This window comes from Myxocyprinus asiaticus, chromosome 12 (assembly GCF_019703515.2).
Source record: "Myxocyprinus asiaticus isolate MX2 ecotype Aquarium Trade chromosome 12, UBuf_Myxa_2, whole genome shotgun sequence".
NCBI classification, from domain to species: Eukaryota; Metazoa; Chordata; class Actinopteri; order Cypriniformes; family Catostomidae; genus Myxocyprinus; species Myxocyprinus asiaticus.
The window spans coordinates 29596228-29844646 of NC_059355.1; the positions used below are offsets into that span (position 1 = coordinate 29596228).

Consider the following 248419-nt stretch of genomic DNA (forward strand, 5'->3'; position numbering starts at 1 on the left):
TCAGGAGTCTTGTTTAATAGTAAAATAAAATATTCGGAAATTATAGATTCTAAAGGCCTATTTTAATGTTGGCCGCAAAGTGGATAAAGTTGTTTTATTCTCAAAACATTATGAACCTGTTTACACGCTCATGGGTCATGATGTGAGTCTTGTCAATGTTTGGCATCCCATTCAGCACATAACTGAATAAAACAGGCTGCATGACACTGATAAATGATTACTGCCAGAGTAACATTCACATACAGGTGTGAGGGACTTCAGCATTTTACAAATAACACAAAGAACAAACATATTCCTCTCTCACTTGGTTTTGCTCGTGTGTCTCCTCCGTGTGTGAATGATGCGAAGATCTACTGGGATTTTACTAAAGTTCATCACTGAAATGGTGTGCTCGCAGGCTTGGCACTAAACAGCACACGCAGCCTCACGAATGGACATGGAGTGACTGCATCACACTTTTCTGAGAACAGAATATTGCACAATTGAGCACTTTAAGGTTTTTTTCCAAAGAGGAGAGAGCGCGCGCACTCGCATGCATGGTTGACAGATTGCATAAATGAAGTATGACATAAGGTGAAATATTTCCTATTTGTGCAAGTATAAATCTCTGATTGGGGTGTTGCATCTATTATCTGGCAACCTTGAGCATATTAAAAGCTTATGGATGCACGATAGGTCCCAAAGCCAGATAAATGAAAGGTCTAATAAAAAACGTTCATGATAAATCGACCCGCAGGCAGCAGTTTGCCCTGGTCTGCAATTGAGAGTGCTCTAAGGTTCGTTTGAGGGTGCTTAGCACCCTCAAGCACCCCCGTAGAACCGGGCCTGGAGCGGGTGCATAAAGGTATAAGAGAGAAAGAAAGAGGGAGATTTTGTAAATGATGAAAATGATGTGTGTGTACAGTTTATGTGTGTGATGGCTGTTGGCCAGATCCAGTAGAGTAATGGAGTAATTGATTGCTGATTGACCCCAGTGTCACTAAGACACTTCTTCTGATTCAAACACTGCATTAATTTTATTTTCATTATGGACTTGAGAGCTACACACCTGCATCCACAAACCACACTGATTTATACAAGGAGCACAATGAAAGAGGGAGAGACTAACATGTAATAGTACCTAGAACTGAAAGTTCATACTGTACACCAACGCTCCATTCACAGGCACACTTGCATACCTCAATTTCTCCCTGCATCCAGATATGTGTACTTCCCTGCCACATAGTATGCAATTAAAATTAGTACGTCAAATGAGTAAGATGTCTGAAGAGTATTCATGAGTATGTGAACAGTGGGAGCTGAAGAGCAGGGAAAAGAATGGTGGAGATCTGTGAATCAGGTGTTTTATGGTTCCTTTTTATTTTCACGTAAGTTACATTGCACTTGTATTAACAACACCTGAGTAAATATTTTCGCTGTTGTGGTTATTTAAAGGGATAGTTCACCCAAAAGAAAATTCTCCCATTATTAACTCACCCTCATGCCATCCCAGATGTGTACGACTTTCTTCTGCTGAACACAAACAAAGATTTTTAGAAGAAAATCTCAGCTCTGTAGGCCCATACAATGCAAGGTAATGGTGATCAGACCTTTGTAACTCCAAAAATCAAGGAAACATTAAAGTATCCATATGACTCCAGTGGTTAAATCTATATCTTCAGAAGCAACATAGTAAGTGTGGGTGAGAAACAAATAAAAATGTAAGTTCTTTTTTTTACTCTAAATCTCCACTTTCAATTTTACATCTGAAAGTCACATATGGTGCCTGTATAGTTTCACTTTCAAATATGAAAATGGAGATTTAGAGTAAAAAAGGACTTAAATATTCTGTTTCTCACCCACACCTATCATTTCACTTCTGAAGATAAAGTTTTAACCACTGGAGTCATATGGATTACTTTTCACTTCACTTGCATTGTAAGAACTTAGAGAGCCGAGATATTCTTCTAACAATCTTTGTGTGTTCTGCAGAAGAAAGAAAGTCATACACATCTGGGGTGGCATGGGGGTGAGTAAATCATGAGAGAATTTTCATTTTTGGGTGAACTATACCTTTAAGGTCAAAGAACACATGTAAATAGACATTATATGGCAGATTTGGTATGTCTGGGAATGTAATTATATTGCACAACTGGATATCAACAGAACAAACTTTTAAGTTTGGTTATGAAGTACTGTATATTCAGTTCTACATCAAATTCAGTAGGTAATATGAAAGTACGGGAATTTGGATGTTGCTTCTGTCTCTTGCTCTCTCTTTTCCCTCTCAGAGGTGAGCAAAAGTACATGGTTATACAGTATGTAAACAAAAGCACTGCACATTTTCACATATTAGACGCAGAGAGTATAAAAATAAAATAAAAAAATGTACCAGCTTTATGTAAGGTCTCACTTAAGTTGTGAGGTAAAGTTTAACCTAATGGCTTAGTAACTCCTAGTTAGTTTGTAACTAAGTGATTTGGTTGCACCACCAGTTCTTAATGCAAAACTTAGCTAGTAGGTAGTAAGCTCTCCGTAAAGCAATGTGTAGCATACTATGATGTTTACCTTTGATGATCCAATAAGTAGCCTTCAAATTTGTAAACATAAATGTTAACAAGCCATGAATTTCAGTGTTATCTTGTTATAGTTGATGTTCAAACCATTTTTGTCTCATATAACTGCCAACGGTAATTATTAAATGTCCATTGAAATGCATCAAAAAATATAATAAATAGATAAATAATAAATAATAAAATAAATAGGACTAGTATTTTTAAATATGTAAATCATACTATTCAGGAACTGTATCTAAAATTATTAAGGGGCAATAAATAAATAAATATTAATATTATGAGTAAATATAATATAATATATTGCCATTTATTCATTTTAATATCCTATATATTTTGTATGTGTTGCAGCTTGACATGCAAGTGATACCGAGTTACAGACAGGAACGTGCACCGTTTAGATCGAGATTTCTGAAGAGTCACTAAGAAGTCAGTTTTTTACATTATGTTCTCGAGTAAATGAGTGTAAATGTCAAAATCATCATATACTGTATATCTAGAAATTTAATGTATGTCATGCAAAACATGAGTATTTGATGTCATTTAATCAGTTTTCTGTACATTTTATTCCTATCGCTGGTTGGAGGCTTCTATAAATATTTAGTTTACACATAGATTACATTTAAACTTAGTTCAGTTGTGCAACACTCATTCATTTAGTAGTGTGTCAACTGTAACTTAGTGCCCATTTACCCTATAACTAGTCTAAGTTGAAACTTAGAATGGCTGGTGCAACAGGCCCCTGGCATGTACTTGTTATGTCGAGAGTCGCAGATAGAGTAAAGGCTTCTGAGGAGCAGAACTACTGCAGATGCTAGTGTGACTAAGGAGAACTGAAACACACATATGATCAAGGGTGTACACACAGCAGACTTGTGTGAAGAACAGCATGCAGGGATCAGAGTGAATCAGCAAAAACATGACCTCTCCCTGAAGGTCATTAGATGTCAATGAGTGCCAGTAAAACAACATAGATTGAGGATTGAGCAAGAGTCTGGCAGGTTAAATTGCAGTAAAGTTGTCGGATCACTTTTTCTAGTAAATGTAACACATCTGCTATTCACACATGCAATGGTTTTTCGTCTTTTATTTGTATTGCTACATTTACATATCAGCACCAAAATACAGTAAATGTTCCCGCAATCTTATTTTCAATTTCATTTTGTTTCAGCATCTGTCCAATTTCAATACATTTCTATCCACAGCATAAATAATCACAGTTTTTGTGAGTCTTTGACAGGCTTAAACCTAATGGCATGGAATTATTGCATCAGCTGCTTCAGAACTTTGTGAATGGCTTAAACTCTTTGACAGCTGACTTCTTACATTAACAGCTTTGTTCACACATACCATGAACACAGAAGTTTTCCAGCAATTTAACAAACTCTTATGACGCCAAAGCCGATCTCTAAAAGGGAAAACATCACAGGGACCACCTCCCTCCACAATTTCAGGTTGAGGTGATATATTTGACATGCGCCCCCTCTATCGGTTCGCTTTACCTCATAATCAAGATCCCCCACTCGTCGTGTAACCTCAAAGGGTCCTTGCCACTTGGCGAGTAATTTGGAGCTTGATGTGGGACGTAATACAAGTACCTTATCTCCCGGTGCAAATTCCCGCAGCCGAGTTCCCGTCATCCAGTCGGCTCTGTCGTTCTTGAGCTTGGAGCAAATTCTCCTGTGTTAGTTGCCCCAAAGTGTGGAGTTTTGCTCTAAGATAACATACTGAATTTCATTCTTACTGTTTGAAGGTCTCTCCTCCCAAGCTTTTCGTATAACATTAAGCACGCCGCGCGGGTGCCGCCCATACAGCAGCTCGAATGGGGAAAACCCAGTGGAGGCTTGCGGGACCTCTCGTACTGCGAATAACAGGGGATCGAGCCATTTGTCCCAGTTTCTAGCATCCTCGTGCACGAACTTAAGAATCATGTTTTTAAGGGTTTTATTAAATCGCTCCACCAGGCCATCTGTTTGTGGATGGTAAACGCTGGTGTGGATTGATTTAATGCCCAATAATTCATAAAGCTCACGTAGTGTCCGTGACATAAAAGTTGTGCCCTGATCAGTGAGGATTTCTTTCGGAATCCCCACCCGGGAGATTATTTTGAAGAGTGCCTCCACAACACTGCGTGCTGAGATGTTGTGCAGAGGCACTGCTTCCGGATATCACATTTCATAGTCCACTAGGACCAATACAAAGCGATGTCCACATGCTAACCACTCTAATGGCCCGACAAGGTCCATTCCAATTCTCTCGAAGGGGACTTCGATCAGTGGAAGAGGGCGCAATGCCGCTTTTGGAGTGGCTGATGGATTCACCAGCTGGCATTCTGCGGACATCGCCGCCTATGCCCGGCCAATAAAAACGGGCTATTAGGTGGTTCAGTGTTTTTCTTTCCCCTAGATGACCCGCCATGGGATTATAATGAGCCACCTGGAACACCATTTCCCGACGGCTCCGCGGTATTAAGAGCTAGGTTGTATCTTCCTTTGTTTGAGCATCCTGCATCACTCTATACAACCGCACATTTATAATTGCGAAATAAGGATATGAAAGGGCGACATTCGGCTGGAGTTGTTGACCATCGATGACTCTCACTTGGTCAAAGGCGTGCTTGAGGGTTTCGTCTGGCGACTGCTCCAAAGGGAATTCCCCTTCGGGAAATCCCCTGAGGACGGTAGGGGCTCCCCCCCCCCCCATATCATCCTGACGTGGAGCAGACAAAGACGGCCCTGGCTTTGCCTCCCCTGCCAGAGCATCGCACATTTCACATCTCATTGCTTTAGTGCAGGACCCATCCACGCATATTCCCTTTAATACATTTCTAAATTCAGGCCAATTGGTCCCCAAAATCAGCGGATGGTTGAGGCAGGAACTAACCACGGCCTCCACTCTATCTTTTGTTCCCCGAAATGTAATCACAAAGGTCACCACAGGGTAGTTGTGAATATCCCCATGCACACACTTCACCCTCACCATTTTAGCTGTGCCCAAAGCCTCATGTTGAACCAAGCATTGGTGGATAGTGGTTTGATTACAACCCGTGTCCACCAATGCTTGATGAGTACCCCCCTTGACACTTACCGGTATACAGTACGCTCCGGCCCGATCAGGGGCAGCCTGCGGAGTGTGGGGAATCCAGACCACCGTTTCCAGCTCCATCACAGGGCACTGATCCCGGAAGTGTCCTGGATCCCCGCAACTCCAACAGACCGGCCCAGGCACCACACCCGCACCTGCGTCGGCAGACACTTCCAACTGAGGGGGAGAGCAGCGGGGCACTATCGCTGCTGTGGGCGATGCAACACCCCGTGCATGGGGAACTGGCTTTGGTGGCGGGACTCCTCGCGTCCGTGGGGCAGGAACGGGCTCCGGGGAGAGAGCAGAGCCAGAGAGAAGAGGGGAGGGGGAAGAGAACAGGGAAAACACAGGGGGAGGGAAGAGGGAGTGGGAGGGCTCTTCTGCCCTTTGGTACACCGCCATATGGTCCTCTGCCAATCAAACAGCCTCCTCCAGTGACGCCGGGCAGTGGCACTGGACCCATTCCACTGTTCCTCGCGGTAGTTGATGGACGAGCTGCTCCAGTACCACCTGATCGAGTATTCCCTCGACGTCATGATCCTCCGCCAGCAGCCATCTCCGCAGGCGCCTCAGCGCCATTGAGTGAAGGCAAACGGGTGGCCGGTCATCTCCAACTTCATCGACCAGAAGAGCTGGCGATGCTACTCCGGACTGCGGCCAACCTGCTGCAGAATGGTCTTCTTCAGGTCCTCATAGGCCAGGAGGTTCGCCACCGGCAGTTGTTGTGCTGCGAGCTGGGCTTCCCCAGACAGCAACCGGAGGAGCCTGGCCGCCCACTGATCACGCGGCCAGATCCATATCTCAGCGGTCCACTCGAATAAGTCAAGGAAGGCTTCCGGGTCGTCCTCGGCCCCCATCTTCAGAAGTGTGGGCGGGGGCATGGGGCTGTGTTTTTCCGGGGAGGCGGCCGGGGCTCTCTCCTGACTGAAAAGGCTCCGGATCCCTCTGCTTGAGCCCGAAGGATCTCAAAGAACCGGCGATCTTGATCTTGCCAGAGCTCAAGAAGGGATTGTTGGTGGGACTGGTGTAAGCCAGCAAGGGATTTGAGGATCTCTGCCAACTGGGAGGACTCCATGGGGCGTACTTCAAGATCCCGGGTTTCGGCACCAGTGTAACAGCTCACAAACAGAAGGGAAGGAGAACACAGGGAAGCAGGTTTTTCCAGGCTCAGGTAGGACTTTTAATCGGCCACTTCAATGCTTTACAATTTCACAAACTCGTCAGCTTCACTGGCACATAGACTTAAACTAATTAGCTTCACAGACATAACAGATTAAACTTAGCAGCTTCAGGAGCACCATGGCCTTCCTTATGCCAGAATCTCTCTCACTCTCTGCTGGTGGCATGGCTGCTTATATGCCGCTCTCCCCATGCTCACTGGAATTAGAGACAGGTGTTACACATAATCTAGCTCAGGTGCAAGCGCCCTTACCACTTTCTCTCTCTCCGGATGGACGCTTGACCACGCCCCCACTGCCACATGCCACTTTTTAACCTACAGAGAAAGATGAAAGAGGACAGGAAATCAAAAGAGAGAGGGAAGTGAATGGAATGAGAATATGATATAGGTCAGAATCAAACCCGCATTTCCCAAATGAGCACCATATCACATGTGTGCGCTGACTGCCAGGCCACATCTCCAACCAGTTCTTGACATTACTCATCTCGTGGCAATACATCAAGGCTCAAGCTTCAAAATTCACTTTATTGTCATTTAGCACTAACTGTACACAGGTACAGTATACAAGCGAGAACAAAATATAGTGGGTACAACAAAATATAGGTACAGCGGGACTAAAGGCACACCTTAATAAACATTTGCAGTTTAAAATATAATTATTTTTATTGAATATTGATGGAGCAACATAAGTTGAGTGAAAACAAATATTAACCGAAGGCTGTTTTGATTAAAATTCAGTTTTTTGAAATGGACAGGCATTTCCTGTTCATTTCAAACACATTTGGAATTTCATAACATCTCAAGTATTTTATTAACAAATTAATCTCAATTGTGATTAGATCAGTCAGTGTGAGCCCACTTTGAAAATGTTTCATAGCTAATCCATTCTTCCCACAAGAAAAACAATGTGCTTTATGTGGGCCTTTATCCCCTGCAACAGTTGGGCTTTTTACCCCAAATACTTTCAAACAGTTCTAGCACTAAGATGTAAGGTGGGCCATAGGACACTCCAGATGGTCCTAACTGTTGGAAGGATTGGTGTGGTTATCATGATTGGGTGGGCCAGGCACCACTGTGGAGCCGGGCCTTCTTTCACATATTGGACAATTATTGAAAAATGTTTGATTTAAATACCTAGAAAAAACTGAAAATAACAAATAAATGTTTCAAAAATAAATGTGATGATTTCAGAGATTTTCATTAGCTACATTAACTTACAACATTTAAAAAATGATTAAACATTAGATCAAATTACCTCAAAATCAACCTTTAGACATTACATGCAATGATCTCATGGATCAGGACAGTTTTGCAGTGCATACAGTGACAAACAGGTGTTTAGGAAAGTGTTGTAGTAGTGTTGCTATTCTGTGTTTTGAGAGGAAATAAAATCAATTGTGCCTTTAGCCCCGTTGTACCCTAATACCAGCAAGAGCAAACCTATATTTCCAAGAAACACTAATTGCCATTATATATAAGTCTTCCAGACAAGAGAAGAAATAATCAAACTGTCTTTAAAAGTCATGCTTTTCTGCAGAGTCCCAGGACCAATATTCAGCACCTTGCTTAACCCACCCAAAGCCGCAGGGAGTTCCATCTGTACACTGTTGAGCTATAGGCTGTCAAGATGGGACATGAATGACAGAAGCACTTTCCACACACTAGCCTAATTGGCAGAGTGGAAAAAAGTCTGAAATATTCAAATCTTCATCTTTGCGTTTTCATAATCAGACACAGGCACGGTTCAACATTAGGACCCATTTGTTTGTCTGTTTTTATTTATTTATATGTTTATTTTCGGGTGCTCGAAAAACTGTGGAAAAATCGCTTGCGTTGCACATTTTCTCCCTGTGATCGCATGTTTTTCGCTTTGTCTATTCAGCAAACGGCGTGTCAGCGCGAGTGTGTGCGCGCGCGCCCGTGTGACAGCCAGTTGAGCAGCGGCAAGGGTCGCTCACTCACCATCTGTAAATTGCTTTTTTTTTTTTTTTTTTTTTTGGCGGGTCGGTGATGTGCCGCGGCTCCGCTCGCTGTGTGGAGGGAGCTGTTCCGCAGTAGCCTAATGAGTTTGTCGGCGTTTGGGGATCGCGCACAGTGAGCGCCCCGGGTCACTAATTCAATCCCGAGAGCGTTCTAAATAATTATTAATACCTGCTAAGCGTTAATAGAGCTTATAGGCGATTCATCAAGCTGTCGATTTTTTAGGGGTTGTGACATTTTGTCTATGATTTCAAACACGTCCAACAAATGCGGTCAGTGTACGCACTACGCAGGGCTCCAGAGAGGAGGCTTAGTGCAACCTTTCGAAAATCACCATTATCAATTCCACTGATAATTTAATTCTACAATGTCTATATGTTTTTATAGTGTTTGCTTGTTTAATCTATTGTATATTGTTTCAGATAATTTCAGCATATGTAGGCTTAGTCCCTTAAACCTGAAAAAAAGAAGAAAAAAATGCAAGTGTACACAATATACACATTTCCAAAGTGCTCCTATAAATGTGTGTGTGAAGTGCATTGTGTCTGCCTCTCTTGTAAGCTGAGCCATATAGACGCTGACTACAGGGGAATCTCATCAGCAATGCAGCCTAGACGCCAAAGAACACACTACCTCTTCCTCTCCTTACTTTCCTCTGTCTCTTCTCCCCTCTCTCATTAAATGCACCTTGGCCTAGGGCTACCATGCAAGAGCAAATGTGTGCCTGTTGGTACAAGGCATCCATCTCAAACGCACTGTAGCAGAAAGAGAAGCATAAAGCCATATTAATGCAAAAATACAGCAAGATTCATTGTTCTTATTCAGACCATTCAAATTCACAGGTTGTTATTGTACATGAAGGATGTGCGCTGAAGCAAGGTGGACTTACACATTCAAACAAATACATGCATGTTTATACTACATTGTGGGGACCAAATGTCCCCACAAGGATAGTAAAGCCTGAGATCATTTACCTTGTGAGGCCCAGCCAGCTGTCCCCATGAGGGAAATTACTTATTAAACATACTAAATGATGTTTTTTTGAAAATGTAAAAATGCAAAAAGGTTTCTGTGAGGATTAGGTTTAGGGGTAGGGGACAGAAATTATCGTTAAATCTGTATAACATCCATAAAATGCACGGAAGTCTATGGAGAGTCCCCAAAATGATATAAAATCAAGTTTGTTTACACCTTCTGTACAATTTCAGAAAAGCACACTGTGTCTGTGTGTGTGTGTGTGTGTGTGTGTGTGTCTCTGTGTGTGTCTCTGTGTGTGTGTGTTAGGTGTTCTGTTGGGATGAAGTGATGCCTGTCACACACATTGTCTCCTCTGACACAGCAGAAATCAGAGGAAGTCAGGAAGAAGAGTGGGGGGATGGGTTTGAGATTATGCTGTGATTGAGATTCAGTCTGGGACACTGCTTTAGTTGAACAAGGATAGACAGCATCTCAATGGCCACCTCTTGCTAACCAAACATGGCCTGTTATGTTCATAACACAGAAACATGACAAATGTCATGTTTATTAACTCAGTGTGTGTCAAACAGGCTGAATTTCCCTTTGACAAAGATACATGCGGGCCCTCACGAATCCTCCTGTCTTCTATTCTTAAGAGTAAAAAAGAAAAGGAAAAAAACCTCAGTTATACAGCACCAATATCTGCACAAAAAAGACAGTGGCAAACAAAATGCTCACCTAGGCTGATGGAAAAGGCAAGACGTAAAGGGTTAGTTCACCAGAAAATGGAAATTTTCTCATGATTTACTCACCCTCATGCTATCCCAGATGTGTATGACTTTCTTTTATCTGCTGAACACAAATGAAGATGTTTAGAAGAATTTCTCAGCTCTGTAGGTCCAGTAAGTGAATGAGTGCCAAAATGTTGAAGCTCTAAAATCCACATAATGGCAACATAAAAGTAACTCAGACGGCTCTGGTGGTTAAATCCATATCTTCAGAAGCGATATGATAGGTGTGGGCGAAAAACAGATCAACATTTTGTTAGTTTTTTACTATATATTCTCCTCCCTGCTCAGTCAATGTCCACTTCACTTTCACATTCTCCTTTTGCTGCTGGTGATTCACATCCTTCTTGCATATTGCCACTTACTGGGCAGGGAGGAGAATTTATGACAGAAAATGACTTAAATTTGGATGTTTCTCACCCACACCACATATCAATTAGTGTCCGAACAAATGCCGTTAACCACTGGAGTCATATGGATTACTTTTATGCTCCCTTTATGTGGAAATTGGAGCTTCAAAATTTTGGCACCCATTCACTTGCATTGTGAGGACCTACAGAGCTGAAATATTCTTCTGAACGATTCTTCTAAAAATCATAATTTGTGTTCTGCAGAAGAAAGAAAATCATACACATCTGGGATGCCAGGAGGGTGAGTAAATCATGAGAGAATTTTCATTTTTGTGGGAACTATCCCTTTAAAGCAGCTCTGTTGAGAACTGCTTGACTTCTGGATGCATGAAAGGTGGGAGGGGAGGGGGTCACACTCTTCTGTCACACTCTTCAGTATATTCATTCATTCATTGCTTTATAATTATCATCATGACTTACATATTGCAATAAAAAGTAGGGTAACTGAAGAAAGTATTTTTTTTTCAATCAATCAATCAATCAATCAATCAAAATAGTGAGAGAGGGGAACTGTTTCTGCATTATTTAGGCAACCACTATTAGACACATTTCTTCAGAGAACTACAGGCGATCTAATCCTCCTTCACTTTCTCTTTTTGCAGGCAATGATACTGTGTATTTTTTTTTTTTTTTTTTTTTTTTTTTTTTGCCAGAAACAGCAGAGATTAGGTGGAACACTTGGGGACTAACCATTTACTTTAGCCTTACTGATGCAACATCAACAGGTGCAAAATCCGCCCTAAACACTGAAGTTGAGCAACCAACTGGCTGTTTCTGTTTTCACACAGTCTCAATCCTCTTTGCTTTCATTGTCTTACAAATCTGCAAGAGGCCGATAGACAGACTTTTAACAGTATGGAAAAAGAAATTCGAAATTGGAAGATGCAGATTTGTCACAAATTAATATTGTCCTGTTAACGTCGTAAAGACTTGTTTCAGTTACGTATTACAAAGCCGTTAATTCTGGTATAACAATCCAAATGAAGAAATTTTATGTTTTACATAATTACCAACAAGGAAACATTCATTGTTATATTTTTCTGGGATCAGAACACTGTCGAGAAGCCTGAATGCCCTGATGACAGTAAAGTAAATATCGGTCCAAAAGAATAGAGGAACTGAGAGTATACATAGGGTAACGTTTGCCATTATAAAAATGTTGCAGCAAATGTTCGCGTGATTATCATAAAGTCAACATTTAAAGTCTCAACAATTTTATTAACTGAGTAAACGAAAAAGTGATCGCGAGCCACAAAAAATAAATAAATAAATAAATAAAATAAAAAAATAAAAAAATAATAAATTAAAAAAAAACAAACAAACAAACAAAAAAAAAAACATCTAATTATTCTTTTGAAACAAATGACAATTTAGTGCCACCCACAAATATTTAAATGTATTTTTTTCTCCCTTTCAAATGTGAGGCATTTACGAAAAATAATACTAATAATTATTATTATTTAACAGTTTAAAACAACATTTCCATTTAGCCTCCACATTGTTTATGCGTTCGCCTATCTTTCGCCTTGCATCCAATTAAAAAGAAAAGGTCTAAACTGAAACAAAACGGTTTTGTTTAAAAATAAAGAAATAATCAGTTATAGATCCACGTGACAAAACAAACTTGTCTATGCCACTTTGGGATTTAGCCCTCATAGTTAATTACAACCAAGAATTAAAATGAATTAGGCCAATTGAATAGAAACGTCTAGCACAAGAACTAGTATTTATTGAAACGTGACGTAATACAATATCTGATTTGTTTGAAACAGCAGTGTTTCCTTTTTAAAATATGCATTCTGTGCAGTGAAGCATGGTGTTTTAAAAAATGTCCCATTTTTATAACATAACATTAAGCCTAATAGATGTCATTGGGGGGGGGGGGTGATGAATGTTGATATTTAATTAGACATTTCATTAATCTATAGGCCTATCCACCAAAAGACACTTGTTGATTCACAGGGAGACAAACCGAAGCGTTTGACAGAACTTTTTATTAAACATTATGAAAACAAGATTCTGAACAACATTCCATTTTGAAACATTTTGGTTTGGACTTACTGACACATAAGGACATTTATATTTTTCGATAAATATATAGAAATTATAGGCTATGTACAGTTTTTCATTGTATTTATTTAATTTTTTTTACATTTTTTTTTTTTTACATAAGATAGCACACAGGACAGCATATGTGGTGATGTAACCTCGAGCTGCGGTGCCTCAAATTAGACCAATAAACAGAGAGATTGCTCCATACCGAAATGTTTCATAATTTAGTCCAAATTTTTTAATCAACGTTAACATGGGTTTTCAGGTGAGAATTTCAAGCAGAAACTAATCCAAGTAAGGGAGCATACGTGGGGGCCTTATTTTAGAAGTCTGGGCGACATTATTTGATATCCGTTATGGAACTAAGCATACGCAGGACGGAGACAGTTTGAAAACTGACTAGAGAAAAGACCATCTTGAAATCCACGTTGGCAAGTTCTATTTGATTTTTTTCCCCATCCGCCTGAACTAGGCAATATTTCAATCTTAAATGATCACGATCAAATGCGTATAATAACTTTGCACACAGGTCCCTTTATTGTTTCAGAATAATATCCGGAAGTAATCTTGTGGCATCTACCAAGAATAACTGAATGTGGTTGGAAGCCTATTATCATCCCAACGTTCCAATGTAAAACAATAGGCAACAACTTAAAAGTCGAATACATGATACAGCGTAGGCTACAGTTTCATTGTCATAAAAAGTTGAACCAGTTCTCCTTGCCTTATTAACGTCGGTTGCCATATTCGAAGTAAAATGTCATTCATAATTCCACCCATTACGAAAAAAAAAAAAAAAAAGCTTTCTTAAAAGAGATGGTGGATTTTAGTCATTTTAATCTCCACGTCTTACCAGTCTTCTACATGAATTTATGTTTAAGTACAAAATTCACATAATCAGAGCTTCTGTTAATTGCTTTCGAATTTGGTGCATAGAATACTAGCAGCAATTTGTGTCCTTGTGTTTATGGTGGACTTTATGATCGACTTTAGATCGAGTAACAATGTTCACCACAACAGCAATTCGATCAGCACAGAGGAAAATAAATTTCATATAAATGCCAATTCGTCGAATTATAGTGCAGTATGCTTCTTTTGAAATTGTACGTATTCAATAGGATAAGAGAGTATCTTCGTCATTTGCATGCTATTACATACAAACATTGTATTAAGACGTTTTAAATAATCAAGCAAAAAGGATTTTAAAAAAGAAAGGTAATTTAACACACCAATTGACCTCTACATATGTACAAGTGGGAATAAATAACTCTTAAACTCTGGCTCAATTGTGTTTTTCTTTTTCTTTTCTTTCTTTCTTCATTTGTCCTTATTCTGTACTTTTAAAACAATAATAATAATAAAAAATAAGAACGGATTTCATGTTATTTTTATAGGTAACGCATGAGCTCCTTATAATTACACGGTTTGTGTCGAACAGGAGAAAAAAAAAAAAAGGAGAGAAGAGAGTGGTTAAGGGCCATGCTTTTCATCATCCAAGTGCTGTATGGGAAAATAGAAAGTACTTGGCGAGTTTGGAGTACCATACATGTCCCGCATGCAGGATAGATGGGGTAATGCAGACTTGAGCAATGCTCGAGGGCCCTCAAAGTTCACAGGTCCCCTAAACCTCAGTTCATGACAAAATTGAGGGAAGTAAATGCTGTATTGCTATCTCTCTTGCTTGCTTATAAGTGTTTTATTAATATTGTTTCTTTCAAAGTCCCGTCAAAAGCTGGAGTTTCGTTAAGTCTAATTGCCATTAAGACTCGTCATTCCGTTAAGACAAGGAAAATATAATTACGGAAGCGGTTTAATGACTGAGCGACGCGCCTGTGTCCATAAACATGTCGGACATTGCCATTAGCTTATTAATAAAAAAAACAACAACAACAACACACGAATCTACAGAGTCCTGGTGTGTCTTTGGAGGTTTTGTGTGATCCCATATTTAGATCAGAGGTTTTATGAAGTAGAAAAGTCCGTGCAGTATCTGTCGAAGATAATCCTAACATTACACTATCCTTAAGACTTTTATGGTGCAATAATATAAGTACACAAACAATGAAGTGTGAGCTTTAAATATTGCGCTGTATGTACAGTAATGCATGTGTACAGAGTCTTTAAGATAGGAAGAACTATAAATAAAATTCACACTGAAAATCATAAAAATTTAGGTAAAAAAAAAAAACAAAAAAAAAACAAAAAAACAATACGTTGATGTGGAAAAGGTCTTTAACAAGAATCACTCTCACATGAAGAATTCCGTGGAAGTGGTTTTGGCATGAGTGCCGTTGGACGGGTCCCGAGTGTTGCCGCCACAGCCGCCGTTAAAGGTTCGGCTCGCCAGCTTCTCGTACTTCTCCTTGTACAGGTCCCGCTCTTTGATCAGGCGCGCCACGTCTTGCTTGAGTTGCTCCACTTGGCTCTGGAGTGTGCACTTTTCGCTCTCTAGCATGTGCCGCTGCTGCACGCGCTTGTAGCGGCACGACTGAGCGTAGCCCCGGTTCTTCAGGGTTCGACGTTTCTGCTTGAGACGGATCACCTCTTCTTTGCTGAAGCCTCGCAGTTGCCGGTTGAGCTCGCGCACCGTCATGCTCACCAGCTGCTCGTCTGAGAAGCGGTCCTCTATGCGCGTGTGCGCGTGGTGGCCGTGGTGATGGTGGTGGTGGTGGTGCACCGGATGGTGGTGACCGTTCGTGGCCGCCGAGAGGTCTTCTCCGACGTACTGTTGACCGCGGAATCCCTCGTAGGGCTGGTGGTGATGGTGGTGGTGGTGCGCGTTACCGATGAGCGCTTCCACTGCGTCCTCTGGGGTCAGGTTGAGGGCCTCTGGAGTGATGTGATGCTGGTAGTTCGGAATCCAGTAGAGGTCTTCCAGCTGTGGCTTGCCCGAGGAGCTTTGGGTATTGTTGTTGTTGTTGCCGCCACTGTTGTTGTTGTTGTTGTTGTTGTTGTTGTTGATGACGCCATTTCCGAGGTTCTGACCAGGCTGCGACCCGGGACTGGGGGCACAGAAACTCGGGGAGGAAGGCACGGAGGAGCAGGGCGTACTGATGGGAGTGGAGGATAGCGAGCCTGGGGGCAGGCGGTGGCAATAGCGGTCGGCCTCCGGGGGCTCTTTCTTGACCTCAAACTTCATGAGGTCGAAGTCGTTGACATATTCTATAGCCAAAGGGCTGTTGGGCAAATCTGCGCTCATGGCGAGATCGGTGGCCATGTCAGTCCATGCGACGACTCCTGCCCTTACAGCCAAAGCGACAGGCGTGGGGTTCACCGGGATTATGATGAAGATGAGTGGCCCGGGTTTAATACATATGCACGAGCACAGAGGGGCTGATTAGTCCTTCAGACGGCTTCTATTTATAGTGCAGCGAGATGCGTATGCCCATGCATGTAAATTTACTTGTACACCTGCCAGTTTGCCTCTGCAACTTCTCTTGTTGACAACTTCTCCCAGGTCAAATTCACGCTTTAATATCTCTTGCCAGGGCGGCGGAAACTTGAGACTCGTGAATTTGCCCTAGCTTCACCGTACTAAAGCAGAGACATGTGGTTTGAGAGCAATCGTCCTTTGAAGAAAAGTGTCGAACAGACTTGTATTTGATCTCTTTCAAATATCCTTCTTCACCTCCGGGCTTTAAGTTCCGTCTCCTTACTGGAGGCAACAAAGTAGGGACGAGAACTTTCCTCACATGCCGAGAAAAGTCTTAAGCAGTCCACTACACACTCAGGCGTCAAGTTCAGAAAACGTTAGACTTTACCTCTTGAGTCCAGTGGAATGTTGATGCTGTTGTTTACAGAGTCACCAGCAAACACGAGCGGCAACAATGTGTGCCAAATCACAGTAAGTTCCTCTGGTGGAACGCCCTGGAGCCCGAAGAAGGATGTTCTGAATTCTGGCTCCGTATCTTTTCACCGCCTCGCGCTGCTTTTATATCTGTCGGTTATAAAGTTATATAGACTGCTGTCAACGTTGTTTCATTGATGGCTTGAGCTTGTTTTTGCACTATTGTCCACCGCTGACACGCAGTATCACTGAAGTACTGGAAGGGGCAATGCACCACTTTATACACATGGCCCGTCTGAGCGTCCCACCCAGAGAACGTAACAGACCAATGGGAGATGGGGCAGCAGTAGATGTGCATATTCCTATAGCAACGCCTCCATGTAGCAGCTGACAGCGAGCTTAAACAGGTGTTCCTCCCGCCCTCTAGCGACGCCTCCTCTGCAATCGCACGTGGAAGGTGAGCGCAAAAAATAGCCCTGCTTGTCTTACTGAGAAAATGTTTGCTCATCATGTTAGAGAAGGATTTACTCTATTGTATTTAACACAAAAAATTTCACTCCAGCTCTAAAATCTGACTTAATGAGCCACGTTATAAAATAGCTAATAAACGCACCTGTTGCCCCTTTAATTTGTATTTATTTATTCTATATTCATACACCAAGTCAACATATCTAAAATATCTCTTACACTTGAGCCAATTAACTATATAACTTGGCTGAAGAAATGTTTATTGTGATTATTAATGTTCAAAAATGTCATTATAGAACATTTGTGCCTTATCTGCTATAATAATAATGTCAGAGCTGTATAAAAAACGGAGGTTAAACCGCTTAACCGTGGTAAAAATCACTAATGCACGGCCTCGAGTGGCTTATTGCCTTAATAGCCTATCTAGGCGTAATAACGTATTGAAAGCACAGCACGGCCTTTATAAAGAAGTACAGGCTTCATTATAATGTGCTGCAAATTTATGGAACATGAGCTATTGCTTCACAAATATGACAATGATGTGTGATTTCTATACACATCTAATTTGATTAAACAGCCTATAATCTTTGCATAAGGAAAACCAGCACATCTTTTCGCTTCAAAATGAAAAGTCAAGAAAGTCTTAATTTATTGCGCAATATCAATGAACCTACATTGAGAAAATTATGAAGCAACAATATCGTGCACTTTTCCGTTGACCGTATGAACTTCCACCTCTTTTTGTGTTGTCTCGTTTTTAAATGAAAATGTCTATTTATTTATTATTATTATTATTATTATTATTATTATTATTATTATTATTATACTGTCAAGCAGCCTAGCCTACCAGAATTCATAGTGAAATGTTTTCAATTACGCTTAATTTCAAACAACATCATATTTCTTGGCACAACAACCACTTATCAAAATTAACCACATGTAGCCTATAACATAACTAAGTGGAAGGCAGGAGAATGTAAAAAGAAATATGTTAATGTATTTGGACACACTGTTTAAACAGTTTCAATTATGCATTAAACAAACTATTTCCTCGATGTTCTGTAACCTCATTCACACAATCATCATTCAGTGTATTGATCTGATGGTATAACAGACGCAACTTTCCTCCTCGCTTATAAGACCAATTGGCAGTGATGAACTCAATAACGCGTGATCTAGCAATAAAATCAATCCACATTTCCGCCGGATAGGGAAAATACGCAATTTGTGCGGGTGAATTAATTATGATCCGCCTCGCTAGTGTACTAGCCACGCTCCGGATTACTTTTGCAATTAACCTCTAATTGCATCTCGACTCATCTGCGCGGATCGACAAATAATTAAGCCCCACGAAGCGCGCGCCTTCATCACCGCAACATATGTCTTAATCAGAGGAGCCAGCCTCGCGCAGAAGGAAATACCCAAAGATGAGGGTCAGTATAACACCCGTGATATGTTAAGGGCAGGTAAGAATAGAATATAGATCAATTTATTAATTTTAAAGAAAAAGACACACGCACACACAATGTGGAGAGTTACACTAGATGTATGATCTTAATTACTATGCTTTTGACAGGTTCATGAGATGATTTACAGTCAGATGCAGAGTTCAATAATCCCTCACTCTGTAATTAGAATCAGATGTTTAATACTGGTGAGTCTGTACCAATGCACTAGTTGCATTGCTTCAATACAAATTTGAAAATAAAAAGCATAATTTATAAGATCCGCACTACTGGAGATATAGAGATCATTTTGCAAAAGTTGGTCTTTGTGCTCAAGTCCTCTGCTAACCTTATGCATCATGTAATGTATTTCTTTACAGGTACCTATGAGTGAAATACAGAAGTGTTCAAGACCCAAATCTGCCAATGCAGGGGGGAAGAAAACCCTAAGAGGACAGGAGAAATCATATCAAGGTATTTGAAGTTGAAGGTGCGCTAAGTCATTATGGGAGGGTTTTATCAAATAAGCATGAGTGGACCCTAAAGTCCAAGCTAAGCAGTCTGCTTTGAAAATACCACATTTAAGAAGATCTGTCATCATCCATTCAGTGAGATGAGGTGTGCATGGATGTGGCTGAGGGCTTGAGACATAAATTCTGAAGTCAGGGCTTTCATTGTGCCTTTGCATATTGGGAGTTAGCTGCTGGTGCATTTCTAGCGATTTAAGCAAAATGGACATCAGCACGTCCAAGGTGAAAAAAAAAAAAAAAAAGAGTATGATAAAGTGAAAGAGAGAAGGGGGTTTGGACTAGACACCATGTGAAAATGACTGAGACGGATTTGTCCAGTTAACCCCTCTTTAGCCAAAGTAGTTGAGAGGTGTGAGGTGGAGTATAAGGGGTTATCAGAGGCAGGTTTGGAAAGCAGGTTTTTGTGGGCCGCAAAATCTCACAAATGCCCGTTCAAAGATTCAACAGTAATCGTTTGACTACATTCAAACTAACAAGTATACAAACTTCTCTGAAGTACTCAGCAAAAAAAGTGAGTCATGGAAACAGCAAGGCGACAGAAAAGAGCACGTTAAATGTTAAAAAGAAAAAGACTGACTGAATCAAAAAGGGTAAAAATGGACTGAAACTTGAAGCTCTACGGCAGAAGGGAAAAAGGGCAACAAAAAGTAAACAACAAACCGAATTTAACAGGATGAAACAAAGATGGAGACAAAACAGGAGAAAATGGGCAAAGCAGAGAAGAACAAAAAGGGACGGAGGATTTATACTAATGACTAACTACTTGCAGTGAAAGTATGATCTTTATTGATGGGGTGGACTCTTTGCTGAGCTGTAACAAGTTTGTCTTTTTTATGCCTAGGGGGATCTATTGAGGTGGAGAAAAATTACATTTGACCTTTCATTCGTTCCTTTTTCTCATTCAAGTGAGATTGTCAATTGGTATGTTTTTCTCATTTCTTCCTCACTCTGCTCCTCCGTTCGCATGCGCTTTTACAAAAAATTGAAATATTGATCTTAATTAGAGTTTGCCGAGCTCAGCAGCTCACGTTGAGCTTTGAGAGAAGCGGCAGCAGACATCTGTCTAAGGCACTTACATCCTTGCCATCAGAGCGAGGGAAGGGGAGGGTGAGAATAGAAAGAGTGATTGCTCCATGAATTTCCCTTTCTCTTTCCATGCAGATAACAAACAGTGTTGAGTGACCGTAGTTAAAGAGCATCATGAATATGACTACAAAAAGTCACCCCACTTCATTTTTTCAGATGCCCTCTTTTCCTTTCTCAACAAAAATAGCATAAATATAACACTTCAATCACAGGCTATGCTAAGCTCATGAGTTCTTTGCCCTGCCAAGGCAAAACGCAGTTACTACACATATCGTTGTCTTTGATCTGTCTGGTACAGAGGGGGTTTTCTCAACTATACTCAGATTCAAAGAAAATGGAGAGACATTATTAAATGTTATAATCAACATTTGGATGGACAATCAAAAAAATGTTGAATGCATTTTTCTCAGTTTTAAGTTTGGCGTAGTTATGGCGTTTTGGCTTTGAAGGGCAGTTATGAATTCTTCTGTTTTATTTGTATTATTTGCTATATTTTATTCTAGGCCTATAGGTATTTTTTGTTTTAATGAACTTATATGAAAGGATGACACACTGTTTTCATATGGTTAGAAAAAAAGCCCTCAAAGTAATAAAATAAATAAAATAATTTATATATATATACAGTGCATCCGGAAATTATTCACAGCGCTTCACTTTTTCCACATTTTGTTATGTTACAGCCTTAATCCAAAATGGATTAAATTCATTATTTTCCTCAAAATTCTACAAACAATACCCCATAATGACAATGTGAAAGAAGTTTGTTTGAAATCTTTGCAAATTTATTAAAAATAAAAAATGAAAAAAATCACATGTACATAAGTATTCACAGCCTTTGCCACGACACTCAAAATTGAGCTCAGGTGCATCCTGTTTCCACTGATCATCCTTGAGATGTTTCTACAACTTGATTGGAGTCCACCTGTGGTAAATTCAGTTGATTGTACATGATTTGGAAAGGCACACACCTGTCTCTATAAGGTCCCACAGTTAACAGTGCATGTCTGAGCACAAACCAAGCCATGAAGTCCAAGGAATTGTCTGTAGACATCTGAGACAGGATTGTAATGAGGCACAGATCTGGGGAAGGGTACAGAAAAATTTCTGCAGCATTGAAGTTCCCAATGAGCTCAGTGGCCTCCATCATCCATAAATGGAAGAAGTTTGGAACCACCAGGACTCTTCTTAGAGCTGGCCGCCTGGCCAAACTGAGCGATCGGGGGAGAAGGGCCTTAGTCAGGGAGGTGACCAAGAACCCGATGGTCACACTGACAGAGCTCCAGCATTTCTCTGTGGCGAGAGGAGAACCTTCCAGAAGAACAGCCATCTCTACAGCACTCCACCAATCAGGCCTGTATGGTAGAGTGGCCAGACAGAAGCCACTCCTCAGTAAAAGGCACATGACAGCCCGCCAAAAGGCACCTGAAGGACTCTCAGACCATGAGAAACAAAGACTGAACTCTTTGGCCTGAATGGGAAGCGTCATGTCTGGAGGAAACCAGGCACCGCTCATCACCTGGCCAATACCATCCCTACAGTGAAGCATGGTGGTGGCAGCATCATGCTGTGGGGATGTTTTTCAGTGGCAGGAACTGGGAGACTAGTCGGATCGAGGGAAAGATGAATGCAGCAATGTACAGAGACATCCTTAATGAAAACCTGCTCCAGAGCGCTCTGGACCTCAGACTGGGGTGAAGGTTCATCTTCCAACAGGACAATGACCCTAAGCACACAGCCAAGATAACAAAGAAGTGGCTCCGGGACAACTCTGTGAATGTCCTTGAGTGGCCCAGCCAGAGCCCAGACTTGAACCCGATTGAACATCTCTGGAGAGATCTGAAAATGGCTGTGCACCGACGCTCCCCATCCAACCTGATGGAGCTTGAGAGGTCCTGCAAAGAAGAATGGGAGGAACTGCCCAAAGACAGGTGTGCCAAGCTTGTAGCATCATACTCAAAAAGACTTGAGGCTGTAATTAGTGCCAAAGGTGCTTCAACAAAGTATTGAGCAAAGGCTGTGAATACTTACGTACATGTGATTTTTTTTTTCTTCTGTTTTTTATTTTTAATAAATTTGCAAAGATTTCAAACAAACTTCTTTCACGTTGTCATTATGGAGTATTGTTTGTAGAATTTTGAGGAAAATAATGAATGTAATCCATTTTGGAATAAGGCTGTAACATAACAAAATGTGGAAAAAGTGAAGCGCTGTGAATACTTTCTGGATGCACTGTATATATATATTCTGATCCATCGTGTAAGAAAGTAGTTCCATTCACAAATGTGTTTTCCTAATTTTTTAAAATTTACTTGTTCATTGTACTGTTGTATATAAGCAATCTGAATATATATATTTAAGCAATATCACACGAGCACAAGTGCGATATGGCCCTGCATCAGCACTGCTGTGATTCGGCCGCAGGCCGAGTACAAGTGCGATATGGCTCTACATCAGCAGTGTGATATTGCTTATATACAACAGTACAATGAACAAGTAAATTTGGAAAAACACATTTGTGAATGGAACTACTTTCTTACGCGATGGATCAGAATATATATTGGTTCAAAACAAATGATGTGTCCAAGCCTCTCAAAAACATAACTTTAGAACTACAAGTATCACAGCTTGAGCTGTTTCTAACATGTTATTGGAGAAACAAGGAGGTGTGTGTGAGATAGAGAGAGAGAGAGAGAGAGATGGAGCATGTGCAATCACCTGTTGATGATGCTGTAGTTTGTTAGTCAGCTTTCTGAAGATAAATGTCATTTGTGTGAAATGCATCCTATTTTCTCAGTGGAAAAATAGCCATCCAAGCGGGGGTATTCCTCCCTATTTCGCGGTAGCTGATGCGCAAGAGTCTTTCACTATAGAAATCGCAATCTCCTCTGCCATTTTGTCCTCTCCAATGTGGAAACTCTGGTGAGAGTTAAGCGTCTTGAGTTTGTGTAATTAATCAGTCTGTTGTGTCTCTCAGCTGTGATAAGCCTTAATGCTGAAGTTGTTAGTTTAAAGCTATTTTCCTAGTTTTAGTAGTGTAATAGTAATACGTGCGATCACGAAGTGCTGTTGAATATAAACACCGAGTGACGCTGACTCACTTCATGTCACCAACTGGCTCTTATTACACACAAAAATGGTCTTTTGCCTCCACCTGCTGGCTAAAATATTTAATGTCACAAAATTAAATGTAAAGAGACAGATGGCTCTTAACACATCTGCACTGCTCTTACACTTTAGTTTAGATGGCACGAACACAAGCGGAGTGATAAACACAGTGAAGTGTCCAAATGCTAATGGTGAGAGACCATCAATACTCATGGAATGTCTCTCGTCCAATCAGATTCGAGGACCGGAACTGTTGTGTGTGTGTGTGTGTGTGTGTGTATGTATGTGTATATATATATATATATATATATATATATATATATATATATATATATATATATATATATATATATATATATACATACATACATACACACACACACACACACACACACACACACACACACACTACCGGTCAAAAGTTTTGAAACACTTATTCTTTATTGTAATTTTTTCATCAAAACTACAGAATAACATAAATGGAACTATGGGAATTATGTTGTGACTAAACAAAATCCAAAATAAATCAAAACTGTGTTATATTTTAGCATCTTCAATGTAGTCACCCTTTGCCTAGAATTTGCAGACATGTACTCTTGACATTTTCTCAACGAACTTCTTGAGGTATCACCCTGGGATGCTTTTTAAACAGTATTGAAGGAGTTCCCATCTATGTTGGGCACTTATTGGCTGCTTTTCTTTTATTATTTGTTCCAAGTCATCAATTTCAAAAACTTCTTTTATTTTTTTTTAAATTAAATTTTAGTTTTATAATGAAATAAATTAATATGGTGGCACAATTATATTTTTGTCTACAAAACTAATTTCAAACATTTAAGCATACGCCTTCAGATCAAAAGATTTTTAAGATCATGAGAAACATTTCAGTCAAGTGTTTCAACACTTTTGACCGGTAGTATATATATATATATATTTCTGACAATGATAATCCATAGTTCATAAGGTTTAAGATCAGTTAGGCATAGTTAATCTAAAATAAATAAATGTTACTTCCAAAAACAAAAGTAAAAATGCTGTCAAAAAAACAAAAACAATTTTTTTGATTTTACAACACCCATATCAACATGCATTCTTGTGATGTATTCCTCTCTGCATGAACGATTAAACAGGAGAAAAACAGACAGCAAAAAGTCAGATGAGGAACTGTTTTCCTTCCCTCTATGTCATCTCGCTCGTGAGCGCAAATGTGGCTTGCATCATGGGGATAAACTTTATCTCGTTAACACGACAGCAGGCTTGTCAGTGCCAGCGAGTTGTGTCATGTTCCGCAGCAAGACCCTCACCACGTGTATTAATGCCCCCTGTCGTTGCTGGCGATGATGGTTAACCAGGTTTCCTGTAGCGACCGGCAGTCGTTTGTCACAGAGCACAGAGTAAAAGGCCTTGGTTCAACGACGCATTAATAGTCTGAATATCAGCGGTCCCTGCACAGCGAGGGGTGTTCAAGGGATTACAGCTCCCATCATCCTCTCTGTACCACTGTTTAACACTCAACACACTAATTACATTACCCTACAGAGAAGAAGGAGAGAAGGAGAACAGCGACAGGCAGGCTCATCTATGAATGGATCCTTAATCAAGTATGTGTTTTAGGAAAAGACAGGGAGGGGAGAAAGGAAAATGACATTGTCAGAAATTAGTTGTGATGGATTTGGTCAGACAGCAGTTACAGAGAGAAGAAGAAAAATGAGTTTTGAAGAGTGTGAGAGAGGTGTTTTTTTCCATTTCCTATAGATTCTTTAAGACTCAATTACAGTGACAGACACCACACCCATGAGCAGTGTATTTTACATCCACTGGTTTCACAACACATGTAGGAATGCAGGTACTTTTAATGTTAAACGATAATGTTACTTATAAAAAATAACATGCGAGTAGTGGCTTGTGATGTCATTTTTTTAATACTTTCATGGCATCACCCGAAAGGTGACAAGGTGTGTGTACACATCAGTGTCAGACATTTTATTTTGACTTTTGCATTAAGGGGCAGTATTTGACAACATAGATTCGATTTTTCAGGGGCATTTTTACCTTTATGAGGGCATATTATCTTTCTACATATTTAAACAAGATTACAAAGGAAGTCAACATGTTTCTTCTAAATGTTCAAGCACCCTGACATCAGCCCCATTACACCAAGTTGCTGACAAGCTCCAGCTCCCATTAGACATCTCTGCATCGGTTGAGGTGCGTTTACCCACTCCTGTGGGAAAGTGTGTTGCGTCAGCAGCGTGGGAGACCTGTGTTCTCGTCCCATGTTGAAACCAGGTAGTAATCATGTTTGCATAATCAGTGACGATCATGATTCAGAGGTTCCATTTTTCCTTTAACATAAAATTTTTACTCCACTGACGGTTAAGCCCAAAGTACACTTCAGTCAGACATGAACGCTAGGCATCTGCGCACAGGACGCGTGTCGCAAATTTCCTCATTAGCGGAGTGCTTGAGCACTGAACGTGTGCGGACATAATTTTCTAACCAGTTTCAAACCTGTGAATGCGCATTGAATAATTTGCACTAATTAGTGGGTCTACAAGGTGGCAACATACACAACTGAACTGTTGATGTCACAATGAAGCACAGTTAAATTAAATATACTTCGAAAGGCAGGAGTTCGACTGTAGGCAGACCCCAAGTGTTCACATCAAAACCAAAGTATACTTTGGGCTTTAGGTTTATGTTGGAAGGTAGATATAATACAATATGCTTTCATTTTTACTATATTACATCCTTTACAGCTAAAAATAACTCACGTTAAAGCTTGCTTTTGGCGCCCCTTTGTGGGAATTTCACCTGGACACTGGAACTCACACGTGCACTTATGTTCAAAAACACTTCCCACTTCGGCCACTGGGGGCACTGCATTCAAATTTCAGTAAGCACTGACTGAAATTGGATCTAGAAAAGTCAACCTACTCTTTATGATTTCACTGAGATTTGTCCAATTTAAAACAAACTATGAGCTCTATTTTTATGACTGCGCTAAGCACAGTGCTTCATGCAGTGACTGTGCACTACGTGTTATCCAATTTTCGTGAGAGCGCTAATTCTAAGTGCAATTGTCATGCCAGCGCAAAACAGTTTCTAAAATATGCATTCCTCTTCACTGTTTTACATCCAGTTTTACATTCATTTTACTCTCTTCACAACTTGCTTTTGGTGCCCCTGCGTGGACATTTCATTCGGAAAATGGAGCTCACATGTGCCCATATGGCCAACAACACTTACCGCTCTAAAAAACAATTCAAGATTTCACTGGTTCAAAGAGTCCTGGAGCACATTAAGTTTAATGGATTTGCTGTCAATAATAGAGGGGCAGAAGTTCAGGCTACATTTACAGTTGTATTTATGATCTAATTTATATTGGTATTTTTTCACCTGTTGTCTTCAGAGTGATTTTTAAGTCACTGCAAAAAGGTTTGGGAAAAGAAGCTGGAGAGGGTAAAATGTTTGGATTTACTATTATTTAAAAATAATCTAAAATCAAAATCGACAGGTAGAAGTGAAGTGCGTGCCGACACAATCACTGTTAATACTAGCCATGATTTGTCTGCCACTAGGTGAAAGTTATTTATAATAATTAAATTCTCTTTAATTTAAGGGAGCCTACATCCAAATCCTGACTAGAACCACATTTTCTATGCGTATAAAAAGAGTGTGTTACTGTCATAGAAATATGCCTGCCATTCAACAAGGATACACTAAATGCACAAAAGAACTTAAGTCTATATTTCTATTCTTCAAATTTCTTGCATACAGTTAATTTATACTACCACATTCTTATGAATGTGCTGTCTTTGTTTATATCACTGGTGCTTGACAGGGAATGGACTACAATAGGACGCATATGGTGCAATAACCGTAGAAGGACTTCAGAATTAAATTGTACTTGACCCAGCCTTTTAGCGGTTTGTGCACACAATTTCACCAAACCCACTTGTGCCTAAACCTATCTCATGCTTGCACGAAAATATCAAAACTCCATGGCAATGGCCACTGACTTTACATGTATGACATATAGTGTAGCACTGTACTTAGAGCTTGCACTCATAAAATCAGGCCCTGTGTCTTATCTGTTTATGTCAAATATGTCAATTTAATAAATTCATTATCTCAACATTGAGAGTTTTTCAACAAAATCAACGTGAACTGATTTTATGCTATGCCATGTATAACTAGGACTATAATATAATATTAAGAACTATATCAGATGTTACAAAAAACAAAAACAAAACAAAAAGTAAATAAATAAATATAAACAAGAATTCAAGGGCTTTTATGTTTTTTGCCCCCACATTTTAAAGTACAGGGCATTTTTGCCCTTAACCCCATTAATTTCTGACCCTGGTACACACACAATCCTGCATACACATTTACTAACAGGAGTTCTCACAAATGCAAACAAACCCAACTGCAAAAAGAGCCACAATAAAGCAAATCTTAAAGTGATTTTATTTCAAATGTTTTCAATTGTTTGAAAATACAACAACTGCTCAAGCTTACATTCTATGCAATAAAATAATTTATTTACACTATAAATCACTAAAGAAACAGATTTAAAAATCCCTGAGCATTACTTTACACTTTGAAAATAACTCATGGACTCATAAAAGTAAACTTCAGCATATTTTTGATGAATGAGCATTTCATCAAACTGAGATCCGCTCTAGTTTTGTAACATTTAAGAAAAATTGAGAAAATTACAACTTGGAATTCTTGAAACTAAACATGTGACACTGCCACTAATAGTATATGTATATATTTTTTTTTACTCTCTGTGTACATCTAATGTAAACATGTCTTTCTAATTTCTTTAAAGTTCCAGAAGGTCATTGTCTAAAAAAAATGACAAATATGTTTTATGGTTTACTACCGATAATAAAAACCCACCATAATTGACAGTTGACCACAGCCTTCCTTTGGTAAGTGTTAGAAGCGTGGCTTGATGTGTAGTGTCTTTCCTGTAACAAAGAGAAAAGAGAGGAGAGGGGAGAAATTCCACATTGAAACACTGTACAGTGCAAAAGGAAAAAAATACATGTCATTCTGTTCCACTGAATAAAGGCCTTTTCATGTTCTTGGTAAAGTTCTTTGTGGCTCTTTGTTGGTTACACAACAGTAATGAACACAGAAAATGAATAGGAGGCATAGGAAAATATGATTTGGGGAAAAAAAGAGAAAGGTGAGAAATAAATAGCACCAGCAATGACAGGAGTAGCTATCGCTCTGTTTTAACTGATAAAGGAATGACACAGAGTGCGTGATTGTGTCAGAGTGAGCGATAGCACAGAGACCGAGGTAGGGAGAGAAGATGCAAGCAGTGATGCATTGAGTCTGTGCTAATTTATGCAAAGCTGAGAGAAGTTTGTCTGGACAGCCAGGATCTTTAGTGAGAGTGAGACTCTCATTAGTAACAATTAACTGCTCTTTCTGTTTGTACGTGTGTGTGCGTGGTTGTACCAGGAGGAGATAACAGAGTAACCTCAGACTATGATTGGCGAGCAGTTGAGTGTGCGAGTTTGCAGCACTTGTTCAGTCAACAGGAAGGGAAAGTGACATGTGAAAGGCCATGGTGGTCTGGTGGGCACCTGTGCTATTCTGAGAGACACGCCTGCCACTGATGTGGAACTTGGCGTGGCAGATATATAGGAAGTTGGCATAAAGATATGTGTGTGTTTGTGTGGGTGTGTGTAACAAGCACAAACTTTGTATAAACATGCAGACATAACAGAAATAATCCTGCCATGTCTCATTAAAGCTATGGAAATAGAAGGAAAGCAATCCTAAAGTAATGAGAGATGTGATCATGAGATAAAACAGAGAGTAAACAACAACAAATGAGAAAGACGAGAGGAAAACATGTATAAATGATTACATATAGAGAGACAGGAATACTGTATGTGTATCTGTGTGTACCAGGCTCTAGTCTGCCCATGTCATAGCATGGTACAGAGACTGTTAGGGTGTGAGGTCAGAGGTTAATCACAGCAGTTTCTGTATTGCAGTAGCTAATTCCAGCCTGGTCTCATGAACATTATGTGACTGTAGCAATATTTTTGTAAAACAAAATGATGTGCCTTATTACACATTTGGCAGTAGTTTCGAGGGTGCGAAAAGCGAGAGAAATGGTATCGTAATCAGACAAGGTTTTCGAGGGAATATTAGATGGAGGTTTTAAAGAGTAAAACATACCTCCCTAACCTAAAACTTTAACCTAAACCTAACAAATTTTAATCTAAAATCAAATGAGAGATAGACACAAAAAAGACATCCTTACCCTCAACCAACACCTAAACCTAACAGATAGTGTCCAAAAACAAAAAGAGAAATGAAAAGCACATTTTCTAAAGCAACCACGCCATCTTGTGTCACTTCTATGACACCTTCGTCTCATGTGTCAGCTTGCGTACTTGACTGGTCCCAAACCGCGTACTTCAGAGTCCAAAGTCCAGCACTCACTACCGCGGAAGCTAATCACATTGGAATAAGTGTGTAAATGTCACAAGTGTTCAAATATATCATTTTTTTAACTCATGCTTCAGAGTAAAAGTGTTTCAATATCATAACATTGTAGTGTGTGAGTAATAGTGTGAACAATATGTGTTTATAAAGTCATAATCAGCCATTATACACGTGATTTGTGTGAAAGTGAATAAAACGCAGTTGTAGTAGCGCCTCTAGAGTTTATTTCACCAGGAAATTGCGGAGAAACGTAGAATTTGGCACGTAAAAGACAGTTTGCAAAAATTTTGTTATAGTAACGTTCATTCTATCAGGAAGACTCGCAGACTTGAGTTAAGTGTAAGATGACATTTATTTGATGAATATGAAAATAGATTGTAAGCAGACTTATAAAGCGATAGCTGACGTATGATTGGCTAAGAGTTACCTAGCTAATGGTGCGATGATGTACAGCTGCGAGTCTTCCCACTAGAACTACGCTGTGCTTACATTTCTATGAGACTATGTTGGCTAATTCAGTAAACGAAGTATGAAAGCTTAAGAAAAGAGAAGACAAACTGAGAAAAGTTCAGTTAAATTATAAAAAGGATCCTGCTTCTCAGAACTGGTGGGAGAAGTTGAGCGAGCGAGAGAAAGAGAGGATATGGGGCCCCTCTCCACTAATCCTCTATCAGTCAGACTGACATACCAGCTTCAGCTGTGCCTGTCCTTAACAAGAAACCTAAATATTAGTACCCCCTCAATAAGTATTATATACCTCATGTACTCGCTACTTTTTCCATAAATATTTATTATCTCACTTTTTATATACTGTACATTTGGACCGTTAAGCCACACTTAATTTTTTTTTTTGTTTCTCAAATGATGCTAGACCTTTTCTTAGCCATTTTTGCAATTAGTGGTAACACTTTACAATAAGGTTGTATTTGTTAACATTAGTTAACTTTATTAGTTAACATGAACTAACAATGAACAATAATTTTAAAGCACTTATTAATATTGGTTAAAGGTTCACCCAAAAATGAAAATTCTCTCATCATTTACTCACCCATATGCCATCCCAGATGTGTGTGACTTTCTTTCTTCAGCAGAACACAAATTAAGATTTTTAGAAGAATTCATCAGCTCTGTTGGTCCACACAATGCAAGTGAATGTGTGTCAACATTTTGAAGCTCCAAAAATCACACAAGTCACTATAAAATTAATCCATATGACTCCAGTCCAGTGGTTAAATCAATGTCTCTTGAAGCGATTTGATAGGTGTGGGTTAGAAACAGATCAATATTTAAGTCCACTTTTACTATAAATTCTTCTTCCTGCTCAGTCAGCCTCCACTTTAACTTTAACATTCTTCATGCATACGCCCGTTACTGGGCATGGAGAAGAATTTCTAGCAAAAACTGACTGAAAGGGGTCATGTCATGAGGAATCAAATTTTCCTTGATATTTTTACATATAAGAGGTCATTCTACTATAAAAAAAAAAAAAAATACTGTAAATTCCAGAACTCAAAACTTAATACCCAATGTAATAAAAGCATTTATTGAAACAAAGCTACCAAAACGCCCTGTCTCTACTTCTGCGACAACCCTACGTCACTTGGGTTACTCATTAATTCAAGATGGCCTCCACAGCAACAACATCAACACCTATTTTAAAATGATCGCACCCATGGCCCCGCCCACTGGTGCTCACTTGGCTCGTAAACAGAGAGAAGCACAAAAGGCCTACTGTCTGTGGCCTAATTACTCCTGAACACAAAAGGGGACCCATCAAGACTATTTTGAATTTTTGTATACAAACATGTACTACACAGACGTCTTTGACTGTTGTCATCTCTCTGGCACACTTTTAAAAGACGTAGTGTCAAGTTTCAACTCTGAAGAGAAGATGCGTTTCATCAGCTGCTGTGGCTCCTGTTGTTTTGTTGTTTAAACTGCTCAACAAACTGTTCTATGTACGGACTCATTTTGATTTGTTTCCGGTGATGTGCACCTCAGTGCAAGATGATAAACTGGATGTGTGCGTCTTGTGATTAAAGCAGTCATAAAACGAGTCTTTGCCAAGAAATTGTCACTAAAGGATATGGGACAGTTAAAAACACTATTGGTCTCGATCAAAAACATAAGTATATAGTTCCATTCATTAATATTTCAAATGTCATGATTGTTTATGATGCTGACATAATGTCTACACCGGGCAAACTTTCTGAAATGCTTTTTTGTGTTGGCAGTAGTAGCGCCAGTGCAAAATGGAACAGGACACCTGTTTGTTTACTGTTGGAGTGACACGCCGCAATGGACGCTTACATGGTAGACAGCATCATTGATTATAGCGTCTGGTGTAGACAGGGTGTGAGTGTTAACAGTTGTGCTTGAGGTGAATAGTGTAATATATTCGGATGCAATGTGTTGGATGTGCATTGTGTGTAAACCGTGAAATGTACATTTCTAATGTTTTAGGTGCTTGTTCATTATCTTCCAATTGAGTTTCAAAAATGGCTGAATTTGAGGGGCTGCATGCTGTTAGCCAATCATAACAGAGGATGTTTACATTGAAGTTTAAAGGAGGAGCTGAGGCAAATATTGAGCTTTTCAGAAAGATTTTCAGAGACAGGGTGGAAAATTATCATATATTACAAAATTATTACTGTTTTGGTGAAAAAAATCTTTACTAACATTATCAGTGGACCTCAGGGAAGAGAATGAAACTATAAAAAAAAAAAAAAGAGCATTTCATGAACCCCTTAAATATAAACTCTAAAAATAAATGTCCCTTTTTCAGGACACTGTATTTTTTTACATAATTTTGTAAAAATACAAATAACTTTACAGATCTTTATTGTAAAGGGTTTAAACAATGTTTTCCATACTTGTTCAATGAACCATAAACAATTAATGAACATGCACCTGTGGAACGGTCATTAAGACACAAACAGCTTACAGACGGTAGGCAATTAAGGTCACAGTTATAAAAACTTAGGACACTAAAGAGACCTTTCTACTGACTCATCTGCGTGAATGTGCCTTAGGCATGCTGCATGGAGGCATGAGGACTGCTGGTGTGGCCAGGGCAATAAATTGCAATGTCCGTACTGTGAGATGCCTAAGACAGCGCTACAGGGAGACAGGAAGGACAGCTGATTGTCCTCGCAGTGGCAGACCACGTGTAACAACACCTGCACAGGATCGGTACATTTGAATTTCACACCTGCGGGACAGGTACAGGATGGCAACAACAACTGCCCGAGTTACACCAGGAATGCACAATCCCTCCATCAGTGCTCAGACTATCCACAATATGCTGAGAGAAGGCTGGACTGAGGGCTTGTAGGCCTGTTGTAAGGCAGGTCCTTACCAGACATCACTGGCAACAACGTCACCTATGGGCACAAACCCACCTTCGATGAACCAGACAGGACTGGCAAAAAGTGCTCTTCACTGATGAGTCGCGGTTTTGTCTCACCAGGGGTGATGGTCAGACTCGCGTTTATCGTCGAAGGATATCGTCACTGTCTGGGGCGGTGTGTCACAGCATCATCGGACTGAGCTTGTTGTCATTGCAGGCAATCTCAACGCTGTGCGTTACAGGGAAGACATCCTCCTCCCTCATGTGATACCCTTCCTGCAGGCTCATCCTGACATGACCCTACAGCATGACAATGCCACCAGCCATAAAGCTCTTTCTGTGTGTGATTTCCTGCAAGACAGGAATGTCAGTGTTCTGCCATGGCCAGCGAAGAGCCCGGATCTCAATCCCATTGAGCACATCTGGGACCTGTTGGATCGGAGGGTGAGGGGTAGGGCCATTCCCCCCAGAAATGTCCGGGAACTTGCAAGTGCCTTGGTGGAAGAGTGGGGTAACATCTCACAGCAACAACTAGGGATGCACTGATCCGATACCTGGATCAGTATCGGCTCTGATATTGAAGAATTTAGATGGATCGGGTATCAGTCCGACAAGCCCGATCCAAATCTGATACTGTGTGTTAGTCATGTTTGTTACTGTCAATCTCCAAAAATGACAATAATGTAAAGATATTCTAAACTGATTATGCAAAAATACAACACTGGTATCGGCTTGGGAGTGGTATCGGCCGATACTGAGATTTCCGATATCGGAATCGGAAGTGAAAAAGTGGTATCGGTTCATCCCTAGCAACAACTGGCAAATCTGGTGCAGTCCATGAGGAGGAGATGCACTGCAGTACTTAATGCAGCTGGTGGACACACCAGATACTGATTGTTACTTTTGATTTTGACCCCCCCTTTGTTCAGGGACACACTATTCCATTTCTGTTAGTCACATGTCTGTGAAACTTGTTCAGTTTAAGTCTTAGTTGTTGAATCTTTTTATGTTCATACAAATATTTATACATGTTAAGTTTGCTGAAAATAAAAGCAGTTGAAAGTGAGAGGACCTTCCTTTTTTTGCTGAGTTTAGATCCGTTTCTCACCCACACCTTTCATATTGCTTCAAAAATATGGATTTAACCACTGGAGTCATATGGCTTACTTTTATACTGCCTTTACGCTATTTTTGGAGCTTTAAAATTTTGGCACCCATTCACTTGCATTGTGTGGACCTACAAATTCTTGAAATAGTTTTCTAAAAATCTTAATTTGTGTTCTGCAGAAGAAAGTCATACACATCTGGGACGGCATGATGGTGAGTAAATAATGAGAGAATTCTCATTTTTGGGTGAACTATTCCTTTAAATGTTAATTTAAACAATTACTAATACATTTTTAACAATAACATTTTTATATGTTAATATTAGTTAATGCAATTTGAACTAATATGAATTCAAAATAAACAATAGTATATTTTGAAATGAACATTATCCAAGAATTAATAAATGCTGTAAAAAATCTTCTAATAAATCTGTTTGTTCACGATACGTAAAGCATTGACTTACTTTAACAAATAGAACCTTGATGTAAAGTGTTAACCAATTACTTTTAACCAACTGGTCTGAAGATGATTTTTAGTGGATCTATGAAATCAGTTCCCCTCAAGTTCACACAGGTGCCCTAGCAGTTAACAAATGTGTAGTTCATCACAGTAACTACGGACATGTTCCACTAATGTTTGATAAACAGAAAGTGTTTAAAACTTTTGTCTTAATTTAGAACAGTATATCTATTTGGCACCACTAAGCTGTTCCTTAACTTTGTTATTCTGAAATTATTTAGAATTAATTCTGTGTATAATTTAATCTAACTAGCCATTGACATTTTTACACTTTTCTCTTACCTTTGGCCTGTGGTCCTGTAGTGGGAGGGAACTCGGGGGCTTCAGAGTTCTCTGGTGTGTCAGGAGAGCTGGACAAAGATATGTAGGATGGCAGCTTCTCAGGACCTGAGCAGGATGAACCCTCATCTGCCTGTGTGGACCCTGCAGACTGACTATTCCCTTCCTCTGATCTAAGATGACAAAGTTAGACCTTGAGTGAAATACAGAATATGATAATGAAGAAATAAATTTGATGTATTTTATCTAGCTTATTGTCAATGGAATTTTTAAGCAGTCAGAATGCTTATGGAAAATGTTTATGGTTACTTAATGACTGGATGCAAGTGTGCAAGCTTGGGCACTTTTACAAGGCTGTTAAAAACATTCTAACACTTTAAATGAGGTGATTAGATGATGATAAAAATGAAAAACCTTTTAAAACCCTAGTTTAAAACATTCATCAAATTCTTAAAAATGTGTTCATGTTGGTTTATATATAGCATTTTCCAAAAAAAACAAGAGATGAAAATAGTATACTGATGAGGAATGTCAATTAAGAATCGTAAAGGCTAATGCTTTTAATTGTCCAGATCCTCTTCCTGACCTCTTTAAAATGTCTCTGTTGTGGGCTCTCTTGGCTGGTCCAGAGCTTGTGTTAGAGCCAGTGCGTTTCACACTCTGTCTGTGGTGCAGCTTACATTTGGATCCACGTGGACAGACGCCGGTACTGGAGAATTCTGGACACACTAGAGTGTGCTTCTTCTTACACTGTAGAGAGAGCAGAAATCCTGAATGCCTGCTTTCTTAATATCAGATTTACTATGGATGTTTTTTAGTTTGGTTATAAAAAACATGGGACAATGGGGGGTGACAAGCATGTACAGGTTTCATGTGTGCCACACTCTGTTGGATAAGTTTGTAATTTGGGCGTAAATTGGTAGCTTCATTCTTTGGGAGACCCGATCCCACCCACCTGTCAGAGAAGCTAATTATACACCACTATGGGGTGAGAAGCGCAAGACGCGTGTATAAGTGTGAGAGCGAGAGACTGGGAGAGCTTGGGGCACGTTGATCCAAAAATAGAGAGGGAGAGAGAGTGAGTGTCTGTTATGTGTGAGAGGGAAGGGTGGCTAAAGGATCGTGTGTCCGGGAACAGTGTGGACTCCCTGTCACCCCGTGGGGCAGACCGCACAGAGACACTTTCCCCAACAGGGTTTAGGTCAGAGCTACAAAAGCATCCCAAACTCCCAGCCTAACACAGCTCCATTACACCCTTGTACCCACATCTTCACATCTACAGTTTTTATGTCAATCACCAGAGGTTCTCATTATAAGATGCCTCTACATTGGTATTTAGAACTGAGATGTATCCAGAAATGAGCACAAATCATGTTCAGATTCCCATCTATTCTATTCCTCTTGTCTTCTATACAAAGTTGTCTCTTTTTACTACCAATTAGACTTAGCCTGTAACTTTGATGGAAGAAAATGTTAAAGGTGCTGTAAGCGATTTTAGTGTTCTGAAGCTTTCACGTGACTGAACCGTTGAATTAGCCACGCCCCCTCATTCCAAAACCCCACCCTCCAAAGATTGTTTTGAGACAAAACTGAGCAAAAGAGCAGCATTGTTTTTTCCTGTTGCTGTCCAATTCAACAGTGGCACAATAGCACCCTCAACTGATAAACATTATGAATCATAGCCTCAATGATCCGCTTCAAATACAACACTATGAGAATGAACACTTATTTCATTAATATCTTTAATGCAGTAGGAACATTTTTTGCTTTTCCATGAAAAAAATAGCTTACAGCACCTTTAAAGAAAGCAAACTCCGTTTTATTACCTATTTCATATAATCACATTTAGAACATGTGAAGTGTGGTTATGTCATCTTCACTTAAGTCCAAGGACAAGTTTTGTCATATTATCTGTTAAACATAAAACACCAAATATTATATATACATTTGTGTAACTGGATTATCACACCCAATGAATCTGGGTCTCTATGTCCCCTAAATCATCCTATAGACAACATCATCACTCACCACACTCATGGTTAATTGGTCCAATTTGCTAAATCCCTCGCCACTTGAATTCAGTCGATTCCAATTCCACCCCATTTCAGAAGAACATTTGGGACCTTTCTTTTTTTAAACACCCATTTGTTTCTTGTTTGACTGATAACATCCAAGTCGAGCTTTAATCATCCAAAGCTCAGGTGAAGACAGACAGGACAGACATGTAAATTGTGAGAAATTGTAAACAAGGGAAACAAGTTGAAAAATCAGATCAGAAGAGACCTGCAACCAAAATGAACAAATTGGCTCTTGACATTCAAAAGCTTAAGTGGGTCTTGCAAAAAATATATTATACATGCAATTGCACATATTAAATTGAGCTAATGGTAGAATTTAGAAGGCAAAGAAAAAGATTTCAGAATCTGCACTACATATGTATCATATTATAAAACTAATAGAATGGCCTTAAGATAAACCTGATAATATTTCACAATATTAAAGTTTTACTATTTTTATTTTGCTTTATCTTTAGTTCTAGTTAGTTAGTTAGTTTCACTATTAGTTTAAGCTTCCTTCCCTTTTAGCACTGAACCACAAATTATTCCATCATTGCCTAACCAAACACCAAAAACTCAACAGAAACTGCACAATACACAAAATATTCTGACGTTTCCTTACATTTTGACACACCAAAGTTCAAGATCAAGTAAAAAAACAAAAAAAAAAACATGATGATAATTAAATGTGATATTAATTTGCAGTATATAGCTATAGGTCTGGCCAGTGGGTTTGCAGTGTGCTGGAGAGAGCTATCCGTTAACATTCCTATTCATCTCAATGGAAGTTGATCGGCTGGTGCATGCACCCCTGGAAGTCTGCAACCTACATGCGCAATCTTTTACTCTTGGGCACTATATTCTGTACACATTTTTTAGAGCCATTCACCTGAGCCATAGATGCCATGTGACTAGTAACAAGGAAAATTATGCCCTGACAACGCGGAGCTGTCATGTGAATGGGAGCCCGTCAGGGAAAAATGCAAGTCCATTTCATGGTTTTAAGAGCCCTGCAAATATCAGTCTCTAGATATATAATATAATGTAATGTCTGAGATTTTTATGTTGCTTGAAAAAAGAAAAGAAAAAAAGAACAGTGCTTTTTTTTTTAAACAGATGTTGATGGACTATCACCACTAACACTCTAATGATCTAAGAAGTCACAGATACTGTATATCTACAGTGAGGAGAGTGGCCTGTTATCACTAGTGTCTGTGGAATATGTTGTTGTAGCCCATTTTTTTTTCAGGTGCATTTTCCCCAGCAACTGCAGTTGAACGTTTTGTAATTAGTTTGAATTACTTGGTTTCATTGTGTTTTTGTATTCATTATCTTTTTGTACCGATCCTGATTATTCATGTACCTAACTTAAGTTACAGGAAAGTCTTTTGTGTGTGTGTGTGAGTGTGTGTGTGTGTGTGTGTGTTTAAGTGTGTGTTCACGATGAAGGAGTTGATGAGGTGTCCTGTTTTGGTTCATCCATTTAAATCACAATTTACACTATTGATCCCCAATGTTCAATAAACTTTGTGAAACATTGTTGTCAGCGGATCACCTCATTATTGACCAATCATTTGCCTCACTTGGGCTTTTGGAAAAACTCTCCATGCCGCTTTGTGTGAGAAGCAGCACTTAATGCCAATCATATATATATATATATATATATATATATATATATATATATATATAAAATGTGGGGACTCCATCCGTCAAGCCTACAGACAACTCTGGCATCTCCTGGGCATTTATGAGTGAAAAATATTCTGGAGTTCCGTGTCAGCGACCAACAGACCATTTCATGCATATTGAACACTAATGGCTAAAGCTGGTTAAATCCACCACTTCCAATCTTTTTGGCAGGCTGCTATGCTACTTCCAGAAGTGCGAGTACACAGGTTATTATAAGTTCAACACAAAACAATGCTTAGTTTAAGTTGCCAGGCTGCTAGAGTGAGCACTTAGGAAAAAGAGTTAGCTGCTGGATTTGCAAAGTTCATTCAAATATTAGAGTTTTTATGTCTGAGCTAGTGAATTGCAACCAGGGCTTGACATTAACTTTTTGGCTTACCAGCCACAGTGGCTAATGGTGTTCTGAAACAGCATTTTCACTGGCCAAAATCCCCCGCCCCACAAAAAGTGATTGGTAACTAGAGACTGTAACTGCATGCATTTGTTTAAACATTTTATTTGAACAACAATGATATTAGTTTAGCAGGACAATGATTTAAGTCATCTCTTAAAATATCTGAAGGCAAACATGACCAGTTAGATCAGGAGTAGGATAGAACAGGAGGAAACTTTGTCAATAATTTGTCCATTTGTCCATGGAAGTCCAGATTTTAACCCCTTTAACCATTCTTAATTGTACTTGCCCTTATGAAGGTAGATTAAACTCAGTCACCATTCACTTTCATTGCAACTTCTTCCATTACTGGCATTCCACCAGCATGGTTAAGTATAACTAAACATGCTGATAAATCCAGGCCGATAATGGTTTGTAATTGTACCGTGCCAAACCATGCTCAAGTGGAAATGCTACTAGAACCGCTACTCACCGCGTTGGTGGCACAATGGTGGAAAAGTTGTTTTTGTTGCACTTTAGTCTATTTTTGCTGAAGCCCTTCCTGTCTAGGGGGTAAAGGTTCTTTGCCAGAAGATTCTGTTTGTTTGCAAGGCTAGCTTAAAGGTGGAGTGTGTAATTTCTGCACCACCAGTGATCAAACGGAAATGCAAAAATAATAATTTTCAAATAGATTTCTTGAACACTAAACCAAACTGGCATTGGTTGACAAACAGATATACCCGCGACCCAATCTCACGCCATATGTTGAGCCAATGTTGCTATGTTGGGTTGGTCGGGATGCTCAAGCAAACAGAAATGTTTTCATAGAACCACAGAGCCACAATGATCACACTTTTTGGGGGAATTAACCTATCAATGTCTTACATTCTATTAAACTGAGATAGAAGTAAGTATTATATTTTCATTACTGTATATATATATATATATATATATATATAGCATTATATTTGAAAAGTAGTTTGTGTTCCTTTGAAAACTCAAATTTTTTCAGTGCTAGTTTTCATTTTCATGATACTTGTCATTAAAGATAATAATAGTCAAGAATAATGTCCACACACTCCTTCCAGCATTTTACTGTATGATGAACTAGCAAATGTATGATCCTAATCATGTTCCCCTTTAATCATTCAAACAGGATTGGTGTAAATTCATGACAGCTACAATCCCAGAGGGATGAGCGACATAAATCTAACCTAACTTCTAAGTTGATTGGCTATTTAGAATCATATCTAATTAGAAGAAAATACCACTGTTGGGAGGTGGACGCAGCACAGAGAAGGCTCATTAACTTTGATGTTCAGGGCTGTGGTCTTGGCAAAGAAAACACAAAAACTTAAGTCCTTCCCAGCTCTGCCCTCTCATACATTTTAATTTACATAAAAGCAGCAAAATAGGGAGAAAAGGGAAGTGTGTGAGGGGAAAAAAAGAGAAGTGGATGGAACATCTTTATATCAGTGCAAGTTAACAATTTTCCACTTGATTTAAGAAAGGCTGGGAAGTCTCTGGGGCCTATTAGAAGAGCTTTCTTACTGGCCACAAAGCAGAAAGAGTCAGCACATTTTACATTACTGAGACAGAGAGCAAGGAGTAAGAGGAAGAGAGACAGAAAGAATGTATGGTGGTGTGAGCTATGAAAAAAGGGCCGGGAAGGGAGAATAGTGACATAGTGATGGAGAGAAAAGAGGACAGGAAGCAGCATCAAAAGAGGAGTGATCAAGGTGAGGAGTGAATGGAGATGACCAGCAAACAAAAGAAGAAACAGGACAGAAAACAGGGAGACTATCAGACAGAGAGAATGCTAATAAGAATGAACCGGGGGGGGGGGAGGAATGGAGAGGATGAGAGTGCGCTTTAACCCTTGCTCCGCTGGCGTATCCATTGCTGGCCTCTCGCCTGTACTGCTGTCATCAGCACTTTTTCACGTCCATAATTATGGTGTGCTATCCATCATATCTAAGACAGAGCTTTTGGGATGGTGCAAAATTACAGACCTAAGCACTTCAGCTAATAGAATAAATATTAATATCTCTCTCCTTATATATTCACATTCTCACCCCAAATATTTAAATGAGCCCTGACAGGGAGAGAATGCATTTGTTACGATTAAGGGAAAGCAAAGAAAAACAAATGGAGGGAAGAAACAGTGAGAGATGAAGAGGGAGAGAGAGAGACAGACAGAGACAAAGAGAGAAGTTAGTGCCAAAATGCACAGAGGAGAAACTATTCATTAGAATGAGACAAATCAGAGGAACAGAGCTGAAAGGAGCAGAGAGGACAAATCAGAGGAACAGAGCTGAAAGGAGCAGAGAGGAACCTTTCTGTGGAAATAAAATGAAGCAAGGCGTACTGTCATATTATAGAGTGGCCCCCAAAAGTATTTGGACACTTTTGGACACTTACGCCACACTTGAAATGAATCATTGTCATTGAGTTAGATGACAGCATATCGAAGCAGAGTGCAATCTGCACACAAAAGTTGCTAGACGTTTTCTCAGAAATACAAGTTCACTTTTCTCAGCCATTTCTTTTGCATTGACTTTTAAACAACTGGTCTTAAGGTCCTTTTCAGAGCATGTATGAAGCCAGTTCCCCTTAGGTTCTCACAGGTGTCCTAGAAAAGTAAGCCCAGGTGTAGCTAATCACATTAGCTGTGGACATGTTCTACTTACATTTGAAAACCAGAAAGTGTCCACATTTATAACCTAACACAACCTTCTTTTTGTGAAATGTTTTGCTTGAAATGTGTGCTTGGTAGGGTTGGGAATCACAAAGAATTTAACGATTCCAGTTCCGATTCTGATTCCTCTTAACGATTCCGGTTCCTTAACGGTTCCATCAACAATTCTTTGAGGAAGAATTCTTATTGCATTTACTGGCTTCAGCAGCCTGTTGCCAAAGTATGAGATCATTTCCGCTTTCGACAGAAATCAGATATAAATGTAATAAAATTCTTGTAAAAGTCAAGTTTACACAGACCTTTTAGATTCATAAACACAATTCAATAATTTATCCTAACCATATATTACATAAAAATTCTAAACAACACAAATGAGATTAATCAATTCATTTATACTTATATAAAATTCCACCGATTATAACAAAACATGTGTATTTTTAACTGAACAACCAGTCAGTAACTGCACTGATTGATTGAGGTCTCACAAGCCTTAAATACAACACTGCATAACAAAGTAACAGTTCTCATTTCATTTCGAGCTGGGCACAACTAAAGTCATTACTTGCGTTTCAGTAAGATTAATACAGCAACCGCTCCGACTGATGTATAAGTATTTTAGAGCCATTCGTTCGGGAACCACACTACACTGGTCATGCAGTATGTTTTTGATACACTAAAAATAACTGGCTTATAAGAGTCATTCGTTTGGGAATTGGACCACACAGATCAGCTGTACTGTATGTTACGAGCTGTAGATTCAAAAGAACCGGCTCATAAGAGTCGTTAAATCGGAAATCCGACTACACAGATATGTTGCGAGCTGTAGAGTCAAAAGAACTAGTTCATGAGTCATTCATTTGGGAATTGCACTACACTGGTAGGACTGTATGTTGTGAGCTGTGAATTCAAAAGAACCGGCTCATTAGCGCAATTCGCTAGGGAATGGGACAACACTGTTTGCGCTGCTTGTTTAAGTAGAGGGGCTGCACTGCCACTGAATTGCACTGAATTTGAATACATCTTCATTGTTTTCAACAGTTGGCAGTAGATATGAAGTTTGTTATGAATCGTACCAAATCGCGGAAGTGAACCGCATGTGATGACGTATAATACGTGTCTTTGCAGGCTACCGATCGCAATTATAATGGTATAATGCATCTCTCATACCGGATTGTCTCCAAATAAATCGCCTTTAGAGAGCAGCTTACATTCTTCACATCTTTTGCAATGCATCCGCAGGCTCGTGGGAGACAACCGCTTTATCACATTATTGCACATTCAATGCATCTGTGGCAGACAAAAACATCCATGTTGTCCTGTGCATGTAAAGTTTTGATTGTAAATTCAAAGAGATGAATACTTTAATAACACTTGTCTTCTTGAGTTGTTACCTAGCTACAGTGGTAAACAGCCACGGCTTGAACTCACGCTGATGACGCAATCGGACTGTGGTTCGGACCCAAATTATATGATGTGGACAGAGACCAGCGGGGGCAGGGGGAAGGGGGAGGAAATTAACTTGGGTTGGGTCCAAGCAATTGAACCAAGTGTGAAAGCACCCTAACACTGCAGAAATCTAACCAAGAACATGACATCCGTGAGCAATAGTGGCTAACCTTTGTCTCAAAACTTGTAAACTGCAAGAGTGCTGCCAGCTGTTGAAAACAATAAGGATGTATTCAAATTGGATGAGAAGAATGTAATACTACAACATGACAGAGGGTACACCTGTCAAATGCATTACACAGTGTTGTATGCTAATGTATGACTCCATGAGACTGAGGGGCAGGAGTGACAGGGAACCAGAGGAGCATGTGTGTGTAGCTGGGGGTGAGGATAGAGGTCATGGATGGGTTAGAACCTGCTGGATTAAGGGCATATGAGGACATTTATGAGGACTGGTAAATGTGGGTCATGAGTTCATCTCCAGTTACTGCCCTCAATATGTCACTCACTCACAAACATGGAGGAAACCAAATGCATATGTCATAAGCACCCTGACTAATGTGCAGATTAATATCAGGAACATAGTCGATTTAGAGCTCTATTTATAAGTCTTGCATAAAGTGTTTACCAATAAATAACTTGCATTCATTAAGAGCTACTGTATAAAGCTCTCATCAACATCAAAGCACTGTAATTTAACAAATGTTATGAACATCAAACTACATGCATGTTTGAATAATGAGGACTTTATCTGTGTTGACACAAGTAGCAGACAGAAGATACATTTTGTTTACTGTGATGACCTAAAGTGTTGGTGAACATGTGTTTTGTGCCAAAGACTGGTCGTGTTTGTTCTCTCTCCCAAACAGCACCATTTACCTTTGTCTTTTGAGATTATAATTTATTTATTTATTTTTTTGTCATTATACAGGTGCATCTCAATAAATTAGAATGTCGTGGAAAAGTTCATTTATTTCAGTAATTCAACTCAAATTGTGAAACTCGTGTATTAAATAAATTCAATGCACACAGACTGAAGTAGTTTAAGTCTTTGGTTCTTTTAATTGTGATGATTTTGGCTCACATTTAACAAAAACCCACCAAATCACTATCTCAAAAAATTAGAATATTTTGACATGCCAATCAGCTAATCAACTCAAAACACCTGCAAAGGTTTCCTGAGCCTTCAAAATGGTCTCTCAGTTTGGTTCACTAGGCTACACAATCATGGGGAAGACTGCTGATCTGACAGTTGTCCAGAAGACAATCATTGACACCCTTCACAAGGAGGGTAAGCCACAAGCATTCATTGCCAAAGAAGCTGGCTGTTCACAGAGTGCTGTATCCAAGCATGTTAACAGAAAGTTGAGTGGAAGGAAAAAGTGTGGAAGAAAAAGATGCACAACCAACCGAGAGAACCGCAGCCTTATGAGGACTGTCAGGCAAAATCGATTCAAGAATTTGGGTGAACTTCACAAGGAATGGACTGAGGCTGGGGTCAAGGCATCAAGAGCCATCACACACAGAAGTGTCAAGGAATTTGGCTACAGTTGTCGTATTCCTCTTGTTAAGCCACTCCTGAACCAGAGACAATGTCAGAGGCATCTTACCTGGGCTAAGAAGAAGAAGAACTGGACTGTTGCCCAGTGGTCCAAAGTCCTCTTTTCAGATGAGAGCAAGTTTTGTATTTCATTTGGAAACCAAGGTCCTAGAGTCTGGAGGAAGGGTGGAGAAGCTCATAGCCCAAGTTGCTTGAAGTCCAGTGTTAAGTTTCCACAGTCTGTGATGATTTGGGGTGCAATGTCATCTGCTGGTGTTGGTCCATTGTGTTTTTGGAAAACCAAAGTCACTGCACCCGTTTACCAAGAAATTTTGGAGCACTTCATGCTTCCTTCTGTTGACCAGCTTTTTAAAGATGCTGATTTCATTTTCCAGCAGGATGTGGCACCTGCCCACACTGCCAAAAGCACCAAAAGTTGGTTAAATGACCATGGTGTTGGTGTGCTTGACTGGCCAGCAAACTCACCAGACCTGAACCCCATAGAGAATCTATGGGGTATTGTCAAGAGGAAAATGAGAAACAAGAGACCAAAAAATGCAGATGAGCTGAAGGCCACTGTCAAAGAAACCTGGGCTTCCATACCACCTCAGCAGTGCCACAAACTGATCACCTCCATGCCACGCCGAATTGAGGCAGTAATTAAAGCAAAAGGAGCCCCTACCAAGTATTGAGTACATATACAGTAAATGAACATACTTTCCAGAAGGCCAACAATTCACTAAAAATGTTTTTTTTTTTATTGGTGATGTATTCTAATTTGTTGAGATAGTGAATTGGTGGGTTTTTGTTAAATGTGAGCCAAAATCATCACAATTAAAAGAACCAAAGACTTAAACTACTTCAGTCTGTGTGCATTGAATTTATTTAATACACGAGTTTCACAATTTGAGTTGAATTACTGAAATAAATGAACTTTTTCACGACATTCTAATTTATTGAGATGCACCTGTAAGTGTTTACAACATAATATTAGAAGGGTGGGAAATTAACACCCATGACCAGCCAAATGTGGGTGTTTTTTCACAGTGGAGGGTAATTTTGGCTACTAGCTACTGTGGCAGGTGACCGGTCTTGGATTTGGCTTTGACAAAAACGCTGTTGTTTAGAAACAACAACGTACTCTTGGATTGGACACACTGGATTACATTTTGAGGAACAGATGAAACAAAAGGTTGGAAATCACGTGTTGTGAAGATCGTGGCTATTCTCCAGATCTTCAGTGCTGCTCTGTCGCTCTCGTGCAGTGCGAGCACTCTTCACAAGCACATACACATATTGTATATTCAATATGTTTCTTGATCTTTATTACCGATGCTCTGATGTATTGGCCAATCATCTGCACTGCCGAACATCAGTCCACTGTTTAAAAACAGCCGATGATGAGGGTCGATTATTTCCTGGCAATTAAAATGCATCTGACAATTAGCTTACAACTTGTGCTGTGTGAGGAAGAAAATTACTCTTGTGTGGAATTTGAATTGGGTGACAATGTCAGCAGAGTTGCAATTTGTAAGCTTTGCACTGCTAGAATTCCATGGGGTGAAACTACCATTAAAAACAAATTTGATTACCTACCATAAACTTTGATATAGCAAGGAACATAAGTTTATTAAAGCTAAAGCAGAGGCTAATTCAGCTAATAGGGATGAGTCTCATTCAGAATTCAGTTAATGTGAGTTAAAGGTGCTATATGTAAGATTGACAACAAGCATTTGAAATGGGTACTGCAGTCCAAATTCAAATTATTGGAGAGTTGTCTGCCCTGCCCCAGACTCAAAGATCATGCAGGTTGCCAGGAATGTTGACATACAAATTATCCAACTCAGCATCCATTTTAAAGGATTTCTGGGCTTTAAGCTGTCTCCATCTTCCAAAGGCACCTCCAATATTTATCCTTATTTTACTATGCCTCTGGTCATGGTGGTTTTTAGATGGATGGCGAGGCTTTTTAGGTCGGGTGGAATCTGTTATCTCTGATCCAGTTCGTTTGCTGGCTTCCATGGCTGCAGCACGCAGTGTGGTTTACCTGCAAACTTGTTCAGATCTAGCAACCCGGCAGTGTCTAAATACTATTGGTGAGTGGGCAGTTGGCGGGATCACACAGGCCAAAACATAAACAGAAATTCCGGCCCAGAATGGAAACTTCAAAGTAGTATATACTGGCTGTAGCACTGTTATCGGAGAAGCCTAATTCTCTAATGACATATTGTGGTCATTTTATGATTTCGTACAGTAAAAATAAAGTTATTGTGAGCCTGACAAGAGGCTATTCTGAATTCAGTTAATAGGAGTTAAGAATGTTAACATGAGTTAATAGTTTTTTTTCTCCCACACTTAAAAAAAATAGTAATAATAATAATTGTGTTAAAAATAAAAATATATTTTCCACTGTTTTTCACTAAATGAACATTTAATATAAATTTTTTCATATGTACCAAAATATGAAAAAAAAAAAACAACAACAACAAAAAAAACTTGCGGGGACTTCCATGAACATTTGAGTGATGATGCAAACAAATTGTTCATTAAAATGGACAGTATGAATTGACTCACAGAAATCAGGAATCATGAAAGGGATGTTTCCAGTATTTTCTAAAAGTAGTAGGACAGGAAAACTAGTACAAAAAAAAAAAACAAAACAAAAAAAAAAACTTCAGAGGTAGCTTAAACTGGGCTCCAAATAACAAAACGGTCAATGTAAAGTGGACAGTGACCTACAATCAAATAGAAATCCACTTATGCAAATACAAATAGAACTGGGTTCTTTTTCACTCAGTTGACTTTTTGATCTGAGATAAGTTCACATATAGCTAATTATTTTATATATTTGAATGAAAATAAATCAATAAAAATGGCTGATTAAAAAAAAAAAGAAAAAAAAAGAAGAAAAAAGAGTGGCTGGTACAATTTTGCATTCACCCAAAAATTTCATTTCCTACCCTAAATACTGAATATGCAATATAAGTTACACATTCACAACAGTGGTGTAGTGGGGGCTGAAGAGTATGGGCATACTGTAAATTTATTTATTTATTTATTTTTCATATAGAAAAAAAGGAAAACACATGCTTCCATTGAAGTCAGGGTCTGTTAAACCATGGTATGGAACATACAGTACAATAAAGTAATACTAAAGTGTTGAATCAAATATCCATTTATATTGACATGTTTGCTTATTTGTTCTTTTGGTTGCTAGTAATATGTTAAGCATTGTGTAAGATAATTAAGTAGCCTAATACTTTATCTTAGTTGTAACTATACATATTATTACTATACATAATTATACACAAACAAAAAATGTGTTCCAAAATGTGCTCTGTACTCTGTGTTTTCCTACTTAGAACAATACATTGAAATTATCAGATATGCTGTATCACAAGAGAAAAAGCACCATTTTCAAAAATGACATTTGATATAACTCAGTTAACTTGGCCAACACGGGTGCAGTCCAAATTTTCACAGTTTAACAGCATAAGTCGTGTTTAAATGCATAAATATTTTAAGTATGTAAAGCTGTTTGAAAGCCAAGTATATTTACAGTGCATTTTAATTATGACCCAGCATTTCACTGTAAACGCTAGAAATGTCCTGCCCCCTGTCCTGAAATGGACAATAGGACTGGTTGGAAAATATTCAATCCCGGCTGAAACAAATTTTCTGATTGGTTGTTTAGCTGAATCTTTTCCGTGCCCCGCCACTCCATACGCTTAAAAATAATCTCTTTACACTTAAAAAATAAATAAATAAAAATACAGTTCACTCAAAGGTGCTGCGACATCACCTCTGTAGTTTGAAAATGTATGGGTCAAAAGCCAGCTTGTTTTTCTGGTGGCCTTTGATACGTATCATTACTCATTTTAGGTGAAAAAAACAAAAATAGGTGGGCATATGGTGTTTGCGCTAGACCACACTACTGATTTACAACATATTTACAGTTTACATATGTTTGATTTATATGCACTGAGACTTGTCTAATGTGATTTGCTTGGACTTTTTTTATAGTGCTTTTTTAAGAGTATATATATTGTGCATAGATTACTGTATGTTTTTGGTTTTGTGTGATTTCTCTTTATTAATTCTCATAAAATCAACCAGTGACAGAGGATAAACAAAATTACCAATTTTGGCTAAATCTGGCACATTTACATACACCGATCAGCCACAACATTAAAACCACCTGCCTAATATTGTGTAGGTCCCCCTCGTGCCACCAAAACAGCACCAACCCGCATCTCAGAATAGCATTCTGAAATTACATTCTTCTCACCACAATTGTACAGAGCGGTTATCTGAGTTACCGTAGACTTTGTCAGTTCTAACCAGTCTGGCCATTCTCTGTTGACCTCTCTCATCAACAGGCATTTCCTTCTGCAGAGCTGCCCCTCACTGGATGTTTTTTGTTTTTGGCACCATTCTGAGCAGGGGCAGACCGGGAAGAGAAATCGGCCCGGGATTTTACATAGAAACTGGCCCAAAAGTTGTTGGGGGGTGGGGGGGGGGTGTTGGAGTCTGGCCCAAAAGTTGTTTGGGGGCCGGCCAGCAAAAACGGGGCTGTCGCTGTCCTCTTCGGCATATCGCGGGGCCATTTTGTGGCCCGTTCTGCATAACGTGGCGGCCCATTTCAGCTCATCGCTGCCCATTCAGCCCAGTTTTGCGGCCGGCCCATCGGGAAAAGTGCCGGTTCTCCTGATGGCCAGTCCGCACCTGATTCTGAGTAAATTCTAGAGACTGTTATGTGTGAAAATCCCAGGAGATCAGCAGTTACAGAAATACTCAAACCAGCCCGTCTGGCACAACAATCATCCATGCGATTATCTAATCAGCCAATTGTGTGGCAGCAGTGCAGTGCATAAAATCATGCAGATATGGGTCAGGAGCTTCAGTTAATGTTCACATCAACCATCAAAATGGGGAAAAAATTTGATCTCAGTGATTTGGAGCGTGGCATGATTGTTGGTGCCAGATGGGCCAGTTTGAGTATTTCTGTAACTGCTGATCTCCTGGGATTTTCACGCACAACAGTCTCTAGAATTTACACTGAATGGTGCCAAAAACAAAAAACATCCAGTGAGTGGCAGTTCTGCAAATGGAAATGCCTTGTTGATGAGAGAGGTCAACGGAGAATGGCCAGACAATTTCGAACTGACAACGTCTACGGTAACTCAGAAAACCGCTCTGTACAATTCTGGTGAGAAGAATAGCATCTCAGAATGCTATTCTGAGATGCGGGTTGGCTCTATTTTGGTGGCACAAGGGGGACCTACACAATATTAGGCAGGTGGTTTTAATGTTGTGGCTGTTTGGTGTAACATGATGTTAATTAATGTGTATGGTCCCTCAAAAAGAAATACATATGACACAAATAATTGTCTTACCTTATCTCCTTGAGGACAATATCCTCGGACAAAGTCTTTGCACACAGCAGCTTTCCGAGAAACATAGACATGGCTGTAGGGACAGCTACTGTTATTACAGATCCCCTTTAGGAAGTACGAGCACACAGGCATCTATGAAGAAAGAAACAGTGATTTAGAGCTTGAAAGTTACCTCAGGGATCAATGCAAACAATTTAAAAGAAGTCAAACAAATACACTTTGTTAAAACTACAAATAACCCCAAATATGAAGCCAATTTCCAGCACTAAAACAAAAGACACTGCTATGTCGCTTGAGTAATAGGGAATACAGTTGGAGACACCAAAAAACTCATGAGCATAGAGACCAGTATCAATTCAGATGTGCCTTTAAATGTGGGTGGATATAGTGGTGGGGAACATGAGTTGGACACATATGACTTCATAGATACACTGCATATGAAGTCCCTGTCAAAACATGCATTTATCACACATTGTCTAATCAGTAATTATGTGCATGTGTCAATGACACAAATTTGCACATAGTCTTCACTGACTTCTCTTGAATATGATCTGCATGTATGAATAATCTGAACGTGACTGAGCACTCTCCTCCCTTAAAATAGAAGATGAAGTTTGCGGGGAGGGGAAACCACTGTCCTGTTAAGTGGAATCTCATTTCCATGGGGGTCATATCACTTCTGCTTAATTAACTGCAACAGAAATACTGACCCAAGCGGGGCATTGTACCACCTGTATGATGTGTTTATGTGCAGAGGAGGGGAAAAGACGCTAACCACAAGTGGGGTAAATGGGTTTGGTCTTGTTTCTCAGTTATTTGGAGGGAAGGGGTTGGGGGCATGGATCGTTTTCAACTGCAGGCATGAACTTAAGACTTGCTTCATGAGTTATTGGGTACACAGGGTGTGGGGTTAAATTGAGCCCCAAGGCTATGAGAAAGGAGTAGGAGGGGGTTTAGGGGGGTGGGGGTTGGGACTAGCAGGTGGGCCTGCACTGCAAGTAGGTGGCTCTGCTCCTTTAAGACAGATGGACAGCTGGCCTCTCGTGCATTGGAGATGTGAAGGTTGATGACTGTCACAGGTGCAGTGAATTGGCTTGTTTGTATGTTTGTTGGTGGGGGTTCAGTAGGTCACTGGACAGAAAACAAGCAAAAGTCTAAACAAGTGTTAGAATATGAGAGGAAGGGAGGGCGTGGAGAAGAGAGAGTGTACCTGTATGTGTGTGTTTTACAGAAAGTGAACACTCTCACAGTAGAAAAGTTTTTCTACAGCAAATAAACAAAACAGACAAGTGTTAATGGTCAGTGCAAGAAGGAAATGTGTGGAGAAAGTTACAGTGTCCTACTGAATCAGAAACAGTATGACTACTCTTGTCATTTAAAGAGGTCATGACATTCCTTTTTTATTATTTTAAAATGTTCTTTGAGGTTCACTTATATTATTAGTAAAGTTTTTTTTTTTTTCCTCACAAAAACAGTCATATATTTGTAAAATATGATCATTTTTCACCCACATTCTGACCCTCTGTCAGAAATGCTCGGTTTTGGTGCTGCTTCACCTTTAAAACTTGACAGTAAATGCCCACTGTAATGGTTTACTATGCTTAATGTGCATTCTTGCCTTACTGTGGCGGTAACAAACCTCAGTACTCAAGTGGTGATAGAGTTACCTTAAAAAAAAAAACTGTGTTAATAAACTGGATGTGTTATTATTCAGGTAACGTTGCAAAAAAAAAAAAAAAAAAAAAAAAAGAAAATACTGACTTTAAGTGACTTGCTCAGCATTCAAACTGTTGCTCCGCCGTGACATTAGATGGCTTGAACGAGAAAACTCACCGGAGAAACAGACAGTTCAAACTAAGGAAAGCAACATCGCACAAAATTTAGCTTGCGTAGCAAGACACACCAGTGTTCAGGAAGTTGTGTAGAGTAAGTTTCGGTATGTACGGTCTCTTTGCAAAAATTGCTTGTTTCTAATGCTGGGATCCAGATATGCAGAGCAGCAGGTGCTACACAGAAACAGAACTCAAAACTTTTGTTTTTGTATGACACTGTATACACACCAATTGGCGTCTGTAAAGTACAAGACCACTGTCGTATAGCCCAGCAAAACTTACTCTTACAATACTCTTAATCTTTAAAACACCCTATATATATGTCATTGATCAACTCAAGCAAATAAATGCAATGGTTTTCCACCATACAAATAATTAGTCTTGGGAAAAAAAAGGACTGATAAGGCAATCCACACCAAGTTTATTCTATAGAACATTAAAACAACAGACAATGGCCGAATTAAATTAACATTCAAGCATAGCATACATTCAATGACAATGATTAACACCAATGATACATGGCAATGAAAGACATGACTAGTATATGATCACATTTTGGCTTAATACTGATCCTGTCTCCACCTGTCTCCATGACGGCAATGGTTTCCCAAGCCTGGGCAAAGACTTCAAAGTATGTAACTTTGGAATCTACAGGCACTGCCACACAGATATTGAGACTGTGGCACACCATATAATAATCTGAGAGAGGAACCTGCCATGCCATCTTTTATTAACACGCCACAAGCCAGCAAGCACTGACAGTAACCTAATACCACCACATACAACCAATCATGACCTATGCTGTAATTCTTATGCCTTTGATAATAAATCTAAATGTCAATGTTCAGTCAAGTTCAATTAGCATCAGAATGTAAGAAAGAAAGAAAGATACAAAAATATCTTTAATTTTGATTGTTAGGGGTGGGCGATATGACCAAAATCTTCCAAAATATATATCACGATGTAGTTAAATAAAAAACAAAAACAATAAAAATTGCTTTATATATAAAATAACCATAATGCAATGCCTATTAATTTTTTTTTTTGAAAATTTCATGTGAATAGCCTCATTAAAAATATATTTACAGAAAAAAATGTTGAAGCGTTCAATACTTATTTCCCCCACTGTGTATATTTGGAACATGAAGAAATCCAAACATTAAAGTCCATAAATGAAGTTATGTGTAATAAAGAGGAATGACACAGGAAAAAAAGTACTGAACATGCTAACTGGAATTTATTTAATACTTAGTGGAGAAGCCCTTGTTTGTAATGACAGCTTCAAGATGCTTCCTGTATGAAGAAATTAATCGGCCTCAATATTCAGGTGTGATTTTGGCCCATTCTTCTAAACATATTGTCTTTAAATCTTGAAGATTCCGGGGGGCCCTCTTGTGAACCTTGATCTTTAGCTCTTTCCACAAATGTTCAATTGGAATTAAATCAGGTGATTAACTGGGCCATTCTAACACCTTGATTTTTTTTCTCTGAAACCAATTGAGAGTTTCCTTTGCTGTATGCTTTGGATTGTTGTCCTGCTGGAAGGTCCACCCACATCTCATCTTCATCATCCTGGTGGATGGCAGCAGATTCTTCTCAAGAATCTCCCGATAAAGGGCTCCATTCATCGTTCCTTCAATTATATGAAGTCTGCCAATACCATGTGATGAAAAACAGCCCCACACCATGATGCTTCCACCTCCAAACTTCACTGTTGGTATAGTGTTTTTAGCGTGATGTGCAGTACCATTTCTTCTCCAAACATGGTGTGTAGTATGACAGCCAAAAAGTTCAATTTTGCTCTCATCTGACCAGACTACATGAGCTTCGACATGCCTTTTCTTTAGTAATGGAGTCTTGCAGGGTTAGCGTGCACAGAGGCCATGGCGGTGGAGTGCATTGCCTATTGTTTTCTCTGTGACGATGGTACCTGCTGCCTCCAAGTGTTTCTGGAGCTCTTTCCGAGTGGTCCTTGGCTCTTGGGCTACTCTTCTGACTCCCTGGTCAGAAATCTTGCGAGGAGTTCCTGTGCGTGGCCGGTTGATGACAGAGTGATGTTTCTTCCACTTGCGGATAATGGCCCCAATGGTGCTTACTGGAAGATTCAGAAGTTTTGAAATACATCTGTATCCGATTCCATCAATATGTTTTGCAACAATAAGGTTGCGAAGGTCTTGGGAGAGCTCTTTGCCTTTACCCATCATGAGATGTTTCTTGTGTGACACCTTGGTAATGAAAAGCCTTTTTATAGACCATCAATTTACTAACCCAGCTGATATTAATTTGCACAGATAGGAGGTATAATTACTTTCTAACTACTTACGGATTTCAGCTGGTTCCTTCCCATACCTTGCCTTGGAGAACTGCTTTTTCTTAGCATCTTCAATACTTTTTTCCTGTGTCAATCAACCTTACCACAATGTAAAACTTCACATTTCAGTCTGATTTTGCTGACTATACTGTTAATATAAAACACTTCATTAGGCTCATAATGGTTTAAGTCATCTCTGCAGACAATATTTGAATATCTGAAAGCAAAGCCGGTTTGTTTTATAATATCTAACATCACTTGAACTGAATTTTATTAAGGGTGATGAGGTGTAGTTTAAAAAATCTTCATGACAGATGACACATAATTGTTGGCGCATGATGACACATTGTTTTCATTGTCAGTGTTGGTTAGAATGTCAGGCTCTCTCGCTGATTAAGATATCTGACTTCTTCCATAGCGGTTTAAGGTAAAAAAAAAAACCCTCAAAACTCAGTAGAATTCAAATGGGTCATGCAAGTTTTGAAGTTTGTTCCACAATAGAGAGAAACCAGATTGAGTCTGTGGAGCCCAGTCTGGAATCCTGCTGGACTTGCGTGCACTTTCATGCTTCAGAGATAGCACGCACGAAAATCAAGTTAAACACAGCTGCGTGTGTCAAATGAGAAGCATATTCAAACGTGAGATTAGTGTAATTGAAATTGCTCCAGCGGCCCCGAAATTTAGCTTGGGTGGCCACCGAAAAATGGTCAGTACCTGAAAAATTCTTTCTTCAATTCTCTCAGTCTCATATAAAGCAGACCTGTCTTCCTCCTCCATTTCTCTGACAGAATGTGTACCACATACGTTACATGAATAGAATGAGGTGCACATTTCTTGCCACGTGTTGGTAGTTTTGCGTAACCATGATACAGACGATAATCCAAAATGTATACCGGCTGCCGAATTTCTACCGGTTTATCATGTCTACCAGTATATCACCCACCCCTAGTGATTTTGAAGCCTTAGATCAGTGAATCCCAACCAGCGGTAAGCTTACTCTAGGGCAGTGGTTCTCAACCCTGTTCCTGGAGCCCCCCCAACACTACACATTTTATATATCTCCCTAATCAAACACACCTGATTCAACTCATCAGCTAGTTAGTGAAGACTCGAAGACCTGAATTGGGTGTGTCAGAAAAGGGAGATATACAAAATGTGTGGGGGGGCTCCAGGAACAGGGTTGAGAACCACTACTCTAGGGGGTACTTGGAGAGATTTTTATTTTGCTTCAAACTTTAATGATTAAAATAATTAATCATATTTTTTTCTTGTGGTGAATGCACATTCAGTTCAAGGAACACATTTCAGTTTTGGTGTCGATGAAGAGGTACTTACAGATTGGGCTGTGGTGGGTAAATAAGACAAAAACTGTTGGTAAACACTGCCTTGGATCAAACAGAATGGCTGACTTACCTTCTCTTTAGCTACTTTATGAGAGAAAGGGCAGGTTCCATCTGTCTGTTTACATGTGCCTCGGAGAAACCTGCCAACCAATTAACAGTTCAATGTTGGATACAACCAGTCAAGGTTATCTCTATGACAAAGACCACCCTGGGAAATGCTGATCTCTGCATTTAACTTTCAAACACCAAATAAAAATTTAATTTGAACTCATCTTATAGATTTGTACACATTTTTTTATATTGGATAATTTGAGTTTGCACAGATAAGCCATACCTGGTGCAGACGGCCACCTTGTCAGGGTCATGGATGTAAGGGCAGGTGTCCCCATGGTTACACTTGCCGAACCGGTTATAGTACATGCAGTACTGCTTGGCCTTTTGTTTCTTTTGCCGGGCCTGTCGGATTATAGCTAAACTCCTCTGCACAGCACGACTGAAAAAAAAAAAACATATATATATATATATATATATATATATATATATATATATATATATATATATATATATATATATATAAAAAAAAAAAAAAAAGAATAAACATTCATTCTGTGAAATGTTTACATCGCACAATAATAGAAACCAAGTGACTGACAAAATCCAGTGTGCTTGTCCCTTGCCAGTGCTGGATAGGACAGAAACTCGTATTAACATGGAAGAGATTTTTCAAGCATTTACTGCTCGAGTCATGCCAGGTAAGGACATGAGTGGTAATGCTTCGGCATTACCATTGAATTTCATAACACTAACCTGGCAACGTAACGTGAAGCGGATGTTTTTCCCAGACTACTAGTAGAGGAAACATCCGGACCATACCATTCTTCTGTAGTATGGAGAAAGACAAAAATTGGCAGGGAAAGTCACATTACACATCATTATAAGGAAACATTAAACTTCAACTTTACACAATATAAAGAGCTACAAAATTTTTAACAAAATCATAGTTTGAAGTTTAAAGTGTAAAGTACCACATTTATGTCTTTGTGAATCTTTGCTTTAACTGTGATGCAGGCAGATGCTTATTTTTAATTGCTTCATCTCAACTTGTGTACAAGCATATTTAATTATAACAAGCTAGCCAATATCCATGTACAGTAATTTCAGGTCATCACATTCAGCAGTAGTGTCGCAGGCCAGTAAGAAGAACTATGACAAGATACCATGCTATTTATTTATATGTCAAGGTCCGTCACTCACGGCCAAATGGGAGAAAAGCCACAAGTAGGTATAAACACTGTGTTCTCTATGTAGCACTTAGTGATACAGCGATGAAGGCACAGATGGGGAGGAATGTAAGATCTGGCTGGCTGGATATGTGGGATGTTTTTGTGACGTTTACAAGAACAAATGAGTGAGAAATTGACTATGTGTGTGTTAGCTGTACCAGACCTCTGTGTGATGAAACTACCGTTTGCTGGGGAGATCATAAATAGACAGTATGTGTGCTTGTGTGGAACTCTCGTAACAGGGCAGGAGCTGATCTTTAATTCCAGTTCTGACTGGGACTTTAGACTTTAATCTAGGGCATTCACCATCTCTCTCTTTTTGTGTGTGTCTCTCTCTCAACCTGTGGCCAGTGACAGATGACAGCTTTATTATTTCAGAAAGCGACCCATAGCCCCCTCCCCACTCTTGCTGGATAGGTTGATAATCTGTACTGTGTACTCAGAGACAACCAATATATACAGTACTAACCCTTAAAAATCCACAAAACAACACCTGCAAAACTTTGAATATAGAGGCACATATTCATGTAAAAATATAAAATACATTAACATAAGGATGGAGCATGTGTGTGAATAAAGGAAGCCATCAGACACATTTATGTAATTTATCTCTGAACAGGTAATGATCTCTGTGAGTCAGTTACCTGGTCTAATGTAAGGTGTGCAGGTGCTATGAGTCCGAGAGAGCTTATTTGCTGAGACTCTGTATAGTGCTCCGCCTATCCACCTCATGCTCCGCCCTCTCCACTGCCTTTCTGAGGTCGTCCTTAAGCGATTCAGCAGGAGGATTCTGAATAAAAAAAAAAATAAAAAAAAGTCCAATGATAAAAAGGATTATAACACTTAAACAACAAATTTGAAATTAATTCAATCAATCAGACGTATTTTGTTCTAGAAAATTAAAGGGGTCATGACATGCCTTTTTTCTTATTTTAATGTGCTCCATGAAGCTAACTTATAAGTTTTTTTTTTTTTTTTTGCACAAACAAATCAGTCATATATTTGTAAAACATGATCATTTTCCACCCTCATTTTGACCCTCAGTTTTGGTGCTGCTTCCCCTTAAAAACTTGACAGTAAATGCCAACTGTAATGATTGGCTCTCTGCTCTTGACTGACCTGCTCTCTCATTCCCATTTCACTGCTCACCACTACTGGGCAGGGCTACAGAAGTAATAAGGTAAAGTTGTTGTTGTGTTGCTGAGGAGGTGGTCAGATGCAAATATTTACCACAGTGTGACATCAGAATGTGGAGGAAGTAGAGAACAAGTTGTTTTGGCAGCTTGGTTTCAACAAATGCTCTTTTTGCAGTGAGGGGGAAGATTTTATTTCTGAAACTTTCAGTATGTTTTTATAGTACAATGACCTCTTACATGTCAAAAGCCCAAGGAAATGTTATTCCTCATGCCATGACCCCTTTAACGGGATTAAACATACTATCTTTTAATAGATTTTCTTCTGCGGAAAACGTATAATGCAAGTCAAGTTGTTTTGTGCCAGAACGGTCATAACTTAGTTTAGTATGACCAGTTTTAATCCTTCTCTGACCCTTTTTTAAACAAGTAGTTTGTGGACTTCTATATCCACTTTTTTCCTGACTTCTCCATGGGAGGCGCCATTGCAGTGAGAGACTTCCTCTCTGATGCTCCACACTTCCGCTTAGTTGTTGTTATCAGCTAGACTGTTACTGGTGATGGTGAGCAGCTAAGGGTCTGGATAATTATGCACTGTAATAGGGTGTTATAACAACTACAGGTGGCTTAAACTACTGGAAAATGAATGTCACAATGATAAGCCACCCAAAAGCTGCCAATGCTGAAACATTCATAGTCAAACCAGATGTTGCAAATCAGAGGTTGCATTAAACTAATTCTCTGTCACTGGAATTACATTGACAGATAATTCCAAATATTGTCTGTCATTTTGGAAGATAACAAAGAGGAAAAACATTTAAACCAAGCCTTTGTTTTATTAATCATCTTTAAAAGGTTAATATCTCCTGTCGCGCTATGAGTGCATGTGAATGAGGGAGAGATCAAGCTGTTCTCGGCAGAGTGCGTGAGAAGGCAGCACTTATTAATGCAGAAATAATGCAAAAGTACGTGCCTCAAATCTGAAGATTTTTAAATGGAACCTATTATAACCATAAGTCCTCTTTCACGGATGTTTCCTCTTTTTTCGAACCTTTTCGACCAGTCAGGATTTCTAGATTCTGTGAATGTCCTTGATTTGTCTGTTTTCATATTGAACTGCTCAACAAAAAACGTAATTAAATCTATCGCATCATATTCGTGAGTTCTTGCTCTCTGCGTGCTGTATGTCTCTCTCTCTCTCTTTCACACACACACACACACACACACACACACACACACACACACACACACATACAGCGTGCAGAGAGTGCTAGAGCCCAGTAACTTTACCATATAAATTTGTGTGATTGTGTACTTATCTATTCAGGGATTGCCGTCAAAACCGAATGCCCAAACGCGGCCTTTAGTGAGAAAGGGATTTACGTTAAGTAAACACAGACTGTTCACTTGTTTTTGACAGTTGTTAGTGATATTTCAGTGCTTAGTAATGGGAATAAGCTGTGAAGCGGAAGTCTGTAGCATCCACATTGGAAGAATACACTAAGCATAATGGTAATTTCGCTGCCTGTGAAAAAGGTGGATAAATGCATGTGAAAATAAATACGCTTTGCGCTTATACATAGCTGCAGATTTGCTCTTGGGTTTCATATAGTTTCAGATAGTTTGTGCTGCCCCATTCTTCAAATAAGGCCAGCAACATACTTTACGCAAGTCAGTGTATGCAAATGTAAGTGCTTGGCCAACATGCGCAATAGTTTACTATGCTTAACGTACGTTCTTGCCTTACTGTGGCGGTAACAAACCTCAGTACTCAAGTGGTGATAGAGTTACCTTAAAAAAAAACTGTGTTAATAAACTAGATAAGTTATTATGCAGGTAAGTTGCAAAAAAAATAAATAAACAACTTTAGCTTACTTGCTCAACAATTTTTACTTCAAACCGTTGCTCCGCTGTGACATAGATGGCTTGAAAGAGAAAACTCACCGGAGAAACAGACAGTTCACACTAATGTCCTCCAAGTTCAAACTAAGGAATGCAACAACGCACAAAATTTAGCTTGCATAGCTAGAAGCACCAGCGTTTAGGTAGTTGTGTAGAGTATGTTTTGGTATTTACGGTCACTTTGCAAAGCCTGCGTTACATTGTGACATGTTTACAAAACAATGCATGCTGAAATGTGTCGTGTAAACTGTTAAGTTCGGTCTGAAATTATCAGAGATCTTGGCCAAAAAAACAAACAAAAAAAAAACTGCTTGTTTCTAATGCTGGGATCCAGATATGCAGAGCAGCAGATGCTACACAGCCAGGAACAGGACAAGGTTTGACAAACTTACCCACATTTTTCTATTATAACATTAGCTCTTTTGGTGTTCAGAATATTAGTATAAATCCTACATCCTCATAACTACCTCAGTCTGACTGCACAAAGTTTCTGATCACCCAATATAGGGCTTTTCACACTTGAAATTTTTAACTCCGGGTTATTCTAATCCTGGGTAAACAGAATCTGGGTTATCCTGTTTCATGTTTCACACTGTTCATACTTTACCCTGGATTCATAATTAATCCTGGGTATTCATGTTCCTATGTTTCATACTGTACATTTGTATACCCCAGGTTAACATTCTTATTTGCGGTGTCGATAACACTGATTGGACGAATGCAGCTAGCAACAAACATGCAACCTGTCAATAGAGCTCCTTTGCTCTTCTGTGAAATGTTGCCAAGCAAATCAGTTCTGCTTGTCTTCTGAAATATGCCACGAAAACACAGAATACTGTCTCTTCATCATGGCAGTTATCACGTTTGCCAACACTGTTCGACACTTTACCGGATTCCCTCAGATGGAGAACGTAAACAGCGCGTGAAAGTTTCAGCGACGGTACAAAGGGCATGAATATTTAATGAGGTAAGCACTGAGGCTTTATTTGATTGGTTGTCTGTTGCTAAACAACTTTCTGTAACATTCAAACACCACATCATTTCACACTGTATACCTTTGGCACCACAATGCGGGTCTAACCCCCTTTCAAAATTACAAGTGTGAAACGTTGCTTTACCCGGGGTTAAAAGCGGGGTTTAGAATGAAGATAACCCGGGGTTAAGCACAGTGTGAAAAGCCCTTATGTGTCAATGACATGTAAATGTGGGCGGCTATTTGTAAATGTTTATTTCTCATGATATAACTCCTTTAAAAATTCATTTGTGAATTTTCACACAATTCTGAATTACTATTTCTCTCCTTCAGCTTGCTCCATCTTTTACTGTCCCTCCTTCAACACTCTTTTCCAACCTCATCCTCACCCTCCCAAACACACCCCAACAATGATGCTCTCTCTTATCTCTCTCTCTTTCTCCTGGCTTCTGTGTCACAGCACTCTGGTAAATTGCTCCTCTAATGGAGGGGACGGCCGTGTGGAAATGGAGAGAATTGAAAAGAGGAGGAAATCATTGAGATAATTGCCAGGGCATGAGGCCAGAGCAGAGAGACTGCCCCCCAAACATACTCCTTGATGCTACCTCTCTCTCTTTCAAGTGTACACACACACACACACACACACACACACACACACACACACACACACACACACAAGGGGTTTCTTGCAACTTTTATACAAATCAATTAACATTGTGAATGTCACAAATTTTCTTAATTTGGACTTACAAATAGTGTAGAATCTTAAACATTACTTATGCAATTAACATCATGACATTTCTTTCATTTTAAATTTTCTTACAATTTTGCAGGTTAAAATAGAATTTTGAATCCCAGATTTTCAGTGTGGTTAATGTGGATTTTTGGAGCTCACTTTATATTTGAGACTGATTGTGGGAGAGGTTGTGTGTGAAGGAAAGTATGAGAGAGTTGGAGAGAGAGCAGCTACTCTGTATTAGAAGACATTAACTTTACTACAAAACGTTTCGAGAGCCCATCTAAAGCCCAACAGCAAATCACTTCCAACATCAATCTACACCCAATACAAAAGCTTCAACTACACAATATATTGCCTTGGCCAATATGTCCAACCCCACACATACAGCACAGCATCAACATTGAGCCAGAACACTCCTACACACACACACACACACAGAAAAGACCCCACAAACTGTACTGTATTATTACTAATATAATATTGTATTGTACATTTTTACAGATCGTTTTCTGAGCAGTTGTTAAGGCGTTGCTAGGTGGTTTCTAACTGGCCCACCCCAAGTCTCTGTGATATTCTGGTCCCTAGATATGACTCTGGTCCTTCCTTCAGTGCAAAGTTTTGGAATATTTTTCCACCCGTTTTATCATTCACCAGGCAAAAATTGTAATTGCTCAGAAAAGTAATAGCACACATCTCAATAAGCCACATGATTTAAGACATTCATTCATATCTGGGAAACAAATAATGTGGGACGACTGACACGCTGAAGTTTACTTCAAGGAAGTTATTATTATCATTATTTTTAATATTATAATGCTATTATTATTTAATTAAATAGTTTTTTTTTCTTACCAGATGACGCTGAATATGTACTGTGGAATATGTTTTTGACTGTGGCTTCTCCCTGTATTTCTGACATTAATAACTGTTGAAACAGAATTTGTCTCTATCTGCGCAAGTATAACAACGTTATTTTGGAGGCACGAGGTGTCAAGCAATTGTGAAATGTCAAGCACACATTCTGCAGTGAATATTAAATAAAAACATTAAAATAAATGTGAATAAATCAATATAGCCTACAAATAGGTGAAAGTCCTGTAAGTCCTGTAAGTTTTTAAGATGCACGAGGCTGATTTATGTGCAATTCATTATTTAGTTTAATTACACATGCAGAATTAGTGAAGTGCAGTAGAATAAATGGCAAGAGGGAGCTTCTCTAGCTTTTTAAGAAGAGAATAGTGGAAAATGTTTTTTATAATACACTTAATTTATATAGTGCCTTTCCAGAGCCCAAGCACACTTTCATTCTCAAATTTAATACAGTTTGTAGGGGGAGTCTTGACTCTCTTACAAACAATATCCGCTTTTCCACTATCCGGCTGAACAGTTCTCGTCGCAAGACCTTGCCATTCCATGCTGATCCGGGCCAGTTGGCACGGTTATAGTTTCTTTTTCCACTGTGGTGCTGTGAAATCAGGACAAATGTAAGTAACAGATCTGTCTGTTCACGACGGTGTGAGTGGTAAACATTTCAGTGAGTACACTATGGAGGATGTATTCCAGTTTTTAGGACTGTTTTTTTCCTTGGTTTTTGCTCTGCTAATACACAGGAAATACATGGCCCATGTCGCAAAAAGGAAAGCAAAGAGAAATAGGTGAGAGGTTTACCATCATATGCTGAGGGGTTGTGTCAGCCACCAGACATGAAAACACAGAAAGGTAAAAGTTCCCAGACTTGCTAAAAAAGATATTTATTGACAATATTATATAAGTATTATATGAAAATAGTATATGAGAATATATAGAAAAATATGGTCATACTTTTGAAATAGTCTGTATTTTAATGTTTATGAACTGGCCCCATTTACTCCCATTGTAAATGCCTTACTGTAACCACGTGGGACAATTTGTATTTATTTTTTTGGTGGCAATCAACATTATGCCACAAATTCTATCAATTGAGCTTAGCTTAATTTGAACCCAGAACATTCCCTAAAAGCAAGGGGTTTGTTCAAATCCCTAATCCCAAGAATGAGCAATAGTAATAGTGATGCTTTCCTTAGCAAGCATGACTAAATATTGAAAGATTAGGCACTGTTATTGGCCAAGACATGGAAGTACAATGAATTTAAATCTATTTTCTTTTAGCTGTAAGAGCATATGTCACACATACATCATAAACTCAGGCAGGTCCACATCGGTTCAGTGACTGCAGCCATGGGAGCCATAATGAGGCGTAATGGGAGAACAGTTGCTGCCTTCACTGGGGCTGAATCAGGGCACACATGAGCCATAATGGAGCCTAATGTAGCCATGACATGGAACATGCACGGCAGTTAACCCCAGTCATAGTGACTGTGTGAGCCTGTGTGACAAATGATGAAAATATATGAGGCCCAGACGTGAATGCAAATACATATTGTAGCATGCCAATTTTATTTTAGTGGGCTTTGCTTATGATGAATGCAATGTTAGACTGAAATGCTGAAAGCACATTATGCCTTGTGACCTCTTGGGCATCTCTTTTTTACACTGGAAAAGAGGTAAATAAAAGTTAAAAAAAGAAGGCGAGAGGAAAGCTCCATCATCTTTTGAGCTCCAAGACAGTTGTCCTTGACCCTCAAATGTTGATACCTTATCTTCAGCCAACCAGCACTCTCTAAATCTTAGAGCCACACAATGTAGGTATGAAACACCTTTAGTTACTGTTTCCTGATACTGCAGCAACTCAGGATATGTTCAAATCCTCTAAAAGTACCCTTCGAGGTAGACTTCACGGGGTATTTGTCCATCTTAAGTGATATTCCAAATCATAGGGAGCGATCACAGGGAACAGGAGAACATCAATATACATGACTTTACAAGATGTGGGGAGGGAAATTTTCCTGCTAGTCATTTCACACCACCAAAGTACAACATTAAGTTTGGCTGAAATAAATGCAATAAAAAGGAGGGTCCACTGTTTTATTTGTTTATTTTTTTCGTTTAATGCACCTCAGATGTGGTTTCTACAGAGTTGTGGGTATAAAGTGAAGCCACACTACTACGGTTTCATTTGAAACTGGGACAGCGTTTTCCTCCACCGGAAACAGAGCATTTCAAAACGCTCTCCATGACCGCATACTTTGGAAAACAAAGACATCAGGAAACTGAAAACTGAGTTTTCAAACGAAAACTAAACAAAAAAGACTCAAAGCCATGTAAGCTGATCTCATACCAGTAGAGGGAACCAGCCACACTGATACTCAGGGTCTGAAGTGACATATCATGTTGTCCCATGCATCACTTGAATGGCAGTGGAGAATTATTTTTATGGGACACACGATGGGTTGTAATTGCACTTTTGGAGTTGGACATGACTTAGCATTGGGGGACTCTGACCCTAAGGCTATGATATAAAAAAGGTCTTTGTGCTCTTTCCAAGGGTCTACTGGGGGAAATAAGAGAGAAGAGAACAGAAGAACTTAATAAAATCATTCGCACACTCATGAAACTTTGAAGACAGGTGCTACATTAAAGAGGCATGAAATGCAAAGATGACAATATGTAGAAATGCAGAATATGCTGATGATGACCTCAAGGGGCCATCCCTGTTTTTGTCCCTTTAATTCATTCTGTCAAAATAAACGCTTTTACAGCAAACATCTCGAAAGCATCATGATTTTTATCACTCCCACTAGACACAAATCTCTTTTTGCTTGTATGTGGCACATTTAGGGGGCACAGTAAGCAATGATCAGCAAGGATGAGCACGGAGGACTTACACCTGTGTCAAGACAAAAATACGTCAGTGCTGGTGTGTGTGATGCTCAGAGGAGGAATGCATATGCCTGCAAACATCAGCCAAAGTGTTGTCTCACTGAGAATGTGAATGTCAAAGAACTAAATTAAGTTAAACAAAATTTTAATTGAGAATGAAGTTTGCCTACTTCACTACTATCGCTCACGACATTAGCATTCTCTGGGCTAGACTGTGCTTTCACATGAGAGCATGTGTATGCATGTATGTGCGTGTTGTGTTTCGACCGTGGGGCGAGCACAGATGAAGGAGAGAGCGAATCAGCACATTGGCAGAGTGATTAACGATGTGACTTTTGTTTTGGTGATGGGGAGGAATTCACAGGCCGCACGGGCATTCACAATAATGCTAGTCTTGTCTATTTGGCTGCAGAGAAAGCATTAGTAAGCTCATCCTGAAGAATAGACAAAAAGAGTTACCCTTGAAATGAGCTAGCTGGTCTCACCTAACCAATTTTCAATGTGTAAATTAGTTTTTGATTCAAGCAAAGTAGATAATGGGGGAACTAAGTGTTTTTTTATTTTTATTTTCTCCCCCTTTTTGGAATGCTCAATTCCCAATGTGTTCTAAGTCCTCGTGGTGGCGTAGTGACTCGTCAACCCGTGCATCTTATCAGGTGGCTTGTTGAGTGCGTTACCGCGGAGACATAGTGCGTGTGGAAGCTTCACACCATCCACTGTGGCATCCACGCACAACTCACCACGTGCCCCACTGAGAGCGAACAACATTATAGCGACATGGGTTACCCTATGTGACTCTACTCTCTCTAGCAACTGGGCCAGTTTGGTTGTTTAGGAGACCTGGCTTGTGTCACTCAGCACGCCCTGGGATTCGAACTCACAAACTCCAGGGGTGGTAGTCAGCATCTTTACTCGCTGAGCTACCCAGGCCCCATGGGGGAAAATAAGTGTTAACCATACTGAAGTCTATTAGAGGTGGGGAAACATCTAAAATGTTTGTTTGAACAAAGCAACACCTCAAGGGCAGAAAGGTGGGCAGAGAGATGAAAAAGTGCTCGGAGATAGTAAGATAAATGAGAGAAAAAGGGAGGGCTGGGGGGCAGATGACAGTAGGTAAATTGAATTGTCTTCATCATCATTCCAGTTCTGTTGACAACATCAACTGTTTTTTTGTTGTTTTTTTTAGGCTCACATTATGCTTAATATCTCTTCAGTGTGTTGTGTTGTTCTTGGTGATTAACAGAAATGGCTGGCACAGTGTCACAATGCCAACATTGTACTAACAGTACAACTGTGGATGGTGTAATGCATGGGGCACATTTTCTGTATTCAAATATTTTTAATTCTGAGTAAATGGAGTAAAGTGTTAAAGTCTAATTCTAAAAAATAGAAATCTATCTCAGACAAATTGACGAGTTAAATGGATTCAATGGATGTATTCAATTAAGGGCAAAATGGATTGCTGTGGACTGTAGGCCAATAATCGGCTGATTTTCAATAATATGTAAATAAATAATATATTACCTTTTGAAGCCAATGTTTGTCTTATCAATGCTTTACTTGTCTGCTACAATAATGTAATGCATTTTATTTATATGAATGATTATATTTAATTATATTTAAATACAACTATTTATAGGGGCCTGTGTAGCTCAGCGAGTACTGACGCTGACTACAACCCCTGGAGTCGCGAGTTCAAATTCAGGGTGTGCTGAGTGACTCCAGCCAGGTCTCCTAAGCAACCAAATTGGCCCGGTTGCTAAGGAGGGTAGAGTCACATTGGGTAAACTTCTCGTGGTCGCGATTAGTGGTACTCGCTCTCAATGGGGAGTGTGGTAAGTTGTGTGTGGATCGCGGTGGGTAGCATGAGCCTCCACATGCTGTGAGTCTCCGCGGTGTCATGCACAGTGAGCCACGTGATAAGATGCGCAGATTGACGGTCTCAGAAGCTGAGGCAACTGAGACTTGTCCTCCGCCACACGGATTGAGGTGAGTAACTGCGCCACCACGAGGACCTACTAAGTAGTGGGAATTGGGCATTCCAAACTGGGGAGAAAAATGGGATAAAATTAAATAATAATAAAAAAAATACAACTATTTATAATTATGTAATAATTACTGATCATTTTGCATTGGTCTCTTAATTTTTTCCAGAGCTGTGTATATGTGTATATATATATATATATATATATATATATATATATATATATATATATATATATATATATATATACACACACACACACACACACACACACACAGTTGAAGTCAGAAGTTTACATACACATAGGTTGAAGTCATTAAAACTCATTTTTTTAACCACTCCACAGATTTCATATTAGCAAACTATAGTTTTGGCAAGTTTACAGACAGATTGTCTATATCACAATTCCAGTGGGTCAGAAGTTTACATTCAACTATGCCTTTAAGCAGCTGGGAAAATTCCAGAAAATGATGTCAAGCCTTTAGGCAACTGGCCAGTTAGCTTCTGATATGCTAATTGGAGTCAACTGGAGGTGTACCTGTGGATGTATTTTAATGCCTACCTTCAAACTCAGTGCCTCTTTGCTTGACATCATGGGACATTCAAAAGAAATCAGCCAAGACCTCAAAAAAATAAAAAAAATAAAAAAAAATAAAAAAAGACCTCTGCAAGTCTGGTTTATCCTTGGCAGTGATTTCCAAATGCCTGAAAGTACCACGTTCATCTGTACAAACAATAGTATGCAAATATAAACACCATAGGACAACACAGCCATCATACCGCTCAGGAAGGAGACATATTCTGTCTCCTAGAGATTAATGTAGTTTGGTGCGAAAAGTGCAAATCAATCCCAGAACAACAGCAAAGGACCTTGTGAAGGTGCTGGAGGAAACAGGTAGACAAGTATCTATATCCACAGTAAAACGAGTCCTATATCAACATAACCTGAAAGGATGCTCAGCAAGGAAGAAGCCACTGCTCCAAAACTGCCATAAAAAAGCCAGACTACAGTTTGCAAGTGCACATGGGGACAAAGATCATCGTTTCTGGAAAAATTCCCTCTGTTATGATGAAACAGAAATGGAACTTTTTGACCATAATGACCATCGTTATGTTTGGAGTAAAAAGGGTGAGGCTTGCAAGCCGAAGAACACCATCCCAACCGTGAAGCATGGGGGTGGCAGCATCATGTTGTGAGGGTGCTTTGCTGCAGGAGGGACTGTTGCACTTCTCAAAATAGATGGTATCATGAGGAAGGATAATTATGTGGATTTATTGAAGCAACATCTCAAGACACCAGCCATGAAGTTAAAGCTCGGTCGCAACAAACAACAAAATCAAGGTATTGGAGTGGCCATTACAAAGCCCTGACCTCAATCTGATAGAAAATTTGTGGGCAGAACTGAAAAAGCGTGCGTGAGCAAGGAGGCCTACAAACCTGACTCAGTTACATCAGTTATGTCTGGAGGAATGGGCCAAAATTCCAGCAACTTATTGTGAGAAGCTTGTGGAAGGCTACCCAAAACGTTTGACTCAAGTTAAACAATTTAAACACTAACAAATTGTATGTAAACTTCTGACCCACTGGGAATGTGATGAAAGAAATAAAAGCTGAAAATCATTCTCTCTACTATTATTCTGAAATTTCACATTCTTAAAATAAAGTAATGATCATGAATGACCTAAGACAGGGAATGTTTTCTATTTTCAGAGTTTAAATGTATTTGGCTAAGGTGTATGTAAACTTCTGACTTCAACTGTGTGTGTGTATATATATATATATATATATATATATATATATATATATATATATATATATATATATATATATATACATATATATTTGAATAATTATTTGGCATATGTAATTAATTCGTTTTAACATTTTAATCAATTAACAGCCCTAATTTTAATATATTTTCTCTGCTCAGCATGGTTTTTCAATCCAAGCAAAAGGTGAGGCTTTTCTCTTTTTAGTTGAATATACATGTACAGGCCAAAGTGCTTTGATTCTAAAGAAAACCCCGCCTTTCACGCATTGTTTTGGATTTTGCCTTCCATTGGATACTGGAAACCCTTTTACCTACCTTACGCTGTAGTAGATATTTAAATGCACAGCTGACAAAGGTGTTCTTTAATAATTTCTGAGCCAATTTACTCTATGCGACTGCCTCTCTTCATTTTTGTGGCAAAGCATGCACCGAAAGTTTGACGGCATCAGCAATAGTAACAGAAGGTGACAGGCTTAGCGGAGGGTCAGTTCCACACCATGGAGGATGTGGCTTCTTATTTACAACCTATTGCTCATTTTCTCTCGGAATTTAAAGTCATTGGAATGCGCATTCCCTACCATGTGGCAGCATTTTGCAAAACCGTGATAGAAACAACACACATTTCTGCCGGTTTATTGATATCGCCTGACCTTATATATATATATATATATATATATATATATATATATATATATATATATACACACACACACACACACACAGTATTCGATTCCATTTCACTGTATATATCTTATATAGACATTACTGTATATCAATCTGTACCTTGGTCTCTCTATATTGGTATCGGCCATAAAAAAAAATAAATAAAAAAAATATTGTTTGACCACTAGTAAAATTCAAAATTATATTGCTCTGATTGTACCTTTAACTTTCTCAATTATCTTCTGTTGTTTCTCCTGTTCTACCTCACTCTCCCCTTCCCTCGCTCTGGCTCCCAGGATGGGTGGATGAGATGAATGAAGAGGTGGTGACGAAGAGGAGAGGGGAGCAATGCTGCAGCATCTCCTGTGCTGATCAATACCAGAGCACTAAACCTGATGAGGGCCACACCGGCCACTCCACCCACACTGAGAGAGTGTGCGTGACCGCACGTGTGAGAGTGTGCCAACTAAAGAAATCAAGGTAAAGATTGTAATTGGGTTTTGTTTGTGTTTCTCAGACATGATCAGAGTTAGATTTCAAGGAAATACCATACTGTACTGTATCGCCAGCGGCATAACCATTTTAGATTCTTGAGGGGGATTTGTCCCTCCGATATTCAGATAAACAGTGAATCTATTAATCTGTTAATGAATCAAAATGGGTTTTTCAAAGGATAACTGTTACATTTTTACCTTTAGTTCCCCCATTCCTGAATATTTCGTAACACTCTTGTGTAGTGCATGAATTAATATATTAAAAGGATAGTTCACCCAAAAAAATAAAAAATTAATAAAAAAATTAATAAACTCTGTCATCATTTACTCACCATCATATTGTTCCAAAGCCATAGGACTTTATTTCTTCCACAGCACACAAAAAAAGGAAATGTTAAGGTGAATGTTTGCCTCAGTCACCATTTGCTTTCATTATATGGAGAAAAGATGCAACTATATTTAATGCCCTTTGTGTACCAAAGAAGAAAGTAAGTTTTGGAACAACAGAAGGGTGAGCAAATTATTTTTCATATTCAGAATTTTCATTTTTGGGCAAAACATCCCTTATTATATTTTGCTTAAAATGAAACTTCACAGTTCAGTTTCACGTCTACAAAGCGTTTCGTGGCTAAGAACTCCAACTATAAGAACTCCACATTCACAACCAAAAAAAGAGTGAGACAAAGATGGAGATCCAGAAAAGCAAAAGCAAAACAGAGAGTGTGTAATGGGAGTAGGGCAGTTTGTATGCATGTGTGTGCGCGCACAGACTCATGTAATTTATGCCTAGGCATCCATGCTTTACTGCTTTCTTAATTCAACTCCTGCTACTATTAATGTAGTTAATGTTTAGATTATATCTATTTTCTGGTGGCTGTAGGGGATTTACGAGGGCTTTTCCTCCCCCACATGGTCCCCTCTGACACTCAATCACCAGGCACACTCGCAATGCTGACTACACACTTCCACCACTCTCCAGCTCACTGCGCTGGACGCCGGGTCACTGCACGGAAGGGACTAAAGATCCCCTGTCTGTCTGATCATGTGCGAGATGGAGAGGGAGTTCTTGGGTGGTGGACTGTGAATGGCCATCTGTGTGCATGTTTGTTAACTAACTAACTAATACAGACTCTTGATGTCATGGCTTTTTTAAAGCATGAGCACATGTTCCCATAGCTCAATCGGTAGAGCATGGCACAAGCAATGCTAAGGTCACAGCTTAAATTCCCAGTGATTGCAAGTACTGATAAAATGTTTCGTTTAAAAGCACTGCAAGTCACTTTGGACAAAAACGCAAATGTAATATCTGCCAAAAGCGTAAATGTAATAAGGATGTGAGAGAATGCTGCACTTTAATATACTCTACAAATAAAAATCACACTGCATGCACAACTGCATGAATGAATGAATGAACGCAAAGTGGATTGTTAAAAATCTTCCCTTATCTTCTCTTCCCCCACACTACCTCTCTCTCCCTCTCATTTCCCCCTCTCTTGTAATATTTCACAATGCGTCACAGAGGTTTAAATTGAAAATCCCTTGATGAATCAATATTTATTACAGGCAGCTAAATGAATGGCGGTAAGTCACCACCAAGGTGGTCTGAAGCCAAGTGCACTGTCTCACAAAATCTGCATTACACAAATGAAGCCTCACAAACACTAGCTTGCCCATTATAAAGCCAAGAGCATGCCACATCAAATCTTAATGACACAAATGAAGCACTGCTTTCATGCATACAAGGTTGAAAAACTTGGTAACACTTTACACTATACATGGTACATATATTTAATTACAGTTATTTGGGTAGTTGGAAAATAAAATGGCCATGAACATCAAGTTCTTAGGTTAAAAGGAATCAGAATATAAGGGAAAGAGTATATTTTAATGCGGTAACTGGTGGTCACCGTTTCTTTAAATTTTTTCACCATTTGCATCCCTTTTTGCCTTCAAATGTTGATTGAAAAGATCCTGTGGAGCATCAGATTCATTTTTTATATTCCATGTAGTCTATCAATAACTGTCATAAAACTGCATGTATAAGGATACAAGAATTAGAAAACTTATTTTTAAATCATGTTGTTTGTTTTTATATGGAGTGTAGCATGTCACACCACAAGACACTTATGGTCATTTATGTTCCATGTAACAACATACTACAGTCTAATTATGTACAATAGTACTAACAAAGTGTATTTAGAAAGAGTACCACAGACTAAATGTATATTATGTACATTTTGTTCATTAGTTTCACACATAAATGCATGTACTGAATCCTTGTGAGCAGGCCGCTGAGATCAAAATGTCAGCATCTCTTCAATAATGAGCTCAGATGAGAGTCTGACCTGTAGACCTGTTAATCATCTATTTCAAGAGCAGCTGTTACATGTCTGTTGGCCAAAATGTTTTCAAATGACAAGTCACAACTACACATATCACAAAAATTTGACTAAATTCTCGTGATTTAAACTTCAACAAAAACATTTAAATAAACACATTTACGATCAGTAAATCCCTACGAATAAGCTTGTTCAACATACCTAAATGAGAGCAATGAGCAGAAGTAGCAAATGCAGGCTAAGATAAACACATAAGCCACTTCAATAAATAGTTCAAGAAACTATTATTGATTCACAGCTACATTACTAGACTTAAAAAACCCAAAGACATAAACAGATCTGCTTTGTATCTTCCCCTCTCTCCATTAACACAGTTACAGCTCCTTAAGCAGCCAATCAGATATTTAGAGTGATTTCAGGCTCTGATCCTGCCAAATATGACCTGAAAGAGTGATTTTGGTAATCGGTATCCACTCAAGGCAGAGTAAAACAATCCTCACTAAGGCAGAAAAAGACCAATAGGACAAGAAAAGAGAGCGTGTGGAAAAGAGAGGGGGAGATAAAAGAGAAGGTTATTTTGTTTAATGCGGCACCCTTCTTAACATATAACACCAATAATCCACTGCCTCTTTTTTTCTACATGGCTAAGCCAGGGCCACACAGCAGGGGGATTTATGAAGATCATTTAACTCTGTAGATAAGAGTAGGAATAAAAATTTACACCCACACGCATGAGTGCTTCATTTACACCCTTAAGTGAATGGGATTTCTTAGCGGTCTCCTATCAGACTAAAGCTAATGCCATTCAGACACAGCCATAACCCCTCTTCCTTCTCCCTGTCTTTATATAGCGTTCACAATTCAGAAGCTTTTCAAGCTCTCTTAATTTTGCTTCTTTTTCAGGCTTGGACTCAGGTCTGACATACACTCTGGTTATTGGAGACCAAGAATCGGTTCCTCTGATGCATAAGGAAGTCCACTGATATAAGAATTGTGTTTTTGTAAATGATCAGCAAGTTTTTTTTTGTTTTGTTTTTTGGCCAATTTGACACTTTTTATTGTTGGAGACAGTTGAGAGACAGGACATTACTAAGGAGAAAGGAATAGGAAATATCAGAGGCAAAATTCGAACCTCCGCCTTCCACATGAGCACCATGGCTCAACGTGTTTAGAACACTTTTCATTGACAGAGACAGAGAGGGGACAAAATTATTTGCGTGAGACAAGGGCAAAAGGATAGGGACTTAAGCACCATGGCTCAACGTGTGTGGATCTTGAGTGCTAACCATTAATTGACAGGAATCACTTTTTAATGGTCATTGTAAAAATAAACAAGTAAACAAGCAAATCCTAACTATAGTCTCTTCCTTTTTTGACATTTCTTCCCCATTTCCTTTCCCAACACTTTAATGTTATTTTATAAAACTGATTAAGAAGAGTCTTTGGCCATTAAAAGCTATGGTCTGGAATGAGTGTCTCAGTGACCACCCACATGTTCTCATGATCATGTGGGAAAAATTAACAAAAGCACACACATCCAAAGGCAAAAAAAGCTCAATGTGGGTGCCTGACCAAATTGGTATCAGAAAAAGAGAAAATTCGGCACACCATGGCTCCAAAATTAGAAAAAAAATATTTTAATGTTCTCACCTAAGGTGATGTTTCGAGCCCAAGGCTTTTCATCAGATTGTCTGATGAAGAGCCGTGGGCTCGAAACGTCACCTTAGGTAAGAATATTCAAATACATTTTTCTAATTTTGGAGCCGTGTTGTGCCGACTTTTCTCTCTTTTTATCATGATCATGTGGGCCATCCCGTAGAACATGTTTACGGTCTAATATTATGGTTTCAGTAATAGATTACCATGACGAGTGGCACCTTCTCTCTGTCATAATATCAGCAGTGATGAGGTAGTAGTTACGGTAGTTATGGTTCTGTGTGCCGTTATTAAAAACCAGGCAGTTATTTAATGTTTTATTAGGCACTGAGACACTGATAAAAACACTGAATGTCAACAGAGAGGTTTTAATCAGTCTGGTAATTGGTTGTGCCGGGCTGAGATTGTGAGTGGGATGCACACCCATATGCAAAAACAATTTATGGTATAATTAAGCCATTAAAATGAGCCCTGTTAAAGTGGAAACAAACAAGAATTGCACGAACTGAGGGGACAGTGCTGATCGCTTCCACATCAACTAAAAAGGCACACTTTCATGGAAGGGAACACGTTGTATGGTTGTGTCAGACTGAAATTGGGTCTCACAAATGTACGCATACAAACCTGTGTGCTAATGCATTTACACAGAAGTCACGTTTCATCAATACTTTCACATTTTTATTTGAATTTCACACAACTTATCCAAAATTTATGATAAAATGTAGAACGAACTGAAACTACATGCATGCAAAAAAATGGCAATGTGTGTTGGGCAGTGTTGGACAGATTACTTCTGAAACGTATTCTGATACTGATTACAAATTACACAACTAAAATTGTCATCAGTAACTAAATCTTTTGCATTACTCTTTCAGGTTATCTAATCTGATTACTTTCCGGTTAATTATTGCATGTTTTGTTAAAAATAAAATGTTTATCTAATTTGTGATATAAGTACCAATTTACACTAATTTCATTAAACATTAGTAACATGATATCAGACAACATTTAGCTATTTTACTTACCTGGCCTCAGTTAAAAGTGCATCTTTGAGAGTGTAAGGATATGTTTGTTGAGAGTGACGAAAGGCTGTACAGGCTGAACAGACAGCCCTTATTTGGAGATTGTTTAGGCATATTTTAAGCAAATTACTGACAGTGGGCGCATGGTCCCTCATAGAGAATAATCTGGATTAATCAATACTAGAATGAGGGTAAAAACAAATGACCTGTTTTGAAGTTCTTCATTTAAGAACTTATGCACACATAAGTATGAAACTTAGTGGGGAATTCACTAAACAGTTGCGCCACTTTTGCATGTGGTATTCCAGCGCAAAAACCTGCATCTTATTCACTAACCACCCTGCAATCGATTTTAGCAGGCACAATCAGCACTGAAATTGCGCTGCGTCTTGAGTATTTAAATGAAGTCACTGTCATTCCTTTCTGTGCAAAAACGCCTCCTTTCTATTTAAATTAGGCTCAATGTAGATTGTGCTTCATTTACAAAAATTGCCTGGCACAATTTAGATCACTCTAATAAAATGTAATTACATTTTATTTAAAAGAGATGTTAGTGAACATTTTCAACCAATCATATCAGCAGTAATTAATCAAAAAAACATCAAATGATTGAGAAGAGCGTTATAGCCTGGCATATATCCAGAGGTGCTGTGTCATCAAGCGCACATTCTGCCTGTTTAAGAGATGATCCAGGTGTCTGGATCACAGTGATGTTTTACAGTCCTGGCAGGGGTTTCAAATACGATGGTCTGTGGCATCCTCCGCTGTATAGCGCACAGAACCAGACCGCAAGATCAGAATTGCACGTACAAATTGCGTTCAGCAGTGATTTTGTGGGCACGTTTGCACCATTGCCTTATCTGCATAATTTCATTAGTGAATCGGGCGCTAAACTAGTGCAGAGAGCACACGCAAAAAAACTGGGCTTTTACCGGCTGCATTTCATTCTTAGTGAATCTGCCCCTTAGTGTATTATTAGTGGATAAGACCAATCGTGGGTGGGATGCACGCACATGTGCAAACACAAATTTATGATAGATTTTAGCAAATAAAAAAAGAGACCTGCTGAAGAGGAAACAAGTGAACAGTGCTTAACACTTCCACGTCCACTAGAATAGCACACAGTTCTGAAAGGGAATGCGTTTCATGACTGACCTGGCTGACTGGACTCTCTTAACCCTGTAGGAAAGAGCAGGGTTGTGGTGGATTGCATAGACTCTACGTGTGTCGATCTTGTAGCGTGTTTTGATGACCCTGTGTGATGCCAGGCTTTGCACTGACGAAGAAGGGGGGCCTGTGGAGGAACAGACAAATCACGAAAAGGAATTAATTGTCACTTTACCGATCAATAATACTTAATCACCTAATGATGCCCGCATGAGCTATAACCAAGTCATTAGTTAGTCAGCCAGTGGTTTGCATAAACTCACATTTTAGAGTCTGTTACATTTTACATTTCACATCTAGGAAAAGCATCCAATTTCATTCTCATTGGTAGACATAAATAACCCCCCAAAAGACACCTGAGAGTTTATCTGTGAAGAGTTCTTTATGCCGCTTAACAAAGCGAGAAGGTACAATCTAGACTGGCTCTGTGAGGTCTGAATCCTTCTTCTCCATGGGACACACACATTTAGCAACACACCCACCAGCACACACAAACTGGCAGGTGCGCTCCTTAATAAGCTACACATGGAAAAATGACTGAATAACAAAGGCTGAATTTTTATCAGCCTAATAAATCATATCAGGCTCTCCACCCCAACCCTTCCTTTTCTTTCTCTCTAAGTCTTATTCCTTATATCATTTCACAGATCCGTCAGAGAGAAGGAGGGAAGGATGTGCAGGAGAGAATAAGTGTGGCTTTTATTTATTTATTTCTATATTCATTTATCCATCATGTTGCTTTATGAGTGGCTGGGCTGAAGTGACATGCATTCATGCAGGCTGAGTAAAAGATGGACTCGGCATGGTGGCTTTCGCTCGTTGCCGCTTTACACTGGAGCTAAAAACCCCAAAGATTTATTCCCAGCAGCTACAATTTAGCATGTTAGACAAGCCAGCAGGAGAATGAAATTACTTAAAGAACTTAAGAAATCAGAGTGAGGAAGGAAGGAAGGAAGAAAAATAGAAAGAATGGAACATAGACAGATAGACAGAACAGTAGGGCTGCCCCCTGATAGTCAACCAAATGTTAGTCGATGAGAAGAGTCTTAGTCGACCAAGTTTTGATTGGTCAGTTGGTCGCAGAAAAAAATTCCACAGGAAACTGACGAACACCGGTATTACCGCTGGTTGGATGCTAGGTGGTACTATGGGGTCATTTTCGTTAAGCAGGGTTATGGTTAAGCCTACACAATAAAGCAAGACACCTTGATTTCAAACTTAGAACTTTATTTTTTATTTATTTTAACTAAAAATTCTAATGAAACTGGAAAAAAATGTGCAATTTAAATGTGTTGTTCAACTTTTTGAAAGATTTACAACAGTTGTCAACATCTCTCTGGCAAAGAACCTACTTCATCTGTGCATTCTCTACCAGTCAGGTATTTCGTTGTCTGGGAAAATACATCATGTGTGTGAATAAAATTGTTTTGTTCCCTCCTTCACGAAATATATATCCAATTACATCGACAACCCCCGGGCTGAGGGATCAGTGAATGTTCTTGCTTTAGTGATTTTGCATTGAAAATTAAATTAATTTATTAAAAAACGAAAAACTTAAATCAAATACAATTTCTAAATTCAAATTGCATTCCAAACAAAAAGAAAAAGCAAATACAATAAAAGAAGTTATAAAAGAATAATATACTGTATATATATATATATATATATATATATATATATATATATATATACATACACACACACACACCTTTCCATTTACCATCAGGCAAGTATCCGAAAATTACTTACACAAATGAAGACATAAAAATAATTATAAATGTAAAAATAATAATTATAATGAGGATAATAATCACTGAAATATAAATAATGTTTTGAGGTGGACGTGTTTTTGTATTATTTTCTGTTTTAATCACAGTTGTATAGGCTGCAGAGTTGCGTTCAGACAGACACAAAGAAAGAGTGAGAACCTTTTAGATGCACGTGTTCCACGAGACTGCACGCCTCCATACAAACAGTGTGTCATACATGCGCATAGACGGCTTTTCTGTCATCTGTTCTTAATAACATAATAAAGTGTGTTTCTTCAAGCGGGTGTCTGTGTGTCTACAGACAAATTATTTGTAATATTAATTTGCCAATAATAATAGCCTAATAATAATAACAATTTAATACATGGGAAAAACGGGCCAAATATCGTCTTGACATCATCAAAGGCATCAGCTATTGGCGATCGCTCTGAACATCAACGATCCCCGAGATCATCATCTGTCGGCACAACCCTAATGTGCATTTCTCTCTATAAATTCACAAAATGTTCAGACAGTCTCCTTGCTGGTTTTTCCAACACATTCAGAATGATTACTGCTTTTGCCGGTGTCACTGCGGCTCGCTTCGTGCGTGCGCTTGTAAAATGTATATTTTAAAGACTCATTATTACGGTTTAGTATTTCTCTGTAATGAAGAACAGTGTTAGTAATGTTACTTACAACATTCTCCACCCTGGAACTCAAACCATTTTCTGATGCCCTCCAAAATATATATAAGTAATTAAATTAATATCATAAACGTGCAACTAGACAACTAATGGCTTAAATTAACGTCTACTAGTCGACTAGGAAAATCTTTGGTCGGGGGCCGCCCTACAGAACAGAAGGGAGTAAAGAAGGAAGGAGGGAAGGAAGGAACATAGACAGATAAAAAGAACTGATGGAAGTAAGGAAGAGAGAAAAAAGAAAGAACCAATGAAAAGACAGGCAGACAGACAGACAGAAATAACAAAAAAAGAAAGAGAAATAAAGAAAACAAAAGAACAAAGAAACAACAGAAGAAAATAAAGAACAGACAGAAGAAATAAAAAAGACAGAAAGAAAGAAAGGAACACAGACAGATAGACAGAACAGAAGGGAGGAAAGATGGAATGAGGGAAGGAACATATACAAATAGAAAGAACAGATGGAAGGGAGAAAGAAAGAACTAACAAAGAGACAGATAGACAGACAGACAGAAATAACGAAAAAATAAAGTAATAAAGAAAACAAAAGAACAAAGAAACAACAGAAGGAAGGAAAGAAAGGAAGAAAGGAAGTAAAAAGATTTGGTTTTATTGTTTTTGGTAAAAAAAAAAAAAAAAAATAATAATAATAATTCCCTGGTTATTTAAACGTCTACTCTTCCTATGTGCATTTAATAGCCATTTCATCTTGTTACAATAGAAACTCACATTTCCTGTCGCAATAGAAATCCTTCCTCCTCCTATTTTTCCCTGTCTTCCATGCCAGGATGCCCCTCTCCATTTATCACCACACACACTTCAGTATCAGCAGGGTAATTCATCTTCGACAAACATTTACCGATGATCAAATCTCAGCACAGCATGGCCTAGCGACAGAGCATGCAGCGGAGGGGTGGGTCCAACTGTACATGTGTTTGATACGGAGGACCCCTTATGAGTGTTTATGTGTGCTTTACACTGTATGATGGAGTGTTAGAGCTGTGGAGAATATGGCCGGACTGCATAAGTGAGGGAGCAAACACACTTGTGTGTGGGCCTCTATCAAGAGGTTGTGTACGTGAGCTTGCAAGATTAGTCGTCAGACTCAAAGTCACTTTTTCACACACCTCTCATCTATCCTGCAGACGTCGGACCTGCCCGTGTCCCTGCGGATGACAAATACGGCTTGTCAGGCAGCTTGTGTCTTACACAGCCAGCCATATACTACACACGTCACCGTATCGTTCCACCTTACCTATTGTCTAATGATGGCGCCGCAGAATTGATACTGCCTGGGTCTCTGTCGGCTGGTTTAGTGTAGTGCTGAACGCTAGGTGCCAAAGCTAAGGCTGTGGTCCCTGTCAGGACACTGTTATTGATGTGTGTGCTTGCAAGTGTGTGTATATGTGTGTGGTAAAGGCCTGTCAGTGGCCTATTAGAGGGAAGATTGAGACTCCACTCGGCACAGACTCACTCAACCAACACAACCTGCTGGGCTTTACAATCAGGCCCAGGGACTCATCCATCGCCTGCTGACATGCCAGCCCCACACCCGCACCGCCTCAGACCGCCGATTATTTACTCAACTCACTCTGGCTTCAGCGCTGCGAGCTCACACCTTTATCTGTTTCCCTCTGTCACAAGCACAGACTAATTTTTCTGACAGGTTCCCATGTTATTTTTCTGTCTAATTTCTGTGGACTTGTTGGGCTGCTGGGGATAACTGAGTGGTGATGTTACAGTAAACAGGGAACAAGAGGTTGTTTTTCAAAAGGTACACCTGCACAAAGCCCATTTAATAATTATGTGATAGTCACCTTTTGACACTTTCAAGTGTCATTTTTATTTAAATTTTTTTTTTTTTTTTAAATAATCATGTCACAATTTACTCACCCTCATCTTGTTCTAAACCCGAATGACTGTTATGACAAAATGTTAAGGAATGACAGATTCAGTCACCATTCACTTTCATAGCATATTTTATTCCATACAATGACAGAATTTTCATTTTTGGGTGAACTTTAAAGTCAATGTAAATTGTTGTTCGCAACCCATTTAAGTTTGTAATGTGATGTATTTCTGAGTTAAAGAGGATGTTTATCAAGATAAAATGTAGGGCAGCGCTTGATTTTATCCATCAGGAATTGATTTGATTGTAAAGAGTGGGCCTTACCTACCAGGATGGAACCTAGGGCAAGAGAGATAGATCAACACCCCCGATAGTGCGGCACCCCTGCTACAACGTCTCTCACCGTTGGAATAACATGCACCACTTAATCGGTCACACAAAGACAAGAAATATGCAATAAGAAAGTACGTAGGGTCAATTCAAGTTGACTTTAAGGTGGCAAACTAGTCTCCTTAGACTTTCCCAGATTTGTTTGAAGGACATAAAATGTGAAAGTTCAGAACAGATATTCAAGCTACACTTCTTGTCCTTCCGTGTTCTCTGAAACTGAGACCCTTACAGCTTTAATAGTGGTATGGCATTGCGGAATGTTCCCTCATCACTGTTATGACAGGACACCGGTGACACCCTGCATCCTCTTAGGGATTATCAAGCCATATCATCTCATATTCTCTGATCCCGTCTCCAAATTTGACAACTAATTCCGTTTAACAGCAGTCCGATTCTTTACCGTTCCATCTCTGTCACATCATTAATCTCATTATTGACAGCGAGAGACATTCCCCCTGCTTCTGCAGAAATCCCCCAGGGACTCATCCTCTGAGTCCCAGTGGGGCGGCATCACTGCCATTAAATGCTTCTCTGGTAAACCAGCAACACTCAACACCGCAATCAAACTAGTGTTAAGGCAGAGCAGATTCTCTAGGGACAAAATAAGTGTGGCAGAAATTTGAGTGTGGCAAAGCTTCGGAGTGCCCTCTTGGCAGGGAATTGTTGAGAGGGAATTGTTTGTTGACTATTGTTTGATTGTACTATGCATGTCTGTCTCTCTCCAAGCAATTCACTAAATTCTCAGCGCCTCCTGAGTTATGAAGCAGCTGTTTAAGAGGCATTCCTAAAACCACATGTGAAATCAGAGCAATCGTATCATATTTGTCCACAAACATGATGCCAAGTGGAGAGTAGGGGCTGCAACTGAGCACAACAATTATATTTGAGGTCATATAGAAGAGCTTCTGAAATAGATATAACACAATTAATGATAATAACAAAATTAGTTTAAAATTAAAACTGACTGATGAGAAAACCTGGTGGGAGAAGTGAGCTCCATTTGTTAATCTTTCATTCTTGCTGTGTAACTTTAAAGGTAAATGTGTCAGAGCCTTAAAAGTTAATGCACAGCATGCAAATTAAAGCACCACCACTAAAAATATAAAAACTAAACAAAATAATAAGAAACCAATCTAGATTAACTACTCGACCTTACTAATCAACTAGTCAGTTATCGGGTGAGACATGCTGACCCATCCCTAGACTGGAGGGAGGCCAAAACACTGACCCAAATGCCTAAATCAGTGGTGCTGACACATTTGTGCAATGAGATCTACTTTTTCATAATGTTATAATAGCAAAATCTACCATGGACAATATATATGTAGTCGGTTGTGAAATTTGACGATTCTCTATACCTATTTTGATACCACAACAAATAATAATACTTATTTTTTAATTATATGAGCATTGTTTCAAGTTATCAAGTAATTATTCCATATAAGTCAACAGTCTGTAATCAAATAAGAACAAAGAAACAAATAAATAAATATATACAAGCAATAAATACGTAGAAACAAATAAAAAACAATAGAAAAAATAAATACAAAAATAACCAAATAAAAATCAATATATATATATATATATATATATATATATATATATATATTTTTTTTTTTTTTTAAAGCAGTAGATTATCAAGTATTCAAGTAAACATTCACAATAAAAATTAAATGTAATGTAAAACTAGTAATACTGGTCTTCACTGTTTGATCATGTTCCATTAATACTTTTTAAAGCTACTAAATTTATACAGCCAAGAGCATTTTTTTTTCTTCTTTTTTTTTCTTGTTATTGTTGTTTGATTAATATTAACGACGTATCAGCGGCAGGTTTATTAGGCTACATTTATACTTTAAGTCCGATATTTTCATACAAATCTGATTTTTTGTCCCACTGTTAAACAGATGCACAGGTAGCTATAATAACCATCAGTGCCTTCAGCCCAGCTGCGGGGTCAACAGCCAGGAGCCACCTATCTTCAATGTTTCACCCCATTAATCCCGGAACATCTCCTGGTGGTGGGGCAGCAGTCAAGGATCTCTCCCTGCCATCCCCCGTAGCTGGACACCAGATCCCATCCAATGACTCTCATCCTTGTCTTCCCATCCAGACATTCTTCCTTCACAAATTACTTGCATCCAGGGTTTTATATGTCATAATACCTCGACACGACCATACACGCCAGCCCGTTGGCCAACTGGCACCGAGATGCATACTCAGTGCCCTACTGGCACCGTATCTCTCGGTAACTCAGTGCTACCGGTTCCATATGGCATACTACCAGCACAACTCCTCACCATATATCACCCAGGTTCCCTATTCCTCAGTTTCCTACTTCTGAACCCCCCACTTTTTGCCCTTCCTTCTTAACCATAGCCAGAAACTCCCTTTCTCAGCTTCCTCTGCCAATTCCTTAAAATACTTTTTTAAAGCTGCTCCTACAATGCCAGTGTCTCTAAATAGGTGCTGCATTGATGTTCCCATAAATCCTAGCCACCCAACCTCCACAGGGTAGGTGGCAGTCCTCCATCCATTTACCCTGCACTCTGTGACCAGATCAGCATATTTTAGCTTCTTCGTCTCAAGACCCTCTTCCCATGGAACAGTAAGCTCACTCTTTATAATTTTCCTAGCTGAAGTCAACCACAACACTACATCCAGCCTCAAGGAGGTAATGGTAACCTCGATAGGTAATTTCAGCTGCTGGCCAAGGACGAGCATCATTGACCAATCACTTCCAGGCACCAAGCTTGATCTGGCTTCCCTCTGTGCTGTGCCTTGTGCGGCACCTCCATTTTTAACAAAATAAAAACCCTGCCTCTGGGGAGCATGGTTGCCTTTGTTTGCCTTTACTCTATGCACCTCTAGGATCTCTGCCAGTTTACGCATGACCTGACCATGCCGCCATCTGTACCGTCCTTGTGCCAGGGCAGTCTTGCACCCGACCAATATGTGCTGTAAGTTTGCTCTTGGGGCCTCAAAGAGGGGGCAGCTCTCCTCTTTGCCATACCACAGAGACAAATTCCCAGGGCTTGGTAGAGTATTGACGGTGGATCTTATTAGAAAACTTTGCCTGGCCTGGGGTACCTTCCACTGGTAAGCCCATCCTAACACTCTATCAGTTGTCCCCTCCCATATGGTCCAGCACCTTTGCTGCTGCTGGCTGACTGCCCTAACCTTATACCCTTCCTCTTCCATCCTAGTTGCTTCTGTAACTACCATGGATTTCCTCTGTTTTTGGGAGGCTGCTGACCACAGTTTGGGAGCCACCCCCATCCAAGGCCTGTTCTTCCTGACTGTGTTCTTCCAACAATCTCTTGATGCATCAGTCTTGAAACTACCTGGTTTACGACCTCCTCTGCCTTCCAAGTTCTGCCTGTTCAGACTTGGACTTGACCTGGACCTGCCCTCACTGCCTGGTCTGTCGATTCTAGTAGCTCCAAAACAAGCCTGGTTTTTCCTGCTTGTAGCCCAGAGTGAGTGATTTTAGAGGCAGTTGTAAAGCATTTCTCCCAAACAATGCTACATCTGAGAGACAATGTGGCAGGCCTAGCCACTTCCTGATATAACTGTTGGCCTTGGTGTCCATCTTTGCAACTACCGCTGCAGAAATCTCACACATTTGTAGTGGCCACATCAGGCAATAGTAAAGTGTAAATTGGTAAAACCAAACCTTGAATTTGCCTGGGAGATGACAACTGGCTAATCCAGGCCCTCTTTCAGTTGCTTCAGGAACAATTCTGCCATGTGTTTGTCTGAAAGATCTGCTGTGTATTCTCTCCCTAAACTTCAAATAGGCTGCTCTGCTACAACTAGTATTCTTTCCCCCTCCACCTCAAATGAAATCTGATCATCCCTCACCCCCTTTCTAATAAAAAGACTACATGATCTTGTTGGCTTAATCTTCATTCTGGCCCATGCCAATAGCTCTTCCAGCCTTTTCAAGAGTCGGTTAGTACATGCAGCAGTCTGGAGGATGCTTGTGACATCATCCATATAACTTCGCAGACTTAGCAGTCTCTTCTTTTGCAATCACCAGCTTCCCACTCCTCTTTTCTACCAGCAGGTTTCTGACAAACTTAAAAGGGTCCTTGATGAATTTCACACTTTCATTCTTTCTTCTCCGCTGTCGGATTCTCTCTGCCCTCCTCAAGACTGCTAATCTAGCCCTTATGCCATCCCACAATACCTTCAAGCCCTCCTTCTCCTGCTTCTCTGCCTTCCTCCAAGCCTTATGAAGCTGCCTCCACTCTTTCACAAGCTGAAGTATCTCCTCTCTCCGACCCATCACCCTGGGACCACACTTCCTTACTACTTTTTCACCAAATCTACCTATGCATTCTTCATACACAGTATCGCTAAACATATTAAGCTTGGCCTCCACCCTTCCAGTAAGGGCATTCTTCAATGTGGAGCACAGGTTCTCATCTAGTCTGTTCCATTACATCTCGGCCACTTGATTAGACTCCTTCTCCCTGGTTTCTTCTCACTGTCATGTCTTCCCTGTCTTGTCTGTGGATTGAAAGTCGTCTCTTCTTGTGGCTCACCTTGCAGGCTTGACCTGACCTGCTGGTGGCATTGGTCTTCTTGGTGCCCCTCCACAACAGTGGATTCAGTAGCGCTGTGGTGCAAAACCTGGCTCTGTATCCTTCTTGTCTGGCCTGCTGCTGCAGTGCAAGTTTGTGTCTGGCTGCTCCCGCCACACTTCATCCTTCCTTGATGAATCCGTAGGCCTTTGTAAGTTGTTACCCTCATCCACCTGCAACTGCATCTTTAAGGATCCTTTGCTCATTATCAATGGCCGCTGCAGTCGTATCCATATTGTCTATCCTAATCGGTCCATCTTCCATCCCTGTTAACATTTATTTTAGACATTACTGACTATATTTTCATTAATACCTCGCCAAGACAAACATTTTTGGCAAAATTTAGATTTGACCATTTAGGCAACAATGAGCATTACCATGAGTGCTCTCAGAGCGCACACGCGTGATAAGTGCACACCCTTAGGCCACCGGTCAGTCAAACAGTGCCTCTGCTACAGAAGCAAGGAAATAAAACGTCAATCTTTAATATTTTTTGTTATTTGTGTCTTTTCTCTCTATATTCTCTTTACCTTTCGATCTGTTATCGAGATCAAACAGTTTTCAACGTAATGAGCACCCCTGGCCTAGAAGAATCTTTTCCAATCCAGGCAAAAATTAAAGAGCTCTTCTGAATGTACAATCAATGGCATTTAGGTAAGGTGTGCCAACAAACATCTCTCCCCACCTCTGAGACCTGTTGTTCAACCAAGTGTTTGTGCATGTGTAAACTTGGTAAGTCTTAAAGGGCAGAAATATAAGAAGAACCCTCTGCTAATGCAGACAGACACATAGCAAGAAGTGGAGTAAAACTGTTGTAGTACTTGTTGTAGCGAGATCCGATGAGAGATCAAGAACAAGAAGTACCTCTTCACCATGAACCATGGCTGCTGCCAGGACCAGAGGATGGCTCCTTGATGCCAAACCAGTCAAAATCGGGAGAGGCTCAAGTGACATCCATGAGACCTGGGGCCGGTTGCATAAGCATAGTCATTAACTTAAGACTGCACCTAACAATTAGTTTGACTAGCTAAAGATGCCATAGAAAGCCTGTTGCATAAAACAAGCTCACAGTTGTCTTTAGGAAGACAGTCTAATTTGACACTGAAAGTGGACGCTCAATACAGTTTCCATTTGCTGAAAATATTAGCTTATTAGAGGAACACAGTGCTTCAAATTTGATTCTAATGAGCAAATTTAGTGATTTTAACCCAAATAATAAAAAACGCATGACAATTTATTATTTTTTTATTTTTTTTACCATCGTTGAAGTCAAAGTCTTCTACAAAGTCTCTACTGAATCCCCTTCTATCCCTCAGCTGAAGCCCCCACTGGCTCAGCTGACAGTTATTTTCCATGGCAACATGGAATGTAAACAAAAGTTTGCTTTCTGCTGTCTTATATTTTGGTCTTACATTAGACTGATCTAAGTTTTTATGCAACTGACTGAAAAAATTAAGACCAACATTTAAGATGACTAACTAGTAAGACTAGACTAAAACAGTTTTATGCAACCGGCCCCTAGCCTCATCAGTCACCGACATGGTGCTATCATCACGGAAAACGACACCACATTAACGCACATAAATACTCGGGCCTGCTGCTACATCAGACGATGACTGTACCCAAGATGCCTTGGACACGACCTGCTCTGAGCATCCCTGACTGCTTATAAAATGAAATGGAGGGTGACAGTCATAATTCAACAAGTCTACTGTCATTTCACTGTGTGTTAACATTTCAGTTACTTCTTGATTCACGCTAGACATCTCTCACTGTCCATCAACACTGCAGGGCCCACATCACGGATATGTTTCCATATAGCTAATGTTTACTCCTTGGGAATTTCAGCATTTCTTCCTCTCTCCAAGCTGAGCAGGAAAAACACGAATAAGTAGTGACACTGACTTCATTTATATTGCTGTTTTCATCCAGTTTTAGCATTAAAGGCATGAATTAGAGATGAGAGGAAAGCATCCTGACCTTGCCCTTTGCCTGATAGCATTGTACTTCTATCAAAACAGAACAATAAGATATACATTGAATGAGATACTGTATTAATTTAAAAAGCAACGGAGAAAGTACTGTGAGATGGACTTAAAACATCTAATAATGATTTCTAAGATTTTGCTTTTTGTTTAAGTAAATCTGTATAATGAAATTTATCAAAACCACTTTGTGTCCCATGAGACTCACATTTCAAGGAAGTGCCTGAGGGCTGTGACTAAGTTCACAAGAAGAGTAAGACTGAAGAAGTCACACCTTTGTGACATGTGTCTACTACACAGGGGCACTTATGAAGGTTAAGTGCCCTGTGCCCCAACACACAATAAAGCACTGGGGATCTGCAACTCTGCCCGTTACAACTGAGAACTGTATATCTTTTGAGGGATCGAGGCATGTTTATAAAACATGTAAGCATGAGTGTCTGAAAGAGACACAATTTTTTTTTTTTTTTTTTTTTTGTGGGATTGCACATTTAGCAAACATAAGGCTGCATCATATTATCAACGGGTGTGATTATGCCACGTGTTGACAAGAGTACTCCATATATTCACAGAAAATATGTGGACGAACATGGGTAACTTACATGTGTGCACGTATGTCTCAATGGAGCACACATCCGCTTCAGTGTGTGGTGACAGAGTGAATAAACTTGACTGATTCATTTTTGGTTGAGTGTGTATGTCCACTGAGAGCTGAAGGCACTCTCACACGCTAACACACACTCCACCTGTCAGCCACCTGTCTGACCACAAGGGCACCTAAGAGTCTGCAGCAGGTCATACAAAACCCTAGGAGGTATTCTCCTTGCAAGGGATCATTAATCACAGGGCATGAATATGGGTGTTGCAAAAAAGAGTTGGTGTTTGGCTGTCCATGCTCAATGAAGTCTGAGCATGCAACTGGCTAAAAAAACTTGAGTTCCACTCATTGAGTGAGAGATTGAGCGCGACTGACCAATCACTAACCCTGCGGTTGTACTGTCAATGGCTCACCGAGTGACTTATGGCGGTCGTGAAAGTGTCGTAGTGGTAAACACACCTAGTTGGAGGGGTAAAAGCTTGAGATAGTCTTGTTCAGTGTTTCAACTAAGCAGGGTCATAAACTATGCCCACTAGACCTTACAAGACTTGAAATGCATTTTGGATGTAAAAAAAAATAAAAAAATAAAATAAAATAAAAAAAAAGTCACTGGCCAACTTTATTTTCCATTTTGTTTGCATTTTAAAGGTAACTCCATTTTCTGTACCTCATCTCCTAAGGGATATATATCTCAACTCTTATTAAGAATCTCTGAAAGATACAGTAAGGTGTGGTGACACTAGACTGAGCATGCAAAAGTATTCCGGACAGGATCTGATTAAACATTAGAGGACTTCCACAATCTTGAAGCGCCATATAGAATGTGTGCCATCGCAAAGGAGATTTGGGAGGGAGGATTGGCAATTTTCAGTGACTTTTGGTCAATTCCTCACACAAAGTTATTGTATGACTTCAGAAAACATGGAATGCAGTGTATTAATTTATTATTTGTGCCATTTTTGGAGTTTGACTGCACCCCTTCACATTCATTTTCAATGTATAGAAAAAAAGTGGCTAAGATATAATGAAAAATACAACCCGGTCTCAGAATCAATGCTACTCTATATACATTTTTGCAAACTGACTTTTACGTGCTGCTTTCTACATTTTGCTGCAGTTTCCTGGTGAAAGTAGCACTAGAGGCACTACAACAACTGTGCACTTTATTCATTGTTATAAAAATCACAAGTACAATTGCTGATTATGACTTTATAAAAACTTACGTTTCACTCTATTACTCACCCCCCATGTTATGATATCAAAACACTTTTACTTTAACACATGATTTGAAAAACGAAACTTTTTAACACTTGTATTACAGAGCCACCTACATATACACACTTATTCCAATATCATTAGCTTTCTTGGTAGCTCACCTGATGGACTTTGGACTTGACACGTTTGAATCCAGCTAAAGACGCACAAAAGTGAAAGTGGCATATAAGCAACACAAAATTACATGTTTGCTTTGGGAAATGTGTGTTTTTTTTTTTTTTTTGTTTGTTTGTTTGTTTTCATTTGCATTTTAAAACAATATCAGTTAGGGTTAGGTTTTGGTTAAGGGTAAGGAAGTCTGTTTTGTTAAACTCTAATTCATCTTTTCAGACACTATTGGTTAGGTTTAGATTAGGGAGGTACATTGTACTTATTAAAACCTCAATCTAAAATTCACTTTAAAAAACCTTGTCTGATTACAACCTTATTTCGCTCGGTTTTGCCATCCCCGCTGGACATTTCACTTAGAAAGTGCAGCCAAATGTGTAACGAAGCACGTAATTTCAATTTTGCAAAAATGTTGCAATGCTCACGTAAATTTTATGAGACCAGGCTGGAAAAAATAACTGTGTGTGTGTTTCAAGGAAGAAGTGAAATCAAACAGGTTTGGAATGACATGAGGGTAAATACATGACAACTGCATTTTCCTTTCTGAACAAAAAAATACTTTAAATATCTATGTCTATGCAACATTATGAAGAGGGGTTGTATTGAACTACAATTAGTCAGAACGTCTAGAGAAGCATCAAAATTATCCTTTAATCCTTCATCGTAAACATCAGGCTAAAGGTCCAGAAAACTAGATCTCCAAACAGAATCCACATTCAGTTCACCAAACGTAAAAGTTCACAGGAGAAAAATCAGGTGTGGTGGTGGACTGCCAGGCTCTGTGTTTACTGTCCTGCAAGGAGTGCAAAGACCTGTCTTTATACCCCAGGTCTTTGGGTGTTAAGCAAGGTGTTCAGAAGACAGAAAGTACATCATGCTGTTAGCACCCCATATCCCTTCACATCTCTTCTTCACTCCACACTCATCCTTCTGTTATGACTGGCACTGATGCCAGCAGCTGCTCTATGCTCTAATTGGTCCCTCTGGGTAAGGCTGGCACTGAGGGCAAAAGGCATCTGTTCAGAGCGGCCAGAAAGGAGGGCAGCTAACCGCTGGAGCAGCTGCCCTCAATGTCACCAGGACATCTGCAAGGGTTTGGAGAAAGGGTAAGCCCCTGACCTTCATTTTGTCTACACGCCCAACTTCTGACGTGTCATTTGGGAGGAGTTACTAACCGATATCTCACCAGGGAACTGGCTAGGGGTGAGATCTTTGCCAAAAAACACTAAATCTACAAATATTTTCATAATGGGGGAAGCATAGCGAGCAAGAGAGATGGACAGTGATTACTAATGTAAGCTAAGAGGGCCAGCCTCAAGTTGGTCTTTAATATCCACAAACTCATTAAGTGGAGAATGCCATGAAAGGGGATCTGGGACATGACAAGTGACACAGCAGGGTAGGGAGAGGGACAAATCAGTGGCACTTAAAATAGACCAGGCAGTATTCACCAACTCTAACCATAGAGGTGCGTTGAAGGAATATTCTGGATTCAATACAAGTTAAGCTCAATTGACAGCATTTGTGGCATAATATTGATTACCACAAAAATTTGTTTTGGCTTGCCCCTCCTTTTCTTTAATAAAAGCAAACATCTGCGCTACAGTGGAATGGGGGCCAATTTTTGAACGTTAAAATATAATTTAGGCTACAAAAAGATCTAATTAGATATCACACAATCAATTGTGCAATAAGCATCAAAATAAGCATTTTAATATTCCATCTCCTACTCTTCGTAAACACAGCTGTGCATACTCCTGCACAGCTGTCTAGTCCTGTTATTAAAAAAAAAAAAAAAAAGGGAAGGAATCATTTGTAAGTGTCTCTCTCTCTGTGGTTTCTTATCATCTGGGGGCAGAGATCCCTGGGAAAGGCCATGACATATGTAACATTAAGTCTGGTTGGATGCCACAGTGTTTCTGCTCTAAGACACCCTGACTACATTAAACTTATGCCAGATTTAATATTAATCAATGATCATGGATGATTTTACAAAACACCTTTTTGCATATGAATATGATCAAATTGAGTTTTCATAAATAGTAAATAATGAAACTGCAAAGAGCACTTCAGCGGCTGGAGTGTGAACATGTGGATCATGCAGAGAGTATTTAACCACTGAAACCACTAAGGTTTAAGACTGATCGACGATTTCACCAGAAAGGATCTCCCACACATCACACAATCAATACAACAGAGTCCACTGTTCCGAAAAGATAGAATTAACAAAGTAAATTCATATGCTAAGTAATAAGTGATGCCATTACTATTCAGAAAGAGTAATAGAGTAATCCCACAACAATCTAAAGAGAGCAATTATATTAATTATCATTAAAATAGTGGTGAACACTTCCCAAAAAAATGATCAGACAGTAGAAGACAGAGCAAGAATATGTGCAAAAGACTGACTGGATAAGTGACTATCACTAACCAGGATGGAACACAGGTTGCTCTACAGCCCCCCTAACAGGAGATAAACTAGCTATTTCCCACAGAGCAACTCACTGGGGACAACAGAAAATGAACTGGCCCTGATCAGTACCACCCAACTCTCTCTCTCTCTCTCTCTCTTTCTCCTGTTCACTGCCTACTGTGCTGCTCACAAAGGAAACAAAAAACAAATGCACACATAACCACACAGAGAATGTTCAAATAATTGTGTAACGCCAGTTCAATGAATATTCAGTGTAACATAGAAAAACATATATGTTGGCCTTTCTTTTGTTTTAATCCACAAAAGTTATGGAATTCCACTGTAATTCCACTATAAATTAAATCAACCACAATCTATTAATATACTGTACCAATAGATTAAAATAATAATAATAATAAAATGATACAAATTATATTACAATGATTTATAAAAAAAATAAATAAAAAAAACAACTATTAAAAATTAATCATTCTAGAATATCCTGGTGACAAACAGTATCTTTAGATGACAATATCTAAATGACCATATGTGTATGCAGAGGTAGCCTACTGTACACATATTGAACCAGGCTGATCCGTGGCTCTGATAACTGCTACAATGTTTAAATGAGACTTTGCTGCACACTAGTCTATTACCTGGTAACATGATGGCACATAACAACAATACATCTCCGGTTACGTATGTAACCTCATTCAATGTAGAGAACGAGACATTGCGTCGCTGACACTTATGGGAAAAACTCATTTTGTATAAGAAATCAACCTCGCCCTGACAGTTCTGAGGGGGCGAGGTAACAAGCACATTCGCATCGCTCAGTAATGGAATGCTTTGCCTTTAAGAGGGCTCCAAGCGGACCTAGTAGAGCACAGCCAGGTGCACAGTCCAGTAGTGAAACAGCTAAGTTCCACTAAGGGAAACACAGCACATATATATCTTTTAACCAGAGAATGAGTGTCTAAGGTGTGACCGAGACACAAGGATATTAATGTATTTGTGTGGGAAACATAGTAAATATATATTCAAGTGGTATGGCCCGAGTGTGGTACCGCTTTACATTCGAATGTATAAAGCACAGCCGAGACATTAGAGATACTGCATGTAGTGTAATAGGCAGTATAAACGAAGTATGATGGCGCTTAACATGAAGGGCCAAGTATTGCATTGTTGCACAGGCGCATGCGGTCCGGGAACGAAGTGAATTCATTGAGTTCTCGAAGCAGACCTTAGAACACAATGAATTAATGCTGCTGCACAGACAATATCTGTGAAGCCACCAAATGCTTCCGCCACCGGTTGTAAAATCCCTGCTTTGAGACTGGCATGCCTTTCAAGCGACCTCCGAAACAGACAAAAAGCTGGTCCGTTTGTCTGAACTGGCTCGTATGGGACACATAGGTGTGTAGCGCTCTGACTGGACAGGGCGTATGGAGGGAGTGTTGCTCTTCCGACCGGTGGCTATGGATAGCAGCACTTTGGCCAAGGCTTTTTAAGGCGAACGGTCGGCTCAGATGGACCCTGTGGGGCCTGGGGAGTAGAGTGCTGCCATTTTGGGGGGTGCTACGTTGAAGCGGAGCGTGAACGGCTGGGTTGAGTAATGGTACTGCCTCGTTTAGGCACGAAATGCTTCATAGCCTGCTGCTGTTTTTGGACTTTCTGAAAGCGCTCCGATAGCGTTTCCACTGCATTGCCGAAGAGACAAGCGGGGGATACGGTGCATCGAGGAGGGCCGACTATCCAAGTTTCACTTTCATCGCAAAGCGATCCGGATAAACCCTCCTTTGATTCTGACTTAAAGGTGCACTCAGTTACTTTTTGCTCATGTCATCTTGGACTTACAGTGACACCTAGTGGTGTGGATGCAGGATCATTCAAAATCAATAGTTTTCAGTTACAGATGCCATTGTAGAAATTCACCATTCACAATCAGCCATGATTAAATTAATCCAAGAGTGAAAGTGTCCAATAACAAGACGGTTACTGAGATTAAGCGAGTAGTATTCAGATGGTCATGTGATTCTAAAATGGCAGCCCCCATGAGGGTGCCCCTGCCCCTTTCTTTAAGAGTAAAACTTTTTAATGGGGAAAAAATGATTGAGTGCACCTTTAAAGAAAATTTTCAAGATGTGCTGTCATCGCCATTATATTAAGCTTATATTTGGAACTGAGCTAATTTGAAAATAAAACGAACCTAGAGTTTGATGTACATAAGTGAACCAAACCGATCGGACAACCTCATTTAAGTTTCACTTTTTTTTATTTTCTGTGGTTCTCCCGAACAAGCAGACAAGTGTTAATGTCAAGCCCTGGTGTTATGTCTTCCTCTAATTACCAGGACTCTTTCTGGATGGTGCATAAGTGTCTCAGTGTGGTAGTACATTCAGTGCATGCACAATTATTAGGCAAAATGTAATCCTCAGGATTAATTTTATTGTTGAACAAACACAATGCGCTCAGTCAGTCCAAAATGTTATTGAACCTCAAACCTGAATGTTTAACAAAGAAGTTTTGTCTTTCTCAGGGGAACATATAAGTGTGCACAATTATTAGGCAACTATGAGTGTGCACAATTATTAGGCAACTAAATTACAAAAATAATTTCTCCCAACTCAATTGTTTATTCTCAATTTTTAGAGTAAGTGCAACAAATAAGCAAAACAAAATGACAATTAAATAACATTTTTGACCTTTAAAAAATGTTCAGTGACCAATATAGCCACCCTTCTTTTCAATAACTGCCATGAGCCTTCCATCCATGGAGTCTGTTAGTTTCTTGATCTGTTCATGATCAACTTTCGCTGCAGCAACCACAGCCTCCCAAATGCTGTTCAAAGAGGTGTATTGTCTTCCCTCACTGTAAATCTCACGTTTGAGGAGGGCCCACAAATTCTCAATAGGATTTAAGTCAGGAGAGGAAGGGGACCAAGTCATTATTTGGGCATCTTTGAGGCCCTTGCTGGCGAGCCAAGCAGTGGTGTACTTGGATGCATGTGATGGTGCATTGTCCTGCATAAATGGCCTTCTTGAATGCTGAGGACTTCTTCCTGTACCACTGCTTGAAGAAAGTACTTTCCAGAAACTGTCAGTAGGTTTGGGAGTTGAGTTTCAGTCCATCTTCAACTCGAAAAGGTCCAACTACCTCATCCTTAATGATAGTAGCCCATACCAGTACCCCTCCTCCACCTTGCTGGCGCCTGACTCGAAGCGGTGCCCTGTGTCTATTAGTGATCCAGCCACGGGCCCATCCATCTAGTCAATCAAGAGTCACTCATTTCATCTATCCATAAAACCTTTGAAAAATCTGTCTTCAGGTATTTATTTGCCCAATCTTGACGCTTCAACTTGTGAATGTTATTCAGTGGTGGTCATGTTTCAGCCTTCTTGACCTTGGCCATGTCTCTGAGGACTTGACACCTTGTTCTTCTGGACACTCCAGGTAGGTTGCAGTTCTGGAATATGGTGGCACTGGAGGATAATGGGTTCCTGGTAGCTTCACGTTTAATTCTTCTCAAGTCTTTTAGAGTTAATTTGCACCTTTTCTTCTCCATGTGTTTTTTTGCGCCCCAGTTGACTATATGCAACAAAATATTTGATTGTCCGTTGGTCACGCCTCAATAGTTTAGCTATTTGTGACGAGGAGGAGGATGGGGCCGGGTCGTGACTACGCACGCCCGGCCCCCAATCAGGCTAATCAGCCAAGGAGTAGGATAAGTGCAGCGGAATGTGGCAGTTTGGGAGAGAGAGAGCCACATGCAGCTGCTGTGTGTGTGTAATTGTGTTTGTATCTTTTTGTTTAAATTAAATATTATTTTGACTGTATAAAAAAAAAAAAAAAAAAAAAAAAAAAAGAAAAAGAGAGGAGAGGAGAGGTAAAGGCAAGCGAGAGCGACAGCGAGAGAGAGGAATAACCTAGTGGCTGAGGCCGGCACCCAGATATATTGTCGCTCGGCCCTCAGCCACTCCCCAAACTCTGCCGTACAACAGCCGCTCCTCCTCGGGTGGACCGGAGCAAGTCCTCCGACCCCTGACGGATGGAACACCACTCCGCGTTTTGGCGGCCGGTAGGGAGCCCCTCCGACCCTGGCAGCGGCTCCACCTCTCCAGGTGGCTGGCAGCGGGCCCCTCCTCTCCTTGCAGACGGTGGCCGTCCCTCCACGTCCAGGCGGCCTGCAGCGACTCCTCTGTCCCCCGGCAAGTCCCTGCCTGCTCCTTTGCGTTGGCTGGTAGTGGCGAGGACTCCACGACAGCACATCCCTCCTCCTTCCCGGGTTTCGGCACCAATGTAACAAGGTTAAAAATGGGAAAGGAGGAGGCAGGAACTGGCTGAACAGTCAAAATAATATTTAATTTAAACAAAAAGACACAAAAACATAAACGCACACATAGCAGCTGCATGTGGCTCTCTCTCTCCCAAACTGCAGCATTCTGCTGCATTTATCCCTCTCCTCGGCTGATTAGCCCGATTTGGGAGACCCGGCCCCGCCCTCCTCCTCGTCACACTATTTCAAGAGTGTTGCATCTGTCTGAAAAGCATTTTACAATTTTTGACTTTTCAGTGCCAGTTAAATCTCTTTTTTGGCCCATTTTACCTGAGGTAATGAAGCAGCCTAATAATTATGCACACCTTGATATAAGGTGTTAGTCACTTTCGCCACACCCTCCTCTTTACACAAATACATATCACCTGAAAATGACTGAATCCAGTAAGCATTCAAATTTATATGGTTTGGAGTTGGAAAATGTGCAAGAAAATAATAAGATCAGAATGCTCACTTGCCTAATAATTGTGCTAGCAGTGTAGGATATGTGAATTCTGTCAGTGGAGAGGAACGTTGTTATAAGCCCGCAGGTGCAGGAAAGACCCTCAGCATGGTTCTCCACCAAAGACAGGTGGGTGTACGGTACACCACTGTCATTCACACACCCTTACATAATTTAATGTGCATGAGTGTATTTTCTAGTAAGACAAGGCGGAATCTTCTTTATGTAATAGGGATCATGTACACTGTAAACTGTTTCCATGCATTTATGAAAGATTATAAATGTGAAGCTGCTGCATAATGTTTAAGCATCTTCTAACACAAATTTGTAACTGGAAACAACCAAGATCATAATCCTGCTATAATCACTATTTTTTAAAAATTACTTTAATCTTAAGCAACTTGACTCCACTAAAAAAAAAAAAAAAAGAAGAAAAAAGAAAAAATGAAAAAGAAAAAAGAAGTCACTCTTCAATTTGCTAAAGGCCAAAAGCACATCTATTATATCTGACAATAGAAAACAAAAAACACACAGGTTTGAGATCACAAGAGCATGATTTGAAGCAAACAGGCTCCGAGTCAGAAGTGATCAAATTATTAAGTGGTTTGAATGATCAATGGGTCTTGTTAAAGAGCTCCCTCTGCAGGTGATGAAAAGTAATGGACAATTAAAAAGATCCAGCATCAAAACTTGGCAAAAAAACACACAAACAGACTTTCTCTCAATAGCAAGGTTTGCCAAAAGTAAGCCTTGCCACAAAAGATCTTTCACATTCAATCTGCTATTTCAGAGATACATATTTCAAATTGTGAGTTTCTTTTTTTAGTTTGTTTAGTTTTTTAGATTTATTATTATTATTATTATTATTATTATTATTATTGTTGTCATTAGTTATGCTTAATTTTTAAAAGAAAAGAAAGGACAAAAAACAAGATACATTTACAACTAAAACTGAGTCTGAGAATAGTGGGTCATTTAAAGTGCAGCGTATGGACAGTGAGCATAAAAGGAAATGGATAATTACAAGAGAAACTCAGAGCAACGAAAGAGGATCTGCTATTGATTTGGCAGATTTCCCTGACCTAGTCTGTGCCGATGTCTGCAAGGTTTATGGTGAACTGATACAGGTGCAGAAATAGCAGCTGGAGTTGTGCCTAACACTATGTTCACCGTGGTGATGATCTGGTGAGCTGACACAGGACCAGTGAGTTGGCCAATGGGAAACCAACTAGTGCATGCGTCACAGCAGTGGCAATCCCAAGCTTGCACAGCAAGGCAACAATCCTTTGAATATACTTATTTATATATATACTGTAAACTGTATATGAGCTTTTTGCCTTTCATTTTACAACACAGCAGACAGAGAGAGAAACAGTGACAAACCTATATTGACCAATATGTAGCTGTTTTGGCATAAGCCACTAGCTGTGCCTGATTGACTGAATAACAGAAGTGACAGTCCTTTCAATAGATAGTGCACATTTTGTGTATTCTGTGAATATATTGAACAATAAATATGTGTAAAATAAGTAATCTAAATTAGCATTATACTGCATATCGGCCATCGGCAACCCTGATTTCTAGATATTGATAACAGCTATTGAGAAGCACATGTCCATAGACAACTAAAGAGGAAAGTGGAGAAATAAAGAGGGGAAAGGAGATTGGAACATGACATTGGCCAGACTCGCACATGTGACCCCATGATCATGCTTCTTTTTCATCCCAAACACATGCATGTGCACTATCCACAGTGCCACGGCTCTGGCAAAGGCTAGAATCAAGAAAAATAACAATAAAAAAACAAAAACAAACACTAGACACCTTTTCTGGGCAGCTTCGGTGAAGGTGAAAGAAAATGCAAAAAGAAAACACTTCAATTCACAAAAAAAGTACACAAATGCACACTTTTATACCAGAACTGTAGATGAACTGCCCCTCTTACTGGATTGGACTCAATTACTCTCTTGGTTCCAAGCAAATCTTACTAATTAAATCCCTTAAGCATTAATAATGTAGCCTGAGTGGGAGCCTATAAAACTATACCCACCCAGCCAAGCCAATCAATACACCAAGAGTGGAATTAGCAGTTATCTTAAAGTCCTTTAACAACAGTGCAGGCTGACAGACCAACACAAACAATCATCCATAATTAAATAGACACTCACACATTTTACAAAAAAACAAAAAACAAAGGCACACTGCAGTTATGCAAGTACTACACCAACTACATGGTTTGTCACACATTACAAACACTGGCCCCCAAAAGTATTTAGACACTCAAGTGACACTTAAAAAAATGTACGTATGATATATGTAATTGCATTAGATAACAAAATGTCAAAGCAAGTTGCATGTACAAAAATGTTTTGACCTTTTCTTCACTTTACTGGTCTTAGCCATCTCTGCAATGAAAGTGATTTTTAGTGGATGTATGAAGTCAGTTTCCCTCAAGTTCACAAAGGTGCCCATCAGGATGATAATGTTCCTCTAATGTTCAACAACAACAAAAAAAGTGTCCAATTACTAAAAAAAATACCAAAAATAAAATTGGAACATTATATCTATTGTTTTATCAGTTAAAACCTAACAAAAGTCTTTTGTGTAATGTTTTGCTTGAAAAGTGTGTTGGTGCTATCAATGCCTCTTGGTTTGACATTTTGCTGTCTAATGCAATTAAATCCATACATGTAAAGTGTGGCTTAAATGTCCACATATTTTTTGGGCCACTGTACATGTTACTGAGGGACAGAAATCGGAGTAAGGATGGAAAAAAAGGAACACACACACAGAAAATCCACAGGATTAAAATAAACAGTGGTAGAGAGAAATAAAGACACAGCAAAGAAGAAAGCTGGGGGCCTTCCACCGACAATACACTCTCACTTCCCAGATCTATTCTGTCCATCAGTCTTTGAGTTTTGTGTGCTAAACAATCTCCCACACATTTCCCAGGATAACACACATTCGGCCTGCCTGTGGTTTTAAATTTGGACAGGCACCTGTGAGGATGACTGAGATAGTTTGTTTGGGGCAGCCTCTGTGAATGTGTGTGTGTATGTACACAGGGTTTATGGAGCTTACTAAGACAGGGGTTGTTGAGCTTGGGAACTTGCATGCCAATCGTAGCCAGGAGTCTTTAAGAGGCCTGGAGGCACTTAACTGCTCCCCGGAGAGCAAAATAAAGATTGAGAGTGAGTGAGAGAAACGGGAAGAATGGATAAGAGATCTGACGGAGCATAATTTTGGGCAGTGTGATAGAGGCCCATCACGAAGACAGAAAAGTGGCATTACAGACCAAGTCAAGGACTAGGGACAGGGAAAGGCTAATCGAGGGATGCCTGCAGGGTTTGCTGGCTTACTTCTCAGGCCTAGAATAGAATGTGAGCTCCGATGTCTGGGCCACTTTGACTGAAATGGAAAGTTGGGAGTGATTAGGATCAGGTTTCACAGTTCACCCCTCCATCATGGGCCGTGGGCCAGAAGGAGCAGACTGTGGGTTTGGGAGGTATGTGTGTACTCTCGTACTTAACAGGATGGCCTCACTTGCCAGCGTATTGCAACAGCCAGCCAGTTAATTAGGAGAATTTCATCACTCCGTCATAGAGAAGGAAATCGAGAGGGAGAGGAAGAGGAAGGGACAGAAATATACCATTAGTCTATGGTCACTGCAGTTGTTTCAAGTCCATATGAATAGTGTTTAAAGTAACACAAGCTCCAGTTCAACTGCACGGCTAAATAGTGGTGGTTTTATTGACATCTTCCTATTGATTGTTCACATTTTGCTTTCGCTTTTTCAACAGCCAAGTAATTCATACGTGCAGTGAAATGAACCAATGAAGCAATTCTAGAATATGCTGAGGGTCACAGGGTCAAGTATGTTTATCATAAACAAGTCAATCACCCAGCTCTTGATGCACCCTGATGTTTACATCATATGTGTGAGTGGCAGTACTGATATATATTGTTTGGAATGTAGGGAAACAAACCTGACTTCATCTCGCACCCTGCATTCAAATTATAAGTTTGGTAAGAAATGCCACAAGAGTATACGTAACAATTGAAGCATTTTAATTCCAAAAACATTAAAGTAATGTTTCAGGTTCATTACAAGTTAAGCTCTTATAAATCCGTGGCATGCTGTAGATTACCACAGACAATAATTTTGACACCCCTCAGTTTGTAAAAACAGCTTGCATAGCCAATGTCAATCTGGCGTTTTTTTTTTCTTCTAATTTTGTATATAACATAAATTGTGGTCCTTATTATCAAACACGTGTTTCCCAGCAAGGTATGATGCCACCATTACTCTGACAAGCGTTTGATATTTTCAAATGACAACCAATGGAAATAATGTGGGTTTGAGTACTTTTAAGAAGGATTTTATCAAAATAATAAAAACGTGTAAAACACATTGTTGCCAGGTCGATTTGTAATACTCATTATAATTCATTAAAACTCATTGTAATACTAAGTTACTCATGTCTTTCCTTTTTTAAAATAATCTTTAAATAGATCTGGAGAAGAGCATGTTACGGTTAAACTGTATCAGCCCTCATTTCAAAATGAACATATAACATCTGCAACAACACCTACATTTGCTCTAAGGTAAATTAAAGCTAATAACTGGATGTTAATTCATTTATGTATTGGTTCAAGCCATAGTAAAAGTGATAGTATATAAACAGTTCACAGCATCTAAATAAGTGTTATGAGACATTATAAACAGCTCTGTTCACCTACGCTAATGTTATTAGATGTGTAATCACTATTAAATGAAGTTTTTTTCTTTTCAAGTGACTGTAATAATCGTTTGCCTTGATTCTGATTCACAGTTTCCAGTTTTTTTATCAAATTACTGTGCAATTTAACAATTTCTTTTACAATAAAACTTTAGATAAATATGCATTGCAATGTCACTCTTCATACCAGCCCACTGAAAAATATTATCCATTCCGTTTATGAGAATATTTAGCCAAAAACCGTGTCGTTCACGGCAATCTCCCGATTGCGAGCAACCATAACCAAGGGGGGCGGAGCTTAGCGAAGGGTCAATTACACGTTGAAAGCAAGACACAATTACAGTATTTATTTGATAAGCACATCAATTCTAACCTACATGTTGTGGCAAATAAATGTGTATCAATTTCCACTATTATGAACAGAAATGATCAAAATTGAGTGCAGTACATGCACTCCCCTGCCAAAATGTAGCCCTTGCAAACCACTGAATAATGTTAAGATATGATTAAATGGAGAAAGTATGCCTGTTCAGAAAGCAAAGACAAGGAAATTGTGCAAAGGCTGACGTGACTAGTTTTCACATCAAACAATAACATTGATATTCTTATAGTTGTGAAAAATAGTTTGCAATGCATGTGACCGAGCTTCCTTGTTGCCAATTTTAACAGGACAAAAAATAGTCACCATTGCTTTAAGTGAGTAACTGAATTCTGTTTGCAGGGACAGTTAAACAGGGTTAGTTAGTTCAACAAGTTCAAGGAAGGGGTCCAAGAAAATCATAATCAAAAATGACAGCATGCGATATGAGAAGAACTAGAACAAGTTAATGATGTGTCCAATCGACACTTTTTCTGGACACACAACCCCCTATAAACATGACCTTTGTGGCTTTACCAGCTTGAGTGGAGCGTCTCACTGGTTTGTGAGGCCTGAAGACTGCTCTTAATCTCTATGCCGTCTTTCTGCCCCCCTTCCAGGGCGTGACCTTTCACACCACGAGGCTGTCACACTCCAAACCAATTCGCTCAGCCCAGCCCAATCAGGGAGGGGAAAAGAAGCCTGATTATTGATGTGTTTGGCAGGCCTCACACCACAGAGCCCACTTCCCACACAAAGCCAATTTGCTGTGATTATTAAGGTAACAGTTTACGCCATGTGGACAGACGATGGGTGCGTGGGTAGGGTTGGTTAGATCAGATTACTGGAAAAGAGGAACTTAAAGGGCCTGGGCAAGAGGTAATATTATAATGTACCATTTGTAGGAACCATGCCATGGTCTTAAAGGGATAGTTCACCCAAAAATGAAAATGCTCTATTCATTTTCTCACCCTCATGCCATCCCAGATGTGTATGACTGTCTTTCTTCAGCAGAACACAAACAAAGCTTTTTAGAAGAATATCTCAACTCTGTAGGTCCATACTATGCAAGTGAATTGTGATCAGATCTTTGTAGCTCCAAAAATCACACAAGGAAACATAGAAGTAATCCATAAGGCTTTAGTGGTTAAATACATAACTTCAAAAGTGTTATAACAGGTGTGGGTGAGAAACAGATAAAAAAGTAAGTCCTTTTTTCCTCTAAATCTCCACTTTCACTTTTACATCTGAAAGTCACATGTGGTGCCTGTTTAGTTTCACTTTCACATTAAAGTGGAGATTTAGAGTAAACCACAGCTATTATATTGGTTCTGAATATCATGATTTAAACATTGCAGTCAAATGGATTACTTTTATGTTCCCTTTATGTGATTTTTGGAGCTGCAAAGGTCTGATCACCATTCACTTGCATTGTTTGGACCTATAGAGCTGAGATATTTTTCTAAAAATCTTTGTTTGTGTTCTGATGAAGAAAGAAAGTCATACACATCTGGGATGGCACGAGGGTGAGTAAATAAGACAATTTACATTTTTGGGTGAATTATCCCTTTAAAGCAACCCACTGGACTTAAAGTTGTGCCACATAAGACTTTTGAAGCAAAAGCAACAGTTTTTAGTGTCAACAAAATTAAGAGACTGGTCACACTGCCTGGGGAGAAGGCACAACATATTACTGTTAAGCTTCTTTTGAAAATAGAACAAAATCCACAACATCCAATCCAAAATCATTGACTCACCATGTTGTTCCAAACCCGTCTGACTTTCTTTGTTCCATGTAATAGGACAGGGTTTTTGAAATGCCTGTTCCTGGAGACCCACTGCTCTGCACATTTTGTACGTCACCCTAATCTCACACACCCGATTCAGGTCATGGAGCCTCTACTAATGAGTTGATTATTTCAATCAGGAGTGTTAAATTAGGGCGACACTCAAAATGTGCAGAGCTGTGGGTCCCCAGGAGCCGGATTGAAAACCTCATAATAGGAGATGTCAGGCACCATGTTTGTCACCATTCGCTTTCATTGCAACTTTTCTCCATACGATAAAAGTGAATGGCGACTGAGGCTATCATTCTGCTTTAAATCTCTTTTTGTGTTCGAAAGACTAAAAGTCATACAGGTTCGGAACAACATGAGGGTGAGCAAACAGTGACAGACTTGTCATTTTTGGGAAAACTATCCCTTTAAATTTGGACGATACAATTAATGAACAGTAATTTGGCTAGTTATCATTACAGAAACCAGACCACTGTAGTCACATGTCAACTTTAATTACAAGAGTAAATCTATATTTGGACTTACACTTAATAAATCATAGCACCAGCATGTGTATAAGTCCCAAGGAACTGGACACGTACTCACATAATGCATGTGTTAGAGGTGGCAAATGTCATGCATGTTTTGAAATAATTAGCAGGTGTGTCCTTTTTAAGGTTTCTGATTTATTCTGTTCCCTGGGTTACCGGAGACCCCTTTGGGATACAGAGAAAACATTTATCTCCAAAACAGGGAAGGAAAGACTGTAAGTGCAGTGTCCTGTTTCACTGGAGTTTGGATTACACTTTTCATTACTCAGCCTTCAACTGCTGGCACAAACACTCAACAAGTGCTCTCACACACACTCTCTTCAATGCAAACCCAGCTCCAATATGACAATGTATGCAATAGTGTGACAATAAACACATTTTCTATTTCTGCATGTCCTTGTACTTAAGCATTTCCTTGTAAGCTTAGCCTATATCAGATGCACATCTCAAAGATCACAGAAATGTACTGGCCTCATTTCCTTCCACTTAATCTCCAGGTGCTCACATGCAGTTTACACACAAGAGCAGAGGATGGGTGTGCCTGGCAGGTGGCTGTTAGTTGCTTTGCTGCATGGGTGTGTCACGCAAGGCTGTGCAGTGAGAAGCTTTAATTATGCCCAGCTAACAGTTTCACAAGGGAGCAGCCAGAGGCCTGGGGCCCCTGCCACCAAATAGAGAGGAGCAGGGCACAAGAGCTGTTGATAATGTCTCTCTACGTCTGTCAGTGGCTGTACATGAATTACACACTCGGAATCCATGTCAAGCACAGGAGTCTGTTCGTTAAAGAGTTTGAGGTTGATCAGTTGTCCTGTGGTTGTAAACTATTTGTAAAAGTAATATGCTACTATATTCTGACTCAAATGTATTTCAACTTCTTTCTTTTTTTTTCTTTTTTTTTTTGCTCAGTATGCTAACAGATTATCTGTGCCCTTTGGATATCCATGTGTTCTGAAAGCCATTAAAACACTCAAATCCCATTAAGTAAAATTAATTTGTCACGGGTCTATAAACTCTTCTTCTTCATTATGAGATAGCAGCAAAAGCATATAAAATCTTAAGGTGGTTGCACACCTGATGAGAAGAGCCATGCCGCATCATGGCTAGGACACGGCACAGGTATCAAACACAGGGCATGTTGATACGGTTCAGGTGGCAGACAGTACACACAAAAGTTACCAAGGTTTTTCCCTTTTTCAAGAATGAACAATGCTAGAGTAAATAATCAATGTCCTTTGATAATGATTTTGGTCGAACTTAATGTAAAATATGCGAGTTGTGCTCCATGGTGCGGCAGATATTTGAGCAGACTCTGGAGTCGTAGCTGGGCGACACAGACAGACACAGAGCGGCAGCGGCGATGTGCATTCCTTCATTGAAAACAGTTGTTTTGAATTTTAGAACACGTAATTTCGTCCACCAGACACGTTCGGTAAGCGACACAGTTTTTCTTCTGCTTTATGCATGTTTGGATGGTGTCACAAGGATGTATGCTTAAGTTTTTTAGGTGTTCGCACTGGTGCTAGTGAACATAATTTTTTTTTTTTTTTTTTTTTAATCATTAGCACAAATTAAAATTTATAAGCACACAGAAGAGTATGGTCTATTGTTTTATTGTTTATTATTATTATTTACTACTACTACAATTAACTACCACTAGTACTTCAATTTTGATTCAATGTCTTTTTTAATTAATTTGATTTAATGATCAATTTTAATATATATATATATATATATATATATATATATATATATATATATATATATATATATATATATATATACAGTGGTGTGAAAAAGTGTTTGCCCCCTTCATGATTTCTTATTTTTTTGCATGTTTGTCACACTTAAATGTTTCAGATCATCAAACAAGTTTAAATATTAGTCAAAGATAACACAAGTAAACACAAAATGCAGTTTTTAAATGAAGGTTGTTATTATTAAGGGAAAACAAAATCCAAACCTACATGGCCCTGTGTGAAAAAGTGATTGCCCCCTAAACCTAATAACTGGTTGGGCCACCCTTAGCAGCAACAACTGCAATCAAGCGTTTGCGATAACTTGCAATGAGTCTTTTACAGCGCTGTGGAGGAATTTTGGCCCACTCATCTTAGCAGAATTGTTATAATTCAGCCACATTGGAGGGTTTTCGAGCATGAACTGCCTTTTTAAGGTCATGCCACAGCATCTCAATAGGATTCAGGTCAGGACTTTGACTAGGCCACTCCAAAGTCTTCATTTTGTTTTTCTTCAGCCATTCAGAGGTGGACTTGCTGGTGTGTTTTGGATCATTGTCCTGCTGCAGAACCCAAGTTCGCTTCAGCTTGAGGTCACGAACAGATGGCCGGATATTCTCCTTCAGGATTTTTTGGTAGACAGCAGAATTCATGGTTCCATTTATCACAGCAAGTCTTCCAGGTCCTGAAGCAGCAAAACAGCCCCAGACCATCACACTACCACCACCATATTTTACTGTTGGTATGATGTTCTTTTTCTGAAATGCGGTGTTACTTTTAAACCAGATGTAATGGGACACACACCTTCCAAAAAGTTCAACTTTTGTCTCGTCAGTCCACAGAGTATTTTCCCCAAAAGTCTTGGGGATCATCAAGATGTTTTCTGGCAAAAATGAGACGAGCCTTAATGTTCTTTTTGCTCAGCAGTGGTTTTCGTCTTGGAACTCTGCCATGCGGGCCATTTTTGCCCAGTCTCTTTCTTATGGTGGAGTCATGAACACTGACCTTAACTGAGGCAAGTGAGGCCTGCAGTTCTGGGGTCTTTTGTGACCTCTTGGATGAGTCGTCGCTGCACTCTTGGGGTAATTTTGGTCGGCCGGCCACTTCTGGGAAGGTTCACCACTGTTCCATGTTTTCACCATTTGTGGATAATGGCTCTCACTGTGGTTCTCTGGAGTCCCAACGCTTTAGAAATGGCTTTATAACCTTTTCCAGACTGATCTCAATTACTTTCTCATTTGTTCCTGAATTTCTTTGGATCTCGGCATGTCGTCTAGCTTTTGAAGATCTTTTGGTCTGCTTCACTTTGTCAGGCAGGTCCTATTTAAGTGATTTCTTGATTGAGAACAGGTGTGGCAGTAATCAGGCCTGGGTGTGGCTAGAGAAATTGAACTCAGGTGTGATAAACCACAGTTAAGTTATGTTTTAACAGGTGGGGCAAACACTTTTTCACACAGGGCCATGTATGTTTGGATTTAGTTTTCCCTTAATAATAACAACCTTCATTTAAAAACTGCATTTTGTGTTTACTTGTGTTATCTTTGACTAATATTTAAACTTGTTTGATGATCTGAAACATTTAACATGCAAAAAAATAAGAAATCAGGAAGGGGGCAAACACTTTTTCACACCACTGTGTGTATATATATATATATATATATATATATATATATATATATATATATATATATATATATATATATATATATAAAATATTATTACTACTATTATTTTTTAAATATTCATCACAAGATAAATTAGGGTACTGCAACACCCCCGTACTTTACTTGACTGGGCATTTGTCCCACCACCACAATGCTGTATGAATTGCCTTATTAACTGCTATGTAATAATAATAAAAAATAAACTCATAAAAAAATATATTTATAGTATAACTTTTCATTAGCATATTTATTGGAATGCTTTAAGAATAGACCACTGAAAAACTCGTTTAAGTTCGTCTGTGTAATTCGAGCAACTACAGTAGATGTTTACATTCTATCAGTTTCTCTTCTGCACAGGATGTGATGCGTGAATCTTGAACATGGCCATTGAACATGGCCATACAATCAGCATGCAGCATAGAAGGAACATTACTGTTTGATCGCTCAAGATTTGCCAACAGCAAAGCAGACATCAGACTATCAGCAACGCTCCTCGTCAACGGAAATGACACTTATCACACATGTGCGAATAGGTTCAAATTTGCTGTCACATATTATAATTTTTGACTGCAAATGCAATTAAAACTGTTTTATAATTGTAAATCCCTGTATTGATAGCAAACCTTTTTTTCAGTTTAACTGCTAGCAATGGAATATACTGAAAAAAATAAAAATAAAAACTGATTTTATTTGAATTATTATACACTGATAAGTTATAATAATTATTATTATTTATTTTTTTTATAAATACAGCAAACTATCTTTGGGAAGAACAAAAAGTTTGGCCAAAGGCCATGCTGCTAGAAGTTATTAATAAGAAATCTTAAAGTTGGGTCATAGTCATGGCACAGAGGGTAGTTCTCGTGGCACTTAAAAAAGCTGTTGCACTCACTGGGACACAGGTTTGATTAGACCTGCATCATGTCCCGATCCACTTCCCCTCTCCCTTCCTCCACATTCTGATCTATTTCCACTGTCCTGTTTGCTAAAGGAATATGCCAAATTAATTTGAAGTTGGAAGCTAATTTTAGGCCTAGAAAAATGAATGGAACAAAAGAGCACTGTGAAAGTTATTGGGGGTGTTTTCATTGTGCTAACAGAGCACACAAACTTCAGGCAGAGAAAAACTGACAACAGACAGCTGAGAGACAAATTGAGGCTTAGGGACGAGAGATACATTGTAGAAAACACACCCACACAATAGCTGTTAACAGGTGGTGGGTGGTCTTCCCAAAGACAGGCCTGCTGGACATATGATGAGCAGGTTGGTGGGTGCGTGCCAGGACCCGCAGAGGGCAAGAATTTGAGTAGTTGGATGTTTATCCAGTGGACACTGGTGGAGGAGAGATTACACCCCATTAAAGTGTGAGTTGGCCCATCTGCTTGACATGCAGGGCCTGAGAAAGTGATTTGGAATGAGCAGAATGTTTGTCCCACCGACTGAGGGTCGACGGTGTGTGAGCATGACCAAAGTTCAGTGTGGCATTAAGGTTTTTAGAGCAAATATTTCTTGAGAAGCTAAGACACTATTGGGCCTTCTGGGTTCAGTACAAGTTAAGCTCAATTAAAAGCATTGCAGCATAATGATTTCCAAAAAAAAAACAAAAACAAAAACAAAAAAAGCAAAAATTGCGGTTACAGTAAGGCACTTACATTTGAAGTAAATGGGACAAAACATTCCATAAAGTTATATCCAATATTACAACTTCTTTATCATGACAACAAAACCCTGTAATCCTGGTTTTGGATATAACTTTACACAAAGGTTAGTAAACATTTTAATTACACTAAAATAATTTAAAAATGTATAATGTTTACATCTTGTGGCTATAGTTTTGAAACAATACGTATTGTATTGTTTATGGACTGGCCCCATTCATTTTCACTGTAAGTACTGCATTTTTTATATATATATATATGTATTTTTTTTCAACTTGTATTGAAAATTCCTTTAAAAGGATAGTTTACCTACACATTTTATTGTCATTGTTTACTCAGATTCATGTGTTCCAAACCCATAAGACTTTCTTCTGTAGAATACAAAAGGAGTTGTTAGGCAGAATGTTAAAGGAATAGTTCACCCAAAAATGAAAATGATCTTAATATTTACTCACCCTCATGCCATCCCAGATGTGTTTGACTTTCTTTCTTCTGCAGAACACAAATAAGATTTTTAGAAAAATATCTCAGATCTGTAGGTCCATACAATGCAAGTGAATGGTGACCAAAACTCTGAAGCTCCAAAAAGCACAAAGGCAGCATAAAAGTAATCCATACTACTCCAATCGGTTTTGGGTGCGAACAGAACAAAAAAAAAAAAAAAAAAAAAAAAAAAATATATATATATATATATATATAAAAAAAAAAAAATTTCCCCAATATAAATACTGACATTAGCACTCTCCTTGGCAATCATGATTTTACTTTTAAACACTTCCTAGTGCCATCAAGAGTTCATACGTTAAACTCTAGGAAGTGAAATCATGATCGTGCCAAGAGACTGCAATGGCAAGATGAGGAGGAGGAGTTACATTTTGGTCTGTTCTCACCCAAAACCTATTGGATCGCTTCAGAAGACATGGATTAAACAACTGGAATCTTATGAATTACTTTTAACCTGCCTTCATGTGTTTTTTTGAAGCTTCAAAGTTCTGGTCACCATTCACTTACATTGTATGCACCTGCAGAGCTGAGATATTCTTAAAAATATTTCTTTGTGTTCTGCAGAAGAAAGAAAGTTATACACATCTGGGATGGCATGAGCATGAGTAAAAGTGGGTGAACTACTCCTTGAAGTCTCAGTCACCATTCACTTTTATTGTATGTAAAAAAGATGCATTGATAATGAATAGTTACTGAGGCTAACATTCTGCCTAAAAACTCCTTTTGTGTTACAGGGAAAAAAGAAAGTCGGATGTGTTTGGAACAACATGACGCTGAGTAAATAATGACAGAATTTTCATTTGAAGATGAGCTATCCCTTAGGATATAGGAGCTCTGTGGAGATATGCCACACGTCTGATTAGTGTCACTTCCTATTCCGGTTGCTGACGGCATGCTGCACGAGTGTTTGTAGCTTGCTAGCCTACTTAGCATTGCTTTTTCTTATTCTTATACGTTCATCGTTTTATCCTTTTCATTTTACCACGTGCTTTGGGTTTTTCCAATTTTCTACTGTTTCAACTGTGTGTATTTTAATGCGCGCACCCATTTCTCTCGTTTTTTCTTTTCTTTTTTCCACTTGTCTACATCTCGTGTCTCCACTGCGGGCATTCGTTTTCTCCACTGTGTTTTACATGGATTATTGCATCAATCTCAAACATCTGTTGATTAGCACACATTTCTCTCGTTTTTTCCTTTCTTTTTTCCACTTGTCTACATCTCGCATCTCCACTGCGGGCATTCGTTTTCTCCACTGTGTTTTACATGGATTATTGCATCAATCTCAAACATCTGTTGATTAGGAACTACATCGATCTCTTGCTACAATTTACAGTTAAGTTTTTAGTGTAACTCAGAGGACAGGATATAAGTTTAAGTCTTTAACTAATAATGCTTAATAAGACACTGTCAGACATAAATAAAAAATCTCGGTCATCTTTTGCCCTTGCTACAGCATATTGATCTCCTGGGCCATACTCTGGTTTCCTCTGTGAATTTGCAAATTTTCTATCAGATCTAGTAGTTAATGTAGATAGAGCTTTAATTGTTGGTGACTTCAACATTCACATAGATAATGAAAATGACACATTGGGATTAGCATTTATCGATATTCTCAACTCTCTTGGAGTCAGACAAAATGTGACAGGACCAACTCATCGCCATAATCATATGCTAGATTTAATTCTGTCATATGGAGTTGATGTTGATACTATAGAAATTCTACCACAGAGTGATGACATCACAGATCATTACCTTGTCTCTTGTTTGCTGCGATCAGCTAATGTCACTCAATCTACACGACACTATCATTCAGGTAGAACTATTCTTTCGACCACTAAGATAGCTTCCATAATAATCTTCCAGAATTGTCTCTTACTCAGTTAGCCATAAAGCCTAGAAGAACTTGATGTAATAACAGAAAGTATAAATACAGTCTTCTCTAGCACTATTGATAGTGTCGCGCCCTTCGATTAAAGAAAATTAAAGAAAAAAGCCTCACACCGGGGTACAATGATCACACTCATGCTCTTAAGAGAGCAGCTCGGAAAATGGAGCGCAAGTGGAAGAATACAAAATTAGAGGTATTTCGCGGTGCATGGAACGATAGTGTCTGTATCTACAGACAGGCACTAAAAGCTGTCAGGTCAGCATACTTTAGCAAACTCATAGAAAATAACCACAATCAAAAGCCACAACATGTATGTTAGATCCAACACCAACTAAGCTCTTAAAAGAGGTATTCCAAGTAATCTAAGACCCAGCAATTCATTTTTGCCCTCTGTGGGGGACATGAGTCAGAGACACAATTTATGCAATCTATTTGAGTCCTTCAGTACTGTCAAGAGGACATCCTGGGCTTTCTAGTGATGCCACAGTTGTGGGGGTGTGACTAACAGAGCACACAGTCTTTCTTTTCAAAATGGCGCCCATTGCAGTTTCCACATTTTATGGCAACAAAGGAGGTAAGTGATTAATTGTTTGCAGATATTATGTTTCTCTTGCTAATAATCAAATTGTTTCTTCAATGTGAGAGTCTTGACTTCAATTTAGTAAGATTTCAGAAATGTACAGTAATTTTAACCCTTTCAAAACACAACTTTTATTCAATGTCCTTTGTAGGGACACCAGGACTAACTAACTCCTGTTTTCCATTCTTGAGGAAGCAGAGGGCTGGGTGAGGCAGAAAGGATTTTACTCAGAATTGTGGAAGGGGATTCAGATTTAGAGCTGTCAGGAGATGAGGTAGAGGAGGGCCAGACAGTACAGCAGGAAGGTGAAAGCTCAGAGGAGGACATATCATCTTTTGAGGAGCCTAAGCAGGGACAAAGTGACGACACCCACCGTCCATTATGGATAAGAAGCAATGTGTAAGCTAGGGCTCTGAAGTTTATTGGTATTACAGTGTCTAGAAAGGTAAATGAGAGCCTTTTTAGTTGAATTTACACACACACAAACGTACAGTACACAATCAGTTAAAAGCTTGATTTGGCAAACTATTGACCTTGTTGATTTATATAATTAATAATACACTTGCTAAAAGTGCATTAAACTATACCTCTCCTTTCTTTATCAATTAAGTTTCAACCCTATTGTGGAGGAGAACAACTTGCAAGTCAATGCTGGCCACAACCACCAAGACTGGAGGCCCTCTGATTACTTCATTCAGTACATAGACAGCCAGGTTTTAGAAAAAATGTCAAAGCACACAAACCAACGGGAGGAGCACATCTCTGGAGTCAGCCTTAAAACCACTCCAGAGGAGCTGAAAACCTTCTTTTGAATATCTATGTACATGGCATGTCTCAGATACCCTAGGATCCGGATGTACTGGGCGGCAAAGACGAGGGTCCCAGTTATAGCCAATTCAATGAGTCGAGACAGATTCTTCAAGATTAGGCAGTCCATCAAAGTCACAAATGATCTTGATATCGCTGATGAGGAGAAAAAAAATGATCCCCTCTGGAAGGTGAGACCTCTTTTAAACAGAGTGCAACACGGCTGCCTCAATCTGCCAAGACCGGGGAAGGCCTGTGTTGATGAGCAGATGATTCCCTTCACAGGTCGGTGTCTTGTATGGCAGTTTGTGCCAGGGAAACCAAATCCCACAGGACTGAAAGTATTTGTGCTTGCCAGTCGCAATGGTTTAGTGCTGGATTTTGAAGTTTACAATGGCAGGAATATGTTCACTGACCCGCAGCTTGGAATCAGAGGGAATGCAGTCACACGGATGGCACAGTTTCTTCCAAGAGTAACACACCTGTACTTTGACAGGTATTTCACCTCTATCAAAGTACTGGATATGTTGAAAGCAAATGGTCTCCTGGGAACAGGGACCATTATGAAAAATAGAATCCCTGCACTGTGCAAGTCAAAGATGTCAGATGACACCAAACTACAAAAACAAGGAAGAGCTGCATCCGAAATGGTTGTCAGAAAACCGTCAGAGGTTGCAGTGACAAAGTGTCAGGACAATAAGGCAGATCTGATGGCCTCCAGTGTTCATGGAATAGAGCCCCAGGACAGCTGCCTGAGATGGTCAGCAAAAGAGAAGCGCCATGTTACTGTGCCTAGACCTGCTGTTGTGGCCGAGTACAACAAAATCATGGGTGGAGTTGATTTGTGCGACTGCATGATCAGCTTTTACCCGATGTCATGCCGCACAAGAAAATGGACCATCCGTACGGTCCTGCATTTCTTTGACCTGGCTGCCACAAACAGCTGGATCGAGTACAGGTCTGACCACCAGGTCTCTGGGAGACCAGAGAAGGAGAGACTGCAGTATTTTGACTTCAAGCTGCTGCTGGCTGAAGAAATGACTGCTCAGGCACAGGGTGTTCGAGGTCAACAGGTTGACAAGGTGGCCAATGATGATGATGAGATGAGCACTGATGATGAAGAATACATTCCAACAAAGAAGAGGAGGCCTGTTGAACCACAGCCCAATGACGATGTCAAAAAATACGGGGCGCTCCATTTGCCAAAGATGGTGGAGGCAGTACATGCATCACGGTGCAGGAGAGAAGGATGCAAAGGGAAAACATACATCAAGTGTATTAAATGTAACATGTTTTTGTGTGTTTCAAAGACAAAAAACTGCTTCCTGTTGTACCATGCATGATCTGTTGTTAGTGCCATGTGTGACGTGACATAACAACCCAGCTTTAAGTGACTATCAAATGTGCAAATGCAATTTAATCAAAAAGCTCCACTACGGGATGTTATTTCTTAAAATGATGTTTTAGTGTTCAGATGTGTTTCCTTCATCTAACTGTTTTTATGTTCATGAAAAGAAAATACATTTGAACAGAAATCCACATGAAAATGAATACAATATCATTACATTCTGAGATCAAACAAGACCCGATGTCCACTACAAGGGACAGATGATAAAAAATAAATAAATAACATTTTTGATTTATTTATTTTTTTGGTTGTAACAAGTTTCTTTCAACCACAATACTTAAATTATCTAAAAAAAAATCTAAATATCGAAAACTTTTTTCTTCTGGGTCTCAGGAGGACATTATTAACTCCTCGCTATCCTTAGGACATGACCCAAAAACTTTTAAATGGCAGTTATAAAACTGCTTATTAAGAAGCCACAGCTTGATCCTAGAGAACTGGCTAATTACAGACCAATTTCAAATCTACCATTATGTCGAAAATACTAGTAAAAATTTGTGTCCTCCCAACTATGTTAATTTCATCTTCTGATCGTGGCTGCATTTCTCTTCTAGCACTTTTAGATCTTAGTGCTGCCTTCGACATCCCTTTTAGATCACGACATTCTCTTGAATAGGTTGGAGAATTATATTGGCATTAGTGGACTTGCATTAGCATGGTTTAGGTCCTATTTATCAGACCGCTACCACTTCGTAGGTGTAAACGAGGAATTGTCAAATCAAACAACAGTATGGAGTGCCACAGGGATCAGTTTAAGGGCCTCTGCTTTTCTCCTTATACATGCTTCCTCTGGGAGATGTAATCAGGAAACATTGAATAAGTTTCCACTGTTATGCTGATGATACCCAACTTTATATTTTTTCAAAACCCAATGAAAATTCACAATTCTCCAAATTAGCAGAGTGTATCAATGAAATCAAATATTGGATGGCCAGAAATTTCCTTCTACTCAATTCCAACAAAACAGAGGTACTAATGATTGGAACAAAAACCTCTAAAAAATAAGCCGCTAAAATATAATTTGACTCTCGAAGAATGTACTGTTACGTTGTCTTCTACAGCAAAAAAATTAAGTGTTATATTTGATACTAATCTGTCCTTTGAAAATCAAATTTCCAATGTTTGTAGAACAGCATTCTTCCACCTGAGAAATACTGCTAAATTATGACACATGCTCTCTGTCGCTGATGCTGAAAAATTAATTAATGCAAATTTAATTAATTAAATTTTAAATTAATGCATTCATGACATCAAGACTAGATTATTGTAATGCATTACTGGGAGGATATCCAGCAAGTTCAATAAATAAACTTCAATTGGTTCAAAATGTAGCTGTCAGAGTGCTGACTAGAACCAAGAAATATGATCATTTTAGCCCAATTTTATTGTCGTTACATTGGCTACCTGTTAAATTTCATATTAATTTTAAAATTCTGTTAACTACATACAAAGCTTTGAATGGTCTAGCTCCACAGTACTTAAGTGACCTTCTGACACGTTATATTCCATCATGTTCATTACGATCACAAAATTCTGGCTTGTTAATAATTCCAAGAATATCAAAATCCACAAAAGGAGGTAGATCATTTTCCTATTTGGCTCCTAAACTATGGAATAGTCTACCTAACACTGTTCGGGACGCAGACACACTCACGCACTTTAAGTCTAGACTAAAGACTCATCTATTTAGCCAGGCATACACCTAATTTATCCTTCAACTCACAATTAGGCTGCTTTAATTAGGTCTGCCGGAACCAGAAACATCTATCATGATCTATAAATCTGCATTAAATTTAATAGCATCTACGCTAATATTTTTCTATATGATTCATATCCCGAGGTTACCAGAGCCGGTAAGATCCAGCTCCGTTCCTGCTTGGTGTCGGATTCCACTGCAACGTGTCGCTGAGAGATGACGACAAACTACAGCCAGGGCTAGCAAGACATCACTTCAGTCTTTTGACTTCAGAGGATGAACTGATGTCAACTCCAACTGTAAGACATCGGATACTTCATATGCCACTACCTGAACCTTGGACTTAGGATGGACCCCACCGAACCTCACTGAAATGACATGCAGGTTGAACTGCAATGCACCTCATTAATCTCTGCCTGCTTCACCTTTGTCTATTGATGGACTACACTCTTAAAATGGAATACATAGACTATCATTAAATTGCCAACAAAAGCCTTCATCAGCCAACTAAAAAAAGACAATGCACCTATGTGAACTTCTGCAGTTAATCGAGAAATGACTTCAAAAGACATTAGTCATTCATCTTAAAGTTCATAAAAAAATCGTATATATTTTTTTTTAAACACTGGACCTTAACGCTTACTTAATTTACAAATTTTAAACTATGACCTGCACTGCACACAAATAATTAATATTGGCATTAGATTTATGTTGTTTAGCCAGAGGGGAACTGGCCCCCACAGTGAGCCTGGTTTCTCCCAAGGTTATTTTTCTCCATTTGTGTTCCTTGCCACAGTCGCATTCAGCTTGCTCACAGGGGTTCAAAATACAATTATTATTTAATTAATGTAATTTTTATTTAATTTTATAGATATTACAGTTTAATTTTTTTTTGTTTTTGTTAATGCATGATTTCCTGTAAAGCTGCTTTGAAATGATGTGTTGTGAAAAGCGCTATACAAATAATAAAGATAAATAACTTCCATTTAATTTATATGCACACTCATCCACCATTCACATTTATTTCCAGTTGCTCACATTTGTGCTCCATTCCCAATCTCACTTTTGCAAACTCGGCTCAATCAAAGTCATTCTGTACATACAAATGCAATATAACCTTTGTGTCCATCACTAACATTACTAATGCTTTATGACAGCCCCTGCTGTCTTTATTGACTCTCAGCCTGTGAATGTTCCGGCATGTCCGTCAACGAATCACAAAGTTTCATGGTTGGGTGCTTGCCTCACACCACAGTGCTAGCCCTGGATCAGGAGGGCATGTGGATCAAGTAAACCAGGGCCTGCCGACACACATTAGTCATAAACAGGGTGTATATTACCGGACTAGAGCTGGGATGCTTTCTCAATAAGGCAGTGGCATATGTAAGAATGGAAGGTGGTGGTAGGGGGCCAGAATGAGATCCAGCAAATGAGGAAAGGGAAAGGAAAGAGTGAAAGAGCGAGCAGTGGTGGTGAAAAAAAGTGGCAGAAACTGAAGGAAGTGTGAACTAGTCAGTGATGCAAAAAAAACAACAACAAAAAAAAACTAAAAGAAACAAACAAACCAAAATAAGGAGCAGATGCTTAAAAGGCTAGAGAAGACTGACGCACTGGCTGTCACCTGTAAAGTTTAGATTGCAGATGTATGGTTGCCAGGTTAGAAGTGTTTGTTTACGTCATCCAAGAGAATATAGATGTGCTCGGAGGGGTTAGGTGCTGCATTCATCTATGGAAATAATACTATCTGCCTATACAATGTGACAAAATGCAAGGCATGAGGATTAAAATGGGGAAAAATGTATGACAGAGGGTAAACATATACATAGACCCTTCATAAAGCATTATCTTTTTGGACATTCTTTCTGTCAATGTGTGACCTGCAGCTGTCACAAATCAATCTATGTGTGTTTGAGAAATTTATTTTGGTGAATGGTGGTTAATTCTAGTGCTGTTTTATTTGTCAAGTTATTCAAACTCCGCTTTGCTCCCCTGTCTCGTCAATGATTTAGAGGGTATGACAGAAATAGAGGGAGATGGTGTGTAAACTCCATCTGATTAATGAGTGGCCTATAAAGGCAGCGACCACAGCTCCCTCTCTTACTCCCACATGGACAGATCAAAATACCTCAACTCATCTTCTCCAAACTGTAAACATGTGGAGGAAGAGAGATAATGATGTAAATGATTACAGATCACAAAACTTACCATACATGAATACAAAGAATACAAGAATACATAACTAATTGCCAGGCCCAGACTGAATCTGCAGACTTTTTATTTCCTTCACATTTTATATAGTGATTTTTGGAATATTTACGGAATTCTGGATTCAAACAATATAAACTGTGCTAAACTGATCTGAAAGTACTACACTTTTATTGGTAGCTAAAATCATAATTAAATTAGCCAAATGTATTTAATAAACAAACACATAATGGGCAAAGGGTATGTAGAACTTTGTGAATGACAAGTGTTCAAATTCTGTGGAAATCTGCAGAGCTTTCTGAGGAGTTATGTTTGTGTGCAGATTCCATGTCAGCTAGTTAATTGCTTATGCTTGTGTAAAATCGCTACTATTTGTTTTATTCTCATTTGTAAGACTCTTTGGATAAAAGCATCTGCTAAATGAAGAAAAGTAAATGTAACACTTGCATTAAAAAAAAGAGTGTGGCCACCCGTCTGCATGTGTGTAAACTTTACGTGCACTGGTGTAGGATGGTACCATCAGAAAGAGTGGAAAATGACAGCGGATAGGGCTGTGACAGAGCAGACAACTGATTTATGGGTAAATAAAAGGGCACATAATTGTACCGTAACAGGACCCCTGTAGAGTAGGGCAGGGCTTAGATGTGTGTGTGTGTGTGCGTGTATGTGTTTATGGAATTGCGGTAACATGACTATGCGAGTATGCACTTAGGAGGAGAGTGAAGTGTCCAGCTCAATCGTAATCTCTCCATATTGATGGCCGAGCAGCTCAGCATGTGAATGCACTGTCAGCGTGAGTTTACCAGATGAAAGAGATACATGCTGCCCTGATCTACATGATAGCAACCGACGGCAGAGGAGATATAAACTCTAAACGATGTGTGTTTGTGTGTGTGGAAGGGGTGGGGGTAGGGTGGAGGTGTACACGCATCATACCAAATAAAGCTATGGCAACTCTCCCTGAAGTTAATCGCTTTAACACATGGGAGAGAAGCTGTCTACACAAACACGTCTCAGAAGCCACAGAGTCAGAAATTAAAGATTAATTTGCCTGAAAGAGATTCTGCTTATTCCAACACCAAAAAGGCTTCTCAATTAGTTGTTACATTCATTAAATGTAGTTCACACTGTTTTAACCCTTGTGCGTCAATAAAAAAAAATTACTCAGAGGTCCTTAGAGGACAAAAATGTCCGCATCAAGAAACTGCCAAAATAATATTATATATTAATATTATTTTCCACTTTCAATTAGTTTTTTTTTTTAACCAACATCAGTCCTGATCATAACTACCAAATACTCATTAATTTTCAGGATTTTAACCCTTTAAATGCCAGTTTGTTTATATAATGCCACTGTTGTTTTTTATAAATTAAATAAAAAAAAGATTTATTTTCCATATACTAAATGCTAAGAGGACATTTTTGGGGGGGGGGGTTATCACAGTCTGGGATATGTCAATGATTAGCAACAACATTGATTTTGATGCATTATTATCATAGAATTCATGATTTTATGCTTTAATGGCACTGGGATCAAATATTGCAGAATATTGCAAAAATGAGTAACTATTTTGTGTACACAGTGTATTATAGATGTATTATAGGAACTGAGGTTGAAATATCAAAATTCCCTAAAAAATACACAACTTTGGCAAAGTTGATGCCGTTGGCATTAACACAGCCAAAATGATCGAAAAAACTAAAATGAAAAAGACAAAAATGCCCCGAAGGTCGCACAACGGTTAACCTGTCACACATAATTTTTTCTACAGGCTTTGTTCACACTGCAGGTTATGTTTGGACAGATCGGATTTTTTTCTGTTCAGACTGCAGTCCCTTTTGCTGGCATTAGTTGACGTAGTAACAATGTAAACTTGCGTATTTTCACCACGCATGAGAGTTTAGCAATGGATGTTTTTCAAGAGGCCAGTTTTTAAATATTAACACATTCTTCACAAAAAAAGTCTTAAAAAAAGGTAGCGGTGACATTTGCAATGTTTATTGCTGCTAAGGTTTACAACAGTCCCGTTTTTGCTAGACGGTCCTTATTTTATCCCATACGGGACGCCTATTGTCCTGTATTTTAACGGGTAGCGAAACATCCCGTATTGAAGGCTTTGTGTCCCATATTAAAGCATAAAGGGTTGGACAGAGAGACTCTTGAAGAGGTCCACAATACTGTATTGAAGCAATGAAAATGCGCAAGTGTCCAGTATCAACCTTATCGCGTTGCTGTGGCTCGCAGTCGATTTGGGTTAACGCACCTTAGCGCATCTCTTTGGGTCGGTAAAGCCAATTTCTGTATTATTTTAAAATATATTTTCACTGATTTGTCTGCTCTGTAACATATACTTGACATAATGGGTGCATTCCATTCAGAAATTATAATCCCTATTCCCCTCATAGACTTTACCTTTCACTGTCACAGGGCTGAAAGATGTAATAAAACGGCAAATCTAAACTCACTTTTTAACTCTTTTTTTTTTCTAAGGATCCTACAGTGTGGCCATCATTATTGTTTTCCCCATAGATATCTATCTATATATATATATGGTTTTCCATTTGAAATGTCCTGTCAAGGCATCATTTATGCTATTTGAAATGCAGTATGTGTCTTCTCGTCGCAACACCTTACGAAACAAAAAATGAAAGATGAAAAAACACAAAAATCCGATCTGACTGTTCACACTGAGACACATTAACAAAAATGCAAATGTGAACACCTACGAATGTGGTTTGGATCAGGGTTGTACAAAATTTCTTTTTTGTGTTTTTGTCCTGTTCAGACTACAAAAACCTAAATGTATTCAGTCAGATTGGCCAAAAAATCTTTTTTTTTTTTCTGCCTGTGTGAACATAGCCTAAGTGCATTTTGACATCCCCTTGTGAGTCTAAAGATACTATATTGGTCCAGAGGCAGGTTTTTTGCTTTTAGTCTGGAATGTGGCGAGTTCAAAACTTGCTTATCAACATTTTTAATAAACCAATCAATACTGAACATGTTTGTCAGTGGATCTATAGGATTAACTGGGGAACATTTGGTTGCATTTTATTTTGTATGATCAGGCCACGGATGAGCGATAGAGAATTGGAGCACACATCTGAGAACGTGCTGCCCTAGTGAACATTGCAGCTCTAGCCAAATGCCTGTATCACCTATGCAAGTATCTGTTCCTAAGTACTGTAGATGGATGTATAATCCTTAAGGGGGGGGGGGGGTCACACACTGGACGTGTCTGGAGGACGACATGGCGTATTATAAAATTCAAAACAATTGTTTTCTATGAAGATACTCACACCGCCGCCACTGCTCGCTGTCTGTCGGCGGTGCCCAGCTACAAAAACGTAGACTGTTCAAAATTCTGCAGTGCCTCAGAGTGCAATTCACAGGGTTTTCCATTAAATTAGAACCAAATCACTATCAAAGGACATAGCTTATTTACTCAGCCATCACTGGATAATATATTGTGTATATGTATCTTTTATATAGTTTCTATAGAGAAACTGCATAATAAACGTTACCATTTCTAATTGTTCAGTCTGTGCACTAACACCAGATTCATATACAAACCTGAAAACTCATCGTCACTTTGTTCATTCTTGAAAGACAAAAACATTTGTAACTTTCGTTTGTATGGTGACTAGCTCCAAAACTTTGGACTGCTACCTGCACCGCATCGATTTGTCCTGCCCTTCCTGTGACATGGAGCTTCTCATCCTGTGTGCGACCACCTTAAATGTAATGAATGTATTTATTTATTTTTTGTTTGTTACAATTGGTAATGGGAGGATTTAAAGAGAAATATGCTAAAACAACTAACAGCAGCCACTATTTTCAGTAAACATGAAGAGAGATCACACAATCACAGATTTTTGTGGGGGGTGAGATGAACGACAAAGGTGGCTGAAAACCTCCTAAATAGGATCTTGAAGAGGGGTTGGCAGGGGTCAGCAGCAGTATATGCATGTGACTAATCGAAACTTTATTCCCCATTTATGAATATTTTATGTTTATTATTGTTTTCAATAAATGTCTCTCCGAGGCCAGACGCCACACCCACTGTGTCTGTCTCTTGCTCACGCCGCCACAGTGCTGGAGAATGTGGGCAATTTGTGTGCAGAGACAGCACAGTTGGGCACCAACGGTGACGTCACTCTCCCTCTCGTTCGCCGATTAGATGGAAAGCCTGGAGTGGGACGTAGAAGACACGGGGACAGCAAAGGGTAAGTGGCATTTAATAAGCTGAACAACCCTCCCCTACCGCTCGCCATTGTCGCCCCAACTCTGAGGGCCGTCCTTCAGTCAAGCTCATGACAGGAGTGGGCAGGAGAGAGGCACATAGTTAATAAGCCACGTTTGGGCAGCGGGAGGGAACGAGGCACACCTGATTTGTGTTTAACCTCATCACCACTGCCAAATAAACACAGAGCACGCCTCTTCTCGGTGACCCGGCTTCTATTCTCCATGTGTGCACACTGGGAGCACGCGTTGCGGCCGACAGGGATTGATGCCGGGCCGCCTTCCCCTCACACATGCCGGAGCACCTGGGAAGACAGGCCGCCACAGAAGGTGCCGCCTCACGTGCCACAGACCACGGAGGGGAGCGCATGTGGCCATCGGACCCTGCCCACATCCTGGACCATTCCTGTGGATACTACTACTTCATTCACAAGGTTCCCTTCACCGCGAGGATGCCAGATTCCACTTTATTTTGAACACTAATTCCCCATGGATACTTTATTCCGTATTTATGAAAATTTTATGTTTATTATGGATTTCAATAAATGCTTTTCCGAGTCCTGACGCCACACCCACTGTGTCTGTCTCTTGCTCACCCTGCCACACCTTGTACAGTACTTTTGTAATGTTCCTGGTGCTTGTTGCTATGCAACACAAAAACAATTCCCTAGAGGAACAATGAAGATGTAAAGAAATTGCTGTTCAGAGAATTCAGACAGCTGACAAAAACAGTAGTATGTAGCCACAGCAAACCACTTGGAAGGGTGTAAATGTATCCCATAAATAAATGAAGCAGTTGTGCGGAGAATAAAAACTTGCTTGTGTTTGTCTATCAACTCTGGAGTATCTTGAGCCAAAATTGTTTTTAGGGGCTTCAGGCGTATTAATTCTCTCTCTCTCGCTCTCATTTATCTATTTTATGGGATTATCGAGATTCTTCTCCCATGCCCGCAATTCATTACGCTCCTAACTGCTCACTTAGGTTTATGCCCCTTTAAATCCCCCAACACATAACCAGCCAACCTCAGTAAACAGAAGGTGGAGACATGAAGAGGGCACTCATCAGAGAAGGAATTAAGAGATGTCACGCGGTGGTGGCCATGGCAGTGAGGAGAAACAGTTTGTGGTGGTTTTTAACACAGCTGCCCTCTTTCTCCTCATTAGTAATTAAATTTGCTTTTTATTAGTCACTCTTATCTCAAGCACAGAGCCCTCTGGCTAACCCCTCCATCACCCCCTCTTGTCTTCCCTGCTCTGTCCCTTTCTCTTCATGCATTCACACACCTCACTCTTAACTCAAGGAAGCATCACCTGGCTTGAACAAGACAAAACTTTCTATTATAAGACCCCAGCAGGAAGAATATCACAGAAAGGGAAAAAAAATACAGACAGACTGATGCAAAGACAAGAGAGCGAGGGGTATGGAAAAGGAAGACAATTTTAATAATAGGTAATAGTGATGCTCTAATATGCGCAGAAACAGACTGCAAGCGATTACAAAGAGATGGCCTTGCTTGCCAACATAGACATGGGGTGGATGGGGTGGAGCTGGCTGTAAAAACAGTGATTGCTTTCTATCAGGTTGGGCTTATATTCTCCAGTTCGTTAAAACAAACCAATTTGCAAAGGGATAATTAAGCATTAGCTCCTTTTTATCTACTGAGCAAGAGAGCTGGCAGGGTTTGATAGTGTAGCTGTATTCGGCATGCCGCAGCTGCAAATTACCCAGTATCGGCACATGTACACCATCATGGCCCGATTGGGCAATTTATTAACCCCTCCTATCCCCAGCGGTGGGCCATCACACACAAACACACTCCCTGCTAAATCAATGTTGCCAATGAAAGCATGCTACCCTCTATTGGAGGTGTACAGTCATAACATAATACTTTTTTTTATTCCCCCTTTAAACATAATGATTTCGGAAATAACAAGCAAAATTAATAACTTGCCGAGGCTTGGCTGATTTTCATTTGTTTCTTATACCATAAAGCAAAAATATAGTTTTTAATGTTACTATTTATGTTACAGTTTACCACTAAACTTACATTTGCACTTAACGTCATAGAATGTGCATTTGTATTAATGTTATGCTCTTGTTTGTGAGTATATATCCTCATTCTGCAGCATATTGGCTTTGAAGCGTAAATTTGGGGGTGAACTAAAATTTTACAAATTTTTCACATTTTCTGTGCTGAAATCTGCAGAATGGATTTAAACATTGTCAAATGTGTTAAACAGAACTGAGAGCATTACTCTCATGGGTAGATAAAAGCATTATAAAATTAGTAAAACATATTTACTAAATAAAAATTTTCAGATGGGGGTCTGAATCTGAATTCTGCAGAGCGTTGTGTGGAATATCTATGATATGAATTTAAATACGAAAAAAAAAAAACAATGTTAGCTTTAAAAACAATATCTTTCAAAAAAATGGGATGTGTACAACTCTGATTAATGACTAGTTGAATTCTAAAAAAATCTGTCGAGCTTTCTGTTGAATTCTGTAGCCATCGATTCCATGCAGGCCTGGGGCCTCATGTATAAAACTTTGCGTAGATTTCATCCTTAAAGTGTGCGTACGCAAAAAATTCAGATTTATAAAACCATACGTACACCAGAACCTGCACATAGTTCCCTTAATAAATCCCAGCTAGTGGAAGATTGTGCGTACATGCACGTGATTCATTCTCCACCCCATCTCCTCCCAAAAATAACCATATATGGAGTGTACAATGCCTTTTTTACTATGCATATCCTCATCTGCATACAATTACCATATGCATTTCACCATCCAGACACGTGATTACTGCGTTTAACGGTACGAGAAACTGTATTATAAGAGATAAGACCGTAAAGGTCACAAGTTAGATGCTGCACCATGAAGAAACATTATTTATTAAGATATTCAATTGTTTTCAAAGAATATATCTTGAATATCCCTTAACAAAATGTTTTTATCTTTGCAGACATAAATCTAACCTAAGCAATTTTGCTTCTCAGAAAACCTTTTAAATCGTTTTAAGGGTGTTTTTATTGAGAAGTTTAATATTTAGTACTGGAAACAAAACGAAAATTATTAAAAATCTTTGTGCAGCATTGTCTGATTTCATCGTATTACTAAGATTTTATATTTGACTGGTATTTTACATTCAATAGACAGCTGAACGGCAAATGTACTTTTCATAATGTATTTATTTGACTAGAATGGGGTTTCATTGCGATGAGGGTCAGGATGAAGTGGAGCAGGCAGCACATTTGATGTGCATTTTATGTGCATTGCTGTACCTGTTTGCAGCTGTACAATACTGTTTCTGATGAGACATGTCTCTCCAATAGTCCATTCGACTACTGAATGTGGCCAGCAGTGCCTGTCTTATAGCTACTGTCCGTTTTACAGAGCCATTTAACGTCAGTCAGAGTCAAGTGCGCATCACATTACAGATAATCTTTATTCAAATGCTGTACTTCTCAGTACATGATTGTAATAGAACAGAAAATACCTCAAACTAAGAAATATTCGCTGTCATTTTTAGTTACTGTATGTTCCTTTACTATGATGACACAGGAAAGTTCTCCAAACGCAGCGCATCCCAAACCAATATTTCCTTTTTACAGCTTATATTTGAATGCCTTATCAATTTGTTACATAAAAATAATATAGCCTACTATTGGCTTGATAACGATTACTTCTGTTTCAAGTGCTTAACTACATACTTTTTTATTCTAAATGTGAATTAAATGAAAATCAGAGTTTATAATCAGTCTGTTCATTATTTGTCCAGCTGGAGTCGCCAATTCACATACACACACCAGTAAAAGAGTGCGTACGCACAGTCAAGAGTGTCCGGACGGTGCGCACATATTTACGGCAAGTTTATTTTTTATAAATCACGATAAACTGAAATTTTCCACGCACATTGCCATAAATATGTGCGCACCGTCCGGACACTCTTGGCTGTGTGTAAGCACTCTTTTACCGGTGTGAGTGTGTGTGAATTGCCGACGTTTATACATCAGCCCCTGGTGATGACCGATTACCCAGACAGTGCATGCAAGTCACTGAGACTGGCATAAAGTAAAAAAGATTTCCATGAACTCACCTCAAACTACATAAGGGCTTTTTTAGCACAACATTACACATAGTACTATTCTTTCTTATGCTGAAGCTCAATGTTCCCATGGGAACATAAATCTAATTTCAAACCCTCTCTGAGGAATACAAACAAAGCGAAGATAATTAATTTTCCAGAGATTGTTTTGTGTTATTTACTAATTAAGTCAATTAGTCACGGAGGGTGTAAAAACAATATGTTGGTCTATTGGTTTAAAAAAGGAATTGTGTTTTGAGAGTTGCAAAGCATTTTGTGAATGTGCAGTCATGGTAACTGACCTGATTTTGGCGTCCCAAGTGAAGCAGCTGTGAGAGAGAGGCGGCGGAGCTTGTGTCTGCCAAATGAGACCAGCACTTTGGACGGAGCTCGTCTGGCACCGGTCGGAGTCTTCACCTGAGTTTGTGTACGCCGCCGCAGTGAATACCGACTCACAGTCTGCACAAAAGGGTTGTATCTCCTCTCTGCAGAGGGAGTACTGCAGATACAGAAGCATGTAAGAAAGGCTGTAAGAATTTAAATGTTTTAGCATCATGTTACAGTTATAACAAAAGTATAAAAATTAAAAGAACATTTGCTAATTTTGTACAATTGAAGTGCAAAAACTGGTGCAAAATAATTGTCCCAAATGGTGCACTTGATGTGCAATTGCGGTCTTGTGTCCATTTGTGTGGACCCACAAAGCCCACGGGACTGTCCCATTTGTCATTTGAGCACTCAGAAGGGTGCTCATGAGTGCCTCCTTTGTAGCCTCGATGTGAGCTCCCTAGGGGTCTACTACGCAGCAGTCCATGCTGCTTAACATTTTTACCAATCGCAGCTGACTGGAGTTTCTGAGAAAAATTATAGTGGAAGAGACAATATCAAGTGCGGATTAATACTGTGTTATTGTTTTGTTCTGATTGTGAACGCCAGATCACTTGCTTTTCTTGTGTAAAAAGTATTACATTTTTGTGTGATAAATTAATATATATAATTAATTGGTTAAAATACATTATTCAGTTTACAAGAGATGGAATCATTCTTACTAATTTCCTATTGAATAGTTATGACATAATGTACAAATATACATAATCCCAAGTCTTGAAATCTGTCCCAGTGGACTTGCTGACTAGTGCCTCATCGGTCTGCACTCGCTTACGTCACCAAAGTCTGGACCCCAAGGGCTTAGGGTACCATTTGGGATACAACCGAAATGTCCATGATGGACAAAAAGTTCCATGAGTTGTTCCTGGAAGGCTGCTCTGTTACATTTGCAACCTGTAATCATGGTACACTTTAAAGGGGTCATATACACTCACGGAGCACTTTATTAGAAACACCTGTACACCTACTTATTCATGCGATTATCTCATCAGCCAGTTGTGTGGCAGCAGTGCAATGCATAAAATCAAGCAGATATGGGTCAGGAGCTTCAGTTAGTATTCACATCAACCTTCAGAATGGGGGAAAATGTGATCTCAGTGATTTTGACCATGGCATGATTGTTGGTGCCAAACGGGCTGGTTTGAGCATTTCTGTAACTGCTGATCTCCTGGGATTTTAATGCACAACATTATCTAGGAGTTTACTCAGAACGGTGCCAAAAAACAAAAACAATAAAACATGCAGTGAGCAGCATTTTATTTATTTATTTATTTTCTGGGGAAATAAATTAAACACATGTGAAATGAGAAACAGTGCTCACACACAAGCTGCGGGTTTCTGTCAATTACTGTCCAACTCCTCATATGAAACTGCCCCATCCTTCATTACAGTATGACAGTTTCACAAAGCAACCTGCACTGAAATGTGCCTAACAAACTTTTAATCTGATCAGACTGAAATGATCAGTGATCTTGTTGAAAAAAAAAAAAAACTCTCAGCTGCTTGTTTGTAATGTTGGGATCCTTCCGAAGGATATTTTTGTATTTTATTTTTATTTTTTTCAATCAATGTTGTCTTGGGGCTGGGAAGAAAATGTAGAGTTCTGAAACTTACTTTATGTTTTAATAGCTCAATACATTTACATCTCAAACAAACAGTAAACATGTGATTCCTTATAATATGGCCCCTTTGAGGCAGTTGCAACACTGTGCTGTGTCTACTTTTACTAAGACAATAGTCATCACCAATCCTTTTTTTGATGTAGAAAAAAAGAACACACAACACATAACAGATATATTAAGAGTAATAATAAATGATTAAAACTTTGACTTCCCAAATATCATGGCATTATTGTGTATTCAACCTCATTATCACAATAATGTATGGTAACGTTATCAACCAGAGCTCTTACCTGCTAGTGGATCTTCTAATGATCTTAGTTCGGCTCTGAAGCTTAAAGGCACCAGTTGAAAAAGCAGTGGTGGGAGCACTCAGGTGGACTGGCCTGTAGGACAGAGCAGATCCCTTTTCCCCCTTTTGACCATTCTTGTTAGCAGTCCACTTATACACAGTGCCCTTATGGGTAGCTCTAGGAGTTGAGCCAGATGCTGCAGCGTTTTGTCCTGCTGCCTTCCAGCGATAGCGGCTGGTATGGCCGACATGGGATGTGGAGGCACCCCCAGCTCTAGACTTTTTTGTTAAAGCCGTTGAAGTTGTTGCATATCTCAGTTTCTTGGGTCCCTCAAGTCCACCTTGAGCTGTTTTTACAGGCATCTTAAGAGATTTGGGTGAAAGGGGTTTGCGTGGGGGCTTGGTTGAAGTGCTTGCTTTACCAGCTGTGGATGAGGAGCAAGATGAAGATACCCAGGTGTACTTTGAGGTCTTATGAGCTCCAAGGGAAATACTAGGCTTGCAAAATATCCTCTTGCTTGAGCCAGAGACTCGTCTGGCAGTGGCTGTCCAAGGAGAGGACGAAGAGGCAGAGGAGACAAGGATATCTGTGGGGCGAGCTTCTGGCTTAGGTTTGCTTTTTTCATTTTCAATCTCTTGGTTTTTCACCCAGGTAAACTGAGATCTTTTATGGCACGAGGAAGCTACATGTGTCTGTGTTGAATCTGGTTTAAGCTGGAGCTTTGTGGGGCTTGAGGAAGCCTGAGATTGACAGTTAGTGGCAGAAGAAGCTTTAGAAGAACACGTATTGGCTGGTGGCATTATGGCAGTCCTACTGGATAAGGCAACAGAGGGGAGGCATTGTTTGACCTGTAATTCAGTTTCAGGCTTTCGTTTGACGGATGAAGGGATAGAGGGATAGGTCACAGCTTCAGGTGATTTCAAAGCGGGTTTTATCTTCCTTTCATGCTCACTTTGTTGTTCTAATGATGAAGATGAGCCTGTTAGATAATCTAACTGGCCACTGCCAGTCTTTCCCATTGCAGATATAAGCACAATCTTTTTTCCACTGGCTGTGACTACTGTGTTGCTCTCCTGTGATGTTTCATTTTGGACATTTAGTGAAGATGCTGTAGAATTACTCTTGGTTTGTCCATCTGGAATCTTTTCCTTACTCCCAACAAATCTTGTATTATTTCCAGAAGCTCTAGATGTGCTGCTGAAGTGGTGGGAATGCTGGTTTAGGTAAGACTGAGCTTGGTGAGACGCATACCTTTCAGTGGCCCTGGTGGCCTTATTGCTAAGGGAGTATGTTTTCCTCCAGCTGCCAGCAGAGCTAGGCACATAAGGCTGTGGCAGTGCTGAATATGACTGTGTGTCGTGTGTGCGATGACCCCTTCTTGAACCCCGTCTTGCTTGACCCCACTGGGCAGAGCTTGAAGGAACATGCCCGTGAGTGTTCTTATAGTCATTAATGAGGTCTGCAAATTCAACAAGAATTCTGTTAGGTCAGATAGTGTTCAATATGGTGAGACAAAAACTAAACTACTGTAAAAGCCCTATTAATGTATTACTCTTAAAAAATAACACTCATTCTTAAATAATAATAATAATAATATTATTAAAATACAAGATGTAATTATTATTATTTTTATCATGAATAATAATAATAATAATATGGCCTTTTTTATTTACTTATTACATTTTCATGTAATAACAATAAACTTATTTAACCAAATGCTTTTTAATATTATATCATATATGCATTTCTTTCGTTTGTTTGTTTGTTTTTTGCTTCACATCATGCAATCTATTATACAAAAAAGCACCAGTGGATCACAGCAACACTTTTAAATATATTTCTTGCTGCCATTATATTTAATTTAAAAAAAAATACTGTAACTTTAAAGTATTTATAATAAACTATTATAAAATAATCAGTATTACTGATTCATAAGTCAAGAGCATTAGAAGAGAACATTGTAAAACTAAACTGCTGAAACCGTCCCATTTAAAGGGATAGTTCACCCAAAAATGAAAATTCTCTTATCATTTACTCACCCTCATGCCATCCCAGAAATGTATGACTTTCTTCCTTCTGTAGAACACAAACAAAGATTTTTAGAAGAATATTTCAGCTCTGTAGATCATTTCAATGCAAGTGAATGGTGGCCAGAAATTTGAAGCTCAAAATTGCAGATAAAGGCTTCATTAAAGTAATCCATGCAACTCCAGTAGTTTAATCAATGTCTTCTGATGTGATCAAGTCGGTTTTGGGTGAGAACGGACCAAATTGTAACTTCTTTTTCACCTTACATCTTGCCATTGCAGTCTCTAGGCATGATCAAGATTTTAAGCTTGATTACCCTTCCTAGTGCTTGATTCATGTGCAGAGCACTAGATGGCGCTATAGGAAGTGTAATCGAGCTTGAAATCATGATCGCCAAGGAGACTGCTGACAAGATTTATTATGAAAAAGGAGTTACATTTTGATCTGTTCTCACCCAAAACCGATTGGATTGCTTCAGAAGACACTGATTAAACCACTGGAGTCACATGGATTACTTTAATGCTGCCTTTATCTGGCTTCAAAGATCTGGCCACCATTCACTTGCAGCTGACATATTCTTCTAAAAAAAATTGTTTTCTGCAGAAGAAAGAAAGTCATACACATCTGGGGGGGGGGGGGGGGTTGGGTGAACAATTCCTTTAAAAGAAGTTTAAACACCCGTCAGATCTTAACAGCAAAATGCAAAGACAAACCAGATTTATTAAAAAGAAAGAGAGTCTAAAACAGAGTCTACTGAACTTCAATAAAGTTATGGTCTGTAACAGTGCTGACAACCAGATATATTATTTTGCTTTGGATATGAGAGAGATTTGAACTTCTAAGAGTGACGTTCAAACTTCTGACAGTACATCTGTCATTGGCATCTGGGGCAGATTTAAAAGAAAATATGTTATGAAGTAACCAAATATTAGAACTAAGCAAAATTCAAAGGACTGAGATAGGGCTGCACAATTAATCGAAATAAAATCTAAATCGCCATATGACCATGTGCGATTATTAAACCGCAAAAGGCTGCGATTTAATTAATAAATATTAATTAATAATAAATAAATTATAGTCTTTGCACGATGCTCTTCAAAGTTTACATACCCTGCTCTGTCCTGTTTGTGTTAGTGTATTATTACAGTGTTTTCAGAGTGGTTCTGAGCTCCACAACTCCATCTCGTGCTCAGACTCAGAGCGACAGATGTGCTCCGAGTTTGGTTCGTTATGTGCAATGAGCGCATTATATTTAGACAAAAGAAAACTGACGCGACCTGCGTGAAGCAAGCGGTCTTTTATCCGTCCAAAGCGGCAGCCTCGCAGCCTCTCAGCCTCCGCCGGGCAGAGACGTCATAAGAATAATGCGGGATACAGATGAGGTTTAATTCAAGCATCTTTATTAAATGACTCCCGAACAAACTGCATAAACATTATCACATGTAGAGTCCAAAACATGCAATATTTCTCAGCTCTCGTGTCACGAGAGAGCGTGTGTTCCCCTCATTACAGCCCCATTAGTTGAAAGCGGAACTAATATTACAAACATCCAACAAAATGAAAAGGCAAGGAACGTAGTTAAATAAAATAAATACATATACAATATTTAGATACTATACTATAATGCAATTATACGTAAAATATTATTTAAAATAAATGAATAAAAAAATAATTAATTGAAATAATGACAGAATAAATAACTGAAACTTTCACATTAAGTTTAATTGCACCGATGAGTTATCAGTTCGAATTCAGTTTGACATTAAGCCTTGTTCTTTATAGGGCTATCTATCCTAATATACAGTAGAGAATATTTTGTGTAAATCTACTTGTTTTTATGGCCTATTAAAAATGTAATTGTAAAAATATTTTTTGTGTGTGTTTATTTATTTGATTACAATTTAACCAGCCTACAGTATTTTTGTCAGCAAAAACTAAGCAACAACTATGGTATTACCAACAGGGACATTCTGTTAACAGTGAGCAGAATGCTTACACATCACCAGTTTTGACAGAGCTGAAGATAAAAGGATAAATGATAAGGATCTGTATCGGCTGATCAGGTGAAAAGAAAATCTGTGAACGGTATGGACTCTAAAAATCCTGATCAGATCATCACTAATATTCAAGTTGACTGGGTTTCAAAAAATAATGGTGATGAATAGTGGGCTGAGGCCCTATCACAAAGTGGACAAAAACAGGTACACAGTGGACAGGTACAATTTTGATATGAAGAAGAGTGTTTTTATTTTTTTATTTCACTGTATTATTCATTTATTTGTTTGTGGCAGAAGTGAAAAAGGTCTGAGTTTTTTGTTTTTGTTTGTTTGTTTTTCACACTCAGTTGTGATCCATCGGTAGCCTGTCTTTAACTGGTATTGGAACATGTGCAAAACATTATCAAATTTTGGTCAAAAGGAATCACTTACTATTTTTTGTTTTTGTTTGTTTATCATATCGCAGTTCAAATAGCAATCGCAATATTTTTCTAAATAATCGCAATATGATTCTTTGTCCAAATCGTGCAGTTCTAATCTAGACTGAAAACTGCATAAAGAGCTAAGACAGACCAACAATGGGGGGGGGAAGTACTAGTTACAATAACCGGCGAAGAACTGCCAACAACTACGAGATAAAATTGACGAGGTACGCGATCAGTCAGAGACAACAAACAGCCATATTAAATAGCTTGAAAGGCGTTAATCCAAAACCGCTTTCACTGTTAGCTTTTAGCTTCACAGAATAACCGTTAGGTCAGTTACTTAACACTTCACATATTTAAACGTGGTTAATAACGAGCGAGGGGTTTAGGAAGGAACGGTGCCACTGTTTAATTATATTAATAGCTCTACATATAAAAAAATATAATGAACACACTTACTCTGCAGCTCTTCTATTTCTCTTTTTAGCGCTTCACGCTCAGCCATCTTCACACCAAAACAAAGTTGTCATACAACAGCGACGACGCAAATGATGACGTAAACAATCACTATCCAATAACAACACACCTCTCATCAGATGATTCTGTAGTTAAAGGAGCTACGTCTGGTAACAAAACATACAGTCTCTACTAGAAAATGTGTTTCACAACACATTAGAAAAGCATTATTAGCGTCTGGCAATAACTTTATCACATCTATTATATTAAACTTAAGTGTATTCATTAATTCATAATTTGGAATTTTGCAGTTTACGAAGAATTCGCTTTCAGATCCTGAAATCGAAAGTAACTGACAACCGACAGTAAATAAAAACCATTGCGTATTGTATATTACATAAAATGTTCGCACAGTTTCAAAGGAGAATGTAATGTTGTCACTACTGGGTTGATGTTTTTTTTTTTTTTTTTTTTTTTTTTTTTTGTTAATTTCCTATATATATATATAAATATATATATATATATATATATATATATATATATATATATATATATATATATATAAAACACACACACACACACACACACACACACACACACACACACACACTGGCGGCCAAATGTTTGGAATAATGTACAGATTTGGCTGTTTCGGAAGGAAATTGGTACTTTAATTCACCGAAGTGGCATTCAACTGATAACAAAGTATAGTCAGGACATTTCTAATGTAAAACAACAGCACCATCACTATTTGAAAAAAGTAATTTTTTGATCAAATCTAGACAGGCCCCATTTCCAGCAGCCATCACTCCAACACCTTATCATTGAATAATCATGCTAAATTGTTAATCTGGTACTAGAAGATCACTTGCCATTATATCAAACACAGTTGAAAGCTATTTGGATCATTAAATGAAGCTTAACATTGTGTTTGTTTTTGAGTTTCCACAGTAATAGGCTGGCATGTCTTAAGGTCAATATTAGGTCAAAAATGGCAACAAAAAAAAGAAACCGCTTTCTCTAGAAACTCATCAATCAATCATTGTTTTGAGGAATGAAGGCTATACAATGCTTGAAATTGCCAAAAAAAAATAATAAAAAAAAATGAAGATTTCGTACAAAGGCGTACACTACAGTCTTCAAAGACAAAGAACAACTGGCTCTAACAAGGACAGAAAGAGATGTTGAATGCCAGATGCACAACTAAACAAGAGGATAAGTACATCAGAGTCTCTAGTTTGAGAAATAGATGCCTCACATGTCCTCAGCTGACAGTTTCATTGAATTCTACCCGCTCAACACCAGTTTCATGTACAATAGCAAAGAAAAAGCCACATATATATATATATACGCACACTACCAGTCAAAAGTTTTGAAACACTTGACCGAAATGTTTCTTATGATCTTAAAAATCTTTTGATCTGAAGGCGTATGCTTAAATGTTTGAAATTAGTTTTGTAGATAAAAATATGGTTGTGTCACCATATTAATTTATTTCATTATAAAACTAATATTTAATAAAAAAAAATTAAAAAAAGTTTTTGAAATTGATGATTTGGATCACATAATAAAGAAAAGCAGCCAATAAGTGCCCAACATAGATAGGAACTCCTTCAATACTGTTTAAAAAGCATCCCAGGGTGATACCTCAAGAAGCTGGTTGAGAAAATGTCAAGAGTACATGTCAGCAAATTCTAGGCAAAGGGTGACTACTTTGAAGATGTTAAAATATAACATAGTTTTGATTTATTTTGGATTTGTTTAGTCACAACATAATTCCTGTTATTCCATAGTTTTGATGACTTTACTATTATTCTAAAATGTGAAAAAAAAAAAAAAATATTATAATAAAGAATAAGTGTTTCAAAACCTTTGACCGGTAGTGTATATACAGTTGTGCTCAAAAGTTTGCATACCCTTGGAGAAATGGTATTATATGTACCATTTTTAAAGAAAACATGAGTGAGTAGGCAAAACACATTTCTTTTATTTCTTATGGGATTCATATTCAACTGTAGGTTATAACAGAATGGCACAATCATAAAACAAAACATGGCAACAAATAAAAAAATGAAATTACTCCTGTTCTAAAGTCTGCATACCCTTAGTTCTTAATACTGTGTATTGCCCCCTTTAGCATCAATGACAGCTTGCAGTCTTTTGTAATAGTTGTCTATGAGGCCCCAAATTCTTGCAGGTGGTATAGCTGCCCATTCGTCTTGACAAAATGCCTCCAGATCATGCAAAGTCTTCGGTGGTCTTGCATGAACCACACGACTGAGATCTCCTCAGAGTGGCTCGATGATATTAAGGTCAGGAGACTGTGATGGCCACTCCAGAGCCTTCACCTTTTTCTGTTGTAACCACTGAAGGGTCAACTTGGCCTTGTGCTTAGGGTCATTGTCGTGATGGAAAGTCCAAGAGCGTCCCATGCGCAGATTTCATGCAGAAGAATGCAAATTGTCTGCCAGTATTTTCTGATAACATGCTGCATTCATCTTGCCATCAATTTTGACAAGATTCCTTTAGAGCTCACACACCCCCAAAACATCAGTGAGCCACCACCATGCTTCACAGTGGGGATGGTATTCTTTTCACTATAGGCATAGCGCTTATGGTTGTGACCATAAAACTCTATTTTGGTCTCGTCACTCCAAATTACAATGTGCCAGAAGCTGTTAGTCGTGTCGAGGTGTTGTCGGGCATATTGTAACTGGGCTTTTTTGTGGCATTGTCGCAGTAAAGGCTTCTTTCTGGCAACTCGACTAATGCAGCTAATTTTTGTTCAAGTATCGTCGAATTGTGCTCCTTGAAACAACCACACCGTCTTTTGCCAGAGCAGCCTGTATTTCTCCTGAGGTTACCTGTGGGTTTTTCTTTGTATCCCGAACAATTCTTCTGGCAGTTGTGGCTGAAATCTTTCTTGGTCTACCTGACTTTGGCTTGGTATTTTTTCACTTCTTAATAAGTGATTGAACAGTACTGACTGGCATTTTCAAGGCTTTGGTTATCTTTTTATATCCTTTTCCATCTTTATAAAGTTCCATTACCTTGTTACGCAGGTCTTTTGACAGTTCTTTTCTGCTCCCCATGGCTCAGTATCTAGCCTGCTCAGTGCATCCATGTGAGAGCTAACAAACTCATTGACTATTTATACACAGACACTAATTGCAATTTAAAAAGCCACAGGTGTGGGAAATTAACCTTTAATTGCCATTTAAACCTGTGTGTGTCACCTTGTGTGTCTGTAACAAGGCCAAACATTCAAGGGTATGTAAACTTTTGATCAGGGCCATTTGGGTGATTTCTGTTATCATTATGATTTAAAAAGGAGCCAAACAACTATGTGATAATAAATGGCTTCATATGATCACTATCCTTAAATAAAAGACAGTTTTTTTTTTTTTTTTTTTTTTTTTTTTTTTTTGTTTGCATGATCAGTCATATTTTCAAAATCAATGCCAAAATTTCACAATTTCTGCCAGGGTATGCAAACTTTTGAGCACAACTATCAAGGTTATCAAGGTTACTATCTATCACTAACTATTGCCTGTTAATGATAGATAGTAACCTTGATAGTAAATTGGGATTTCAGAGGTGGGGGAACTGTAAAATCGGATGATGTTGTTAAATAATAAAGTTTTAATTAAATACAGGGGTGTCTAAATATGGATTTATTAATAGGCCTATTTGGTATGTAATTCATATATTTGTATGTTTTTTTGTTTGTTTGTTTTTTTCAGATGAATCGATTTGTTTTACTGGGATGATGATTGGTCTGTTATTAGTCAACTTAATTGTGAAAATACATAATTACATGGAATATTTGGTTTAGTAGATGACAAAAAAATGAAGGATAAAATCACATGTATTTCATAAATTTAATAAAAATCAGATGACAGCTGGGACAAATTACCTTCTAGGCCTAGGTTGGGGGTCATTTTATAGAACTGGCTAAATTTATATCTAATTTTACAATTTAAAAGTAAATGCTTATTGTTCTTAATAGGGAAAACAAACACCTTCACCTTCTAGTCATTAGAAACATCTGTTCTGATTTTTCACAGCTCTGAAAATGAAATGAAACTACAAGCTTCATGATCTGTGTAGTCAACATGTGTTAAAACGATTTTTTTATTTAGGAGGAAGTCTGTGGAGTGAATGATGGAACATTTAAAGAAAAGTGTTACATCTCCTGTCCGCCTAAATGTGGATTATTTGTGAAATTGTCATCTTGTCAACCTGATGACAGTTTCTTTGGTACAAAGGAGAAAGTGTTTAATGGACATTCTGGTAAAGACTTGTCTTGTTACAATGGTCTGTGGATTTTGTGGAGTTTCATTGTACAGTGGAGTTCAGTTCTCACAAGGGCTGCGCTGGTAGATTGTAGCCATGAATAATATTGTAATGTTGCCACCTAGTGGAAGACAGACCTATAACAGTTGCATTTTACATCATTGTACCACTCTTTTTCTCTATAACAGATCATGATTAGGCATTGGCTCTGGAGAATGTACTACTTGTTAGATCAGAAGATGTGTCGAAGTGATTGGTTGGCCGTATGAAGACCATTCAGGGTCACTGCAACTCCTGTTATATGGACTCTGCCCTGTTCAGGTGAGAACTCAACTCAGTTCATGTTGAAATGCTAGGAATGAACTTTTCTCATTTACTGCATACTGCAGGAATGAATCTTACGTGAATCATCTCAGTAGCAATTGCCAACACAGAGACATTCTGAGTTCTGTGTGTTTTTTTTTTTTTAATTTTTAATTATTTTTTTTTATTCTTCACCAGTTTGTTTTCCTGTTCATCAGTCCTGGATTCTCTGCTTTTTAAGTCCACACAAAGTGCAGACCAACCCATTCAAAACACTCTTCTGAAAGACATAGTCAACCCTCTCCACAGGTCAGCTTATGGTTTAAAGGGATCGAATTCTGTCAGTATATTCTCACCCTCATGTTGTTCATGTGACTTTCATTCTTTTATGGAGTGATAGCCTCAGTTAGCATTCACTTTTGTTGTATGGAAAAAAAAGAAGATGCAAAGTCAGTGAATGGTGACTGGGGTTTGGGACAATATATGGATGAGTAATTGATGACAACATTTTCATTTTTGAGCAAACTTTAAAGCAATAGTTTACTCAAAAATGAAAATTCTCTCATCATTTACTCACCTTCATGCCTTCGCAGATGTATATGACTTTCTTTCTTCTGCTGAATTCAAACTAAGGTTTTTAGAAGAATATTGCAGCTCTTTAGGTCCTCACAATGAAAATTAATGGGTACCAACATTTTGAAGCTCCATAATCAAATAAAAGCAACATAAATGTAATCCATGTGACTCCAGTGATTAAAGGGGCCATCCTTTGAGGAATACAATTTTTCTTGAACTTTTAACGCACAGTATAAGAGCTCATTTTACTATTAAAACATACTTTAAGTTTCAGAACTCAAAACATCCTCCTCACTGCAAAAAGAGCATTTGTTGAAACCAAGCTGCCAAAACAACACATACTCTACTTCCTCCATATTGTGATGCTACACTGTGGTAGACATTTGCATCTGACCACCTCCACAACATCACATCAATGCTTACTCTAGGTGTGTTCGACTTCATGCAGCACTGCGCAGACCAGTCAGTGCCAGACTTGAAACAGTGCATGTCGGATTCAAATTTTATCCAACTTTAGACAGCGCCACTGCCACATCACCGTGATGTATGCTGTCAAAGTACTGCGAGAGTGATTCGAGAGCAGCCGCCTGGCAATGGCATACTTCACATACTACTCTTGCTACTTCTGCGATATCAATCTGTGGCAGAAATAGTAAGAATACTATGGTAGAATGCTATTACAAAGGTGTTTATTTTGACATCTCCAGTTTGGCGAAAACTTTCACAAATCTGTGTTTTTATAACAGTACATCATGTTTATTTCATGTCATATTATGTTTATCATAGTAATATCATGTTTACTCATACATAAAAACAATTCAAAATTATTAAAAATTCGGACTCCTTTATTGATATTAAAATAATATAGGCTTTTATTGGACTTTCTTCTTGTACACACAGCAGTAAATGCAGCACATAACCTTTTCAAATGAATAATGTTTCTGGTTATTAGATGTAAAATTCTAACTGCTGTCTATCTGAATTCCAATTCTTTTGCATTAAAGAAAACAAATATCACGTTATCTGCGCATGACTGATGTATGTTCAGTACACGACGGGAAGCACAAAACTCCTACCCCGATTGCAACAGGCGAATCTCGCCGATCGGAAAGTCCAGGCACAGTTTAAGTCAAACACACCTTTTTCCTTTAATCACTTCCATAGCCCCGCCCGACAGTGATGAGCAGTGAGATGGCAAGGAGAGAGCAGGTCAGTCAAGAGCAGCGTGCCAATCATAATAGTGGGTTTAGTGTGTTCATTTTCCTGTCAAGTCTTAAAGTAATAATTCACACAAAAAATGGATGGCATGAGGGTGAGTAAATGGGTAAACATTTTCATTTTTGGGTAAAACTAATACTTTAAAGGAGAAGCAACACCAAAACAGAGCATTTCTGACAAGGGTCAGAATTAGGGTGGAAAATTAAAATGTTTTACAAATATATGACTGTTTTTGTGTGAAAATCTTGACTAATATTATGTCAACTTCAAGGAACATATTAAATTAAAAAAGGCATGTCATGGCCCCTTTAAATCTATATCTTCAGAAGTGATATGATAGGTGTGGATGAGAAACAGTTCAATATTTAAATCCTTTTTACTATAAATTCTCCTCCCTGCCCAGTAGGTGGCGAAATGCACAAAGAATGCAAATTCAAATAATAAATCACATGTATTTCACATAATTCAAAAAGTATGTGAACATGATAGTGGAGCTTGGTAGTAAAAACGGACTTAAAATGTATCTGTTTCTCACCCACACTGATCTTCTGAAGACATGGATTTAACTATTGGAGTCTTATGGATAACTTTTATGCTGCCTATATGTGCTTTTGGAGCTTCAACATTTTGGTACCCATTCACTTGCATTGTATGGACCTACAGAGCTGAAATATTCTTCTGAAAATCTTTGTTTGTGTTTAGCAGAAGAAAGCAAGTCACACACATCTGGGTTGGCATGAGGGTGAATAAATGATGAGAGAATTTTCATTTTTGGATTTTTGGATAGCAAAACTGAAGTTCTGATTCTCAGCCCCTCCAAGTCCTCTTTTCCTGGACTGGTCGACCAGCTAGGTCTGCTGTCGTTAAATGTGCAAGATCATGCAAGGAGCCTTGGAGTGATCTTAGACTCACCACTACTTTTAAATAGACAGATCAGTGCTGTTGTTAAGAGCAGCTTTTTCCATCTGAGATCAATTGCAAAAGTAAAAAACGTTCTCTCTAAGTCAGATCTAGAAATTGTGATTCACTCGCTAATATCGTCAAGGTTAGATTACTGCAACTTATTGTATACCGGACTGCCTCAAACTGCCTTGTCCCATTTACAGTTGATCCAGAATGCTGCCGCTAGACTCCTTACAGTGTCTAGAAAGTTTGACCACATTACACCAGTATTAGCATCCCTACACTGGCTTCCTATAAATTGGAGGATAGATTTTAAAATTCTGCTCTATGTATGCAAAGCTCTATCTGGTCTCGCGCCTCAATATCTCTGTGACCTTTACTCTCCTACTAGAGCACTTAGGTCAGCTGACCAACTTCTGCTGAAAGTTCCTCGTTGTCGCTACAAATTGAAGGGCAATCGTGCATTTGCTATTGTAGGCCCCAAACTCTGGAACAAGCTTCCGCTTCATATCAGGACAGCTCCGACGCTCTGCCTTTTTAAATCTTCTTTAAAAAAACATTTTTATTCATTTGCTTTTGAATAAATTTTAATTATGGATATAGATTTTAGGCTTAGGTATTTAGTAGTATTTATATAAGGGTATATTATGCTTATTATGTTGTGATCTAAATGTGTGTTGTAAAGCACTTTGGGTCAACTCCTGTTGTTATCAATGTGCTCTATAAATAAAGGTTGAGTTGAGTTGAGTTGAGATTAACTATTCCTTTAAGTTCAGTTTTACACCTTTTTCTTTAAAATTGAATTTTGAAAGCAGTTCCAGTCATCCTCATAGCACATATATTAGCTATTAGGAGAATATAAATAACCTGTGCATTTTGTCTTATTTTACAGACAAGGTTTTGTGCCAGACAGGAGTGTGATGAAGCTTCGGCAGCAACTGCAAAAACGTGGCCACTGCCCCACTTACACCACAGATGAGAAGGATATGCTTCTGTCTTGATGTCATAACACTATTCAGCTCGGTTAAGTATGTCAGGTTTCATACAGAAAAGTTAAAGGAATTGTTTACCCAAAAATGATAAGTCTTTCAACATTTACTCACGCTTATGCCATCTCAAACTCGTATGACTTCCTTTCTTCTGCGCAGCAAAAACTAAGATATTTTGATGGAGATATGTTCTGTGTTATATTCACATCATATCTCCATCAAAATAGCTTTGTTTGTGTTCCGAAGAAGACAGAAAATAATACGAGTTTGAGATGGCATTTATGCAGTATTGATTTCATCCTGATGAGTTCCTCTCTCTCATGCAAGAGGTTCTGCCTCTAGATCCTCCACTTAAACTGAGGTAGAACACCTTTTCATTGTCTGTCCTTTAATTATACTTTTCTTCTGCTAAAAATGGGTTGGCTCGAACTATTAAGACAGTACAGGGCTCAACATGAAGGATTTTTCTGCTGGTCCACAGTAAATTTATACAGTACTTGCCCTGCCAATATAAAAAAATAATAATAAATAAATACAGCCTATTGTTATATTGTATACTGAATTACAATGAAAGCAATTTATTACATTTTTATTAACAATTTATAATTTGCTTTCATTTGTAATTATTGTAATTGTAATATATAATTTTAAATATATCCTTTTAATTATATAATTATAATTTTTATACCGGGGCATCCTTATGTTGGACGCGTAATACCTTCTTTTTATTAATACATTTACATAATTTAACCACTTTTTCTGCCTTTAGGAGCCAGTCAGGTAATAAAGGTCAAGATAAAGTGCAAAGCTGTTAATTCTACCAAACCTTTATGGATTACAACCATCCTTTGGTCCTGCCAACGGTTAAACAACTACTGGAACATTCCTTTACAGCAACAGTCTTAAACTATCAGAGGTACAGTCGTTCTTCTCTGTGTGTGTTTTGTGTTTTTGATGGGTGAGAGTCTCCTTTAAGTTGTGTATTTGCTTGTGCAAGTCTACATTAGATCTGCAGATGGTGCTGTTTATCTCTGCTTAAATATTTCTAAAGTAAATTGTGGCCTAAATGGTACAATCAACCTGTGTGTATTTCTCCTTAAAACGGATCCACAATCTAGAATGAGCTGTTATTCAGAGTATTTATTTACTGTTTTATTCTTTATTCATCCAGGTCCTGCCTATTTGATTCTTACTATTCCTCGCTGAGGAAAGAGTTTCAAAATGTTTCCAAAAATCATTCCTTCTACAGAGCTGGATATCACTGGTCTTCTTTCTGATGGTAACCTGCCGAAAAATGTATACAAATACAAAGATGTCAGGATGGTCCCAGTGTTGTGTTTCCCTGTTTCTGCACTATCAGGTTTTCTAAGGTGTGGATGTTTACATACGTTTGTTTATTAGGTCCTCAGCGGTGTGTGTTTTGTGGTCATCTGGCAAAAGAGGAGTGTGCTGATTGCTTCAGAGATCAAGTGTTTAGTGATACAGCATTCAAATACTTCTGTCTGAAATGTCTGCTCAGCTAGGAAACTAAACATAAATTTTGCATTTATCTGCTTACTCTTGATATTTAATTGTATAATTATTAATTGCAATCTCTTGATTAGAAAAACAATTTGAGTTTTTATGCAAAATAGGATATGCAAAGTAAAGTGCAGATCATTTCTCTTAGATGTCAGCAAAATATGATATGATATTATTTTATATTATATTATATTTAACCCTTTTGGATATCTGAAGCCAACCCACAACACATACCTCAAAGAAAAATTAAATTATGTGTTTTATGTGCATATTGCACTCAGGTTCACTCTCACCAGCAGTGTCAGTGTCACAAACCTAGCACCCTGCAACTTCCTCAGGGCTACTGTTACTCACAGAGTTCAGGGGCTAATACACACACTCCTCCACGAGAGAAACTAGAGCTGTTTGCTGTGCTGTGCATAGAGACCAGCCACTATGTGTCTTTCGTTAAATATGGACCACAAGATACTGACTGGATCTTCTTTGACAGTATGGCTGATCAGAAGGGTAAGTGTTTGTGTGTGGAATCTGTGCTTGACTAAAGTTTAAGATTTTGAAATGTCTGCGAGCATCATTCTACCGAAGTTTGCACATGTTAGAGTCATGCATTTACCTGTTTGTAGGTGAAAAAGATGGCTACAATATCCCAAAGGTGAGGACATGTCCTGAGGTTGGGAAGTACCTACATATGTCTCCGGCTCAGCTAGCAAATCAGGTACCTTGAGAGATGGACGGTGTGGTGAAAAGACTCTTCTGTGACTGTTACATGTACCTTCACCAGAGTCAGAGTATGTCTGTTTATTAATGATTAAATCAATGCTGAAGACAGACATGCACAAACAATAAATAAGAACTCGCTATCTGATTGTCAATGACTAGGTCTGCTTAGTAATGGATTGTAATAATTACATCATAAAACTAAATGCTTCTGCTCCACATTTGAGCATTTATTCAGTTCCCAAAAATGTACACTTTCTGTTGGAATCAATTTCCTATGATAATAATGACTGAGTGAGTGATTCATGCTCTTTGAACATGCTAGATGAGGATGGTGATATTCTTTAACTGATTTAGACTTGAATAAATCTAGTTCAAATGTGTTTTATGTATTTAAGAAATGACAATGTAAATATGTGCTACTCTTGAAAATCTTTATTATCTTACCAGAATGGAAGGATTTTTTTTTTTTTTAATTTTTTGTTTTTACTATAATCCATCACTGAACTGTGAGCAGACCTACTGTAGCTTGCTGCCTAATTGTTATATGTAGAAAGGGGGTCAATACATTTTTGTTTATGTTTAATAATAAAGTACTTTTAATACTGAGAGGATAAAGGGATAGTTCACCCAAAAATAAAAATTATCACATCTGGGTTGGCACCCCATGCCATCCTAGATGTGTGTGACTTTTTTTCTTCTGCTGAACACAAACAAAGCATTTTAGAAGAATATTTAAGCTCTGTAGGTAAAAAAACAAACAAAAAAATAAATAAAAAGAATCGCCAGACATCAATTAATTATACATGCTCTCTCTTGAAGATTGGTTTACGTTTTTGTCCTATTATATTTTATTTAAATCCAATAACAAAGATTAACTAATAAATACATATATTTTGTAAGTGACACTGTAATGAGAAACAACATCCTCTACTTCCTCTCTCTGCCTCGGCGAGGGACACATAGATCTGATAGATCTAAGCTCATTACATTCCTCCCTTTACCAAACAGGGATAAACCTAGATGAGTATTTGCTTGTTTGTGTCATTCTCTGTTTTTACACCATCATAAAGCATCTGTGAAGCTTCAGAGGAACTGTAGTTGTTTAAACAGCAGAAGAGGCAGCAAGGGAACAAAACAGAGCAATGGCATCCGTACTGAATAAGTTAAAGTGGTTTGTGCTGTGATAAAGCTTTTACACTTGGGTTTAGGTAAGCTATAAGGAACAAGCTTCACTTTAAACATTTACATCAAATTGAAATGTTTATTTTCTTCCCTTGCATAAATAAATGACTTCCCAACTTGACGATTTTGCTGCTTTAATCCATGTTTTATAAAAGCAGGATTTCAGGCATACACTAAGGAAAAATTCCCAAGATTGATTGTGTAACACTGGGAACTGTTGAATGAAAGGAGATTTTATAAAAAACAAAAAACAAATATGATTTAAAGATTCTCAGCCTTCAACCTGCAAAGGGATAGTTCACCCAAAAATGAAAATTCTGTCATCATATACTCACCCTCATGTCCTTCTAAACCCATATGACTTCTGTGGAACAAAAAAGGTGTATTTTTTAAGAATAATCCTGCCACTCTTTTCCATATAATCAAAGTGAGCATGGAACCAGCAGTCTAACTCCAAAATAAAAATAAATAAATAAAAAAACAGGCAAAATAAATGATCTGGTCCATATGACCATACACTGTACTGAAGTAGTTGAGTGAACTATTCCTTTAATACATTTTAATTTTTTTTGTCTGCTGCTTACAAACTAAATCCTCTTCTGTTCTGTCAAAGCACCCAACATCCTCTCTCTCTCTCTCTCTCTCTCTCTCTCTCTCTCTTACACTCTTTTTCCATTGCCCGTGCTGTCATTGTGAGCTCTCTCAACTCTTCACTTCCTGTAGAACAAAGAGAATGCATGAAAACACAGCCACCACATGCTATATTCACAAAGCATTGTCAAAGGCAGAGAGAGGAGCAGACCTGTGATCGGCAAGCAATTATTTAAATGCACAGGAAATATACTAATGCTTGACTCTAAATCAATAAGTGCTGCCTGCATGATGGAATCATTATGCAGACAGAGCTTAGCCCTGGGGGTGGAGTCAATGTCAATTGATTTCACCTGACAAATTCAGTTAAATCGAATTACAGTCAGTTAAATATAATTACCTGTAAACAATTGTACCAGGATTTGAAAAAGAAATATTTTATCACCTAATCACTTATTTATGTGGCGAAATTTGGTCTGTCCAGTCCACTTTCGATTCAGTTCACTCGACATTGTGAGAAATTGCTATGGGGATTCCTTCTCCAGCAACCTAGTTGAAGCTCTTGTACAATAACGCCAGTCTTGTGAATGGCAGTGGTGTTTGAACCCTGCCCCTTTAGACGCGGTGTTGGCCTATATAAGAAATCACCATTTCTCCAGAATTTTCTTCCTTCAAGACAGCGACGTCATCTCTCGTCTTGGAAGCCCTCTCTGCTTCACCATCGAGATACACTTCTTTAGTGGACGGGATCTTCTCTGCAGGCGCGGACAGGACGACTTATCGCCTTAGATCCCGAGAGACCACATGAGGAGGCACGGCAGGGCCGCAAGGTTGAGGTGAATGAAATCGAGGAGAAGCAAGCCCTGCAAGCCCCCCAATCTTCCGATTGTAGCATCCTCGCCAATACAGTATACACGTGATGAGCTCCGGCCCTCTATCGGAGCACACGGCCTTATCACGTCAGGTGGATCTGACAATGGGGATGATGCCATGTTCACGCAGCATTAGAAATGGGTGAGTGGGCAGAGGATGTTGCTGTCCCTTCCCCCAGTGAGGGTGAGGAGCGTGTACATGCCACTGATAAAGAGCTGCTTCACATCATCTCAGAAGAGGTTGAGGAGCTCAGTTTACAGTAGTCCCCTCAAGTCTTGCCTAGATGAATGGTCCCTGAAGTCCAGCCACTGTCAAAAGAGTGCAAACATTGCTCGAACAGGGCAGCACCATTGTTCCCAGAGATCTGGCTTGTGTGTTAGCTTGCCTCATGAAGCATTAGCCTTAGAGTGAGAGGACCGCTGTTCAAAACCAGCCATCGACTCAAGCTGACACGTGACACGACAGAGTCATGGAAGTGACACGAAAATGTTGCCTCTGTGTGTTGTGTTCACATAAACAATGTTCTCACGAAAAGCTGGAATGCGCTTGAGACGCACACGCATTTACACTCTGTTTACTCCTCCCTCCCTGCCGGAGTCTGCCGGGAGGTTACTCATATGTTGTTTCTATGTGTTGTGTTCACATAAAGTATTATTCTCACAAAAAAGAGAAAAGCGCTCGTGACGCACACACATTCACATACTATTTCATTCCCACTCCCTGCTGGAGTTTGTCGGGACCGGGATGTTACACAAATGTTGTTTCTGTGTATTATGTTATAAAGAATGTTCTCACACACACTCTCGAAGAAGGGCTCTTCTGCCCTTCACCCTTCTCTTACTTCACACTCTGTGCACAACCGCTTCCAGATGGCGAGTAGCAATCTATCTCCTCTAGCGAGCAAGCCGACGCACATGTTATCCTGCTAACTATGGTCCCGTCACGGGATACGCCACTGTTGCGCAAAGAAATTCACAATCTCCTCGCATAGAACGCAATAGAGTTTGCTCCGAACTGTGTCACCCACAAGGGTTTTACAGCCGCTATTCTCTCGTTCCGGAGAAAGATGGCAGGCTTCAGCCCATTTAACATCTGAGACACTTGAATTGCACGCTCGCAAAGCACCCATTCAGAATGGCATCTCAGAAACAGATTTTATCGCGCATCAACCCTCAGGCTGGTTTGCCTCAATAAGATCTAAGGGGCGCATACTTTCATGTACAAATTGCACCTCATCAAAGGCTGTTTTTGAGATTCGCGTTTGAGGGAACTGCTTATCAATTCAGAGTCCTTCCCTGGCTCCCCGCACGTTTACGAAGAGTATCGATGTAGTGCTCGCTCCATTGAAGCTGAGTGGCATGCACATTTTCAACTACCTCGATGATTGGCTATTGGCTGCCATTTGTACAGCCTGGGTCTTGATGTCAACTGAAAAGAAAAAAAGAAAAAAAACAAAAGCATGCCTTCTCTCTGCCAACAGATCTCCTATTTGGGGGTTTGACTCGACTCTGTGAGTGTGCTTGCATACCTCACAAGCGAGTGCATTCAGACCATTCTTCAGTGTCTGTCTCGGTTCAAACTAGGGGAAACATTTCCACTGAAGTGATTTAAAAAATGCTGGGTTTTATGACGGCAGCATCCACCATCATAAAGTTAGGTCTTTTACACATGAGGCCTCTACAGTGCTGGCTTGAATATTGTGTACCACGACATGCCCTGCGCCAGGGGTGCATGCGCATTGGTCAAGTCAAGTCATTTTTATTTGTATAGTGCTTTTCACAACACACATTGTTTTAAAGCAACTTTACAGAAAATCATGCTTTATATATTAACTAAACTGTAATATCTATAAAGTCTTAGAGTCATCATTGTGTAGTTTGATAAAAAATATTATTATAAAGTGTGTATAAAAATCAATAACTAAGTAAATAAATAATAATTGTATTTAGAACCCCAGTGAGCAAGCCGAAGGCGACTGTGGCAAGGAACACAAAACTCCATAAGACGTTGGATAATGGAGAAAAATAACCTTGGGAGAAACCAGGCTCACTGTGGGGGTACGTTCCCCTCTGGATAAACAGTATGAATATAATGCCAGTATTGCAAGTCATGGTTTAAAATCAGTAAACTAAGTAAGTGTTAAGGGCCAGTGTTTAAACAATGATTTTGTTTTTGATGAGCTGGATCTGGCCGGCTCTGGAAACCTCGGGATATGAATCCTGAGGTTGAGACAGAGAAGCAAATAGAATAATATTAGCTTAGATGCCATTCAATTTAATGCAGAGTTATAAATTATGAGAAGTGTTTCTGGTTCCGGTAGACCTAACTAAAGCGGCATAGCTAGTTGATGGATAAATAAGGTGTATGCCTGGCTGAATAGATGAGTCTTTAGTCTAGACTTAAACTGAGAGAGTGTGTCTGAGTCCCAAACAGTGTTAGGAAGACTATTCCATAGATTAGGAGCCAAATAGGAAAAGGATCTACCTCCTTTAGTGGATTTTGATATTCTAAGTACTATTAACAGGCCATAATTTTGCGATCATAATGAACATGATGGAATATAGCATGGTAGGAGCTAGACCATTCAAAGTTTTCTAAGTAGTAAACAGAATTTTAAAATTAATACAAAATGTAACAGGTAGCCAATGCAACTTGGTTCTAGTCAGCACTCTGGCTGCTGCATTTTGAACCAATTGAATTTTATTTATTGAACTTGCAGGACATCCTCTCGGTAATGCATTACAACAATCTAGTCTTGAAGTCATAAACTCATGAATTAGTTTTTCAACATCAGCAAAAGAGAGCATGTGTCGTAACTTAGCAATATTTCTGAGGTGGAAGAATGCTGTTCTACAAACACTGGAAATTTGGACAGATTGGTATCAAATATAACACCTAAGTTCTTCACTGTAGAAGAGGACATAGCAGTACATCCATCGTAAGTCAAATTATATTTTAGCAGCTTATTTTTAGAGGTTTTTGGTTCAATAATTAGTACCTCTGTTTTGTCAGAATTGAGTAGAAGGAAATTTATGGCCATCCAATCTCTGAATTCATTGATACACTCTGCTAATTTGGAGAATTGTGAATTTTCATTGAGTTTAGAAAAAATATAAAGTTGGGTATCGTCGGCATAACAGTGGAAACTTATTCCATGATTCCTGATAATAACTCCCAGGGGAAGCATATATAAGAAAAAAAAAAAAAAAGCAGAGGCCCTAAAACTGATCCCTGTGGCACTCAATACTTAACTTTACACAGACAAAGTGGTAGCAGTCTGCTAAACAGGACCTAAACCAAGCTAATGCAAGTCCACAAATAACTCCAACATAATTCTCAAGCCTATTTAAGAGAATGTCATGATCTATGGTGTCGAAGGCAGCACTAAGATCTAAAAGCGCTAGAAGAGAAATGCAGCCACAATCAGATGATAAGAGCAAGTCATTTGTAACTCTGATAAGTGCAGTTTCTGTACTGTGATGGGGCCTAAATCCTGACTGAAATTGTTCATATATACCATTTCTCTGTAGAAATGAACATAGTTAGGAGGACACTACCTCTTCTAGTATTTTTGACATAAATGGGAGTTTTAAAATCTGTCTATAGGTAGCCAATTCTGCAGGATCAAGCTGTGGCTTCTTAATAAATGGTTTGATAACTGCCATTTTAAAGTTTCTTGGGACATGTCCTAACGACAGCAAGCAGTTAATAATATAAAGAAGAGGCTCTGAGATTACAAGGAACACCTGTTTTAAGAGCTTAGTTGGTAATGGATCTAAGATGCATGTTGTTGCTTTTGATGTTTCTATAAGTTTTGTTAGCTCTTCATGGCATATGACAGTGAAGGATTGAAGTTGCTCATGAGGAAAATTACGAGACACTGTTGTCTGAGTTGCTGTGACAGACTTTTGCATAATTCCAATTTTATTTCTGATGATTTAAATTTTATCAGTTAAGAAAATCATGAAGTCATTACTATTGTGCTGTGATGGGATATCTGGTTCAGATGAGGCTTTATTCCTAACCTATTTAGCCAAAGTATTGAATAAACACCTAGAATTATTGTGGTTATTTTCTGAGTTTGCTAAAATATGCTGACCTGGCAGTGTTCAGTGCCTGTCTGTAGGTACAGACACTATCCTTCCATGCACCGTTAAATACCTCTAATTTTGTAGTCTTCCACTTGCACTCCATTTTCTGAGATGCTCTTTTGAGATTATGAGTGTGATCGTTTTACCATGGTGCAGAGCTTTTTCTTTCATTTTCTTTAATCAAAGGGGGGGGGGGTGACACTATCAAGAGTGCTAGAGAAGACTGTATGTATATTTTATGTGATTACATCAACTTCTTCTAGACTATTTGGCTTACTGAGTATTTGAGACAAATCTGTAAATTTATTATTGAAGCTATCTTTATTGGTTGAAAGAATAGTTCTGCCTGAACGATAATGTGGTGTAGATTGAGTGACATTAGCTAATCGCAGCATTCAAGAAACGAGGTAATGATCTGAGATGTAATCGCTCTGCTGCATCATTTCTATAGTATTAACATCAACTCCATATGACAGAATTAAATCTAGCATATGATTATGGCAATGAGTTGGTCCTGTCACATTTTGTCTGACTCCAAGAGAGTTGAGAATATCGATAAATGCTAATCCCAATGTGTCATTTTAATTATCTATGTAAATGTTGAAGTCACCAACAATTAAAGCTCTATCCAGAGTAACTACTAGATCTGATAGGTGTAACCCACCACTGTCTGGCTGCTCTAGCACCATGGACAGCTCCAGCCTTTTATCAGCAGGATGTTATGCTGGGTCAGGTTTTCAGTGAAAAGGGGTGACCACGGGTGTGTTCAACTCAGGCTGGGGCACGCTGTGTGAGGGATGCCTGGCTTTCAGCACCTGGACAGGTGCAAAGTGGGCATGGCACATCAGCTGCCTAGAACTGCTAGCTGTCTTCCTGGCCTTGAAGGCTTTTCATTCCGACATAGTGAATCACCACTTTCTGATTCATTCTGACAATATGACAGTAGTGACATCCATAAATTGTCAGGGCAGAACTCATTCGCTACCAATGATGAGCCTGGTATAGCGCCTCCTCCTGTGGAGCAGTGAAACCTGCATATGTGACCCCTGAACAAAGCGCATCGAATGAGCCAGAATCGGCTCAGTAATGAAAACCATCTTGAAGGCTAGAGCTCCATCCACAAGATGCCTCTATGCACTGAAATGGCGTGTGTTCGCAAATTGGTGCTCTTTGAGTGCCAAAGACCCGGTGAATTGCTCCATAGCTGAGGCCTTTACATTCCTTCAAGAGCGGTTGGATGCAGGTCTTACCCCGTCCATGTTTGAGGTTTATGTAGCAGCTATCTCTGCAAATCACGCCCCAGAGGCGGGCTCCTCTATAGGCAGACATGACCTAGTCATAAAGTTCCTTAGGTAGCTGTGGCCTCAGTTAAATGGGTGGGTAATATGCAGGCATTGTCGATTGTCCCCCTCACAGAAGTCACAAGCACTTCCAATAAGAAATAAAACCTACTTTCCCAAGAGGTGAAGAGGTTACATTTATACTGTGTGTATTTATATGGTTCATATAGATTCCCAGTCTGAGATTAACTTTCCATCTGGTTTTCACCATGTGGGGTTATTCATTAATTTATACACTTGAAGACATGTCTTTAATAAGTCACCGTTCTGTGGCCTGTGACTTCCTATACAAGTGTTTATACCTCTGGGGGTATGATGTCATGTAATGCAGCGTGATGGTACTCTGTTCCCCATAGTGATTTCTCACAATGTCGAGTGAACTAAATTGAAATGGAACGTCTCCAGTTATTTATGTAACCTCGGTTCCCTGAGATGAAGGGAACGAGACATTGCGAAAGCTAGCTGCACAACTACTTTAGAGTTTCGAGGTACTAGCGATGCGCTCTTGTCCCTCAGTCAGAAAATTCTGAAGAATTGGTGATTTTGCACCCGCTTATATAGACTCAAACACCATTGCCAATCACAGGATTGCCATTATTGTACAAGGGCTTCAACTAGGCCGTCGGAGAAGGAATCCCCATAACGAATTCTCTCAATGTCTCGTTCCCTTCATCTCAGGGAACCAAGGTTACATGTGTAACCGGGGAAGATTTCCTGTATGACCATGTTGCAGTGTTTGATGCTAAACATTTCAGGTGTCAATAAAGAGCAGAAGTCCCTGAGAGCATGACACAGGGTGGAAGTGTGATGGTCAGAGAGTGTGGAGGATCTGAAAAAAAGAGGGAATGTGGAAACAAGAAGGGGGGAAATTGGCAAGATGCTTATCATATTAGAAAGTAAAGGTTATTGAATGACGCTTATTGAAAAGAGGTTACCAGGGAAACCACAAAGGTTGTGCTAAGCCATTAGGAAATACTCTACCAACCCTCTTGACCTTACATGTCTGTAATTACTGATAAGTAGAGAGAGCAATAATGGGGCTTGCTTAGAGGATCAAAGGAGAAGAAACAAAAGTCTGTCTTCAGAAAACTTAAGAAGTGTACTTGGAATACTGTAGCTAGAACATCCTTAGCACGCTTAACATCATCTTTGTACCCTTAATTCCTATTGTTCAGGCAAGCCAAAAATGGAAAATAAGGTAGTAAAGCACTTGAACTGATAAATGACATCATATTTGGAAAATAAGGATATACTACAATACATTTTTACTTGGCTATTTGAATACTGATTGCTTTTCTAAATACTGTGTTCTGTGTTGTTCCAGGATGTAGCACAGTCACAATATTTTATATCATATCTTGAGTACTGCACAATTAAATGTTCAAGTGCAGCTGAAAAATATCTTTAAAATTTCAGATATAGTGCTGAACAGAGAAGGAAGATTAGTTCTTCATTGCTCCTTACATGATAATGTTTGTGAAATGCACGAGGATCATCATGGGGATCTGTGCTGGCAAAATTACATTTGTTTCTCGGGGTCATCTGGAATCACACACTGTGTTTTTTTGTTGTTTTTTTTTGGGGGGTGGGGGGGGGGGACTTATACAGTTTATGTTGGTTTTAGCCATGAGTACAACACTCATCAAATGAGCATGGGTAATCTGGCCTTACCATGTCCACAAACCATGTCTGTATTTATTTATTTAGCTTTTTGTTTCTGTTAAACTTCCAAATGTTAATTGTAATTAATGTCTTCAAGCATCTCTGATTGTGTTTGCATGTCATTTTTGGAAAGAGGTGTGTCTTATTAAATTTTAAAATCTGAAGGAAGTTCTAGAACTGTAAAAATCACTTACAGCACCTTTAATTCACCTTTTTTTAATCAAATTTTCTATTTTTATAAATAACATCCACAATCAACATTACATTCCATATCTACTGTTCCATGTCCCCATAGCCACATTTAGATTGTGGAGTTCTTCAACATTCTGTAGTACAAACTCTAAAAAATAACATCTGAAAGTCTGTGGACTGCACTTTTTAGGTCATACAACAACTTTTTTAGTTGAATTCAAGTCTGGACTTTGAAACTTTGGGACCTTGTCCTGCTGGAAAATTAATCTTCACTCGAATGTAGATTTCAGGCTGACAGGAAAAGGTTCCCTTTAAGGATGTGTATGTGTTTGGTTCAATAGAATTTTACTTTTATTGTTTTCAAATCTTTGACTTAAATCCTGCTTAAAAAAAGCCTCAGAGCATAATGCTGCCACCACTTTTTGTGATGGTAGTGCTGGTGTTACCTAGATGTGGTGTATTTGGATCGCACCAAACACAGGGTCGTAACTAGAGGAAGGGTAGGGTGGGCAGCCGCCATAGGACACGGGGTGAGAGGGGGCCCGCAACGGTCGACCAAAAAGAAACCATAAAAATGACTGTGGGCCAGAGGGGTGATGAAAAACGACCAAGGCCCCCCAAAGAGGGGGCCCTACAGTTTCTTTGCACTGGGGCTTGCAAGATCCAAGTTATGCCACTGGCCAAACATAACACTTTGCTAAACTGTCATTCAAGATTTTTGTCACATGGCTTCTAACAAACATCACGCATGAAATAAGGTTGGCTGTTTACAAAAGTGGCTTTTTGTTAGCCACTCTCACAAATAGACCAAATCAGTGAAGTGCTTAGATGGTTGATGTCTGGACATTTTCTTGCATTTCAAGGTTTTCTCAATTCTGTCAGTCGTAGCTGGCCTTTTTGACACTTTTGTCTTTCTTGTGTGGTTGCTCAGTTTGGTAGGGTGGTCTTATCTTAGTAGTGTCTGGGTTAAATGCCATTTATAAACACTCCACTCACAATTATTCGATTTAAAAGTCCTTGTTAGGGGTTGAGGAAACACTTAAAGTAAGCATATGCATTGCATTATTGCTTTGTCAGACATATAACATATAAGTCAGATATTTTAACATATGGTATTAACAAAGTGACATATAGAAGTGAATATAGATTAATACTTCTGGAGGCAGCTTGCAATAACCTACTTGTAACCCAGATATAAAATCAGAGTAAATTGTATTCTAAGTTATAAGCTTAAAACTAACTAAAAAAGTGCATATTTAACTAAAATAGGTGAAGAAACAAAAGACAAGTAACTAGAAACAGAATGAAAACCAAAGAGTCAGAAAAATGTACAAAATTGTATATTTATTATTAATACTTGCAAATATATGTAAAAAAACAAACATATTGCAGATAAACTTGACCAATAAGAGTCTGGATCAGCACTACAAATGTGATTTATCCAATCAGCCAATCTTGTTGTAGCCGCTGACTCCACCCTAGAGTTAACTCAGACAGAAACAGAACAGACGAAGAAGTGAAGAACAACGAGATGCTGAACAACTGCGATATTAAGAATTTATAGCAGCAAAAGTCTGAAAAATAGAAAAGATTAGTTTAATCTTAAACTAAAGCTCTAGAAAAAGAGAAAAATACTTAGCTGACAGTGAATCTTGATGTTCAACCGAGATAAAGCTGAGTGATGAAGTAAAGTCATTTATTTCACTGTTCATCCGGGTAAAACCAAGAACAAGTTTAGTTAATTTTCGAGGAAATCGGTAAGTTTAATCTTTTATTCTAAATATAAATGAGAATAAGAAACGTAAACTTGTTTATTGAGTGAACTTGGTTGAGAAACTGTGTTGTGTAAATGCTACCACGAGGCATAGCATTTAGAGCTAAAGCTAATGCATGTATTGTAAGTTAAGATAGTTAAAATAATTGTCTGAAATGTTAGGAAAATGTTTCTGAGAATGTTTTCCTGCTTTTGCAGGCCAGTTTTTGTACATATATGTTTTGTTCAAGTTGGACCACGTTTTCAACGAGGATAGTGAATATTTCATTGTGGATGTTTCTACACAAACTTTCTGGAAAGTTTGATGGCGAGCCAAAAACCCAAGAGTCTTATCTGAACTGTGAATATCTTCCGTTCATGGATTACTGAATTGTCTTCAATTCATCTCTACTTTGAATTCATTTGACAGTGAAAAGGTCAAGGTATTTGTGAATCTGGACATTTATTGAATGTTAATTCTTTATCTCTGAATTTAGTACATTTGGTGATTCAATTGATTGATTATTGTTTGTTTAGTTGTATAATTTTTATTTGAATTGTATAGGTAATTAATAGGTAACTGTAATTTTATTTGTTTGGTTTTAATTACATTTCATTGAGTTTATTTGGAAAAAGAGTTATGAAAGAGTTAATTTTGATAATCGATTAGGAATTAAAATCGATAAACATTTTATTAGCTTCCACTAAACTAAATATGCATAATTAGATTAGATTAATGGAACTGAATAGAAAGAATATTGAATTGAAATCACTGAAAGGGAGATAAATTTGTGAAAAGGAAATAGAACTAAGTCTATTGGTGAATTTAAATATCTAATTGTGTTTATTGTATTATTTTATTTAAGATTTATTTGTTGTACTGTCTATTGTTTTATCTGTTAAGTTTGTTATTCATGTCATTCAATATAAATCAGTTATTTCACAAAAGTCAATTGTTGAGTGTGTATGTGTACCTTTTGCCTCCTTCACGTACCCTAGCTATCTTCTGATTGGCCCAACTCTTTGCCGCCCCGGGTGCCATCACAGGTGCCACCCATGCTACAAAAATCTTTTGGCAAGCCAGCCAGGAGGCAGAGTGGCATACACAATCAACATAAATACTCGCAAATCTAGAACTTTCCTGCGTAAACAGCTCAATTTAGCCTTTGTTAAAAGAAAATCTGAGAAACCTGAAACAAAATGGATGTTGTAGAAGAGAAAGGCGTGAAAATTCCGAATGCCATCTTAATTTCTGGCATCACTGAAACTGACACTGATGAGGAAATACTCAACTTTGTGAAAAAATATGGGTCAAGTCACAGAATTATCCATGCAAAAACCCCAGTGCAAAGTCACAAGGTTTGATGATAGTTGAGTTTAACTCTGGACAAGCAGTAAAACATTTGCAGCTGATGTTGCCTTTTGTCCAGCAGTCTGAGAGCAGCCCTGATGTTTCTTACTATGTTGATGCTCTGTCCAACATTTATATTCAGAAATTGGGAAAAGACACGACTCAAACTTACCTCACTGAGCTAAAACAGTTAGCTAAGTGCAGTGGGGAAACCTCTGAGGATGTCTTAAAGGGCATGCTAATGCATATTCATGAGGTTGTAGTGCCGACGCCAAGTCCGGTGTCTGTTGATACTGCAGTCAGTGATACTTTTCCTGCAGACTCAGTTGAGCAGTCTTTGGCTGATTTCACGTCTGAGCAGCCACAAAGAACAGCCAGCTCTGAAGAGCGTTCCTTTGTTCCACTGGCGCAAACCATCACAAATCTTTCAAGCACAGATCCTGACCCATCCATCCTGAGGATCTAGAGGCTGTAAAGGAACACCTCCAAGAGTTACTTGATGCTAAGGTTATTCATGAATCCGAATCCCCTTTTTTTTCGCCCATAGTTGTGGTAAGGAAGGAGAGCGGTGACATTCGGTTGTGTATCGACTACCGAAAGCTAAACCAGCAGACTATTAAAGATGCTTACGCACTTCCTAAGCTTGAAGATACACTATATTGCCAAAAGTATTCGCTCATCTGCCTTTAGACGCATATGAACTTAAGTGACATCCCATTATTAATCCATAGGGTTAATATGACATCGGCCCACCCTTTGCAGCTATAACAGCTTCAACTCTTATGGGAAGGATTTCCACAAGGTTTAGGAGTGTGTTTATGGGAATTTTTGACCATTCTTCCAGAAGCGTGTTTGTGAGGTCAGACACTGATGTTGGACGAGAAGGCCTGGCTCGCAGTCTTCGCTCTAATTCATCCCAAAGGTGCTCTATCGGGTTGAGGTCAGGACTCTGTGCAGGCCAGTCAAGTTCTTCCACACCAAACTCGCTCATCCATGTCTTTATGGACCTTGCTTTGTGCACTGGTGCGCAGTCATGTTGGAACAGGAAGGGGCCATCCCCAAACTGTTCCCACAAATTTGGGAGCATGGAATTGTCCAAAATCTCTTGGTATGCTGAAGCATTCAGAATTCCTTTCACTGGAACTAAGGGGCCAAGCCCAGCTCCTGAAAAACAACCCCACAACATAATCCCCCCTCCACCAAACTTCACAGTTGGCACAATGCAGTCAGACAAGTACCGTTCTCCTGGCAACCGCCAAACCCAGACTCATCCATCAGATTGCCAGATGGAGAAGCGTGATTCGTCACTCCAGAGAACGCATCTCCACTGCTCTAGAGTCCAGTGGCGGCGTGCTTTACACCACTGCATCCGACGCTTTGCATTGCACTTGGTGATGTATGGCTTGGATGCAGCTGCTCGGCCATGGAAACTCATTCCATGAAGCTCTCTATGCACTGTTCTTGAGCTAATCTGAAGGCCACATGAACTTTGGAGGTCTGTAGCGATTGACTCTGCAGAAAGTTGGCGACCTCTGCGCACTATGCGCCTCAGCATCCGCTGACCCTGCTCTGTCATTTTACGTGGCCTACCACTTCATGGCTGAGTTGATGTCATTCCCAATCGCTTCCACTTTGTTATAATACCACTGACAGTTGACTGTGGAATATTTAGTAGCGAGGAAATTTCATGACTGGACTTGTTGCACAGGTGGCATCCTATCACAGTACCACGCTGGAATTCACTGAGCTCCTGAGAGCGGCCCATTCTTTCACAAATGTTTGTAGAAGCAGTCTGCATGCCTAGGTGCTTCATTTTATACACCTGTGGCCATGGAAGTGATTGGAACACCTGAATTCAATTATCTGGATGGGTGAGCGAATACTTTTGGCAATATAGTGTATGTTCATGGCCTTAACTGGGTCCAAGTGGTTTTCCATACTCGAAATGAAATCTGGGTACTACCAGATCGAAGTTGAGGAGACTGATAAAGAAAAAACTGCCTTTGTATGTCCCTTAGGCTTCTACAAATGTAATCTTATGCCACAAGGAGTCACAAACGCTCCAAGCACTTTTCAGAGGCTAATGGAAGTGTATGGCTTACATAAACCTTTGTGGAGTCTAGGTATTTATTGACGACATAATCGTTTTTCTAAAAATTTGGAAGAACATGAGGACCGATTGCTCAGAGTTTTAAACTTGTCAAGAAGCATTCGAATTAATCATCAAAGAACTCATGACTGCGCCAGTGTGGCTTTTGCCAAGACTGCCGTACATCTTACACATGGATGCAAGCACATCAGGCTTAGGCGCTGCTTTGTATCAGGAACAGGATGGGCAAGTCAGGGTCGTAGCCTATGCTAGCCAGGGATTGTCATGCAGTGAGTCCAAATACCCAGCTCATAAACTGGAATTTTTGGCATTGAAATGGGCAGTGGTTGAAAAATTCCACGATTACCTGTACTGTAGCACTTTCACTGTGGTAACAGACAGTAATCCCCTTACCTATGTGCTTACCACAGCCAAACTGGATGCCACAGGGTATAGGTGGTTAGCTGTTCTGTCAACTTATAATTTTAAGCTGCAGTACCAGTCAGGAAAACGTAACGTTTACGCTGATGGGTTATCCCGTAGACCGCATGCAGAAGTTCCAGTTGACAATATCTCTAAAGAAGAGCAAATTCATATCTTAAAGTTTGCTGAAAAGCTCATGACACATCCTGATGGTCAGGAAATTCAGGATGATGTGGTACAAGCTATTTGTGACAGTTGTCTCATTCAGTGGGTTGAAGGTTCGAGTGATTTACCCGTTCCCTTCATCGGTTCCTTGGCAATGCAAGCAACTGCTGTGCCTGATGTCTATGCTCAGGAAGAGCAATGTGGAGATTTACCAATAATTACTCACCTTTCTCCTTCTGAAATCCGAAATGTGCAATTAGCCGACCCTTGTATCTGTGAAGTTATTGCTTTACTCCAAACTGGAGAATCTCCTTCAAGTACAGTTAGAAATGTGCTTCCTAGGTTACCTTTCCTCCTTCGGGAGAAGGACCACCTAGAGTTCCATGATGGGATTCTCTACAGAAAGAGAAGCATAGCTGACAAAGATACTTGCCAACTGGTTCTACCAGAAAAGTTTCATACGGAAGTCCTAAAGCATCTGCATGATGATCTTGGGCACATGGGTGTTGAAACCACCCTTGACTTGGTCAGACAAAAGTTCTATTGGTCCAAGTTAGCTTCAGATGTTGAGCACAAAATCAGAACTTGTGGTCACTGTATCTGGAGAAAAGTTCCTCCTGAGAAAGCAGGTCCACTCATGAACATAATGACTACTCGTCCCTTGCAACTAGTGTGCATGGGTTTTCTCACATTAGAACCGGACAGTAGTAACATCAAGGATGTGTTAGTGATAACCGATCACTTCACGAAATACGCACTTGCCATTCCTACTCCCAACCAAAAAGTGAAAACTGTAGCAAAGTGTCTCTGGGAGCAGTTTATCTATCATTACGGCTATCCGGAGCACTTGCACAGTGATCAAGGGCCTGATTTTGAATCTCACTTAATTAAAGAGTTGTGTGAGATGGCAGGAGTGCGAAAAATCAGAACAATCGCCTTATCCTAGAGGAAATCCTGTTGAACATTTCAACAGAACCTTACTAGGCATGTTAGGAACCCCTGAACACAAAAAGAAAAGTCATTGGAAGGAATTTGTATAACCCTTGGTACATGCATACAACTGCGCCAAGAATGAGACTATTGGGTTCAGTCCCTACGAACACATGTTCGGACGACAACCTAGACTTCCAGTGGACTTAGCTTTTGGTTTACCTTTGAAAGATAAAGAAGTTATCACAGTATGTGAAGAATCTCAAGGAAAACCTTGAGGTAAGTTTCCATATCACAACTAAAAACTCTCAAAAGATGGCAGAAAAAAACAAAACTTGTTTTGATAAGAAAGTAACCGCATCTGTGTTACAAAAAGGAGAAAGAGGTCAGAAATGTCAGACTTAGAGGGAAAAACAAATTTGCAGATAAATGGGAAGGAATTGTTCATGTGGTTTAGACCAACATGGAGAACTGCCGATGTATAAAGTTCATCCTGAGCAACAGGCAGGACCTGCCCGCACACTGCACCGTGATTTATTGCTTCCTTGCGGAACACTTTCATCAGAAATGAGAGATGCTGAGTCTCAATGCTAAGTCACAAACCATAAGACTTGTAGTGTAACAGCTTGCGAAAATCCTGAAATTGAGGAGAGTGCTGAGTTTTCAAATTCTGATGGTGAGGAAATATATTACAAACAACCTCAATTCGACGTTGTGAGTGAGACTTAAAGAGTTCATACTGCTGATGTAACAAAATCTGATGAGAATAAGGAAATTGTTCGCTTACCTGATCCAGTCCCATTAGTTCATCAGAAATTTTTGAAAAATCTGCCTGAAACAGAATTCCAGGTGATGAACAAATTACCTGCTGCTGAGTCTGAAATTCCTGAGTAATCTCTCAGTGAACAACCTGAAGGTATTGAAACTCACTTACCTGAAATCTCTGAAATTCAACCTGTAAAAGGAAACCCTGTGAATGAAAAGCCTGTGGGAGACAGTCATTCACCTACCTTGGTAACGCAGTGTCCAGGTAGAACTAAAGAAATGTCCTTACCTGAATCTAATCCTTCTGGAGAGGTATTAAGTGGTTCAGAAACACCTGAAAGGGAAGGCAACTTTGATGATGTGGAGTTGAGAAGGTCAGTAAGACACAGGGAGAAGCCTAAAATTCGAACTTATCCTGAGTTAGGAAATCCCTTAGTAACAATCGTATAATCACTTCTTCAAGGTCTGAATACTGCTTTTTCAGAATCCTTGCAAGACTATTCTCGAGTGGTTCACCCTGCAGTCCATCGATACATGCCTTCGGGTGGTAAGCAATGGGACTTGCATAATTTTAAGAGGGGAGGGTGTAACAAAGATGTAAAATCAGAGTAAATTGTATTCTAAGTTATAAGCTTAAAACTAACAAAAAAAGTGCACGAGAAGACTTGACTGGACACGGGGGCTTGAACAGGCTTGGTGATGGCCTCAGGGAACAGGACAAACTCATTGAGAGCCACAGGAAACTGGACAGGCATGTTGACAGTCTCAGGGAACTGGACTGGCTCGTCGACAGTCTCAGGGAACTGGACGGACTCGTTGACAGTCTCAGGGAACTGGACGGACTCGTTGACAGTCTCAGGGAACTGGACGGACTTGTCGACAGCCACAGGGAACTGGACAGGTGGCTCCAGGATGGGAGTGAGGACAGAAGGCTTCAGGATCAGAGCAAGGACAGACGGCTCCAGGATGAGAGTGAAATTAGACAGGGAAGCGACCTCCGCGGCCGTGGGCGCTGGCAGCCGCAGGGGAGCGGCCTCCATGGCCGTGGGCACTTGCAGTGGCAGAGGGACAGCCTCTGTGACCGTGGGTACTGGCAACCACAGGGAAAAGGCCTCAGTGGCTGTGAGCACTGGCAGCAGCAGGGAAACAGCCTCCATGGCCATGGATGCTGGCAGCAACAGGGGAATGGCCTCTGTGGCCGTGGGCACTGGCAGTGACAGGGGAACGGCCTCAGTGGCCGTGAGCACTGGCAGTGGCAGGGAATGGCCACCACCTCCTAGCAGTCGGCAACGGAAATGGCCGCCGCATCCTGGCGGTCAGCTGCGGGAATGGCTGCTGCCTCTTGGCGGTTGGCAGCATGCTTCCTCTGGCGACATCGCCGAGAAGACCGAGAGTCGCCCGAAGAAGTTGCAGTGGACTTGGTTGCCTCCTGGTGGTCAGTAGCGGGCTCAGCGGGCCTCTCCAGAGACACTGACAGAGAAGGATTTTGGGATTTAGTGCTCCACCCCTGTAGTAGATGTACCAACTCTGCCAACCAGTGGTCCACCAAATCCCAAAAGGGCAAATGAAAAATCGACCTCGGCTCCTCTGGACGGATGGGCTTGTCCAGACCTGCCACAAAAATGAGCTTGAGGATGGTCTCATCAACACCCTGCCCAGAGACCTTTCCAGCCAACTCAGCAAAAATGTCTATGGGGTGACCGTGCTGAAAGCAGGCCAGGAGGTCGGGGAACCAGGCGAGGCTCTGAGAGATCAATTCATCAAGGGCTGGAGCTGGGTTCAATAAAACGCCCATCATGCCTCCGCTGGGTTCACAGTTGGCCATATCATTCTGACACAGATTTTTGAGGAAGGACCCAAGATGCAGGATAGTTATGAAAAGGGGTTTTATTGAAACAAAAACACAACTAAAATACAAACAAAAACTTTCTCGAGGGAGGACAACAAAACAACAAGACAAAATCGAACTGAAAACAAACTGACATGGGAAAATTGGAGTACACAGGAACAACTCGACTGGACTGGAGACAAAACACAACAATATGGTGGGGAAGACAAGACAAAGGAGAGAATATACAGAGGAAGGGAAGATTGAGAACAGGTGCTGCCAATAATCACGAGAAGCGCAAATCAGCACTGCCATGGCAACGCTGATTGTTCTGCTGAGAAGCACCTGAGAGAAACACAAGGAATTGAGAAAAACAACAGCTCACGGGACAACCTGAGAGATGGGCGGAGGAAACTGTCACAATCCTGCCAAAACAAGACCAAAGAGGCAGGATCATGACAGTGTATGACTTTCTTTCTTCTGCAAAACACAAATGAAGATTTAAAGACCATAAATCTCCACTTTCATGTTCACTTCCACATTCTTCTTCTTTTTGTTTTTTGGCGATTTGCATTCTTTTTGCATTTCGCCACCAACTGGTCTGGGCTGAACAAAGGTGGACTTAAATATTGATCTGTTTGGCACCTACATCTATCATATTGCTTCAGTAGATATGGATTTAACCACTGGAGTCTTTATGCAATTTTTTTTAGATTCAAAGTTCTGACCACCATTCACTTGCATTGTGTGGACATACAGAGCTGAGATATTCTTGTAAAAATCTTTATCTGTGTTCTGCAGAAGAAAGCATACACATCTGGAATGGCATGAGGGTGAACTATTTCTATCTTTTTGGGTGAACTAATCCTTTAAGTACATAATTCAACCAGAGGATAACTACACTTCAACTTTAAAATGCATACTGTGCCAACGCAAAGAGACATGTATGCATTCGTGTCCTTGACATGTTCTTGTTAATTTAGGCTTATTTTCAAAACCAGAAAATACGATTGCCACAAAAAAACTAGATCTCTTAAAATCTCTCTCTTTGTTATCAGCACAAACGCACTGTGTTATTACCATAAAATCAGCACTTTTCTATATGAAAGTGTCAGCATGTATTGGGATGTGTGCAACAAACCGATGCATGTGCTCCTTTTATCAATCTCTTTTCTTTCATCTTCTTTCATCAGTGGAATTATTCATCTTGCACTTTAATGGGGGATGTGTTTGATCTCAGTGTCCGTTAGGTACAGCTTATGATCAGCAGAATGAGTGACCTTTGCTGTGCTCAGGAAGATTGTGATGTACAGTGCAGGACATTACGTTATTTTGGTTACACTGATGTAAGAACTAAGATGGAATTGGCATGGTTCAATAAGTTCAGAAGTATTAATCAGTCAGTCAGTCAGTCAGTCAGTCAATCAGTCTTTGTACCTACAGTATCATCCAAATAAAACACTCATATTATGTGGCTCACTATCCATTTCGTCACCAGTCAATTTGTATAGCAAAAGCTGCAAACCTGTGAAAATTATATGATAGCTGTAAGTGCATATTGTTCAGCATTAGGTTGATATTATCCTACATGCTCACAAAGGCGGCCTGTTTTCAGTCCATCTATAGCAAAAGCTGCAAACACCTGTGAAAATGACATGATAGCTATAATTGCATATTGTTCACGTCAGATTGATATGAATATCCTACATGCTCACAACGAGTCTGCTTTTCACTGACTGTTCTCATGAGGCAGAGCTGTGTATTCATGGCTCTTTGAGAGGGTTTCATGAGAGAGAAGGGTATAATGGAGCCACTGGCCTTTCCCTTATGAGGTGATCCCCACAATGGTGACATTAGAAGGGCCACTACCTCCTATTATTGTTCACTAATTTGAATCCTGTAACATATACACGCATGCACCTGACATTCACACACACATTTCTGATGGAGAGATAAAAGGACACCAGTAACACCTGAGCTTTTTTTATTTTTATTTTTTAATCACAAAGCATACAAAAATTACATCTACAAAAATATCAATTAAAAAACTGCAAATACTCTTTAACATGTTTTGAAACACTTGGATAAGATGGTTATTCTTATCTTCAATGTGAAAAGTATTGTACCAGTCACATGCACTGTACATAGAGTACCTCCCAAGCATATCATATATTATAAGAAAATGGACCTACTTTTAATTATGTTGGCTAGATAAACCCAACTAACATATTGTTATTCTAAAGGACTTTGTTTAGGGTTTTTCCAAAATCCATAAACCAAGACCAAACATATAAATTATAACTGTTCCTAGAGCTGTCAAAACTCCATCCTCCAAACTTGGCACAGACCTTCAGACTGTTCTGATTCGCGTTGCTATATCTTTTCTAATTGATTGGAATAACATTTTTATTACAGCTGATGATCAAATACCTTAAAAAGCCCATAGAATTACATTGACAGAATGTTTAAACAAGTCAACAGGATGCTAGATTATTCAAACTCCAACTGTCCAGAAATATTAAATGTAAACAAACACACAAGGCCTTCCATTTCACTTTGATTACAATACAAAATCTGTCTATCTTTCTAAATGTTTTATCTGAAGGTCTACTTTATCCATCCATCCATCCATCCATCCATAATCTGTGTGTCTGCCTAACTCTATTCAGACAAAGGCTTTGTTAAAGGTGCTGTAAGTGAATTTAAAAAAAAAAATGACATGCAGAAAACTTTTATATTACATGTCAGATTTCACTGAAACAGATGCCATGAAATATCACACCTGTCTCTGTAACGGCCCTGGGCTCAATAAACAGCGGGGTAAAAGATGTCCACGGGCCATGGTCAGATCCTTTGTTTATCCAGTCAGAAGACTTTCTGCTTGTCAATCATTGTGTGTTCACAGGGCAGCCCATATTTTCTTTTATAGGTGCCGGTACGGTGTTCTGCTCCTGCGAAACGCTCAGGGTCAGATGGCGAAATGCTGTAGAAGTTCCTGAATTGTTAAAATTGCTCACAGCATCTTTAAAGGAATATTCTGGGTTCAATGCAAGTTATCAACAGCATTTTACCAAAAAAAAAGAAAAAATTCGCAACAACCTGGGTTCCAGTGAGGAACTTACAATGGGAGTGAATGGGGGGCCAAATTTTGAAAGTTAAAATACTAACTTTTTCAAAAGTATAGCCACAAGACGTAAACAATATGTGTGTTAACATGATTTTAATGTGATAAAATCACTTACTAACTTTTCTGTGTAAAGTTATAGCCAAATTTAAAATGTATTTGCCATGACGATGTAATGTCAACAAACCCTAAAACGACTGTAAAGATTACAAATTGAACAACTTTAAAGCAAAAATAATACATGAGTTTTAACAGAAGAATTAATGTAAGTGCTTTTATAAAATTATATGGTTCACATATCTGCCTTTAAACCCTCCAAAAATTGCTCCCATTCAATTCCATTGTAAGTGCCTCACCGTAACCTTGATTTTTGCTTCTTCTTCTTTTTTTTTATTTTTTAGAAAAAATAATTTTTTGGCAAAAAATGCTACCAACTGAGCTTAACTTGTACTGCACTCAGAATATTCCTTTAAGCCAACATCAAAGTTTATCATGACAAACTTTACCTATCTAGTTGTACTGGTGATGTTTCATTAACTGCACTTAATATGCTGCTGGATCATTCTAAACAGCATTTGTGGCATAATGTTGATTAACACAAAAATGAATTTGGCTTGCCACTCATTTTCTTTATAGCCAATTTTACAAGCCCAATCTGATCATTTTTAATCACAGGAGCAAAACTATGCTCAAAGTAACATTTTGACAATCTCAAGCCTGGCATTCACACAGTTGAGGCCAAATGTCTATTACAGTTTTTCTCAAGCGCTTTGGCTCATTTTTTGAAACAGCCTTAACATTCTATAAACTGTAAGTGCAATTGTCACAACTTTTTTATGGGACATCACAGCTCTATTGCATTTCTGCAAAATGTAGTAACTCACCCAAAACATTTAATTCATGCTTCAAAACCTAGTTATTGTGTCAGTAAACTGGCCAGTGCCACCAAAATGAAAAGTTTTTTTGTCATCATGTGAGCCATACTGGTCAAAATGTTTAAAAAAAAAAAAAAAAAATTCACCATGGCAGTCAACCCTGGAAATGTTTGTTATATACAAATTTCATGTTTGTTGACACTGACTGCTTACTGTACTATACAAGAATGTCAGTTTTGTCTAGCTGAATGCTATTGTGTATCACACAGATCTTTTTAGATACCGATTTCAACAGCAGGTAAAAGATTATTGTAAGTCAATACTGTACAATACTGTAGAACACAGAAAAAGTATATGCACATTTATATGTATATAGTAAATTTATTTTTGTAGCAATGTTACATGTAAACAGAAAATTCATATTTGCATGTCCATTTTTACACATTTCTTACATGTAAAGTCATATATAGTGAACAGAATATTGGCACAAAATGACATCCATGCAAAAAAAAAAAAAAAAAAACAGCAACAATGAAAAAACCTGCAATACTTTGTACCTCCTCACAGTACATAACACTACAAGTTTCCATCTTCTTGTTGGTCTGGCCAGAGATTTAGCAGGCATCACAAACATTCCATGTCATAGATATTTATGGAATATACATGTATGTCTGATAGATTTTGATAATTGAATGGATCATTTTGCATGTGATGGCTCACACGATGAAAGAATGTTTAGAATTTGTGAAGATTATGACAGTTTCACTGAGAATCAACTCAGTTCAAAATTAGTTTTGATCAGCAAGCCATGCGCATTTAGTTATTGTGCAAATTGTAGACAATTGTACTTACTCTTTTGCACATGTGCCAAAACACATGCAATTTGCCTCAGTGAATAAGAAATTCGAACAAGAAACTAATTGTTCAGAGATTTGAACTTATTGTTTTGAAAAAAATAATTCTCATTCAAGAATTGAGTCAAAGCGATTGAGAAAAACTGTAATGTGTGAAGCCATTCAAAAAGGTGTAATATAATTATATCTTGTGTGTTTAATTATAAGTTGCCTGTAGGGGGAATGGACAAGAGCACATCAATGACGTCTCTCACGCCTGACGTCTCAACGGTGTCATGGTAACACAAGGTGATTGTCTATAAATTACATTATGTTCCTGTGGAGTTGTAGAGCAGTTTGTGTACACAAGTTGAGCATGTACAAAAGCACAGTTAATAACCTGGAGATAGAGGTATTTTAAATAAACTATCAAGTTTTGATATAAATAATTGCACAAATTTGTCCAGCAATTGTAAAAGAAGTACTTATTATACCATAAATAGCATATATTTATGTGTTTTTTATATAATTTTATAAATTGCTCCAATTGCAACCTGCACTTGTTCTGTGCCACGTAAAAATTATTATGGTGCAGAAATTATTGGTCCTGAAAGGCCTATTTGACAATATTGCAACTGAGCAATATTTTTTATAGATAATGCATTAATCAACTGAGGCACCATGCAGTAAATAATGACCGTAGAGCTATTGTATTTGATACCCAATGGTGATATACTACTAATCCACTACGACGGAAAATATTCATTGTAAGAGATATTCTTAAATGTAGGAATATGTATAATGTACATTTGCTAATATATTATTTATTTATTTTGTAAATGTGGAACTGACTTAAGCTGTTGAAAATTACATTTTGTACACCCACTTAAAAAATCTTAGACCTGAGATCTGAGACATAAAAATGATGTCCACAATGGCATCTACTACATCTGATTAGCTTAAGTGTTTAATTATTAGGAGAGCATCTTGCATATAAATCACTTAAAATCTCCATATTGTTGGAAACACTAATAACTGTTAATGGATTCCGTGTTACTACTAATTATTACAGATTAAAGTAATTAACAGTTGGACAAATCTGAGGAGCCTTTATTACACAATGAAAATATGCCTAAATATGTTTATTTTTTCTTTCAATATGTTTCATGCATTTCTGCCTCTCTGAGCATTTATTAGGAGAATTTCTTCTACTGAGCTTGATTAAGGATAAAAAGACAAAATCTAATGAACTGACCAAGAATGGGAATTGAAGCAAGTTGACATGCACATCACACCTGCTCTGTAATCCTCCAGAAACCCCCTCCTACACATATGCAATTATTTCAAGGCTGTTGACTTTGCACAAAGAAATAAATCCTGTTTCTGTGTGCAGCACTCTCAATTACACCTAGACAGTGGCCATGGTCTGGTAGCACTACAAAGCAGTTCTTTGCACACATACTATACTTATTTACACATACCAGTTGTGCAGTGTACAGAGTGTCATGCTCATTAATAATTGCTTTCTCCAGCTAACTTTTGCTCTGTAACCCTTAAAATGACCTTGATTCTAACCTTCTCATTTTATCTCTTCTCACCTTAACAATGCTTTGACGAATAATTAGAGAGGGATGGTTGTTTTGTTCTGCATACTTATCGAGAGTTTAAAGGGGGTTCACAACCTCAGTTTTGTTTTTGGCCCTTGAACAAGCTTATTGACTGAATCGTCACAAGCAAGGCCATTATGTGGAGTTGCTAATTGATTTAGTTTCACATTTGCTGAACATTGTCTTAAAACCTTCCTTAGAACTTAAAACTCTCTGTTGGTGTTGTTTAGTTACAAAGATAGTAAACTGAGAAAATTCACACTTTGGGTGTGTTTGTTTTTAAATGCAAACATGCATTAGATGGACGTCTTTGACCATTGCGCTGCATGTCTCACAATTTTTCTCATTGTCTTAATGGGAAGGAGTATCGCATTTTTGAGAAGCCATGTCAAGTTAGAAAAAAATAAAAAACGCATTTCAAGAAACCTGTCTTTTTTCCAAGCACTGCTCCGTGTTCTGCTTTTTTAACTCAAGAACACATTCGCACTGAATGGCCCTTAAGCTTTAAAGGCCATGCTTTATTAATGACTGGATTTTGTATTTAGGATTGTTGTTTGGGTGTATTCATGGATCTTTCTCTCTCTCTCTTTTTTTTTTTCAACACACTCTCACGGTGAAATCGTAAGGATTCGTATGACTTTTATAAATTTGGCTAATTTGTACGACTGCACTTGTATGAATTCGTACGACTTTCAACACAGCCAATGACATCGCTGGACATAATTTCCATCTAATACGCGACAGTTACTTGCTTCTGTCACACACAACAGCTTCCTATCATGTTTACACATTCTACTGATCGGTTAGGTTTAGATAAGGGGTTTGGGTAAGGGCATAATATTAATAAGCATGTCCTTAAAGCCTCGTGCGTGGAACTCGTGCTTCCGCATTTGCACGTGATGAAATCGTACTAATTTATCCAAATGAAATCGTACGAAATCATACGAAATAGCCAACTCATAAAATATGTACAAATTTTCATGAGATCAGTTTTTTTTTTTTTTTTTTTTTTTTACCATGTTTACTTTAAGTAAATTAAAGTATTCATGTATTATGAAGGACCAGAGCCATCTTTTCCTTTTGCTAGGATTCTTCAATTATTTTGAAGCTGACTCCTTTTTCAGAGATAAATTCAGAAGTCATAATCCCTTTTGGGACTTTCAGGGGACTCAAGCCACAAATCTCTTGATCGTGCTGACACTGGTCACACTGTCTAAACAGAATTAGCCCAAGAATACCTACATGAGCCAATGATGAAAAAGAGAGGACATTTTGGTTGTCTTTTCCTTAGAGCCTTGCTGTCCATATGAGTTGTGTGATAGAATTGGCGTGATGAATGTTTATCCATCTCATATTTCAGTAGTAAATAATCCTATAGTGTACCAGTTGTCATACTGTACATGTAAGAACTTAAGTGACATTGATATGTGAGGCGCAGTATGCATGTTAGTTTAAGATATCACATCAGACAGGTTTACAATGGCACGGCAGAGGAAGGTAAGCATGCTTCGGTTTCTTCAGCAATACTGAAATATTTGCTTTTCTCAATTCATGTGAACAATTTTAGACCAAAGATCATAGCTAAACTTGACAAACCAGCACAAGACAAAAAGAATATGAATTTCATGAAAAGCAGTCATGATCACAAATGTGGCACACACACTGATATTGTAATACATGCTAATCAGTTAAATCAATGCACAAACCAAAAGAAAACACAAACTTGTTCCAAACAGCATCAGAATCTGACCTTTAAGTCACATTGCCTATTTTTGTATAAATTAACATCACTTAAAGATACACTAACAGTATCTCTCAATGCAGGAGCACAGTTTTAATAGCAATCAGTCAGGTCTTATTAGCAACAGAGGTGGGTAGGATAGCCAAAATCTGTACTCAAGTAAAAGTACAATTACTTGTATTTACAATTACAATTGCTGTGTTTTGGATTCAGTTTATTCGGCCTTGTGATTTGGATTTGATGTATTTATTGGATTGATCTCTCTGTGCTCTGATCTCTCGCCTGTTTTCCGATATTGAATTATAAACCCCTTTGGACTGATTTTCCTGTGTACCGACCTATGCATGTTTCTACTGTTTTTGATTATTACCCTGGACTGTTATTAATATATATATATATATATATTCTGTGTATTACAATAAATCTGCACATGGATCCTAATCATACCACTCCTGCTCCATCATTACACTCTCCTATATTCCACTACATAATACATATATTACAGAATTACTATTATTATTATTAACACAAATTCTGTCATCATTCACCATCATGTTGTTCCAAACCATATGATTTTCTTTCTTTCATGCAACACAATAAGGAGATTTTTGACAGATTGTTAGCCTGAGTCACTATTTACTTTCAGTGAATGTGTTTTTTTTCTCTATATTTTGAAAGTGAATGGTGACTGAGACTGTCAGTCCCTAACATTCTGTTTGACATCTTTTGTGTTCCACAGAATACAGTAGGTATGGGTTTGGAACAACATGAGGGTAGGGAAATGATGACAGAATATTAAACTATGGCTGATCTATCACTTTAAAGGAATAGTTTACCCAAAAATGAAAATTCTCTCATCATTTACTCACCCTTATGCCATCCCAGATATGTATGACTTCCTTTCTTCTGCAGAACACAAATTATGATTTTTAGAAGAATATTTCAGCTCTGTAGGTCAGTCAGTACAATACAAGTGAATGGGTGCCAGAATTTTGATGCTCCAAAAAGCAAACAAAGGAATCATAAAAATAATCCATTTGACTCGAGTAATTAAATCTTCAGAAGTGATATGATAGGTGTGGGTGAGAAACAGATCAATATTTGTCATTTTTTGCTTGACATTCTTCTCCCTGCCTCCCTTCTTGTGAAAACACAATGTGAAAGTGATCTGTAGCCATGTCGCATTTCGAAGACTGCATCCTACGAAGGCCATCTCGTTTAAATGGCTTGTTTAAAAGAGGGCGCTTGGTATACCGCTGCCTTCAAAGGATGCGTCCTAGCTAGCACGCAGCCTTTGAAAGAGACACAGCATGTTTCTCATCCACACCTGTCACATTGCTTCTGAAGATATTGATTTAACCACTGGAGTCTTATGGATTAATTTTATGCTGACTTATGTGTTTTTGTTTTTAGCTTTAAAACGTTGACACCCATTCACTTACATTGTATGGACCAAAAGAGCTGAGAAATTCTTCTAAAAATCTTCATTTGTATTCAGCGGATGAAAGATAGTCATATACATCTGTGATGGCATGAGGGTGAGCAAATAATGAGAATTTAAATTTTTGGGTGAACTATCCCTTTAAGGGCTATTGTCAGATCTGGATGAATTTGTCAATAAGAAGAGAGGTTTGGAAACCTTTCTCGTAATTATTATGGTTTAAACGTGAGCGCGAGCGGGCGAGAGAGAGATACGCCAGATTACTGCTTCATTTACTCCTGCAATATTTTATTTCATGCTGAATTTATTAAATTACTTTTTGACAAATCATTGCTTGATTAAAATAACATAATAACATATAGAGAGGCAAAACATACAGACACATTTTAAAATGTACTCTTTATTTATATTTATATAGAATTTTGCCATTAAGCTGAAGAATTCTTTATTTACTAAATAATTCACTGAGGTGATATTATTTTAACTCAGGAGACTGCACACAGTGGAAATGATAATTCTGTGGATGATTTAAATATCCAGTTATAACATATAGGTTATGATAACTTTGGTGATGTTTATGGTCGGATGAGAAACATTACCCAGCTTGTATTGGAGTTTAAAGATTCTAAAGTATAATAAATAAATACAATAATGTACATGTGATAAAATGTGTTTACTCTTTATATGAACATATATATTAAAAATGACAAACAGAATGAAGATGTATTGTATTAATATATAATTAAATAAGAATAACAAGTAAGGCCCAAGTATTTTAAAAGTTCATATGTGACATTTTTTCTGCTCCGACGCTCAGTGTATACGTCAGTGTCTGAATTCACTCACTCATTTCGTTTACTCATTGTGTTAAATGAAGGCATTGCATGACAAAACTATTCTTTTTTCATAGTGCAGAGCGAAAAAAGAGTTTCATTTTGAAGAGCTTGATGCTGCAGCGGTGATAGACTCGGCTTGAGTGACAGTCTGTGACAGCGCACGTGGCTGTGTGAACGTCCGCTGTCGTAAAAGTCCCATTCAATAATCTCTCAATAAATTATGCATTCATTAAAATTAAACCCAGGAATGTAACGACAGGAATGCTGCCCATTGTAATGATAGAAATTTACTTGAGTGACAGTAAAAGTTACCCACTTTTAAACCTACTCTAAAAGTAAATTTTTTTCCAAAACGTTATTCAAGTAAATGTAACGGAGTAAATGTAGCACGTTACTACCCACCTCTGATTAGCAATGTTGTAAAATATATATAATTTACCATTAGTGCCTAATGTTATGCCATGCCATGTCCTAACAAATAGAAGATAAGGAAAACTGATGACGAAATAAGGAGATAGTAGTACAATGACGTTCTTTGCTTGACTGAGATTTACCTTGATCTTTTGTTTCTAAAATATTTCAAAAGAGTAGACTGAAACTGGGTCTCAAATGACCCATACACTGTGCACTTATGCTATACACTCGGCCATCTAGTGTACAAACTTTCAAAGTGTAGTCTTGTCTTAAATGAAAGACTAATGTTTTTTTTTATTTTTTATTTTTTTTTTTTATGTTTTTCAGCTGACAGAAGTTTCAAGTGCATGCAATGTGTTGTTGCTAGCTTTAGCATGTTAGCTAACTTCAATCCCACACTTATCTCAAATAACATACATATTCACCACGTGGGGTGATGGTAATGCATTCATCTGAGATTTGCAATTTTCTGTCCTCACTGAAGTTTCTGTAGTTGCCACATTTACCATTAATTACAATTGTTTTATCAGGCTAGCATCACAAGGTAGCATCACCAGGTAGCCCGGCTCCTTTTGTTAAGTAAGGCAAGCTGAGTGCATGAGGGCATGAAGTTTTTAACATTCCAGTTTTTAACATTTTATAATTCAGTTGAAGTACATTATCCTGTTACTCATAGTAGGTACTTTTCATTGCATTTTCACACTACTTACACTAAACAATGGAATAGAATAGTGCAGAAGTATGCAATCAACCATCATCACAACTCTAAAAGTCTTCAAATTTGGAAATATTTGAATATGATCAGAAACACATATCTCTAAAATAATGCCGACGAATACCATGAGGCAAGCGGCTTGTAGGAATGCAACTTAATTAATATTATAGCTGTAGAAATGACACCTTTCAAATTACAGTGGATCTTTGATTCCAAAATTATAAAGCAGAGCGTCTCTGCATCAGCTATAACTAAGGCACATTACATTACAAAAATAGAAATGAATGTCATGTTCCGTCTACACATCCATTTTGGATTTTAAGAACTTTCAAGATATTTTATTCTGCACTCTTAGAATCAGCTATGCACTTAATTCAAAATTCATATTATACAATAACCAATACGAATACAGTAATGTTACAATTTGAGCAGCTTATTTCAAGGTTATTCTCTTCTATTGTCCCTCGCCTAAAATGGAGTCAAGATACATATGGCCAAAAGTATGTGGGCAGCCGATTAATAAATTTATAATGTTTGGCTGTCCACGTACTATATTGTGTATCTTGATTCAACTTTTTAGGTGAGTCAGGCACTGATTTTAGGAGATGGGGCCTGGCTCGCAGTCTGCGTTCCACTTCATCCCAAAGGTGTTCAGTGCGGTTCATATCTGAGCTTTGTGCCAGCCAACAAAGTTCTTCCACACCATATTCAGTTTCCATTTCTTTATGGACTGTGCACATGGAAAAGGTCCCATTCTACTGAAAATACTGTATTTGTTTTAGAAGATTGCATGGCTGTTTGTTTGATTTTACTGTACGTACCTATTAGTAATGTGTTAATTAGATGGGGGTGTCCACATAGATTTGGCCATGTACTGTAGTGTATTTGCCAGTAAATTTATTCATCTGCATTGAGTGTGAATGTATATAAACCAGTGTCCTCAAATTCCATAAAGAATTTCTGTGATGTCTTTTTGTTTTATTGAAATCTTTAATAAATGAGAATCTAAAGAGAAAAAAGTGAGTGTAAGAGAGATCTCTATTTTTCTATGAAAAAGTCTGAAAATTGCATGTGGCCATTAGTCACAGAGCTGTATTGTGAATGTTTATCACATGGCACAATGTGAGTGTTTACCACACATTGATCAGCATGTGTAAATCAGGTTGCTTCTCAGGAAGGTTGTCATGGAAATTAAAGTTTATGACACTCTGTCCTTAAGACTACATTTCCCTTTATCTCCCTCTTGTTTATTCTCTCAGTCTTTGTCTCAGCATGACAAGGCAGCTGGAAGCAATAGGGGTCTGCTGTCCAGCTAGGATAATATTTTCTCTGGCTGGATCAGAACATCAACTATATATGTAGTGTGCTGTTTTCCTGAGGGACAGCTTTAGAAACACAGACGCTCAATTGTGACTGCACGTTTTTGTGGTAATCCCTGCTCTTCATTAAATATGCACACTGGCCAGTTAAATGAGACAATTCAGACAACCACAATTCAGGCAATGAAATTAAAAAGGACTAAATGGGGGCAATGAGGAGACCTGATGACTAAAGAAACATATCACTGGGGTCATGGGAAAGACAATGAAAACTGTAATTAGAAATAAAACTGTGTGAGAAGAATGCATAACATATTATAAAATTGTGATTAACTGGCAAATTACTGAAAGGTGAAGGAAGCAGTGCATATCTTAGCAACTGGCATGTTTCATGACACGAGAAAATCATCTTGCTCAACAATAACACTTTCTCTCACACAAGAGATTTTGATAGAAATGTATGATCTCATTGGGCCACTCCTCTAAAATTCTAAACTTTGAAACTCTGATCTCTTAAAAATGGTTCATTTCACAGAATTCAGGATACTTCATGAGTCTTCATTAAAAAAAGGTAATATCCCCTTTCAAAATGAAGCAACTCCAAACCTATAGTATATCTTTCATACATGTTATATAAAAAAAGTCATTTTTAGAAGACTGGGACACTATGTAGGGAAGCTAATTCACCATGGCCAAATAGAACATTTTATGGGAGAGTGGCTTTAGACATCCACAGATTTCCATTGCATATCATTCATAATTTGAATTGGATCCAAACCCTTCAGTGGTATTCAACTTGGATGTGCAAAAAGCCTTCGATCGTCTCAGCCAGCAATATTAGTGGGCAGTTTTAGAGTTATTCAGCAGTTATACACAGAGGCAACATTCTTTAAATTGCCCTTTTCCTGTGGCATGGTACATCAAGGATGAGCACAAGGATGAGGTCTCCTTTGCTGTTGCAACCACAAGCCTAAACTATACAACTATATTATAAACTAAAGTACATTCCACCCAATGATTCATAGCATAAGTCTAACATCTATATTACTCCACTTTACAAACATCTTTAAGTCCCTCCCTCAAATATATTATTTGTTTACTCAATTCAGCCATTTGCCATGTTATATAATCAATTGGGATAATTTTCTTACTTTCCCTCTAAATGCCCTTCCAAAACAGTTGTCATGTGTATTTTGTTGATTCTTGTATTGTCTTTTATTTTGAAAATTCTAGTTCCTGTTTCATGTCGTGTGGTTCTTTTGTCATGTGATTTCATGTTTTCCCTCCATGTTCATGTGTCTTGTTTTCATTGGTTGATTGTCTTGTTATCTTGTTTAGAGTTCTGTTTGTTCATTGGTTTGTTCTCCCAGGTCCATGTATTTATACCTTCATGTTTTCCATTGTCCTTGGTCAAGTATTGTAGATGTGTTGTGTAATGTTGTGTTATTGTTCAAGCCAAGCCAAGCCAAGCCAAGCCAAGCCAAGCCAAGCCAAGTTCATGTTTATGTTTATGTTTATGTTTTGTTCTATAGTCAAGTCATTTATGTTGGTTTAAATAAACTGCACCTGGGTTCTCTTTACTTCATCGTCATTGTCATTGCCAGCACCAGCGCAACATTTCAGAATACTTGACCCAACCATGAACCCAGCAGTTCTACTCCTACGCCTATGTCAGGGGAGTCATCCCCTAGAGGATTATGTCGAGGACTTCTGCACTGTGGCCTGCCAGGTGAACTTTAATGAGGTTGCCCTAAAAGACATTTTCCATTTTGGACTAAGTGAGCCAGTCTTCACTTTGATGCCTGGCGGTCGCAGTTCCCTCAGCCTTGCTCAGTATATCAACCTTGCCCTGCAGATCACTGGTTCTACGTTCACTGTGGGGGAGGCAGATGCCGAGCCGGAGTTCCACGACATAGCCGCCAAGCCGGAGTTCCACGACATGGCCGCCGAGCCAGAGTTCCACGTCATGGTCGATGAGCTAGTGCCATCTTTTGTCACAGCAATGCCTCAGCCTGCTCCATGCCATGTCACAGCAATGCCTCAGCCACGCCACAGCCTGCTCCATGCCATGTCACAGCAACGCCTCAGCCTGCTCCATGCCATGTCACAGCAACGCCTCAGCCTGCTCCATGCCATGTCACAGCAACACCTCAGCCTGCTCCATGCCATGTCACAGCAACGCCACAGCCTGCTCCATGCCATGTCACAGCCACGACTGAGCCTGCTCCATGCCATGTCACAGCCACACCTGAGCCTGCTCCATGCCAGGTCACAGCCACGCCTGAGCCTGCTCCATGCCACATCACAGCCACGCCAGAGCCTGCTCCATGCCACGTCACAGCCACGCCAGAGCCTGCTCCATGCCATGTCACAGCCACGGCTGAGTCTGTTCCACGCCATGTCATGGCCACATCTGAGCAGTTGGACCTGGAGATGGTTCCTGCCCTTGTACCCACCCTTAGTTCTCCTGAACAGGCAAGGGGAACTTTCAACTCTCCGACCCCGTATGGACCCTCCGAGCCCTGGACTCTGCCTTGGCCTGTCAGTCCCTGGACATTGCCTCAGCTCTGCGTTCCCTCGGCTCCACTGTGGTCCTTCAGCCTGTCGGCTTTGCCGGGGTCCCCCGTCCCTCCAACTCCTCCTTGGTTTGTCGGTCACCTGGCTCCGCCTTGGCTCTCCGATCCTCTGGCTGTGCCTCGTCCCTCCGATCTGTCAGCTTCACTGGGGACCTCCTTCCCTATGGCTCCACCTTGGTCCTCAGTCCCACCGGCTCCACCTCAGTCTTCCGATCCCCCAGCTCCACCTTGCTCCTCCAAGCCTCCGGCGCTGCCTTGGTCCTCCCTGCCTCCGGCTCCACCCTGGCCCTTCAAGCCATGCCTCAAGACCACCCCCCAGCTCCCTATTGAACTTTGAATATTATGTCATGTTTTATGTGTTTTGTTCATGTGTTGAGGCAGCCGCCCCTTAGTGGGGGGATATGTCATGTGTATTTTGTTGATTCTTGTATTTCATGTCTTTTATTTTGAAAATTCTAGTTCCCTTGTCATGTGATTTCATGTTTTCCCTCCATGTTCATGTGTCTTATTTTCATTGGTTGATTGTCTTGTTATCTTGTTTAGAGTTCTATTTGTTCTCCCAGGTCCATGTATTTATACCCTCATGTTTTCCATTGTCCTTGGTCAAGTATTGTAGATGTGTTGTGTAACGTCGTGTTATTGTTCAAGCTAAGCCAAGTCAAGTTCATGTTTGTTTTGTTTTGTACTCACGTTTGGATAACTGCACTTTGTAAATAAACTGCACCTGGGTTCTCTTTACTTCATCGTCATTGCCAGCACCAGTGCAACATTACAACAGTACACATTTCCATCTATTCCTCATGTTTAATGGCACGATATATTCACACAATTACTCTATGTATTAACATCTCCCAGATAAACTACAACAAGCTCAAGGAAGAGATCACTGCTGACCTCCAAAAGTAATCTTTGTTAAAAGTGTCTCTGCAGAGCAGAATCTCAATCATGAAAATGAATACACTCAGAAGATTAAATTTCCCTTTTTCTGTGGTTCATATATAGTACCACTGCCTCATTATTTTAACTTTGCCTGCAAAGTTTACTGTGAATGGCAAGAAAACTTGGGTTCAGTTTCACACATTTCAATATCCCAAATGCTCTGGTGGTTTGGCAGTACCCAATTACAAATTGTATTATTGGGCTTTTTAAATGAAAGCAGTAAAAACCAGGAATAATAGCTCTTCTGTTACCCTGTTGCATCTGATCACACAACAGCGAGTGAAACCTTGTAAACGATTGAGAAAATATTGTGTTCTGATATTAAATTAAAATTAGCACATAAATCATGTGGGCCAGTTCTTTCATGTAATCTTGCATTCTGGCATGGTTCTCCATTATGGTTTAACTATAACCTATTGAAGTATTCAAGACCATATGACTCTTCATGTGTGTTTAAGGGTATTTTGACACTTCAAGACATATGCAGTGAAATTTGGACTGCTCTCTTTATTTTAGGACATTAAAGAAGTATTATGTGGACAGATACTGACACTTAGTGACAAAAAGCCATTGCAGAAATGCGCAGACACCGTCAGCCATAGTTTATTTTATTTTATTTTTTTTTATTTTTTTTGTGAGGGTCCAAGTGTCCAATAACATTTACAAGATAAAGTGAATTGTATTCGGCTGGTCATGTGATCTTAACATGTCGGCCCCTACGAGGCAACCCACTCCATGTAAAATAATACAGCTCTTAGCCTATGGGGCCACTGATATGACTGCAGATCTTCATCTCATGTGAGTGTACATGATTTTAAACTTTTTTTATTATTATTACATATTTAAAGTACTATCAGTTTCTATCACTATCAAGTTTCAACATGTGTGAAACTTTTTAATGAGGGAAATAATTCTGTGAGCATCCACCTTTAATCTCTACAAAACATTGGGAGTAATTCAATCCTGGAATCAAGATCTACAAGCATTGGGCCAGGAACTCAACTGGGAAATAAATTACTAATGGTCTATCATATTTAGTTATGACTAATAGCCTTGAAGGCCATTAGCTTATTCATAATAAATTTATCCATAAAGCCTGTGCATCTCTATAGAAGCAATTCAACTTATTGCTACATTAACAGTCCAAATTACACACAGTGTAACTGGAATTCCAAAGGCACTTACCTTAATATTTTCTGGGATGTATTTGTTTGCAAGGCTCTAGCAGTTTGGGATGTTTTTTAAAATAGTTATGTTCCTTGTGTTTACTTATATATTATGTGTAAGATTGTATTGCCAATGCATACCTGTCCTGTGTGAGACTGTATCTGTATCAGTGTGTATGATTATATGCTTATTTATTGGGATATGTCAATTTTTTTTAATTATAATATTGATCTCAAAAAGCTTTCTAATTCAGCTGATGATATAAACGAATGTAAAGCAAAATTAACAATAATGAAGATCTTTAGGTCGAAAAACAAAATGCTAGATAACCATGGCACTCTTAATAATTAAAAAGCCTTTATTATTTGATGTGTATTATTAATGGACTGTTGGCTTTGGAATAATTTCTGAGTACTAGACTTGATACAGATTTACCACCTTAGGGGTTCATATTGAATCTTACTAAATGGACCCTTAATAATAAGTCAAATAATTTTTATTTGTTTAGCACTTTTCACAACACACATCATTTCAAAGCAGCTTTACAGAAAATCATGCATTAAAAAAAAATATATATGAAATATCTATAATGTCTTACAGTGATCATTGTGTAGTTTGATTAAATATGATTGTAAAATGTGTATAGAAATTACATAAATTTAAATAAGTTCTTTGCAGAAGAAGATGACGCAACAGTACATCCATCGAGAATCAAATTATATTTTAGCAGCATATTTTTAGAGGTGTTTGGTCCAATCCTTAGTACCTCTGTTTTGTCGGAATTGAGTAGAAGGACATTTCTGGCCATCCAATCTTTGATTTCATTGATACACTCTGTTAATTTGGAGAATTGTGAATTTTCATTGGGTTTATAAGAAATATAAAGTTGGGTATCGTCGGCATAACAGTGGAAACCTATTCCATGATTCTTAATAATATCTCCCAGGGGAAGCATTTATAAGGAGAAAAGCAGAGGTCCTAAAACTGATCCCTGTGGCACTCCATATATAACTTTTGTTTGATTTGACAATTCCTCTTTTACACATACAAAGTGGTAGCAGTCTGATAAATAGGATCTACACCATGCTAATGCAAGTCCACTAATGCCAACATAATTCTCCAGTCTATTCAAGAGAATGTCGTGATCTATCATGTCGAAGGCAGCACTAAGATCTAAAAAAACTAGAAGAGAAATGCAGCCGCGATCATATGATAAGAGCAAGTTATTTGTAACTCTGATAATTGCAGTCTCTGTGCTGTGATGGGGCCTAAATCCTGACTGAAAATGTTCACATATCCCATTTCTCTGTAGAAATTAACATAGTTGGGAGGACACTACCTTTTCTAGTATTTGCAACATAAATGGTAGATTTGAAATCAGTCTGTAATTAGCCAATTCTCTAGGATCAAGCTCTGGCTTCTTAATAAATGGTTTGATAACTGCCATTTTAAAGTTACTTGGGACATGTACTAAGGATAGGGAGGAGTTAATAATAATAATAAGAGGTTCTGAGATTACTGGGAATACCTCTTTTAATAGCTTAGTTTGTATTGGATCTAACATACATGTTGTGGCTTTTGATTTTTTGATAAGTTTTGTTAGCTCTTCATGACCTATGACAGCGAAGAGCAAAATTATGAGACACTGTTTTCTGAGGTGCTATGACAGTTGATTGCATAGTTCCAATTTTATTTCTGATTATTTCAATTTTATCAGTAAAGAAATTCATGAAGTCATTGCTATTGTGCTGCGATGGATTTATCTGGTTCAGCTGATGCTTTATTCCTAACCAATTTAGCCACAGTACTGAATAAACACCTAGGATTGTTGTGGTTATTTTCTATGAGTTTGCTAAAATATGCTGACCTGGCAACTTTTAGTGCCTGTCTGTAGCTACAGACACTATCCTTCCATGTACTGCGAAATACTTGCACAACATTTTCTGAGCTGCTCTCTTGAGAGCATGAGTGTGATCATTGTACCATGGTGTGAGGCTTTTTTTCTTTAATTTTCTTTAATCGAAGTGGGGTGACAATATCAAGAGTGCTAGAGAAGGCTGTATTTATATTTTCTGTTATTTCATCAAATTCTTCTAGACTTTTTTGCTTACTGAATATGTGAGACAATTCTGGAAGATTATTAGTGTAGCTACCTTTAGTGGTTGAAAGAATAGTATTACCTGAACGATAGCGATAGAGATTGAGTGACATTAGCTGATCGCAACAAACAAGTGACGAGGAAATGATCTGAGATGTCATCGCTCTGCGGTAGAAGATTTTTTTTATTAATATCTGACGGTGTCTTACTAAGCATTATTAGTTCAAAAGACAAACTTATATCCTGTCCTCTGAGTAACACCAAAAACTTCACTGTAAACTGTAGCAAGAGCTCCTCCTCTACCCTTCAGACAAGGCTCATGTTTATAAAATAACCTGGGGGAGTAGATTAATTTAAACTAATATATTCATCCAGTTTAAGCCAGGTTTCAGTCAAACCGTGCACATCCAAACTCTGATCTGTAATAATTTCATTTGTAATTAGTGCTTTGGTTGAAAGATATCTAATGTTTAGTAGCCTTACCTTTATATGATGTTTATCTTCAATTTTTTAGTTTCTTTCAAGTTTTACCTTAATCAGTTTTTTCTAAATGATTTAGTGAGAGTTTTGTGTTTGATAGTTTGGGGAACAGACACATTCTCTATATGATATCTAGGTGATACAGTCTCTATGTGTTGTAGTTTATGTGACCTATGTGATGTCTCAAGGCAGCTAGCAGACATTTGGATTAACCAGTTTGTCTGCTTCCTGACCTGGACCCCAGTTAGTCAAATATTATCATTATTAAGACTATGAGCCAAATTACTAGAGAGGAGAGTGGCACCTTCCCTGGAGGGATGGAGTCCGTCTCTCTTTAGCAGGTCAGGTCTACCCCAAAAACTCTTCTAATTGTCTATAAATCCTATGCTATTCTCCAGATGCTACTCAGACATCCAGCCATTCAGTGACACTAGTCTACTATATACCTCATCACCATGATGAGCAGGAAGGGGGCCTTAGCATATTACAGTGTCTGACATTGTTTTTGCAAGTTCATACTCCTCTTTAACATTATCTCTAGTGATCTCCAACTGGGGAAGTCGAGCATCATTAGTGCTGACATGAATAACAATTTTAGAAAATCTACATTTAGCATTATCCAGCACTTGTAAATTTGATCTGATGTCAGACGTTCTGGCACCTGAAATGCATTTAACAGTAGTGGCTGGAGTCTCTATTTTCACATTCCTTACAATAGAATCACCAATTATTAAGGCTTTTTCAACATGATTCTCAGTGGGTGTATCACTGAGTGGGGAGAATCGATTGGAAACCCTAACAGGTGCGGGAGAGTGTTGTTACTTTGCTGAGTGAGTATGCCGCCGAGACGTCACCCAAACGCCCTGCTGTGGGGGCTCTACAGCCAGAATCAAAGTGTGTGTGTTTGTTTGCTGTACTACCCGCATCTGAAACAGTATCTACTGGCTTCTCTTCTCATCTCTAGCTCATTAAACTTTTCTGTCAGCCTGACTAATTCCTTAGTTTTATCACATGTGAATCCCTCACTGCTGAAGGAAGAAGCTACAGTAAATATGTGACATGCAATGCAGGATGCAATAACATGAGCGGATGCCATGACTTACAGCAATTGTTTGTTGTTGTTGTTGTTGTTATGGTTGTTCTTGAGCGGCAAGGATTTGAGATCGATGTGGTTCCTAATCAGCAGATGTTTGAGATTGATGCAGTAATCCGTGTAAAACACAGTGGAGAAAACGAATGCATGCAGTCAAGACGCAAGATGTAGACAAGCAGAAAAAGCAGAAAAAAGAAAAACCCAAAGCACGTGGTAAAATGGCAAAGGATAAAACGATGAACGTATAAGAATAAGAATAAGCAATGCTAAGCAGGCTAGCAAGCTACAAACACTCGTGCAGCGTGCCATCAGCAACGCCTTCTGGTGGATGGCAGCTGGCTCCTCCACCTCCCAGCAAACATCAGCGGCTCCTCCGCCTCCCGGAAAACCTCCTGGCGGCCGGCAACGAGCTCCTCCGCCCCTGGCAGTGGCTCCTACACTCAAGGCGGACAGTAGCGTGCTCCTCTGCCCTCTGGCAGATGGCAGCGGCTTCTCCGCGTCCTGGCGAACTGCTCCAGTACCACTGTACTATACCTCCTCGGTGTCGCGACCCTCCAACAACGGCAAGGGCTTTCCGACAGCGCATCCCTCCTCCTTCCTGAATTTCGGCACCAGTGTAACGAGTTCAGGATGGGCAAGGAGGAGGCGGGAACTGGCAGAACAGTCAATGTAAACTTTAATGACATACACTCAACATAAAACAACATAAAGCACATAGATGCACACATACACACACACAGCGGCTGAGTGCCTGTCTGTCTCTCTCTCTCTCTCTCTCTCTCTCTCTCTCTCTCTCAAGAACTGGTGCTCCCGGCTCGTCTTTATCCCCTCCCAGCTGATTACGACAATTCAGCGGCGGGCGTGCATCATCACGGCCCGGCCACGCCCTCCTCCTCGTCACACTCTAAATCTCCGCTTCCGTTCAGCAGCAGTGTGCGCTTGTGACATAATCGCGTTGGCACATGAGACATGCGAGAACTGTCGCACGTGCTACACACCTGGAAGAGCAGACTATTTACAACTGAATAGAAGGAATGCTGTACAGAAGCTTAATAGGTTTAGGTTTAGATTTGTATTTGTATTTGTATCTGCTTGTGTTTCTTTACTCACAATGGTGCGTTTGTGTGCTTATCCTGGATGTCTCAACCGAGAGGAGAACGTGAGAATAAGCATGTTAAGCATTGTCTGTAACATGACAATGTGAATACGTCACACCAGAGACCAAGTGAAGTCCACCCTTTCATGAAGCTTATCGAAAGTGATGATTTATAGTTAAAAAAATACTTATATATTGATATTTTTCACACCAAAAGCGATCGTATCGCTTTAGAAGACATTAATTTATCCGGTGGAGTCGTGTGGATGACGTTTATGCTGACAGTCTGTTCTTTTTGGAGCTTCAAAAGGACCTACTGAGCTGAGATATTTCATAGTTTTTCTTCAAATGTGTTCTGATGAAGAAAGAAAGTCATACACACCTGAGATATCATGAGGGTGAGTAAATGACGAGACAATTTTTTTAATTTTTTTTTTGGGTGACCAATCCCTTTAAGAAAAGTACTACTTTAGGTGACAGATTAGTACATAGTTACCTACTGCCCACTCATGAAAATCATACATAAGTGGATGTATAGTTGTTATTTTATTAAGCTCATAATCTGTGAAATTCTCTTTGAGCATGGAAACAAGTAGTAATGGCGAATGTTGAACACTAGGTGAACTTTGTTTGTTAGATTTTTCCTGAGAAAGGTTTTCTTTTAAGCTTTTGTACTCAGCCATTTGATAATAAAGGCTTTTTAATAATTAAGAGTGCCATGGTTATCCAGCTTTTTACTTTTGGACCAGTATGAACCCTTGACCATAGAGCACCTTAGGTTTATACCACACTTTTGAAGCACTCTCTATTGTTGGACATTGTTTAATGAAGATCTTTACAATGTTGTCATTATTGGAAAAATCATGTTGTCTTAATTAAACATTACTAGAAATGTCAGGTTTTGGGCTCATCACTTAAATATCTAAGTTCCTTGAACTTATTTTTTTTTTCTCTTAGAAATTCATATATTTAAGCTTTTATGTGTAAATAACTAAAACTTTTGAGTACATAATTGGGGCTGTGGGGAATACACACAGAATTAAATTGAATGCCTTGAATTATTTAATTATGTTTCCTTGCTCAAAGGGAACACATGGGGGCATTCCAGTTAAGAATTTATGGAGGTTTTAGCTCTTTTGTAGTATTATTAATGTTGTTTTGTTGCAAATAGTTGTTTTGTGTGATGCACCATTAGGGTGATCTGTATCCCTTTTGGTTATGTTGGACCATGTTAACTCTGTTTCAGTTCACCTTGTGCATGTACAATTAAGTACAAGTGTCTAAGTATTTCTGTGAAGAAATATGCTTATTTATTGATTGACCTAATCAGTTATAATCTTCATTAATTAAGATGTGTTAGTGTACAATATGACCTACATTTTAGTCTGTTCAATTCAAATTATTAAGTCGAAATAACAACAGTTAAATAGCAAATCTGAGTTAAGTGTACTTGCATCTGGTTACCTTAACTTAAATAGTTAAGTTCTTTTTATATAAACACCAAATTAAGTGAACTTAATTACACATGTTTTGGAGACACCATTTCTCAGTTCAAATGAGGGAATGAGTTTACTCAACCAAATAAGTAGAGTCAACTTATAAGGGCATTCAGTGTACAAATAAGTAGCAAACACATTGATATTGTGCAATAAACATTAAATACTGTTGGCATAAAAGTGACAAGCATATCCAAAAGTAATAGCTACTATTTCACTCCACCTCACTGTGTTAAAAGAATCCCTGCATTTTAATGTATTTCAGTTTCGTTCTTGGTGTAAGTTAAACCATTTGACAGATAAAAAACTTTGCACACGCGTCTATTTGCCAAACTACGTTAGTCACTTGTTTTGTACCTCTTTCGGTTTTCCTTCATCTAGTTTCATTAATGTAGTGTCTGGATATGAAAGTCCCCCATCGGGAGTAATAGTGAAGTCATCGGCAGTTTGGTGAGCTGGTGAGCGCTTTTTGTGCGTAAATGGGAGGCGCGCCGTGGCTTACATTTCTCCACACCGCGCTCCTGCCCACTGTGTGTTGGAATAAGACAGCGACAGGCTTTTTACAGTCTATTAAGAGGAAGAGTCACGCGTTTCAATTACAAATAATACAGTTTTGGAGACATTTTGAAAAAGAAATCTGCAGAATTTAGCCTTTGTTCTGAACTGCAAAGCGCAGTATGGTTGGAGACGCCTGGGCTTTTGGGAAATATCCAGAAATCTAAGAAAGGCTACTGTGTTATTTAAACGCTAACGATCTTAATTCTTTCCTATTATACCTAAGTTTTAATTATGTTACTCTTCAGAACTTCGTCAACTGTAGGACTGGTTGCCGTTTTACTGAGTTTGTGGATTCAACAGAGCACCTGGAAAGCGGTAAATTGTTAGTGTTTTGTATTTGTTTGTGTGCGTGTGTGTATGCATTCGGTAAATGTTTCTGACTCGCTGTTTTGACGGCTATTCTAGATGCTTCGAACATTTAGGCTCCATAATTGTTTTCTATAACTGTTTTCTGTTTCCCGCATTATTCAAAAAAGGTCTGCTTCAGATTATTTCAGTGTAAAGGTAAATGTGTAATCCCATATAAATACACTCACAAAACAAGTGTACGTTTAGGAGAAAAGTGTGTTATGCGACGCTCAATATTTACAATAATAATTTTCAAAAGTTTCAAATTCTTGGTGTTCTGTACAATTTAATGGTTTTCTCACACCTGGAAATTGACTTGGTGCTGTTCAGCTTTTGGAATATGGGGGAAGTAAATGCAGTTGCATTATATAGTACATGTACATGATACAGTGTGGATGTGAATGTTGTGAGCTGTTAATATAACATATTAGAAAAGAATACTTCCAAATGACAAGTTAGTTTAAGGTGATTTGTAATACCCCTGACATCAAAGTATTAATTTGTTCGACCAGATTGCATATAGAGAATTAATGTAAGTTGATATTCATATTTATTTTAAAATGCATCAAACTGCACCACATTTTTAGACAAAGAATAGCCTAATGTATACTGTTAAAATGACATATAGTAGTTAAAAGAGATTCATTATGTCTCTGACATCAGTGTATTATAACATTTGCATCCAGATTTTGGCAAGATTTCCTTGAGAGATAATAAATATAAATAAATATGCATATTTATTTTAAAAGGCATCACACTGCACCATAGTTGTAGTCAAAGTATAATGTATGCCGTTTGATTGCCACTGTACTCTCCAAGGATCAGTTCAATGCTATATTTAATGTGCTGATGTGCCACAGATCTCGATGTGATTAAAGCTGTACAGACCTGAAGTAAGAAATGAGAGCCTGCCCTCCTTTTAATGATGTTTTGATGGCCATTTCTGGTAAAGGAACACTGACTATTTTAACTTGAATGAATGACAACATCAGGTTCCTGTCATCAAAATTAAGTGTGCAATTTAGTCAATATGTGACCAATTGGCTTTAAAACAAAGTCTAACCAGGCTCTATAGAGCATATACAAAGATGGAATTGGGTCCATCCTAATTCTGTTTCCTTATGCCCAGGCTCCAAAGAAGAGAAACAAATCATTGGTGTAATTAAATGTAGTTGATGTTTGGTACGCCTCTAATGATATGGCTTTCCTCTCCTGAATGGTGGTTCATTTCCTATAATAATGATTCCATGTGTTCACGTGTCTCTGCTTCAGGGCCACTGAATGCTATCTGACTGATAACCGGATCCTTATCGCTCAGTAACCCTCGAGAAAAGTAATTTCTTGTCAGTATGTTTAACATTTGTGATCTGGTCATCTGTTGATTTTCAGTGCAGAGGTTAGAGTGATTGAAGTCAACAGGTGTTTTTCTGTTTGAGATCTGTGAATTCATAGCCATAAAGACAGTGAGAAGGAAGGTATTTTTTTTTTTTTTTTTTTTGCTCTGTGTTGCAGCTTTTATGAGACAGCTTTTGATAAGTCCATCACCATCCATCTTTGGGCCAGTGATACATTTTATCAGTGCATTATAGAGCAAATTTGTGCCCAGAGTGTGGGAGAAACATACGGAACCAGACTAGAAGACTCTCTATCAGCAGCAATGGCACAATTGGTTTGGATGAGATAGGAGACTTGGCCTTTTTGGGCACCACATGGGTCACTGCAATGGCAGTGACAAGTGATCCTGCAGGATGCAGTTAAATAAAAAAAAAAAAAAACAAGCACATTATCGCCCAGGTATGCCGCCAGTGCTGGCGGGGTGTAACTGGTTTAGTTTTCTCCTGGCACTTCCCTGCTCTCTCATGCACCCTCGGGACCCTGAGTGCCCCACGACTCAAATTAAATTTGCTGCAGGGATGAACAGAGGGCTTTCCTCATTACTATTCCTCTCACATTGTCTATATGTCCTAAATCAGATGAGCCTTAGCTTGAGCAAATGCCACAGAGATTTGTAATATTAGTGCAGGGACAGGTGGGGTTTTTATGTGCAGATTCCAAGCACTGCAAGTATATGAATGTAGGGTATTATCAGCGGTATAACATTTTCAAATGTTGAATCTGTCTATCTACTTTACATACCTACTTATCTCCCCACCGACCTACCAATATCTTTGGTGTCATTGTTAATATTACAATTTGTCAAGCAGAGGAACATGTTTGGTTTAGATCCAGGAATCCAAATATCATTTGCACTCCTTCAAACATTTAAAACTTGCCACCTCAATGTGTTTTACCAGGTTTAAAATCAGTAAAATATAATTCTATCAAAGTTACAACTTTTGGCATTTTAGGCTGAGTATTTGAAAACAATTCCACCCTGAACATAGAGCTTTGAAAGACACACTATTTTGAGATATGCGAGACATGTTTTTGAGACAGTGGGGCTCAGGAGTTATTTTGTGGTATAAATGCACTGAAACTAACCCTGAGAATACTTCCCTATACCCTCACCACATCCCTCTTCTCTTATCTGAACCTGCCAGCGGGCGACAGAGGTCATTGAAACCAACAGTGCTACCATCTGTTCTGGACTAGAATATGATGTGTTCTCTCGGAATTCAAACACACACATAAACAAGCATATATGCACACACAAGCAAAAGCTCACAGGCACATAGACAAGCAGACATGCACACTTTCCCAAATACTGACAGCCGTAAGCACATTAACACTAGCCCTCTCTATAACTGCATCAATTTGTGCCCTGATAACATTCAGTGCTGTCTTTCGTCTCCCTCCCTTGGAGTCAGTGAAAGGAGAGCCCAGTGAAAGGATCAGGGACATAAAAATGACAACCACTGGTGAATAAAAGAGAGCATAGCCATGCTGTTTACCTAGATTTCCATACTGGCATCATATTATTGATTTAATTTATACATGGAGGATGAGTGGTATGACACATAGAGTCACCCATGAGGCATTCCTCATGCTGGCATTAAAGGGATCGTTTATCCAAAAATGAACATTCTTTCATCGTTTACTCACCCTCATGTTGTTCCAAACCCATAAGACTTTAATTCTTCCATTGAACACCAAAGCAGAAGCTCTTTTCCATACAATACAGAAAAAATGAGGTCTGGGGAAGGGCTGATGCTAGGATACCAGTCTTGGGGGGCCTCAGCCCACATAAAAAAATATTAGATTTGTTTTATTTATATGTATTATATTTATATGTATATTATAATTATATATATATATATATATATATATACACACACACTGGTGGCCAAAAATTTGGAATAATGTACAGATTTTGCTCTTATGGAAAGAAATTGGTACTTTTATTCACCAAAGTGGCATTCAACTGATCACAATGTATAGTCAGGACATTAATAACGTGAAAAAATACTTTTACAATTTGAAATTTCTTTTTTTTTTTCAGAACTTCTTAAACTACTTCAAAGAGTTCTCATCAAAATATCATCCACGTGCAGCAATGACAGCTTTGCAGATCCTTGACATTCTAGCTGTCAGTTTGTCCAGATACTCGGGTGACATTTCACCCCATGCTTCCTGAAGCATTTGCCATAGATGTGGTTGTCTTGTCGGGAACTTCTCACACACCTTACAGTCTAGATGATCCCACAAATGCTCAATGGTGTTAAGATCCATAACACTTTTTTCCAGTTATCTGTTGTCTAATGTCTGTGTTTCTTTGCCCACTCTAAACATTTCTTTTTGTTTTTCTGTTTCAAAAGTGGCTTTTTCTTTGCAATTCCTCCCATAAGGCCTGCACCCCTGAGTCTTCTCTTTACTGTTGTACATGAAACTGGTGTTGAGCAGGTAGAATTCAATGAAGCTGAGGACATGTGAGGCGTCTATTTCTCAAACTAGAGACTCTGATGTACTTATCCTCTTGTTTAGCTGTACATCTGGCCTTCCACATCTCTTTCTGTCCTTGTAAGAGCCAGTTCTCCGTTGTCTTTGAAGACTGTAGTGTACACCTTTGTATGAAATCTTCAGTTTTTTGGCAATTTCAAGCATTGTATAGCCTTCATTCCTCAAAACAATGATTGACTAATGAGTTTCTAGAGAAAGCTATTTCTTTTTTGCCATTTTTGACCTAATATTGACCTTAAGACATGCCAGTCTGTTATATACTGTGGAAACTAAAACACAAACACAAAGACAATGTTAAGCTTCATCTAATGAGCCAAATAGCTTTCAGCTGTGTTTGATATAATGGCAAGTGATTTTCTAGTACCAAATAAGCAATTTAGCATGATTACTCAATTATAAGGTGTTGGAGTGATGGCTGCTGGAAATGGAGCCTGTCTAGATTTGATCAAAAATGATTTTTTTCAAATAGTGATGGTGCTGTTTTTTACATCAGTAGGCCTAATGTCCTGACTATACTTTGTGATGAGTTGAATGCCACTTTGGTGAATTAAAGTACCAATTTCCTTCCAAAACAGCAAAATCTGTACATTATTCCAAACTTTTGGCCGCCAGAGTATATAAATTGCAATATCAGTAATTGTGGCTTATTAAGTAGTACTTTAATTTGTGATTTTTAAAGATGCTTACAGCTGAGATAGTCACACATTATTTGGGAGGATGATATAAAAGATGAATAACTCTGATGGACAAGGGACAGTCCTTTTTATCCAAAAAGTACAAAAAAGGCACCATAAAGCATCATAAATATAGTCAACATGAATTGTGCACTATATTCCAAGTCTTCTGAAGCCTTACGATAGCTTTGTGTGAAGAACAGTCTGAAATACAAGTTATTGTTAATTGAAAATGTTGCCTTGCTTAAAAGCTGGGTCACTCACTGTTTCTACTGGATCTAACCCTTAAAAAATTACTTTGTAATCAGGTTGATTGATTCATATTAAATAATGTTTTTGATTCGTAAGAAACCAGTTAATTTAGATGGTACCACATGAAGCACATTTTTTAGATTACCTAATAAATTATTTTTAAAGTGTTGTATGAAAATGAGCAGCTTGAACATTCCGATAGAAACAAACTCCTTATCTGAGATATAGTCTCAGATGAAAGAAAATATTATGGGTTTTGAAAGACATGAGGGTGAGTAAATGATGACAGAATATTCATTTCTGGGTGAATTATTTCTTAATTATTTCACTAATTATGTAAAAGCCCTAACCACACACAAAGTAGTATTGTAATACTGTATTGTTATGATTCACCATCTTTATTTTTCTTAGGAGATACTTTTGAACCTGTTTGTTTCATCGTAACCTCAGGCTTAATCAGATCATTAGCATCCACCCACCTCTGACTGTCTCACTCATTCCTTTCAGGAATTAGTGGGTGGCCATTACAGGTCTTTTTATACTGTAAAGAGGTGAAACAGAGGCAACGTTCCCTTTTTTATTTTGCAGATGAGATTAAGGGATTTAGTATCCTACACAATTTGTCATGTATTCATTCTCTCTTTATTTTGTCATGTATTTATTATCTCTCACACTCTGGTTCAATGGCTGCTTCAAAGATAGGTTTTGAAAGATAGGGATGAGGTTTTGCAGGGTATTTTTGGGATGTGGTTGGGGCTTATTGACAAGATGTTTACTATAAGTTTTTGAGTCAAATCAATCAAACTCATAAACCTTAATCTTTTTAAATTCAATACAGTCCTTTAAATAGATGTAGGGTTTCATGTATTTAAAATTTTCCTAATGTGAGTCAATTGTTGCAACAAAATGGAGATATATTGTATTTGGTTTCTGTCTCTCCCTTTCTGGTCCCTTAATAAATGTAACTTGTTGCCTTTTATATCTGCTGCAAAAAGAGACAACAAGATTGTTTTTGTGAATTGGTTCGAATGTAAAGTGTTTTGAATCATATTGCATTGAATTTACCTTAATGACAACTGACTGCAAATGTGAAAAGCTCCTTCTCTGATGTAGGTCTGTGATGGATGCAGTTTACAGGTTTTCTTACAGTAATAAGTGTTGCATTTTGTACTTTTCCTTGCCTCACATATTTTATCATCATCATTTGCAGGTGGAATCGATTCATCCAGCATGTGCTCTGGTAGCTGAGCATATGAAGTCTCAAGAGCAATGCATTCACACACAAGGACAAGAGGCCCACAACAGCAACAATATCACTGGTGAGCTAAGCCATATGAACTATTATGATTTAATAACCTTAATAGCTATTCTGTCTAATAAGGTCTCTTTATAGATTGTTTCCACTACCAGTCACATGTTTGGACTGCATTTATTTTTCTAATGAGATTAAAAACTTTTTGATAAGGCATATACTTAAATGGTTGAAATTATTTTTGCAGACAAAAAATAAATTGTGCCTAGGTGTAAATCTCTTTTTAAATGTATTACATTTTAATTTATTTTATTATAATTTGTTATGGATGATTTGGATAGTGAGGGGAAAAAGCCAAGTGCCCAGCATATATTTAAAGTTTTTAATGGTTCCCTGGTGGATACCTTGTGAATATGGTTGAGAGAATGCCTAAAGTGTGCAGAGCTTTAATCTTTGCAAAGATAGTTTTAACTTATTAACATTTTTTGGTCACTACATAATTCCCACACTTTCATTTGTGTTATTTCATAGTTTCGATGACTTAACTATTATTCTAGAATATGGAAAATAGCAATACTAAAGAATGTGTAGATGTGTCCAAACTTTGAATTGCTTCTAAAACATTAATGTAATTCAGTATGTCAATTGCAAACACCTGTAAAACCACAGAAATGATTTATGTCAAGGTTGAAGATTATTTCTTTTCTACTACATTGCCAGTTCACCCTGTCTATATTCTACTGAGCTGAAAAGTAGGATTTACACCTTTAAGCATTGCACTTTCCTATATTGGTCAGGTCAGCCTAGGGTAATTATAGGATGTAATGAAGTGTAAAGTTTTAGGAGATTAAAGGCAGAAGCTGTTCAATTCTGGCTACTGATGAAAGAGGTGGGGATCAGCAAAAGGGATCAATATGACTCCTTTGTTGTATTTTGTTAGTGGTCATAATGACTCATAGTGAAGGATAATGTAGGATAAGGACTCATTTCTATTTTAAATGCATGACTCTGATAACTAACTTAAAAGATGTTGCACATAATACTTGTAGACAGAATTTAACTTGTATCAGTGTATTTTAGTAACACTTTTTAGTCACTTTATGGATAAATGTACAAATGTATGTTGCCATTTTATAAATAGTCTATCAAATCCCATAATTATCTGTAGCAGGAGCGGTGGCACCTGCCATCCTGAGAAAAAGCATTGCCACCCTGTCTGCCACCCCAACATTTGGTATCCCAATGCATAAAATACAAATGTAAGAATATAATTTTTGATGCTGACGTAATGTAAAAGTTTATTTATGTCGAACTGTCTCAACTCTAACCGAAAGAAAAAACTAAAACAGCGGTACTTGACTATCAAGCTCATTGCGTGATTGATTTCAGCTGCAGCGGTTTGGCTCCTGCAGTGATTCTGCATCTGACAGGCAGAGTTTCCAAGTCCACTTATCATTAGCGAATTTGGGCTTTTTCTGTTTTTTTTTTTTTCTTTCATAAAGTTGCTTATAAATATTGGCACTTGCGGGTTGCTGTTTTTGGGCTCATTTTTAGAACACATTTTCGGGCTTCCAACACACCTGCCCCATGCAACTTTTGGCACTCACGGTCTCATGCATACCTTACGTTTTATAATCGGAACCTGTCCAAGTCTTCACAGAATGATTATTATATATGATGCATTATTACAGATACAGTGTCGGAGTTGACCAGTAATTATGATTATCTGTGCAGTGTTTTTTTTAATTTTAGGCCTACTTTGTGTTTTCACAAAAATAAAATCTCAGTAAAATCATTAATTATTGAATTAAGTTCATTAGAACTGAACATATTTACAGAGGAAAAAAATTCACGACGGTCCAGGCATTAAAGCTCTTGTAAAATTCTCCTTTATATTTGACTTTATGATAATTTACCACAGTTCTTGCATAGTAGGCCTATTAGTAAGAGCATGGTGATCACTGGTAAAACCATGCTCCTTATTAACAGATGTAATTATCGTTTCTAAAAAAAAGAAAACAAAAACCCAAAAACTATGGAATTTAAAATTATGAAAAACAATATCCATATAGAGACTATATATATATAAAAAAAAAAAACTTGCATAAAAATGACATATTCCCTTATATACAATATTTGTTATAATTATAAAGTGACATATATTTCAAATACATATACAATATTTCTGCCAAAACACCATAGTTTCTACAGTTAGTTACTACCTGCAATGCAATAAGAATGGTGATGTGTGGATTGAAAAGAATGTAATTACCATTGTGACATTATTACACAATGTTTTCCTTTTTACCTTACCACTGCTGTTTAGAATGTCGGGGCTGTTTAATCTGGTATCAAAGAACTATGTATGAAGCCTTAAGGTTTTCATATCTCACGTATGTTTACCACGGGACTAAGCGGTGCGAGCGCAGAGCTGTTTCGGTAGTGCTGCACGGGAGGGCCGGTCCTGCTCGGCTCTCACGCTGCAGCCAGTGGATGAGTTGCACGGGAGGGCCGGTCCCGCTCGGCTCTCATACGGTGGCCAGTGGACACGTAGCTCAGGAGGGCCAGTCTTGCCCTGCTCTCGCGCTGCGCAGTTTAATCAGGTAGCACGCGTTTCGTCATACTTTTGGAGTTGGATGTTTTCCATGCACGGCAGAGTGGGGAGATTGACCAGCTCAATGCTCGACCGGCCCACCAGGAAAATACCCGGTGCTCCAGATGGCCAGTCCATCACTGTCTCCATCCATGGGTACATCAAGGTTTAACAAATCAAAACACTTTGGCCTGCATAAAGTTACTTTTATTCCAATTCGCTCTCCATTTAAAAGGAGTTTTACACATCCGCTCTACATAACTTCTCATTATTAATCGCATAGTTTGTTTCTGTTTTCGTACCGTGTTGCTTCCTCTCCCAGCACGTACCCCAATGATGCTTAATAAGTGTGATCTATTCATTGACTGTAGATTGCCAGTTCTATATGTGAAATATTTGAATTAATAAAAAAATAATAATGTTTTTTGAGAATTTATTTTGATACAGGGGGACTGGGACTAATTGTCACAAGGGTTATATTTAAGTAACTACAAGGTTTTGAGTTTAAAAGTCTTACACAAATGTGTTTTTTATCTAGAAGTGGTTTTGTATGTCAAGACTTCAATGCATTTGCTTATACAGATATATGACTTTACACATAATAAAATAATACAAAATCTACCACATACTATGATAAGTATTAACAGGAGTAAAACATGTGACAACAAGCACAGATCAAGCTAAGGAACATTTCGAATCTGTTGATATGCTTAATATAATATGTAAGGGATAATGTACATTCAGCCAGTTGTTATCGCACAATAAACCCCGGCAGGGTGATCAGGTCTTGTATCACCCTGAAGGTGTTTATTTTGTGTTAATAACCGGCTGACTGTACATTATCCCTCTTATTACATGGCTACTAACCAAATAAATACATGTACATAGAATATTAATTTGCATTGAAATGAAGTAATTGAGAATACAGAATTTACTGAACTGCTGAAATCAACCTCTGGTTTGTGTCAGAGTTCTGTTGGTGTTTATTTTGTGAAAATGACCGTCTGACTCTTGATTATTCAGTCTATTACAAGAATACTTGCCAAATAAATAAATAAATGCACATGAAACAATGATTTGAGTTTAAATTATTTTATTAGCTTACTTGTAGAGATCACAGAGTGAGTTGAGAAGCAGGAGAGACGGCTTGCAGAACCCAGATGAGCGGTCTGATACGTCTTAATCCCCAGATGTGTGGTTGTTACAGAGCAGTATCTGACCACTGGATGGCGCCATTGGCCAATCACAATTGAGTATTCCAGAGAGCCGTGTAATAAAATAAGATAATGTGATATTGCTCTGTAGATTAATAGTTTGTTATATGTTTTTAATGTTATGTAGGAATGCAAAAAATGCATTTTAATGTTAGAAAAACAGAAGCACAAGGATTACTTTGTGGCCTCTCTGCGTCAATGCAACTGAATCGCAAATTCATGGGCATTTGTAATTTTATAGTGACGTAAATAAATGAACTAGTATTTACAATGAAGCTTGGTTTCTTAATCCAGAAGAACTATGCATGGGTGCTTATTTTGTTGTCGCTACCTCTCATAGTCCTCATGACACCCCCTTGCCATCCTATAAATTATTTTAAGATACTGTGTGCTAAAAAAGACTCAACTGTTTAGAGTTTAATGAGAGGATTTCCTCAGACTGGTTTGGGACATGTTAATGTTATTAACAATGGATCACCAAAACACACACAAATCCTAGCAGCTATTCAGCTGAGACACATGAATATTTGGTCCTGTTTAATATTCAGATTTGTTTATTAAATATACACACTCTGAACCCATTGGACATGGACTTCTTTTATATGTAAATGAAAATCCTTTCAGATAAATGGCTCCAAGCTGTGGAATTAGTTGAGAATGATTATGACAGTAACGTATTTTATGTGCTAAACCCTTATAAATCTTCATAATAACCATTTACTGTATTTGTAAGGTCTGAGTAATTATGCAGACTTTGAGAAAAGTCTCATTATCATTTGTCATTGTTGGCATTTAAACTATACTTAGCAGCTGTCATGCTCATACAAGAGATTATTATCTGCATATACTGTATGCAGTTGTGCTGATGCGCTCGCATGGGGAATGTCTTTACAGTAATACTTTCACTCTCACAAACTGTGAATAAAGAGATTCCAGCATTGTAATGTAGACATTGATTTTCTACATTGGGAAAATACCAAGAACGTCCCATTCAACACCTGTTACCTCCCTTTCAAGCTCAATAAAACTAAGTGATCTTCATCTGCTAATCTCTTCCAGTTTCTCATGAGAATCTCTTTGGCAGAGCATGACATGAAGCAGGTGCTATCTTATGCCTGCAAATAAAATTGTGCAAATGAGAAAACAGTCTCTGTGGGCATAAAATATGTTGATGAGATAAATTAATTTCTTAATTTAAGGTAGTGGAACAAACAGAATTAATAATCATAAAAAAAAAATAAAAAAAAATAATGGAAAAAGTTATAAGATTCCACAGATAATACTCATTAACTTCGTGGAAATGTGTAATCTGCTGAAATATAAAGCTTTAGCATAAAATCCATTAAAGAAATTATGCAAATCAGGTAACGCACAATCACACCAACAAAATTAACTCTGATCACAATTTGCACAGGATATATGCCCATTTATAATTTACTTCTCCATCATTTGTTGAATTTATGTTGCAAAAATTCAATTTACCACATTTAATAATGCAACATAAATTGCACCAGGCAGATAGTGTTGAACCTAAAATAATCCTAATACAAATCAAGTAATTTTTATTTGTATGGTGCTTTTCACAACACACATAGTTTCAATGCAGCTTTACAGAAAATCATGTGTTAACAGAAAATGAAATTGCAATATCTATCAAGTCTTAGAGTCATCATTATGTAGTTTGATTTAATATGATTGTAAGTTGTGTAAAAAATAAATTATTAAATAATAAAATAATAATTGTATTTAGAACCCCAGTGAGCAAGCTGAATGCGACTGTGCCAAGGAACACAAAACTCCATAAGAAGTTGGTTAATGGAGAAAAATAACCTTGGGAGAAGTCAGGCTCACTGTGGGGGCCAGTTCTCCTCTGGCTAAACAGCATGAATATAATGTCAATATTAGTTATTTGTGTGCAGTGTAAGTCATGGTTTAAAATGAGTAAACTAAGTAAGTGTTAAGGAACAGTGTTTAAACAAAGATTTTGTATGAATTGTAAGATTAATTAATAATGTATTTGAAGTTCATCCTGGATTAACTGCAGAAGTTCACATAGATGCAATTGTCCTTTGTTAGTTGGCTGATGAAGGCTTTTGTTGGAAATTAATTGATAGTTTATGTATTCCATTTAATAGTGTAGTCCATCAATAGACCAAGGTTATGCAGGCAGAGATCAGTGAGGTGATTCGCAGTTCAACCGGCAGGTCATTTCAGTGAGGTCTATCCTAAGTCCAAGGTTCAGGTAGTGGCATATGAAGTATCCCATGTCTTATGGTTGGAGTTGTCATCAGTTCATCCCCTGAAGTCCATCATAATAGACTGAAGTGATGTCTGGCTGGCACCAGCTGCATTTAGTCATCATTACTCAGAGACACATAGCAGTGGAGTCCAAAACCAAGCAGGAACAGAGCTGGATCAGGCAGGCTCTGGTAACCTCAGGATATGAATAAACAAATAGAATAATATTAGGGTCGATGCTAATTTTATATATTATAGAGTTATAACTCATGATAAATGTTTCTGGTTCCGAAAGACCTAACTAAAGCAGCCTAATTGTGAGTTGATGGATAAATTAGGTGTATGCCTGGCTAAATAGATGAGTCTTTAGTCTAGGCTTAAATGAGTGAGTGTGTCTGCATCCTGAACAGTGTTAAGGAAACTATTCCATAGTTTAGGAGCCAGATATGAAAAGGATCTACCTCCTTTTGTGGATTTTGAAATTCTAGGAACTATTAACAGGCCAGAATTTTGCGATCGTAATGAACGTGGTAGAAGGTCACTTAAGTATTGTAGAGCTAGACCATTCAAAGCTTTGTACATAGTTAACACAATTTTAAAATTAATACGAAATTTAACAGGTAGCCAATGTAAAGATGATAAAATGGGGCTAATATGATCATATTTCTTGGTTCTAGTTAGCACTCTGGCTTCTGCATTTTGAACCAATTGAAGTTTATTTATTGAACTTGCTGGACATCCTCCCAGTAATGCATTACAATAATCTAGTCTTGAAATCATGAACACATGAATTCGTTTTTCAGCATCAGCAACAAAGAGCAGATGTCGTAATTTAGCAATATTTCTGAGGTGGAAGAACACTGTTCTTCAAACATTGGAAATTTGATTTTCATAGAACAGGTGTCAAATATAACACCTAAATTCTTCATTGTATAAGATGGTGCATCCATCGAGATTCAAATTATATTTTAGCAGCTTATTTTTAGAGGTCTTTGGTCCAATAATTAACACCTCTGTTTTGTTGGAATTGGGTAGAAGGAAATTTCTAGCTATCCAGTCTTTGATTTCATTGACACACTCTAATTTGGTGAACTGTGAAATTTCATCGGGTTTCGAAGAAATATAAAGTTGGGTATCATCGGCATAACAGTGGAAACTTATTCCACGATTCCTGATAATATCTCCCAGTGGAAGCATATATAAGAAAAAAAAAAAAAAGCAGAGGCCCTAAAACTGATCCCTGTGGCACTCCATACCTTTGTTTGATTTGAAATTCCTTGTTTACACAGACAAAGTGGTAGCAGTCTGCTAAATAGGACCTAAAACAAGCTAATGCTAGTCCACAATTCCAACATAATTCTAAAGCCTATTCAAGAGAATGTTGTGATCTACAGTGTCAAAGGCAGCACTAAGATCTAAAAGCACTAGAAGAGAAATGCAGCTGCGATCAGATGATAAGCGCAAGTCATTTGTAACTCTGATAAGCGCAGTCTCTGTACTTTGATGGGGCCTTAGTCCTGTCAGAAATTGTTCATATACTGTATACTATTTCTCTGTAGAAATGAACATAGTTGGGAGGACACTACCTTTTCTAGTATTCTCGATATAAACGGGAGGTTTGAAATCGTTCTGTAAGTAGCCAATTCTCCAGTATCAAGCTGTGGCTTCTTAATAAGCGGTTTGATAAAAGTTTCAAGATATGTCCTAAGGATAGCGAGGAGTTAATAATATTAAGAAGAGGTTCTGAGATTGCAGGGAATATCTCTTTTAAGAGCTTAGTTGGTATTGGATCTAATATGTTGTGGCTTTTGATGTTTCGATAAGTTTTGTTAGCTCTTCATGACCTATGACAGCGAAGGATTGAAGTTGGATGTGAGGAAATTTATGAACACTGTTTTCTGAGGTACTGTGACAGAAGATTTCATAATTCCAATTTTATTTCAGATTATTTACATTTTATCAGTAAAGAAATTCATGAAGACATTACTAATGAGCTGCGACGGAATATCTGGTTCAGTCGAGGCTTTATTCCTAACCAATTTTGCACAATACTGAATAAACTCCTAGGATTGTTGTGGATATTTTCTATGAGTTTGCTAAAATATGCCTGTCTGTAGCTACAGACACTATCTTTCCATGCACCGCGAAATACCTCTAATTTTGCAGTGTTCCACTTGTGCTCCATATTCCGAGCTGCTCTTTGAGAGCATGAGTGTGATCACTGTACCATGCTTTTTTCTTTAATTTTCTTTAATCAAAGTGGGGCGACACTATCAAGAGTGTTAGAGAAGACTGTATTTATATTTTCTGTTATTTCATCAAGTTTCTAGACTTTTTTGCTTACTGAGTATGAGATAAATCTGGAAGATTATTACTGAAGCTATCTTTAGTGGTCAAAAGAATAGTTCTACCTGAATGATAGCGTGGTGTAGATTGAGTAACATTAGCTGATCGCAGCATGCAAAAGACAAGATAATGATCTGAGATGTCATCGCTCTGCGGCACAATTTCTATATTATCAACATCAACTCCATATGACAGAATTAAATCTAGCGTATGATTATGGCGATGAGTTGGTCCTGTCACATTTTGTCTGACTCCAAGAGAGTTGAGAATATCAATAAATGCTAATCCCCAGTGGCGCCTGCAGCTGTACGGCCAAATGCACTGTGCGTACAATGAGCGCTCCGACTGACATGAGAAATATTTACTCTAAGAATATTTCATCAGTCATGAAGTGTGTCCCGTGGCTGTTTAAAAGAACTAGCGATGACCAATTTGCGAATGAATAATTAATTTGAGTCAGTTCTTTTCAGTGAATTGGCCAAACGGGCTTACAAAACTGTCTGAATCGATTTGTGATTCTGTACAATTCGTTCAGTCCGCTCTCTCATGGAATAATTTGGAGCTGTTTCTCGCAGAGTAAAACAGGATCTGAATATTTACGAATACAGAGGACAAACAGCGCTAAATACAGTGGAAATTTACCTACAATCAAATGAGACAAAAGGCTGTCTTTTTGAGAGGTAACTTTGAGAAACTTCAGCTAGTGCTGTGTCATGTGAACAAGGTGTCTCGAGACACCTGTGTTTTGCTCTATTCGTTGTGGTGCATTTTGCATTTTTAACCCAATAACACGTCTGTTCTGAATGGTTACTGGAAGAAATGCTTTTGCCAATAGTTACATGAACACTACTCATACTCGAGAAAAAAAAAAATGTTTTCTCAAAGTCACCAGAATTGAATGCTTTGTTGTTGTTTTTGCAAAAACAATTCTCCCGGGAGACCATGACCCCGGACTCCCCCAGATATAACGTTGTACAAGGCAGATTTCTGTGCGTACCCTCAGATGAAATCCTGCGCCCATGCTAATCCCAATGCGTCATTTTCATTATCTATGTGAATGTTGAAGTCACCAACAATTAAAGCTCTATCCACAGTAACTACTAGATCTGAATTTGCAAATTTGCAAATTCACCAAGGAAATCAGAATACGGCCCAGTTGATCTACTGTATATACTGTAGCAAGGGCAAAATAATACAGAGATTATTTATTTGTATCTGATGGTGTCACATTAAGTTCAAAAGTTATTATTAGTTCAAAAGTCTAAAACGTATATCCTGTCCTCTGAGTAACACCAGAAACTTAACTGTAAATTGCAGCAACACCTCCTCCTCAACCCTTCAGACGAGATTCATGTTTATAACAATAACCTGGGGGAGTAGATTCATTTAAACTAATATATTAATCTGGTTTATGCCAGGTTTCAGTCAAACAGAGCGCATCCAAAATATGATCTGTAATATTTTCATTTACATGTAGTGCTTTGTTTGAAAGAGATCTTATGTTTAGTAGCCCCATCTTTATATGATGTTTATCTTTTTTTTTTTTTTTTTTAATTATTATTATTTTCAAGTTTAACCTTTATCAAATTTTTTCTAAATGATTTAGTGAGGGGTTTTGATTCACAATGACTTAATATAAATATTCACATTGCTGTGCTATTTTACAGTATTCAGCACCTACTAAAACTAGACGGTGGGTGGTTAGCATATAAGATAAGGTTTTTGTGCTAAAATACTACATTCTAAAGTGACACAACACAACGTGAATTCACTCCTATATATGCCATAATACATCTTTACATAGTTGCTGTTTAAGGGCTCCATTTTTCCAAGCTGTATGAATAGAATTGTTGGAAAACCGTGACATGGTATCATCTGGCAGTCCTTACACTGGCTGATATGCCAGTTTAGTAGGCATCTTGTTTCCATCTTGACAGAGTTTTGAGAGCATAGGTGAGTGTGGGACAGACATATTGAGAGGTTTTAAGAGTGAGTCAGTTCTGGAATCAGTGCAGGTGTAAGTGTTGCCCTTGAGTTCTTAATGGGAACCCACAGTGCTCTGATTCCTGCTCCACAAAGACTTTAATTAACACTGAGCTTACAGAGGGGAGGAGGGCAGGCGCCATGCCTTCCTTTGATTTATTACAGACCACCCTGGGCTTGACACAGTGTGAGGGAGGAAAAGAGGCAGGCCATACAGACTCAATGGTCACTACTTAACGGTCAGTCAATCAGGCGAGTGTTCAGTACAACATGTTCCACAGGATGGACAATAATAAAAAAACAATAAAATAATGAGAAAATTATACATAGAGAATGCGTGAGTGGGAAACTGAGTAAGAGTAAGAGAGAGAGAGAGAGAGAGAGAGAGAGAGAGAGAGAGAGAGAGAGACCTAAAGAAGTTAAGAAAGGGAAAAAAGACCAAAGAGCCACTTTTTCCTGCTAAGACAAAGCACAGTAACTACACATTTTGTAATAACTGACAAAAATGATAGAAATCAGGTATCTAAGACAATGAACCTTACTGTGACATAAAGGTTTAGCTGAACTATGCTCTGATTCAGAGCAAATAGATTGTGTGGAAATTATTAACTAGAAATTAACTAGAAAATCCACACTTCTTTTCTCTTTTTGTCCCCCTCAGTGTTTCAGTGTTGGCATAGTTACTGCATTTTGGCTTTGTAGGGCAGAAAATGTGATAGACATCTCTTTGAAGCAGTTCAGGTAACTGTAATATCTGTTGTAATCCGATATCAGATATGTCCTCCATTGTGTGGTCCAGCCGGCCCCCTAACAGACAAAGCATTGATAACTACAACACCCCTATTTATAGCCTGTCAGGATCTACAGGCAGTGATAGAGGTGCCCCCCACTGAATTCACAATTATATTCCATTCATCTAGCAACTCCCTGAAAAAGATTGGATGGCTTTTACACTTTGCCCTTGATATTTACACGCCACAATACACACAATGTATCTATTGCGCTTTCCTCCTTGCCATCATTTCTGTGATAAGCATCATCTTCAATGAAAGTAGAATGGATATTGAAAATGTAACCAAATACCAACAATTATTAGCATCTGCACTAGAGATCCTCTTATTGATTGACTGAAATATCTCATTATCTGATTCTCATTGATTTATCATTCTTACTTGAATATTTCACATCTCTGACTTTGAAGCATTTACAGAAACATGAACTTTGCCAATATTATGAAATCTGCCATGCTCTTTAAGCCAAACTGATAATACTTACAAAACCACATAATATCGTAACTGCTATACTGTATGTATCTGCAGTTGGCATCAAGCAATCAGACTAAAGGTACACTACAGAGGATTTCTCGTTGAAGTTTTCATTAGAAATGAACAAAATACAATTATTGAGCCAGTATATATAAAATTGATGTTCAAAATCAGTGTTCTTGCTTTACTCCGAGTCACTAGTTAGCCTGTAAGATCTTCTTTTTCAGTAAGTAACTTGCAAGTTTACGTTTCAACCACAGGTGTCGAGAGCTCAGAATTCAATGAGAATTTAAAGCAGTTTATTTTTTCTGAGCAACATAATAAAAAATACCCTATTTTCAGATTTTACTGATGCCTGTTTGATATTTTATTCAGCTTACCAATTACCACTTTTTGAGCCCTGTTTTTCAACCTAAGGTTATTGACTCATTTTCATCAAGACAGAACCAAATTTCTGAGATATGTTTCATTATATCTACATTTCCTTCATGGCACTCATTTGCCACAACCTTGTACTTCACATAGACAGTAATGGACAGCCACTGAAGAACAGAGAAAAATAAAATAGACAGGAAAAAGATGCAGAAAAGAGGAAAAGATGAGACCTCTGTAAATATTTAAAAGCCCCTACTACATTCTCTCTTCCATTGCACCTTGGAAAACAGTTTGCCAGCTAACATTAAAGTTTGACGCTCTATACTTGCATAACCACCATACTGTATGTGTAGAAAAACAAACAAACAAACAAACAAACAGAAGTTTAAGTACATACAGAAATGTTCATAGTCATTAAAGGAAAACATATTAAATGATATAGATAAGCAGATGTTATATTTAGATAAATAAATGTGTACAGACCTCAATTCCCAAAAAATTAAAAACATAAAATAAATTATTATTAATAATAATAATAAAAACATCAGCAAATCCATAATTCAATTGCAGCAGGACAAAGACAAGAATATGAATGTTTTGTTTTATTATTTTATATTTTTTAATAATTATCATATTTTTTATACGGAATTTAGGTTTGTGTAAAAAAAATAAAAAAATAAAAAAGGTCTAGATGTATAAAACACTTTGCATTTGTAATAGCTACTATAGTTTCCATTTGCTGTAACTTCTAGGCAATTTCCCCCAAAACATTTTTTATAAAATTATAATAATGACAATGTAGCTCAACACAATACAATAGCAGAATGGCACAATAAACGTATACAAAAAAGATGCTTTGTAGCAGTGTTGGCAGATGACACTGGGAGTTCTGGGGGCTGTTGAGAAGACAAATGTAGTAATAAGAGTTTGACTGTGTTGGGCAGGAAGGAACAAGAGAAGACAGTCCTTGAACTGGCAAATATGATATCTGATAAATAGCTATTAATGGTTTTAAAGGGAATGTACTATATAAGAGAAAAAAAATGAGATTTGATATCACCATATTGTGAAGATCGATACAACATAGCTGGATTTGAAAACTTCGGTAGCCCTGAACCACACTGTGTAAATTTTTTTTAAAAATACAATAAAAATTAACTAGGTGAATTTTTCTTTTTATTTTTTTTAGGTGCCTCTGTGCCTTCCTGAGCCTATGTCCTACAATTTCTAGATAGACATCTTTGACCATTGCGACACCTCTCTCTCTCTGTTTTCAGTGCTGTGTTTAAAGGGATGACTCGTGTTAGAGTTGCCCAAACCAATTAACTCTTTGGAGCGACACATCGACTTCAACCACAGCACAATGTCGAGTTAAAGGAAGATGCAGGGTTGCTTGAGGAAATGTTGCATGCTTCATGTTCAAACATTGTCTGGCTGTCTGGTAGTCCCTTGGTCTGTTAAATGAGGGGAAACACTGAGAACTTTGCGTCTCTTAAATATTGCAATGTAGGCAATGCCTGCATGTTATGATGTGTTTACAACTGGTAATGTTAATCTTGTTGTAAGTAATGTTATAATTTCTGGACGAATAAAATAATGCATACATTGATGGAACATTTAACAAAAGTAAAGTCGTGCAGACTTATTTACGTTGCAACTTCATCACAATGATGAACTGTCACTAGCTGGCGTGAGTGATGCAATCACACGGCTTGAAAGGTTTAGTTCACCCAAAAATGAAAATTATCTCATGATTTACTTACTTTTAGCAATCCCAGATGTGTATGACTTTACTTCTTCAGCATAACCGAAGTGACGATTTTTATAAGCACATTTTAGCTCTGTTTGTCCATGCAATGCAAGTAAACAGGTGCCATCAGGCTGCTGGCTGTTTGACAGTCCAAAAGGCATATCTAGGCAGCATAAAAGTCATCCACATGACTCCAGTCAATCAATTAATGTCTTCCTATATATATATATATATATACACACACACACAATATATTCAGATATATATGAATTGAATTGAACTGAATTGAAATATAGTGATAAACAGCAGCTATACACTAAATATGTTGCTTCAAAAAGAGGGCAAAATCCCTTTAAGGCTGCGCAGGGCTCAAGTGAATCAGTGATCTATTTCATTTACAGCCATCCAAAAGACCAGCTCACTAAAATGAATCAGAGTTCCTAAATACACTGCATGCCCAATTATTAGGCAAGCGAGTATTCTGATCTTATCATTATTTCCATGCACATTTTCCAACTCCAAACCATATAAACTTGAATGCTTATTGGATTCAATCATTTGTGTAATGAGGGAGGGTGTGGCAAAAGTGACTAACACCTTATATCTAGGTGTGCATAATTATTAGGCAGCTTCATTACCTCAGGTAAAATGGGCCAAAAAAGAGATTTAACTGACACTGAAAAGTCAAATATTGTAAAATGCCTTTCAGACGGATAAAACACTCTTGAAATAGCTAAACTATTGAGGCGTGACCACCGGACAATCAAACGTTTTGTTGCGAATAGTCAACTGGGGCGCAAAAAATGCATGGAGAAGAAAAGGCGCAAATTAACTGCAAAAGACTTGAGAAGTATTCAACGTGAAGCTACCAGGAACCCATTATCCTCCACTGCTACCATATTCCAGAACTGCAACCTATCTGGAGTGACCAGAAGTACAAGGTGTCAAGTGCTCAGAGACATGGCCAAGGTCAAGAAGGCTGAAACACGACCACCACTGAATATATTCACAAGTTGAAGCGTCAAGATTGGGCAAAGAAATACATGAAGACAGATTTTTCAACGGTTTTATGGACAGATGAAATGAGAGTGACACTTGATGGACCAGATGGATGGGCCCGTGGCTGGATCACTAATGGACACAGGGCACCACTTCGAGTCAGGTGCCAGCAAGGTGGAGGAGGGGTACTGGTATGGGCTGCTATCATTAAGGATGTGGTAGTTGGACCTTTTCGAGTTGAAGATGGACTGAAACTCAACTCCCAAACCTACTGACAGTTTCTGGAAAGTACTTTCTTCAAGCAGTGGTACAGGAAGAAGTCCTCAGCATTCAAGAAGTTCATAATCTTTATGCAAGACAATGCTCCATCACATGCATTCAAGTACTCCACTTCTTGGCTAGCCAGCAAGGGCCTCAAAGATGCCCAAATAATGACTTGGCCCCCTTCCTCACCTGACTTAAATCCTACTGAGAACTTGTGGGCCCTTCTCAAACGTGAGATTTACAGTGAGGGAAGACAATACACCTCTTTGAACAGCATTTGGGAGGCTGTGGTTGCTGCTTCAGCGAAAGTTGATCGTGAACAGATCAAGAAACTGACAGACTCCATGGATGGAAGGCTCATGGTGGTTATTGAAAAGAAGGGTGGCTATATTGGTCACTGAATATTTTTGGCCAAAAATTTTATTTAACTGTCATTTTGTGTTACTTATTTGTTGCACTTACTCTAAAAATTGAGAATAAACAACTGAGTTGGGAGAAATTATTTTTGTAATTTAGTTGCCTAAAAATTGTGCACACTTATATATTCCCATGAGAAAGACAAAACTCACTTTTTCTTTGTTAAACATTCAGGTTTGAGGTTCAATAACATTTTGGATTGACTGAGAGCATTGTGTTTGTTCAACAAAAAAATTAATCCTAAGGAATACAGTTTGCCTAATAATTGGGCACGCATTGTATAAGGAATTCATTTATTTTAACCAGTTATTTTACATGAACTCTTCGAAATAACCAATTCACGTGATTTTGTTTTCCCAGCGGTATATGAAAGAGAGGAATATTTAGGTGTGCACATCTGAATACTCTCTTGGCCACATTGCTACAATGTGCTACTTTTTATTAACTTCTCTCCAACACTGGTGTACACTCAAATGCCACACCGATATGTGCTTGAGAGCACAGTTAATTTCAAAGCCATTAATATGGAGTTAGAGTCTCTCTTTACTGCGATAACAGCTTTCACTCTGCTGGGAAGGTTTGTCACTCGATGTTGTAACATAGTTGTGGGAATTTGCTAAAGACAGACACAGTAAACAATTTTACTGATGGCGTTCTATGACAGTGCCACATTGATAGTCACTGAGCTCTTAGGCTCTCACCATTCTACTGGAAATGTTTGTCATAGGACATTGTATAGCTGTTTGCTTAATTTTATGTACCTTTTAAATAGCCAAAGCCATTAGTAGGGGGTGTCCACATATGTTTGGCCAGGTTGTGTATATTACTGTATTATACAGTTCAAATGTAAAATGAGGATGTGAATAGTTAATTAAAAGAGGCAGATGAGTGAGCATTCCTTTAAATCTGATATGCTGCTGACTCATAAACCCTGAAGCAGTTGTGTCAAGAATTTGCACTCTATAATGATTCCTCTCCTTTCTGAGGTCACTGTATTTATAGACGTCATTGCAGAACTGCTGGAAGTGAGCAACAGTTTTTCAATGAGCCTGAATCTGCTCTCCAATTAAGCAGTTCCAAGTGAAAACTTGGTGTTCATTGTGTTCATTATACATCTATATAATGTTACTCTCTCTGTGTGTATATAATGTGGATATAGATGTGTGAGCAGCGGAAATTAGATCTATGGCTCAGACGTGGCAGTCATATTTATTTAGACATGACCTAATATGATCCCTGTGGCTCTCATTATGCTCAAAGGTTTCTTCGTTGATTCTGCTTCTGTTTCCACTGTTCTCTTATTCCTCTGTCAAACACAGGCTCAGCAGTGAACAGCAGAGATGCCGAACCTATCTAAAGCTTTTGATCTATTCTCAGTGTGTCCATGCCCTCTCTCAATCTCTCTTACCATCTTAGTGCCCATCTTCTGCTTTCCTCTGCTCCCTGTCGAACTGACAGGAGATCATCTTCTCAGCTTACTTGCAGTTAACTATTTCAAGACCTTCATCATCTATCCTTCCTTCCTTCTTTGAAAATTGTATACCTGTCATAATTAATATATATATATATATATATATATATATATATATATATATATATATATATATATATATATATATATATTTAGGAACATAATGTTACAGAAACATAATGTCCAGATAATCATGTTCTGACAAATATTTGATGTTCTGGTATCACTCTGCACTAATACTTTATAATTTTACAGTATATGTTAACATTTGTTAAAGGGATAGTTCATCCAAAAATGAAAATCTCTCATCATTTACTCACCCTCATCCCATCCCAGATGGTAATTTATGTACCGATGTTAATTTTTAGTTCATAATACATGACCTAATGTTAATGTATACATCTTTTAATGTTAAATATGTATTAGTATATGCACAAATTAACATTAACTAAGATTAATAAAGGTTATAAAAGTATTATTTCTTGTTTGTTCATGTTAACTATTGCATTAACTAATGTGGTATCGTATAGAACCTTATTGTAAAGTGTTACTGATGTTCTAATTAATTCGTTAATTTATTAATTGTGTGTGTGTGTGTGTGCGTGCGTGCATGTGTATCTCAGGGTGCCGTACAGAGTGGGATGAATTTTGGTGCTGGTACAGGGCTGAGATCGGACAGGTGGTCAACGTCTCCTGTTCTGACATCTCGCAGCTATTCTCTACTAATCATGGTAAAATACTGTTATTATTTTTTATTGATTTATTTCTTTTTAAATACGGCTACATCAATTATGAGAAATTATGTCATACTGTATTTTTAGAAGAGCACACCCATTTTTGAAGAAGTATTTTATTGACTGAAAGTGTTAGCATCTTCTCAGAATGCTGACTGTCTATTTTTTTGTCAAGCACCACAGTTATTTTTAAACCACTACCAAAAATCGCATGCATTCATCTTTTACGATACACTCCATCCTGTAGTGTACTCAGGGATGGGCAGTATTTCAGATACATGTATTTTAAATACAAAATACAATTTTGTACTTTGTATTTTAAAGTCTTTGAAAAAAATAAAATTTAATTTACAATTTAAATACATTTAAGTTTGGTATTTGTGTATTTTCAGAATAAATAAAATACTTTGTACCAGTCAACCTCTTTATTAGTCTGCTGTTTTCCTATATCAACTAGTATGCCCCCCAACCCCAACTTTCATGCACACAAGCTGCAGATGTCAGAGAGAACAGCTCCATCTAGCATAGGGTGAGCTAATTTTCTGCGTTCCTGCAAGGAAATATGCAGTCATGCTGCGTTCCATTCAACTCGGATGTGGGATATTCCTACTTGATATCTCCGAACTCCGGCCATAAAGGCATTCCATTGCCAGATGCTCGGAAGATGATGTGTAAGGTAACAAAACTGCAATGCTCCTGTTATTAGCTGTTTGAATGTCACCAGAGACATTTCCTAGCAAACCCAATTGATAAATAATGCTGCAACGCTAGCATTTGTGCTGCAGGTGTACGGTTATCAAAAGAGAGTATAATATACCATGTTTTATACACCTGTTTCTGCAGGTGTTTGTTAAACAAACTTTAATATCATGGAATGTAGGATATTTGACTAATTTATCAATTTTACTTAAAATAAAAAAATTTATCACTTACTTTGTGTATCTCCCCTTGTGCCGACATGTTTGTGTGACATCACGCACCTGCATCTCGGCGAAATCGGATTCTACCTTCAAGTGCTCCTAGGAAGCTCGTACCTTCAAGTCGGGCATTCGTTACAATGACATGTCACACATTCATGTGGGAAACAAAATACGGAAGAAGCCAAACTTAAATGCAATGAATGATGGCAAAAGCCCATGAATAAACATTAGTGAATAAACCTACATCACTTATAAATGACATATATGATTTATTAATGCATGGTATCTAACATATTATTAATTAATTTGCTTAAAACTGTTATCATGTACGTGTTTACATATAATTGTCTTTGACTGATTGAAGAGGTAGGTGAAATAAAAACAAAAGTTTCTAAGCAGTTGTACACCAAAATGGTTTTTGCATTCACAATAGGTCCAGACAGATTTCAGTCTAATAGTGATATCAAGATGACATGAAACAAACACTCATTGAATGGTACATTTTACATTTTACAAAATACTGTTTTATTTTGATAAAAAAAAAAAAAAAAAAAAAATTCACACAGTAATTGGCATTTTATTTTGATACATTTAAACTCAGGTATTTTGTATTTTTATTTCAAATACATTTTCATGTATTTGTGCCCATCACTGACTGTACTCCTTGGTTGGTCTCTTGATGAATTTGGGCACAGCGATTGGCGACGTAACGGAAAAAAAACAAAACAAACTGTTTTACAGTCTCTCCTGACACACCAACCCAGGACGATAAAACTGACAATGCAAACACACACAGAAACATCAGGAGTGCTCTGTAAACTCTTAGATAGAGCTCTAAATATTCGGATATCATAAACACTGCTAATAGTTGCTAAGGGACACTGACTGTACAGTATTTGTTTTTGTGGGTTTACAAGATATTACAGTTGTTCTTCAATATGTCCTCATAACATGTGAGCAAACAGATTTTAATCATGATGTGGTATCCACAGTAAATTGTGGCAAATATCTCAAAGTCTCAAATGGCAATTTTTTTATTTCTTTTATTTTGTTTCTATAGTTTACCTAAAAATAAAAGTAAAAAAATATATAATCATAATTTATGCACCCTTGTGGTTTTTGAAACCCACATGACTCTCTTTCTTCTGTGAAACACAGGAGTTATTTATAGAAGGACGTCCAAGCTGCTCTTTTCCAAACAGTGAGTGAATAACGATGAAAAATCTGTTTATCACACAGACTGATATCATATTGTGTTCTCAAATGGAATCAGAAGACTTGGAATATAGTGTACTTGATGTATGGACTTGTTTTATGATACTTTTATGTTTAGTTTTTTATTCATTATTTTGGAGATTGACAGATTGAAACATTTTTCTATACATCTCCCTTGGTGTTCCACAGAGGAAAAAAAGTCATACTGGTTTCGAACAACAAAAGGTGTGTGTAAATGATGACAGAATTTTCATTATTAGTAGTTTATTTCATTAACTATTCCTTTCTATGACAGACATCATTGTGCTTATGGTACGTTCAAGTTCTCCTGGGAGGTTCGTATTTACGAGGTCAGAGATAAGAGAAATAGAAGATACACACATTACACACATTGGCATTGGAAAATGGTAAAATCATAAACACAGCATAACTACTAGGGGGCTTTGGAGAAACCAAAAGAGAGAGGAGTGGAAAGGTTGTGGAGGCTAAGAAAAATCAGTACCCTCGTGACACTGACAATGCCTCATGCTATCCTTCCACCCCCCCACACACCTCTATGAATACATATTAAACAAGGGACTTGCAAATATCTACACTGACGTGTTCAAAATCTCACTGAACATGTGCCAAGGAAATAATAAAAAAATATAAAAATAAAAAATCAAAGAGGGCCAAAGTAGGATTTATAGCGGTGACTGTTGGCACTGGTTACTCAGCGCTTGTAAATCTCTCTATTCCCCCTAGGCCAATGCCTGACACCTCCACCAAAGAGAGCAGCAGCATTCAGGTCCTTACTGGTCTTTCTTCCCCCACTGTGGCTTCAGGAAGCGAGACTTGCATGATGAACTCGCTTTATGCTAATGCTAGAACAGCGGGTGGAAATAACTCCCACTGGCAAGCTAAAACTGAACCACCCACTTAGCAGGCCTTAAGAATGGTCGAGAGAAGTGTAGGTGAAGAGACAGGAGGTTATAGGTTAGCTATAATCCAATTGATGTGTACGATGCAAATACATACAAAAGTATGAGCCTAGTTTTAGCTTATTTTTTTCTCTCTCTCTTCTATATTTTCTTCTTTTCCTAACATATTTCCCACTAAACAGCTCGTGTTTTGATCAGATTTATTACAGGAATAGTTCTTCCAAAAATGAAAATTCTTCCATAATTGACTCCCCTTCATGTCGTTCCAAAGCTGTGTGAGTTTCTTTCTTATATGGAACACAAAAGGGAATACAATTTTGAGTATTCTGGTCTGTCTTCTCAATACAATGACAGTTGATAGTGACTCATTTTAGAGCTTAAAAAAAGCACTGAAAAACATGGGGCTCTCATGTGTCTTATTGCAAATCATTTGAAGGAATATGATTTTTTGGTTTTGGTGAGAAACAGCCCAAAAATATAGTTATTATTTCAGTGGAAATCTTGACATCCTTTGTGCATTCATGAGCACTTTGAGAGTAGCTTGTGTTCACACGAGAACTTGCATTGTTTGGTGCTAAAAACACTTGCATAAGGGTGACTACATTAAGACGAATTAAAACTATATTTTCTTTTTTTTTTTTTTTTTTTTTTTTTGGTTGAACAATTTCTTTATTTGTTATCTGGTTACTCATTACATTATTTATTTATTTATTTATTGCAATACAAATGACTAATGTATGCCAATAATCTGTAATGCATTTCCTTCATCTCAATCCAAACACTGATGTTTTCTTTCTTTGGTGGTACACAAGTAATTTGACTTTTAAAATTATTGTTATGTTTAAATTTAGGTTCAGATTTTGGGTAAGGGGTTTAACTTAGGGGAAATCATAAGTTTGTTTAAAACCCTGATGTTTCTGTACCTGCCAACTTGTATGATCACTCCTGGGTTGAGTTTATTTAATTGAAATTAGAGAAAATGTCTTGCAATATAGTTGTTATATATCATATTGTAGTCATATATTTTTTTGTATCTTTAGAAGTCTAGTGTGCTTCAGGCCTTTTCCTGGAAGCCTCCCATTCAGTTTCCCCAATTTTTTATCAGAATCAAATGCAAATAATATTTTAAACTAAATACCAACAAACACAATGTTTCTGACATATAAACATATTTGAATTTGAAATTAAAGACCTATTGACACATGCCATCAAATAATTTTAAAGCTTTGACAATGAATACAATGAAAGTACCTGCAAACCACCTGCAATGGCAAAGACACAACTTGGCTTTTCTGCAATGTGATTCTGATGAGAACCATAAACACCACCAGAAAATTGTAACTAGAAAGACATTAAAGGAATAGTTAACCCAAAAATAAAAATTCTGTTTACTTACCCTCATGTTGTTCCAAACCTGTGTGACTTTTCTTATGCAGAACACACAAAAAAAAAAAAAAAATAATAAAATAAAAATAATAATAATAATAAAAAAATATATATCTTGGTTCGTCTTCTCAATACAGTGGCAGTTAATAGCCACTCACTGTACTTAAAAGTTTAACCCTTGTGCTGTGTTCCTCATTGGCTAACACTCCTTGTGTTCCTGGGTCAAAATGACCGACACACTAAGATATAAATCTCTCATATTGCATATATTATCACAAGATATTGCATTAAATATTTTTTATCAACTTCTCTTTTAGTAATTATGACAGGGTTTGTACTCCTTTTTTAAACATATACAGTATATATTTGTGTACAGTACCACCATTTGTGTGTGTGTGTGTGTGTGTGTGTGTGTGCGTGTGCATGTCCGAGGATTTTGTGTGTGCAAACACACATCCACATATGTGCTCATCTATAGGAATTGGGATGCTTCTGAACACTTTATATTTCTGTATTTTGTAGTATAATCCATTCATTTCCAATGGCTGGTCACATTTGACCGGGAACACAAGTAAGTAAATATTATTTACATAGCACCCTTCAAGAACAGATGTCACAAAGTGCTTCACAATAATATACTAAAAAACAAATAAGAATAAGAAACAGATTAACAGACATTTGTAACAAGTGTAACAAAGTGAAAATAAAACCAATAAAATTTTAATAAAATAGGCACATTTTTGTGTGTTTTCAGATACAATATGTGAACAAAGTCAAGGAATTTTATTCCAACCATTAAGTAAAAAAAAAAAAAAAAAATGTGTAAAACAAATAAATAAATAAAGAAATAGTTGTCTGGGTCAAAGTGACCGGAACACAACATAACGGTTAAAAAAGGACCCAAAAGTATCATAAAAGTAGTCCATGCAGCTTGTGCATAAATTTTCAAGTCTTCTCAAGATTTTGGTTAAAAACAACCCGAGACGCACATCGTTTTTCAGTGAAAATCTTGACATCATTTGCGCGTTCTTGAGTGCTACGAAAGTAGCTTGTTCACAGCTGCTTGTGTATTCACATGAGAACCTGCATGGTTAGTTGCAAAAAAAACATTGCGAGTTCTTGCAAGGATGTTTCATTTAAAGTCAGTGCGCCTAAAAGCTGAAACCCTGACATTTGTATAGTATTGCATACCTCGTGAAATCGGGAATGTCCTGGCTAAACAGGCATGTCTGGTCATCCTAATTTTGTTTCATAGTAGGCAAACTTGACCTAACTGACATAACACTCACATAAACAAAGACTCGATGGAACCAGACATATCCGGTTCATCAAGTTTTTATGTGTCTATGAGTTGCAGTTGGCCTCACCACTTTAATACTGCTAGATAATCCAGTCAAAAGTCCAAAAGTTCCAACAAACTCCACATGCTAGCTGGACAGTTTATTTTGTAATCAGACAGAGAACAGCTGGTTCTCAGTTCACTGCTCAGATTAACCATATTTCCATCTCCTGCTGAGAAGGATAGAACAGAAAAGAGCATTCTTTGAAGAATGCTTTGGAGCGCATGATCCATTCCCTCAGCACACATGTGTAACTCTGCACAGTGTTTCAGAATTTGAGTGGCCTTTAGAACCCAGAGGAGGTAGTATGTGCAGTCACAAGGGTTTCAGAGAAAGAGGTCTTTAATTTTCTGTTTACATTTGAATCATTGAAACCTATTTGTTGTTTTGTGCACCACCAATTCATGGTTAAGTGCTTTGGTCAAAGAGAAACTCAGAAATACAGCTTGGTGGGTAGCTGATCTGACGCAATATCGTAGGTCATCACGGGTCAACAAAAAAACACTATTATTGCATCTATGGTTACCATAATAGGATGTAATATGTCTACCTGTTAATACAAAGAGCGCAAAACATATTCTTATTTATTCAACCATAATTAATGGGATAGCTCTAGAAAGAAGTAATGGGATGGCTTTAGAAATAAGTAATGGGATTGTTCAAGAATATAACTTTGGTTTTAATCTCAAAGAGAGTCAGGATTACCCATACATTTCCAGTACAAGGACAACTGAAGTGAAGTGAATTTACAAACACTGGTGCAGATCAACATTATGATGAGCCATATATATTAACTGCAATAACAATGATAATGAAAAAGCTGGGTTTGAAATTTGTGAATTTAAAATATCTAAAGATTCCCTCAAGTGTAGGACAGTGAGCCATCTCATTTTCTCTTGTTTCTCACCTGTTTATTTACTCACCTGCTTCCCTCTGTATACGTTTCATAGAGAACATCTACAGTACATTAGCTATGTTAGTAGAAAATAACAAAGAGAACGGTGTTCTCACCACTCTGTTTTTTCTCTTTGCACGTTCCATTTCAATTTCCGAGGCAAAAATATTACAGCAGTATGGCTGATTTCCATTGCAATTTCACACACTATTTCTGTAGCTGTCTATTGCTTTCTGTCCATATAGATGGCGGGGGACAATCTCTTCATTATACTATACGCTTGTGATATAAGCCACAAACTGATAAAACCACAGCATATGACCCTGAGTGATCTCAACTTCCATTTGAGCTCTCCATCTTTGTATCTGCGTAACATGAACAACAACAAAGCTATGCCTATAAGCAGACTAATAAATAACATAATCCCTTTACTGTGCAATTCTATTGAGAGGAAAGACCTTAGTGGATTATTGTAGCAGAGACAGTGTCATTCTGGTCTGCTCTGTTTTATTTAATGTTATGAGACACAAGGATTTTGAGCTTATTGCTGCATTTATTTCACAGAACATTTCATATTTTGGCATAAAATCTGCGACTAGCGAAATATGTATTTTATGACTAATTTCATAGTGGACTAGGTGTATCTGTTAAAAGCATTTCAATGTAATTATCAGTTTTGTCATTTTATGAGATAGGTGCCTTTTTCAATTCAATAAGGTGATTTGTAAAGAAAATTTCTGCAATATTTTAAGTGTCTAAGTGTTTATAAATTGCATTGTGCCATCTCCTCTAAATTTTATTTTGTTATTTTATGGGTCATAATTATGCTTTTAGAAATGTAACAGGATTGACATTATTACACTTTAGTTAATAAACTAAAGAACTATCCCTTTAATATGTCATTATTACTTTGTGCTCACAGACATGAAACTACAAAGTGCTTAGAGAGATAACTTAATGCTGGTATTTTTACAAATATCTACTTACAAATAGCTATTTTACTGTACAACAGTATTGTAACATCACAGTTGACCTTTCCACATCATCCATACAAGACAGACATTATTTTTCCATATATTTTGTTATTTTTAAAATGTGCATAGTTGCACATTGTGAAAAACAAAACAGGCTATATACAATAAGGTTACTTGATTTTTGCTGATGTGTTTAAAAGTATGTATGTTAACAGAGTATAAGTTGGCATCAGCTATTTACATAGGTGGAAAGTAATGAATTACAGTTACTCTCCTTACAGTACTTGAGTACCTTTTTCACCTTTTTCTACTTCAAGTATAAATAAATAATAGTACTTTTACTTGAGTTGGTTTAAAGTAAAGTATTCAACTTCACGACAGTTTTTTTTCACCACAATTACAAAGTACAAAAAAAAAAAAAAAAACATAATATTTCTGAATTTTTGGGAAGAAGACAGAAGATGCAAGTTATAAGTACTAAATCTGTTTATAAACTAAAACGTACTGTGCGCGGCACGATGGAAGACCACAGGGCACAGCGTCATGAGCACAGCAGCTTGCATAAACTGCCGCCGGTGTCCTCTCTTCTCTAGCTTCTCCAAGACTTTCTGCCCTGTAACTATACAAGAACTATAATACTGTGATTTTCTGCATATTTCATTTTATTCTGGAAAGGAGCCATTCATTCAGGTATGAGGGAACCATCTGAACACATTAAACCACTGATCAAACTTCACTTGTTTTTAAGGTAGGCAATGTTTTACCTGTGTCAAACATTAACACAATGTAGTTTGAAATATAAGTGGGGATATCTTGTTTACTTGATACTATATGTCAAAAACAAACTTTTTAAATACCTTAAAAGATACAATGCCAATAGTGTCAGAAAATAACAGGGACTCGGGGCATAAATGGAGCTTGGACTCAACATGGCGCCGAGTATGGCTGCTGCGTTGCGAGCTCCGACACAACATAATAGTGTTTTGTTTGTTTTGTCCACAGTTCTTATGTTTTTTGTCTTGGATGTTGTCTGCCTTATTGTCTACGACAGACAAACACTTTTGTACATTGGTTCAGCAATTTCACACCGTAAACCGGACTTCATATTCCTCAATGTGACCCGCTGTTTACAAACACGCAAGTGGAGCCCTTTGTCTGGGCTGCCCGGCCGCGGAAACGCAAAAGGAAAAGGGGAAACAGAGCCGGCGTTCTCATCAGAGTAAGATGCCGCGCAAATCGACCCCTGCTACCCACTATTCTACTGGCAAATGTTCAGTCTCTGGATAACAAGCTCTGCGAGCTGAAAGCGCGGATCTCTTTCCAACGAGAGACGAGGGACTGCTGCATTATCTGCCTTACGGAAACTTGGATGTCTGCGGAGATTCCAGACTCAGCCATTGAACCCGCGGGGTTCTCCGTGCACCTAGCGGACAGAGCGAAAGACCTCTCAGGTAAAAGCAGAGGTGGTGGTGTATATTTTATGATCAACAAATCCTGGTGTGATCAGAGGAACGTACATTCTATCAAGTCTTTCTGCTCTCCTGATCTGGAATTTCTCATGCTTCTGTGTCGACCATTCTGGCTACCGAGGGAATTCACAGCGGTCATTATGACTGCAGTGTACATCCCGCCACAAGCCGACACAGACCGGGCACTCAAGGAACTGTATGGGATTATAAGTGAGCAGGAAACCGTGCACCCTGAGGCCGCGTTCATTGTGACCGGGAACTTTAATAAAGCCAGTTTCAAATCAGTCGCACCAAAATACCACTAACACATCAGTTTCAACACACGAGGGGACTGGGTTTTGGACCATTGCTACTCTCCCTTCCGGGATGGCTACAAATCCCTCCCCCGCCCACCATTTGGCAAATCGGACCACTCTTCCATTCTGCTTCTGCCCACTTACAGGCAGAAACTGAAATAGGAAGCACCCACCCTCAGAACGATCCAGTGCTGGTCGGACCAATCAGACTCTACACTACAGGACTGTTTTGATCACAAGGACTGGGAGATGTTCCGGTCCGCCTCTGATGACGACATCGAGCTTCACGCTGATAGCGTAATGTGTTTCATCAAAAAATGCGTGGAGGACATGGTTCTGACCAGAACAACACGGATCTATCCGAACCAGAAACCATGGATAAATAGCGATGTTCGCACGGCACTTAATGTGCGGACCTCCGCTTTTAATTCCGGGAACGTGGAAGAGCATAAACAAGCCAGTTATGCCCTCTGAAAAACAGAAAAGCAAAACGCCAGTACAGGAGCAGGATTGAAGGACAGTTTAACACCACCAACTCTAGAAGCATGTGGCAGGGAATTAACATCATCACGGACTTTAAAGGGAATAAAAACTCCGCCATGAACACTGCTGCCTCTCTCCCGGATGAGCCAAATACTTTTTATGCTCGTTTTGAGGGAAATAACACCGTCTTCACGGAGAGAGCTCTCGCGGCCAAAGCTACAGAGGTTAGTTCACTCTCCGTCTCTGTAGCGGATGTAACCCGATCCTTCCGACGGGTGAATATCCGCAAAGCCGCGGGCCCAGACAGCATTCCGGGCCACGTCATCAGAGCGTGCGCGAACCAGCTGGCTGGTGTTTTTACAGACATTTCCAACCTTTCCCTCTCTTTGTCTGTAGTCCCCACATGCTTTAAAACATCCACCATTGTGCCTGTTCCAAAGCAATAAAAAATAACTTGCTTAAATGACTGGCGTCCTGTTGCTCTGACCCACATCATCAGCAAATGCTTTGAGAGACTAATCAGAGATTACATCTGCTCTGTGCTGCCTCACTCTCTTGACCCACTGCAGTTTGCTTACCGCAACAACCACTCCACTGATGATGCCATTGCATCTACAATACACACTGCTCTCTCCCACCTGGAAAAAAAGAACACTTATGTGAGAATGCTGTTTGTAGACTACAGCTCAGCATTCAACACCATAGTGCCCTCCGAGCTAGATGAGAAACTCCGGGCTCTGGGCTTAAACAGCTCGCTGTGCAGCTGGATCCTGGACTTCCTGTCAAGCAGACGCCAGGTGGTTAGAATAGGCAGCAACATCTCCTCATCACTGACCCTCAACACTAGAGCCCCACAGGGCTGTGTTCTCAGCCCACTCTTGTATTCCTTGTACACACATGACTGTGTGGCAACACATAGCTCCAATGCCATCATTAAGTTTGCTGATGACACGACGGTGGTAGGTCTGATCACTGACAATGATGAAACAACCTACAGAGAGGAGGTGCACACTCTGACACACTGGTGTCAGGAGCACAACCTCTCCCTCAACGTCAGTAAGACAAAGGAGCTTGTGGTGGACTTCAGAAGAAAAGACAGAGAACACAGTCCCATCACTATCAATGGAGCACCAGTGGAGGGAGTCAGCAGCTTCAAGTTCCTGGGTGTCCACATCACTGAGGAACTCACATGGTCCATCCACACTGAAGTCGTTGTGAAGAAGGCTCATCAGCGCCTCTTCTTCCTGAGACGGCTGAGGAAGTTTGGAATGAACCGCCACATCCTCACACGGTTCTACACCTGCACTGTAGTGAGCAACCTGACTGGCTGCATCTCCACCTGGTACGGCAATAGCACCGCCCACAACCGCAAAGCACTGCAAAAGGTGGTGCGAACTGCCAGACACATCATCGGAGGTGAGCTTCCCTCCCTTCAGGAAATATATACCAGGCGGTGTGTGAAAAAAGCTCAGAGGATCATCAGAGACTCCAGCCACCCGAGCCATGGGCTGTTCTCACTGCTACCATCAGGCAGGCGGTATCGCAGCATCAGGACCCGCACCAGCTGACTCCATGACAGCTTCTTCCCCCAAGCAATCAGACTTTTGAACTCTTGATCTCCCACAATCAAAATACATCAGCACTGCACTTTATTACTCTTACTCTTATATCTCACACCGGACTGTCATAAATTATATTATATATTATATTCTCTCTTAACAACACATTGTCAACCGACAGCCTGAATGTCAATACAGTACAATACAACCTACTGTACATTTATTTATTTATACTACTTTATATACTTTATATATATATATATATATATATATATATATATATATTTTTTTTTTTTTATTTTTTATTTTATTGAATAATGTGTATCTATATTGTGCGTATTGTATACTGTACAGTGTATGTTATTATTTGTATATTGTTGTGTGTAATTATGTGGATATCAGACGTTTACATTGTGTTGTGTTAATTTGATGTTATTGTAAATTGGTATATGTCTCATCACTGTCACGACTGCTATGTTGATCGGAACTGCACCCAAGAATTTCACACACCATTGCACTTGTGTATATGGCTGTGTGACAATAAAGTGATTTGATTTGATTTGATTTTGATTTTTGATAAATGCCACCAAAATTGACAAAAATATCCCAGAAATTCAAAATATGGGGGCAAAAAATTTCCACACAATGAGTTCCCGTGTTTTATTAATAATATCTGTTATAGTTACAATTACATACATTGTGAACTTCTTTTGAATTTTCACTGAACATTAATTTTTTTCTCGCCGTCCGGTTCCTCGCACCATCACACACACAGACGGGTCTGCTTCTATCAATCTGCATCAGTTCGGTATTGTACTCCTGTGTTAAATTTAACCATTCATCCCTCTTGTTCAAAATAAACTGTCCTAGTGGGTAACACTCTCACTTACGGTGCTGTACTGTACTGTACTTCCCTGCCCTGTGATGCTGTTTATCTGTCTGAAAAGCCTCACCCGCTAGAGGCCAAAAGTTTGCAAGGGATGGATGTTATATAAAGAAGGTATGAGAAATCATAAAAACATAATGTAACCAAATGCTACAAATGACTTAATAATAATATCTCAATATGTTAAATAACCAGAATATTAATTAAGACTTTATTATTACACTTGTAATACAATAATACATATACAGAACAACCACTTTTAGTATTTGAATCAATCATATGTCTCACTAAACACTGTGTGAAATGTTTATTTATGCCTTATTTTATTCAGTTGGCATGTTAAGAGTTGATAACAGTTTGCTTAATAATCTCATTCCATATCTGGATAATTGCTGCAATATCATAGAGGATACATTTCCTCCTCTGTGATATTGCATTATATTAGTTTTGTACAGTATGTTAACTTGATTGCCAAAATACTTGGACATTTGTGAATGAGAATAAACCTGAAATAGGAATGTGTTTCAGTCAATGCACATTATGTAGTTTAGAGACAATTTAGAGACATTTAGAATGTACAAATGGCTATTTCTATTTCAATAAATGTTGTATTCTTAAAATTTTCTTTTTGTCCAAGAATCCTCTTGCAGCAATACAGGTCTTTGGCATTTAGAAGCTGCTTGTTTAGGACCTGTGAGGAGTCTGTTTCTCAAACTAGAGACTGTGAATTACTTGTCTTTTTGTTGTGCATCTGGGACGTCCACTTCCCTCTCTATCCTGGTTAGAGATTCTTTTATCAATACAGTAATGCATGGAATAGATTTCATCTCTCTAAAACAGTAGACTTTATGAGAAAATAGAATTTCAGGAGAAATGTGTTTCTTTTTGCCTATTTTTAAAACCAAAATTTGACTTGCAAGTGTAAAGCAACTTGTAAGAACTCAATACCTCAGCAAATGTGGAAAAATCCACTGTATTGTGATTTCTGCATGGTAGCGCAACCATTTTCAATTGTTCTAATAAGAAGAACATTTTCTTGTGTACCAAATTAGCAATTTAGAATGCTTTTGTAAGGAATAGGTGACACAGTATATGTTTGCCATCACAGGTAAAGAAAAAATGGAATAAATACCACTTAAAATAATTACAGTATTTCAAACTGTAATAATTTGCAATGAATGATTTTGGCAGTTTTTTATCAATTTAATGCATCCTTGGTGAAAGGAAGCATCAATTTCTTTCAAGAACAAAAATGTCTTTGTGTTCTAAAAATGGAAGCGTATATTTTATATATAATATAATTTTCATAAAGTAACGTGTAACGTAATTACTTGAGTAGTTTTTCAGAAAACTACTTATTTACTCTAACTTGAGTCATAATATTTCTCAGTACTTCTACATGTACTCAAGTAAATTATTTTTACAGTAGCAGTACTTTTACTTAAGTAAAAAACAGTACTCTTTCTACCACTGGCTATTTATGGTAAATGTCATTTTTAATCATGTAAATGAGGTACATAAATGGCACCCATTTTGTAGAATGACTATTACTATTGTTAATTTGTATTTTATAAGTTCCTTTTTGCCAATTTTGTATTAGGATGTGAATTTTAAGTTACAGTTGTTTTACTATTTTAATCCAGGTTACATACTCAGAAATTGCACCAAGGATGGTTGGACAGAAACCTACCCATCCTATGAGAATGCTTGTGAGATTGTGGAGGATGTGGAATCAGAGACCGAGGTGAAAACTTAAATCAGTTTATTTCATTCTGTTTATCACCAACACATCTCAGAGAAACATATCCACGAGCTGTTTCACCTGTACATTGTGTTTATTTTGTGCTTCTGCAACTGCTCTTTTGAGTTTAAAGAAAAACAACAAAAAACAACAAAACACAAAACAAATGCTGTTTATGATCAGTGTTTTAAAATGTTCAAAACTAAATGTAACTACTTTCAGGTTTTGGTTGGCCACAGCCTTTCTATAAAATCTAGATTTACTAATTCACCCCAAAATTCTGTCATCATTTACTCACCCTCATGTTGTTCCGATCCATTATGACTTTTTCTCTTTTGTGGGACACAAATGGTGAATTTAAAAAAATGATATCTTGGTCGTTCTTTTCCATATATTGAAAGTGAAAAGGGACTAGGGCTTTTGAGATCCAAAATGATCGAAAAGCACCATATAAGTATCATGAAATTAATCTATACAACGTGTTCTATATTCAAAGTATTCAAAAGCCTTATGATAAGAACAGACAGAAATATTAGTTGTTATTCACTGAGAATATTCCCCTCCACTTTCACTCAAATAATGTATGACGCCATTAATGTCAATGATATTTGGTCACAAAACACATGAGAACCAATACTGTTTGTCATCAATGGTAACAAAGAAAATATTTTAGTCCATACATATTTTGTGATCCATTTTAGAGTTTTGGTGGAGGGTAAAATTAATGAATAACTTAAATTTTGGTTTCTTTCTCCAAAAATATTCCATGGCTTTAGAAGTCTTAGAAAACTACTTTTATAATACTTATATGGTGCTTTTTTTCAGTCATTTTGCAGCTTGACAGTCTCAGTTCCTTTTAACTTTCATTATATGGAAGCAGCCAGAGTATTTATTTATTTTTTAATCACCTTTTATGTTTCATGGAAGTGTTAAAGTCATATTGGATAGGAACAACATGAAGGAATGTAAATGGCTGCACAATATTTTGAAAACATCTCTCACTCTCTCTTAGTGTTTTTAAAACCTTGAAAGACCACTTTTATTAAGAGTGGACAGGAGCAATTTATATTCATATTACTCACAAAAAAATGTTTACTCCCTTCAAACCGGGAATTTCGCCACCTCTCCTCTCCTGTCCTCGTTCTGCCATTTATATTATCTTTGGTTTTTGTAGCAGTGGACCACTGTCAAATGGTAATGAGAATGGATACAATGCTTTGAATAAAAAGAGCGAGATGATATGATAATGTTCAGCACACATATATAATGTATAATGAAGTATAATGAAGGAGCATGTTCCTTATGTGAACAAACTAATTAACAGTGGTTGAATTAGTCAGAAAAGAACATTATAATCTCTCCTGTGTGCTAAATTTAATCTCCGCCACTTAAACTCTATTTTGACAATGAGTTTCACCTGTGCCTGCATCAGGGGAAGAGGCAGTTGGGTTATAGATGCACCTGAAGTATAATTAGTCATATTTGTTATAATCCCAAAACAGGATGACCTGCTTTTATAATTTGACGTTTATCATTTAATGCACTTGAAGCCGTGACATAAATAGCAAACACTAGAATAAGAAAAATGTATTTTTCTACATTTTGCTGGTTAAACATGACATCCATAACATTTAATACATAACACCTTACATGTGAGATTGAACATGTTTCATGAAGTCTAGATTAAGACCAAATCCAGAAATCTATCAGAATATGTCATGGTTACATATGTAACCCTGGTTCCCTGAGTAGGGATTAAGACAATGCGTCAGAGCTGATGCATTGGGAACACTCAGATGGTCACGAGGTCTGAAACCCTATAAAATCACATGATAGTGGATGTGGCAATCATGAGCACCCAACAGCCTGTAAAATTTTCTAGCATGGAGAACATGCCCCTCCTTGAACATCATTAGGCACTGGCACAATGACTGAACGTGAGCTGGAGACGGGCACTCTGGGATCACCAGCGAATCTAGTTCCACTCCAAGAAACAGAGCCTGTCAACAGAAAACGTCCTGGTTACTTTTGTAACCTCCATTCCCTGATGGAGGGAACGAGACGTTGTGTCGATGTAGTGACACCTCCACTCTTGGAAGCCCCAAACACCACTGCTTTGGTGCAAATTCCACTCGCCAATGAGAATTGGCGAGTGGAATTTGCATGCCACTCCACCGGACGTGCGAGTATAAAAGGAGCTGGTATGCAACCACTCATTCAGGTTTTGTGCTGAGGAGCCGAGACCAGGTCCCAGCCATTTCAGTGGGTAGTTCAGCATTGTGGCAAAAGAAACACATCAGGGAACGGAAAGTTACAAAAGTAACCAGGACGTTCCCTATCTGTCACTCACTCGACATTGTGTCGATGTAGTGACACTAGTGGTCCCTATACAAAACGCCACAACTAGCTGAACTGTGTTGCGTGTACTGGCGGTGTGTGACAGGCAGACTGCTGTGTGCCTTGTAGCCAGCACACCAGGCCATCACGTAACCTCCCCCAACACTCTTATGAGCGTCGAACGGTCCATCAGGAACAAGTTGACTGCCCAACTGTAGGGACAGGCTAGCCCAGCCAAAGCCTCTTTTCCCTCTCTTTTCTCCCCAAAAAGAGTGGAATTTGTTAACTGACTAGGAGCCATAAGTTTCTGCATCGGGGGGTGTCCCTCCCAAGGGGAAGACACTGCGGAGACCACACCCCACCCAAAAGGGGGGGGGGGGTATTTTGAGTGGAATATGTCACATGGTCTTACCGAGTCTTGTCAGTAGTATATCATGTGGAGAGGTCCCATGGTAGGTCCTACCCGAAGGGGGAGGAGTTTCTACAGATCAGAGGGGCCTCTGCCCAAGGAAAACACAGTTCGCAATCAGGGAAACAATTTTTGCAGAAGATCACACATGGGGTCGCCTTCGGTAAACGCGCACATGTGGAGCACCTACCTCAGTACAGGGGCTCATTAGCACACGTACTGGGCCGGTCAGCGAGTTTCTCCGCAAACTCAGCGGCCAGAGGGCTAAGGAGGAAGGTCATCCAGGGATCACTGTCTGTGAACACGACTGGGAGTCAAGAGCACACGTCTTCACCTCAAGGGAGGGGAAAGGTGCTATGCGCAAGCGGTACACCCGGCCAGTTGTCCTGGAACTTACCTGCTCATGCCTGCCAATACACGGGACGAGACCGGCTCAACCCGGAAGAACACCACTTAGCAAACAGATGCCACTTCAAGGCATACAGGCGCCTCGTAGAGGAAGCCCTAGCCTGAGTGATCGTGTCTACCAATGCGGGTGGTAGGCCACTTAGGTCTTCTGCGTCCTGTACAGAGGCCAGATGTGGAGATTCCAGAGGTCTGGTCACAGGTGCCAGATGGTGCCCCGTCCCTGAGCAAGAAGGTCCTTCCTCAGGGGAATTCACCACTGTCGCGAGGAGCGTGAGATCCGAGAACCACATCTGGGTGGGCCAGTAGGGTGCTACTAGGATGATCTGCTCCTCGTCCTCCCTGACCTTGCACAGGGTCTGTGCAAGTAGGGTCACTGGAGGAAACGCGTAATTGCGTAGTCCAGGGGGCCAGCTGTGTGCCAGCGCATCTATACTGAGGGGTGCCTCGGTCAGTGTGTACCAAAGCGTGCAGTGGGAGGATTGAATTGCGTAGCTGAGTCGGACGGTCCGGGTCAGCCATCGCGACGGGTTGGAAAGCGTGAGCCATGTGCCCAAACTCCGGGCGAAGGGGACCAAGGGAATGATCACGTCGGATGTAACGGCGGGTGTGGCCTCGCGGCGGGGTGGAGCTCAAGGTGCCACATCGAGGGAACTCGAGCCCCGTGGCCATGCTGGGGGGAGGGGGGAGGGGGGGAGGAGGAACCAATCCCGTGTGGAGCTCCATACCTGCCAAAATGGGACGGTGGACGGTGGTCATGATGACGGCCATGCGCACCGGATATGTGACCCAGGAGACGAGGGAACCATTCTTTTGTCAAGCTTTTGGGTGCCGCAGCCTCCTGGGCATGTGGCAACAAAAGATTCTCCTCTTCTTACGAAAGCAAGCCGCGACCGCAATGTTGCCATGGTCATGTTCTCGCAATGAAGACATGACTCATCCACGAACGATGTCTCCGCGTGGGCAGTACCCAGACACATAAGACAGCGATCATGGCCATCAGAAGCGGAGAGATATCGACCGCAACCAGGAATAACACACAAACGGAAAGGCATCTTTAAAAAGACGTTCCGTGTGTGCCGCTCTTTTAGAAAGAAAATATACTCTTTTTAGAATATACTCTTTTATTTGTTTCTACCGAAGTGCCCAGGGGCATTCTCTGTACTCCACGGGTGCATGGGGGAGAAGCTGCTGAAATGCGTTGTAGAATCCAGCAGATGAGGTGAATGAACTTTGCGGTTGAATTCTGCTTCAATGAATAGAACCGCTCGGCTCCGAAGAGAAAATCTGAATGAGTGGTTGCATACCAGCTCCTTTTATACCTGTATGTCCGGGGGAGTGGCATGCAAATTCCACTCGCCAATTCTCATTGGCCTTTTTTCAAAAAAAGCAGAGGTGTTTGGGGCTCCCAAGAGTGATCCCTAGTGTCACTGCATCGACACAACTTCGAGTGAGTGACAGATAGGGAACTCTCACAGCCCTAAAATGTTCAAGTGGCTGAGAATGGCAGCCAGACTCTCTGAGTGGACTGACATCAACCAATCGTCGACATAATTCAAAATATTGATGCCTTGGAGCCTCAGATGGGCCAGAGCTGCACTCATGCATTTTGTGAATTTGTGCATGCTAAATTGGTACACTTTGCACCCAAAAGTGAATGTGAGAAATTGGGAAAATCTGTTCCCTGGCTGGATTTTCAACATTATTTGTTTGTGCATCAACATACTGAAGCGACATTTCATTAGAACGAGGGCTCTCCCTCTGAAAAGGAGGAATTTCCTCTAATGCCCTTTTTTGCAAGAGAGAATGAATTTCCTGAACCCAAAAATCGTCAGGTGGGCTTTGTCTGGCCGGAAGACCGTGGACATCTGAACAGCACCGATATGATCTCCAAGCACTTAGGGGTGAGACACATACATTCAGGGATGTAATTAATTCATAGAAGAGGGCAAAGAGCCTTTGCCCATCACCCTCTCAAGCAAAGCATTGTCGTAACTGACTTTTTCCCAAGAGCGAGCTGCAGGGGGTGACCGAGAAGAAGTTCTGACAGAGCTGGCGGTGAACTCAAACAAACACTACTCAACAAGATACATTTAGTAGGACTGCAAAACCCTCTGTGTGCAGAACCAAAACAGTCTAAAGAGAGCAACAAGCGCAACATTCATGTCACCTTCGATTATCAAGCAGAGATAGCAGTCTTCATCTCTTCTCCCTTAAGAACGCACACACAAACGAGTTCCAATGCCTCATCATCTTCTGACAGAGCCCCAAGAGAATAGAAGTGCTGACGCAGCTCTCTGCGCATTGGTTCGCCATCATTTAGTTAGAAAATTTGCTCTTTTTTTGACCTGTTTGCTCCACAGGCTGGGGGATGCCATTCCATGCTTCCGAACTGCCTCATCCATGTGCATCTTCAGAATGACACAGAAAGAGACAATAGGGTAAAAAAGGGCCTATTTGTCTCCCATCCGACGCCAAATCCTCTTAACCTGCTTTTCCTAATGGCAGCTGCCTTTGAAGTGCTTTCTGAAGGGTAATGCCTTTGAAGGGTTTGTTTTATGCTCAGATTGGCCAGAAAATGGCCACTGATCTGGGCTGAACGCCAGCTCTCTCAAGGATGTCCAGACAATGGCGATTTCACACAGGGGGATGGTGGCAGACACAAGAAAGAGTCCATCTTCTCAAGTTCAGTGTGAAATCCCCAATGGCTCCAAGCACACAGAGCTCCATTAGAACTGGCCATAGAACTGGATGCGGGAAGCCGCACATGAAATTTGCTCTTTAGGTTATGCTGTTTCCAACAAAGTCCTTACATGTATGCACTCAAAAGGGAGAACATAATCCTCACTTTGGCGTAAGTGGTTAGATCAACAAAGACTTATCATGCACTTTTAAGTGAAGAAAATCTGAGAGGATGGAGCCAAGCAGACACTTATAAGGGCCAGTGACGTATCTCCTTTTTGGGGCGTCGCTTAGGCGCCATCAGCTAAACACATTTCTGTGATTGTATAGGGCTTCTGAATTCGTGACCACCTGCGTGCTCCCAATTTGTCAGCTCTGACACAGCAACCAAGTGAACTACGAAAGGGAACTTTTTAAGAATGTCAAATGTGGTCTTCTGTGCATGCTGTAGCTTTAAGATTATTGCATTTAAAGACAGTTAATGCTGACATTTGTTCAGCTTTGTCTCTTGCTGTACTTGTTAGAATGGATTTGTCATGCAAGAAACATTTTGTTTGATATTCATGATTAAACTTCAGCGGAGTGAGATGAACATATCTCCCAGATGACAGTCACATGCACTTGTTTGTTTGGACTGCACACCTTGCATAACATAGCCAGTGCGCACTGCTAAACTGCTAAAATTTGCTTACAGGACTTCAGTAGGCATTGTAATGCAAACATGTATTGAGGTACACCAAGCAAAAAGTTTGAAAAGGCTTCAAAAGTTCCTCTACAATTGATTTGATATCAGTTTTTTTTTCTTTTCCTGTTTTTTCTTTTTCCCTTTTTTCCAGACCACATATTTTTCGACTTTCAGGCAAGTGTACACTGCGGGCTATGCTACTTCTTTGATTTCCCTCATCTCTGCCATCTTTGTGTTTACGGCCTTAAGGTATTGCATTGATCTTCGCTATTAAATGTGCATTCAACCCAAATGACATAAAAAAAATAAAAAATAAAAAATCCAAAAATTCTGTTATCATTTACTCACCTTCATATTGTTCTGAAACCTTCAATGACTTACTTTCTTCTGTGGTACACAAAAGGTGAATTTATGAAGAATATCCTGGCCAAATGTCCAAATATTTTCAAATATTTTCAAATATTGGAAATCTCCAAATATATCAACCACATTTTGATATGCTTGATTCTTTTTTTTTTTTTTTTTTTTTATTTTGGAGGTGAATAGTCCCAATACCCATTCATTATCATTAGTTGGAAAATAGTGTGCAGGATGTTCTTCCACTTTTTGAGTTCCATAGAAGAAAGTTAGTCATATGGGACAGATAGAATCTAAAGTCATTTGTCACATTTTCTGCACTGATTTTAAGGGAAAATCTGTGGAATTGTGTGGAAGGAATTTAAACAGTATAATGTGTTATGATGCGGAGAGCACTATACTATTACTGGTAGTTGAAAGAGTAATCATATTATAAAAATAAAATAAACATAGATTAAAGGGTTGGGGGATGTATAGAACTTTTGTGAATGACAGATGATGTAATTGTGTGGAGTTTTCTGCAGAGTTCAACATGTGCAGGTTCTGGCCTGGTCATATTGGCTTGCAGTGATGTAAGGGTGAGTAAACGATGACAGAATTTTAATTTTTGGGTGAACTATTCTTTTAAGACCTTTTTAATCTGTCTTTTAAAAAAATGGAAGTTTTGTCTCTATTTGTTGGATAATTTGGCAATGTATTTTTCTCCTCCAAAAAAAGGAAGTTCCACTGCACCAGAAACTACATTCACATTAATCTGTTTGCCTCCTTCATCCTGAGAGCCAGTGCGATCTTTATCAAAGATGGAGTGCTATTTGCTGATGAGGATCTAGACCACTGTTTCATGTCAACAGTAAGACTCGCCAGCTGCCACAGGCAGATGCTTTACAGACATCACTCCACATGGTCATTCGTATTGACACCATTTTAAAAATAAATGTCTGGACAAATTAACAAACTATTAGAATATTTGTACATTATCAGAACTGTAAAAGTGAATTTTGTCATTTCTGCCCCATTAATTTCACCAAATGACATCGCAAAAATAATGACTTAGTTGGACAAACAAACAGCCCTGCCCAGACTTGTGCCAATGTTGCAATGTCAGGCTGATCAGGATTCTCAAACAAACTGAGATGTTTTGATAGTGTCAGAGAGCCACAGTGTTTACACTTTTCAGGGAAATCAACCAGTGAATTTCTTACTTCTAGTTGTCTCTGTCAGGTTTAGTAACAGGAAGGGCAGGACTCAAGTGCAGTGTATTACAATGGGTTTTATTTAATTTAAAAAAAAATGTGGAAAATACAGTCCAAGGTGACAACAAGATGACTGGCTGGGCTGGAGCAGGGAACAGACAAGAATCCAAATGAAACAGGGAACACAACCAACAGAGACATAACAGGGGACAAAAACACAAGAAACATCCCGCAACAAACTGGCAAAAAAACAGAGAACAAAGGGAGAATAAATAGGAGAGAAAATAAGGACAGCAACGAGAAGGGGCAGGTGAAACTAATGATCTAATAACAAGGCAAATAAGGGGGCAGGGTTTCACATAAGACAGCACAGACATGAGTGCATATGGCAATGAGAAAACGCCAAGCCAAGTGCACTCACAAAACACTAGTATCAGGATCCAGCCACAAAAAAACTATAAAGACCAACCGAACTGGCAGGATCCTGAAACCTGATACACAAGACAGGCACAAACAGAAAGTCTGGTGACAGGATCCCGACACAACAAAACCTCAACTAGATAGACGGGATCCTGACACTACCCCCTCTCCACGGGATAACTTCCAGGTGTCCTAACCTGAACAAAAGACAACCAAAAACAGTAGAGAGGAAAGTAGTTAAACAAAAATACAAAAAAGGTCAACAGATAAGGGCTAGAGGCACAGACCAGGGCGGGGCAAAAGACCAGGGTGGAGCTGGAGCAACAGTCCAGTATGGGACTGGAGGAACACACCAGGCTGGGGCTGGAGACAGTACAAGCCCAGGAAAGGAGGGTGGGGGAAACAAAGGAGGTGGCTCCAGAAAGGGGGCATGGTATGGCAGCCTGGGAGGAGGGTCCAGGTAGGGGGCGGGGTCCAGCGGCCTGGGAGGAGGCTTGAGGAAGGGGACAGGATCCGGCAGCCAGAGAGGATCCAGGAAGGTGATGGGGTCCGGCTGGTCCAGAGATGGGATGCGATCAGGCAGCCTCAGGACAGGGACGTGGCTGGGGAGACCAAGAGTGAGGATGAGGTCAGGCAGCTCCAGGACAGGGTTGAGGGGAAGGACGGTAGTGGCTGCTGGGCAGGTATCAGGCTGGGCATGGCTGCTGGGCAGGGGTCAGGCTGGGTGCCGGCCGCTGGGTAGGGGTTAGGCTGGCGGCATCAGCCGAAGGGGAGAGGTCAGGGTTGGCGCCGGCTGCAGGGGAGAGCACAGAAACAGTAAGCAGATCAAACACACAGGAGGGCAGTAACCAAGTTTGATATGGTAAGATCCACTGGCATACTGACCTCTGTGACCAACACCAGGAGAGCTGCTTGCAGTTTAAATGCATTTAAATCCAGCCCATCCACCGCAATGAGGAAGTCGCAGGCAAAATCTCTGACATCACCCTCCCCTTCCCGGAGGGAGTAGAGCTGGATCAACTGCTGGCTGCTGTAGCTTTGCTGGCTGGGTAATGGGAAGAGGAAGATGCCCATTATGCCTCTGTTGAGTCCAGTATTGGCCAGTTTGTTCTGTCAGGTTTAGTAGCAGGAAGGGCAGAACTCAAGCGCAGAGTGTTACAATGGGCTTTATTTAATACAAAAAAATATGCAAAAACCAACAAAAAACACCCCAAAGGGGAAAAAAAACACAGTCCAGGGCGATAAACCAGATGACGGGCGGGGCTGAAGCAGAGAACATGACCAACAGAGACCTAACGGGATATAAACACAAGAAACATTGGAAAATAAATAGGAGAGAAAATAAGGAGGGTAACAAGAAGGGGCAGGTGAGTCTAATGAACTAATAAGAAGGCAAACAATGGGGCGGTGTTTCACTTAAGACAGCACAGACACGAGTGCACATGGCAATGAGAAAACAATGCCAAGTGCACTCACCAAACACTAGTGGCAGGATCCAGCCACAAAAGCTATAAACAAGACCAATCGAAGTGGCAGTATCCTGACACTAGATACACAAGACACAGAAACACAAATACAGAAAGACAGGATCCCAACAAAACCTCAACTAGAGAGTCGGGATCCTGACTGTCTCTGCATATTTAAACTGGGATAGGAGAAACTATTTTCACATCAAAATAATTACATCACCTTTAAGATCAGATTCTTCTATATAGTGTTATATGTGTACCGTGATTGCTTGCTTTAGGATGTGGATATTTCCATGATTCACAGTACACACACAATATATTATTTCGTCAAATATTAGTTACCAATTACATTACCTGCCCATTCTGTGAAACAAGCAGTGGACAATTTTCAAAACCACCCCAGTCATCACAATAAAGCACATGACATCTCTAAATAAAATTTTCTTGTTCATGTGCATACAATTCTGACCTTTAATGTTACTTTGGGATGATCACAGGAGGCCGTCAGATAAAACTGAGTGCAATTGGTCATATAAAATTGTTAATATAATATGTGTTAGGACCCAGACTGTTTCACTTCTGAACCTCACATTGGCTGTCACAGCTGTCGACTTGTGATTGGATCACCCGAGACGAATGTTAACACCAGGTCTGAACAGGACCAAGGAGTCTTTCGCATTACGTGAGCGTCAGTAGATACAATATGTTATACTGTATGTAAATTAACTGGTTTTATTCAAGTCATAAATATTCTTTAAAAATCACTGAATCAACCTGAATGCATTAGGTTACACCAACAAAAGTCATTTTTAAATTGGATAGAAATAGCTCCTTAAGATAACAATTACAATTTACCACTTTACAGTGTAGTTTCTGTAGATGTTTTTCCAGTGTACAGTATAAGCCATGCATTGTACTGTATGCTTTTTATGTAAATTAGCTTATGGCATCACTTTGATCCAAGAAAATCCCTAATCAACAAGCCAAATTACTGCACCAAAGCTCAAATTCCCCATCAGCCTTGTGGCCAGTAAACTTATTAGGTCAAAATGCATGGCACTACAGCATCCACCTATAAAAGTAGAGCACTTTCAGAGCCTTACATCAGTTTCTCTCAGCATACTGACACTGCTTAACTTCTTGTTTGGTTGAGAAATTTCTGCATCCTTGATCCTGTCAGTAAAAGAACAGCCAATTCACCAGTGCCTTAAGACACACTTTTCAAGATCTACCTCCGCTAGAACTCACAAATACCTCCTTTGAAGTAGCCTCCTTAAATAACTCATCTTCCACATCTATATTGCACTACAATTGTATTTGTGCTGTTTCTAATCAGCACAACTTTTTGTCTTAAATACTGTCTTTTACTGTCTGTGTTTTCTTAAAATATCCGAGCATGTGTTTTGTACTTCAACAAAAAAGTATTTTATTTGCAATTCATATTCTAATTTTATGCTCTGGGGTTCTTCTTGCCACTTAAGATCTAATCCTAAAGGAATAGTTCACCCAAAAAAGAAAATTCTGTCTCAAGTTGTTCCAAACCCACATGCCTTTCTTTTTTGCATGGAACACAAAAGGAGATGTTAGGCAGAAGTACAGCCTTAGTCACCATTCACTTTCATTGTATTGAGAAAAGATGCAATAAAGGGACCAAGACTAATATTCTGCCTAACATCTTTTGTGTTCTTCAGAAGAAAGGACGGCATATGGGTTTGGAACGACATGAGCGAGAGTAAACAATGAAAAAATTTCATTTTGGGTGAACTATACCTTTAATATTTGCCTTTTGTTCTTGCTATACTACATGCAGTGGTAACTGCCTGTACCATGTGTACTTTTTCTCTATATTCTTGTATCGTTGGTGTAAGAAATGTCTTACAGGTACTTACATCTTAAAGGAAAGTTGCAACATTTATTACTCTGAACATCTTCCTCCTCAGACTGCATGCAAGGCAGCGGTGGCTTTCTTCCAGTTCAGTATCCTGGCTAACTATTTCTGGCTGCTCGTTGAGGGGATGTATCTACAGACACTTCTAGCTCTTACTTTTGTCTCACAGAAGAAGTATTTCTGGTGGTACATCCTTATTGGTTGGGGTAAGTGGGTACTATAGCATGTTCTTTATCAAACCAGAAAAAGAAAATCTGCATTTGCCATCTCTGTTTGCCACTGTTATTAGTAGGCTGCTGCTTCATATGTTAGAAAATGTATATATGATTACACTTTTTTTTTAATGAATCTTTTTGCCATGAGTTGCCATTACTAATGCTTATGATACAACTATAAACATAAAAAAGTACACAGAGAGAGAGATGAGAATAAGTAAACTGGTTTGATTGAACAGAACTTTTGATACTCTTAAAATCCATAATATTTTGTGCCTTGCGTGTTTCTTAGTCCTTCTATCCTCCCCTAAGCAGGTCAAAAGATACTGTAAACAGTGGGCTGCAAATAGTGTGGTTGTACATGGGTGTGTGGCCTTCTATATTATGTTTCATTGGTGACACCTGTAGGCAACAGATGGATAAACAGCTTAACTGATTAAAACTTCTCTCAAGATCTAAATCACACAACCGTTGTGTGTGTGTGTGTGTGTCTATATATATATATATATATATATATATATATATATATATACAGTTGTGCTCAAAAGTTTGCATACCCTTGGAGAATTGGTAATGTATGTACCATTTTTAAAGAAAACATGAGTGCGCAGGCAAATCACATTTATTTTATTTCTTATGGGATTCATATTCAACTGTAGGTTATAACAGAATGGCACAATCATAAAACAAAACATGGCAAGAAAGAAAATGAAATGACCCCTGTTCAAAAGTCTGCATACCCTTAGTTCTTAATACTGTGTATTGCTCCCTTTAGCATCAATGACAGCGTGCAGTCTTTTGTAATAGTTGTCTATGAGGCCCCAAATTCTTGCAGGTGGTATAGCTGCCCATTCGTCTTGGCAAAATGCTCCAGGTCATGCAAAGTCTTTTGTCGTCTTGCATGAACCACACGTTTGAGATCTCCCCAGAGTGGCTCGATGATATTAAGGTCAGGAGACTGTGATAGCCACTCCAAAATCTTCACCTTTTTCTGCTATAATCACTGGAGGGTCAACTTGGCCTTGTGCTTAGGGACATTGTCATGCTGGAAAGTCCAAGTGCATCCCATGTGCAGCTTTCGTGCAGAAGAATGCAAATTGTCTGCCAGTATTTTCTGATAACATGCTGCATTCATCTTGCCATTAATTTTCACAAGATTCCCCATGCCTTTAGAGCTCACACACCCCCAAAACATCAGTGAGCCACCACCATGCTTCACAGTGGGGATGGTATTCTTTTCACTATAGGCCTTGTTGACCCCTCTCCAAACATAGCGCTTATGGTTGTGACCATAAAGCTCTATTTTGGTCTCGTCATTCCAAATTACAGTGTGCCAGAAGCTGTGAGGCATGTCAAGGTGTTATCGGGCATATTGTAACCAGGCTTTTTTGTGGCATTGGCACAGTAAAGGCTTCTTTCTGGCAACTCGACCATGCAGCTCATTTTTGTTCAAGTATCGTCGTATTGTGCTCCTTGAAACAACCACACCGTCTTTTTCCAGAGCAGCGTCCTGAGGTTACCTGTGGGTTTTTCTTTGTATCCTGAACAATTCTTCTGGCAGTTGTGGCTGAAATCTTTCTTGGTCTACCTGACTTTGGCTTGGTATCAAGAGATCCCCAAATTTTCCACTAATAAGTGATTGACAGTACTGACTGGCATTTTCAAGGCTTTGGATATCTTTTTATATAATTTTCCATCTTTATAAAGTTCCATTACCTTGTTACGCAGGTCTTTTGACAGTTCTTTTTTGCTCCCCATGGCTCAGTATCTAGCCTGCTTAGTGCATCCATGTGAGAGCTAACAAACTCATTGACTATTTATACACAGACGCTAATTGCAATTTAAAAAGCCACAGGTGTGGGAAATTAACCTTTAATTGCCATTTAAACCTGTGTGTGTCACCTTGTGTGTCTGTAACAAGGCCAAACATTCAAGGGTATGTAAACTTTTGATCAGGGCCATTTTGGTGATTTCTGTTATCATTATGATTTAAAAAGGAGCCAAACAACTATGTGATAATAAATGGCTTCATATGATCACTATCCTTAAATAAAAGAGTTTTTTTGCATGATCAGTCATATTTTCAAAATCAATGCCAAAATTTCACAATTTCTGCCAGGGTATGCAAACTTTTGAGCACAACTATATATATATATATATATATATATATACACACACACACACACACACACACACACACACACACATTGCCTTGCAAAAGTATTCAGACCCCTGACCAATTCTCTCATGTTCCCGAATTATAAATGGTACATTGAAATTTCATTGTGATTGATATTTTATTTTAAAACACTGAAACTCAAAATCAGGTATTGTAAGGTGACATTGATTTTTTGTTGGAAAATATTTTTATGAAAAATTAAAAACTGAAATATATTGCTTGCATAAGTATTCAACCCCCACACAATAATACTTGGTCGAGCCACCTTTTGCTGCAAAAACTGCTTTAAGTCTTTTAGGGTACATATGTACCAGCTTTGCACACAGTGATGAAGTGATTGTGGCCCATTCTTCTCGGCAGATTTGCTCCAGGTTGTTCAGGTTGGTTGGGTGATGCTTGTGGGCTGCAATTTTCAAATAGTGCCACAGATTCTCAATAGGATTGAGATCAGGACTTTTACTGGGCCACTGTAGAACATTTATCTTTTTGTTCTTGAGCCACTCCAATGTTGCTTTGGCCTTGTGCTTGGGATCATTGTCATGCTGAATGGTGAATTTCCTCCCAAGCTTCAGTTTTTAGCGGACTGAAGCAGGTTGTCTTGCAGTATTTCCCTTTATTTTGCTCCATCCCTGCTGATGAGAAGCATCCCCACAACATGATGCTGCCACCACCATTCATCACTGTAGGGATGGTGTGTCTTGAGGCATAGGAAGTGTTAGGGGCAGTGGTGGCTCAGCGGTTAAGGCTCTGGGTTACTGATCAGAAGGTCAGGGGTTCAAGCCCCAGCACCGCCAAGATGCCACTGTTGGGCCCTTGAGCAAGGCCCTTGACCCTATCTGCTCCAGGGGCGCCGTATCATGGCTGACCCTGCACTCTGACCCCAGCCTAGCTGGGATATGTGAAAAAGAAGAATTTCACTGTATATGTGCAAATGTATAATGTGTGATAAATAAAGAAAATTATATAAATTATTATAGGTTTGCGCCACACATAGCGTTTTGGCCAAAAAGCTCTATCTTGATCTCATCTGACCACTAAACCTTCTCCCACATCGCAGCTGGGTCACTCACATGCTTTCTGGCAAACTCCAGACTTGCTTTCAGATGGTACTTTTTGAGTAACGGCTTCTTTCTTGCCACCCTCCCATACAGGCCAGTGTTATGCAGTGCTCTTGATATGGTTGACTGGTGCACCATTACTCCACTCCCAGCCACTGAACTCCATAGCTCCTTCAAAGTGATTGTTGGCCTCTCTGTGGCTTCTCTCACAAGTCTCCTTTTTGTTAGAGCGCTGAGTTTTGAGGGACGGCCTTTTCTTGGCAGTGCCTGGGTGGTGTGGTACAGCTTCCACTTCCTGATTATTGATCCAGCTGTGCTCACTGGGATATCCAAACATTTGGATATTTTTTGTACCCTTTCCCTAATCTATGCATTTTCATTACTTTATCTAACTTCTGTGGAATGCTCTTTGGTCTTCACTTTCCTTCAGATTCACAGCCTGACCAATGATCCTTCAACAATGGGTTTTTTATCCATAAAATATGATTGCAACTTTAATGATTCACAGGTGGATGCCAATGGTAAAGTAACTGTGTCCTCGTTAGGGCAATTTCTTTCATCGGTGTAACCTGGCAGCTTCCACAGCACAAGGGTTGAATACTTATAATAGCAAGATATTTCAGTTTTTTTACTTTATTTTTTTATTTTTATTTCCCAACATAAAACCAATGTCACCTAACAATAATTGATTTTGAGTTCCAGTGTTTTAAAATAAAATATCAAACAGAATGAAATTTCATTGCACCATTTGCAATTCAGTTATATGAGATAATTGGTCAGGGGTCTGAATACTTTTGCAAGGCACTGTATATATATATATATATATATATATATATATATATATATATATATATATATATATATATATATATATATATATTAGGAAATAACAAAATTTTGGGTGTAAAATAAATAATGGTAGATGTTACATTATAATATTAGCCTCAAATGTATTCTTAGATTTTATGGATCCAGATGAAAGGAGGTTGTATTTGTCCCTCTGCATGTTCACAATTGTAAAGCTTACCCACTTTCTGACATCCATTATGCCATTTACATTCAGCTGTCTTTTGTATCCTATAGGTCTACCAACAATAATACTGACCATTTGGGTTCTGGCAAGAAATTTTTTTGACAACAGAGGGTAAGTCAGTCTTGATCTAAACAACTTCTGTAGACGGACTTTCCACCTTTTCTGATAGTCACTCTAGTGTAATAAAGATTTTTAAAACAACCTACAAGGAGTCTGCATATTTTTCCTAATTTCTGATAATTGTGAAGAGAAATCTATGTAATTTTTTAACAGAGATGTAGTATTATTACATTAGCCAGAATATGTAATAAACTAACTCATAAGGGGTGGGTATATATATATAGAACTGTATAATTACCGATAAATCTGCAGAGCTCTCCGTGAATTTCTACAGTCACAAATTTTATGCAGGCCTACTCATAAAAAATCATATGAATTCTGAATGTTGAAGGTGCTGGGATGACACAGATGTTGCTTACTTTTGGTGGATCATCAAAGGACCAATCACAGTGTCTCTTCTGGTATGTTCTTAAATAACTCCTGGTAGAGTTTTGGAAAAGTGATCAGCTTGCCATAGATGCTATAATCAATAGAGTTTAAGCATTTAACTTGAAATATTTTATTTTTTCCAGTTTATGAATGATCAATTAACTATTAGCAATTTCAATATGTTTTTGAACATCACAAACAGTAATAATTCTAGTGACACATAGTGAGTTTTCATGCAATTATATATTTAATTTTTTCCAACATTTGTTGACTTATTCCTGCTTTGTCTGATGTAGATCAATTTCTTTATCTTCATAAATGTGATCCGGATTCTTGTGCAGAAACTAAAGTCTCCTGGAATGGGAGGCAATGATTCCAGTCACTTCATGTAAGGCCTTAAGTACATATTCAAAGCAAACAACTGCTAATTAATATAAAAAAGTGGCAATGTCTGGTGCTGCACAGATAATTAGTTAATGCCTGTGGATCAGTATATGCAAGCTTCAGAGTGCAAACAAGCTGCAGAACTAATTACAGTTCTATTATTATTTAAAATTCATGAATTGCAATGAGTTATTCACTATAAGTGTTAGTCTAGTCATAGCCATCACACAGCATTGTTTGATTCTGATCTGAAGTAGTGCAAACTTTGTTTACTTGTAGGAGACTGGCCAAGTCTACTCTTTTCCTTATCCCTCTGTTTGGCATGCACTACATGGTGTTTGCCTTCCTGCCAGAGAACACAGGAGAGAACGCTCGCCACTTCCTTGAGCTTGGACTGGGCCCCTTTCAGGTGTTAAATCTATGAAATTCATTATTCACAAATCATAGATCTCTGAAAATGTTAATTAATGGTGAAGTATTGAATATGAATATATTCAAGACATGCACTGTAAAAAGTGGTAACCTACAATGGTTACCTAAACAGCTATTCCTACTGTACTGTACCTGATCTAACCCTTAAAGTTCAGTTTGATGATGCATGAATAACATTTTAGGTTATTTATTTTTTATTTTATTTATTTTAATTTTTTTTTTATGTAGGACCATAGCCTTATGACATTCAAAATTGAGAAAGTGGCTATTTGAGCAAGATTAAATAGAGTTTTATGAGATTTTATGTCCACTAGTAGCAGTCTAAAAAAAAATATTTCAAGTCAGAAATATGACTTGATAAGACTTCATTAGGTTACATCAACAAAGGTCATTTTTAAAGGTTAGTTAGTTAACAAGTGCATGTATTTACTTTTTACAGTGTACTGTGATTGTTAATCCACCTTCACTGAGACTTTTGTTCTGTCTTTCTGTATAATGTCTCAGGGATTTGTTGTGGCTCTGTTATACTGTTTTCTTAATGGAGAGGTAAGCCAAAGATTTTGCCTAATTGGAAGAATGTTAAAAAGTTAACATATCTATTAATTTACCTTCAAATACCGTTTTCTAAAAATGGACACACATTTGTGTTTCAGGTACAAGCAGAACTAAAAAAGAGACTCTGGAAGTGGCAGACACAAAGTTATTTGAGATACAGTAAAAGGAGACGAACCCTCTTTACTGAGAGCAGCACAGTCACACAAATCTCAGTTTTAGAGAAATCCAGCCCCAAAGAGCTGCCCTTAATTGAGTCCCAGAACAGTGTGTCGAAGGTCTAAAAGCAAGGGAGCTCTTCAATTCATCTCTTTCCCTCTCTCTTGCTGTTTTTCTCCCTCTCTTATTCCATTAAACCTCTAGACCAGAAAACACTAGGCTATCTATTTATTTTACATTTTGATATGGTTATAAATTTGTTGCTAAAACTATCCAGAGTATCAAAGACATAATTTTTATTCCATACACCACTGAGACAAGATTTCAACCATATACAGATAAAAACACTCTCCCTGTATTCATAATACAAAAGCACAAAATCACATTGCCCTGTTTCCTCCTCGTTTCAAGTTTGATGTCTGGCACTCACTACAGTATTTGCATCTTTAGCAAATAGTGATCATCATTTAACTGCGTTAATGTAAAACCAGTTGCTCTGTAATTTATATTTATAACCTCCGTAGTTTGTCATATGAGACTTGTTGTCTACACTGCTTGACTTGAAAGCTGGGATAGTTTCATACCTCTATGCTTTGCTCAGACGTTAAGAAGCTGATCACTTGCTATTTACCTTAATTAAAGACCTCACTTTGGATTATCCACAAATCATAGCAAACAATCGAGAAATGTATTTTCGTATTCATAAATGCATATTCATAATGTTTTATTTTGTAAATTGTGATTCAGTGCAACATATTGCACAGTGCACTGGCCCTGTATACCATATATACAGAAGTGTAAAATGACTACGGGGCATACAAAGTATTTTTCTTAACAGGTGTTTTCAAGATATTTTATTCATTCTAAATTACATTTAGTTAAAATAAAGCTTTTTCTTAGTATATTCATAAGAAAAAAAATATTCATAAAAAAAAAAAAAAAAAAATAAGCTTAACCCTAGAATGCATATGTAACCATACTCCCATTTAATGCATATGTGGGTCAAAAAAGACCCAGGTGAAATCTAGATGCATATTCTTTATAAAACTGCCTATTTTTTCAAGGAAAATGAACTCTAATTATAATTTATGAGTAATTAAAATATTAAAATAGATGATATAGGTCTATATTTTATTTAATTCTGAAGAGTTTCAGACACATTGAAGATGGAGTAGGAGTTCTGATTGACAGTGTAAAAAAACCAAAAAAAAACTGTTTAACAGAAATATGGCCAATTTCCATGTTTGGAGGTAAAATATGAAATGTCTCAACAACCCACACAAAAAACACAGACAAGTGGGCGCCCTGAACTCCACCAGCCATCTCAAAGTGAGTTTCACCCAGTGTGCCATACAAGCTAGAACTGCTACTGTGTGAACTAGGCATTTAACCTCAGGTTGCTCCATGAGGACTGTCTCTGTAATGGTTCTAACATTTAGCACATTGGATATAAGCATCGGCTGAATGACAACTTTCTGTACTTGCATACACAATATAAATGTGAACATTGTATTGAACATATATTTAATTACGTAACAAATGGAAACTGAAAAAATTAAAATAAATGGATTACAAAAATAATACCAGTGTTAAATACATTGAATAGCATAGGAAACACATATGGGTTACATAGGACCCACATGCACCCCTTTGATGCATTCTAGGGGTAGTGATGCAAATTCTCAAAACATATTCAACTAAATGTTAAAAAAGTCACTCCACATGATAGAAGACACCTGAACTGAGGAATACCTGGAGTGGCAGATCAAAAGACCACTTCATGTAAAAATCATGTCCTAAAAAACTAGACGCAAGGTCATTTTTGGACATACGCATTTTAGGGTTAATTAAAAAGAGACCTTATGGAGTAATTGCAAGCTATAAAGACTATTATGATAATGAATAATTGTGTTTTGAAAATGGCCTATTTAAGAATCCTTTGTAGTGCACACATCTGGAGCACTAGACTGTAAAGTTTATTGTTTGGTAGAAATATATACTTATGTGGGTTTTAAATTTGTTTAATGATTATAAATGTATTAAAAAATATGCTTGCTGTACTATAAATTCTATATTTAAGGCCTGCTTGCTGTACTTTGTCTGCCTACAACACATTTATGCTCTGTCATTTGGTGTGTTTTGATTATAAAAGTAGAGTTTCATTGCTATATTTTTATCTCATTAATAATAATAATTTAAACAGCTAACTAATTTATATTGTTGTGGAGAGACACTTCCGTGTTGCTACATGCAATATTTTGATCTGTAAACCAAGTTTAATTTGACTAAGCAGCTGAGCAATTAATTAAACTATTTTGTTACAGTAATTGATATGCTTAATGTTTTTCAGAAAACTTTGTGTGTGTGTGTGTGAATCAAGAAGCAACAAGAAAAATATAAACAAGAAACATATATAAAATTGTTATTACAATTAATTTAAAGAGTATTTAAAAAGTATAAAATTTGTTTTTTCCCACCAAAACATCTTTATTTGAATAGTAAAATCAATGCCATAGAAATGTGAGGTTCTTTCTATTAACTTAGAACAACCTCAAATGTTTTTGTACAATTTGCCTTCGGTGCACAACATCAATACTGAATGGCAGGACTGTTAAATAATGCTTTAAACTAGTTTAATCACGAGACATTTACATAACTGTTTGCAACGGAGTGCCAAATTCAAATGGTTTTAAATCTTTTACATTTTGTCAAATAATTATTGGGTGTGGGGGGCGTTCCATGGTTAGGGAATGAAGTAAGGGGGGTGCGCATCCATAAAACCACACTGCCTTAACGTAATAAGTTATCAAATGTGTAATGGTCTTGTTAAACTTTGGATGTGCAGAGTAAATGACTTTATGTCCTTTGTGACATGATAACTGTTATGGTACTTATAAATGTGCAAAAATTAATATAAGCTCTGGTGACTGCACTTTGATGCCCCTAAAGCTGTAATTTAACTTGTGTATCGTTTCTTTGCATTTCTGATGTAACTGAGCAACCTATTGCACTTGTTTCTGTTTTTCAACAATGTTGACATTAATCATAATAACATAATATAATCAGCTTAAAGGCACTTTAATAATGACTAATTGTTTTGTTATGGCAAATATAGACAGTACATGTTGCTGCCATTTAAAGGGATAGTTTACCCAAAAATGAAAATTCTCTCATCATTTACTAACCCTCATGTCATCACAGTTGTACATTATTTTTTCTGCAAACACAAACAAAGATGTTTAGAGGAATATCTCAGCTCTGTTGGTCCATTCAGTGCAAGTGAATATCCATTTGTCTCCATTGCTTAAATACATACCTTCAGAAGTGAGATGATAGGTGTGAGTAAGAAACAGATCAATAAGTAATTTTTTACTGTAGATCGCCACTTTCACTTTCACATTCTTCTGTTGTTTTTGGCGATTCATGCTCTTCGTGCATATCAACACCTACTGGGCAGGGAAGATCATTTATA

The 248419-nt window shown here is 38.6% G+C and overlaps 3 protein-coding genes and 1 pseudogene across 3 annotated transcripts; 2 read left to right on the forward strand and 2 right to left on the reverse strand.

The window, feature by feature from the left end:
• Positions 1-12918: 12918 nt before the first annotated feature.
• Positions 12919-17021, reverse strand: LOC127448875 (transcription factor MafAa). The gene has a single exon (XM_051711769.1). The coding sequence runs from the start codon at positions 16218-16220 to the stop codon at positions 15252-15254; it is 969 nt and encodes a 322-aa protein (XP_051567729.1). The 5' UTR covers positions 16221-17021; the 3' UTR covers positions 12919-15251.
• Positions 17022-27879: 10858 nt separating this feature from the next.
• zc3h3 (zinc finger CCCH-type containing 3) lies at positions 27880-134359 on the reverse strand. Its single transcript, XM_051711767.1, has 12 exons — positions 134280-134359; positions 129371-130829; positions 127374-127570; positions 76721-76859; positions 57774-57919; positions 56654-56726; positions 56181-56339; positions 55917-55986; positions 50361-50492; positions 35748-35911; positions 35165-35334; positions 27880-28406 (listed from the first exon to the last, which is right to left on the reverse strand). The coding sequence occupies exons 1-12, from the start codon at positions 134323-134325 to the stop codon at positions 28375-28377; spliced, it is 2787 nt and encodes a 928-aa protein (XP_051567727.1). The 5' UTR covers positions 134326-134359; the 3' UTR covers positions 27880-28374.
• Positions 134360-138045: 3686 nt separating this feature from the next.
• On the forward strand, positions 138046-145774 carry LOC127448778 (ubiquitin carboxyl-terminal hydrolase CYLD-like; annotated as a pseudogene).
• A 42659-nt stretch (positions 145775-188433) lies between these two features.
• Positions 188434-245896, forward strand: LOC127448874 (vasoactive intestinal polypeptide receptor 1-like). Its single transcript, XM_051711768.1, has 13 exons — positions 188434-188760; positions 194827-194935; positions 212407-212514; positions 226504-226604; positions 233271-233368; positions 234194-234326; positions 238499-238652; positions 242982-243042; positions 243383-243452; positions 243717-243808; positions 244084-244213; positions 244741-244782; positions 244890-245896. The coding sequence occupies exons 1-13, from the start codon at positions 188677-188679 to the stop codon at positions 245070-245072; spliced, it is 1365 nt and encodes a 454-aa protein (XP_051567728.1). The 5' UTR covers positions 188434-188676; the 3' UTR covers positions 245073-245896.
• Positions 245897-248419: the final 2523 nt, after the last annotated feature.

Excerpts from the sequence above, each read along its gene's own strand:
- LOC127448874 (XM_051711768.1), top strand. The coding sequence starts at position 188,677 with ATGTTACTCTTCAGAACTTCGTCAACTGTAGGACTGGTTGCCGTTTTA. Across the intron at positions 243,043-243,382 it reads AATTTTTTTGACAACAGAGG|GTGCTGGGATGACACAGATG; the intron begins GTAAGTCAGTCT and ends TGAATGTTGAAG. Across the intron at positions 244,214-244,740 it reads TTGGACTGGGCCCCTTTCAG|GGATTTGTTGTGGCTCTGTT; the intron begins GTGTTAAATCTA and ends ATAATGTCTCAG.
- zc3h3 (XM_051711767.1), bottom strand. The coding sequence starts at position 134,325 with ATGGCTGAGCGTGAAGCGCTAAAAAGAGAAATAGAAGAGCTGCAGA. Across the intron at positions 56,727-57,773 it reads CACACCTTACATTAGACCAG|AAGAATGGTATGGTCCGGAT; the intron begins GTAACTGACTCA and ends TCCATACTACAG. Across the intron at positions 28,407-35,164 it reads TACAGGACCACAGGCCAAAG|GAAAGACACTACACATCAAG; the intron begins GTAAGAGAAAAG and ends TCTTTGTTACAG.
- LOC127448875 (XM_051711769.1), bottom strand. The coding sequence starts at position 16,220 with ATGGCCACCGATCTCGCCATGAGCGCAGATTTGCCCAACAGCCCTTTG.